This window comes from Mya arenaria, chromosome 14 (genome assembly GCF_026914265.1).
Source record: "Mya arenaria isolate MELC-2E11 chromosome 14, ASM2691426v1".
In the NCBI taxonomy this organism is placed as follows: Eukaryota; Metazoa; Mollusca; class Bivalvia; order Myida; family Myidae; genus Mya; species Mya arenaria.
This window is the reverse complement of record NC_069135.1, coordinates 63,685,094-63,973,451: the sequence shown is the minus strand read 5'-3', so window position 1 is coordinate 63,973,451 and position 288,358 is coordinate 63,685,094. Positions and strand designations below refer to the sequence as shown.

At 35.0% G+C, this 288,358-nt stretch overlaps 12 protein-coding genes and 1 pseudogene across 15 annotated transcripts; 5 read left to right on the top strand and 8 right to left on the bottom strand.

Moving 5' to 3' along the window:
* Positions 1-4,546: 4,546 nt before the first annotated feature.
* LOC128216393 (uncharacterized) lies at positions 4,547-9,465 on the bottom strand. The gene is made up of 4 exons (XM_052922952.1): positions 9,389-9,465; positions 8,825-8,892; positions 6,601-7,616; positions 4,547-5,400 (listed from the first exon to the last, which is right to left on the bottom strand). Exons 3-4 carry the CDS (start codon positions 7,595-7,597, stop codon positions 4,547-4,549), a joined length of 1,851 nt encoding a protein of 616 aa, XP_052778912.1. The 5' UTR covers positions 7,598-7,616; positions 8,825-8,892; positions 9,389-9,465.
* Positions 9,466-14,619: 5,154 nt separating this feature from the next.
* On the top strand, positions 14,620-20,636 carry LOC128216392 (uncharacterized; annotated as a pseudogene).
* A 9,895-nt stretch (positions 20,637-30,531) lies between these two features.
* On the bottom strand, positions 30,532-38,548 carry LOC128218383 (uncharacterized). The gene is made up of 3 exons (XM_052926041.1): positions 38,413-38,548; positions 36,209-37,131; positions 30,532-31,944 (listed from the first exon to the last, which is right to left on the bottom strand). Exons 2-3 carry the CDS (start codon positions 37,128-37,130, stop codon positions 31,067-31,069), a joined length of 1,800 nt encoding a protein of 599 aa, XP_052782001.1. The 5' UTR covers position 37,131; positions 38,413-38,548; the 3' UTR covers positions 30,532-31,066.
* Positions 38,549-42,913: 4,365 nt separating this feature from the next.
* Positions 42,914-53,624, bottom strand: LOC128217720 (uncharacterized). Its single transcript, XM_052925067.1, has 8 exons — positions 53,004-53,624; positions 52,749-52,807; positions 52,300-52,407; positions 49,209-49,286; positions 47,656-47,799; positions 47,280-47,393; positions 46,803-46,911; positions 42,914-45,890 (listed from the first exon to the last, which is right to left on the bottom strand). Exons 1-8 carry the CDS (start codon positions 53,563-53,565, stop codon positions 45,859-45,861), a joined length of 1,206 nt encoding a protein of 401 aa, XP_052781027.1. The 5' UTR covers positions 53,566-53,624; the 3' UTR covers positions 42,914-45,858.
* Positions 53,625-62,192: 8,568 nt separating this feature from the next.
* On the bottom strand, positions 62,193-79,161 carry LOC128218368 (uncharacterized). Its single transcript, XM_052926026.1, has 3 exons — positions 79,006-79,161; positions 75,038-75,969; positions 62,193-64,122 (listed from the first exon to the last, which is right to left on the bottom strand). The coding sequence occupies exons 2-3, from the start codon at positions 75,960-75,962 to the stop codon at positions 63,266-63,268; spliced, it is 1,782 nt and encodes a 593-aa protein (XP_052781986.1). The 5' UTR covers positions 75,963-75,969; positions 79,006-79,161; the 3' UTR covers positions 62,193-63,265.
* A 15,515-nt stretch (positions 79,162-94,676) lies between these two features.
* LOC128216391 (uncharacterized) lies at positions 94,677-95,666 on the top strand. Its single transcript, XM_052922951.1, has 2 exons — positions 94,677-94,764; positions 94,870-95,666. Exons 1-2 carry the CDS (start codon positions 94,677-94,679, stop codon positions 95,664-95,666), a joined length of 885 nt encoding a protein of 294 aa, XP_052778911.1.
* Positions 95,667-97,426: 1,760 nt separating this feature from the next.
* Positions 97,427-102,272, top strand: LOC128216390 (uncharacterized). The gene is made up of 4 exons (XM_052922950.1): positions 97,427-97,510; positions 98,544-99,285; positions 101,641-101,706; positions 102,124-102,272. The coding sequence occupies exons 2-4, from the start codon at positions 98,547-98,549 to the stop codon at positions 102,270-102,272; spliced, it is 954 nt and encodes a 317-aa protein (XP_052778910.1). The 5' UTR covers positions 97,427-97,510; positions 98,544-98,546.
* An 11,380-nt stretch (positions 102,273-113,652) lies between these two features.
* LOC128218591 (uncharacterized) lies at positions 113,653-133,823 on the bottom strand. Its single transcript, XM_052926296.1, has 11 exons — positions 133,704-133,823; positions 130,558-130,740; positions 128,844-128,939; positions 125,837-125,979; positions 125,601-125,679; positions 124,508-124,740; positions 122,599-122,767; positions 122,113-122,321; positions 119,479-119,590; positions 116,277-116,512; positions 113,653-115,038 (listed from the first exon to the last, which is right to left on the bottom strand). Exons 1-11 carry the CDS (start codon positions 133,795-133,797, stop codon positions 114,934-114,936), a joined length of 1,659 nt encoding a protein of 552 aa, XP_052782256.1. The 5' UTR covers positions 133,798-133,823; the 3' UTR covers positions 113,653-114,933.
* Positions 133,824-135,699: 1,876 nt separating this feature from the next.
* LOC128216814 (recQ-mediated genome instability protein 1-like) lies at positions 135,700-156,690 on the bottom strand. The gene is made up of 13 exons (XM_052923486.1): positions 156,379-156,690; positions 155,749-155,892; positions 153,535-153,645; positions 149,028-149,147; positions 147,372-147,505; positions 146,453-146,748; positions 146,131-146,174; positions 141,650-142,340; positions 140,952-141,049; positions 139,679-139,789; positions 139,149-139,190; positions 138,525-138,578; positions 135,700-137,609 (listed from the first exon to the last, which is right to left on the bottom strand). The coding sequence occupies exons 1-13, from the start codon at positions 156,481-156,483 to the stop codon at positions 137,448-137,450; spliced, it is 2,112 nt and encodes a 703-aa protein (XP_052779446.1). The 5' UTR covers positions 156,484-156,690; the 3' UTR covers positions 135,700-137,447.
* Positions 156,691-158,911: 2,221 nt separating this feature from the next.
* Positions 158,912-171,294, bottom strand: LOC128216389 (IQ and ubiquitin-like domain-containing protein). Its single transcript, XM_052922948.1, has 14 exons — positions 171,240-171,294; positions 170,280-170,502; positions 169,410-169,625; positions 169,004-169,154; positions 168,254-168,388; positions 167,435-167,602; positions 166,562-166,893; positions 164,927-165,137; positions 164,143-164,318; positions 163,400-163,570; positions 162,720-162,896; positions 161,829-162,077; positions 160,974-161,159; positions 158,912-160,579 (listed from the first exon to the last, which is right to left on the bottom strand). The coding sequence occupies exons 2-14, from the start codon at positions 170,493-170,495 to the stop codon at positions 160,415-160,417; spliced, it is 2,553 nt and encodes an 850-aa protein (XP_052778908.1). The 5' UTR covers positions 170,496-170,502; positions 171,240-171,294; the 3' UTR covers positions 158,912-160,414.
* A 127-nt stretch (positions 171,295-171,421) lies between these two features.
* On the top strand, positions 171,422-246,032 carry LOC128217214 (dynein axonemal heavy chain 12-like). 4 transcript variants are annotated; one of them, XM_052924182.1, is made up of 66 exons: positions 171,422-171,562; positions 172,187-172,437; positions 173,010-173,100; positions 174,946-174,972; positions 178,376-178,565; positions 179,243-179,318; positions 180,460-180,702; positions 180,925-181,021; positions 181,442-181,612; positions 182,467-182,641; positions 182,976-183,067; positions 183,306-183,484; positions 184,469-184,730; positions 185,575-185,781; positions 187,939-188,060; positions 188,906-189,185; positions 189,712-189,897; positions 190,728-190,928; positions 191,100-191,294; positions 192,590-192,994; positions 195,028-195,304; positions 195,781-195,937; positions 196,306-196,474; positions 197,360-197,452; positions 197,709-198,101; positions 198,385-198,614; positions 198,747-198,933; positions 199,356-199,580; positions 200,536-200,721; positions 201,288-201,413; positions 202,210-202,398; positions 204,491-204,636; positions 206,408-206,431; positions 208,696-208,834; positions 209,489-209,655; positions 210,154-210,346; positions 210,800-211,005; positions 211,829-211,903; positions 212,584-212,665; positions 213,072-213,250; positions 213,799-213,991; positions 216,899-217,057; positions 217,273-217,482; positions 218,394-218,690; positions 218,973-219,230; positions 219,506-219,727; positions 219,993-220,304; positions 220,581-220,799; positions 221,890-222,035; positions 222,774-222,988; positions 229,488-229,680; positions 230,913-231,105; positions 231,519-231,691; positions 234,241-234,381; positions 237,200-237,358; positions 238,346-238,490; positions 238,814-239,038; positions 239,347-239,526; positions 240,036-240,176; positions 240,674-240,811; positions 241,317-241,550; positions 242,589-242,774; positions 242,907-243,010; positions 243,734-243,938; positions 244,540-244,769; positions 245,086-246,032. In XM_052924182.1, the coding sequence occupies exons 2-66, from the start codon at positions 172,187-172,189 to the stop codon at positions 245,345-245,347; spliced, it is 12,033 nt and encodes a 4,010-aa protein (XP_052780142.1). In that variant the 5' UTR covers positions 171,422-171,562; the 3' UTR covers positions 245,348-246,032. The 4 variants fall into 4 exon arrangements, with proteins under 4 accessions (XP_052780142.1, XP_052780143.1, XP_052780144.1 ...); XM_052924183.1 differs by lacking the exon at positions 234,241-234,381 and adding an exon at positions 232,145-232,285; XM_052924184.1 differs by lacking the exon at positions 206,408-206,431.
* A 3,621-nt stretch (positions 246,033-249,653) lies between these two features.
* On the top strand, positions 249,654-255,955 carry LOC128216388 (uncharacterized). The gene is made up of 3 exons (XM_052922947.1): positions 249,654-249,699; positions 250,379-251,334; positions 255,108-255,955. The coding sequence occupies exons 2-3, from the start codon at positions 250,386-250,388 to the stop codon at positions 255,953-255,955; spliced, it is 1,797 nt and encodes a 598-aa protein (XP_052778907.1). The 5' UTR covers positions 249,654-249,699; positions 250,379-250,385.
* A 15,691-nt stretch (positions 255,956-271,646) lies between these two features.
* On the bottom strand, positions 271,647-281,563 carry LOC128216387 (E3 ubiquitin-protein ligase TRIM33-like). Its single transcript, XM_052922946.1, has 3 exons — positions 281,422-281,563; positions 274,398-275,401; positions 271,647-271,732 (listed from the first exon to the last, which is right to left on the bottom strand). The coding sequence occupies exons 2-3, from the start codon at positions 275,392-275,394 to the stop codon at positions 271,647-271,649; spliced, it is 1,083 nt and encodes a 360-aa protein (XP_052778906.1). The 5' UTR covers positions 275,395-275,401; positions 281,422-281,563.
* Between the last annotated feature and the right edge of the window lie 6,795 nt (positions 281,564-288,358).

The following is a 288,358-nucleotide window of genomic DNA, read 5'->3' as shown; positions in this document are numbered from 1 at the left end:
AATATTTTGCTTTGTCTCAAAGTGTGATGATGTTAAAATTAAACTCACATTTCTGAGTCATATCATGTTTAATATTCTGCTTGGTCTCCGAGTGTGATGATGTTAAAATTGAACTCATATTTCTAATACAGGTTATGTTGAATAACCTCCTGATTGTTAGCATGATGAATTGTTCTTTTGTTTCTGGCGTTACAGAGTTTTCCTATTGCCTGAGTGTGATCATGTTGAAGTTGAATAGCTCAATTTGTTTCTGAATGTGACTTTTGTTGAATTGTTCCCATTGTTTTGGAGCGTTTTAATATAGAGTTCTCACCACTTTGTCTGAGCGTGATTATGCTGATTTTTTTCCAATGTTCTCCTGGTATGATTGACATACTTTTAAAATATATATGATTTATAAGGAGTTGTACAAAATTGTTTTAATTGTAATATTTGTGTATGTGACACAGAAAGTTTTCAATTATGCCAAAACATGAGGAGCTTGTCTTAAGATATTGGTTTGTCATCAAGTATTGAATAGTACTGTTAATGTAAAGGCACCATGCTTATAAAAATAATATAAAAAAAATAAAAATTAAATAAGTTCTATGAGGTTTTACCTCCCCAAACTACATTTTAAAAACGATGTGATTGTGATTCATCTAATGAGATTAGCTGTGTTGATAGAGTATGATTATTGTAAACATTTCAAAAAATTGATTGTTGTGCTATTTTTGGAATAAACTAAAATTTAACCATCATTTGATGTGTGTGTTCAAGTTAAGCTGAACGTAGTCGATACGTTGCTCAACAAAATTTCGACGTCAATATGAAATATTTTCTATATGTACTGACAATTGATCAGCATAAAGTGGTAAGCTTGTTTTAATCATTTATGTGAAAAAATACTTTTCGGAGAAGTAAGTGAAAAACCCCGCCATCATCAGGCACCATCATTTCTTTAATTTTATCCCCAATGGCGTCATTAGATATTGAAATCTCATCGAAAAAACATAGATAAACGATATGCACGTAAACAAGCATAATACAATTTTATTTTAATATTTGCACACAAAGGTAAGATCAATGTGAAACATATATAATAACTCGCGTTTTTCATATTTTGTTTTGTTCAACGTCAAAAGTTGAACAAGCTTATAGTAAATATTCGACTCAGAAAAATAAATGGCTAAAGACCACAGTTATCTGCCCCCCCCCTTTAATTCGGATGTTAGTGCAGAAAAAACAGTGCTTTTGTTTAAATATCAATATGTTGTTCAAGGAAAAAGAAAGGGATGCTCTTTTTTGCATAACGCTGAACATATTTTAAGACTGTTTTGCAAAAAATGATAGTTTCCAGTGTGAATATTGGAAGCTACATTGCCTGTGAAACTGTTAAAATTGCTTCTTTGTAGCCTTTGTTCCGTCTTGACCTCAGGGTCAAGTATTTCTACTCAATTTTGTGAGATACGGCAAAAACAACCTTATGTTTTCTTGTGATTAATTGTTTTGTTTTGGATTGTTCGACAGCAGTCTGTTATTTATTAATTTGGGGCTGCTTTAAAGTGAAAAGCCAGGTTAATATTTAAATGAAACATATAATAAAAATAACTGTTAGGCCTTCTAACAGTCCATCGCACCCGTAATCTGCGTACGCTACTTGGAGCTACTTCCCGTACAGTCTAGTACCAGCTAGTGATAATACTGTTGCAGTTATATACATATGTCCGCAAGTAGTTCTTTTCGTTCTTGTTTCATATTACGTTAAAGTGAGCATCTTCTAAGAACGTAATCTGAAGCTTTTGTGGTAGAGCGTCGACTGTTTGTAACAGGGCTCCGAAGGCGGCAACATCAGCGTCCGCGCTGTGAGCATTGAAGAATATGTTAAATATATTGTGGAATATTGCAGATAATTTGTAGCTTGTAATTTCAGGAAATATTACTTTGCATAGCCATAAACTATCCGCAAAACAATAAATGTGGAAATGGCTTATACTACAGCTCAGACATTTAGTTATCATTAATCTTGTGTCAAAAGCTGCATCGTGTGCTGTTAGGACGGGGTTTTTAACTTCTTCAACCACTCGGAAATCGATGACAGGCCAGTAAACACGTCCGTAGACTCAACCAGTGTTTTGTAATAAAACATTTGCTCTCCATGTATCGCCATTCCAGTAAGCGATGTGATAGATGTCAGAATACAGCCACCTGCGGGTATGACGTCGTTTTCTGTTTTATTGAGCAAGTGCACGATATCAACAAACACTCAGATTGAAATCTAAATTATTGAGAATGGCTCTTTCGCTACATACTCTTATATAACGTTTTAGAGCAAATGTTTTACTCGCCCCAATGACCATGATTTTGCGCAATATATACCGCAGAATGATTTTTTTTCAAGACTGCCATTTTAATCAATTGATAAGACAGATGCATATTGAAAAATGTTCAGATATGTGTTGAAACAAAAATCAATAAAAACTTCAAACTAAATAAATATTATGATTAATTTGCAGTTGACACCGGAAAAGTTAAATATTAAATCGGTGGCGAAGGCAAGCGGTAAGCGTATCGTCCTCTTGATCAGAAGGTCCCGTGTTTGATCCCCACTCGGAGCATCATTATAATTCGGGAGTGTTAACAATGTCTATGAGGTTATTAACCACATGTATATAATATAACACATCTTAAAACTGCTATGTAACATTTTCATCGTAAGAAGATAATCGCGGGGTAAAACAAATCATAGTTTTACAATTACGTGTGTACGAGTACATTCATAATCTCCATTGTTCATATATTTTATTGCATAACTCGAAAGGCTGAATTTCAGACTAGAATGTAGTACACAAAAACATAGGAAGTGCCAGGCATTTAACGAAGAAATGTTCATCCTAATGTTAGTCGATGGGCGTAATGAAACGCACAACTATCCAAAGACACACATCTTATCTTCCGCAATCAAGATAATTTACCCACGTCTTTTAAAATTGGTAATGTTATCGTTATATAATTTAGTTTAGGCATCTCTAAACCAATTTCCATTACTTTATGATGAAATATCGGTAGTCGAGATGCGCCAAATGTATCACTCGATGTGAGAAATCGTATGGTGTTAGATAGCATCCTTTAGCACTAACCGACGACGCGTGTATAAGTTATTTTAGCAAAAATGCGAAAACAAATCTGACACTTCCTTCTGGCCAATTTACAAAAATAATGAAATATATTTTATATTGAACGTCAATTAAAACTATGACAGCTGCACCCCTTAAACAAATGCTGATATATGCTAGTAAACGAATTGTCTTTGAATTCCACGATTTCCACACACTTACAAATCAGTTAAAGGCTGATGTGAGATTGGTTGATTGATATTATCACGCGAAGCTTTCAATTAATTAAGGAAAGGTTCGAAAATCCAGAAACTTGTGAATGAGTTCGAGTGGCCAAATTATCGATTTTCTAAAAATATTTGGACTGTGCCAGCGGGAGGGGGGTTCACATTAATTATGCTGCCAAACAAGACCAGAATTTCTTTTTATACAGTCGAACCCCGTTGGCTCGAACCCCCAGGGACCGTCGAAAATACATCGAGCCTCGAAAAATTCGAGCCAAGCGGTATGCTTTCCTCAGTATAATGAAATCGGTCGTTTACATCAGTTCGATCTAACAAGGAATTCGAGCCAAGCGAGTTCGAGCCAACGGGATTTGACTTTACTTTAATTATATCTTTTGCTGTAATTAAGGTTTCAAACAGTAAACTAATAATACGATAATTCAGTTCAGATGCATTTCTTGGGAAATATGTTATGGTCCAAAAACATGAGCGAGTCCATTTAAACACTTTTTTGACATTAGTTACATCTAGTACACCAATGTTTGTATAATTTATTCAATAAATATATGAGGAATCAAGTTGCACATTGGACAACGTCTTTTTAATCATTCAATTCATGTATGAAGATACTATTTTAACTATGGTCAATGTCTGTTCAAACAATTCAATCCATCTTTTTTGAAACAATTTACAATTCGGTCAATGTCTAAAAAATTATTCATTCAATATACATGTATAAGGATACGTACAATAATACGTTTAATTTCAATAAAACACAAAATAAACACCATATTTACTAAATACAAACTGCATGAAAAAATGACACTTCGTGTCTATAACTCTATAATTTATATTCTGAATCATTCTTTTACACAATTACATTGTTTCATTAAACATTCACAAGTAGGAACCAACTTGTTGGTATATTTCATACACAATCAGCTACTAACATTTCAATTAATAATACACATTCTCATACTCGTATATTATTTTCTTATAACACATTACTACACGACTTGTCACTAATGAAAACTGTTAGAATTCAAAATAATTTAAAAGTCAAGTTTCCGTCAAATACTCTCACAGTAGTTGAATCGCGCGATATGTGAAATAAAGCATTGTATAAGCATATTGTAAGTATAATATTATACATTAGAATTATTCTTGAACATTACAATTACTTCACACCTGATACAAATTTCACTCATATTAATTGACTGACATGATTTATACTAAGTTGAATACTTTCACGAAATTCTCCAATTCAGATCTGTCATACTGACTGCAGGTGACAACAATCATCTTCTTCAGTGAACAGTAAGCCACACTGTATGGACACTCAATCCCCTCTTCCTTCCCCTGCAGTTGGGTTATCTCGCCGGTGAGCGTGTCCAGTAACAGGATGTTGTCACTGCCCCATCCACAAACGAGCAGCTGGTTGTCCCCCATAGCTGCCAGACCAGATGGGTATTTCAGTACCGGATCTTTGTAGGTCTGGAGCACCTCCAGTGAGATGCTCAGCTTGGTTATGGTGTTGGTGCCCCAGTCTGTGACATATATGACGGGAGGATTCTGACTCACTCTGGTCACTGTCAGATACCTGGGTTGCTGAAACAAAGGTTTTCCACTGCTGTCTTTTTCCACACTCTTCTTCACCTTTCCCTTCATGTCCATCAACTCAACCTTACCGTAAAAAGACACTATCAAGTTGTCATCACAAAAATCTATTCCATAACATAGTCCATCTAGTTTAACGACATCCTGTAGTGTGACATTTTCCTGAGTTGATACGAACTGTATCTTCTTCAAACCAGGCAGAGTGACGGCTGCCCTGTCTCCGGGCAGGAGACACAGGTCCCACGGCTCACTTGGCAGTTTAACCTGGGACACCAGCTTGTTATTCATGGTGTCCACCAGCTTCAATGAGCAATTAGTGTGATCTACCAGTACGAGCCTGTCCCCGATCAGGAGGGTCACATTGGTTAGCCCGCAGTGAAGGGTATCACCTGATGTCTTCACTGAAATGTCAGGCTGCCTGCTGAACTTGGCCTGGCTTAGGTCTGCTCTGCTGCTGAAGTGGGCTGAAAGTAAACATTACAATAAATAACACAAATAAAAAAAATATTTTGTTTCATCACATTTTAAAATGAATAATAATAATAATAATAATAATAATAATAATAATAATAATAATAATAATAATAATAATGGTGGGAGGGCAGCATCAAAGTCACCTTATGTATCGAATAATCTTAGTTAGGTTTGACATAAAGAGACCAAACTTGGTATTATTACATCGTTATTGTATTCTAAGTCAAAGCGGCGTAGTCGAGCGCGCTGTCTTACGACGGCTCTTGTTGATAAATACATTTGCTTTTTATTGCTTCATACTGACCCTAATCAGTTTATACCATCACTGCTACAGCAATGATGATTCATATTTTTTGTTAAACCTTTTTTAAAAAGTAAAAAAAAACACATAATGAAAGTTCATATGTATAAAAGTTGACTGATTCAAACATATTTTATTGCCTTTTTTCTTTCAACATATTCGGTATTTACAACAATAATATAGAGTATACAAAAAGCAAATGGTTTGGACACAAGTTCTAACAACATAAGAAACGTCTTCCCCTGTATAAAAGTTAATAGTCCACAGAACTCATTCCAAAAACAATTTTACACTGCACAAAGTGAATGTTTATAGACCATTGCGCTATTGTAAGAAGGTTTCGTTGAAATGAATTGTTGGATGAATCGTTAAAAAGAGTGCTAACTATTTCCCAAAATAATGTAATGTTATAGATATTTTTCAGTAAAATGATCAAATAGATACCTTATATATTATATGTCCTCGACTGACCAGTGTGCTTTAAGATGTTTTTTAATTACATTGTATTCAATGAAAACTCGTTATGCGAAAATTGACGCATACTTTTATTATTATTTTTAAAATAGATAGGCAACTATTTATAATTTCGCCTGGAAATATGACGGTTGTATATTAAGTAAAATATTTATACCGTATTGTTATACCTAAACAAGTATATATCATTCGAAATTATATTGCTTAAGTTTATTTGAATCTTAATTTATATAAGAAATATCATTTGTCGAAGTATTTCATTCTGCCATTTTTGTAAAGCACGTGGTGAACTTTACAACATATTTTTTAACGTAACGTTAACGTGCTTGGTTAACTTGAGCGACGTAAAAAAACAACAGACTTATAAACTGCATTACTAAGGAAATGTCAAATTAGTTAGTGATTGTACGCAAACCTTTTTGTGACACAGCTTTAATCTGTTTTTGGTGTTGTTGCATCGTATCCTGTTGCCGTTGTTCCTGCTTCGTTTGCTGTTGTCGGTGTTGTTGCCCTAACGCCGACGTAGATTCGCCCTCTTCCAACCGTCCTATTGCATTTTCAGAAGCTTTTATCTGCTCAATTACGGGGTCCCTGTGAAACTTGTATCGGGGAACTTCACTCCTCCTGCTCACCTCTCCCAGGGCTGCCTGGAGACTTGCCAGTTCTTTTATAGCTCGCTTTCCTACTATTAATATCTGGTTGCTGTTGTCGTTCTGTGCTTGTAGCTCTGACTTTAGTTTCTCAATGGATGATTTCATGTTTGTGCATTTTGATATCAGTTCATTTAGCAGTGTCTTGGATGTTCGTTTCTTCTGATCAATTTCTGCAAAGAGTTCATTTTCCCTTTTATCCAGGTACTGGTTAATTTCAGTCCTGAATTTGCGAAGTTCATTTATATTGGTAAGGCTTTCTTCATCAACTGATTTCATGATCGCCTGCATGTCGTGTGACAGTTTGCCAATGTCAGTGGCCGTCTGGACAAGTCCTGTTTTCAGGCTGTTGTATTCTGCACCCTCCTTGTACCGCTTTGAGACTTGAGAAACCCTTTCAATATTACATAATCGATGAGCTTTCTCAGCCAAGCAGTCTCCACACAGAATTGCCTCATGATTAAGACAGTAATATTTTATGAAATCTTGAGCATGACGATGACATGTTTCATTAAATTTTTCATCTTCACTCTCTTCGCTGAATGAGGAAGGCATACTGTCCTTGTCCTGGAGGGCGTGAGTTTTGGTTATTTTCTGGTTCCGGTGTACTCGTGCACAGGTGGAACAAAGAAACTCCTTACAGACGGGACAGAAGGCCTCGGGGACGATTTTCTTGCCGTCCTCCGCGCATGGCTGGCAGTAGGTGAGGTCAGGCGCCGATCCAGATGTCACTTGTGCCTTTCGTCCGGGAACTGCATCCATCCTTCCGAGTGCCTTAAATCTTTATAATACAAGAACCATGAAGTTGTTAATACGGAAAAGAAATTGATTCCATAACTTTCACTTCTCTGTCTGGCTCTCTAGCTCTCTCTCTCTCTCTCTCTCTTTCTCTCCCCATCCCCTCTCCGTCCCTCTCCCCTCTTTTTTCTTTCTTTCTCCCTTGCTCTCTCCCCCTGTCTTTCTCTCTTCCCCCCTCTCTGTCTCTCTCCCATCTCTTATTATTTCGCTTCCCATCATATTTCATCCTTACTATCTCTCCAACTGTTTCCCTCTCTGAACCCCACCCCTCTCTCTTTATTCCGTCTCTCTCTTTCTATTTATCCCTCTGTGTCCCTTTGTCTCTCTCCCTATTCCCTCTTTCTTTCTCCCTTTCTCTCTTTCTCCTCTCTCACTCTCTCTCTCTCTTCCCCTATCTATCCCCATCACCTCTCCGTCCCTCTCCCCTCTTTTTTCTCTCTCCCCCTGTCTTTTTCTCCCCCCCCCCCTTCTCTCCCTCTGCCATTTCATATCTTTCTCTCTCGCTCTCCATCCATTTTCATCCTATATCTATCTCCATCTGTTTCTCTCTCTGAACCGCCCCCTCCCCTATTTTACCCCTCTCTCTCTTTCTATTTATCTTTATGTGTCCCTCTCTCTATTCCCTCTCTCTCTCTCTCTCTCTCTCTCTCTCTCTCTCTCTCTCTCTCTCTCTCTCTCTCACTATTTTCAATTGTTATGCTTTATTATGTTCAACTTTTTTTGACTTACTTGACTTTCAGTTGAAGCCTTTATAAAGGAATTTTTAGTTTATAGGTACGTGGCCACAATTTCCCAAATAGGGCTAAAATATCGCGAATAGTTTTCATACGTTTACGGTTTGATAGCTGCGTGGTCGATCTGTATTGATTTAAGTTTGGAATGTAAAAGGTCGAAGTCAAATATCCTTTTGTAAGAATAAACAAATATTGGTTGGACTGTTGGGTGGTCGTAAGATACGGTAGGCCATAAATAGTTCTCCTCACTCACGGTATTAAAACGTATTTACAGTATATGTTTTTTTGTAAAACAACGTTTTAAAAAATAAACTTGAAAGTTAATTTAACCGGGAAATCCAGTCACCGTTTTGTATTATTCTGACAAATACGATTAAGTTGAATTCAATATTTCAAGAAATAACTGAACAAATTGTAGAGTATATATCTTCTTTACAATTTGGTGAAAACTGTTTACTGTTTTGTCCAATTCCCGTTTTTCGACAGATTTTGTTCGGTGTGGACAGGCTGCCAAATCAATTTTGTCTGAAAGACAGAACACAGGTCATTAATAGACCAAAAATTGTACGTTTACGGATTATTTTTTTTCGATTTTTGATATGGCAAATGTAAGGGATTGGAAGAATCCCGTATAACACGTCTAATATTTTAGACTAGAAAGTAATTAAACAATCAAAGCGACCAGCTTTGAAAACACAAACTACAATATTTCTATTCTAAAATGAAGATGGCCAAAATGTTTTAGGGCGGTCCAATACCCCAAATAGTTGTGACCATTTTTATTCGTTTCTGGTGAAGCCGGGCTGCACATTCTTATTTTTAACCCCAAAATCAGGTCAATAAATAAATGTCAATAGTCTTTATAAGATATTTATGATGGCCACATATAAACATAACAATGCCCACTGCCATGATATAAAAGTATTTCTGAACGCCAATTATTGTGGCTATCCCAAATGTGCACTCACTAACTTTAAATCCTGGCACCGCACCGCAGAAAAAAATACTGTTTTAAACTTACTTTTGTTGACTGTTGAAAGCCAGTCCGTTCCCATAGTTAATCGAATATCTTAAGTACACAACTTATTCCTTTCAAATGTGGTTGTCGCCTATGATTTTAATAGTCGCTGTTTGGAGAGATAAGGGCCAACGTATTTCGTGTGAGTACGAAAGTAGCAACTTTCTTGATAAGAAATAAGGGAGGTTATCATTGGTAGTGCTAAAACCCGGTATCCGGTTATGTTGATACCGGGCTGAGTGATCAATAGTTTTAGCATGGAATTATAACTATTCTGGTTTCCCAAAGCTAATCCTCCGATTCAAACAAAATTATACCGTTTTAATATACACACGTTACTTCGGAAATAATAGAGTCATTGGTCTGTTATATGAATTTTAATATGAGCTTAGAATTTACCTTTAATTTCAATGTCAATATTATTCTTATACTCTACATTGTATGCATTTCTTAACAACCTTCTTTGTGTATGTTGTATGCAAAGTTGAAAACCCTTCTTTGCCCATGTTGTATGCGTTAGTCTATTTCTTTGTTGTATGCATTTCATTCAGTGCACCAACGCCGTGAAATACATGTATGTTAAACATTATTATAAAGAAATCTAGAATGCAAGATTGGTTGTGTACGGGGTTCTACCAACACATTATTATAACGGAAGTCTATAATGAAGAATTATTGTTTGGTATATGTTACGAAATTTTCCCGTTTATCTTATGCCATAAAAGTTAATTACATTTATGTGGATTTACTAATGACCAGTATGATTTACAATTTATAATTTCTTTAATTTCATAAAAAAAATAGAGTTATACTTTGCCATTGAATTTTAAATTCAGAGTTAAGCATCAGCCGGCTATTAATAACTGTTCATACAAAACTTGTTCAAGCACCTAATTTAGTTCGTAAATTATTCACTGGGAAATGTGCTTATTTTGGAAATAGAATATGAGATAGAATACTTTAAATAGGTTGTTTTGAATAATTTATGTCATTAAAATATTATATAATAACTTACCTACGGGCTTGTTATAAAATTGTTTAGCTTTGTCTTCTAATTGATTTACTAACCAAATTGAACTGTGCTATGTACATTTATATTCATATTTTACAAACTATTCTTGGGTCGACGTACAGCGGAAGTCTATCCTGAAGACTGATTGGCTGAAGGCCGCGTCATACCTAAAGACGTTAAAAGTAGCTCCCATGCCTGACGCTCGGCATTTAAATGGTAGTGCTAAATGGTAAAATGGTGTATTCAACCCAGGAATGTTGTATCCCGTGTATCGGTGCTTTACATCGAGCACGTTAAATAAACCAAAGGGTCTCTTTGCAAAGAGCTAGGGTATCGCAACCCGGATCTCTTCTATCTCACTCTGTTTCTTTAAGTCTTCCGGTGTCTGGATTTGACTGTGAATTGCTATCACTTTTATCTCATGTCACTTATGGCAATAAAACACAATTTAAGTCGTGATGGCGCCACGGCGGGGACAAGCAATAATTCAGCCAATAGGCACCGGCAGACCTTGATAAACTCAAATAAACAAACAAAAAACATACTTGGACCGGTTTTTTCTATCTTTTTAAAAACCGAATGAATCATTTTCTTGAAAGTATCTGTCCTCAGACGATTTCTTCACTTTTTTATTTCCGACGTCAGCTTTGTTGAGTCAGTGCGTGGATTCCCCAAGGACCATTCACGTTTTTTTTTACAGTTGGTTTTCTATTTAAAACTATTGATTGTTCCTGGGATTTGAATTTTCTCTGTTGATCAAGTTTATAGAGTTAGAAATCATTTACTTGTCTTAAGAGGTTTTCTTTTTATTTTATGATACTCAACTGTTGATTGTGAGACTCGGCGAAATTATTTGAAGCTGACAAAGGCACTTATAGTTTCCTATTAATACAGTATTTTTGCCATTCAAATGACTTGAATTTTGAATTAATTGTATTGAAAATGAACACATCTCAGTCGATATTTACTAACAACCTTTGCCCTTTGTCGAACCTGGGAATTCATGTAACCGCCCGTGCGGCTACCACCACTCGTTAAATAAGACGGTTCGGTTACAGTTACAGTTGCACAAAGGGTATACCAATGCCTGTTCTAATTGGTTTTACTGTTTTAATATCAGGTCATATAAGGAAAAGGGTCATGACAACATCTGTACAGTTTGAGGATGTGAGGATCATATCAATCCCTGAACAATTGATGTCGATGGTGCGGGACGTATAGTCTAAAATAAAAGACGTGTTATACGCAATTCTTTCAATCCCTAACGTACGTAAAGGATTTTCCATATAAAAAATTGTAATAAATCTGTAAACGTACAATTATTTAGACTTCGGAGGTGAATCAGCGCTAAAAGGCCAAGTTGAAGCCTTCTATAAGTCCCCCTCCCTCCATATAAAGAAAAAAAAACAATCTGTGTACAATACACAACTTCTGATTATTGATCTGCATCCTATTGCCTTGTGCCCTCTTACCCCTAATGCGATCTGAGTATCCTGCTGTGCAGTTTTGGATGTTTTATTATAGAAATCACACAAATGGACCCTTAATGGCCCTGAGCCAATACACAAATGCACAGGAAATTGGCCCCTACTGTGACACCAGTGCAATTAGCAGGAGATGCACAGCAGAGGATTATCTTGCCAAACATATTACAGTGAGGGTATGCCAACATGTGTTTAGAGCAATATCTGGGATACTTGTTAATTGTCAAAGTTGATTAATTATTCGACGTGTTTTTGTACTGAGCGGGCACGTTACAGATATTAAAAAAATACCGTAAATACGAAATGTACGTATGATTACTATCTCGAAAACGCCCCCTATAATGACAAGTGAACACATCTTTTTATGATAAATGTACAGTAACTTACTCGTAGTATTGAACGATCTGTTTACGGATGAATGCCCGTTTTCTTTGAGCGTTTTCGTTTCGTGTAGACTTAATTCTGCCGAATATGTTTTTCGTTCTGCAAAGCGAAACAGGGGGAGTAGACCCGTCACGTGAATAAACAGACATTTAAAACGAAACTATAAACTTCCTGTCAAAGGGAACTTACTGTGTAAGGCAACATATGTTCTTGTTTTTTCGTTGTTTGCCCTTGACGGTGTTTGTGCAATTATTTCTATGATTACAGATGTGGAACCCACTTAGAATGATAATATATTCTTTAATACAATAGTCAGATGACATTAATTAAAATCCTAATGATTTTAATGGGTGGAGTGAGCGCAGCAAAGGGGACCTTCCTAATCATTAAGCTATTAGATCTGACTTCGAATACAACATCTTTTGCTGATATATTAGTGTCAAAACAAAATCTGACGCAGAGATTGTTTTTTGGATAAATGGCAATGGTTGGACCTTCATTCATCCTCGAAAGTTAAAATGCTTATAGTGACCATTTTATTCAAAATCAACGCATGCACTTGTATTAAAAACAAACATTTTGAGTGATAAAACTTTACCTACTTTCTGAATAATGCATTTATGGAAAATATTATTTACTGAAAACCAGATTGTAATTGTGTATTTAACAGATGACAACGCAAAATATTAAATGATTGGTGAATGCTAAAAGATTAACTGTGATCGACTTAAGTCTCAAAAGGTAGAAATAACGTGTTATCTGCACCTTAATTTCAAATTCAAGTCGGTATCCTTCATAAGAACAGTTGTTTTCGACATTTATTCATTCGTTTTAGTATATTAAAACAATTGTATTAATGATTAATAGTGACACTGTAATGTAACATTAGGGCTCGTAACGTCATTGCTGATGCAGAAAATATGGGGCGTAGTGTCACTGATGGTGTAGCATTAGGGCTCGTAATGTCTTTGCTGATGCAGGAATAATGGGGCGTAATGTCACTGATGAAGCAGCATTTAGGGCTCGTAGTCATTGCTGATGCAGAAATTATGGGGCGTAATGTCACTGATGCTGCAGCATTAAGGGCTCGTAACGTCATTGCTGATGCAGGAATTATGGGGCGGATTGTCAATGATGTTGCAGCATTAAGGGCTCGTAATGTATTTGCTGATGTAGGAATTATGGGGCGTAATGTCAGTGATGATGCAGCATTAAGGGCTCGTAATGTATTTGCTGATGCAGGAATTATGGGACGTAATGTCACTGATGATGTAGAATTAAGGGCTCGTAACGTCATTGCTGAAGCAGGAATTATGGGACGTAATGTCACTGATGATGTAGAATTAAGGGCTCGTAACGTCATTGCTGAAGCAGGAATTATGGGGCGTAATGTCACTGATGATGCAGCATTAAGGGCTCGTAACGTCTTTGCTGATGCAGAAAATTATTGGACGTAATGTCACTGATGGTGCAGCATTAAGGGCTCTTAACGTCTTTGCTGGCACAAGTGATGCTTCAACACCATGACAATACACAAGTGATGCTCCAACACCTAGGCAATACACAGTTAATTTTCCACGACCAAGGCAATACACAAGTTATGCTCAAACACCAGGGTATTACAAAAAGGATGCTCCAAGACCAGGGCAATACACAAGTGATGTTCAAATACCTAGGAACTGCAATGGTGATGCTCGAACACCATGGTTATTCGGTATAGATGCTCAAACACACTGGTGATGATCCAACATCAAGACAATATACAAGGCATATTCCAGATCAAACACACATGATGCTCCGACATAAGGGCAATACACAGTTGTTACAGTCCTTAGGATTAACAAACTATACATGCCTTTAACCAGGTGCTAAATATACATACAAGTCCCGTATAACAGAACATAGCTGAAAGTTTAAAGACTTGCGATCGAAATAATTTTATGATAGTTAAGATATTTTTTTCTTATTTCGTACAATAAATATCAAATAACATTTGTTTTGCTATATCTTTTGTAAGTGGCTAAAGCTTGATATGATTTAGTTTTTCAAAATATGCCTATACCTTAAATGAATGACATACAACCACAATGTGGGATTCGTTATTATAATTTGTATGAAAAGCTTATTAAAACACCGCAAACAAAGTAAATGCATTTAAATATTCAGTTTAAAACCTAAACAGGTTATTGATTTACCACTTTTATAATGTGTTTGATTAAACCGCCGTCACAAAGTAGATGTGATTTATATATTGCTACCCATAGTAGATTATCGATATAGTTGAGTTGAGGTTTAAAGCCGTCCTTCTGAACTTTACCAATTTCAATTGAATTCGGAATGATAATTGACAAAGTTTACAGGTAATAAGGATATCCGATTTAAACGTATGTTGAATTTTGTTTTGTATTTTGTTTCAAAAATGTTTAAATGTTATAAGTATACATTTTCCAAAATAAATTACCCTGTAGTGTCGCAAGCGTTTTGCACGTTTAATTGGTGAAAACATATTATTAACTTTTTAACGGCAGCATAGGACTTGAGATTATATTTTGTCGAGTGACAAAGCCTCAGTATAATTAAACTGATTCTACTTATTAAACCAATAATGGCAGACTGTCTATTCAGGAAAATAATTGTACGGCAGAGATGAACAATTTTGTCATCTCATTATAAAAATAACGATAATTTTGTACAACTATTAACGTGTCTACAAATAGAAGATGCGCCGGAATAAAGTGGGAGTAATTGGAAAGCTTAAAAACTCCGTGGCAATTTTTCAATCTATAGCTACCCCCCCCCACCCCCCCATATTTGACCTGACGACTGATCCGATCAACAAGTGATCGATGGCATAGGGGTTGATTTTTCCCTTGGCCGTGACTTAATATCTAGTTCTCAGAAGTAAGAACAGCTTTATTGGCAATGTCATACGAGTTGTTGGAACGAGTTAGTAAATCGTAGAATTATGACACGAGATTACTAAATCGTGGGAACGAGATAGAGAGCCGTTGTCATGACACACTAAGTCGTTGAAACGAGATAAATATATATATTCACAAACGTCACATCTATGCAATCGAAGTTTGATGAGAAAATGAAGGAATGTTCTTTATATATCGTTGCCTGTTAGTTGCAATAAATACTTATAACATACTCAAATGATTTTGTCTGGGGGATTATGTTAATGATATCGGTCATTTTTACCTTTCATCTGGAAACCTTCTTTTACATTTATATTAACAAAATATGCTAATTGTAAAATCTGAAGTATACGCCAAATTATCGAGGGGTTATTTAGTATTTATGTTATTTGCTCTTTTGACCATTCTTGTGACAAACTTCTTTTACATTTGTATTTACAGAATATGCTTTTTGTTAATTCTGACGTATACGCCCAATTGAAGCCGCGAAATGTTTACCGGAAGGAACGTCATCCTGGTGCACGCGAACGGAATTCTAACAAGCGTCAACGTTTGCAAGACAAACGTAAAATACAACCAGAGAATGCTCCGAGGTCACGGGCAACAGAACCTCAGTTTTACCCAACTTACAGTCATGACTCAGCAGTGAAGGATTTCGGTCGACATGAGACCTGCTCTGAGCAGAATGAACAACAAAAAGTGACGTCATATTACCAGGAACTCTCAACTATTGAGGCTATCCGAAAAAGTATTGATAAAACCTCACGCACCTAGTCTGCACCATCAGCTAATATTCCAAACTGGATGCTTAATTTAGACATTATCTTGATATATCTTCAGTTGATATAATTCCACCATATGATGACGATGTAACATTAAAATCTCGCGCGTCCGAACTTTTTTCAGAGCGCGCCTCTTTGACATTTGTTGAAAATAATTCAGAAGACAAAATCGACAACTTGAGTGATTCTGAAAAAAGATTATCTAGAGGCAGTCCCTTATCAAATACGTTCAGAATAGCGACACCATTTTCCGCTGGGTGGACAAACACAGAATATACAGGTATATTGTTTTCTTATTATAATACAGATCCGATGTTTAAAAACGTATATCAAGTGCAATATATTCCGTAATTTAAGGTTCGGCTGCCGGAATTCAACAATACCTTATACACAGTATACCTTTATGCTACTTACGAGATTTAAACAATATTTACAGAAGTTAATAGAAAGTTCGTTTTGTACAGAAGCTTAATTCTATCTCCAAGAATAAAATACGAGACGGAATAGTTATCATTGTGTAAATCATTACTTATGGTAGGCATGCAGAAGATATGCTAGAAAGGGAGGCCTCTATCCAGTAATCAGGGTTTTATAAAAGAAATGGCGTAACTGTATATTAGATATGACCCATATCATACACAAATATGTATTTTTAACGCAAATACTCTGTAACTCTTGACCCATACCAGACACGCTGAGGCTTGTATAAACTATTTGTCAGACCTGACCCATATTATACACATATGTAATTAATTTCTATCTGATAAAGATAGGAATATACTAAATATTTTTATTTATAAAGAAAAACAACAATGGGGCCTCTGTGTAGGGTGTCAATAAGTACTTGATCTTATATGTGAACTCGTTCCGGACAGTTCCACCCGACTCGACTATCTATCAAACTTGTTTCAAAGGGGTTTGCTTATCTTTGATCATCAACTTGGTTTGTAAATTCCAAATATTAACACTAAATTTCTAACAACAAATATTCAGTATTTATACCAGACATGACTTATATTGAAACCAGACTTATGCTACATAAACCCATCATTTCAGAAGTATTTGTTGTAGATTATTACCTTCAAGTATATGTGAATACACGATACAGTACGAGTATTTAAAGATATGTGTTGCATTCTTAATACAAAAATGGGAATTTAATTCACTAGTGTTCACTATTTTAATGAATATATTAAATCCAGATTCTGTAGTCTGGAGTTTTTGACACCAAACCATATTTATATTGTCGATAGACTTAGAGCAACAATATATAAAACTATTTATTAGTGTAGGTATATATTTACAATCTTTAACCACAACTAATAAAGCGCTTGCGCTTTTATCGTTGAAGTTGTCAATCTCGTATACAATAGATTTCCTTATATTTACAAACTGTGTATTGAAATGTTTGTATTTTTATCAATGTTATCAATTATTCAAACTGAATAAACTGACTTCCATCAAACAGCTTTTCAATATTTATCTTTCACTGTTAGTAAAACAAACACTTTTGTGAGCTATCAGTAGCAAACTATTGACGTTTCAAAAGTTTGCCATGTTTGATTTTAGCAAATGTGTTATCACCCGTTTTTAATTAATTTCTCCGCATTAGACTTATCCTGGTTACGAAAGCCAAAAGTATTACAACATGGCTGACGATAAATACAAAATTATCAACTTGTATTTGAACATGCTGGCGGCAATGGTTTCTTTAAAAGGGATTACGATTGAACAAATTGTGGATTAAATTTTAAAATATTTGCTACAGATGTACATGCATGATTAAAACTTAATTTTATTATGAATAGATGAGACTTCTGAAAACGATGTGCATATGTTTATTTTTTTGTTATAAACGTTTAAAACTTGTGTGTTTTTATTTTATGTCATTGTGATTTTTGAACATCATGGATGAATACGATTTGCTGTTGAGTAAGAAATGTTGATAACAATTTTCCTTGATTTTTAAAAAAAATAAAAATGGTAATATAATCATAAAAAGAATTGTTTTAAGATTTATTTGCTCGTTTTCACTTTCTGTTTTCATTAAATTAATTCGTTTACCTCTTTATTTTTGAATGATTCTTCTTCTTATCTAATTAATCATTCAAGTAAGGTCATTAATTTACGTCTTTATTTCTACAATAATTTTCTACTTATATTATTAATATATCAATTTATGTATTCACTAACCTTTTTATTTCTTCATTAACGTTCTGTTTATCTTATGCGAAGACAATTGATAAAAGTCAATGCTGTAGATTAATCTAATCAATCAAAATAAGACAGAAATAATAGATGTGTAATACATCAACATTTAAAAAAATGTTTTAGCGCCTATACTCATCCATAGTAATTATGTAGCAGAAAACATGTGTAATACAACAATAATTAATTCAATGTCGCAAATATATGTTTACATATTGAGCTGTCTTCATCAGACGCTTGAAATTATATTTGTCTGCAAAAATCATTGAGTTCGTTTACCTTTCTTGACATGCGTTGTTACCAAGTCGATTAAAGATGGTGTCGATGCAACAGAGTGGAATAATAGTATATGACGAATCCATTTAATTACATGTTCCTACTAATTTAATACACCTGCTATGATATAGATTAACTTTTTAAGGTCCGCGTCGTTACCAAGGCGATAAGAAGGTGATGTCTATGCAACAAGGTGGAATCAGGAGTACCCGTATGTAGCTATTTTCAGATGATTAACATATTTAAACAAGACAGAGCCTCATTCGTGTACCAAAATCATACCATATTATAACATTATTCTGATTTGATACGGTTTACACTTGAAATATCACGAATTTGCCAATAGAGCTCGGTGAACATAAATGTGAAATTTTGATTCCTGGTTATCTCATATTAATTATAAATTATAATATTATAAAAACGCTGTTAGGCCCCGAAACATTGAAAAATCGCTCGATGCACTTCCGATTTCGATAAAAAAAATACATCTGCATTAGCTATATATACAATGTATGTTTTTGAACAAGAATATCATGTTTCATTACTCCTGTAACAGCTCTAGTTCAGTGTTTCAATTTTAAATTTGAGTTTTAATTATTTTATTGTTTGGGCATTTTTTAAATGTCATGTAATGTATTGTTTCTTTATTTATTTCAGCTATGCAGCCGAAATCTAAGAAATATATTAACCAGATGTTAACTTTCCACCATATAAAACACCATGAAAAGAAAATAAGGCTGGCAAAACGTAAGCAAACCAATTGTGAAAAAGTGAAAAGGCTCAGTGGCGAACATACTGTATTGTAGCAACATAAATTAAATGATAATTACTACTGCCTCTGCGGACGAGCATAATCAAGAACCATTATATTAAGTTCGTTAACTCAAATCATGATAAATATATTTAACAACGGCAATTATAATAACAGTTTAGTGTTCGAAATTAGCTTTTGTCCAATTGAATGGCAGTATTTATACAACAGGAAAATGGTTAAAGGGTTGTCAAAATGTATTTACCGAAATAAATAGGTCAAACTACATAATAATTAACTTTAACTATTATTTTACTACAATTTGATCGCAAAACGCTTTTATATAATTGAGTTTCTTAATCTATGTTTCAAGTTAAGACAGTATGCATGTGTTTACACGTTTTCATATTGTTTTATAGCAGCATGACAATTTTGAATTTGTAAGATTTGTAATAGTTTTCATTTGTTATTTGACCATGGCATTGTCATTTTATACACAGCCGCCATTGACACCTTTAAATATGCATTAGGTAGGTATGTTTTCACGAAGTTCCATGCAATAACAGGTGAAGTTGATTTGCTATGTCAACTTTTGAAGTATAACTTAAGGACCCAATAAAACCGTTTTTCAATGAACTGTGTATTAGAAATTGTTTCTAATTTCAAACAGATATAACTCGTACCTATAACCATTATTAGTTTTTTATACTGTTACACAAACTTAAAACAAGGAATGAACTTTCGTACATTACAAAACTTTAGTATAGCATATATATATATACATAATTACAGATGAACTCTCTTTTAAACTAAATATTAAATACTTCACTTTTGATCCTCACCCTAATGCCCTACAGTACTTTGATTTTCGTGTTGTCTCTTTTTCAGACCGGAAGCGTTTGGTTGATGTAGTTTAAGATCAGATTATTAACAGCAAATAAGATTTTGTTTGATATACAATTCAGGGATTTTTTTATTACATTCAGTTACCGGTCAATTTCACAAGTAATTTTGAACATTTCATTCGATTCATATTCAAGGCCAAATAAACTACTTGTGTACATGTAATTGATATAAGCTATTATATATTGGTTCTTCAAGAACCTAATAGACTTGTTTATGATTTTTTTTCAGAGAATTTAACCTAAATGCTTATCTCATGGAAATTTTGAGGAATTCTGCTTTAATAAGTGCATTATGCCCAAAATAAATTAAAATCAAATTATTTTGATCGTAATTCTTTGTTTTTATTTCCTTAGCAACGGATCAGCGACTCTTGGAGCATGTCAAGCAATTCTCCTACGCCAAGGAGATTCCATAACGACAAGAACGTGACGTCATCCAATTCGCAAAATGTGACGACACGAAGAAATGTATCAAATGAAGACACACGCGAAACAAAACAAACTAAGTACGTTGTAAAGAACAGATAGCATTTGTGACATTTATAACGTTAATTTTAATTTAAAAAATGTAAACCATCACGAAATTGGATAAAGTAACGATTTTCTAGAGAATGCTTTTGAACACAACAACATTAAAAACACAATTTTATATTGAAGCGAATACCAACGGGAAAAATGAAACAAATATTGCGATGGCATGCGTTATTTTGTGGGTCATTTTAGACCTATCCTTGTGCTTCTAGAATGGTATTCAGTATGAAACTAAAACCTTCCTTATGGCCATACAGGATTGACTTGTTTCACGGTAAAGTTCCGTTATTTATATCACGCAATCCGATTGTCTATATCATTCTGTGATCCAATTAAGATCAATATTGAATACCACCCCTGAACAGCGTGTTTGATTATTGTTGTTTTTATCTGTAGTCCTGTCCCTGTATTTGTCAATTAAGTTTTCATGTTCAAGTCATTGATATTGCTTTTCAAGTTTGGAAAGGTTATTGTTATGTGGTTTAATAACTTCGCGATTCTTGATCGACATTTACACGGCCTGTAAACGCCAGCTCCACCACTTTACGGTGGTGCAAAGAAAAGGAGCTGTCGACACTTCCGTGGTTGAGCTGTGCCCTATGTTTACATGAACAAACGTGAGTATGATTTATATCTTATTTGATAATTTCATTTAACGGACATATTTCGAAAATAAGAGAATGTGGTACCGTGTAAGAACACTTCTACTGTAGTCTGGTTACTATTTCGTTTCAATATTGTGCAAACTGGTGCCAGGAGCTTTTCTCCCGAATCAGACTTGTGCATATTTTGAGATCTGATTGCATAGCAAGTACATTTCGGTGCTTACACACCCCGTTAGACCATTATAACTCATGCAAACATAACTGTTATGTATTGTACCTATGCCGGAACACAACACAACTAATAAGCACATCTTAAAAAGGAAAAATGCACATATTTATAAAAGTGGTGGCGCTGTCGAGTTGTGGTGGGGCTATCGAGTATGTTTTGCGCTTGAAGTATTAAAAAAAAGTTAACGCTTTTGGAATGAATACAAAAGTTGCTATGTTTATCATTCTTTGAACATTATGCTGGTATGCATACTACTTGCGGAAACAAAACTCTTCGCGAACTACCTTAACCTTACTTAAAACAATTTCGAAAACAATAATAAAAACATACCCTACCCGAGTTCGTTTTTGAAATAAATACGTTACATTCACCGATGGGTATCTGTTTTTGGCGATTCCTTATAAAAGGCTTTTCGTCATAAAACTTAAAATTAAGAAACAAAATCTTAAATACTAGTACTTAAATAATAGGATTATTTATTCAGCATACAATAAATTATATTCCGATTTTTTTTTATAAAAAAAATCGTAAAATTATATTCTTTTACGATTTCATCAACGTTTGAGCTAAATAGCACGTGTCCGCTAGGTGGCGCTCTAAATCAACAAACAACGGGATTTAAAAAATAAATAAATGCACCTCGTTAAAGTACAGTCATTGACGATTGTTTGTTCCAAGTTTCATTAAAATCGGCCGACATTCATTTTTGTTCGGAGGAACGTGGTCATGTACCTTAACAACTAGACAACTTGCAATACAAATATATACGTAAACTTTAATATTTGTTACTACATCAAGCTAATTGTTAGCCGATTTTTTTATTCTATTATTAAGAATAGCTGTTGAATGTCACCGTCGTAGAAGGTAAACTAGGTCATTAAGTTAAATGCAAGAAAAAAGCCTGTTTACCGCGACATCTTCTTTTTACCAAACTAGTTATGAATCTTTAATAACGACATTTGCCTTTGTTATATGAAGGTCTAGTATTACAGTATAACAGTATAACAGTATTTTTAGGTCACTCAGTCTGATACAAGTGTTCTTGGACTTTAATCCTTATTGTATTTTACGATTCGTAACAGATAAGAAAATAAACATTTTGAAAATCTAGCGCCCTTGATTGACCGAAAATGTAGGGCAATCACTATCCCAGTTTAGATGCACAATGAGAGTGCATTAGACTCTGAACGAGTACAAACAAACAAACATCACAAACAGACCATAAACACGAATCAAAACAAAAAGTATGCTATTTGTTATTTTATTGCAAAGCAAGTAAACAGTATCATGGGGGCGACACATTTAAGAATTCAGCAATACATTTACCTAAACTTCTAACAAGCATTATTTGAACATGGCCAGTATTAGCTATGTATGAAACCAATCATTAACACTATAAGTGATTCATTTTGCTCAGCATCCCGATTTCTACAAAACTCATTGCTTTTCATAAATAGCCATTGCTCTTCAATTTACAGGATTAAATAATGCTCATTGAGTGGCACATAGGGGCGGGGCTATATTTTCTCTACATAAATTCAGACCCATTTAGTTTGATAGTGGGGCTGTTATGTGGGTCGAATATCGCCCTTTACAAAGAATTTTCATTTTAAAGATTTGAAGTGTTCGTTCCAAATGGTAACAACAAAGGAAGCATGAAAATAAAGCGTTAAATCAGGTAAACTCATAAGCTAAATGTACACCTACAATAAAAGATAGTATATTGTAAAAAATATACAAGCAAATTAAAACTGAAATTCAAATTTTCCATTTCGTATATTTTATTTGGTATTTGAATGCTAAAATAAATAATCAAAGCATAAATCCTAAATCTTGAAATAAATAGACTATGAATTAAACTGCTTTTTTGTGTTTAACTTATTTTATTATTTTTATTTGTGTATTTTTAAAGCGAATAAAAATGGCATGGCTAGATTTAAAACACGTTTAGAGTTTGATTAATGAAGAATCGATACTGATAGCCGAAGACGACTCTTCAAGATTAAGCTATAACTGCACATCAGCATATAGCCACGCCTTCTGTTTGCATATGCAAAGGCACAATTTAAGTGTCAACACCGATTTAAATCACGTCACAATATCTTGGGGGAAGGGGGGCATGCAGTGAGTTACAGTCGCACGGCATAATTTTAGCGATACAATTTGGGAGTGGCAAACACTAAGTCAGTAAGAAGTTATTAAGTAACGTCTCCATGAAAAAGAAACGAAGAAAGAACGTAATAATTCAAATCTAAACTTAGTATTTGAGTTTAAGACTGATGATTTGTAAACGGCATCCTATTATTGCCTTGACATGGTAAGTAACTTCACTTTCGTAATGACATAATGTTAACATTATAATGTCAACGGCAAAACTGTTCTAATTTATTGGTGAGAATTACATTTAAAGGCTTAAAACACGAGGATAATGCCCAAATCTTGTGTTTCCAGTCTTTTGCCTAGAGACTAAGTTAAACAGTTTATACCAAATATTAGAACTTAACTTTGGCTTGTAACAAAACGAATATTCAAAAAGATTTCGTAGTGATTTGATAGGATTTCGGTAAGCATAATTCCAACTCGTTTGTATTTCTAAACCTTTTTCTGCGTTATGAATTAAATTACACATTTTCGAGTTCCATATAATATATTTTCTGCCTATCAATGATGATAATAACTTGTTATTTATATATTGGGATGACAGAATGTAAGGAATAATATTTTCTGGATTGGCCTGATGGTCTTTTATTATCAGATGATTCACAAATTACTTGACCTACATATTACACAAACAAACATCGTTCTAAAGATTCATTTCTAGTTTGGTTTAAATACATAAATGTTTTTGTTTTTGATCCAGTTTGACCTTCTGTTAAAACTATTGTTGATAGTAAAATAAGCTTGCTTTAGTAATACAAATAAACATTAACACAGGATGACATTGGTTTTGTGGTTAAGAAGACTACCTCGCGTATATAAGGTCGTAGGTTCTAACCACATCAAGGGTATCTTCTCTTAGGCTTTCATACAGGACAATATCACAGGTTTTACCAAGAAAACGGACTGAAGTTTGACAAAGGTATGGTAAAATTCTTCTCCAAAGTATATTAAGACAATTAAACACAGCAAGTATGTTCAGTTTTTTTCCTAAATGTGAACATGATGAGATTTTCCATTTCATGATGAAAGACACACTTTTATTTTTTTATTTGAATGTGATCATGTTGCGATGTTTCCTTTCAGGATGAAATAAGCATGTTTATGTGTATTTATCACTTTTTACATTCACTATGAGAATAAACTTGAAAAAGGTGTCTTTTTGACTCTGAATGTAAACATGTTGTTATGAGAATTAACATGTTAAGCGGTCTTCTATATACCTGGAAGTAAACATGTTGAGATTATCCATTTTACTATGATAATAAAAATGATAAGGGGTCTTTTTTGTCTCTGAATGTGAATATGTTGAGATGTTCCCTTGCATAATGTCTATGATTGTCAACATTTTTGGATGCCCCCTTTCGATATGATCTTTAAAATGTTGTGGTTTCTCTTTTGTTACCAAATGTGAACATGTTGACAATGTGATATACCCTTAGTTCCTAAAATTAAGATTTTGTAATGTTCTCTCGCTATGAATGAGAAATGAGAATTTCATCTAAAGATTTATTCTTATTTTCGTTCGTTTATGCAGTATGAACTCTCGGCCGAGATTTTGCAAATCCATAGTAATACATTGAATGTGTTACATTGTCCATTTCGTCTCTGATTGGGGTTAGATTGTCCTTTTCGTTTCTGAGAATGAAAGTGTTGGTTTCCCTCTGAGTGTGAGTATGTTGTATTAATCCCAGTCTCTGATTGTGATATAGTTGTTTTGTTCCTTTCGTCTCTGGGTGTGAAAATATGAGGTTGCCTGCTTTGTCTCTTAGCATGATAATGTTGAAGTGTCCATTTCTATCTCCGAGTGTGATAATGTTGTATTTATTCTGAGCGTGATTCTGATAAATTGGCCTCTTTCTAACTGATTGTGACAATGTTGAAGTCCCCTAATGCCTCTGCTTGTTTCACCTTTGTCACTGAGTATTTCCATGTGAAACGATGTTGAAATATTTCCTTTTATATCTGAGTGCGATCATGTTAAACATCTGCTTGGTCTCCTCGTGTGATGATTTTAAAATAAAACTTACATTTCTGAGTCAGATCATATTGAATAACCCCCTGTGTCGGAGTGTTAGCATGTTGAATTTGTTTTTATGTTTCTGAGTGCATTAATATAGAGTTTTCCTATTGTCTCCGTGTGTGATGATTTTAAAATAAAACTTACATTCCTGAGTCAGATCATGTTGAATATCCCCTGTGTCGGATTTTTAGCATGTTGAATTTTTCTTTTGTTTCTGAGTGTGATCATGTTCAATATTCTGCTTTGTCTAAGAGTGTGATGATGTTAAAATTATACTCACATTTCTAAGTCAGATTATGTTGAATAACCCCTGTGTCTGATTTTTAGCATGATGAATTGTTCTTTTGTTTGTGGAGTTATAGAGTTTTCCTATTGTCTCCGAGTGGGATCATGTTGAAGTTGAATAGCTCAATGTGTTTATGAATGTGACTATTGTTGAATTGTTCCCATTGTTTTGGAGCATTATAATAAGAGTTCTTACCATTTTGTCTGAGCTTGATTATGCTGATTTTTTCCCAATGTTCTCCTGGTATGATTGACATGATGATATGTTCCATTTGCCTTGATCCCATTTGTTCTGGCATTAGTTTGTTATGATATAATATATTGTTTGTTAAAATATATATGATTTATTAGGAGTTGTTCAAAATTGTTATAATTGTAACATTTGTGGCTGTGACACAGCAAGTTATCAATTATGCCAAAACATGAGGTGCTTGTCTTAAGATATTGGTTTGTCATCAATTATAGAATAGTACTGTTAATGTAGAGGCACCATGCTTATAAAAATAAAATTAAAAAAAATAAAAATGAATAAGTTCTATGACGTTTTATCTCCCCAAACTACATTTTAAATACATTGTGATTGTGATTCATCTAATTAGATTAGCTGTGTTGATAGAGTATGATTATTATAAACATTTCAAATAAATGATTGTTGTGCTATTTTTGGAATAAACTAAAATTTCCCCATCATTTGATTTGTGTGTTCGAGTTTAGCTAAACGTAGTTGATACGTTGCTCAACAAAATTTCGACGTCAATATGAAATATTTTCTAGATGTACTGACAATTGATCAGCATAAAATGGTGGGCTTGTTTTAATCATGTATGTGAAAAAATACTTTTCGATGAAGTAAGTGAAAAACCCCGCCATCATAAAAGGCACCATAATTTCTTTAAGTATTTCTACTCAATTTTGTGATATACGGCAAACGTCAAACTTATGTTTTCTTGTGATAACATTTTGTGTCTTGGATTGTTCTACAGCAGCCAGTTACTTATTCATTTGGGGCTGCTTTATAGTGAAAAGCTATGTTAATATTTAAATGAAACATATAGTAAAACATAACTGTGGTCTTAGGCCTTCCAACGGTCCATCGCACCCGAAACCGTGGTACGCTACTTGGAGCAACTTACCGTCCAGTCCAGTACCGGCCTATACTTCTTATTTTGCTTCAGCTATTGATAATACTGCTGCAGTTATATACATATGTCCGCAAGTAGTTCTTTTCATTCTTTATTCATGTTACGTTAAAATGAGCATCTTCTTAGAACGTATTCTGAAGCTTTTGCGGTAGACCGTCGACTGTTCGTAGCAGGGCTCCTAAGGCGGCAACATCAGCGTCTGCGCTGTGAGCATTGAAGTAATATATGTTCAATATATTTTGGACGATTGCAGATAATTTGCAGCTTGTGCATCCAGGAAAGATTACTTTGCAAAGCCATAAACTGTCCGCAAAACAATACATGTGGGAATGGTTTATACCACAGCTCATCTATTTATTATTAATCTAGTGTCAAAAACTGCATCGTGTGCTATAAGGACGGGGTAGTTAAATTGCTTCAACCATTCGGAAAACGATGACAGGCCAGTAAACACGTCCGTATACTCAACCAGTGTTTTGTAATAAAACATTTGCTCTCCATGTATCGCCATTCCGGTAAGCGTTGTAATGGATGTCAGGATACAGCCATCTGCGGGTATGACGCCGTTTTCGGTTTTATTGAGCAAGTGCACGGTATCGACACACACTCAGATTACACGTTGAATGTGCGTAAGCTAATGGAGTTACATTTTAAGTCAGTTGGATAACATAAAATGGAACCTAAATTATTGAGAATGGCTCTATTTCTACAAACTCTTATATAACGTTTTAGAGCAAATATTTTCACCACATGCTTACCCTTGTTTTCTGTGTAATATACCCAAATCGCTAACGAATCATAGTGCCAGAAAGCATCTTGTTCAAAACCTTTCTCATAACAATGTTCCGCCAACCAGAAAATTCAGATCACAAGTCACAGAAATATCCAGTCAGTCAACAAATACAGCATTTACATTAGTGACAAACAACACAAGAACATTTCAAACATCTCCATGTTGACAAACACAGGCAATGTGCAATCAATGCCATTTTCTTGACACTTAAATTAGCTGTCGATTACCAAAAACACAAATACAAATTCCGCAGGCTACATCTTACACTTCCCATTACGGCTAGAACATCATGTTCTCTGGAAACATTCTTGGTGGAACATTAACATCCATGCAGTACAGAATAAGGCTTCGCCGTAATCTTCTGCATTCTGTGAAACTCCATGTACACTAAGAAAACGCTGCAAAACCATCGTAGACAGCGACAGCGAATAACTTTTAAATCCATGCACACAGTTAAACTTGACAGAGCGATGTAGGTCTCATAAACCGCGTAAATGCATGTACTCTCAGTGTGACATCATCAAATTGTGTACTTATTGTTGTGGGATATTTTACTACACATTTTAATATTTGTGACTTGTTAAGCGCTTTATCAGAATTAAAACCTGGTAACTGCTAGCTATTTTTGTCATTTTCATTTGGAACTATTTGTATGGCGCATCGTTGACATTCTACTCTGAGTACTTTGGCTGTCAAACAATGGGTTTAGAAAGTGGAACTAAATTGGTAATAAAACCCCTGTTTTAAGCATGTGATAAAAAGATCTGACACTCGTTGTCATTTTATACAAGATTTTTATTAAACTCGTCCATGAAAGTTGTTGATGCCTATTGAAAAAGATTAAGTTATGTGTTAAAACAAAAATCAATAAAAACATCAAAATTAATATGACACCGGGACCTTAAAATACTAACTGAGTGGTGAAGGCCGAGTGGTAAGCGTATCGTCCTCTTAATCAGAGGGACCCGTGTTTGATCTCCACTCGGAGCATCATTATAATTCGGGAGTGTTAAAATGTTTATGAGGTTATTAATCACATGCATATAACATATCTTAAAATTCTTATGTAACATTTTCATCTTAAGATGATCATCGCGAGGTCAAATAAACAGTTTTACCATTTCGTGTGTAAGAGTACATGCATAATCTCCATTGTTCATGCAAACGATAAATTTATCAATCATTCATGCAAATCCATCAAAGACACCTTTTGATATAGAAAAAACATCATTCCGTTTCATTTGCTTAACGTTACTATAACATTTCGCATTTGTTCCAAGAATACATGTCGTTCTATTGGCATTCAATTCCTCAAAATATCCCTATTTGACGACAACGTACACCAAAACAACGTTGACGTCAGCAACGTTAAAATACATTTTTGAGCGCATTGTTTCAAATTTATTGCTAAATTAGAAATAACTTTCCCTGAAAACTAATATTTATATTAGATAACTCGAAAGGCTGAATGACAGACTAGAAAAGAGTTCACAAAAATAAAGGAAGTTTTCATCCTAAAGCCAGTCGATGGGCGTAAAGAAACGTGCACAATTTTCCAAAGACACACATCTTATTTTCCGCAAACTAAATAATTTACACATGATTTGAAATTGGTAATGTTGTCGTTATAAACTTTATTTAGGCATCTCTAAACCAATTTCCATTACTTTATGATGAAAAATCGGTAGTCGAGATGTGTCAAAGGTATCACTCGATGTGAGATTTTAGAAAATGTGGCGGAAAAAAATCTGACACTTCTTTCTTGCAATTTTACAAACAAACTGAAATATATTTTAGGTTGAACGTCAATTGGATATAGGTAATGCTTTCCATGCCGGTCAAATGCCAGTTATGATACGCAGGACACACAATAACAATTACATTTTAAAGGGACTTGTGCATGGTTTGGATAATGCACTTCTTCGGATTAATGTTCATACGAATTTAAGTGTTTGCTATCATCAGGAGTATTAAACTATGACAGCTACACCTCTTAAACATATGTTGATATATACTAAACAAATTGTCTTTGAATTCAACGATTTCCACACCTGTTACAAATCAGCTAAAGGCTGTTGTGAGATTGGTTGATTGATATTATCACGCGAAACTTTCAATTAATTTAAGAAAGGTACGGATATCCCTTGAGAATCAGTTCGAGTGGTCGAGTTATCGATTTTCTAATGATATTTGGGCTGTGCCAGCGGGGGATTTTCACATTAATAATGCTGCCTAATAAGACCAGATTTTCTTTATATACAGTCAAACCCAGTTGGCTCGAAATCACAGGGACCGTCGAAAATACCTCGAGCCTCGGAAAATTCGAACCAAGCGGGAATGCTTTCCTTCAGTATAATGAAATCGGTCGTTTACATCAGTTCCAGCTAACAAGGAATTCGAGCCAAGCGAGTTCGAGCCAACGGGATTCGACTGTACTTCGATTGTAGCCTTTGCAGTAATTAAGGTTTCAAACAGTAAACTAATAATACGATAACTCATTTCAGATGCATTACTTGGGAAATATGTTTTGGTCCAAAAACATGAGCGAGTCCATTTAAACACCTTTTTGACATTAGTTACATCTAGTACACCAATGTTTGTATAATTTATTCAATAAATATATGAGGAATCAATTTGCACATTGTTCAATGTCGGTTAATCATTCAATTCATATATCAATTCAACTATTTTAACTATGGTCAATGTCTGTTCAAACAATCCACACTAAGGTCAATGTCTATAGAATTATTCATTCAATAAACATGCATAAAGATACGAACATGTATGTTTAATTTCAATATAAACACTTTAAACATCTACAACTCTGTAATCTATATTCTGAATCATTCTATTACACAATTATATTGTTTAATTAAACATTCACAAGTAAGAAACCAACTTGTTGGTATATTTCATACACAATCAGCTACTAACATTTCAATTAATAATACACATTCTCAAACTCGTATATTATTTTCTTATAACACATTACTACACTACTTGTCACTCATGATAACTGTTAGAATTCAAAATAATTTAAAAGTCAAGTTTCCGTCAAACACTCTCACAGTAATTGAATCGCTCGATATGTGAAATAAAGCATTGTATAAGCGTATTGTCAGTATGATACTGTATATTAGAATTATTCTTAAACCTAACAATTATTTCACACCTGATACAGATTTCACTCATATTAATTGGCAGACTTGAACTGTACTAAGTTGAATACTTTTACGATATTATCCGAATCAGGTCTGCCAAACCACCAGCAGGTGACAAACAACATCTTCCTCAGTGAACAGTAAGCCACACTTTGTGGATTCTCTATCCCCTCTTCCTTCCCCAGCAGTTGGGTTATCTTGCCGGTGAGCGTGTCCACTAACAGTATGGTGTTACTGTCCCACCCACACACGAGCAGCTGGTTGTCACCCACGGCTGTAAGACCACGTGGTGATTTCAGTATCGGGTCTTTGTAGGTCTGGAGAACCTCTAGTGAGATGCTCAGCTTGGTTACGGTGTTGGTGCCCATGTCTGTGACATATATGACCGGAGGAGTCTGGCTCTCTCTGGTCACTGTCAGATACTCAGGATACAGAAACAAAGGTTTTCCACTGCTGTCTTTGTCCACACTTTTCTTCACCTTTCCCTTTATGTCAATCATCACAACCTTTCCTGGGCGGGAGAAGGACACTATCAGGTTGTCATCACAGAAATCTATTCCATAACATCGTCCATCTACATTAACAACTTCCTGTAGTGTTACATTTCCCCGAGTAGATACGAACTGTATCTTTTTCTTATTAGGCAGAGCTACAGCTGCCCTGTCCCCAGGCAGGAGACACAGGTCCTGCGGATCACCTGGAAGTTTCACCTGGGACACCATCTTGTTGGTAGTGGTGTCCACAAGCTTTACTGAGCTATTTATGAAGTCAGCTAGTAGGAGCCTTTCTCCGGACAGAAGGGCCACACTGGTCAGCCCGCATTTAATGGGGTCGGCTGCCGTCTTCACTGGAATGTCAAACAGCTTGCTAAACTGGGACTGGCTTAGGTCTGCTCTGCACTGGTTTAAGGCTGAAATATCGAAATAAAACTGTTCATGAACAACAATAGTGTTTATTTATGCCCGCTTCGCTGGTCTTTAAAATTTAGCAAACGAAGATATGTTCATAGTAAACGCATGTATCTAAAGATGTGTTTATGACTTTGATGGAACGTGCATGTATGAAACAATATAAAAAATGGGCATGTACACAAAGAGATATTTGAAGCTTTAAAATACATCTTCTTGGATTGTTTGCAAATCTATAATTTAATTGTATAAACATATATTTGAAACTTAGTTTTGGTGATAAAAATGTTGTTCACTCAAATGTTATAAAATTATACTTAAAAGAATATAAAGATTAAACCTCTATTTGGAACATGAAAATGCATTTGATCACACTTTCTGAATGAAATCAAAAGACAATTACAGGAAATATCAGTATCAGTCAGAAATATATTATGTAACCATAGGGGGCAAAATAAGTCCGAGACGTATACAGTGTAACCATAGGGGGCAGTATCCGTAAGAGGTATGCGGTGCAACCCTTGGGGCAGTATCAGTCAAAGAAGTATACGTTGTAGTAAAAGGGGACAGTTTCAATCAGAAAAGTACGTTGTAACCATAGGTGGCAGAATCAGTTTGAGAAGAATACGTTGTAACTATAGGGGGCAGTGTCAGTCAGAGAAGTTAGCATTGTAACCATTAGGGGAGTTATCAGTAAAAGAAGTATATGCTGTATGCATAGAGGGCAGTATCTGAAAGGGGAGTATACGGTGTAACCATAGGTAGCAGTATCAGCCAGTGGAGTTTCCGCTGAACCATAGGTAGCAGTAGTAGCCAGGGAATTATACGGTGTAACCATAGGTAAACGCTGATATGTTCATAATAATATATATACAATTCTTAACAACCTCTGACTGAAACTGCCGCCTATGCTAGATATGATATATTCTAGCACAATGGATAGGCATTTCCGGTGAATTCAGCCGTGCTGGAAACCTCCATCTGACGTCCCCCCATGCCAGATGAGTCAAGCGCTGTGACGTAATAATTTCAATTTCTTTTATAATACACTTTATGTAATCATAATTATGAGATTTAAATAGATGAGTTTCATTAACATTAACTTCACAAAAACATACTTTAAAAAACAAAACAAAATAACCCTTAAAAGACGTGATGTCGAAGGAACTAATTGACGTATGCAGTGAATACAAATTACTGCGCCTAATGACGTCAGTTAACATGATCGCACGCGATATTTGGTGATTGGTACAAAAATGCGCTTTTTATGTATTTTCTTAACCAAAAAATATAATGCATGTATGCTAGAAAAAATATCTATCATGTGTGTCCGTTCCTGATAGAAAAATACGACCCTCGGGCACGCTGCGTAGCCGGTAACTCGGAAAGCCTGGTTACCTGGCAACGCAGGTGCCCTCGGGTCGTATTTTTCTATCCGCAATGGGTGCACATGACATATATTATCAATACAGGGGATTCTTATCATTATTTATATAAATATATAAAACAACCTCTGACTGAAATTGCCGCCTATGCTAGATATGATATAATACAGGACCTTCTTACCATAATTTATATAAATATATTAAACAATCTCTGACTGATACTGTCGCCTATGACAGCAACAATATAACAGAGAGACCTTCTAATAGTAGATTTATATCTTAAACAATCTTTAACTAGTACTGCCGCCTATGATAGCAATGGTGTATCACAGAGACTGTCTAATAATTATATCAAGCAATCTCTGACTTACACTGTCGCCTATGACAGCAACAATATAACAGAGAGACCTTCTAATAATATAAACATCTCAAACAATCTCTGACTTATTGTGTCTCCAATGATAGCAGCTATGTAACAAAGAAACCAAATATATCAAACAATTTCTGACTTAAAATATCGCCATTGATGTAACACAGAGATCTTCTGATAATGTAAATAAACAGGGCTTTTCTGCCTATTTTCGGAAAAAGACTCTAGACATTTTGCGGAATAAAAAGTGTTGTTACGAATAATGCCTGAACTTGGAACTTTTAAAGTTAAAAGAACAAGCTTTTCAGATTGGAATTTTTAAAGTTAAAAGAACAAGCTTTTCAGATTCTTGCGAATGAGGTAATTATTAAATATAAGTTTCTTTTCGCTGTCAAAAGACCTGAAACGGTTGAAATATCAATCCATTGGGTGTAAATATATATTGCAATAAATCATGACAGATTCCATACTGATCCCTGAATGTGATGAAAATCAATTATTCAGAATTAAATTATCCACAAAACTTATCATCACATAATTATCAGGATGTTGAATGAACCAGTTCACGTAAAAGACTTTCATAATTCTTTGATTTTTATTGCTTTTTTAGTTTGATTTGGATGTTTTTCTAAAGATTGAGAAACATATTGTTAATTTTGCTTTGGGAATGGGGCCGATAGTATAATAATATTATACCAAATAATCACAGACAAATAGTGCCGCCTATGATGGCAACGATGTAATTATAGCTTATGTTTGAACCATCTTAAAAAGTGTGATAATGTAAATATATTTTATTTGATGTTTCAAACAAACGAATTTTGTATTTATACCAGACAGACAGACAGACAGACAGAAATTTTATTGACGTAAACATGTTATGTAACAGTTTCTTGACAAAATATAGAAAATATAAACACACATATAAATATTCAGTAATGATCACAACGATTTATGGCCTAAATACAAAAAAAGAGAATATTATAAGTGAGTTAAATTAAAGAACAAAAAAAAATTAAAAAATAAGGTATCAAAAAAGGGAAACAAGATACATATCAAAATCAAACTGTTGGATATATATTAAATACAGTATTGAAGTATTATGGGAGGCTATTCACAAATGTCATAATACTTGATCTAAACGGTGTTATTTATTAAGGAATTTCTTAACATAAATGCTTGATTTATAAATTTACTTAAGCTACTTAGTATGCTTACGTGTTTTGATAACATTAGTTCGATAAACTTGTACATACTTGGGTTTCTAATATACTATCTTTCAATCAATTTTTTTCTGAATTCATTATATACCGGACATATTATGATGAAATGATATTCATCTTCTAAATCATTAGAGTTACACACATTACAATAACGTTGGGCTCTATCTATTATATTTCGGCCATATCGGCGGTTTCTATATGCAGTTTATGAGATGACAATCTTAGCTTAGACAAAGACATTTTTAGCTTCTTTGGTAAATACTCTAGGTAAAGTTCAATTTCAAAATGTTCCTTTATTAGTTTATATGTGCATAAAGTACTACTATTGTTTATCCTTCTACCATGATTGCTTAAACACATCGAGCACTCTATTTTTATACCAAGACCTACGCTAGTAACGAAACACCGTAGATAATTAATTAAGTATTGAACAAAAACACACAACCGATTACCCTGATGAGATGTTTGGAAATAAACTTGTTAAAAAATGTATTTGTTCCTGTAGATAACCAGTCTATGCTTTGTTAAAATAGTAAGGCTGATTTGAAAATGATTTTGTTCTTATTTCCTTTATTCACATAACGTTTAAATCAATACCTACACACAGATGCAGTTCGAAGTAAAATATAGTAACAATTCCTAGAAGTCACTTTTAGAGTACATATACACCAACACAAGAAATGCACAAACATACAATCTTGCACGCACTCACAGGCACAAAAGACACTTATGTTCGTACGCACACATGCACTCACTCAAACACACACTCAGAGATACAATACATACACTCATACAAACATACACACCCACGCTCACATCGCACGTACACCCACACACACGTACACGCACCTACAAAACACATGTTCAAACAAACACACCCACAAACACATCGTACATACATTCTCAAAACACACGTTCAAACCAACGACAATTCATCAATTGCAAACAATACACGAACATTCACACATACGTACACGCACTCACAGGCACAACACACGTTCAAACGTATTCACCCACGAACAAAATCTCACATTCGTACATTAATAGGCACACATACAGGCACACACGCTCGTAAGCACACACAAAAACACACACGTTCAAGCACAAAGCTTCCGATTGTGTAATAACTTCTATTTCAAAGGGAAATTAAGGGAGTGGTTATACGTATACATGTATATCTCAAATAACTTTGAGAAGAAAGAATAGCAGTAAAGTAGCGTAGCATAAAATAAAACATTTAAATAAAACGTGAAACCTAACTATGATATAACAGCATTGTGTTGCTTACCTCGCCCCTGCGACTGTTTCTGATGGTCTGCAAAATCTGACTCTGTCTGATCCACTCTGCCAATTGCTGTGCATGAGGCCAGCAGCTGTTCTGTGGCGGGGTCCCTGTTGAACTTAAAGTAAGGCACTTTTCTCTCTCTGATGTCCTTAAGGGCTGACTGTAGACCGAATAACTCCTTAATGGCTCTTGTTCCAGATATGAACAGCTGGTTGTTGTTGACCTCCATGGCTTGTAGCTCGACCTTGAGCTTCTCAGTGGCAGCTTGTATGTCTTGGCAATTTAATTTTAGTTCACTTAACAGGCTTTGTGATTTCTCTTTCGTCTGCTCAATTTCTTCCAGTAACTCTTTTTCCCTCTTATCAAGGTATAGGTTGATTTCATTCCTAAACTTGCGAAGCTCATTGATATTTGCAATGCTTTCGTCGTTAACTGTTTTCATGTCTGTATGTATATCGTGCGAAAGTTTGCTAATGTCATTGACCATCTGGGCAAGTCCTGTCTTCAGACTGTTGTATTCTGTACCCTCCCTGTACCGTTTTGCAAGTTGAGAAATCTTTTCAATGTTACATGAGCGGTGGGTTTTGTCAGCCAAACATTCTCCACAGAGTAATGCCTCGTGATTGGTACATTTATATTTTGTAAACTCTTTAGCATGGTGCTGGCATGTTTCTGTAAACGTCTCATCATCACTCTCTGTGTACAATGAAGAAGGCATGGTACTCTTGTCCTGGAGAGCGTGACTTTTGGTAAGCTTCATGTTCCTGTGTACTCGAGCGCAGGGGGAACACAAAAACTCCTTGCAGACGGGACAGAAGGCTTCGGGAAGGATTATCTTCCCATCTTCAGCACATGGCTGACAAAAAGTGTGGTCGTGGGAGGATCCTGCAGGCTCGGGTGCGATTCTCCCTGGAACTGCATCCATCCTGTGTTTAAAAATCCATACTTTTATTGTCAAGTTTACACTTGGATAATCCAGTTCTTAACGAGGTATAGTCTTAATTATTAGTAAAACAAAATTTCATTTAATGGTCGAACATTATTATTAAATCGGAAACACTAGCGGTTCCCGGGACGTTTCTACCGGCGCAGTACGAAATGTATACATCATAGAAACCGAAACAATATAAAACATGAAAAATATTGACATTGAAATTTTATTGTTTAAAACAATAAATTATAATGTTTATGAGTTTAGTCAAGCGTAAAAATAGTTTGTTCACTTTATTTTTGATTTTTGCTTTAAAAACAAATAAATGATTGTTTGTTTTTTAAACACTATACTTTGTTTTAATATGAAATAAAAATCATTTAAATTGGTTTAAAACAGAATATTATTTTTTATGAAAACTTTCCAATTGGGTATAGCAAAGACATGGAAACAAAAGAACAAAAATAATAACATAGAAATTTGAAGATTGCATGAAGATGCATGCGGAATATAAAGAATAAACACAGAATAACCGTTATTTTAAATCAATTTAAGAATTTTTGGGGCTAATTGAAAAAAGCTACTTAAGTATGTTTAGCTTAAGAAGTTTCGTGAAATTGAGGCCAAATATTAAATTTGATAATTAGTTGATAGTATTAATGAAGTTAAATTACATTGTTGAATGTTTAATGCAAAGAAAAAATATCTTCTCGGTGAGTCTTTTAGGTATACTGTGAATATGGTTGTCAAATTAATTGAACGTGTGGATTTTTTTTCAAATGGACCCAACAATTTCGCCTGCATGTGAAATTAATCACACCAATAAAGACCATTGTGTATGTTCAATTTTTCATAAAGATAATTTGTATTTACAGTATAGTTTAGGAACGAATGAAAAAAAAACAATATTATAGCAGACGGATTAAAAATTCAATTATCACAAATGTATAAGAAAAAAACTAAAATGATTAAAACAATAGTGTCTAGTGTCTTGAAACAATAAAAGTAAAACACTGAATGTGGTTTGTGTTTTGATTTGATTTGATTTGATTCGTTTCTGGTGAAACCGGGCTGCACGTTCTTATTTTTGACCCCAAAATCTGGTCCATATAAATAGATGCCAATAGTCTTTACTAGATTTTCGTGATGGCCACATATAAACTTAACAATGTCCACTGATATAAAACTGAACGCCAATTATTGTGGCTATCCCAAGTGTGCACTCACTAACTTAAAATCCTTGAACCGCACTCAGAAAAAAATACAATAGTCTTACTTTTGTTGACTGTTGAAAGCAAGTCCTTTCAGATAGTTACTCGAATATCTTAAGCACACAACTCAGTACATTAACATGTTTTTATCGCCAACGATTATAGTATGCGCTGTTTGGAGATAAAGGGAGAGTCAACGAATTTCAGGCGTCTTCAAAAACGAAAGTAGTATTAAACTTCCTTGATAAGAAAATAAGGGAGGTCATCATGGGTTGGGCTAAAACCCGGTATCCGGTTATCAGATTATGTTGATACCGAGCTTCGTGATAAATCAGATCAGATGAAGAAACTCGGTATCACATGGTCCGGAATTAGTTGCCTATTGAAGTATTGATTATCTGATGACGATCGCTGGTTTTATAAGCATATTATAAGGTTTTAACACCATCCGTTAACCATTATGAATCCCTGATACATTTAAATGCTTATTCCCCTTATTCTTGTTCTTATGAGACAACTGCACAACCCGATATAAACAATCAATAAGGGTTTTTGTTGTGTTTGTTGTTGTTTTAAGTCACTTTCGAATTAAATGATATCTATATGATAATTTGCGGTAAGTGTTTTGCTGTGCAATATTCCTCCCACGTTTATGCGATCATACCTACGTACTTCTACGTACACTTTTTGTCTAGCTATTATTATTTTTCATGTGATACATTTTATACTTCAATTCCTTTCTCATGACAGAATTTGTCAAGGTACATTTATTTTGATGCGCCTCCTTTACCACATGATACAAATGCAAAATCTCAAAAACGTACGACTAACGACAGATGTATCTTTACGCGAGCGGGTCAAGCGGTCAACCAAATTCTTCCAAGTTTACTTATTCTTCGAATAAACTTAATCAAGAAAATGCACCATTTCGGATTAGAAAATTTAAAAATGATCATGTGGCAGAACCCACAACCACTTGCCAATACTTAAGATCATATAAATGTCGGTTCTAAGAGTAGGGTGCAATTCAAACGGCAATGCTCTTACGTTACGCCCCATCAAACGTCAAATCCTACATGTGACCCTGCTTAAGCTTTTTTGTGTATTTTTCCAATTCAAAATGTACTGTTTCTTTTAAACGGCACATGTAGCTGTACTAATCACTTGACATGCACATGCTTAATATACATAGTATATAAACTGAAAACCATTGTGTGCCTAAGTTTGAACGGATTTACGGATTCCGATTCTTTCAATAATGTAAAATGATGTTTTAATTTTTCGGCCTCATACTAGCTCGTATTAACAATTCTAGGCTTTTCTTGTGAAAGTAATGTATTTGTCGATTTTGAAACTATCTGGTTGTTGCTTTTTTAATGAAATGGTGAAGACAGTGTATGCTAGTCCTGGAGGCCGTTTGTTTTCACTGTTTTCATGTTTCTGTGTACCCGAATACAGTTGGTACACAGGAACCCATTGCAGACGGGAGCGAAGGCATCTGGAACGATGTTCGTCCAATCTGCTACCAAGGCATGCTGAAAGTGAGGCCAGAAGTTGGTCCTAAAGCCTGGGGTACCTTCTTTCCGGGGACTGTATCAATCCCTAATATGCAATTGTTAGATCTACATCTGCATACGCTTTACAAGGTTGAGTAAGTCAATATACGATTCGCACTTGTCGCCTCTTATATTCATCCGGCCCGCTTTCGTATCCAATCCATAACTGCGTCATTCACTTAATATGTGATTTCTAGTTGTGTCTATACTCTATGCTTATGACCTTGATGGAAGGTGCATGAATAAAAATATCAAATATTTAACATGACCATGTTCACAAAGATGTATTTCATAAATTAAAATTCTTTGTTCTACGGTTTGTGAAACATCAAACAAGACGTTTATTTCCGGTTTTCCGACCTTCCCTGCTTATTTACTCCCCACCAAATTTGTTTATTGCCATAAGAGACTGATCGTTCGGATGCATTGTTTTCGGCTTATTAAAGGGGCGCATCTCGGATCTCTTTGAAATGGTAGGTGGAATGGCGCCGCATGTCCCTCTCTCCTCTCACAAGACTTGGTATTCGCGGGGCACTTTAACAATACATATCTTAGGGCGTTGGATGTTCCCCTCCCAAACATTTGACATTTGAAGGGCGCTTAGACAATATGTATGGAACTGCGCCGGATGTCCTTTTTCCCTTTCAATATTTGACATTTGAAGGGCGGTTATACATATAAATGAAAGGACGCCGGATGTCTGCCTTCCCTTTTCAAGATTTGACATTTGAAGGCCGGTTGGACAATGCGTCTTGAAGAGCGCCCTATGTTCCCCTTCTTCCCAGTATTTGACATATGAAGGGCGCTTGGACAATGTATATGGAAGGGCGCCAGATGCCCCTGCCACTCCCAAAGAGTTGACATTTGAAGAACGGTTGGACAATGTAAATGGAAGGGCGCCAGATGCCATCTGCCCCTCCCCAAGAGGGTTGGCATTTGACCCCATCACCTTAAAACCGCTTATGCTCTTACAGATTTCTTTAATTTTCCTTCTTTTGGACATTTTAATGTTACTGATGATAATGATCGATGTCCGGTTTATGAACTGTCATAAAAGCTTGAATTCCAAAATAATTTGGCATAAATGACCACCTTAAAGAGACGACACCTGAGTTATCAAGCTTCAAGGTCAAGCTAGGTCACTCGCATGGCTTGGCCAATATTTCTGCGCGTGTTTGATCTCAAATTCTGTCCTTGAACATCAGTTTATCTGTATGGTTATTTGGTTGATTAAGGTTTATGGTGTGGCAAATAAGAATTATTTTCCTTTATATGTTCTTTGAACAATTGTTTTTATTTCAATATCCAGCAGTTATACGAGGGGTCAAAGGGTCGAGTGGGGTAGTCATCACTTCTTTTACAGCTCTAGATAAAAAATTTTATCTAAACTTATTTTTATTTGACACTAGCATACAAAGGGGTTTTGCTAACCTCCCCGTAAAATATGTTGAGCAAATTGGTTAAAACAGCTTTCACAAACCATACCAGAATTCATCATTGCAGACATAAGGTTGGAGAAAGTTTCTTTAACCGATGTCAAACCACAAATGTTTTTGCCTATTTTTGGTTCCATTTGAATTGCCGCGTGGCTTAATTTGAACCCAATGGATTTTTACACAGTATTTGGTCTGAAATTATATCTCAATTAACAATATGATTAAAATGTGTTTTTTTCCGAAATCGTAGTTTTTTGTCCGTATTTAGTCATAAAATGACTTAAGTATATCATTTTAGACCTATAACTGTGTCAAATTCCTGTGGTTTGAACGACAAAATGAGCCATTTAGGTAAAAATGTTAACACTTACCTTTGTTTACGCTTTAAAGGGACTGTACCCAAGATTGGCACCAAAAAAAGTTTTTTTTCTGTAACGAATCTCAGGACAATTTTTTTAATAGAATGTGTTACGCTTTGATATCATAATTGTAAAAAAGTACCAAAACATAAAAAAAGATTGTGTCGGAGACCGGGTTTGAACCCGTGTCGCCAAAATTGCAGTCCAGCGTCGTATCCACTGAGCTCTAAGAAAAATGGGAATAAATCAGTGCGAGCTCTATTTGTTTTAGGGTGTTTTTCCCTTTTAGTATATGCGACTTAAAAAAGATAGACGCATGCACAAACAAAAGTTAAACTGGTTTAAACCCCATGTAAACTCGTATTCCAGTTAACACATATTTCACTGACCGTTCCAAGGCGGTAATCTCGACATTTATTGGTAGAGCTATTTGATGCGAGTGTGGTCGGTTTGTAATGTTTGTACGTCAGTGTTTCTTGTTCAGTGTCGCTTGGTCCCCTATCTTGTTTCTTTAATAACTATATTATTTGAATATTTGATCACGGGGCGTTTTCCAATGTTGTTGATTTTTTTTATCTCGCATGCAAAACATTATTCGAGTTTAATTATATTAAAGACGTATATTATTAAAGGCGAAGGCCGCGTGTAAAGGAACACATGTTAACAATTTTCAATAGATCTATGGATAATTTTTTGATTGTAATATAAGTGAATACATTTCATTATTTCATATTTCCTTAATCAGTACTGGAATAAAACCGCTTTGATGTCCTTAAATAGCTAATCAAACAATATATAGCTTGTTTTTATAAAAAATAAGCCACTGCAATTACGATAATATTTGTATTTTGTCTTTGGACTGGTCAGTGGTCAGACGCAGAGGTGTTATCCCTTTGTCAAGTGAAACACTTCGATTTAAAAATCGCTACATATTTACGCGTGTACCTGTCGAAAATTTTAACGATTAGAAGCACAGGTCTGTGGTTTACCGCAATTCTAGGATTTGACGCTCATTTAGTATTAATGCCGCCATTAGGGCGAGTGAAAATAGAGATGGAGATTACGCATCAAGATGATAGCCTCACGTGTATGCTATATTTTCTTTCTCCTTAAATTGTCCCACAGACATTTATTACGAATTCGCTGCCATTCGGGTAATTATTTAATCTTTAACATGTTTCTGATAACAAGGCAATCTCTTGGTTTAATTTTTTATTGATCAACTCATGTACTCCCTGCTAAGTTCAATAAATTTTTAGAACTTACGTTTACTCTCATTCGAATTATGCTCAAAGGTGTATATTCACACTTAGTAGCCTCAAGTGGACACGCTAGTGTTCATGTGATGTTATGAAAGTTAGTTTTACATGTTTGTCGGCAGAAATTATACAGATTTTGGATGCATTATAATTAAGAAATAAAACATTGCTGAAACCATGCCTTTCAGGCAAAAATTGTACGACAACCTTACAAAACTGAGTTTGACTGCAAATGACAAATATACTATGGCGACAAACAGATAATGCGGTTGAGGATACGAAATGTATGTACAACGACATGGCACGGGAAGTACCATGACTTGAGTACCCTTTTGATAGTGCCAATTAACTCTTAATTAAATTATCTGTTTGAATTCATAATAGCACAACGTTATTCGACCGTTACAATGTATCTGATTATAAAAAAAATGTTTTTCAAATGTCCCAATTATGGTACAAACATGTATTGTTCATAACTTTGCAGCAACTTTACATAACCAACTATAGAACACTTAAAATCCATATGTATTTCAAATGTCCCAATAATTGAACAAACATGTATTGTTCATACATGAGCAGCATCTGTACATAATAAACTATAGACTTATAATCAATGTTCTTCCAAATGTCCCAATAGTGGTACTAGCATGTATTGTTCATACCTGGATAGCAACTGTACATAATAAACTACGGAACACCTAAAATCCATATGTATTTCAAATGTCCACATATTGGAACAAACATGTATTGTTCATAGCTGAACAGCAACTGTACGTGATAAACTATAGAACACTTATCAACCATATTTATTTCAAATGTTCCAATAATTGAACAAACATGTTTTTTTCATACCTGGACAGCAACTGCACATAATAAACTATAGAACACTTAAAATCAATATGTATTTCAAATGTTCTGAAATTGGTTTCAACATTACGTGTACTATCGCTACTATGTGAACATAAAAAATTAGTAAACTAACAACACAATAGTCCAAATGTCCTTGTATATGAAACTTCCATACATGTATATAATAGAATATGGTGAACAAAAAACAAATTATGTAGTTCAAATGTGCTTGTATTAGTAACTTCTATACATGCTCATTATAGAATATAGAAAACAAAAAACGCAATTATGTAGTTCTGAAATTGATTTTAACTTCATATGTGTACTATCGCTACTATGTGAACATAAATAAATCAGTAAACTAACAACACAATTATGTAGTTCAAATGTGCTGGTATATGAAACTTCCATACATGTTCATAATAAAATATAGAAAACTAAAAACGCAAGTATGTGTTTTAAATGTGCTTATATTAGTAGCTCCCATTCATATACATAATAGAATATAGTAACCTAAAACGCAATTATGTAGTTCAAATGTGCTTGTATAAGTACCTCTCATACATTTACACGATCGAATATTGTAAACTAAAAACGCAATTATGTAGTTCAAATGTGCTTGTAAAAGTAACTTTCATACATGTTCATAATCGAATAGTGTAAACTAAAAACGCACTTATGTAGTTAAAATGTGCTTGGATTAGTAACCTCCATACATGTACATAATAGAATATAGAAAAATAAAACGCAATTATATTTTTTTTAAATGTGCTTGTATTAATATTTCAATACAAGTACATAATAGAATATAGTAATTTAAAGAAACTAATTACACAATTATGTATTTCAAATGTTCTGATATTGGTAACTCCCATACCAGGTCAAAATGAAATATAGTAATCACCTGTTGATCAAAAGATATAGTAAACTAAAAATACAATAAAGTTTTTTTTCTTGTCCCATTATAATATTTTTGTTAAAACTGCGTTTTGATCCAGGAGGTTGTATTAAACTCGAGTGGATTTATGCGGATTTTGATTTCGAATCAAAACGCAGTTCTAATAACCCTTTTATGATATACAATACTGGTTAGAACCTTCATAATTAATGTCATTTAAACGACGCACGATTTTGTTTGATGACGTCATTTTAACATCGAGCAACGATACTTGTTATGACGTGACGTCACAAGAGTTGAATGCGTCGGCCGTATTGCACTGGAGTAGAATACGGACTGCCGTATTTTGCGATTTGTATTGCGTGTGGATTTATGATGGATATATAATTAAAGTTATTCTCATAAGTGTTCGATCAGTATACATAATTAGATATAGTCAGGTAATAGAATACATCGAGGGCTGAGCACAAGACTGTTGTAACCTTCTATTCCTATAGTGAGGTACATCCATCTTGCACTATACATACGAATAATGTTTTTTCAAAAGGCCTTATGTTAGTTACATTCATTCATGTACGAGTGCCCCCATGTTAAATCTTTTTTTTTAAAGCAATGCCGTGTTTGAAAATAGCAGGAAATGTTATTACGCTTTTGTATTTCGTTTTAAAAAGATAATATTAAGAAGGTTATCAAATGACTGCGATTTCTGACATTTTTGCTGACATAGCAAATATGGTAATATTGTTACCGTTTTATACATATTTTGTATTGATTAAAAAATTGCGGCAAATTATTTAATTGTGCTGAAGATAAAGCACTCAGTGAAAAAACGTTTAAAAAACATATGCATGCTCACTTATTAAGGCAAATGCTTTCATTAAATATCAGCAACTTCATATAATAAAGTACTAGTAACTGTTTTGTAACTTTGAAGACGGATGAACAAGCCCAGGTTTGCACTGCTGTGAAAGTGCTGAAAGGGCTGAAAGTAAAAATTATTATAACAATAATACTTATAATAATGAAAAAAATATATTTAACATACACCTCAGTGGAAAAAACACCGTCTTTTTATAACTTCAAGGTGTGAACCATCCTCCTAACTTTCTCTTCCAATCCAATCATCCGTGTTCCATCTCCTCTATCGTCGTCCCTTACTCCCCCGTCTTCTGGCCGTTCATCCACTCTGGAAAAAACAGGTTGTAGTATCGGTTCATCTCTCACCTAACAGATAGGGGATTGAAGAGTCGACAGAAGCACAAGTTCTTGGACTCTAAAATTGGATATCTGTACTGGAGTCTTCACATGAAACTCAAGTCTCTAGGTGATATGAACCGCAAAATGAGAAATTCCCTGGACTTAAAGTACAGTTAATGTAATTGGGAAACATGTAGTCATACTTTCCCGGTCTCCAACTAGAATGGGAAATATGACATCAAAATTTCCATAGTTTCTACTAAAAATAGAATAGCGACGTGGTGGTGGAATGTGATCTTAAGGTCCACGGTACATAAAACACAATTTTATCTGCATACTGCAGCTAACCAAGCTAAAATACGTTACTAAACACCTATGATACAAAAATATGTACCCTTTTGGTGGAGAAAGAAATATTCCCAATATCACGACAATACTAAAGTCCTTTCTCAATTTCAACTCATTTTACGATATGAGAGCATAAAATCATTTAATATCTATCTAATCTTTTTTACTCTTTATAAAAGCGCATTCTCGCATAGAGTATGTTAATTCGAGTAAATGATTGGTCTAGATGTTTTTTCTTTGGAATATTGATCAACACATTATATGAGAAAACAACGCTAATAAAAATAGTAAAGCATACAAGTGTAAATCATACTATACGTTTAAGTTGTAAAATAAGTTTGAGCTCGGGACACACTTGAAATATAAGTCGTTGTTTTATCAATTTACAGAGAGAAAAAAATGTTTTGCTCTGGAATCTTAAAAAAGGTGAACTTGAGCATGATCTATGTTCCATATCTTAAAACGATTATGGTAGATACCGTATTTGGGTGTACACTTAAGAGGATATTATTGCAAGTAGTTAAAGTCATATGTTTCCACCATGTGTACTCACGGTCCTTTTGTAGATTAAGGTATATGGATATACACTCATCAGGGTCGTAGTTACACGCCCGTAACATGGACAGGATGTCGTGATGGTCGCTCCATGTCGGAACTGATATCTTGGAATACATATAATTCAGCAAATCAGTAATATGCATCCACAATATACACATTTGTCATCTGTGGAATGCACATCAGGCTCTTGGTACCAATGAGCACACACCAATACATAGCCACAGTTACATGTACCAAACAATGATAAGTGTAGCCAAAATCTAGCAGACCATGGGCGGAAGGATATAGCTTGTACTTAAGTCGGCATTATTTACTGGTTGTTCAACTTAGAATTGAGATATAAAATATTCTTTAGCCATTATGCAACTTTTATACATTAAATGTAAGATAAAGGACATGCTAACATTTAACATTTTTTTGTATATTTATATACAAGCAAAGTCGTAGACAAGGTTATACAATCAAACCATACATTTACTTGATCCACGAGTCTCTTGACCTTGCTATGTTGTAACTCCCAAGCAATCGGCATACGCACCCACGATCCCGTATTCTTGTCAAAGTACATGTGAACATTATGCTTTTTCTGAAATATACAGGTCTGTTAATTAATGTTTTAAACTTTAAAGTGTCATCTGTAGGTTATATTTTGGCAAGTTTGGCATACTTTATCCGTAACAAAGAATAAGCCATAAGTACAAATGGCTTCATATATTTTGCAATGTACATTAAATCTAGAATTCCATTAGTATGGGATAGGGCGAATAGGTGAAACTTTGTTTAAAACCTTATCAAAATGAAACCCAAGTGATGCATCGAGAAGCAAAATACATGTTAACATTACACACATAGAAAATATATGTTGGTATTCCTCCCCGGGTCGGGTGCATCAGGAATCCCACACGGTCATATGCCCCACTTTTCCGACCCTGTGACTTTGAACTCTGACCCTGGCTTGACGCCCCTGCGCGCTGCTCCACAGACTTGCCGGTCTGAGTTTGGTAAACATAGATATTCATACATTATTTGCGAGTCTCAGGAATGTCTCAGTAAAGGGGTTAAGTCATTGATTCATAATTTTATGACGTGACAGTAAATTATTATGTTTAAAGTTATTGTTATTGACCACATACACCACAATGCAACATATTATAGTAACATGATTCATAATTCTCAAAATGTGGCAGTAAAACCACCATATTTTAATAATTGCAACCGACATTCATTACCGCAGGACGAGAATGGTAAATGGCCATGTTTTTGAGTTATTGTAACTGACCTCAAACACAATAAACAATGTATCATATCACAGTAACATGATTCATAATTTCAGGACGTGACAGTAAAATCACCACGCTTTAAATGATTGTAATTAGCTATATATTCATGGGAACAATGTAGCATAGTATATTTACTTGAAACATGATCTCAGGGCGTGACAGTAAAATTATGTTTTAAGTTATTGTTACCGACAACAGACACATGGAAACAATGTATCAAATTATTGACATGATTCATGATGACAGGATGTGACAGTTAAATGAATATGTTTTAGTCCATGCAATTGACCACAAACATAATAATTAATGTATCATATAGTAACACGAATTATGATCTCGGGATTTGACAGTAAAATGACCATGTTTTAATTAGAACAGTGATTGTATGATTGATGTCATTATCGCAGTATGAACGGAGTTGGGTTGGTTAAAGTTTGTGGAGTCCTATGTGCTTCAAACGTACTGTAACAAGCCCAACTGCGTTCATATTCCCAATAATGCCATATACCACGCAATTTATAACGTATATTAACACCGATGGCTCATTATTTCTTTCCATAATTGTTTAAAAAATACTTAATCTCATTTAAGACACTCTTTCAGTATTTTTTCCACAGCCAGGCTGTAAATAAAACGATCCGACCGTAACCGGAAACATATTATCATATTACGAAACAATACCGCGGGAAACAAGTGATTATTCCAAAGCACTTTTAAACGTAAAATTTAAACGGTAACGACAACAATACATTTAACATATCATGAATTAACACATGTTGATTTAAGTTTTCGTGGTCTGCTGACACAATACAAACAATGACAAAATTAACAATTTTCAATTGATATGTATATTAATAAACGATAATTTGCGATCCGAACATATCCGAAGATGTTGCAATATTTTAAATCTTATCAACCCTGATTAGATGCACAAACTCGAGGACAAAAAGGACTGAATCAGCAGATATTAAATATCATTAAATATTGTTATCATTATTATTTAACAATAACTATAGTATCAAAGTTTACAAAAGGCATACTTGTTTCAGACTTTCAGTTGTAAACGTAACCCTGAAAGTAAATGCAACAAGGTCAAAGTTGCAGGGTAAAACCCTGTGTACCTGGCTGTCATCCTTGAGTATGGTGTTGGTGACAAGAAGACCTTCGTTGTACCATCGCTTCGGGAAAGGCTGCAAATCCTAATAATACAGTCAAAACATGAGAAAAGCAACGGGATTTTCCATTCATAAATAACAGACGTCTAAAGAATGGTAAAGAGGTAATATGCAGGCTTGCCCTACAATGAGAGACCGGGGCCAGGCAAAGTTAAAAGCAATTAGAGCATTTCTCTAAATGATTGACAGCGTTAACTGATACATCACATCAGTGGAAATGCTACATATTAGTACAATCATTTTTGTTGGCATATTTCTAATTTGAGTAAGCCGTCTACCTGATTCTTAAAAAAGTTTACAATTGTTCACCACTCAAGTAGAGTAATGTTATATTGTGTCACCTCGACACCTCGTGTACATGGTAGTTTAAACGGCCAACTTTGTTAAAAACTGCAAATCATCCTTTCCTTGTTACTTTCTTTGTAGTTTAGTTTTGATAATGACAACTGCTGAACTGTATTATTATTCGAGATTGTAGAATTATTCACATTCGTTTTTGTAAAACGAATGGAACAAGAGATGTTTGTCAAACATTATGCCTTCCCCCCCCCCCCTGAGCGCCATGTTGTCAGGATTATATGGACAATTGAATGAAATATGCATGGACCAAAATGACAGCTGATTTGTTGCTGTTTTAAGATTATGACCATTAAAGTGTGAGGATATAGTGTGTTATGACCGTCATGACCTTTGACTCTATGAACTCAAAATCCAGAGTCATTAGCTGGTCACCACAAACCTAAATGTCAAGTTTGAGGGCCATGGGTGCAGGCATTGTCAAGTTATCAAAAGACAAGTTTTTTTCGTTCAAGGTCACTGTGACCTTGACCTTTGACCCGATGACCCCTTAAATCATAAGGGGTCATCTACAAGTCAGATGCAACTCCAAGTAAAGTTTGGAGGCCATGGGTTCAGGCATTGTTGAGTTATCACTCGGACAACCTTTTACCATTCAAGATCACTGTGACCTTGACCTTTGGCTCTATGAATCCTAAAATCAATAATGGTGATCTACTGGTCAGGCTTAACATCCATGTCAAGTTTAATGATCATAGGTTCAGGCATTGTCGAGATATCATTGGGGAAGATTTGTTAACTTTTTTGCATTAAAGGTTACTGTGACATTGACCTTGACCTGATGACCCCCAAAGTCGATAGGGGTCATCTACTTGGCAGGCCCAACCTTCATGTCAAGTTTAATGACCATAGGTCCAAGAATTGTCGAGTTTGCTTTCAAGGTCACTGTGACCTTGACCTTTGACCCCTAAAATCAATAGGGGTCATCTACTGGTCAGGCCCAACCTCCATGTCAAGTTTGAGGGCCATGGGTGCAGGCATTGTTGAGTTATCACTTGGACAACCTTTTATCATTCAAGGTCACTGTGACCTTGACCTTTGGCCCAATGACCCCTAAAATTAATAGGGACAATCTTCTGGCCAGGCTCAACCTCCAAATCAAGTTTGAGGGCCATGGGTGCAGCCATTGTCAAGTTATCACTCGGATAACCTTTTACCATTCCAGGTCACTGTGACCTTGACCTTTGGCCCAATGACCCCTTAAATCAATAGGGACCATCTTCTGGCCAGGCCCAACCCCCAAGTCAAGTTTGAGGGCCATGGGTGCAGGCATTGTTGAGTTATCAATCGGACAACCTTTTACCATTCAAGGTCACTGTGACCTTGACCTTTGGCCCAATGACCCCCCAAAACAATAGGGGTCATCTACAGGTCATGCCCAACCTACAAGTCAAGTTTGAGGGCCATGGGTGCAGGCATTGTTGAGATATCACTCGAACAACCTTTTACCATTCAAGGTCACTGTGACCTTGACCTTTGACCCATTGAGCCCAAAAAACAATAGGGGTCAGCTACTGGTCAGGCCCAACCTCCAAGTCAAGTTTGAGGGCCATGGGTGCAGGCATTGTCACGTTATCACTCGGACAACCTTTTACCATTCAAGGTCACTGTGACCTTGACCTTTGGCCTGATGACCCCCAAAAACAATAGGGGTCATCTACTGGTCAGGCCCAACCTCCATGTCAAGTTTGAGGGCCTTGGGTGCAGGCATTGTTGAGTTATCACTCGGACAAGCTTTAAAATTATTTTACCATTAAAGGTCACTGTGACCTTGACCTTTGACCCGATGACCCCCAAAATCAATAGGTTTCATCTACTGGTCAGGCCCAACCTTCATGTGAAGTTTGATGACCATACGTCCAGGAATTGTTGAGTTATCACTCGGACAAGCTTTGGTCTACCGACGGACCGACCGACCGACATGCCTGTGCAAAGCAATATACCCCTCTTCTTCGAAGGGGGGGGGGCATAATAAAGATGAGTCCTTATATAAAAGTTCTATTCTGAGATTAGTCTTGAACTTGAGAATGTTCGTAATATGCCCTTAGTAGGACTAAAATCTGCAGTCAGTGGAACTTTGCTCCTTCAATATTGGTTCCAGTCAAAATACTCCGTTTATAAACAATTATATTATTCTACATGTATAGCTTAAATGCTCATATTAAATATATATGCTATACATGGTTTATTGGTAAAACATATATTAAGTAACTTATCAAGAAGTTCTAGTTTCATGTGTTCAAGCACTAATTTGATATAAACGTTCAATTTAACAATGAATGCCACTGAAATTCTCAGCATTGGTCAGGGTTGACGTAGAAGTATGTAAGTCAATTGATGTTCATAACTTTTATCCGACTGCTACTTTTATGACTACTTTATATGTGAAAGAAACATTATTGATTCAAGGGAAAATTATATTGAATTTGATACTAATGAATTGAAATGAAATGTGATTTTTTAAACACCTTTTTTTTAAATTATCTTACTAGTGAACCTAAGGAATGTTAGTTTTGAAGTTCATTTTTCATTATGATGATATGCCCATTCATATAATTAGCGTCTGAAGTATTTTGCAAAAAACAACAACAACTGATTACAATCATAGAGCATGTTCAAGACACAACTTATTTCGGAAACAGCTCCTGTGTAACTTCCCTTAAACACATAAGTTACATACCTTATTTCCCCAGTCGTCGAAGTAGAAGCGCATTCCAGTCTGGTAGACACATTGGAACTCCTTCCCGCTTCGATGGTAGAACGTCTCAATCACAATTTCATCTCCTTTCTGAAATATGCACGGAAAATCATTATACAACATTTTAACACAATGCATATTATTACAATACTATAGCAGTGCCAAAATTTGACATTTATACAAGCTCATTATTCAAGCCCTTAAATATGAACCCTGATTAAAGGCATATTGTAAGGGCCCAACACTAAAAGTGATACACAAACGTACAAAACCACAAACAGACATCTTACGCATTGACATAGCTTGATCAATAAATGATTGGATTACCGCATTTAAATGGTAAGTAAACACGTGTTCAATGCTGGTAGCTTGCATAATCACACAAAAGTCAGTGTAATTAAATATCTAAATATATACGCCCATTGTCTCACCTTAAACACCATCTTGTTGGTTTGGGTATCCACCGGTTTCCCTGTTTCATTTGGTCTATCTGAAATGTGAACACAACTCTGGGTGGTGACTGAAATTTAGGGCTAGGAGTACGATTTAAAAATAAATCTCTTTAAAAGGAGATTTTCCGCAATGTAGATGTAATGTAGATCAGGTATTGCAATGTATATTTTCAATAACTCGGGGAAGGAACACAATATTTATATGTTACACTAAAGAAATGATCAATATGTAACCCTTTTGTAAGTTATCTGGTATGTGTTGATTTCCAGGCCCCTGAAGTTGTTTATGCTGATCTGCCGAAAGTGGCACCAGCTGGTCCACTGTTCCGAATGCTGTGCTTGAGACCAGGAACTGTTCAGATGCGGGGTCCCTGCTGAACTTAAAGTAAGGAATACTACTTTCTTCCCTGATGTTATCAAGGCCTGACCGTAGATTCACAAGCTCTTTAAGTGCCCTTGTCCCAGATACAAACAGCTGGTTGCAGTTATTCTCCTGGGCTTGTAGCTCTGATCTAAGCTTTTCAGTGGCAGATTCCATTTCTTGACAGTTTGCTTCCAGCTTAATAAGCAGTGTCATGGATTTCCGTTTTTTCTGCTCAATTTCTTCTAGTAACTCTTTTTCCCTTTTATCCAGGTATTGGTTGATTTCAGTCCTGAACTTGCGAACCTCATTGATAATGGTCAAGTTTTCTTCGTCAACTGATTTCATGCTTGCCTGTATGCTTGATAAATAGTTTTTAATGTCAATAACACTCTGGTCAAGTCCTGTTTTCAAGCTGTTGTATTCTGCACCCATCTTGTATTGTTTTGCCAATTGGTGAATCTATTCTACCTTACAAGTGCGATGTCCTTCATTTTCAACTACGCTGTCTCCTCACAGAAGAACACCATGCCGCGGACAGAAGTATTTAATACACTCTTTAGCATGGCTTCGACATGCTTCTGTAAATGTCTCATCCTCACTCTCTGCACAAAATAAGGAAGGCATACTGATCTTGTCTTTGAGGTCGTGGCTTTTGGTAAGCTTCATGTTCCTGTGTACTCGGGCACAGGTGGAACACAGGAACTCATTACAGACTAGACAGAAAGCATTTGGTATTAATTTCTAGTCATCTTCACTGCATGGTTGACAATAGGTGAGGTCAGATGTCGATGATGTTGCCTTGGTCACATTACGGCCTTGAACAGCATCCATCCTTGGGTGAACCTTTAATATATTAAAGGGACTAGCCACCAGATGATACCATTGCAATAAAAGAGAAAATTGTCAAAAACCTACATAAAATTGCTATCATTGTGAACAACGCATCGAATCTATCTTATTAATGTAGTTCATCACTTACGACACATGTATCTTTCGCATTATTTGCTTATTTATCCAATTCGAAATCAACTGAGTAAATTAATAATGTCGGTATAATTATCTGTACTAATCGTATGACATTGGACATGCTTAATATACACACTATAAACTTGAAAACCATTATGCGCTATTTTTTAAACGGGTATACTCAGCTGGAACAGCGACAAAATACTCTTTTAATCATGTAAAATTATATTTGTTTTAATTAAACAAGCTTGTTTTGACAATTATAGTTTTTTTTGAGGAACAAATGTATTTGTATTTGCCGATTTTAGGACTGGTATCATCTAGTCCTTAAAAATAATATTTTATCTGTCTATACTCTTAAACATACTTTATATTTATTCCATATAGGATATCTAATACATTTCGTAATTATATCATAGTTATGTCATACAAAACTAAATTGGACCCTGCAGCCTTGTTCAATTATATGTTTGTGTGTTTCATACTCATACTTTGTAAATATTGGTACCTCATATCACATGTATTTGTAAAGGGATTATAATACAACTGAAAACTAAACTGTTTGTAACAAAGGCAGCATATAGAAAGCTTTATCTTGGAAATAAAACGAAAGTGGCCGGTTGTCCTAGCCAGTGACTGACACTTCTTGGTTTTAAGTCAAGGTAATTCATAATAAAATGTTGATACTTATCATGGTGAGTGCGTTGTTCATGGTCACGTTAAAGTTCACAGTCGTCACAATTATTAACTTTTATCACGACTTTTGTGAAGGTAGGTTTGGCTTGACCAGTAGGCGCCCCCTTAGTATCGAATATTGTCTGAGTTTATGCACCGCATCCACAGGAATTTTCTCACTTTATGATAAATATATTAAAACAGATGTTTTTATATCACTTGATTTCATACCCGGAAGCGATACATTAAATGTAACAATTAAGACTCATATGATAAGCTAAATGCCTGTGATTACTGGCAGTGTAATTATAAGTAACTGTGATTTCGCCTGATATGGCCGAAACATGTCTTCGTCAACACTCAAAGGTTTTGAACAATTTAACACTTGAAAGCCTAACTTGGAAGTGAATTTCTCATTTTAGTTCCATCCAATATTTTTCTTAATTATTATCAATAAATCATTTAAATGAACAGTATACATACAAACAATATGAAGCAATATGTATTTTCAATTAATTATTCGGTAAAGATTTTATTCTGCCAATAGCAATCATTTCTGTCATACAAAACTTCTGAATGCTTTCTAGAATAACGAACCTAGTAACTTCCAGCTTATGAGAAACGGGACTTTACCCGTTAAGCTTAATAATGTTCTTCATTCGCTTTACTTCCCCTTAAGGAGTATCTATGAAAGTTCTTTTAAATTGTATGAACCACTAAAGTCTGAAAAAGTCAAATAATTATTTTTTTTAATGATTCTAAAGTATTCAAATTTTCGTAGTACATTAAATAAGTATAATGGTACACTTAAAACTTGCTACACAATGATTAGTTCAAATAAATGTAGACATGTACTTTAGTTCAATATCACACGACTACAGTAAATTATCAATGCATGTATATATTTATTGACAAAAATATACATTTCAAACTGAGTTTTTAACCAAATCTGACTGGTACTGGGGCTTTTGACCTAGGGGATATTGTTAAGTAGGCCAAAGGTAAAAGTTAAAGTTTTTATATTTATATGTTTATTTCGAAATCTATGTTACAAAAGGCTTTGGCTTGAACAGAATCAACATTCTTCGGATATTTTGTGTTCGCTTACTAATTTTAAAATTGCTTGACCTATCGTCCTTAAATGCTCATGAACAGTTCATATCACCATCAGTTTTTCGGTGTCGGTAAGTTAAACGATAAGTGTCTTGAGTGAGTATGTCAAATGTTAATAGTCATATTTCTCTGATTTTTTATGTAGTGCGGACAGGTCAATTCGGACTTTGTTTGATTATTATATTTAAGGCATTAAATGTGTTTTATTCTAATTGTATATGCGATGAACCGATTTTATATTAAACAAATGTAAAAAATAAATATGTACCAATGAAGGGTTTAGTTGAATTTATTATTATAGAGACGATTCATGTTTTAGGGTATGTCCAAAAGTAACTTTTGGGTGGAAGGACAGTTTTGTTCTATGGTTGAAGAATTGCTTGAGGGCTATGATCAAAGAACATCACAAGGGCCCTAAATTACTCCATTGACATTAAGCAACTGTGACACAAACAATGAACCAATTACTTGTTACTGTAATTTCACCAAATACACTTGAATAGCAAAACGTAATTTTCGTAAAGATTTTGAAAAGCTATTCGAAGTTTCAATATGGAGAATAATTTCCCATTGTAATTCCATCCAATAAATTTGACAAAATATAATAATTATTTACACCGAAACATGACATGTACAGTATACTTACAAGCAATATAGACACTGTGTGTATATCAATTCCCGTTATTTTTCAGTGTGGAGTTTTGGAGTTTATTCTGTCAAGTAAAACTGCTTCAAACAAACAAAACTTCTGAAGGTTTAAAATATATGACATGATTGGACAAGTATTTTAAAAACGAAAGTAGTAACTTCTGGCTTATGTTGAAGGGAACTTACCTGTGTATCTAAGAAATGTGCTTGACTCGATTCACTTCCCCTTGAGTACTATTCCATCGTTGTTTATCACGTAAATGATTAAAACGTTTGTGAACCACTAATGTTTGAAAGATTTAAAAAGATAAATGATTCCATTGTAATCACAAGTTCTTTGTAGTAAATTGTTATCACAAATTCTTTGTAGTAAATAACCACGTTTCATCGTAAATCCAAAACTCGAGCTATGATAGTATTTCAGAAGTCGTGTTCATCGTTTCGGGGTTTGTTTTTCAAAAATTTATAACGAACTGCCTCGAATGTTGGCTGCTTTTACAACGGTCTGCCCGCGACCGTTGCCTGCTTTTATAAAGGATTGCCCGCGATTATTGGCTGCATTAAAACGGTCAGCAAGCACCCATCGGCTGCATCATAATGGGTTGTCCGTGACCATTGGCTGCAATATAAAGGGTTGCCCGCGACCATTGGCTGCAATATAACGGGCTGCCCGCGCCCATTGGCTGCAATATAACGGACTGCCCGCGACCATCGGCTGCATCATAATAGGTTGTCTGTGACCATTGGCTGCAATATAAAGGGCTGCCCGCGCCCATTGGCTGCAATATAACGGGCTGCCCGCGCCCATTGGCTGCAATATAACGGACTGCCCGCGACCATCGGCTGCATCATAATGGGTTGTCTGTGACCATTGGCTGCAATATAAAGGGCTGCCCGCGCCCATTGGCTGCAATATAACGGGCTGCCCGCGCCCATTGGCTGCATCATTATGGGTTGTCCGTGACCATTGGCTGCAATATAAAGGGTTCCCTGCGACCATTGGCTGCAATATAACGGACTGACTGCGAACATTGGGTGCAAAATAATAGTCTGTCCGTGAGAATTGGCCTCTTTATAACGGTCATTCCGCGACCAATTGATACATAATAACGGCCTGCACGCGACCATTGGCTTGATTACAAAGGTCTGCCCGCAGCCATTGACTTCTTTATAACGGTCTTCCCGCGACCATTGACTGCATTATATCGGCCTGCCCGCGACTATTGGCTGCATTATAACGGCCTGACCGCGACAATTGACTTCATTATAATGGCTTGACCGAGAATATTGGCTGCATTATAACGGTCTGTCAGCGACCATTTGATGCATTTTAACGGCCTGCCTGCGACTATTGGCTGCATTATAACGGCCTGTCCGCGACCATTGGTTGCATTGTAACGATCTGCCTGCGACCATTGGCTGCATTATAACGATCTGCCTGCACCATTTGGCTGCAATACAACGATCTGTCCGCGACCATTGGCTGCATTATAACGGCCTGTCCGCGACCATTGGCTGCATTACATCGGTCTGCCCGCGACCATTGACTGCGTTTAACGCTCTGTCAGCGACTATTGACTGCATAATAATGGTCTGCCCGCGACTATTGACTGCATTATAATTGTCTGCCCGCGACTATTGACTGCATAATAATGGTCTGCCCGCGACTATTGACTGCATTATAATGGTCTGCCCGCGACTATTGACTGCATAATAATGGTCTGCCCGCGACTATTGACTGCATTATAATGGTCTGCCCGCGACTATTGACTGCATTATAACGGTCTGCACGTGACTATTGACTGCATTAGAACGGCCTGCCCGCGACTAATGGCTGCATTATAACGACCTGCCCGTAACTATTGACTGCATTTTGACGCCCTGCCCGCGACTATTGAATGCATCATAACGGTCTGCACGTGACTATTGGCAGCATTATAACGGCGTGCCCGCGACTATTGACTACATTTTAACGGTCTGCCCGCGGCCTTTGGCTGCATTATTACGGTCTGTCTGTGACCATTTGATGCATTGTCTGCCTACGACTGTTGGCTGCATTACGGCCCACCACCGACGTCTGTCACATCAAAGGGAAATTATAAGTAAATGCAGTTACAAGTCCCCTTGAGACGACTATAAGACTACGGGATAAAATTGAAGTAGATCCGCGATTAAATGTTTAGAAATATACGGACATCATTCACTGGCGGTTTAAAGGGAATGGCTGGGTGCTAGGGCGGGGAAAGGCGGTTTCCAAGTTAACTCGTCATGTCAATTTGCTGGAAGGTTTATGCATACATTCCACGTACCTTTATCCACCGGTTAGTACTTCTTACATATTTTATTGCCTTTATTTCTTAAAACAGATTCCAAATATACAACAGAAATGGGTAAAACACACCCATGTACATTAGTATCGTCCTTCCACTGATATTAGCCTCATTGTCTTGTAGGGGTTCATCCGAACCCCATACATCTCTAAGTCTGTACTTTACGGTTGATGAGGAGAAAGTCTTTTTGGGTGCAAGTAACACCAATTCGGAATCGATTACTCGTTGTTGCCTTTTTTCTTAACACATAACGATAATCAAAGCATTGTTTTACAATCTCAGACCATTGGCTTCTTTCCATCTTTATGGGTAATGAAGCTGAATGGCTTGTGATTTCAAAAACAGGCTTAACATGCTGGGTCTACTTGATCCACTTTCTTTAGTTTACATTTGCCAGAACGGATTTATATAATACAATACTTCCATTGATCCATATTATGGTTTAACTCAGCCGTGTGTCCTATCACGACTTGAAGTGTATCTTAGTACCATTTATTATTTCATTTTTCTTTTAAAATGTTCAATATTTACAAGCAATGGTTAAAGTATTCATCAAGAAAATGGCTCAGACACAATTTCTGTACACCATTAGTTTCGTCTGTATATTGATATTAGCCTCATTGTCCTGAGGGTGGTCTTTCAAACCCAATACCACCTCTCAGCTTATACTTTGCGGTTGTTGAGAAGAGACCGGTCGTCCTACGTTGGTCCCTAAAATTGCGATACATCTGATGCAAAATTATGGAACCGTATATGATATTTTACTATTCTAAACACGTTTGATATTAAGAGCTGCGCACTATAACCATGGCCAGAACGGATGAATATTATATAAGTAGACCATTGATGCAAAATATCAAAGGGTGCCGATAAATAGCTTGTAGAACAGCATGCTATAAATAATGTGTATATTGTATAGTAAGGGACATAGATAGACGAAAACATCATTTTTTAGCAAATGTATGATCTAATACCACGTAAAAGCTCAATTGCTTACATTTTCTATTTTCTTTTCATTGCAAAATTTTGCTTCATGAAATAAAGCACTGAAGGTTGAATAACGCCTAAGAAATTTCGACAAATTAGGAATTGACCGGGTTTGTATGATCCAGGAAGCATGTTTTAAACATGTGCGTCTGATGTTGGTAATTTTAACATTCATATTATCCTTGACAGATATTGTTTCCGTATAATTATTTTTGATGCGGTTGTTTATTCTTTTGTTCTGTCAATGATGGATGTATCTGCTACTGCTATAATAATTGACTAGCTTATAACGTATTTTCTAAAGAGGCTTTCATTTCAATCATTTTTACCGGATTAGATTAAATCGTACTATTGATAACTAACATGCAGTTACTGTAAAATAACAAGAAGCGCTAAAGTTTGCACCAATGAGCTCTTATGTTAGCGTAGGGAAGCATATATACCTTTTATGATTTCCCTTATCCATCTATATATTTATTTTCTATTTAATTTGCCCTTTTCATCTCATTACACAAATCTTGAAAACCGGATTTTCGTCGCCTTGAGGGGTTTCTATTGTAACACTGTACAACAAAACCGAAATAATCATTAATTTATTGTTTGCAATATAAAAACACATGATAAGTTTCCAACTGTTTAGATACAAACACGATGAAACCACAGGAATTTGACTCGCTATTTTGAAATTATATTTTTTATCTTTTAATCCCCACGTGTTAAGTCAAACTTACAACATTTATTATGTATTTGACTAATAACAACGGATGTTTATTGTATAGTACACAAATACGAACTTAAACTAATTTTGATCAGAAACTGAGTATGTGTTTAACAACTGCTGCATTATTCCTGGAGACGAATTGCAAACAAGCTATATAATTATTGCATTTAGAAAAATACAGCACAAAAAAAACTATTAAGGAGTATATGTGAAGTAGAGTAAACTAATACTACAATTATCTATTTGCCTCATATTGGTAAAATTTATCCATATACACACGTCATCATATAAACGTCATTTATACTTATAGGTTCTTTAAAACAGCATGAATTGGTGACATACGAGAGATGATCAATTAATACGTAGACTGTCTCTATATCATTAATAGTATAAGACTTGCATTAATAAAAGTACATAGACAAACACGTCGTTCTATCCACAACTGCGTCTGTAAATATCAGAAATGTCTGACTCCTACACCAAATCACGGCTACTTGAAGACGCACACTATCGCGCTGTCGGTTCGCGTCGCGATCAGTTCGAGATCAACGACGTCGCCTATCCTGAAGGTGCTCGAGATACGTCTGGTGTGATCTCACTTCTTATCAATGTAGGCACCAGACCATTGTTAACAGCGTTCGTGTCTCTTTTGCCATTTGTTGAAGATAATATCCCGATAGTAATCTGCTGGTTACTGATGTATCAATGCCTTTGCAGACGTATGTAGCTCCCGTAAACGTACAAATTGGCGACCTTTGAGGTGAGACTTCATCTCCGGGAAAATAGCAAAGTCGAACGGGGCCAGGTCAGGTGAGTACGGCGGATGTGGAAGAACTTCCAGTCCTAGGACGCTAATCTCAAACTGAGTGGTCTCCGCAGTATTAGGTGGGACATTAGCCTGATGGAGGATGAAATGATCAACAGGGACGTCTCTCCTCTTCTTTCTAAGCGCCCGGATGAGATCACGGCCGAGCACCTGTTCACAATGTTAAAAGTGTTTTAATAGTCAAACTGTCACATTATAGTAAGGAGTGTGCTAATTACTTTGCGTCTATATTCATGACAGGTGTTAGGCAACTACAAGATAAATATGAGTATCTCTATTATGATTCAACAATTTGCGCGAATGGATTTACACCAATGTTGATAAATTGAACATGTTTTACAATATGTAATATGCAAAGTAAAAATAACTGAACTTCATCTGATGGAAAATTATTGTTATTTACTTTAAATTAATATTACCTTCGAATAATACTCCGCGTTTACCGTTCTCCCAACAGACACCGCGTGACACAGGATCATTCCCCGACAATCCTCAAACATCATAAACATCTGTTTACCGGCGGAACGTGAAACTCGGGCTTTCTCAGGTGGCGGTGACCCACCTATCTTCCATACAGCCGACTGTTTCTTGGTCTCTGAGTCTCTCAGATATAGCCAGGTCTCTTTAGTCGTGACTCCTTCACGCACCTGTCTCTCTCGATGTCGGTCAGGATGCTTGGCACCAAGCGCGAGTGCATCTGCAAATGCATATACATCGGCTATCAAAATAATAAAACATGATTTTGTGATTTTGAACAATTGATAACATTTAAGTGTTCATCACAATAATTTGCAACAATTTGAATATTCCCTAATCGATCCAATATTAAAGTGCTATTATGCTATTGTAAATTAAAAATCGTTGTACAAGAGAGGTAAATACTGCTAAATACTTTCCGCATGTTTAATTCGGTGGTTAGAATGCTGTGTGCGGTTCCATAGCTGACATTGGCAGCCTCTGACAACTCCCGTACAGTCATTCTGCAGTCCGCCATCAGTTTCTCTGCAATTGACGTCACGGCTGACGGTCCGATTGTTGACTTCCGTCCACGACCTACATCTTCTTCAAGGGACTGTCGGCCATCGGAAAAGCGTCGATGCCACTTGAAAACCAGCGAACGGCAAAAGCAGATTTCTCCACGTGTCAGCTTTAGTAACTTGTACGTTTTGGATAGTGTTTTCCCTATTTCTTTGCAAAATTTAATGTTTGCGCAAATTTCCAAACGTTCTTGTGAAGTCAAATTAAAACTCATAGCATGCGTGACTGTCATAAAGCAGATGTTGTTTATTTCAAAATGTAACGGCCGAATGACGTCATATTTTCAGATGACGTCACGCAAACCTCGACAAACAGAAAAGCGGATTTCTGCAGCTAATATTTATTTCATTAAGTTTTTAATTCAGCATACGTACGACAAAACTTCACCTGGGCCGGAAGCGCATTACTATGGTTGCATTATATCATTTTTCTGCAATAGGCTATTCATGCTATTCTTATTAAGGCAGTCAATAGAAAAATGTTTTCTCTTTCAAATGGTACAAATTTTAAGATGTTGCAAGTAGAATGAAAACAAATATGGGACCAGTCTACGTAATTATTGATCATCCCTCGTATAACTATATATATGCATTGATATTTAAGAATATTTTAGAAGGTAACCAAGCATGTTTTGTTTGCATAGCAAAGATAATAATATTACAATTATTTGATTCACATTGATTAGGATTAAAGGAAAGGTCCTTAAATTATAATACAATTTATGCCGAATAAACTCTTTTAGTAACACTGAAAAACATATGCCTTTTCATAAAGACACATAACATATTTTTAAACTGACATCAATTTATGTTAAAGTTAATGCAATTGTTACGCAACTTTGTATACTTTCACGAAATTCTCCAATTTTGTTCTACTTGATGGACTGCAGGTGACAAACATCATCTTCTTGTGACAGTAAGCCACACTGCATGGCCTCTCTATCCCCGCTTTCTTCCCCAGCAGTTGGGTTATCTTGCCAGTGAGCGTGTCCAGTAACAGGATGTTGTTACTGTACCTCCCACACACAAGAAGCTGGTTGTCCCCTACAGGTGCCAGACCTCGTGGGTATTCCAGTATCGGGTCTTGGTAGGTATTGAGTACCTCTAGTGAGATGCTCAGCTTGATTATGATGCTTGTGCCCACGTCTGTGACATATATGACCGGATGAGTCTGACTCTCTTTGGTCACTGTCAGATGCTCAGGATTCTGGAACAAAGGTTTTCCACTGCTGTCTTTGTCTGCACTCTTCTTCACCTTTCCCTTCATGTCCATCAACACAACCTTACCTGGGGAGGTGAAGGACACTATCAAGTTGTCATCACAGAAATCTATTCCATGACATCTTCCATCTACTTTAACAACATCCTGTAGTGTGATATTTCCCTGAGTAGATAAGAACTGTATCTTCCCTTCCCAAAGCAGAGTGACAACAGCCCTGTCCCCGGGCAGGAGACACAGGTCCCACCGCGGACTTGGCAGTTTCATCTGGGACACCATCTTGGTGGTAGTGGTGTCCACAAGCTTTACTGAGCAATTGTGGAAGTCAGCCAGTAGGAGCCTGTTCCTCGACAGGATGGCCACACTGGTCAGGAAGCAGTCGCTGGTGTCGGCTGACTTCTTCACTGGAATGTCAGGCAGCTTTCTAAACTGGGACTGGCTTAGGTCTGCACGGCTCTGGTTTAAGGCTGAAATATCGAAATAAAACTGTTCATGGACAACAACTTGAAAAAGTGTTTATGTCCGCTTCGCTGGTATTTAAAATTTAGCAAACTAAGATATGTTCATAGTAAACGCATGCTTCTAAAGATGTGTTCATGGCCTTGATGGCACGTGCATGTATAAAACAATATAAAAAATGTGCATGTACACAAAGAGATATTTGAAGCTTTAAAATAAATCTTCTTGGATTGTTTGCAAATCTGAACTTTTAGTAAATTGTATGAACATAATTTATATATTAAACTACACACATGCCGCTTGATGTGTATTTTATATATCTGACACTTACAACTTAGTTTGGTTGATAAAAATGTTGTTCACTCTAATGCTATAAAATCATACTTAAAATAATACAAAGATTAAGCCTCTATCTAGAACATGAATATGTATTTAAACACACTTTTTTAAATGAAATCAAAAGACAGTTACAGGAAAAAATGGTTCGAGCAACACCTAACTAGACAACAAAAGATTAGTTTGTTTCCTGTTTTACCGACTTTACCTTCATGTACTGTAATATTCAACCCGTCATATTTTTTTTTGCAATCAGAATTGAACTTGGGATGCCAAAATGAGAAGCGGGTGCGCTTACCCCTATGCTAACTGGACAACCTAAAGTAAACTGCCCCATATTCCGAAGTAAATGGTGTAACCATAGGGGGCAGTATAAGTCAGAAATATATTGTGTTACTATAGGGGGCAATATATATCCGAGACGTATATAGTGTAATCATAGGGGGAAGTATCCGTAAGAGGTATGCGGTGCCACACAAGGGGGAAGTGTCCGTAAGAGGTATGCGGTGCCACACAAGGGGGAAGAATCCGTAAGAGGTATACGGTGCCACACAAGTGGGCTGTATAAGTCAAAGAAGTATACGTTGTAACCAAAGGGGGCAGTTTCAATCTGAGAAGTACGTTGTAACCATAGGTGGTAGAATCAGTTAGGAAGTTAACATTGTAACTATAGGGGGCAGTATCAGTCAAAGAAGTATACGTTGTATGCATAGAGGGCAGTATCTGAAAGAGGAGTATACGTTGTAGCCATAGGTAGCAGTATCAGCCAGAGAAATATACGGTGTTACCATAGGTGGCAGTACCGGTCAGAGAAGGATACGTTGTAAGCATAATGAGCAGTTTCAGTCAGAGGGGCAATGTAACTATAGGGGGCAGTATCAGCAAAAAAGTATACATTGTAACCATAGAGGGCAGTATTCGAAAGAGGAGTAAACGTTGTAACCATAGGGGCAGTATCAGTCAGGAAAGTATTAGGGGTAACAATAGGGGCAGTATCACTCAGGAAAGTTTTAGGGGCTACCATAAGGGCAGTATCAGTCAGAGAAGTATACAGTGTAACCCTTTGGGGCAGTATCAGTCAGAGAAGTATGTGGCGTAACCATATGGGCAGTATCAGTCTGAGAAGTATGTGGCGTAACCACAGGTGGCAGTATCAGTCAGAGAAGTATATGGTGTTACCATAATGGACAGTAACAGTCAGAGAAGTGTGTGGCGTATTCATAGGGGCAGTATCAGTCAGAGAAGTGTACGATGAAACCATAGGGACATTATCAGTCAGAAAAGTATATGTTATTACCATGCAAGGGGACAGTATTACCTAAAGAAGTATACGATGTAACCATAGGGGGCATAATCAGTCAGAAAAGTGTGTGTTGTAAACATAGGGACAGTATTAGTCAGAGAAGTATAAGATGTAACCATATATAAGAGAATCAGTCAGAGAAGTATATGGTGTAACCATAGGGGACATTATCAGTCAGAGAAGTATATGGTGTAACCATAGGGGACAGTATCAGTCAGTGAAGTATATGGTGTAACAATAGGGGACATAATCAGTCCTAGAATTATATGTGTATCCATAGGGAATAGTATTAGTCAGGGAAGTATTCGGTGTAACCTTAGGGGGCAGTATCAGCCAGGGAAGTCTATGGTGTAACCATAGGGGGAAGTATCAGTGAGAAAAGTCTACGGTGTAACCATAGGGACAGAATCAGTCAGAGAAGTATATGGTGTAATCATAGAGCACAGTATCAGTCAGAGAAGTATTCGGTGTAACCATAGGGGGTAATATTAGTCAGGGAAGTATACGTTGTAACAATAGAAACAGTTTCAGGCAGACAAGAAAACGTTGTAACCATAGTTGCTAGAATCAGCCAGAAAAGTTTATGGTGTAGTCATAGGGGGCAGTATCAGTCAGGGAAGTCTACGGTGTTGACCTTGGGGCAGTATTAGCCAGGAAAGTAAACGATGAGGCTTTATACGTAATAGCTTTTTATTAAAAAAAGGGAACACAAAAAAAAATCAAGAAACGCTGATATGTTCATATTAATAAATATAATATATTTCACAACCTTTGACTGAAACTGCCGCCTGTGCTAGATATGATATAATATAGGGACCTTCTTACCACAATTTATATAAATATATTAAACAATCTCTGTATTATACTGTCGCCTATGACCGCAACAATATAACAGAGAGACCTTCTAATAATTTTAACATCTCAAACTTAAACAAACTCTGACTGATTTTGTCCCCAATGATAGCAGCTATGTAATATAGGGACCTTCAAATAATGCATAAATATATCAAACTATTTCTGACTGATCATGTCGCCATTGATAGCAGCGAACACAGAGACCTGCTGATAATGTAAATTAACCAGGCCTTTTCTGCCCATTTTCGGAAAAAGACTCTAGACATTTTGAAACAAACTGCGTCGTCACGAAATATGCCTAAACTGGGAACTTTTAAAGTTAAGAGAACAAGCTTTTCAGACTCCTGCGAATGAGGTAATTATTAAATATTAGTTTCCTTTCGCTGTCAAAAGACCTGAAACGGTTGAAATATATATTGCAATAAATCATGACAGATAATATTCCATACTGACCCCTGAATGTGATGAAAATCAACGATTTCTGAATTAAATTATCCACAAAACTTAACATCAAATAATTATCAGGATGTTGTGTGAACCAGTTCATGTAAAAAGACTTTCATAATTCATTGATTTTTATTGTTTTTTAAGTTTGATTTGGATTTTTTTAAAGATTGAGAAAAATATTGTTAACTTTGCTTTGGGAATGAGTCCGATAGTATAATAATATTATACCAAACAATCACAGACAAATACTGCCGCCTATGATGGCAACGATGTAATTATGACTTATGTTTGTACCATCTTAAAAAGTGTGATAATGTAAAAAAAAATTGATGTTATGTTTCAAACGAACGCATTGTGTATTTATAACAAGACCTGCGCTAGCAACGTAAAACTGTAGATGATTAATTTAATATTAAACAAAACACACAACTGATTTCCCTATGTTCACAAGGTTCATATCAATACATACACACATGTTTATTTCAAAGTAAAATATGGTAACAATTTCTAAAATAATATTTAAGAGCATACACACACTAACACAAGAAATGCACAAACACACTCTCGTGCACGCACTCACAGGCAAGAAAGACACTGATGCACGTACGCACACATGCACTTACTCAAACACACACTCAGAGACACAAAACATACATACATACAAACAAACACACCCACGCTCAAATCGCACATACCGACATACATGCACGTACACGCAATCACAAAATACACGTTCAAACAAATACACCCACAAACACAATAATCGTACACATCGCACAAACACTCATACAATAAATATTATAAAATAAAAGGCGCATGTATAGCACATGCTCACACATACACACCCATGCACACATCACACAAAATTAACACACACATACACGTACTCACAGTTACATAAACACCGTACAATCATACAAACCCACGGATGACTCATACATTGCACAAAATGCACAAACAAACACACACACACACGTACACGATCTCACAGACACAACACACGTTCAAACATATTCACACACGAACACATCGCACAATTACACATTCGTTTATTAAGAGGCACACACACACACGCACGCACGCATGCACATACGCACACACGCACACGCACGCACGCACGCACGCACGCACGCACGCACGCACGCACGCACGCACGCACGCACGTACGCACGCACGCACGCACACACACACACACACACACACACACGTTCACAAATATTCACCCACGAACACATCGCACAATCACACATTAGTTTATAAAGTGGCACACAAACAGGTACGCACACACACGCACACACGCACGCACGCACGCAGAGAGGTATACAGTGTTACCGTAGGGAGCAGTATCAGTAAGAGAAGTGTACAGTGTAACCATACGGGCAGTACCAGTCAGAGAGGTATAGAGTGTAACCATACGGGCAGTACCAGTCAGAGAGGTATAGAGTGTAACCATAGGGAACAGTATCAGTCCCATTCGGAGCTCCTCGGCCATTTTTATGGAAAACAACATTGGATGTATTTGGAGGGTTAACATACTCAAAAAGGGTACGTTTAAGTCCATTGCAAATAGATCACGTAGTATTTTTATTTAACAGTTAAACTTTATGACTGTACTCTTGGGAATCTTAATTATGATTGCAAAAATACACTTTACTGGCTTTCAATTTAAACTTCAATCAATGAATACAACAATAAAACACTACGTTTTATAAATGATATCAATTTAAAAAATACGAACTACTTCAACTGATGTACCGGCATACATCCGGGGTAGTTTTCCATAAAACAGCCGAGGAGTGCCAAAGAAGGATACAGTGTAACCATAGTGGGCAGTGCCAGATAGAAAAGCATTCAGTGTAACTAAAAGGGGCAGTATCAGTCAGAATAAATGTACGACGTAATCATAGGGAGCAGTATCAGATAGCAGCGATATAATACAGTGACCTTCTAATCATAGATATAAATACAGCAAACAATTACTGATTGCTACCGTCTATGAAAGCAATTTAATTTTAATGTTAACAGATCTTCTTAAAAATGTGATATTAAAATGTGAACTATTTGGAATTGATGCTTTGTTTGAAAGTTACACATTTTGTGTTCATACCAAGACCTAAGCTGAAAACTAAACAGTGCAGACGTTTAATTGAATATTGAACAGACACAACTGATTCCAAGCGTAAGTAAAGACTGAGGAGAATTTTTGACTTATCACTTATGACTCTTGAAATACAAAAATAGTAAGGCTAATTTGAAAACATCAAAGCAGGTTATCAAAACAAAGATTATTCGAATCCGAGATAATTTAAAAGCGCATGCATTTTTTCGCCTCACCTTTTCAAACTATTCCATACATACATAATTATTTATAATTAAGATATGATAACAATTATGTACATTTCTGAAAGTTAATTTTAGAGTACTGTACTACATACACACGAACAAAACAAACGCAAAGACACACACGCACGCACAGTGATTTTTTTTTTTGGTGCAATTTACTGCCTTCTAAAGGCTGTTTCCCCTAGCGAAAAAGTGTTCATTTTTCCCAAAAAATCATTATATTTTCCCAATTATTTGAATACAGATCCTGTGAATGAATAAAAAAACAATAAATTTATTTATAAAATAAACAAAATCTTGACAAGACTAGCTCTGTTACAGCATAATGTATGCATAAAAAAGTGAAAATATGTGTATTTGCTGTTATATTTGCTATTTTAGCATGATTTTATATTTTTTCCAAAGTTGAAAAAATATCCCAATTTGGAAGGAACAGGCGGTGAAAATTATTCCAAAAAGAATCACTGACTTATGGCACAAAACAGAAAAAGGCGTATTTACACAAATACACATCCACGCATACATCGCACAAAGGCATACAGGTTCATGCACTCTCACACACACGCACGCACACACGCGCACACACGCACGCACGACGCACACACGCGCGCGCGCGCATGCACGCACGCTCTCTCTCTCTCTCACACACACACACACACACACACACACACGCACACACACACACACAAACCGTAATTGTAAATAATTTCAACATGACATTTGTTGTGTTTACAACAAGAAATAACAACAGTTTTACGGTTTATTACTAGTACTTGAGAACAGTCATTGATAACTAAACTACTGTGATAGCATGCAGCATGTGGTAGTACAGAGGCGTGGCTTATCAGCAAGGGGGTCGCTATTGGCTGAAGTTAAATACACAACAGTTCTCCCCTTTCAAATATGAAGTCATAACATCATATATATCAATAAAATATTTCCATAATATTTTAAACTGTTTATGTTTTTCATCATAAAAATATTATTTCAACAGTGCGATCATTGATATACAATACACATATTGTAGAGATATTAAATTAATTGATATTTCTATCTGATAAAATTAATCAAAAATAGCAACTATTAATTAGAAACACTACTGCAACGTCATTTAATTAAGCATATTAATTTTCAATGCCTTTTGACGGGTACTCTCTAATTGTACGCTAATCTTTCCGGCGGGTGCCTTTCGCGTAGTGGATAACGACGTCCTTCGATCAGGTGCGGTTCATTATTATTATTAACATCTGGGACTAATTGCTCTGAACGTGTGAATCGGGTAGTGTATTGAAATACCCCTGACCGCGAGTTCATGGCATTGATCCTGTTAACTCTCTTATCTCAGTTTTAGCCTGACTTTGTTCTATTTTGGTGGGCCGTAACTGATCAATGTGTCGTTTCCATGTGGCATTTCCAACAAGTACTTTATACATCAAGGGGCCATCCCTTGATACCACAGTCCCTGTAACCCATTTCTCTTTCACGCTCGGCCTATAATCGCGCGCAAGTACGCTTTGACCTAACTCAAGCTCCCTAAATGTTTGTTTTCCTGCTTCATTTGTTTGTCTTGAACACATTGCTTTGTGTCCGGCTTGAGCAAATCGAGCCTAGTCCTAATTTTACGACTGAAAAATAGTTTTGACGGTGTTTCGTTAGTGGTGGAATGCACAGCTGTGCGGTATGATGATAAAAAATTACTGAGTTTCAAGCCGAAATCGTCAGTTTCGCCATCCATAGCTCGCATGGCAGATTTAAATGTAGCATTGAACCTTTCAACGAGACCATTTGTCGATGGTTTTGCCGGGGCTGTTTTAATATGCATTATGCCCTTACTTTGCATAAATTTTGCAAAACTATCAGAAATGAATTGAGGTCCATTGTCTGTAACGCATTGTTTCGGAAGACCGTATCTTGAGAATATAATTCGCAATTCATTTATCGTGTGTTCGGCAGTAGTCGATTTCATTTCTATAACTTCTGGCCATTTGCTATGTGCATCGACAATTACCATAAACATTCGTCCTAAAAATGGGCCAGCAAAATCGACGTGTATTCGTTCCCAGCTGGCTATCTTTGTTCCATCTGACACCCATTACATCTTTTGACCAAATGCCCTGAATGAACTGTGTCTAATACCTTAGACCGTAATTTGATTGGAATTACTACCCGGTTTCCCCACATCAAACAACCATGATGAATTGCGAGTTCATTCCTACGCGAGAAATAGCTTTTCAACAGAGGGTCATTAAGCTTTTCGTCCCAGCCGTTTTCTACATAACTGAAAAAACGCGATAACAAACGCTCGCGTTGACTTTCTCTGCGAATCTGAGAACTTGTGACCGGTAACTGATCAATTTGAGAGGTATAAAACACTTCTTCAATATCATTTTCATAATTTTCGGCGGTGTGCGGCGCCGACAATCTAGACAAGCCATCTACTTCGTATGTCGCTTGGTATTCTTGTACTCAACATCGTAATGAAATCCCGACAAGTATAACGCATATCTTTGAACACGTGCCGCGGTGGTAACCGGTATGCTTTTACCAGGGTTAAAATTTGAAGTGAGCGGCTGGCAATCTGTCACTAGAGTGAAATGTCTGCCATACAAATACGTGTAAAAACGTTTTACTGCCCAGTAAATCTCTTACGCTTCTTTGTCAATTTGCGCATACTTACGTTCCGTCTTTCTCAAGAAACGCGACGCGAATGCTATTGGCCTTTCGGAGCCGTCCGGCATAACATGTGACAATATACCAAAAATACTGACAGGGGATGCGTCCGTTGCGAGCCGTACCGAAAGTTCCGGATTGTATTGTGTTAGCACGGGCTCTGATATGATCAAGCGCTTCGAATCATTAAACGCCCTGTCACATTCATCTGACCATTTATACTTTTGATTTCTCTGAAGAAGTGCGTTTAACGGACTTACAACGGTTGCAAGATTTGGCAGAAATTTATGATAGTAATTTAAAACCCCAAGATAAGCCCTCAATGAAGTTACATCATGTGGTACAGGTGTGTCCAGCACCGACTGAATCTTGTCATTACATTTCCACAATCCTATTTTATCAATGTCATGACCACAATATGTAACCTCGTCCTGAAAGAATTAACACTTATCTTTGTTAACTTTTAATCCATAATCACTCAAGCGTGATAACACTTTTTCAAGGTTTTCATAGTGCGATTGATCACTGTCCCCTGTGACAATCATGTCATCCAGTATACACTGTACTGCCGGAATTCCCTGAAGTATTGTGTCCATTGTGCGCTGCCATATCGCTGGAAGTGAGGCAATTCCATACACAGACCGGTTATAGCGGTATAGTCCCCGATGTGTATTGATGTTAGTAACTCCTTGCTGTCTTCGTCGACCTCCAAGTGTAGGTACGCCTGGCGAAAGTCCAGTTTCGTCAATTTCTGTCCCTGTGACAGATTAGCGAAAATGTCATCAACACGTGGAAGTGGATACTTGTCGACCTTCAGCGCCTGGTTGACCGTGACCTTGAAATCTCCGCAAATCCTGACATATCCCGTTGATTTCAAAACAGGTACGATTGGTGTAGCCCATTCGCTCGTGTTTACCTTCGTAATTATACCTTGTTTTTCCAGGTTGTCAAGTTCTTTCTCGATTTTCGGTTTCATTGAAAACGGAACCGACCTTGCCTTCATAAACTTGGGTGTGGCATCGTCTTTCAGCGTTAATTTCGCCTTGAAGCCTTTAGCGTGACCAATACCGTCGCTGAATACAGAATCATATTTATTCATCATATTCGCAAAACGATCTTTTTGCGATTCAATGTTATTGACGCGCATAACGCTAGTCCAGTCAACATTTATCTCACTCAACCAGTCTCTCCCAAATAAGGATGGTTTGTTGCCTTTAACTACACAAAGTCTTAAATCCTTTGTTTGGATGTTGTAGTCAACACGCACGTTTGCAGATCCAACTTGCTGTATTGTTTCCCCAGAATATTATTGTAGCTTACAGTAGGGTTTGTCCAGTTTGATATTTCTGCGAGATAGTTCTGAAATAATGGTAACTGCAGACCCAGTGTCTAGTTCCATTTCAACCTGTTTTTCATTGATGACAGGATATAGGAGAATTCTCGATGTTCTCTCGCTGGTCACTTTGTTTATGACTTTTGTTTTTTTCGTTTCGTCAATTACGTTCACATTTCCGGAGTTTGGACAGATAGTCTTAATGAGTCCATTTTCACTGCAACTATGGCAAATTGCATTCTTTAGTATACACTTGTCATATTGGTGGTTTGATTTACCACAATGTATGCACCGTGTATTGGAATATTTCCCTTTTTGTTGTGGCGGCAATGTCACGTCTTTACGGTATTGTCGTTTACTCGATGGCTTCTTTCCTATTCTGTTTACATTTGAATTTCCTGATGCCGTATAATGTAATTCAGCTGCGTCTTTGCATGCTGTTTCCATCGCAATGGAGATTTCAATTGCTTTGTTCAAGCTTAAGTCAGCCGTTGACAATAGCTTCCGTTGTGTCGCTTCATCCTTTAACCCACAAACAAACCTATCACGTAATGTGTTTTCGAGATTATCATTGAATTCACAATGTTCTGCTAATCTCCTTATAGCGGCTGTGAAATCACAAATAGATTCACCTGTCGCCTGATTACGTTGATGAAAACGGAACCGTTCCGCAATCAGCAGAGGTTTGGGACATAACTGTGTCTTCAATAATTGACAAAGTTCCTGGTAAGTCTTCTCTGCTGGCTTTTTTAGGGTGACGTTAAGTTCCTCAACAATGCATACGTCTTCTACCCCAACAGAGTTAATTAAGCGGCAACCTTTTTCTCGTCCCCAATACTATTTACTACAAAGTACATCTCTAAACGCTCCTCATATGAAATCCATGATTCACTGTCACTGTTGAATGCGTTTAAAGTTCCAATTAAACCTGAGTTCGCCATCTTAATTATTATCCAGAATTTCACGCACAAATGGATAAAATTCCCGAAATAGTAATCAGTTTTAGTTAAACATTCTCGTCACCAATATGTTGTGTTTACAACAAGAAATAACAACAGTTTTACGGTTTATTATTAGGACTTGAGAACAGTCATTGAGAACTAAACTACTGTGATAGCATGCAGCATATAGTAGTACAGAGGCGTGGCTTATCAGCAAGAGGTGTCGCTATTGGCTGAAGTTAAATACACAACAACATTAAGCATGTAATCATGTTGGTATATCCGCCATTTTTGCCCAAATGGTGCTATTTTTCCCTGTCAAAGGGTCCTGCAAATATTCCCTTAAGAGTGAAAAAAACTGATTCCCAAATGTGGAATAATGCCTGTTTGGGGGACTCATTTAATATATAATTCCAAATCATTGGGGCAGGAAATTCGGAAACAAACTTTTATTATATTTTAGCCTCAATTAAATTATATTTTAGCCTCAATTAAGTTATATTTTTTAGCCTCAATTAAATGAATTACGCTTAAGGAACCAATTAATCCAATTATATATCATATGCTAATTAACTATAAACCTTGAGTCAAATGTAATTAATGTGCTGTGACATATCTCAAATAACTTAAGGAAAGATGGCAATACCGTTGTATGACGTATGATGTTTGTGATATAACTGGTTTGTGTGCCTTACCTGGCGCCTGAAGTTGTTTCTGCTGGTCAGCCAAGTCTGATGCCACTTGGTCCAATTTGCCAATTGCTGTGCATGAGGCCAGCAGCTGTTCTGTGGCGGGGTCCCTTCTGAACTTGAAGTATGACACCCTATTTTTCCCTCTGATGTCCTTAAGGGCTGACTGTAAACCCACTAACTCCTTCATCACTCTTGTTCCAGATATGAACAACTGATTGGTGTTGACCTCCTGGGCTTGTAGCTCGGCCTTGAGTTTCTCAGTGGTAGCTTTTATTTCTTGGCAATTTGAGTTCAGTTCTTTTAACAGGCTTTCTGAGTTCTGTTTCTTCTGCTCAATTTCTTCTAGTAACTCCTTTTCTCTTTTATCCAGGTACTGGTTGATTTCATTCCTGAACTTTCGTAGCTCACTTATATTGGTCAGGCTTTCTTCATCAATATAGTTCATGCTTGCTTGTATGTTGTCTGAAAGGTTGCCGATGTCTTTGACCACCTGGACAAGTCCTGCCTTCAGACTGTTGTATTCTGCACCCGCCGTGTACCGATTTGCAAGTTGAGAAATCCTTTCAATGTTACATGAGCGGTGAGTCTTGTCAGCCAAACATTCTCCACACAGAAGTGCCTCGTGATTGGGACAATAGTATTTTATGAACTCTTCGGCATGACGCTGACATGTTTCCGTAAAATGCTTATTCTCACTCTCTTGATGGAATGAGGAAGGCATGGTACTCTTGTCCTGGAGAGGGTGGCTTTTGGAAATCTTCATGTTCTTGTGTACTCGGGCGCATGTGGAACACAGGAACTCTTTGCAGACGGTACAGAAGGCATCAGGTTGGATGTTCTTGCCATCGTTCGCACATGGCTGGCAGTAGGTGTGGTCAAAGACCAATCCTGTTCCCTCGGGTGCCTTTTTCCCTGAGACTGCATCCATCCTGAGCCTAAAATCATAATTTGATTGTCAAATATACACTAGGTTTACCAAGTTCTAAACAATTTACAGTAGGGGATACAGGAGTTGAAGTAAGAGGGGGCAAAACAAAGGGACGTAACATTTTGACATTCGCGCCTACCTCAGAATCAAAATTTATTTAATTAAATTGTTGACAGGGGAGGTGGGGGTACTCCCAACAGAAATTTTTATAAATTTCAAAGCCGCAATGGTGCATTTTTTTGCAAATGTTATTACCTTCTTCTCCTATATTAAAAGAAAAAAGAACAATTGGACAAATCAAGTAGGCATGCGCCAGGTGCTACCCTACCCAGGATCTAATGGTGATTTTTGCCGTCAACCACCACCCCACAATTATTTTTTACAAATAACAATGGTTGAAGTCCAGTGGAGAAAATGTGCAAACATCACACAATAATGCACCATTTAAAACTAAAGGTAGCCAAAAGTTTGGTTTGAGAGCTCCAAACACTAAAACAAATAATTGTATGTTTGGCGCATATGCAGAGTTATTTATTGTCAAAGGTCCAGGTTCTAAGTCACGGACTGGGACAAACTCGTATGGATGAAAGGAAAACATAACACACTATTTGAATGAAAATAAGGCATGTGCTAATGCCATGCAAGTGTTTTTACGAAATATCGTAAAATAAAACGTTCAATAACATGTGTATTCGCGGTTGGTGGAATTACCGAAAACACGAAAACCACGGAATATCCGGAAACCTTTTTAATTTTGATAAGTATATACAATAGAGCATTCGAGGTGGTTTGTACGCCGGGGTTTAATACTGCATTGTGTTTTCGTGGGTTATATGTCGTTGTTGTGGGCTGTTGGAGAGGGGTGGGGAGTCGGAGGATTTAGGGGGCGGGCAATAAAGAAGTATCAAATACTATTTTTGGTACTCCATTTCAAAGTGTACAGGTATTGTAGGGTAAGGCTAATACTTTACTCTGTGTGAGGTGAGTATGCTGTGTGTAAGGGGAGGGGCGGGGATAGTTGTGACTGGGGCTATCATACTGTACTATACTTTATATGCGAGTTGTGGGGATTGCTGTTGGGAAGACCGCAGGGAAAAAGGGGGTAATTTCAAGGATTCAAAAGCATAGAAAATAATCTTCCATATCGAATACATTATTGCACGAAGGTGTGGATGAGGCTTGGGCCCATTCTGTGGCTATGGAGGGGTATGTCATGTGTGAGGGTGAGGGTGATGGCTACGGGGTGTAAGCTAGAAGGGTTGGTGACTTAAAAATGTCTCAAATCGCTACATCTGATTTTCCTGAAAACGCTTTCATAATACTTAAAAAAAATCCATAAGTCTACATACAATAAGTATTATTATCTATTATGACACATGTTTAATGAGACTGTTCGTCCTTGTTCATGGACTGTTCATTTTCATACAAATTAAGGACATTGTATAACTTTTTTTACCGTTTCTTACATCACACAGACAGGTCTTCACCTTTACCTTCATAAATTTATATTCTTTAACAGATAAAAAAACGACCAATTGAATGAACTTTTTTTTTCAAACCGTAAAAACGGACAAATACATGAAAGAACCAAACATCAGCTCTCGCATGATACCAATACACGACTCTAAAACACAACTTATTCACAATACACAATTACATAGCTCGTTTATTTTGATAACGTTTTCTAACAACAATAAAATTAGTGTTAAATGTTTTGGACAAATAATATACACAATGTAATATACTTAATAACTGGCCAGTAAAATGAAAAAAAAAAATGAAAAATAAGATAACTGACTGTATCATTTAAATCTATTAAATTAGCCACAACTATCCTCCTCTGGTCTCAATAACCCGTCCCGTCCCTCACACAAAGCATGCATAGAGAGTATAGTGTATACATCAGCCTTCATCGAAAACGAAAGTGTTTTGCAGTAGTTAAATGTAGCATTTGATGCAGTTTATAGCCTCTACCCCTCAAGCTTTCTTTCCACTCACAAACCACCCCAACACACACACGACATACGCCCTCCCATAAGATGAAGTATAACCCAGAGCGCAATCGACCCCCCCCCCCCCTTCACGCAGTAATTAAAGCGTTTCCCGGTTATTAGCTGTAGCTTTTGAACCCCTTAAATTGCTCCTTTTTTACAAGCGTCTTACCCATATAGCCCCAGCCACCACCATTCCTTCGCACACAATAAGAAAAACGTTAGCATTAAAGGCGTTCTTTTCGCCAAAATCTATCACCTCCGCGCCTTCCCAACTCCTTTCGAGACGCCCCCCCCCCCGGACACACACACACACACACACATACACCCACAGCATTCTCACCTCACAAAGAGTATCATATGAGCCCTTGACTACCACACCCCTACACAAAGGCTTTGAAATGAAGTATCTGAAAGTAGTATTTGAGACTTTTTCATAGCCGCCCCCTCCTCCCTACCCCTCTCCAAACACCCACAACCACGACATACAACCCACCAAAAATCAATGTATCATTAACACCGGCGTTCGTAAATTTAAGGGGTTTCCGGGTTTTAGCCACCCCACTCCCCTCCTCCAATTTTCCAACCCCTCTCGAACTACCCACAACCGTATAACATACATGTATAACATACGAAAATTAAAGAGTTTTCAGGGTTTTAGCCCCCCCCCCTCCTCTGATTTCCCCACCCCTCTCCACCCACCCACAACCAATACATACAACCCACGAAAACATAATGCAGTATTAAACCCCGGCGTACAAACCACCTCGGATACTCTAATGTATTAACGTATGCAAATTTACGGGTTTTCCGGGTTTTCCGTGGTTTCGGTAATTCCACCGACACAGTGTGCTCGTTTCCGAGGGAGCAGGGCCGCACTTTCTAATTTGTACCCCCTGTTATTAGTCCATACAAAGGCCAGGATTCCTTGTAAGCTTTTTTGTTACGGCAAACTGGTGGCAACATGGAAACATAAAAAATGTCGGAATCAAATGAAAGTCTTTCAGAACGAAAATTATTGTGACTCAGAAAAAATACTATTTTATACTTACTTTTGTTGACTGTGAATAGAAAGTCCTTTGCGATAGTTACTCGAATATTTTAAATACACAACTCATAACTTTAAAATGCGGCTGTATGATTTAAATAGTTGCAGTTTGGATAGAAAGAGGGTGAATCAACGAATTTTTAGGCGTCTTCAAAAACGAAAGTAGTAACTTCCTAAATAAGAAATAAGGGAGGTTATCATGGTTGATGCTAAAAACTGGTATCCGGTACCCGGGTTATGTTGATACCGGGCTGCGTGTTCAATAAGATCAGATGATAAATCCCGGTATATCATGGTCCGCTAATTATTGCAGATTGAAGTAATGATTATTCGATAACATAATCTGGTTTTAAAGGCATATGGTAAAAGTTTAGCATCTCCGTTAATCTTTATGAATCCTATGATACATTTAATTGTATATTTCCCTTATGATTGTTCTATAAAAAAGTAAATTATTTAGAAGACATACTTAGAATACCAAATAAGACATACCCCTGTGCAACTCTTTGCAGCCGGTACTGAAGGCATTAGGAAGGATTTTCTTTCAACCGTCAGCCAAGGCATGCAGAACGTGATGCCAGAAGCTGATCCTGAAGCCTGGGGTGCCTTCTGTCCGGGAATCTGCATACATCCCGAATATCCCGCGGCAATTACAATTGTAAAATCTACATTTGCATACGCTTTACCATCTTAAGTAGGACAATATTTGATTCGCACTAATGACTTTTATCCGTCCGACTCTCTTTCGTCTCCCGTCCAAAATTTTGTCATTTTGCCACTGGCTTAATACTAGTACGCGATTTGAATTATACTTTGAATTAGTGACCACCGTAAGACGACACTTGAGTTCTTTTACTTCACAGCCAAGGTCAATGTCAATCGCATGGCTGGATCAAGGTCTCAGCGCGAGTTTTGTTCATTGATCTTTATCAGTATATCTAAGTATAGCATATCGGCGAAATTAAAATCCCTCTGATGTTGAAAATATGAGGTTGATCATGTGTCAAATAAAAGTTAATAGCTTTCTTATTATCTTCAAACTTATAATTACATTATGAATTTAATATCGAATATTTGTCTTAGTCAAGTATATGTACTATCATACTGTGTAAAGGCGGCGTGAGTATTTATCACTTCTGTGATAGCTCTTGTTTATTTATTTTATTATATAGACTTAATTTCATTTGAATGTCAATAAGATTATTCAATCACAACCACTAGCGGATCCGGATTGCCCGTTGAATCAGTTTACGCGAACCCGCCCTCTACACAGTCGAATACGGGTCGACGCAAACTTAAAAAGAAACAGTATGCTCATACTAAGTACAAATCCTATGTTTGGAGACTATTTCTGGCTCCTTTGGGGCTGTTTGTCCTCATTTTGGACTCGTAATATGCCTTCGCGAATTTCAAATTCTGGTCCACCCCTTAGGAAAGTTACATAATTGTACCTTAGTGTACGCTTAAAAGAAATCATTTTATATCAAATGGTAACACGAATATCTTAAGTAAACAAATCAATATTTTAACTGTGAATATATTCTGATTAAAATATTTGCTATCATTAACAGGAGACAAGATATTTCAGAAGTTCTATAAACGAAAATAATGACTTCCAGGTAAAGAAATAAGGAAATTAATCAGTTTGAACTCAATTCGATCAGCTTTTTTTACCAAAGTATGTTTGTAGAATCATATTCTTAGACAAGATCGACGTGAGCAACTGGTTTGCGCCTCCAGTTAACTCATGTTCCGGTAAACTCGTGTTTACTGATTGTTCCAATGCGATATTCTCCCATCATTTATTGGTACATTATTCGTCTATTTGTGGTGTTTTTACGACTGTTTGGTTTCGGCCCTTACCTTATTTCCGTATTATTGTTTATATTCGAAATTTTGACCACGGGGATTGGCACAGTATATTTCATTGTATTGTTTCATTTCTATTCTGTTCATGTTATTGTGTTTTTAACTCGCGTGTGAAAAAGTTCCGAATTGGAGTTTAATCATATTAAGGGTTTATGTAAAAGTCCAATTCTGTGATGAAATTATAACATCTTGTACACAAACCATTAAGTGTTTTATTTGTTAAATGTTTTTGGTAAAAGCCCTTGAATATTTTAACAGCAATGCGGATATTTTTACTATTGTTTACATGGGGATTACAACAGAAGTCATATTTTTCATTGTTCTCATTGATCACATTCGTTTGTGTGCTCGTTTCTGCCCGAGTTGCACGGGTACTCCCTGATCGCACTCTCGGTTGATTCCTGTAGCAGCACGTGACCTCGAACAACCATGTGGTGATGCGTTCGTGACTGTTCATTATTTTATAGAAAGTTATTTAAGGAATGATATGCTTAAGGGAAAATACTGAAATAATTTAGAAAGACACAGTCAGCTTATGTATTGTTTTACAATAAAATATGTCTAAACATTTAACGTGTTTTGTGCGTGTTTTGCTGATCCAGATGTACATTAATTGCTGAAAGGTTGACAAATTGCTTTTACATGTATCCTAGATTTTACATATTTGTTTCAGAGCAAATTGTTATGATCATCTGTAACACTGTTACATATATGCAACTTTTTTATTGGCCATATTTAAATGATGCAGTGCAAATTATTATGACTGTTTGCGCAACTTGTTTATTGGTTTGGGTCAAGCAATATTTGAATGATGCATTGCAACTTCATATGACCCTATGTGCAACTTGTTTATTGGTTTGAGTCAGGCCAAATTGATTCAATGTTTAGCATCATTGGACGGGAAGGCTTTTACTTTAAGAATGAGTTGAGCAACATTCGAAATCCAAATTAAACAAACAATTATGCTGAAGGTTGATAACTATCATAACAATAATCTGGGATACACTTGGAACCTCAGGTCTTCCAAACATTTGAAATCGGGTGCGGGGTGATACAGGAATCCAGTGGATTTCACGTGAAATCCACTCAAAACGTGAAATCCACTCAGAACTCAGTTATTTTAATTAATAATTTATTTTTTTTTGTAAAAATATTAGAAAGTGCCTCATGAAGGGATTATGTTTAAATTTTATTGAAATTGGTCAAAAAATAAAGAAGTTAGAGCAATTTTTCATTTTTTTCCAAAAATAGATCGGAAATCGAGGTGAAATCCAGATTTCGATAAGTGAAATCCACTCATAACTCATTAATTTTAATAAATAATTTTCTGTTTTTGTATAATTTTTAGTAAGTGCCTCATAAAGGGTTTATATTTCAAATTTTATTGAAATTGGTCAAAAAATGAAGAAGTTAGAGCAATTTTTCGAAAATAGATCGGAAATCGAGGTGAAATCCAGTTTTCGAGAAGTGAAATCCACTCATAACTCATTTATTTTAATAAATAATTTTCTGTTTTTGTATAATTATTAGAAAGTGCCTCATGAAGGGTTTATATTTCAAATTTTATTCAAATTGGTCAAAAAATGAAGAAGTTAGAGCAATTTTTCGAAAATAGATCGGAAATCGAGGTGAAATTCAGTTTTCGAGAAGTGAAATCCACTCCTAACTCAGTTTTATTAATTAGTAATTTTTATTTTTTGTATACATTTTGGAAAGTGCCTAATGAAGAGTTTGCATTTTAAATTTTATTGAAATATATGTAGAAATGAAGAAGTTAGAGCAATTTTTCGGAAATCGAAATGAAATCCACATTTTGACAAGTGAAATCCACTTTTTCAGACGTGAAATCCACTCATAACTCATTTATTTTTAGCAAATTATTTTTTTTATTGAACAAATAATTGATAAGGCTTTATAATGTGTTTATATTTCAAATTTTATTCAAATTGATCCATAAATGCATATGATGACTTTCATTGGTAAAATCTGCTATCAGATCAAAATATACAGTTTACACTGGGAGAGGTTAACTTGGTTAAATGTATGAACCTGCAAATGCATATGATGACTTTTATTGGTGAAATTTGCTATCAGGTCAAAAATATAGTTTACACTGTGACGGCTTCACGTGTTTAAATGTACGAACCTGCAAATGTATATGATGACTTTCATTGGTGAAGTCTGCTATCCGGGTCATTTGTTGTAAGGATATGAGATCTGATTTTTGCTACTTTGTTGTTTTGTTCCTGCACCTTGATAGAAATTGAAAATGGAGCTTGACGCTAAACATTGAATCAGTTTGGCAAGGTCATATGTGCTGTCTTGTATCTTCATTCTATTAAAAGATGTGCAGGCTCAAGTTTCTCGAAAAATCTCAAAGTCCCTTTTAACAGGATTAAGCTTAAATAACACACTACTTCTTTGTATAATCGAATTATATTCTCATTTAAAAAATAAAATAGTAATCATCTTTATTATGATCACAATATTTTTTTAAACATCTTTTTAATTAAAGTTTTAGTTATTTGGTTTAATGCAATAAGATACTTAAGCTGACCAGGCTTCAGATTTTTTTTGAGTAATTTGGGCCAGGGGCCGTATTCAAATATGCATCTTAGAAATAATTGTCAACTTTTAGTTAGGGAAAATTGTCATTTTTTCTAATTTTAATTTCAAGAAAACGAGCAATGTTTGTACTCAAAAATTATGAAAATAAGCAAGAAATGGTCTAAACAATATATGCATATGAATAAATCTGATGAAAAACAGCAGATTTTTAAAATAAACATTATCAAAAATTACGAATTTCTTACTAAATTGAAAATATTCACTAAGATGCTTATTGAATACGGCCCCAGTTCTATATATTGAACATGAGCAGGACTGTCAAGTTATAAAAATACAATTGTGATATTCGTGATTTGAATAAATGTAAACAAGAAAAATATTCGATTTGAATTAATACTTTAGAATTGACTCAGTTACATTTTACAGGGTCATACATCGATAAAAGTAATTGGTATGAAATGTGAGCAAGAAGCTTGCAACATGATAGAACATTATCACGAGCTCAAGAAATAGTTCTTTTATTCACAGATACAAAAAATGCAAAAACTAAATTCTTAGTTTCGGCAAAAAGTTTTTGTATCGCTATTGAACATTTTATTAAATCTGTCAATGGTATCTTTTGATAAACATAATACATGTAATGTGATATGCGTAATATTGTTTTGCATTTATTTGTTACTTAGTAATTTTCTAACTTAAGTCATTTTCTTAACTTAAGTCATTTTCCCAACTTAATACATTTTCCTAACTTCAGTTATTTTCTTAACTTATGCACCTCTAATACTATATGATACAATAACTTAATACTATCGTAAATACTTTTTTCAACAAATTTATCAAACATTCGTACACTTTTGTTAAAAACACATATAACTTTCTTAAAATTTGACTATGAAAAGAAGTTGAATACTGCCCCTGTTTCTCTGTGTTTAATTGACTTGATTGTGAATCCATACAAGACCATAGAAATAAAGTGACGTATTTGCCGACTTTGACTTTGTAACATTAGATAATAACTGATTTTTAACAATGGGCTGATTGCTTAGAACTTTAAAAAACGACAACATTTTAAACGACATTGTTGTTCACGTTGTCATTTGAAATCTACAACATTTTAAACACATTGTTGTTTACTTTGTTAATAGAAATCTACAACATTTTAAACAACATTTTTGTTCACTTTCAATCTTAATATTACTCTCGAAGTTTCATGGACACGCCTGTTATCTGTAGACCTTCGGACAAATTTGGTGACAATGGTTCCATCTACATTCATATCATACTTCTGAGAGGCTCTCATGGATTTTGGTCTGAACTACAGGCTGGTCCTAATTTCTCAAAACTTCTGAAGTCCATTATAACAGGATTAAGCTAAGCTCACTATTTCTTTTCTATGATATGCGTTGTATTTACTTCTTTAAGAGTTTTTAGACGTTATTAAGGAAATATCTTTATGATAACCCATTGACCGTTTTTCATTTATCAAAATCGATTTTAAGTATGTATTTCGGCTTATTGAAATAATCTACTTAAGCCTGTTTCGAGAAATTAGGACCAGGGGATTTTGATATTAGATCAGGGAATTTTAACCATGGAAATATTTGCATTTATGATATAAGACTAAACACAGAAATTTGAATTATATTTACTTACATTTATTTATTGGTGTAATATACACACATGAAAAGAATAATTAACATGTAATTATAAACTCATCATCATCTCAATTTATAGCATGAAATATCATTACAATTTTTTATAAGAAAAAAACAACAAGACATTGTGAATTTACAGCACTATGAACTGTTATAAGTTGTTTTCCAGTCTCTTATCTTCAAAACTAGGATTTCATCATCTTCTGTCATTATTGTATCATTATCCACATACATTACTCATCAATTAATCTTCAATTAAGGTAGTAAGACCCAAATGGGCGTCATTTCAGACTATGATCAGCTTGATAATTTCTTAATGTGTATCATTCCCTGGATTTAAATACAAAATTTAAAGGCATTTACCGTGAATTAACAATTTTATTCAAACCGAAGTCACTCTAGAATCTACGACCATTTCAGGCTTTTTTATTAAAAGACTTTACATGCGCAACAAGAACACTCCTTGTATTTGCATGTTTTTAAACCGAACAAAAAGGAAGGAGTACTTTCGTAATATATAACACCGAAAAAGACATGATACAAGTCGTCAGCTAAGAGTCCTATCGTAATATATTACACCGATCAAGACGTGATACAAGTCGTCAGCTAAGAGTCCTATCGTAATATATTACACCGAACAAGACATGATACAAATCGTAAGAAAAGCGTATTATCGTAAAATATAACACCGAACAAGATATGACACAAGTCGTCAGAAAAGAGTCCTATCGTAATAAATTACACCGAACAAGACATGATACAAGGACCGTCTCCGTGGCCTAGTGGTTAAGGCTTCCGTCTACGGAGCGGGAGGTCGTGGGTTCGATCCCGGGAGCGTCATACCGAAAGACGTTAAAAGCTGGTACAAGTAGCTCCCTTGCATGGCGCTCGGCATTTAAAGGGTAGTGCTTGGAAAAGTGGTGTACTCAGTACTGGTGCAACCCAGGAAAGTTGTATCCCGTGTATCGGTGCTTCACACCGAGCACGTTAAAGAACGAAGAGGTCTCTTCGCAAAGAGCTAGGGTATCGCACCCGAATATCTTGTATCGAACTCTGTTTCTTCAAGTCTTCCAATGTCTGGATTTGACTGCGAATTGCTGTCATTTCTATTTCATGTCACTTATGACATTTAAAAACAATTTAAGTCGTGATGGCGTCACGGCGGGATCAAGCCATAATGCAGCCAATGGGCGCGGACATACCTTGATAAACTCAAACAAACATGATACAAGTCGCCAGAAAATAATAATATCGTAATATATTACACCGAACAAGACAAAATTTAAGTCGTCAGAAAAGCATACTTTCGTAATATATTACACCGAACAAGTCACGATACAAGTCCTCAGAAAAGCGTACTATCGTATTATATTACACCGAGCAAGACATGATACAATTTGTCAGAAAAACGTCTCCTTTGATAATTTCCATATTTAAACAAACAGCTTTTAGCAACATGACATTTCCTGGAATTTCCATGTCGAAAAAATGGAAAATTAATGATTTAGTGCATTTTCATGAATATAAAACAAATCAACAATTGAATAGATTCGAAACCATTTCCTTAAGAAATATAGTATGTTCATGAAAATATGCTACTGAATGACACATTTATATTTTCAAAACCTTGAATAAACATCAGTCGGCAAATGTAAGCTCTGAACACACTCTTATATGCTTATGTGGGTTTGAAAATTGATAGTAGTCTGGTAAGTATTTTTCAATACAGCGTGCCTTATTTTCACTGTTGAATATGGAAAAAGCAGGATATAGGTCTATAATAAAATGGCATATGCATTGATATCGAGTGATTCAACTGTTTGGCATTTACTCTTATTATGGGTAAATTAAGTTATAATACAATTAATACAGAATTACATCTTTAAAGATACATTCTCATAGAAAAACCGTTTTAACAGCATATTTACATTCGAAAATTGATGTTTTATGGATAAAAGCGTTACAAACGCTTTATTAAAATGAACTATTTGGCAGTTTACCAAACACTTGCGATATTCTCTATTGTCAGTTATCTTATAATGACTGAATTGGAGGGATTGGTGCCGAAATGAACTGATTCTGATTTAAAAACAATCGGTAAATCTGTTAGAGTGCTGCTTTAAGTGACGTTGTCATAAACCATACACCACATTTTCAAAACTTCATCAAAGAATAAGCATTTCTGAATTGTTAAGAAACTTTGTATACTTTCACGATGTTTTTCAATTCATACTTTCTGGGTATCCAGCATGTGACAAACATCTTCTCCAGTGGACAGTAAGCCACACTGCGTGGCCTCTCTATCCCTTCTTCTCTCCCAAGCATTTGCGTTATCTTGCCGGTGAGCGTGTCCAGTCACTGTCCCTCCCACACACGAGCAGCTGGTTGTCTCCCACGGCTGTCAGACCACATGGTGATATCAGTATCCGGTCTTGATAGGACTGGAGCACCTCTAGTGAAATGCTCAGCTTGGTTATGGTGTTGGTGCCAACGTCTGTTACATAAATGACCGGAGTGTGGCTCTCTCTGGTCACTGTCAGATAGTTGGGATTCTGAAACAAAGGTTTTCCACTGATGTCTTTGTCTACATTCTTCTTCACCTTTCCCTTCATGTTCATCATTACAACCCTAACTGGGTTGGTGAAGGACACTATCAAGTTGTCATCACAGAAATCTATTCCACGACATTCTCCATCTACTTTAACAAGATCCAGTAATGCGACATTTCCCTGAGTAGATACGAACTGTAACTTCTTCACCAGAGGCAGAGTTACAGCTGCCCTGTGCCCGGGCAGGAGACACAGGTCCCACGGACCAACTGGAAGTTTCACATGGGACATCATCTTGTTGGTAGTGGTGTCCACAAGTATTACTGAGCAATTGTGGTAGTCAGCCGGTAGAAGCCTTTCTCCGGACAGGAGAGCCACACTGGTCAGACAGCAGTCTCCTGTGTCCGCTGGCGTCTTCACTGGAATGTCAGGCAGCTTGCTAAACTGGGACTGGCTGAGGTCTGGTCGGTTCTGGGTTAAGGCTGAAATATTGAAATAAAGCAACTTGAAAAAGTGTTTATGTCCGCTTCGCTAGTATTCAACATTTAGCAAACTAAGATAATTATGTTCATAGTAAACGCATGTTTCTAAAGGTGAGTGTATGGCCTTGATGGAACGTGTATGTATAAAACAATATAAAAAATGGTCATGTACACAGAGATATTTGAAGCTTTAAAATAAATCTTCTTGGATTGTTTTGGATTTATTAGTAAATCGTATGAATATAATTTGTATAATAACCTACACATGCAGCGAAACTTATAACTTAGTTCTGGTGATAAAAACTGTTTTTCACTCAAATGTTGTAAAATCATACTTAAAAGAATATAAAGATTAAGCTTTTATTTGGAACATGAATATGTATTTAAACACACTTTTTGAACGAAATCAAAAGACAATTACAGGAAATAAATGGTTCGTGCAACACCTAATAAGACGACAAAAGATCAGTGTGTTTCCTGTTTTCCCCACCTAACCTTCATGTACTGTAATTTCCGACTATGTAACCATAGAGGGCAGTATCAGTCAGAAATATATTATGTAACCATAGGGGGCAAAATAAGTCCGAGATGTATACAGTGTAACCATAGGAGGCAGTATCTGGATGAGGTATGCGGGGCAACCCTAGGAGGGAGTATCCGTAAGAGGTATGCGGTGCAACCCTTGGGGCAGTATCAGTCAAAGAAGTAAACGTTGTAGCAAAAGGGGACAGTTTCAATCAAAGAAGTACGTTGTAACTATAGGGGGCAGTATCAGTCAGAGAAATTAACAATGTAATCATTAGGGGAGTTATCAGTAAAAGAAGAATATGTTGTATGCATAGAGGGCAGTATCCGAAAGAGGAGTATACGGTGTAACCATGGAGAGCAGTATCAGTCAGAGAAGTATACGGTGTAATCATAGGAAGCAGTATCAGCCAGAGAAGTAAACGGTGTAACCATAGGGGGCAGTATCAGCCAGAGAAATATACGGTGTAACCATAGGTAAACGCTGATATGTTCAAAATAATATATATGAAATACTTAACAACCGCTGACTGAAACTGCCGCCTATGCTAGATATGATATGATACAGGGGCTTCTTATCATAATTTATATAAATATATTAAACATCCTCTGACTGAAATTGCCGCCTGTGCTAGATATGATATGATACAGGACCTTCTTACCACAATTTATAAAAAAAATATATTAAACAATCTCTGACTGATACTATCTCCTATGACAGCAATGCTCAATATAACAGAGAGATCTTCTAATAGTAGATTTATATCTCAAACAATCTTTAACTAGTACTGCCGCATATGATAGCAATGGTGTAACACACAGACTGTCTAATAAATATATCAAGCAATCTTTGACTGATACTGTCGCCTATGAGAGCAACAATATAACAGAGAGACCTTCTAATAGTAGATTTATATCTTAAACAATCTTTAACTAGTACTGCCGCCTATGATAGCAATGGTGTAACACAGAGACTGTCTAATAATTATATCAAGCAATCTCTTACTTATACTGTCGCCTATGACAGCAACAATACAACACAGAGACCTTCTAATAATATAAACACCTCATGAATCTCTGACTGATTTTGTCTCCAATGATAGCAGCTATGTAACAAAGGGACCAAATATATCAAACAATTTCTAACTGATAATGTCGCCATTGATGTAACACAGAGATCTTCTGATAATGTAAATATACAGGGCTTTTTCTGCCAATTTAAGGAAAAAGACCCTAGACATTTTGGAAAAATTTGCGTCGTTACGAAATATGCATGAATTTGGAACTTTTAAAGTTAAAAGAACAAGCTTTTCAGACTCATGTGAATGAGGTAATTATTAAATATTAGTTTCTTTCCCTTTCAAATGCCCTGAAACGGAGAAATATCACTCCTTGGGGTGTAAATATATATTACAATATAACATGGCAGATCATAGTCCATACTGATCTCTGAAATTTTTGCGATAAAAATCAACGATTTTTGAATTAAATTATCCTCAAACTTTACATCACATACTTATTAGGATGTTTAATGAACCAGTAAAGGTAAAATGACCGTCATAGTTTATTCATTTGTTATTGTTTTTTTATGTTTGATTTGGATATTTTCTAAAGATTGAATTAAACTATTGTATATTTTGTTTTGGGCATGGGTCCGACCCATGGGTACTATAGAAAATGCCTGATGTATACCAAACAATCACAGACAAATACTGCCGCCTTTGATGGCAACGATGTAATTTTAACACAATGTTTGTACCATCTTAAAAAGTGTGATAATGTAAAATATTTCATGTTATGTTTTAAACGAACGCATTTTTTATTTATACCAAGACCTGCTCTAGCAATATTATACAGTAGATGATTGATTTATTATTGAACAAAACAGACAACTGATTTCCCCGAGTATACATTTTGAATTATCATTAAAACTTGTGGAAATAATTTTTTGTCGATAACCAGTCTATTCTTTGTAAAAATAGTAAGGCTGATTTGAGAATGATTTCATATTCTTCTCGCGCGCACACGCACGCACAGGCACATAACAGATATACAATTGCACGCACACATCGCACACGCACACGCACACACACACACATACACACACACACACACACTATTCGTGCAAACAAACACGCACGCATAAATGTTCTTTAAGGCACGTAGCATATGCTCACAAATACACACCCATGCCACCATCACACTAAACGTACACACATATACACGTACTCACGGTTGTATAGCAACCGTACAAACATAAACATCCACGGATGATTCATACTTCGCACAAAACGCACAAAATCACACTTACATACACGCACAAAACACACTTACATACACGCACAAAACACACTTACATACACGCACAAACACAACACGAGTTTACTTACAAACACATTTCACAAAAACACATCTGTACATACATTAAAGGTACACACACGTATGCTCATGCACACACGCCCCCAGTTGTGAAATTACTTCTGGTAAGGGAACTGATATAGTATATAAAATCCGGATTTATTTTGGCAGTGAAATCGGAAACAATTTGTTTTATATTATTTCGGCCTAAATTCAATGAATTACACTAAACCTGGAGTAAGGATGGAAATACAGCAACATGGCAAATATTATAACAGAAATAAAACGTGAAATCTAACCGATATCGTGAAACCTAAATGTGATATAACTGCTTTGTGTTTCAAACCTTGCTCCTGAGGTTGTTTCTGCTGGTCTGCAAAATCTGACGCCACCTGGTCCACTCTGCCAATTGCTGTGTTTGAGGACAGCAGCTGTTCTGTTGCTGGGTTCCTACTGAAATTGGAGCGTGGAACTTGACCCCTTCTCCTGATGTCGTCAAGTGAAGTCTTAAGACCGACTAACTTTGATTGGTTGTGTACGGGTTCTACCAACACAATATAACAGAAGTCTATAATGAAAACTGATTCTTCGGTATATGTTACGGTATTTTTCCGTTTATCTAATGCCATAAAAGTTAATTACATTTATCTCGATTTAACTCATGTTTAGTATGATTTACAATTTATAATTTCTTCAATTTCATAAACAAATTTAGTTGTACTTTGCCATTGAATTTTACATTTAGAGTTAAGCATCAGCTGGCTATTAATAACTGTTCATGCAAAACTTGTTCAAGCATCTAATTATTCATTGGGAAATATGCTTAGTTTGGAAATAAAATATGAGATAGAATACTTTAAATAGGTTGTTTTGAATATGTATGTCATTAGAATATTATATAATTACTTACCTACGGGCTTGTTATAAAATTGTTTAGCTTTGTCTTTTAATTGATTTAATAACCAAATTAAACTGTGCTATGTATATTTATATTCATATTTTACAAACCATACTTGGGTCGACCTACAGTGGAAGTCTATTCTGAAAACTGATTGGCTGAAGGCTTGCCTGACGCTCGGCATTTAAATTGTAGTTCTTAATAAAATGGTGTATTCAACCCAGGAATGTTGTATCTCGTGTATCGGTGCTTTAAACCGAGCACGTTAAAAAACCAAAGGGTCTCTTCGCAACGAGCTAGGGTATCGCACCCGGATCTCTTGTATCATATTCTGTTTCTCAAAGTCTTCCAGTGTCTGGATTTGACTGCGAGTTGCTATCTCTTTTATCTCATGTCACTGATGGCTTTAAATCACAATTTAAGTCGTGATGGCGTCACGGCGGGACAAGCCATAATGCAGCCATTAGGCACGGTCATACCTTGATAAACTCACATAATAAACAAAAACCATACTTGGACTGGTTTTTCTATCTACTTAAAAACCGAATGAATCATTTTCTTGAAGTTATCTGTCCTCAGACGATTTCTTCACTTTTTCATTTCCGACTTCGGCTTTGTTAGGTAAGTGCGTGGATTCCCTATGGACCATTCACGTTGTTTTACAGTAGGTATTCAATCTAAAACTGTTCCTGAGATTTGAAATTTCTTTGCTGATCAATTTTATACAGTTAGAAATCATTTACTTAAGAGTGTTTATTTTTTATTTTATGATACTGAACTGTTGATTGTGACACTCGGCGAAATTATTTGAAACTGACTAAGGCACTTATAGTTTCCTATTTATATAGTAAACTTTGATACATTATCATTGCCATTTAAATTACATGAATTTTGAATGGATTGTATTGAAAATGAACACTTCTCACTCGTTTTTCACTCCCAACCTTTGCCCTGTGTCGAACCTGAGGGTTCATGACACCGCCCGTGCGGCTACCACCACTCGTTAAATAAGACGGTTCGGTTACAGTTGCAAAGAGGGTATAGCAATGCCTGTTCTGATTTTTGTACATGTTTCACTGTTTTAATATAAGTTATGACCAATACACATGTTGTGACAAAGATTGAGCGTGGTCATATAAGAAAAGGGTCATGACAACATCTGTACAGTTCGAGGATGTGAGGATCATAATCAATCCCTGAACAATTGATGTCGATAGTGCGGGGCGTATTGTCTAAAATAAAAGACGTGTTATACGCGATTCTTCCAATCCCTAACGTACGTTAAGGATTTGCCATATCAAAAATTGTAATAAATCTGTAAACGTACAATTATTTTGAATACGGGGGACTCAATCAGTGCTAAAAGGCCCAGTTTAAGCCCTCTATAAGTCCCCCTTCCTCCAAAAAATGAAAAAGAAAAAGAAGAAATAAAGAAAAAAATCTGTATACAATGCCCTCTTACCACTTATCGATCTGAGTATCCTGCGGTGCAGTTTTGGGGGTTTTATTATAAAATAATCACACAATTGGACCCTAAATGGCCCTGAGCCAATACAAAAATGCACAGGAAATTGGCCCCTATTTTGAAACCAGTGCAATTAGCAAGAGATGCACAGCAGAGGATTATCTCGCCAAACATATTACCGTGGGGTATGCCAACATGTGTTCAAAGCAATATCTGGGACATTTGTAAATTGTCAAAGTTGATTAATCATTCGACGTGTTTTTGTACTGAGCAGGCACGTTACAGATATTAAAAAATACCGTAAATACGAAATGTACGTATGATTACTATCTCGAAAACGCCCCCTATAATGGCAAGTGAACACATCTTTTTATGATAAATGTTCAGTAACTTACTCGTAGTATTGAACGATCTGTTTTAGGATGAATGCCCGTTTCCTTTGAGCATTTCGTTTCGTGTAGACTTAATTCTGCCGAATATGTTTTTTCGTTCTGCAAAGCGAAACAGGTGGAGTAGACCAGTCACGTGAGTAAACAGACGTCTAAAAACGAAACTATAAACTTCCTGTCAAAGGGAACTCACTGTGTAAGGCAACATATGTTCTTGTTTTTCCGTTGTTTGCCCTTGGCGGTGTTTGTGCAATTATTCCTATGATTACAGATGAGGAACACACTTTAGAAAGATTAGATATTAAAACAATAGTCAGATGACATTAATTAAAATCTTAATGATTTTAATGGGTGGAGTGAGCGCAACGAAAGGAACCTTCCTAATCATTAAGCTATTATGTCTGACTTCGAATACAACATCTTTTGATGATATATAAGTGTCAAAACAAATTCTGACGCAGGGATTGTTTTTCGGATAAGTGGCAGTGGGTGGAATTTCATTCACCCTGGAAAGTTAAAATGCTTATAGTGACCATTTTATTCAAAATCAATGCATGCACTTGTATTAAAAACAAACATTTTGTGTGATAAAACTTTACCTTCTTTCAAAATAATTATTTACTGATAACCAGATTGTAATGGTGTATTTAATGGCTGACAACGCAAACATATTAAATGATTGGTGAATGCTAAAAGATTTACTGTGATCTACTTTGGTCTCATAAGGTAGAAATAACGTGTTATCTGCACCTTACTTTCAAATTCAAGTCGGTATCCTTCATAGAACAGTTGTTTTCGACATCTATTCATCCTTTTTAAAATATTAAAAACATTGTATTAATTTTGATAAATCTTATATTAGTGGCGTATTGTCACTGTAATAAAGCATTATTTATATCTTTGCTGATACAGGAATTATGCGGCGTAATGTCACTGGTGGTGCAGCATTTAGGGTTCGTAACGTCATTGCTGATGCAGGAATTATGGGGCGTAATGTCACTGAAGGTGCAGCATTAAGGGCTCGTAACGTCATTGCTGTTGCAGGAATTATTGGGCGTAATGTCACTGATGGTGCAGCATAAAGTCCTCGTAACTTCATTGCTGTTGCAGGAATTATTGGGCGTAATGTCACTGATGGTGCAGCATTTAGGGCTCGTAACGTCATTGCTGATGCAGGAATTACGGGGCGTAATGGCACTGATTATGCAACATTAAAGGCTCGTAATGTTAATGGTGGTGCAACATTAAGGGCTAGTAATGTCGCAGGTGGTGCAGCATTAAGGGCTCGTAATGTCACTGGTGATGCAGAATTAAGGGCTCTTAATGTCACTGCTGGTGCAGCTCTAAGGGCTCGTAATGTCACTGTTGATGCAGAATTAAGGGCTCGTAATGTCACAGGTGATGCAGCAATAAGGGCTCGTAATGTCACTGATGGTGCAGCATTTAGGGCTTGTAATGTCACTGATGATGCAGAATTAAGGGCTCGGAATGTCACTGCTGGTGCAGCTCTAATGGCTCATAATGTCACTGGTGATGAAGCATTAAGGACTCGTAATGTCACTAGTGATGCTGCATTAAGGGCTCGTAATGTCACTGGTGGTGCAGCATTAAGGTCTCGTAATGTCACTGATTACGCAGCATTAAGGCCTCGTAATGTCACTGGTGGTGCAGCATTAAGAGCTCGTAATATCACTGGTGGTGCAGCATTAAGGGCTCGAAATGTTACTGGTGGTGCAGTATTAAGGGCTCGCTATGTCACTGATGATGCAGCATTAAGGGATCGTAATGTCACTGCTGGTGCAGCATTAAGGGCTCGTAATGTCACTGATGGTGCAGCACTGAGGGCTCGTAATATCACTGCTGGTGCCGCATTAATAGCTCCTAATGTTTTGGTGGTGCAGCATTAAGGGATCGTTATGTCTTTGGTAGTGCAGCATCAGGGATCGTAATTTCACTGTTGGCGCAGCATTAATGGTTCGTAATGTCATTGCTGATGCAGGAATTATGGGGCGTTATGTCACTGATGGTGCAGCATTAAGCGCGCATAATGTCACTGAAAGTGCAACATTTAGGGGGCGTTATGTTGATGAGGATGTAACGTACAATAACTTATGTTGCATTCATTCAGGTGGCCGTTTTGCAGATTCACCAGATGGCTGAGCTCATACACATAAAGGTGTCCGTTTCGAGGTCATACAAACAATTGGCAGTTCCGCACGTTCGTCCGATGGTCGGGGCAAACACCTAGATGGCCGTTTCGCACATACACCCGATGGCCGAGGTCAAACAAAAAGATGGCAGCTCAGCACATTCACCAGGGCAATAAACAGGTGATTTCCGTCTTAATAGTGATACAGATGGACACCATGGCAACACACATGGGATATTCCGACACCAGGACAATATACCAGAGATTATCCTGCACATCGGATTCACATGAGGGATGCTCCAACATCAGGGCTATAAGCAGGGGTTTATCAAACGTCAAACAGTACAAAGTGGTTTCATCGACACCAGAACAGATTCAAGATGATGTCTTGTAAAGAGGACAAAACATAGGGCATTCTTCAACCTCGAGCAATACAAAGGGGCTTTCCGACTCCACCTGGGCAATCAATACAAAGATTATGCTCCAACACAAAGGCAATACACAGGTAATAATCCAACACAAGGGCAATACATAGGTGGTGCTCCAACACAAGGGCAATACACAAGTAATGCTCCAACACAAGGACAATACACAGGTGATGATCCAATACCAGAGCAATACACACGTGATACTCAAACACCAGGGCAATACACAGTAGATGCTCCAAAACAAGGGCAATATACAGGTTATGCTCAAACACAAGGGCAATACACGAGTGATGCTCAAACACCAGGTCAATACACAAGTGATGCTCCAACAAAAGGGCAATACAAAAAAGGATGCCCCAACACCAGGGTAATACACAAGTGATGTTCAAACATCTAGGCAATACACAGGTGATGCTCCAACACCATCGGTGTAGATGCTCCAACACCTGAGCAATATACATGTGATGGTACGACATCTGGGAAATACACTGGTGATGCTCCAACACCAAGACAATATACAAGGCATATTCCAAATCAAACACACATGATGCTCCGACATAAGGGCAATACACAGTTGTTACATTGCTTAGGATTAACAAGCTATACATTTCTTTAACCAGGTTCTAAGTATTCATACAAGTCCCGTATAACAGAATTTAGGTGAAAGTGACTTGCGATCGAAATTATTTTATGATAGTTACGATTAAATTGTCTTATTTCGTACATTAAATATCAAATAACAATTTTTGCCTATATGATTTGTAAAGGGCTTAAGCTTAATATGATTTAGTTTAAAAAAAAACAAACGCCTAGACATTAAATGCAACGCAACTATAATGGAACATGATCAATTCAATTTGAAAAACATACAACCACAATGTGGGATTCGTTATTTAAATTTGTATATAAAGCTTATCAAAACACCGCAAACAAAGTAAATGCATTTACATATTTAGTTTAAAACCTAAACAGGTTATTGGTTTACCATTTTTATAATGTGTTTGATTAAACCGCCGTCACAAAGTAGATGTGATTTATATATTGCTACCCATAGTAGATTATCGATAAAGTTGAGTTGAGGTTTAAAGCCGTCCTTCTGAACTTTACCAATTTCAATTGAATTCGAAATGATAATTGACAAAGTGTGCAGGTAATAAGGATATCCGATATAAACGTATGTTGAATTTTGTTTTGTATTTTGTTTATGTTGTAATGTTTAAATGTTATAAGTATTAATTTTCCAAAATAAATAAACCTGTAGTGTCGCAAGCGTTTCGCACGTTTAATTGGTGAATGCATACTTTTAACTTTTTAACGGCAGCATAGGGTTTGAGATTTAATTTTGTCGAGTGACAGTATAATTATACTGATTCAACTTTTTTAAATAACAATGACAGACTGTCTATTCACAAAAATAATTGTACGGCAGATGTGAACAGTTTTGTCATTTCATTATACAAAATAACACCGTTTTTGTACGATTATTAAAGTGTCTAAAACTAGAAGATGCACCTTCATTCTTCCAAAATGACATGTGAATAAAGTGGGAGTAATTGGAAAGCTTAATAACTCCGTGGCAATTTTTCAATCTATAATTCTCCCCCCCCCCCCCTCCCCCTAGCTTTGACCTTACGACTGATCCGATCAACAAGTGATCGATGGCATAGGGGTTGATTTTTCCCTTGGCCATGACTTAATAACTAGTTCTCAGAAGTAAGAATGGCTTAATTTTGTCATACCCACGACTTGGTAATCTCTAAGTCGCGGCCATGACGTACCATGTTGTGGGAACGAGTTAGTAAATCGTTGAATTATGACACGAGATTACTAAATCGTATGAACTAGCTAGAAAGCCGTGGCCATGTCGCACTAAGTCGTGGGAACGAGATAAATATATATTTCACAAATGTCACATCTATGCCATCGAAGTTTGATGTGAAAATGGAGGAATGTCCTTTATATCGTTGCCTTTTAGTTGCAATAATGACCTATAAAGCACTCAAATTGATTTGTCCTGTGGATAATGTAAATGATGTCTGTCATTTTTACCTTTCATTTGAAAAACTTCTATAGCATTTATATTAACAAAATATGCTAATTGTAACATCTGAAGTATACGCCAAACTATCGAGGGGTTATTTAGTGTTTATGTTATTTGCTCTTTTGACCATTCTTATGACAAACTTCTTTTACGTTTGTATTTACAGAATATGCTTTTTGTAAATTCTGACGTATACGCCCAATTGAGGCCGCGAAATGTTGATCGGAAGGAACGTCATCCTGGTGCACGCGAACGGAATTCTAACAAGCGCCAACGTTTGCAAGACAAACGTAAAATACCACCAGAGAATGCTTCGAGGTCACGGGCAACAGAACCTCAGTTTCACCCAACTTACAGTCATGACTCAGCAGTGAAGGATTTCGGTCGACATGAGACCTGCTCTGAGCAGAACGAACAACAGAAAGTGACGTCATATTATCAGGAACTCTCAACTATTGAGGCTATCCGAAAAAGTATTGATAAAACCTCACGCGCAAAGTCTGCACCATCAGCTAATATTCCAAACTGGATGCTTAATTTAGACATAAATCTTGATGTTTCTTCAGTTGATATAATTCCACCATATGATGACGGTGTAACGTTAAAATCTCGGGCGTCCGAGACATTTTCCGAGCGCGCCTCTTTAACATTTGTTGAAAATAATTCAGAAGACAATATCGACAACATAAGTGATTCTGAAAAAGATTATCTAGAGGCAGTCCCAAACGAAAACGAAAACATACACCAAGAAAAGGCTAAAAGTGTTCCAATCCCCGATAACAAAAAAAGAGATGTTTACGCCGACACCTCAGTTTGGCCAAAACAGAACAAGAGTGCTCGCCCCTTATCAAATACGTTCAGAATAGCGACACCATTTTCCGCTGGGTGGACAAACACGGAAGATACAGGTATATTGTTTTCTTATTAAAATACAGACCCGATGTTGAAACACGTATATCAAGTGCAATATATTCCGTAATTTAAGATTCGGTTGCCGGAATTCAATAATACCTTATACACAGTATACCTTCATGCTACTTAAGAGAATTAAATAATATTTACAGAAATTAATAATAAGTTCGTTTTGTACAGAAGCTTGCTTCTATCTCCAAGACTAAATTACACGACAGAAGAGTTATTATTGTGTAAATCATTACTTATGGCAGGCTTGCAGAAGATATGCTAGAACGAGGGAGGTCTCTATCCAGTAATCAGGGTTTTATAAAAGAAATGGCTTAACTGTATATTAGATATGACCCATATCATACACATATATGTATTTTTAACTCAAATACTCTGTAAATCTTGACCCATAGCAGACACGCTGAGGCTTGTATAAAGTATTTGTCAGACCTGACCCATATTATACGTACGTCAATAAGTACTTGATCTTATATGTGACCTCGTTCCGGACAGTTCCACCCGACTCGACTATCTATCAAACTTGTTTCAAAGGAGTTTGCTTATCTTTGATCATCAACTTGGTTTGTAAATTCCAAATATTAACACTAAATTTCTAACAACGAATATTCAATATTTATACCAGACATGACTTATATTGAAACCAGACTTATGCTACATATACCCATCATCTAAGAAGTATTTGTTGTAGATTATAACCTTCAAGTATATATGAATACACGATACAGTACAAGTATTAAAATAAATATGTTGCATTTTTAATACAAAAATGGGAATTTAATTCACTAGTGCTCACTATTTTAATGAATATATTGAATATTTGATTCTGTATTCTGGAGTTTTTGACACCAAACCATATTTATATTGTCGACAGACTTTGTGCAACAATATATAAAACTATTTATTATTGTAAGTATATACTTACAATGTTTAACCACAACTAAGAAAGCGCTTGCGCTTTTATCATTAAAGTTGCCAATCTCGTATACAATAGATTTCCTTATATTTACAAACTGGGTATTGAAATGTTTGTATTTTTATCAATGTTATCAATTATTCAAACTAAATAAACTGACTTCCATCAAACAGCTTTTCAATATTTATCTTTCATTTTTATTAAAACAAACACTTTTGTGAGCTATCAGCAGTAAACTATTGACGTTTCAAACGTTTGCCATGTTTGTATTAAGCAAAAGTGTTATCACCAGTTTTTAATTAATTTCGCTCCATTAGAACTATCGTGGCAGCGAACGCCAAAAGTATTACAATATGGCTGACGATATATACAAAATTATCGACTTGTATTTGAACAGACTTGCGCCAACAGTTTCTGTAAAAGGGATTTCGATTGAACAAATTGTGGATTAAATTTTAAAATATTTGCTACAGATGTACATGCATGAGGAAAACTTAATTTTATTAATGAAACGTGCTGACATTCTTCAAAGAAAATGCTTATTACGTTTTGCTTTTTAAAAAAGGATTACGCAAATGGCTCAGTTTGCATTGAATGTTATGAATAGATGAGACTTCTGAAAACGATGTGCATATGTTAATTTTTTTGTTATAAACGTTTAAAACTTGTGTGTTTTTATTTTATGTTATTGTGGTTTTTGAACATCATGGATGAATACGATTTGCTGTTCAGTAAGAAATGTTGATAACAATTTTCCTTGATTTTTTAAAAAAAATAAAAATGGTAATATAATCATAAAAACAATTGTGTTAAGATTTATTTGCTCGTTTTCACTTTCTGTTATAATTTAATTAATTCGGTTACCTCTTTATTCTTGAATGATTTTTCTTCTTATCTAATTAATCATTCAAGTAAGGTCATTCATTTACGTCTTTATTTCTACAATAATTTTCTACTTATAGTTTTATATCAATTTATGTATTCATTAACCTCTTTATTTCTTCATTAACGTTCTGTTTATCTTATGCGAAGACAAACGATAAAAGTCAATGCTGTAGATTAATCAAATCACCCAAAACAAGACAGAAATAATAGAAGTGTAATACATCAACATTTAAAAAAATGTTTTAGCGCATTTACTCATCCATACTAATTATGTAGCAGAAAACATGTGTAATACAACAATAATTAATTGAATGTCGCAAATATATGTTTAAATATTGAACTGTCTTCATCAGACGCTTGAAATTATATTTGTCTACACGAAATCATTGAGTTCGTTTACCTTTCTTGGCATGCGTTGTTACCAAGGCAATTAAAGATGCTGTCGATGCAACAGAGTGGAATAATAGTATATGACAAGTCCACTCAATTACATGTTCTACCAATTTAATATACCTGCTATGATATAGATTAACTTTTTAAGGTCCGCGTCGTTACCAAGGCGATAAGAAGGTGATGTCTATGCAACAAGGTGGAATCAGGAGTACCCGTATGTAGCTATTTTCAGATGATTAACATATTTAAACAGGACAGAGCCTCATTCGTGTACCAAAAGCATACCATATTATAACATTATTCTGATTTGATACGGTTTACACTTGAAATATCACGAATTTGCCAATAGAGCCCGGAAGAAAATTTAAATAATGAGCCGATGGACATATTATACAAACGCTGTTAGGCCCCGAAACATTGAAAAATCGCTCAATGCACTTCCGATTTCTGTTGAAAAATACATCTGCATTAGCTATATATGCAATATATGTTAATGAACGAGAATATCATGTTTCATTACTCCTGTAACAGCTCTAGTTCAGTGTTTCAATTTTAAATTTGAGTTTTAATTATTTTATTGTTTGGGAATATTTTAATGTCATGTAATGTATTGTTTCTTTATTTATTTCAGCTATGCAGCCGAAATCTAAGAAATATATTAACCAGATGTTAACTTTCCACCATATGAAACACCATGAAAAGAAAATAAGGCTGGCAAAACGTAAGCAAACCAATTGTGAAAAAGTGAAAAGGCTCAGTGGCGAATATACTATATTGTAGCAACATAAATAAAATGATAATTACTACTGCCTCTGCAGACGAGCAGAATCAAGAACCATTATATTAAGTTCGGTAACTCAAATCATGATAGATATATTTGACAACAGCAATCATAATAACAGTTTAATGTTCGAAATTAGCTTTTGTCCAATTGAGTGGCAGTATTTATACAACAGGAAATTGGGTAAATCAGCAATTAGCCGTTATTGATTTTACTCATAAGATACTGATAAGTTAAACTAAAATCTTAAACACTTAAAAGGTTGTAAAATGTATTTACCGAAACAAATTGGTCAAACTATATAATAATTAACTTTAACTATTACTTCACTACAATTTGATCGCAAAACGCTTTTTTATAATTGAGTTTCTTAATCTATGTTTAAAGTTAAGACAGTATGCATGTGTTTACACTTCGTTTTTCAAATTGTTTTATAGAAGCATGACAAGTTTGAATTTGTAAGATTTGTAATAGTTTTCATTTGTTATTTGACCATGGCATTTTCATTTTTACACAGCCGTCATTGACAGCAAGATGCCGAACACCTTTAAATATGCATTAGGTAGGTATGTTTTCACTAAGCTCCATGCAATAACAAGTGCAGTTGATTTGCTATGTCAACTTTTGAAGTATAACTTAAGGCCCCAATAAAACCGTTTTTTCAATTAACTGTGTATAAGAAATACCTATAACCATTATTAGTCTTTTTAAACTGTTACACAAACTTAAAACAAGGAATGAACTTTCTTACATTACAAAACTTTAGTAGAGCATATATATATACATAATTACAGATGAACTCTCTTTTTAACAAAATATTAAATACTTCACTTTTGATCCTCACCCTAATGCCCTACAGTGCTTTGATTTTCGTGTTGTCTCTTTTTCAGACCGGAAGCGTTTGGTTGATGTAAGTTTAAGATCAGATTATTAACAGCAAATAAGTATTTGTTTGATATACAATTCAGGGATTTTTTTATTACATTCAGTTACCGGTCAATTTCACAAGTAATTTTGAACATTTCATTCGATTCATATTCAAGGCCATGTAAACTACTTGTGTACATGTAATTGATATAAGCTATTATACATTGGTTCTTCAAGAACCTAATAGACTTGTTTATGATTTATTTTTCGTTCAGAGGATTTAACCAAAATGCTTATCTCATGGAAATTTTGAGGAATTCTGCTTTAAAACTCCATAGAATAAGTGTATTATACCCAAAACAAATTAAGATCAAATTATTTTGAGCGTAATTCTACTTTGTTTTCATTTCCTTAGCAACGGATAAGCGACTCTTGGAGCATGTCAAGCAATTCTCCTACGCCAATGACACAGAGGAGTTTCCATAACGACAAGAACGTGACGTCATCCGATTCGCAAAATGTGACGACACGAAAAAATGTATCAAATGAAGACACAAGCGAAACAAAACAAACAAAATACGTTGTAAAGAACAGATAGCATTTGTGACTTTTATAACATTAATTTTAATTAAAAAACTGTAGACCATCGCGACATTAGATTAGAAGTAACGATTTTCTAGAGAATGCTTTTGAACACAACAATATTAAAAACACTATTTTATATTGAGGTGCATACCAACAGGAAATATGAAACAAATATTGCAATGGCATGCGTTATTTTTGCTTCTAGAATAGTATTCAGTATGAAACTAAAGCCTTCCTTATGGTCATACAGGATTGACTTGTTTCACGGTAAAAGTCCGTTATTTATTTCACGCAATCCGATTGGCTATATCATTCTGAGATCCAATTAAGATCAATATTGAATACCGCTCCTGAACAGCGTGTTTGATTATTGTTGTTTTTATCTATAGTCCTGTCCCTGTATTTGTCAATTAAGTATTTATGTTCAAGGCGTTGATATTGCTTTTAAAATTTGGAAATGTTATCAAAATGTGGTCTAATAACTTAGCGATTGATGATACATATTTTATCTGAACATTATATTCAGAAATATTTATTAAAATCCCATAATAAAATTGTTTGTCACGATAACAAACTTATGATTGCGAAAACCTTGCAAGAAGAATTGACCGATCTTTATCAAACTTGGAACAAACCAGCGATATGGTCCTGTTTGTTTGTGAAAAAAACTTGGTTGAAAAGTAACTTCACTAGATCTTTATCTTTCTCCATTTTCAGTGTAGATACCTATGATAATATCATGTTTGTAATGTCAAGAGAAGATAACACTGGTGGGGCTGGAATCTATAACCTCTTAGATGAGAGGTGGACAGCTTAACAACAAGACCATTTTCAGTATATGTAAACTTTTATTTTTGTAACTATACCAAGCTTATTGTTAGCTTTTCATAGTTAGTTTTTTCATTTTATTATTAAGACTAGTTGTAGTTGAAGGTCACCGTCATAGAAGGTCAACTAGGTCATTGAATTAAATACAAGAAAAATCCCTGTTTCCCTCGACATCTCCGTTTTACCAAACTGGTAATTAATCTTTAGAACGATGTTTGCCTTTGTTATATAAAGGTAAAGTATAACAGTATAACATTTGATGAAAAAAAGTTATGAGGCTAACCCAGAGAAGAGCATGCTTAACATTATTATCCCCATGTTAACCAGTTATTTGTAACAAATTATTGCCATTATTCATAGGCAGAAGTGATTTTATATTGAACTTGAAAATTAGTCATTTCATTTATAACGCAGGAATTAGGTTGGATTTTTGCTGACATAGTTTCAAATCACTAAACAACATTTTTGAATAGTCTTTTTGGTCACAAATCATAATAAAGTTCAAATAATTGATATAAACTATACAACTAGGTCACTAGGCAAAAGGCTTGAAACATTACATTTTTGCATTTTCCTCGTGTTTTAAGCCCTATTGCACTCCTCATGATAACCTTTAGAGCAGTTTTTATGATATATAAAAGGTCACTAAGTCTAAAACAGAGATTTTAAAAAGGTCATTGAACTTCATGTCAAGTCAAAAGCGAAGTAACTTGCCATGTCAGGGCTAGAATAGCATGTCGTTTGTTCATTTATATGATGAAAAGCACATGGAAAACTCATGCCCCATGTGTACCAGCCAGGTATTGTCATCATTCATAGAAGAGAAAATGGGTCATTTAATTCATAACACAGGAATAAGGTTATATAATGCAAACGAGGTTCAGTTTTCCGAATTTTTATCAAACCACTACTAAACAATTTTGAATTTCCTTTATTTTTCACAAGTAAAATATATTTGTATTATATTATAATACTACGTCACTAGGCAAAAGGCTGGAAAAAATACATATTCACATCATCCTCGTGTCTTGACCCTTTAAATGAGTTCCTCACCTTTACTTAGAGAATGTATGTCCTTATTGTATGAAAATAGGTCACTCAACCTAATACAGAGATACTGGGACTTAAGTCCTTATTGTATAAAACTAGGTCATTCAATCTAATACAGAGATACTGGGACTTAAGTCCTTATTGTATGAAACTAGGTCACTCAACCTAATACAGAGATACTGGGACTTAAGTCCTTATTGTATGAAAATAGGTCACTCAATCTAATACAGAGATACTGGGACTTTAATCCTTATTGTATGAAACTAGGTCACTCAATCTGATACAGAGATACTGGGACTTTAAACCTTATTGTATGAAACTAGGTCACTCAATCTAATACAGAGATACTGGGACTTTAAACCTTATTGTATGAAAATAGGTCACTCAATCTGATACAGAGATACTGGGACTTTAAACCTTATTGTATGAAAATGGGTCACTCAATCTGATACAGAGATACTGGGACTTTAAACCTTATTGTATGAAACTAGGTCACTCAATCTGATACAGAGATACTGGGACTTTAATCCTTATTGTATGAAACTAGGTCACTCAATCTAATACAGAGATACTGGGACTTTAAACCTTATTGTATGAAAATAGGTCACTCAACCTAATACAGAGATACTGGGACTTTAATCCGTATTGTATGAAAATAGGTCACTCAATCTAATACAGAGGTACTGGGACTATAAACCTTATTGTATGAAACTAGGTCACTCAATCTGATACAGAGATACTGGGACTTTAAACCTTATTGTATGAAACTAGGTCACTCAATCTGATACAGAGATACTGGGACTTTAAACCTTATTGTATGAAACTAGGTCACTCAATCTGATACAGAGATACTGGGACTTTAAACCTTATTGTATGAAAATAGGTCACTCAATCTGATACAGAGATACTGGGACTTTAATCCGTATTGTATGAAAATAGGTCACTCAATCTAATACAGAGATACTGGGACTTTAAACCTTATTGTATGAAACTAGGTCACTCAATCTGATACAGAGATACTGGGACTTTAAACCTTATTGTATGAAACTAGGTCACTCAATCTGATACAGAGATACTGGGACTTTAAACCTTATTGTATGAAAATAGGTCACTCAATCTGATACAGAGATACTGGGACTTTAATCCGTATTGTATGAAAATAGGTCACTCAACCTAATACAGAGATATTGGGACTTTAATCCGTATTGTATGAAAATAGGTCACTCAATCTGATACAGAGATACTGGGACTAAAAACCTTATTGTATGAAAATAGGTCACTCAACCTAATACAGAGATACTGGGACTTTAAACCTTATTGTATGAAAATAGGTCACTCAACCTAATACAGAGATACTGGGACTTAAATCCTTATTGTATGAAAATAGGTCACTAAATCTAATACAGAGATACTGGGACTTAAATCCTTATTGTATGAAAATAGGTCACTCAATCTGATACAGAGATACAGGGACTTTAAACCTTATTGTATGAAAATAGGTCACTAAATCTAATACAGAGATACTGGGACTTAAATCCTTATTGTATGAAAATAGGTCACTCAACCTAATACAGAGATACTGGGACTTTAATCCTTATTGTATGAAAATAGGTCACTAAATCTAATACAGAGATACTGGGACTTAAATCCTTATTGTATGAAAATAGGTCACTCAATCTAATACAGAGATACTGGGACTTTAAACCTTATTGTATGAAAATAGGTCACTCAACCTAATACAGAGATACTGGGACTTTAATCCTTATTGTATGAAACTAGGTCACTCAATCTGATACAGAGATACTGGGACTTTAAACCTTATTGTATGAAACTAGGTCACTCAATCTGATACAGAGATACTGGGACTTTAAACCTTATTGTATGAAAATAGGTCACTCAATCTGATACAGAGATATTGGGACTTTAAACCTTATTGTATGAAAATAGGTCACTCAATCTGATACAGAGATACTGGGACTTAAATCCTTATTGTATGAAAATAGGTCACTCAATCTAATACAGAGATACTGGGACTTAAATCCTTATTGTATGAAAATAGGTCACTCAATCTAATACAGAGATACTGGGACTTTAATCCTTATTGTATGAAAATAGGTCACTCAATCTAATACAGAGATACAGGGACTTTAATCCTTATTGTATGAAAATAGGTCACTCAATCTAATACAGAGATACTGGGACTTTAAACCTTATTGTATGAAAATAGGTCACTCAATCTAATACAGAGATACTGGGACTTTAAACCTTATTGTATGAAAATAGGTCACTCAATCTGATACAGAGATACTGGGACTTTAATCCTTATTGTATGAAAATAGGTCACTCAATCTAATACAGAGATACTGGGACTTTAAACCTTATTGTATGAAAATAGGTCACTCAACCTAATACAGAGATACAGGGACTTTAATCCTTATTGTATGAAAATAGGTCACTCAATCTAATACAGAGATACTGGGACTTAAATCCTTATTGTATGAAAATAGGTCACTCAATCTAATACAGAGATACTGGGACTTTAAACCTTATTGTATGAAAATAGGTCACTCAACCTAATACAGAGATACAGGGACTTTAATCCTTATTGTATGAAAATAGGTCACTCAATCTAATACAGAGATACTGGGACTTTAAACCTTATTGTATGAAAATAGGTCACTCAATCTGATACAGAGATACTGGGACTTTAAACCTTATTGTATGAAAATAGGTCACTCAATCTAATACAGAGATACTGGGACTTTAAACCTTATTGTATGAAAATAGGTCACTCAATCTGATACAGAGATACTGGGACTTTAATCCTTATTGTATGAAAATAGGTCACTCAATCTAATACAGAGATACTGGGACTTTAAACCTTATTGTATGAAAATAGGTCACTCAATCTAATACAGAGATACTGGGACTTTAAACCTTATTGTATGAAAATAGGTCACTCAATCTAATACAGAGATACTGGGACTTTAAACCTTATTGTATGAAAATAGGTCACTCGACCTAATACAGAGATACTGGGACTTTAAACCTTATTGTATGAAAATAGGTCACTCAATCTGATACAGAGATACTGGGACTTTAATCCTTATTGTATGAAAATAGGTCACTCAACCTAATACAGAGATACTGGGACTTTAAACCTTATTGTATGAAACTAGGTCACTCAATCTAATACAGAGATACTGGGACTTTAAACCTTATTGTATGAAAATAGGTCATTCAATCTAATACACAGGTACAGGGACTTTAAACCTTATTGTATGAAAATAGGTCATTCAATCTTATACAGAGATACAGGGACTCTAAACCTTATTGTATGAAACTAGGTCACTCAATCTAATACAGATATGATGGGACTTTAAACCTTATTGTATGAAAATAGGTCATTCAATCTAATACAGAGATACTGGGACTTTAAACCTTATTCTATGAAAATGGGTCACTCAATCTAATACAGATATATTGGGACTTTAAACCTTATTGCATGAAAATAGGTCACTCAATCTTATACAGATATACTGGGACTTTAAACCTTATTGTATGTAAATAGGTCACTCAATCTAATACAGATATACTGGGACTTCAATCATTATTTAATGAAACTAGGTCACACAATCTTATACAGATATATTGGGACTTTAATCCTTATTGTATGAAAATAGGTCACTCAATCTTATACAGATATACTGGGACTTTAATCCTTATTGTATGAAAATAGGTCACTCAATCTAATACAGAGGTACTGGGACTTTAATCCTTATTGTATGAAAATAGGTCACTCAATCTAATACAGAGATACTGGGACTTAAATCCTTATTGTATGAAAATAGGTCACTCAATCTAATACAGAGATATATGGACTTTAAACCTTATTGTATGAAAATAGGTCACTCAATCTAATACAGAGATACTGGGACTTGAATCCTTATTGTATGAAAATAGGTCACTCAATCTAATACAGAGATACTGGGACTTTAATCCTTATTGTATGAAAATGGGTCACTCAATCTAATACAGAGGTACTGGGACTTGAATCCTTATTGTATGAAAATAGGTCACTCAACCTAATACAGAGATACTGGGACTTTAATCCTTATTGTATGAAAATGGGTCACTCAATCTAATACAGAGATACTGGGACTTTAATCCTTATTGTATGAAAATAGGTCACTCAACCTAATACAGAGATACTGGGACTTGAATCCTTATTGTATGAAAATAGGTCACTCAACCTGATACAGAGATACTGGGACTAAAATCCTTATTGTATGAAAATAGGTCACTCAATCTAATACAGAGATACTGGGACTAAAATCCTTATTGTATGAAAATAGGTCACTCAATCTAATACAGAGGTACTGGGACTTTAAACCTTATTGTATGAAAATAGGTCACTCAACCTGATACAGAGATACTGGGACTTTAAACCTTATTGTATGAAAATAGGTCACTCAATCTTATACAGAGGTACTGGGACTAAAAACCTTATTGTATGAAAATAGGTCACTCAATCTAATACAGAGATACTGGGACTTAAATCCTTATTGTATGAAAATAGGTCACTCAATCTAATACAGAGATACTGGGACTTAAATCCTTATTGTATGAAAATAGGTCACTCAACCTAATACAGAGATACTGGGACTTTAATCCTTATTGTATGAAAATAGGTCACTCAACCTGATACAGAGATACTGGGACTTTAAACCTTATTGTATGAAAATAGGTCACTCAATCTGATACAGAGATATTGGGACTTTAATCCTTATTGTATGAAAATAGGTCACTCAATCTAATACAGAGATACAGGGACTTTAAACCTTATTGTATGAAAATAGGTCACTCAACCTAATACAGAGATACTGGGACTTTAAACCTTATTGTATGAAAATAGGTCACTCAATCTGATACAGAGATACTGGGACTTTAATCCTTATTGTATGAAAATAGGTCACTCAATCTAATACAGAGATACTGGGACTTGAATCCTTGTTGTATGAAAATGGGTCACTCATACTAATACAGAGATACTGGGACTTTAATCCTTATTGTATGAAAATAGGTCACTCAATCTGATACAGAGATACTGGGACTAAAAACCTTATTGTATGAAAATAGGTCACTCAATCTAATACAGAGATACTGGGACTAAAAACCTTATTGTATGAAAATGGGTCACTCAATCTGATACAGAGATACTGGGACTTTAATCCTTATTGTATGAAAATAGGTCACTCAATCTGATACAGAGATACTGGGACTAAAAACCTTATTGTATGAAAATAGGTCACTCAATCTAATACAGAGATACTGGGACTAAAAACCTTATTGTATGAAAATAGGTCACTCAACCTGATACAGAGATACTGGGACTAAAAACCTTATTGTATGAAAATGGGTCACTCAATCTGATACAGAGATACTGGGACTTTAATCCTTATTGTATGAAAATAGGTCACTCAACCTGATACAGAGATGCCGGGACTTGAATCCTTGTTGTATGAAAATAGGTCACTCAATCTAATACAGAGGTACTGGGACTTGAATCCTTATTGTATGAAAATAGGTCACTCAATCTAATACAGAGATACTGGGACTTTAAACCTTATTGTATGAAAATAGGTCACTCAATCTAATACAGAGATACAGGGACTTTAAACCTTATTGTATGAAAATAGGTCACTCAATCTAATACAGAGATACTGGGACTAAAAACCTTATTGTATGAAAATAGGTCACTCAATCTAATACAGAGATACTGGGACTTTAATCCTTATTGTATGAAAATAGGTCACTCAATCTAATACAGAGATACTGGGACTTTAATCCGTATTGTATGAAAATAGGTCACTCAACCTAATACAGAGATACTGGGACTTTAATCCGTATTGTATGAAAATAGGTCACTCAACCTAATACAGAGATACTGGGACTTTAATCCGTATTGTATGAAAATAGGTCACTCAACCTAATACAGAGATACTGGGACTTTAATCCTTATTGTATGAAAATAGGTCACTCAATCTAATACAGAGATACTGGGACTTTAATCCGTATTGTATGAAAATAGGTCACTCAATCTAATACAGAGATACTGGGACTTTAAACCTTATTGTATGAAAATAGGTCACTCAATCTAATACAGAGATACTGGGACTTTAATCCTTGTTGTATGAAAATAGGTCACTCAACCTAATACAGAGGTACTGGGACTTTAATCCGTATTGTATGAAAATAGGTCACTCAATCTAATACAGAGATACAGGGACTTTAATCCTTATTGTATGAAAATAGGTCACTCAACCTAATACAGAGATACTGGGACTTTAATCCGTATTGTATGAAAATAGGTCACTCAATCTAATACAGAGATACTGGGACTTTAATCCTTGTTGTATGAAAATAGGTCACTCAACCTAATACAGAGGTACTGGGACTTTAATCCGTATTGTATGAAAATAGGTCACTCAATCTAATACAGAGATACAGGGACTTTAATCCTTATTGTATGAAAATAGGTCACTCAACCTAATACAGAGATACTGGGACTTTAAACCTTATTGTATGAAAATAGGTCACTCAACCTAATACAGAGATACAGGGACTTAAATCATTATTTAATGAAACTAGGTCACACAATCTAATACAGAGATACAGGGACTTAAATCCTTATTGTATGAAACTAGGTCACTCAATCTAATACAGAGATACTTGGACTTTAATCCTTATTGTATAAAAATAGGTCACTCAATCTAATACAGAGATACAGGGACTTTAAATCTTATTGTATGAAAAAAGATCACTCAATCTTATACAGTGGTACTGGGACTTTAATCCTTATTGTATGAAAATAGGTCACTTTATCTAATACAGATATACAGGGACTTTAAACTTTATTGTTTGAAAATAAATCACTCAATCTAATACAGAGGTACTAGGACTTTAATCCTTAGTGTATGAAAATAGGTCACTAAATCTTATTCAGAGGTACTTCGACTTTAATCACGAATAGTTGTCCTCAGCCAAGCGTGACGATTCGTTACAGATAAAACTAGAAATGTGTCCATAGGACACGGATGCCCCCACTTCGATTTTTTGTCACAGAAAATAAGCCATAATGATTATTCAGGATAATCTGCACATATAGGATAAGTTGAGTTGAGTTGGGTTTTACGGCATCGCAAGACTGTATAGGTTATATGGCGCCATTCAGGCAGGAAAAAACTTGTTGGATCCACATTGGACACATACTTTTCAAGAATTAGATTGGAAACATATATTTTTGAAGTATTTTTGGCAAAAAAGGGCCGTAACTCCTAAATGACTACAGCGATTTCCATGACTATCGAACTTGATCAAGATATTATGGTCACAAACATGTGTTTAAAGTTTGGTGAGGATTGGACAAACAGTTTTCAAGAATTAGATTGGAAACATATATTTTTGAAGTATTTTTGGCAAAAAAGGGCCGTAACTCCTAAATGACTAAAGCGATTTCCATGGCTATCGAACTTGATCAAGATATTATGGTCACAAACATGTGTTTAAAGTTTGGTGAGGATTGGACAAACGGTTTTCAAGAATTAGATCGGAATATATTTTTGAAGTATTTTTGGCAAAAAAGGGCCGTAACTCCTAAATGACTAAAGCGATTTCCATGACTATCGAACTTGATCAAGATATTATGGTCACAAACATGTGTTTAAAGTTTGGTGAGGATTGGACAAACGGTTTTCAAGAATTAGATCGGAAACAATCTTCGGGACGTACGTACGTACAGACAGACAGACAGACAGACGTACGTACGTACGTACGTACGTACGGACAAGGGCAACCCTATATGCCGCCACTTTGTGGGGGCATAAAAATAAACAATTTGAAAATCTAGCGCCCTTAATTGACTGCAAAATGTAGGGCAAACACTATCCCTGTTTAGATGCGCAAGGAAAGTGCAGTAGACTTTGAACGAGTACAAACAAACAAAACACCACAAACAGATCATATACACGATTCAAAACAAATAGCATACTATTTCTTTTTTTTATTGCAAAGCAAAAAAAAATATCATGGGGGCGACACATTTTAGAATTCAGCAATACATTTACAGATAATTTTTACATGTATTGTTTGAACATGGCAAGCATTAACTATGTATGCAATCTATCATTAAAAATATTCGTTATTTATTATTCTCAGCATCCCGATTTCTACAATACTCATTGCTTATCCGGAAGAGCCATTACTCTTCATTTTGAAGGATTTAATATTGCACCATGAGTATCACCTAGGGGCAGGGCTATATTTTCTCCACATAATTTCAGACTCATTTAATCTGATATTGGGGCTGTTATGTGGGGGAAATATCGCCCTTTTACAAAGATTTTTCATGTAATAGATTTTAATTGAACTCTTGTTGTTAAGTATTCGTCTACTTTGGTAACACAAAAAGTAGCATGATGATAAAACGTTAAAGGCAATCAAAATATTAAGATCAATGTTTACATATATAATGAAAGTTAGTGCATTGTAATTTCTAACAATGAAATGAAAAATAAACGGAACCCAACTATAAGAGAAGAAAATGCATAATTCATGTCCACTCCTTACAAATTATTTTTCGGTATTTGAATGCTAAAATAAATAACTATAAAGCATGATTCATAAATCATGAAATGAAAAGACGATGAATTAAACTGTTTTTGTGTATTTGTCTCATTTTATTATTTTTGTTTGTTTTTTTTAAATGCAAACTTAAAAGGCATCAAAATACATTAACGGGTATTAAGGCGCAGATCAATTCGTATCAAAGCTTTGAAGAACCGCTTCATTTTTCCATGACTTTTAAACACATAACTCGTACAATATAAGTTTGTATGGCACTTTAAACATGTTATTCTTAATTTACATATTTTAAATAATTAAAACACAAAATATAATGTTTGAGAGATGAGATGTTTTAACATACCGAATAAGTAAGGGGATTTTAAATTATTAACTCATTAGCATACATATAACATCAGTAGCTAGACATCTCCTGAAATGCTACCATAAAGTCACAAAATAATTGTAGTGTTAGTTTTCGTTTTGTTTTCTTTTATTTGCTAAGAAGTAATGATACTAACTATGTCCACAACAAAAGCGTATTTACAATTATCAAAACGTATTTTTAGGTATACACGATTGACGATTTTTTAAAGCTTTGTTTGGTAAATTATTTATCCTTATATCAGTTTGATATTTGTTATTCATTCGTGATTGACAATAACTTTGCAAGCAATTACACTTTGTTATTTTGAACTTTGTTCCGTCTTAAAGAATAACGCAACATGCAACTTCGTCAGCACTTTCCGACGAGCGGTTCTTTATAAGCGGGGAAGATTCCTTCGACGGTTTTGATGCCGACGTCGTCGGGATCTGAAATTGGTAAATATTTTAAAACCAAATTGAGATATTTGGAAAATCATTGAAAAGGCCTAATATTCATAAATAAATAAAAATACATAAGTTGCATAAGTAAAGAACTCCTGCTCTGGTTTCATATGACCTGTAAAACTTTTAGTGATTTTAACCTAAAAATATAAAACATAAAATATTCAGATAAATTTGATTTTTGGTAAAGTTGAACCTTACCAAAAATCTAGCACAAGAAATGAGTTACTGCAGTTTAAAAATCAAAGTCAGAAAATTTCGAATTATTTAAAAGAAAAATAACTTCAATTTGATCGAAAAGTTTTGAGTACGAAAAACATGCCAAGAAAAGTATCCAAATAAAAAGTTGAAAAGAATCATGCAGTCTACATGCATATTTTGTATTACCCTCGAATCGGTCAAAACAACCAAAATCCTGCTCTGAACATGCTGTCTAGTTGAAAAAATGTTCAAGTTTCCGAAAGTATCTCAAAAGAAATTCTCAACACAGCGATTCGGTTCACTGACCAACACTATGTAGAGTTACAAGGGACTGTACTCCTGTCATATGACACCACCATTCGGAACTTCTCGGCCATTTTTTTTCAAAAACAACCTCGGATGTATGCCGGTACATCAGTTGAAGTAGTGATGTGTTGATCTAAGTTTAAATTGATTGCCAATGAAGTGTATTATTGCGAAGATAATTAAGATTTCCAAAAGTAAAGTCATAAAGTTTAACTGCTAAATAAAACTACTACGCGTGTTTAAGTCCGCTGCAAGTAGATCGCGTAGTGATTTAATTTAGCAGTCAGTTAAACTTAATGACTTAACTCTTGGAAATCTTAATTATCTTTGCAATAATACACTTCACTGGCAATCAATTTAAACAAATATCAACACATACAAGCTAAAAATGGCCGAGGAGTCCTGAATGATGACACCAAAGCAGGAGAGCATTCCCATCAAATACTAGTATATAGGTTTTTAATTGGTTGATGTAAACAATTTGAAATCATGCATTTAAACAATATAATTCCAAAACGGCTCTTCTGTTATTTTCGTGTGTACCAATGCAATGGACTTTATTTTCATTACAATTAAATACTCAAAGAAATAGGTCAGGTTTTGAAGAACTATATTTTTATGCCAATAACTAAAATAACCGTACGAAACAAAACACTTTAAAGCGAAGGGACATGCCAGTTAGACGAGAACATGTACAGAAATGTGTTCCTACAGACCTGAATAAAGTTGACGTTGTCGAAATTCGTCTGGAATCCGCTCTGAAAACTTTTCAGCGAAAATTTGTCATTTTCTTCCTCCTTCAGAGTCTGTTCGTAAAGCGGATTGCACGTGATATTCAGGTCCCGACGGGCGCTGGCATCAAACAGCACCTCGTCCTCCTTGTCGTCGTCGATCAGCAAGTCCATGGGGATCTGTATGGGTCCATCGCTCTCCAGAACCGTCGGATATAAAACTGGAAACATAATTATACATAGAATAATGTGCTGGTTACACTGTTAAAATCCAACTGTACTGGAAACGTGGTTAAAATACATGCAGACGTGGATAACACTACAAATATACGGGAAACGTGGCTTAAATACATGGAAACGTTGATAACACTACCATTTTACGGGAAAAGTGGTTTAAATACACGGAAACGTTGATAACACTACAATTATACGGGAAAAGTGGTTTAAATACATGGAAACGTGGATGAAACTACAATTATACGGGAAACGTGGTTTAAATACATGGAAACGTGGATAAAACTACAATTGTACTGAAAACGTGGTTAAAATATATGGAAACCTGGAAAACACTACAATTGTACTGTAAACGTGGTTAAAATACATGGAAACGTAAAAAAACACTACAATTGTACTTGAAATGTGGTTAAAATACATGGAAACGTAAAAAAACACTACAATTGTACTGTAAACGTGGTTAAAATACATGGAAACGTAAAAAACACTACAATTGTACTTGAAATGTGGTTTAAATACATGGAAACGTGGATAAAACTAAAAATGTAATGTAAATGTTGTTTAAATACATGGAAACGTGGGTAAAACTAAAATTGTTCTGTAAACGTGGTTAAATTACATGGAAACGTGGATAAAACTACAATTGTATTGTAAATGTGGTTAAAATACATTTGTACTAGAGTTGTAAATGAGAAACAAATGTACAGAAAACGTGATAAAAATACAATAGTACTGGAAACGGGATATTAAAGTACACACAATTCTTTAGTTATTTTAGTTTAAACTGAGCTATAATGCCTTATTATGTCATCTTCGAAGGTCATTTATGTATTATTTTGGTTAAAAACAACACCATTCTACACACACAAAAATTGAAGTTGTAACAAAATACTTTGTAATCACCATGCATCCATAATTGACATTATTTTGCATGTATTGGATCTCAAACACCATGGCTGGTATTCAATATTGGTCTTAATTGGATTTATGAGAGATGTAGCTAATCGGATTACTTGTTATCAATAATTGACCAATAGAATAAATGAAGTCAATGATGGATGGCCGTAAAATTAACTTAAGTTGAATATTGAATACCACGTAACCCAGGCCAATATTGAAAGCATTTTGACTAAATTAATATTAACCAATACCCTGATTGTTTCAGACGTATTCAAATCAAAGCAAACCTCACCTTCTCGTATGGGTTAATTTTACAGCATAATCACAATAAATGCAACATTATAAAATATCCTTCACTTCACACGAAAACACATCTAAACCAGTCCAGTTGAAACCACTCAGAGCTTCGCAACTACGGAGCTTCGAATACATTTTATGCCGGAAAAACAAATAATTCGGTGGTGAACACCTATTAACCAGGCACCTGTTATCTTAAGCCTGATGTTTCTCATTGAGATTTCCCCAAGAAACTTTTGACAGATACACTCTGCATTATTCAAAGGTAACGATTTTTGCTTAAGAAATAATTACAATTTTTTGAATTAACGGTTAACGCATTCTTTCAAGTAATGTAATTTCGAGGGTTAGGGTAAATATTTTTTTTTATTTTAAAAAAACTCGCAGAGCAAAAAACAGATATTGTCAATGCATACCAAAGAGCATTACTTCAACAAGTACTTAAGCCATTATGATGCGACTAGAAGTTGAGTTCAATGTACCCTAAAACCCCCAGTCAACATCTGTTTCGTTAATTGTCCAATGCGGTATTACAGGGGCTAAACACCAGATGATACAAAACCGAAAAATACATTAATTCCACAAAGCAAGCCTAGAATAATGAGGCCGACACTAAATAAAAGAATCCTTTGTCTCTGTATCAGCTGAGTTTGTATACCCTTTTAAAAACTTCCGCATAATGGTTTTCCAGTTTGTAGTGATTAAATTGAGTATGCAAAAGTCACGTGATGGGTACTATAAATATTTTTAAATTAAATTGGATGTCCGTGGTAGACAAAGCCTGCAAATTTAATGGGAAAAAAATACGCAAAAACTGCGAAAGATGTAAAGTAAGCGATGTGATACATATCAATAAAGTAAGATTCAATGCGTTGTACACAGCGATATCAATTTTAGGTTAGTTTTTTACAATTTTCTTTCTTTCTTCCAATTCTATCATTTGGTGTCTAGTTCCTTTAACCAAAACATTTATAAGTTAAGATGTTTGTTTTATCGGTCTTTGTTATTTTGTTGTGTGGCTCTTGTCTAGCCAAAACCTTGTGCTTCTTAATAATCGGCAGATTGTTAAAGTTTACAACCTAGTTAACTCATCGTTGTTAACTTTAAAATCTTTACTGGATACATTTGTGATCTGCCGTACTTTTAACAAGATTTGTGAAAAAATATTTCAGCTGTGCTTGTTTAAAATAAACATGTTAACATATCTTCAACTAGTTAACGTTTAAAAGTTAACAACAATGTTGTTAATCACGTTGTTAAATTTAACATAGTTCTGAACAATCAACCCATTGTTTGGCTAATGGTCAAGTTGTTTAAAAATTATAATGGCCTAACCGGCATAATTACATTGTACATTTTGAAAGTTTTTTCTTCACTGAATGCTACTTGTAAACAATCCATTTACATCATCCGAGATTACCCCCCACTCCCTCAAACCCTGCTCTCTCCCTCGCCCTCTCAACCCTGAATTGCAATTATGAACATTATTGGGTTTAATTTGCATGGTAAAATCTTCTAAGGTGAAATAAATGACCAATGTGTTCTTTTTGAACGATAACGAAGTCAAAGTTGACGTCACTGGTGATCAACCTTCGACATATATGTAAATGACCAACGGTCAAGTTTTTGACCGCTGATAAGGTTACAGATGACGTCACTGGTGATCAGCCTTTGAAATTTCCTAGTATTTTTTCTGCAGTAAAAGCAACCAATCCAACTAAACAATTAATGAATTGAAATTTGAGTTTATACTTACAAGAGCCTGCTGTTGTTTGCCTTTGTAAATCTTTGATGGCCGAAAGTTCGCCCTCACAGTTATTAAGTTCCAGTTGAGAAAGGTCAAAAATAATGTCGTCCTCTTCCTCCTCCTAAAACAATTATTTATCTTTCTTATCATTTATTTCAACTATTCATAGCGCTTTTGAAACAAAAACGTTCTTTAAAAGCACAATCCGTGTTAGATATTTTTTTGAAATGGTGTCCGATTTTGACAATAATTTGTGCTTCACGATGTATGCATTTATTCTGCTGATAATTGTATATATATGTATATATATATATTAAATATATAATTTTTATAAACGAAATTGTTTTGAAATTCCAGAAACCTCGGAACTACTTATTGTTTTTGAATTTTAAAATAGAAACAGGCTGTTACATCAATGGCATTTATAGTCGATGGCATATTTTGTAAACAAGTTTTACTGGGAGGTAAATATTTAAATAAAAATTGCCACTTGATGATAACAAAGGATTATTGGTGCAGTGTGTTTTTAAAACAAAAAAATATCGCGCTATTTGAGCTACGAAATTAGATTTCTCGATACTTTAAATCAATATATTTAAACGGAATATACAAAAGAAAAACAAGAAGAAAAAAATAGTATATAGAGCATGAATTAAACACACAGCAATAAAATGAAATAATAAGGGTTATTGTTGATGTTGTTTAAATCATTAGTAGAATCAACCGGTAAATTGCAAAAGTAGTCTATCTATAATAGCATATATTAGATTAGTTGTGAATCAAGAGGCCCATGAGGGCCTACGCTATACTGGCATGTATTTCTGGTGTGTTTTTATCCCAAGAATTAACATACTTAGTGTGTGTATATCACGTGAAAAACGGCGTCATACATGCTACATGGCAAGGTAATACATTGCTTCGAATGAAGACTTTAAACAAAGATAACTTTACTATTTCTTCACTATTTCAAATGAAACATAGCGCAGTTTACGTCGCTTACGTAGCCCCGCTTTCGGTCTTCACCAGAGTTTGATTGAGATTTAAGTTTCTTAAAACACTTCAACAACTCCGTTAAAAAACGAAGGCGGGGTTCCTTAAGCGGCATAGACTTCCCTTTGTTGCATTTAAAATGGTGTATTAAAAGAAAAGTTATCTTTGTTTTAATTCTTCATTTTAAGCATAAAGTTCGTATTCGACGAAGCACATGTGACGTAATTTATCACGTGGCATACACACACTGATACTGATAATATGCAATTTTCTAATTAGTGAACCATATGTTTCACAAAAGGCAAAGGGATATAATCAAAACAATAATACACAGCTCTCTGTGTAAGTTATCTCCCTCTTACTTTTATACTCATACAATTGAAAAGGCTACACCATTTCAAGGGCTGCTATACAGTCATGCATGGGCGGATCTGGCTGAATTAGGAAAGGATTGCTGAGCGTTCATGGAAATCTAACCACTGTATACAATCATAACTGAGGAAGGTATCGCGTATACATACAATAGCTTATAGGGGACGCAAGGACAGACAAACATACGACAGACACAACGCCATAGCATTGAGTCCTTTTAAAAATAACACTCTTTTCCAAAAGCACGGGGAAAACTGTATTCATTTCTAAAAGCAAGGGAGAAAACTGTACTCTTTTTCAAAAGCAAGGGAAAAAAACTGAACTCTTCCATATACAAGGGAGAAAACTGTACTCTTCCAAATGCAAGGGAGAAAACTGTACTCTTTTTCAAAAGCAAGGGAGAAAACTGAACTCTTCCAGATGCAAGGGAGAAAACTGTTCTCTTTTTCAAAAGCAAGGGAGAAAACTGTACTCTTTTTCAAACGCAAGGGAGTAAACAACTTCACTCTGTCACTACATGTTTTCTCTCTTAGTCGTTCAAGGAAGTGAATAAGAAAAAATATTTCTTCAACCACTTAATAGGTGTTGTCTTTGTATTTCTTAAAGCTGCACTCTCACAGATGGAACGTTTTGACAACTTATTTATTTTTTGTCTTGGAACGAGCCAATTTTTGCGAAAATCCATGGAAACTAGTTAAATAAGACTGCTGACAAAAATTAGTTCGCAGATGTTTATATAAAAGTTCAAATATTGATGTTTTATGCATTTTTCTTAAACGGTTTAAGCCATAAAACATTAATTTTCGAACGGAAATATGAAAATCTACGATCTGATTTTTTGTTAGCAATCCTATATCATTGGTTTGTAGATAAATACGCAAAAATTTGCTCTTTCCAAGACAAAAAATAAAAAAGTTGAAAAAATGGCATATCTGTGAGAGTGCAGCTTTAACAGGCAAAAATAGCTATTTTGATCATTTCAAGGGCAATACTTCCGTAATAGATGGACGGATATGGCTGGTTAAACACGGGACCCAGCTCTCATGAATACCTAACTACTTTATAAGTTTGATTAAGATAAATAAAACTTCAGACTTTATCGCGTTATCAATCAGTTGTTTACGGACGAACGGACCTACGGACGACCGCACCACGCCATGGCATAAGGCCATGAGCTAATCCAGCCTTTGGCCAGTAGAGCTTAAAATAAACATGAAAGTGTGTGAAAGTGTCTATGAAAAAAAGATCGATTCTATTTTCGGAATCATCATCTCGACATACCAATTTGAGAAATCGATCTGGCCCTGAAAGTTGTCCAATGTCATCTTTCCCTTTCCGAGCCACATCCCCTTCTTGACTTGGGGCCACACCCGACTCCGTTTCCATGGATACCATTTCGGCGTCCCTAGCAACAGGGTCGTCGGTTTTGAGGCCGGAAACTTCTGCTTGGGCAAGCTCTTCAGAGAGTGGGAGATATCCATCGCCGATTTCTGAAAGATTTAGTCGATAAAAAGGCAACATGTTATAGAGTAATCATTTATGTAGGACTAAATTCATTTGCTAATAATAAAATAACCAAGCTCTCTCCATTTCATATAATTATTTTATGGCAAAAAGCAACTAATTAAACAATATCAAATAATGAAATAGTCCGATTTTTGAAAATGAGTTTGTTGAAGTATTTCAAATCATGCTTAAAAATTATCAAATCAAAATCTAGCGGACTTCGGCGAACTTTTTAAAAAACAACATGTTCAAAATTATTACCGATAATATCTTGTTTCTCTTCATTTAGATCGATTTCCTCAAACTGTTCTTCGAATTCATCAAGAATAGCCCGCTCTTCCTTTTCCAGTGACGTCACATTATCGATGACATCATCAACGTTGCAGTTTTCGACATCAGACACGTTTTGGACGCTTTCTGCTTGACTGATCTAAATCAAGTACGTATTAATTAGTTATTTATTAAGAATTTAACTAGTTTAAGTCAGACATTTATCAGAAGTGGCCTTCGTACCGTAGTTTGGTACTAGTTTTGGCGTCAAATGTGTTCAGGCTCACAAGAAGTGTCTAATAGAAAAGTTGTAATAAAATAGAAAATAGTGGGAGAAAAAAGTTATTTGCTTAAAGCTGCACGCTCACAGTTTTACCGTTTTTCCAACTATTTTTTGTCTTCGAATATGAAAAAGTTTGCGTAAATATTTGCTAACCAGTGGCGAAAGACTGCTGACAAAAGATCGCAGTTTTTCATATTTCCGTTCCAAATTTAATGTTTTGGCTTCAACTGTTACTAACGGTTTAAGAAAAGTGCATAAAACATCAATTTTGGGACGGAAGTATGAAAAGCTGCGAACTGATCTTTTGTCGATAGTCGTTTACCACTGGTTTGCAGATATTTACGAAAAAAAATTGCTCGTTCCAAGACAAAAAAGTTGTCAAAACGTTCAATCTGTGAGAGTACAGCTTAAAAAAGTAGCAATATAAGGAATTTTGTATAACATTTTAAAGCTGCACTCTCATAGATTGACCGTTTTGATAACGTATTTTTGTGTTTGACTTGGAATGAGCCAATTTCTGCGTAATTGTCTGGAAACCAGGATACAAGATAACTAACAAACTAACAAACGATCTAAAATTGATGTTTTATAGCTAACACTTTATGAAAGAGTTTGGCAGTTGTTCAAACACTTGAAATCTGTTTTATTGTGAATTATGTTATGATTGAATTGAAGACATGGATACCAAAATCAGCTGATTCTGGTACAAAAGAAACATAACGAACGACCGAAAGCTTATTCAATGAAAGGCCTCCAGCCTAAAACCATAAAAACATGAATATAATCAAAACTGTCAATCTGTGAGAGTGCAGCTTTAAAAGCCTAGTTTAAGCCCCACGTCCCCCCCAAAAAAAAAATGAATTGAAGACATGGATACCAAAATCAGCTGGATCTGGTACAAAAGAAACGTAAAGACATGAATATATGCAAAACTGTCAATCTGTGAGAGTGCAGCTTTAAAAGCCTAGTTTAAGCCTTCTTATATAAGTGACGCCATCCACCCCCCACCCCACCCCCAAAAATCAACAACAACAAAACTTGTATTTGTACACATCCAGTAACCTGCTGTGCAGTTTTCGATGTTTTATTATAAAAAAATGGACCCTAAATGGCACTGAGGCAATAAACAAATACACAGAAAATTGGCCCCTACTATGACAACAGTGCAATTAACAGGAGATGCACAGCAGGGGATTATCATGCCAGGCATTCCTTAAACTATGCCTTTAAGATCATTATTCAACTATGTTCAATCCCTCTAACATGTTTTAATAGTGTCTACTTCACCAAATAACAGACTCAAGAGTTTGAAAAGTAATAACACTATTAGGCCATCTCGGGGCTGCAATATTTCGATTGACTTATTTGGTTGTTTAAAAGAAAACTGCAATCGAATTTGACTTACCGCGTTTGGGCATGTCAGTAGCGCCGCTCATTTCTTTAAGGATATTACAAGTGACAAGGTTTTTGTCCGAAATTGAAATTTTTGTCAGGATTTGATTTTAAATGACTTAAATCATTTCAGACCAATCACTGAGTCAAATTCCTGTTGCTCAAACCGGTCCTTTGTTGAAAACTTTTAATTTTGAAAGTAAACAACCAATCAATTCCAAGTACCGTATCAGAGCAGGAGATTAACCCTTCGTCTGTTTCCGATTCATCTGCAGCAGCAACGTCATCTGTGCTGACGTCATCAGAAGCATCGTCGTCAATGATGTCATCATGGTCGTTGTCATTCGCTTGACCATTTGCAGTGGTGACGTCATAGGAAGTGTCGTCAATGACGTCATCGAACATACCAGAATCGCGACTGTGCGTTCGTGATAGCTCACCTTTCTTTATTCTGTCGACTATAAAATAAACTGTTTTAGATTTTAGGATATGTTTTTTTGTCATTATCATACTATGTTAGAAAATTAAGGGGGTACGGCTCATTAAAAGAATCAGAATTTCTAGCATGGTTAAAATTTTTGGATCTACTTATCTGAGGTGAGAGAAACTTATATTCTAGCACACCGGATAGGCATTTCCGGTTATTTTAGCACATGCCAGATGAGTCACGCGCTGTGACGTAATATTTTTTATTTCTTTTATATATACTTTATGTAAGCATAACTATAATATTTCAATAGATACGTTCCATTAAGTTAACATTAACTTGACACGTAATAGCTCAAAATAACACTTAAAAGACGTGATATTGAAAGAATTTCTTGACGTATGCAGTGAATAAAAATTACTGCGCGCCATGACGTCAGTAAACATCATCGCATGCGCTGATACGTGAAATGCACTATTTAAAAATGCGTTTTTATTGTATTTTCTACATAATATTCTCACAAAAAAGTAATTTGAAATATGCTAGGAAAAATATCAAGCATGTGTGTCCGGTCCGGATGGAGAAATCCTTATCGAACATTAAATTAAAGCGACTGTACCCCAGATTGGCACCAAAAAAAGTTGTTTTTTTCCGTAACGAATCTCAGGACATTTATCTAATAGAAGTGTTACGCTTTGATATCATAATTGTAAAAAAGTACCAAAATGTAAAGAAAAGATGTGTCGGAGACCGGGTTCGAACTTGTGTCGCCAAAATTGCAATCAAGCGTCGTATCCACTGAGCTACGACGGCTTACTCTAATCAACCCCTTTAACTTTTTTTAATCCTTCAATCTAAGAATGCTGAAATAAAAACAATTTAACTACTGACCATTCGGGTTGTCAATGGAGTCGTTGTCTGATGGCATGTCCACTTCACAACCGCTGTCCAGCCTGGCCTTGACCGTTGACTGGATGAAAAGAAGAGTTGTTAGTCTTGAATGAGTAGTTGGCCTAAATTTTTAGATAGCCGTCCATCTAGATATTTATAATTGTATTTTAGGAGTAACATACGAACACTTTTTTGTAATCAATCGTTATTAAACAAGGAGCGTAACCGATTTTTACCAAGTTTTCACTGCTGTTGTACAGCGAATCCTTGTCCGATTCCTTGTCGCCATGTTTCCGGCCGGAAGTGACGTCATAAACGAATACAGGATCTTCTAGATCTACACATGTCACGAGAGGGTACTTTCGCTTTGGGGCAACATCTGCAATATACCGCGGGACGAAATAAAAGTTTCATACATTAATTATGCAAATAATTCTTAAAGCTGCACTCTCACAGATTGAACGTTTTGACAACTTTTTTTTATTTTTTGACTTGGAACGAGCCAATTTTTGCAAAAAAACAACATGGAAACCAGTTATATAAGACTGCTGACAAAAAAAATAGATCGCAGATTTTTACATTTAAGTAAAAAAAAATGATGGTTTATGCATTTTAGTAACGGTTTTAGCCATAAAACATTTATTTTCGAACGGAAATATGAAAATCTACGATCTGATCTTTTGTCAGCAAACTTATATCATTGATTTGCAGATATTTATGCAAAAATTTGCTCTTTCAATGACAAAAAAATAAAAAAAAAGTTGTAAAAATGGTATATCTGTGAGAGTGCAGCTTTAATGTGCTGTAAATATGATAGTTTTACAATATTGGCAACTCGAAAATGAGTTTACAACTCTCTTTTTAAATTAAAAAAAACAACGTCATATTTAAATAAAAACGTATTGTCGATTTATATTTAAGAATAAATAAGTCTTATGGGGTCCAAATAAATGTTTTGAAACCAAAAGCAATAAACTGAATTAGGAAATAAACAAAAACAAATAGAGCGAACAGCAAACTCCAACGTGATTTTGAAAAAATAATCTCCATAATCTATGATGAGAGCTGGAGATCAAAAAATTCCGCAAAAAAATCATGCATAGATTCAGTGTGGATTTTCTGGATTAAATTCTCTACGGACGCATATTTTAACACCGTTGGCTCGAACTCGAAGGGACCAGCGAATATACCTCGAGCCTCGGGAAATTCGAGCCAAGCGGGGAATGCTAACATTCAGTAAAATGAAATCGGTCTTTAAAGCTGCACTCTCACAGATTGAAGGTTTTGACAACTTTTTTATTTTTCGTCGTGGAACGAGCCTTTTTTTGCGAAAATTCATGGAAAGCAGTGTAATATGACTGCAAACAAAAATTGGATCGCAGATTTTTATATTTAAGTTCAAACATTAATGTTTTGTGCATAGTTCTTAAACCGTTAGCCATAAACATTGATTTTCGATCGGAAATATGCAAATTTGCGATCTGATTTTTTGTCAGCAATCTTATATCATTGGTGTGCAGATATTTACTCAAACATTTGCTCTTTCCAAGACAAAAAATAAAAAAACGGTAAATCTGTGAGAGTGCAGCTTTAATATCCAGTTCGAGCAAACGGGGAAATCGAGCCAATCGAGTTCGAGCCAAAGGGGTTTGCCTGTAATTCGTTACGAACTCAAACCGGTGAAAAAATATATGCGGAACTAAATGGGCTTTCTTAAGTTTTATACAGTCAAACAATCGTAATATTTGAATAGCGTGGGAATTCACATAGAAGAGTCTGTATTATTCAAAATTAATTCATTGCAAGTATGTTTCCTTTAAATTTCATTTCAGACTCGGGCCATTCATACTCGTATTTCTTCTTATGAATAGCATTGATTCAGTATTATCGCACGGGGGCTTGTGCAAGTCTGGAAAGTTTGTGAAGCGCGCGTAACTGCGTTTGTGACCCAGACATGAATTACATACTTGAACAAAAACAATGCATTTTAGTGAAACTGCGTGGTATTTAATTGCATTCGGAACTCCTCGGCCATTTTTATCGAAAAGAACGTTTCGATAAAATAGCCGAGGAGCTCCAAACTATCATCGTACTGTCGTGTTTTCATCATCGTACTATCGCGTTTTCATCATCGTACTACCGCTTTTTCACCAACGTACTATCGCGTTTTCATCATCGTACTATCGTGTAAAGTACGATGATGAAAACACGACAGTACGATGGTGAAAACACGACAGTACGATGATGAAACGCGACAGTACGATGATAAATACGCGATAGTACGATGATGAAAACACGACAGTATGATGATAAAAACGCGATAGTACGTTGGTGAAAACGCGATCGTACGATGATGAAAACACGAAATCACGATATAACGACGGTGAAAACTCGATAGTACGATGGTGAAAACACGATAGTTTATCGCATTATCATCATCGTACTGTCGTATTATCGCGTTTTCGTTATCGAACTGTCGCGTTTTAATCATCGTACTATCGCGTTTCCACCATCGTAGTTTCGTGATTTCGCAATATCATCATCGTACTATCGAGTATCGCGTTTCAGATCAACACATTCACAGGCGATGGCCCTAACGGCATTCTGTAATTTTCTGAGTTGTATATGCTTAAACATATGTTTTGCAGCAAACTTATTGTCTTTAGCGCGCAGAAATCGAAAAACTTTTCTGCCTCTTAAACTATTGCATCAGTCGATTGTAACCATGCCGTCCCCAGATCCGGGAAATAGCGGGGGCTTTGACTTTCGGTCCAGCCAATCCCGGGTAACATTCCCGCCTTGTGGCGACAAACTGCTGGTAAAATCGCTGTCAAATACCCCCACACCCCGGGGACATCATAGGTAGTCTATTAAGCCAATTTCCCGCTATTTCAGCGCGAAAACAAAACCACCGCATTTCCCAGGCACTGCGAAGCCACCTGGAAGGTTAAAACAAGGCCGAACCCCCGCTATTCCCGGTATACCCTGGCCCTAGAGGGGGGGGGGGGGGCGTGGCTCTACAGCTGACTAGTGCATAGCTGTTCTGTCTTTTGACAATCTTTTGAAGTCTAAAATACATGGTTATTGGTGCTCGGCATCCAATGGCTTTTGAAGGAATACTTGGAATTTGAGAACATGGTACGCGGTACAGGTACGCAGAAGCTAAAACTTAGGCATTGTTCGGTACGCATACCCATAATATCTATGAATATCTTAGCTCCCAGCCTCGCGAACTGGACTCACCTTTGATGTACTCGAAGTCGGGCATAAAGGATGTTACCACGAATTGAGGGTCAGTCTTATAGTCGGCTGTGACCTTCGACTTCTTTTTTCCCTGGCCTGAAATAAAAATAAAAATACAAAACATGTTTTATCTTTAACACGAATTACAAACCATGCCAAACACAAATAAACGAAATATTTTTTTCATGTTCAGGCGAACATAGTTGGCTCGAACTCGCTTGGCTCGATTTCCTCGTTGGCTCAAACTGGATGTAAAGGACGGATTTCTTTCTACTGAAGGAAATCATTCCCGCTTGGCTCGAACTCCCCGAGCCTCGAGGTATTTTTGCCGATCCCTTGGAGTTCGAGCCAACGGGGTTTTATTGGTCCATGATTCTTTATCTAACTGGATATTTGTAACCCCAGTTTTTCGAAAATGCTTAACTTAATCAGTAAATGACTTATATTTAAACCACCTTTTAACCGCGGCTTATAAGCTAATGTTTTAACTATATCAAAAAAAAATTCCCATCATGTATTATATTGATATATTTCTTTTACAAAAAAAAATGAAGAAAAAATGCTTTAGATCAAGAAATGTACCATAAAGGCATACAAACAGTAAAGTAAATATGCCTTTCGCCTTCGGGAACGAACGGGGCCGGTCCCAGCCCTCAACTCGGTCGGAAAAAAATATCGGTTGATCTAAAAAGTGTTGTTGTTTTGTTTTTATCTTAATTTTAAAGCATTTTCATGTTTAAGTCATTTGACTTTAATCAAAACAAACAAAGAACATTTGATTAAGGTACATATAAAAATATCGGCGATATTTTGGCGCTATTTTAACTGTGTATTTTGTGGCCACGTAGCTAAAAATTACAATTTATTTTTATAATAAAGCTTAATTTTGTTTTAGACGTACCGAAATCATATGTTTTTGTGGTATTAATCATTTCAGTCAAATTAATTCAACATAAAACTCATTAAAATAAAGAAATATAATGTTTGCATCTACCAATGGTGTGTGCCTTTAAGTAATTACTCATTTGTGTAACAGTTCATTTTTTTTGCATATTTATTGACCTTGTAACGGAGATTTTCGTACATAATTGTGTTTAAGTATAAAAAATACAAACTGAATAAAAACAAATATTCAGAGACTTAAATGGTGTACTCAAATGGGTAAGAACTTGAGAATTTTCAAAACAATGTCGGTTTGGTACAGCTTATATTGGTGACATTAAAGAAAACGAATTTAAGAGTTAAAAGAATTATCATAAACTCAAAAATGTATTACAAAAACAAGAGTACAGGGGTGGATTTAACATTCAACTTCAGTAAAATGTTATTGACATAAGTCATTGATTTCGTTCACCCTATTGGTCAGTTATTAATCCGATTAGATACATCCTTCTTACATCCAATTAAGACCAATTTTGATCATAATGAAGGTATCTATGTGGAAAAGCGGGTGGCATGGAGGGGGGGGGGGGGGTATAGAGGGGTAGTCCCAACAGAAGGAGGCAACCATTTTTGTTTTTCTGACTCTAAACACTACACTAGTATAAAAGATAAGGGATTGTTAGAACCCTCCGTTCGGGGAAGTCCCGACCCTAGTGATATTTTCGGATGGCGTTATTATATGGTCGAAACACCCACTAACATACTCCGTCTTTAATCACTAATGTTATTGCACCATGATAGATAAAACGTTGATTCATAAAAATAGCTCAACCATTTCTAGGTTTCCGCTTCTTCCGGTTCCGCCGCCGTCCTCCCACGAAGACGGCCGGAGCGCCGGCGTCAGCGTGTGACGTTGTGTTCGTTACTGCATGTTGAAGAATCAACTTCAGGCTCTCTCGCATGCTGTATCCGACGGGTCTGGAGGCGAGGTGATTAGAATAGCTGCATACTTGACCTGAAATATACGGATATGACGTCATCGAAAATATGTCAATTCTGACGTCACTGCAACACAAACTGTATAATAGCAGACGTAATATGTAAGAAATAGAGGCTTCGAAACTACGATAACTCTGACGTCACGTCGTCATTTACAATAGCTAAGTCTTAATAATACGACTTAGGCTGTAAGGTTATGGCCATATCTGCGTAAATTAAAATAACTCCGAAATTGACCTCAATAACAGTGGGACGTCATCACGTTATTTATTTTTGAATAGAATTACGTCATTATTGTCATGGTATTTGAGGGCGTTTGCTAAAAACTAAGAGCGCAATCATGACGTCATGAAAACGTAACAATTATGACGCCGTCAAAATAAAAAAATAACCAGGACATCGCGATGCAATGCACTATTATTCAAGGAAAATAAAAATGATGTCACTTGAGACGCTCGATAGGTGCAAAGTTTGGGTCGTGCGCTCACTTTCCAAGATCACTCGCAGTACAAACTATGCTCTAAAGATGAACAGTGGGTTTGGGCGTCCTCAAAGACATTTGTTCGCTATAAAACAGTGCATTTTCATGTATTTTTGGCTTTTTTTCTAGTATATTGATATAAAAATTAACTTGGTCAATTCAGGGGGGGGGGGGGGGGGGGTGCCCTCTTCAACCCCCTCCCCCAAACACCAACACCCTATTTACCCCACACGCACTCTTTACAATATTATACCTCACATAAATGTGTCCCTTCTTTGTATATATAAACTCGATCGGTCCGTATATCACTGTATTTTGAGGAAAATCCAGTTTAATGACGTCAGCGGTCCATATTATATTTTTGGCCGGTCCGGACCTCGCCAAAAATGTTATATGGACCGCTGAAGTGCGGCTTGCTTTTTTCACAACGGCGAAAACTTGTCGCAAGTAAACATTATTAGCTTTGTTCAATAAAACACATTTAAATAACTTTAAAAATATTGAATGGTAATGAAAAGTGTTCGGTATAATATAAGAAATATAACACATCACTTCGGGCCATATGGCATTATAAGGACCGGTCAGTCAGCCCCCGAAGGTGAATGGACCTCAGCTAACGCCTCGGTCCATATACACTTTCGGTGGCTGACTGGCCGGTCCTTATAATGTCATAAGACCCTGGTGTGTTATATTTCTTAAATGTATATTATAATGCATTAAGCTAAGGCCACAATTACATACATTGTTCCCGGTCCTCGAGTAAAACCCAATAAGATTCGCCAGACATTCCTTACTAACATCAAACAGTTTGCATGAAAAAATGGCGCTGACGCCGACGGCATATAATTCTGTTAACCATGAACCGCACATAAATTCAATGAAAAATGTTTATACGGCGTATACCACGTGTTCCAACTCGCTCAGTTAGTGAAATGTCTATTATTTCACACAGCACATAAACATGACGAATATTCTAACCAGAAATAATAATGCCAGGGCCGTTCCTACATAAAAGCGCATTCACCATCAATTTCAATAATGTCTGCTCTCATTGTGTGCTAAATAAAAACACAGCTATACCGATAAGCCATGTGGCTGTCGGGTATTACGAGCAACCAGGTAACACGAGTTCGATAGCATCTGTCATTGAACACATGCTGCTTAAACGCGTGTATGAATTAGCAAGTTTTTTTGTGAATGAATCACAATCACATGGAGTAATTGTTGATTATACCCCCCCCCACACACACACATGAACGATTACAAAGAGATCTATTAGTAGTCTAGATATGGATAATCAAACATACACACATACACCGAGCATGCTTCATTTGCGGATCCGGGAGAGGGGTGGGGGCGGTTCGGGGGGGGGGGGGGCTTGGTGTTGGGTTATTGTGTTAGTGAACATTTCATGTCAGTATGGTAAAAAAATAAGGATAAATAGCATATAAACGCACCATTTAGACTAAAAAATAGCCATAATTGACATGTTGAGTATAATGTAGCTATATATGTCGACTATTGTCATTCAGAGTATAATGTAGCTATGCTTGTCGTCTGTTGACATTTAGAATAAAATGTATACATGTCGTCTGCGGACATTTAGAGTATAATACAGCTTAACATGTCGTATGTGGACATTGGGAGTATAATGCGGCTATTCAAGACGTCTGTGCACATTTAGAGTATAATACAGCTATTCAAGTCGTCTGCGGACATTTAGAGTATAATACAGCTATTCAAGTCGTCTGCGGACATTTAGAGTATAATACAGCTATTCAAGTCGTCTGCGGACATTTAGAGTATAATACAGCTTTACATGTCGTCTGCGGACATTTAGAGTATAATATAGTCATGTATGTTGTCTGCGATAGAGTATTACGTATGTAAATTGCAGCTATTTCTGTCGTCTGCGGCTATTTAGAGCATGTCGTCTGCGGGTATTTAGAGTTTGTCGTCTGCGGACATTTTGAGTATAATGTAGAAATGGATGTCGTCTGTGGACATGTGTAATGCATCTAACTAAAAGTACATGCTTAGCTCAACCATCCATGTGTAAGAAATGTCAGAACTAAACCCAAAGATATATTTTACTACAGAATCGCAAGAAACATCGCAGGAATCCGCATTCCTAACTGAAGGGTCTTTATCAACAAGCAATATAATGTACGCATTAACAACACGAAGTTTCAGACAAGTGATGAAACATAGCTTCCTTCGGGCCAAATTATTCATCAAATTTCATGCCACGCGACTCCTGGATCCTAACAAACTTTTACGTCATGTTCCTAAAAAAAATATTGTTTCGAGGAAAACAACGAAAAAAAATAGGGAAAAAATATTTGGCACCATGTTCACTCATGATAAAAATTACGTCATTTTTATAAGAATAAAGGTCATATAACTGTAGTCTCCTCTAAAATCGTCATAAAAACAACATATTTTAATACAAACGAGTATTACAAATATTATATCTTAACAAAATGTCTATGACTCACCTTTTTTAGAGCGACTATTTATTCTATTCCGCAGTTCTGTATAACAAGTATTATACCTTTCGGCGAGAACGCCTTGAATGAGAAAAAGCTTCATGCTCAAGGAAAGCACGTGGATTTCGGCATGAGAAGTGCATTGCTATGGAAACATATTTTTGTAATTGGCACGTGGGGTAAATTGGTACCAACCCAGGAAATAATGTTTGGGTTATTGTTTTAGCGTAATTAATCATCCCTTTGATCAATTTATATAGATCTTTGATAAATGTGTAATAAATGGTTCAATGTGTATCGATGTTTGTTATTGTTACTTTTTGTTGAGATTAATTAATATTATCATTATTTATTTATTTATTATTATTATTGTATTTATTTATTTTTATTTTTTATTTTTTTTTATTATTTTTTTTTTTTTTGGGGGGGGGGGGGGTAGGGATGAATTTAGTATCTTTGATCACTTGGTAAGTAGAATTGGTACCAACCCAGGAAATAATGTTATGGCAACTGTTACAGCATAATTAATCATCTCTTTGGTCAATTTAATCCTTTTATATCAATCTTTGATCAATGTGTCATCAATAGTTACATGTTTGGTACCGTGAATCGACTTTTATTGAGAATGTTTATTTAGTTTTTCTTACTTATTTTTTTCTCCTTTATTTTTTTTTTTTGGGGGGGGGGATTTTTTACCACTTGGTAATAAAGTTGAGAAAGTGCTAAAATATTTTATACCCGTCAAAAATACTAATGTGTTAGAAATACGAATATGTGTTCGACCTGTTGACACACAAATGATCGTTCAACCTTTTTCCAATTAACACTAACTTTGAAGATTTGTCAATTTTCGCCTAAATCGGTTACCTTTTGACCGATCGTCTATAAATTGAAAAGTCGGTTCCGACTAAATGTCACTAAAATGATTGGGCAACGTTCGACCAGCTGACAAAACTTGATAGTCGATCAAATATCGATAAATTAGCAGTGATAGATATTACCATTGTCGACCAATTGATACTGAAATAATGTCAATTATCGACTAGTTGAGAGTAGATCATCAGGCATTTTGTGACCAGTTGATTGTCAATTTTCGAACGGTTAACACGTAGCCAACCATTTATTTTATGATAATTGCCATGTATATTTAATTGTAATACAACTTGATATTATTACAGAGTCTATTTTTAAACAGTTTGTGCAATAATATCATGTTTTATTACTACAAAATGTGTACATTTTGAATGTTTTGTTTAAAACATGTGCTAAAAATAAATTGTCTAAATGTTAGTATATCTATCAACGTTCGATCAGTTGGTACTCAAATGATCGGTCAATTTTTAACCAGTTGACACAACTAAGGTTCAATTTAAAGCTGCACTCGCACAGATTGAACGTCTTGACAACTTTTTTTATTGTTTGTCTTGGAACCAGCCAATTTTGCGAACATGCATGGAAACCAGTTATATAACACTGCTGATAAAAAATTAGATCGCAGATTTTTATATTCTGTTAAAGGCCTATTTTAGGCCTTCTATAAGTGACCCCCAACCCTCAACCCCAATCCGTGTATAGTACACAACTTCTGGGTATTGCTCTTTATTGTCGTCTGCTGTCTATCATATCTTAGATCTGAGTCTCCTGCTGTGAAGTTCAGGAGGTTTTATTATAGAAACGAACTAAAAGGTAAATTAAAGTGAAATTATTTGAAGTGAATTGTATGTCAGTTCAATAACTATTAAAACCCACATTACTCTATGTGTTCATTATTTATTTCCCATTGCTCAAACTAATTAATAAATAAGCTATGAATATTTGTATATACTTTTTTGTTAAGACTATGAGATTATCTTCTCTAAAAGTGTGAGATGTGAATGGCCCTGAGCCAATAAACAAATACACAGGAAGATTTACATTGGATATTGGAACTGGTTTTATAACTCTCATGATCTAAATACAAGTAAAAAAAAAATATATTTGCTGATAAAAAGGCAGACATGTTTTATTGAATGTTTATTCAAAATACCATACATGTAGAACACTTAAATACACGTAATCATTCTCTTAAGAAATAAATGATTATTTTGCCATATAGTTAAAACAAAATGCTCTAATGCTATTGCAACCTTGTTCAGCAGATACCAATTTCTCAAACAATTTTAAGTCAGCAAGCATAATAATCTTGATTTATTTAAAACGTCAAAAATAAATAAATATGACTTTATAAAATCAAAAATAATTCATTGAGAAATTGTGTCATTTACAGTCAAAACTCGCTATGTCAAAGTCATAAGGACTTCGGGAAATAGTCGAGATAACCAATATTTGATATAACAGAAATACAACACATGTCTTACTAATATTTATGCGAAAAAACTACAGAAACAAGCTCAGTAGCAAAAAGTATAAACCCGGTTTAATGGCACTGGGCAAACGCCAAAGACATAGAACACAAAAACAAAAAACAGACAAGAAACATGGAATAACAGTACAAAACTTCAAAACAGCATAGATTTCAAAACCCTTTATATTCGAAAAAAGCTGGACATAACCGGGACATCGAGATAACAAGAGTTCGACATAGCCGGAACATCGAGATAACATAGTTCGACATAGCCGGAACATCTAGATAACAGAGTTCGACATAGCGAGTTTAAACTGTAGTTACAAAGGCATGTATTGAAAAGTTATGACATATTTTATACATTAAAATACAGTAATTCATTTTGAAAATAAATTGTAATGAACAGAGAAAACATAAGGTTACTGTGGTAACTATTTCCCCAGATTTAGTTACCATGACAACCCAGTTAAACAAGCTGACTTTAGATGCAAACTTAAAACAGTATCTATTCTTAACAAGAGCACCATTAAGTGAAAAGAAATGCGTGTGTGTGATGTTTTTTTCAGACCAACAAGTTCATAAATAAACAATTATTAAAGCTGCACTCTCACAGATTTACCGTTTTGTAAACTTTTTTTTTTACTTTTTGTCTTGGAATGAGCAATTTTTTTGTAAATATCTGCAAACCAGTGATATAAGACTGCTGACAAAAGATCATATAGCAGACTTTAACATTTCCTTTCGAAAATTAATGTTTTATGGCTTAAAGCATCACTGTTTCTGAAAAAATCATCTATTTTTGAACTGCGTATATGAATATCTGTGATTTGATTTTTTGTCAGCAGTCTTATATCACTGGTTTCCATGCATTTTCGCATAAATTGGCTCATTCCAAGACAAAAAAAAGTTGTCAAAACGTTCAACCTGTGAGAGCAGCTTTAAAGCCGGAGTGATGGCCCTTGCCTTGCTTGTACCAATTTTCTCTAGCAACATGTATACCAAGTTTGATTAAAACATAATAAACATTTTTAAGCTATGGCCAAGGTAATTGGTATAGCAGGGGTCGTATTCAATAAGCATCTTTGTACAAAAAATCAACTATTAATGAAAATTTGCCTTTTTTCTAATTTGAATTTTTAGAAAACGAACTACGTTTGTATACCAAAAATATGAAAATAAGCAAGAAAATGGTCGAAACAATATATGCATATGAATAAATGCGATGAAAAGTAGCGGGTATTTAAAATAAATGATGTCAAAAATTACAAAATTCTCACTAAGTTGAAAATATTCACTAAGATGCTTATTGAATATGGCCCCAAGACTATGAAGCCGACAATGACCGACCAGCTATCACAATATTTCTAAATATAATCTTTGAAAGTCATATACGCAAACAAATTAGTAGATTACTTTTTAATTGATGCCACTACCCTATTATAAAGCATATTAATGTGATTGGATGTTATTGGTTTGGTTGCCACGACAACTGGTCTTGGATTGGATGCTGAAATTTCCAGTTCTAGAAGGCACATCAATTCTATCAGCTTCTGCTGACATTGCTTGATCCCCTGAAAGAGAAAACTACAAGAACATCTGATCATTTAAAAATAATACATCTGTGTAGATCATATATGCATCATCATCATCATCATCATCATCATCATCATCATCAAAAATAAAAAAACACATTTTTCTTGGATTATGACTATTAACTACAATAAACATAAAATATGTTATGACAGAGTACTTCAGAACTAGTTTGAGTACTTAGTAACAAGTATGAATACTAAGTTTGCATACTCGATAACCAGTAGGAGTACTCGGAAGCTTATATGAGTACTCAGTAACTAGCATGAGTACTCTGTAACTAGAATGGGTACTCTGTAACAAGAATGAGTACTTGGTAACTAGTGTGAGTACCAGGTTGTCAATGATTGGCAGAACTTCAGCTTTTGTTTTGAGATTCAGTTTTGACTGTTTTTTTTTTTCAAGGTTTAGTGATTGGGACCTTGACCATGACTATGACTCTCCAGGACCCCAAACACAACCCCATGATAGGACTCTTGTTAAAAATATGACAATGTGCCCGTACATTACAGAGTAAAACTGTAAAAAAAAGGGCCTTAATTTGTATTTTCGTTATGTTACCTAATTGTGTGATATCTGTTAAAGAACTGTGTGAAGTATTACGTCAATTAAATGAATGGTATAGAAGTTATTAGTGAAAATCCCAAAATGCACAAAAAACTTTTGCCCTTAAACTCAAACCAAAGTTCCTAAGTCAATCAGGGGCCATTTTTGTTTTTGGTAACAAGGACGAAATGGTGTTATGTATCCTTATTGTTAGATGGTTTTCAATAATGGTGTGTAGCATTTGAATGAAGGGTACCAAATTAACCTAAAACTCTAATGCCAATGCCTGAGCGAGTAGTAAAACCCCTTTAATCTTCCAATAGTCAAGCAAAAAATGAATCACTTCTTACATCTGTCAAAACCTCCTTAACCCCTCGGTCTATTTTTACTCTCTTCTTCATCTCCTGAAAATTACAATGATATTCAATTAGTTTGGGAATTCTTTTGCATTTCAAGGGCCATAATCCAGTCATGCATGGGCGAATCTGGCTAGTTAAATAAAGGAAAGAAGCTCTCATGGATATCTACCTATTGTATAAGTTTAATTAAGATATAATCAATAATGAAGACTGTTTCGCACATGGTCTTTGACAGTAGAGCTAAAACCACAGAAAGGTGTCAATATCAGTCCATAAATTCGGATTTCCTGCTTGAATATCTTAGTTACTAAGAAAATTGATATAATATCATGTAAAGGCATCCTTTGTCCCCATTTTATTCATCAGGAACTCAATTGTATACCCTGGGCAAATTGACAGCAGAAACCATGTACTTGTGAATTATTTGTGCGTTGAAATCCAGACTTTTGATTGGATGTCTGGTTACGGAAAAAGCTGAGAGGTAATGTTCAGATAAATATGAATATTCATGCAATATATCTGAGTTTCTCTAGCCTATATTTTCCTCACAGTTCATTCTGAAGAGTAATCAAAATGATACAGCTAGGATTCTGAAGATGGGTAAAGGTAACTTACATTAGCTTCTTGAGGTGAAAACCCAATCATTTCTGTTAAGACCTGGAAATATATGCGCAGAGTCAATATTGAAATGTGATAAAAAAAAGTTTGGTCTTTTGCAAATACAAATGTACTGTATGTTGTCTCTACTTCAGCAAGACATCGAGCCTAAGACATGCATGTCAATAAGGCGACCATAAATTAATTTGCAAGATAATCGAGCCTAAGACATGCATGTCAATAAGGCGACCATAAATTAATTTGCAAGATAATCATCCCAGCTTGCCCCATTTTTTTTCCACCATCACTTTAATTTCTTTGAATGAAATAATAATGTTGAACTATGGTCTGTATTTCCATTTCAGTCCAGCACTGTTGGGGAAAAAAAACTGATATGAAATATTTCTTGAGTCAATTAAGAGGTTCGGAATCAAGGCAAAAAGTCGGGGAACAGAAAACAAACATGATATTTTTTACCCATAAACATAAAGTCTACCTTGATTTAAAAAAAAACAATCAAAACAAAATAAGTACAAGAATTCTCATACCTGATTCGAAAGATCAACATCAATGGCCCGAGTTCCGTCATTTATTTTACACGTCAACATCCACTTGTTGCCTTCAATGCGTAATTTACTGACCAGGGTGGCGATATAGGCCTGAAAAGTAATTTTCGCATTCTGAGCTCAGTAACAACAAAGATCACTTACATTGGGCTGATGGTTCAAATTATTGTTAAATTAACAACATCATTAACAACATTGTTGTTAACTTTTAAAAGTGAAGTAGTTAACGATGTGCTCAAATATTTAAGTTAAACAAGCTCAGCTAAAAAAAAGATCATTCAAATTTGGCTGATTGTTAAATTTTTTGCTAAAGTTAACAAAATGATTAACAACATTGTTGTTAACTTTTATAGGTGAAGTAGTTAACGATGTGCTCATATATTTAAGTTAAATGAGTTCAGCTTAAACATTGTAGTTAATTTTAAAACGTGAAGTAGTTAACAATGTGCTCATACATTTAAGTTAAACAAGCTCAGCTAAAACATCGTTGTTAACTTTAAAATATGAAGTAGTTAACAATGTGCTCAAATAATTAAGTTAAACAAGCTCAGCTAAAGCAGTTGTCACAAACCTTGTTAGGAATACTGCAGATCACAAGCTCATCAATTAAACTTACAGAGCAAAACAGATTTGAAATTTAACATCAATAACATTAACAACATTGTTAATTTAACAAAGTTCTGAGCAATTGACCAAAAGACACTAACAACGCTGCTAACTTGAACACAGTTCTGAACAATCGGCCAATGGACCAAAACAAAGCTGTTAACTTGAGCAAAGTACCGGTACTAAGCAATAGGCTAATCGGCCAATAGACAATAACATTGAAGTTAATTTCAATCTATCGGCCTAATACATCTACTTTTTTCCTTTTACAAATTGCTAAATGTATCTCTGTAAAAAGTATTTTTTTGTTTCATTTAGGCAATGGCCATCATGTTATTTTTTTATCATTGGTGACCCCATGTAATTATGTTAATCTTTATAATTTGAAAGTTCTGTGTTCTTGCTGATCAATTTACTTATGTGTAAAATAAAAAGCCATAAATTGTTGGTCAAGTTACTACAGATTGTATTTTTGTTCTTAAATCAACTGCATTGAAAATAAGACATGAAATAATCTATTCTGCAATCTTTCATATATAGTACAACATATTCTTCCATTTGATATGGATCGGTTACAATAAAGTAATAATAATTTCTGATTATGAATGATATTTATTGTCCGATTTGTAATCCCTAATAGAACCATTACCTTGACAGTGTGGTAGGATGGTTCTTCAGAAGGTGGCTGACCCAGAACTTTGTTGAGATAAGTAAATGGGTACTCTGCATCAATATGCGACAATGGGGCTGAAATAAGATGTACATGTATTATAAAGGAATAAAGCATTAAATGGCTTCAAAAAAATGGGAATATTGTTAAATTTAAAAAGTAGTTATTTTCTTTACAGAAGCATAAAAATTCTACGAAAAACATTCCTTTTTATTCATATACTATGTCGTAGTAATATTGAAGAAAATTGTGAATGCTATGATATATGTTATCTGAAAACACAGTGTGTAACATTGCTCTTTTACAGTTAAAATTTCCATATTTTCATTTCCAGATCATACAAATTTTGAAATGGAAATTGAAAAGGGTTGAAAAAATGCCATCTTACACAGAACCAAAAACATTATCTTCATTGTCATTGAAATATCATGATATTTTCATAGCTGATATTCTCACTGCTGATATTTTCACAGCTGATATTTTCACTGCTGATATTTTCACAGCTGATACTTGATTTTTTCACAGCTGATAATTACACAGCTGATATTTTCACAGCTGATATTTTCACAGCAAAAAAACTGCCCTTATAGAATTTGGTTCCCATGTTGCTTAAAAAAGGTAACATAGCAGACAGTATGCTATGTTTGAATATTTTAAAATGACCTTAATGTCATTACCTGGAGAGAGGTCATTGGAACTCATAGACAAACTTCTAATTCCTCCTTCGGATACCGTCTTTTCAGGTTTTAATGCATTTACTATATTTTGCCTTTTTATTGATGAACCATTTTCAAACGATTTATCACCAGAGAGACGCTTCCCTGATAACGACACATTTTCTGCTCTTGGCGTCGGTAAACTATTTAATGAATTTCTTATGTCCGTATCTACCACACTTGAGTTACCTTTAGTCATAACAACAGTCGATAGTGATGGTGTTTTTTGAGCACTGCCATTTCTTGATGCTACTGTATTACACATATTACTTGAAGTGGAAGAATTTTGGCAGATATTTCCATTTGAAAAATCATGGTCACAGTCTTCATTAAAATGTTCAATTTTTACTTGTGCAGTTAAATTGTTTGAGTTCCTTTTATCTGAGCTGGTGAAACATGTATTTCCCCTAGCTGATGATGATCCCAGTTTTGAAACACCAACATTCCCATTCCGGGGAGGATGATTAACTGGAACAGCCAAATTCTGTTTAGCAGGAGGTAGGCTAGCTGTTGGAACAGCCATTCCACCAACAGAAGGCGGATTTCTACTGTTTGGAACAGCCGGAGGATCCTGGAAGTCCATATCCTCATCAAGTTGTTGCATGAAGTCATCATCCATTTCCATCTCATCCATAAACATGTCGTCACTTATCTGAAAAAAGATTTGATTAAAACACAACTTTAACATACAATGGAAATGGGACACTTGTTTAGAACTTTGTTTACTTGGTTATGAATATTTATATGAATGTGGTTATGAATATTTATATCAAGGTGGTTATGAATATTTATATCAAAGTGGCTATGAATATTTATATCAAGGTGGTAGTGAATATTTATATGAAGGTGGTTATGAATATTTATATCAAGGTGGTTATGAATATTTATATCAAAGTGGTTATAAATATATAGTATACCTTACATAAATGTGTCTATTATCTGTACATATAAAGTCGATAGGTCCATATATCAGTGTATTTTAATCAAAAACCCAGTTTTATGAGGTCAGCGGTCCATATAATATTTTTGGTCGGTCTGGACCTCGCCAAAAAACCTCGGACCATATGAGCCGCATCGCGCGATTTTGGGCCTTCGGTCATATATTTGTTATTAAATTGTTTTAAGGTATTTAAATGAAATGATATTTCAGGAAGTAATTCTAAAAATTTCATGATGATATCACTTGAATTGCGAAAGATACGTATTTACAAGTGAGACCATGTATTGCGCATTTCGAATTTTAAATTTGACGTCATTCACATGACATCGTTACGAAAGCACAATACTTCAAATGACGTATTAGTATTACAACTAGCTTATAATTTTAATTATTTTCTTAACACATAATCTTTGAGGAACATGAAATAAGATAAAAATGATGAATCATTTTTGTATTTTTAATTCATTTGGCTGTTTAAAAACACACTATTAATGCAGTCAAAATAATTAGGGACGAAATCCATGGTTGCTATGGAAACATGAGTAAACCAATGGTCATAAATCCTCGAGAAAATGATGCTTCAATGACAAACCTTTAAAAGAAAAAAGCCTGGAAGAAATTGTTATATATAGAACAAGAGATGTTTGTCAAACATTATGCCTCCCCTGAGCGCCATGTTGTCAGGATTATATGGACAATTGAATGAAATATGCATGGACCGATATGACAGCTGATTTGTTGCTGTTTTAAGATTATGACCATTAAAGTGTGAGGATAAAGTGTGTTATGACCCTCATGACCTTTGACTCTATGAACTCAAAATCCAGAGTCATCAGCTGGTCACCAGAAACCTAAATGTCAAGTTTGAGGGCCATGGGTGCAGGCATTGTCAAGTTATCACAAGACAAGTTTTTTTCGTTCAAGGTCACTGTGACCTTGACCTTTGAACCGATGACCCCTTAAATCATAAGGGGTCATCTACAAGTCAGATGCAACTCCAAGTCAAGTTTGAAGGCCATGGGTTCAGGCATTGTTGAGTTATCACTCGGACAACCTTTTACCATTCAAGATCACTGTGACCTTGACCTTTGGCTCTATGAATCCTAAAATCAATAAGGGTGATCTACTGGTCAGGCTTAACATCCATGTCAAGTTTAATGATCATAGGTTCAGGCATTGTTGAGATATCAGTGGGGGAAGATTTGTTAACTTTTTTGCGTTAAAGGTTACTGTGACATTGACCTTGGCCTGATGACCCCCAAAGTCGATAAGGGTCATCTACTGGGCAGGCCCAACCTTCATGTCAAGTTTGATGACCATAGGTCCAAGAATTGTCGAGTTTGCTTTCAAGGTCACTGTGACCTTGACCTTTGACCCCTAAAATCAATAGGGGTCATCTTCTGGTCAGGCCCAACCTCCATGTCAAGTTTGATGACCATAGGTCCAAGAATTGTCGAGTTTGCTTTCAAGGTCACTGTGACCTTGACCTTTGACCCCTAAAATCAATAGGGGTCATCTACTGGTCAGGCCCAACCTCCATGTCAAGTTTGAGGGCCATGGGTGCAGGCATTGTTGAGTTATCACTTGGACAACCTTTTATCATTCAAGGTCACTGTGACCTTGACCTTTGGCCCAATGACCCCTAAAATTAATAGGGACAATCTCCTGGCCAGACTCAACCTCCATATCAAGTTTGAGGGCCATGGGTGCAGCCATTGTCAAGTTATCACTCGGATAACCTTTTACCATTCTAGGTCACTGTGACCTTGACCTTTGGCCCAATGACCCCTTAAATCAATAGGGACCATCTTCTGGTCAGACTCAACCTCCAAGTCAAGTTTGAGGGCCATGGGTGCAGGCATTGTCAAGTTATCACTCGGACAACCTTTTATCATTCAAGGTCACTGTGACCATGACCTTTGGCCAGATGACCCCCAAAAACCATAGGGGTCATCTCCTGGTCAGGCCAATTCTCCAAGTCAAGTTTGAGGGCCATGGGTGCAGGCATTGTTGAGTTATCAATCGGACAACCTTTTACCATTCAAGGTCACTGTGACCTTGACCTTTGGCCCAATGACCCCCAAAAACAATAGGGTTCATCTACTGGTCAGGCCCAACCTCCAAGTCAAGTTTGAGGGCCATGGGTGCAGGCATTGTTGAGTTATCACTTGAACAACCTTTTACCATTAAAGGTCTTTGTGACCTTGACCTTTGACCCATTGAGCCCAAAAAACAATAGGGGTCAGCTACTGGTCAGGCCCAACCTCCAAGTCAAGTTTGAGGGCCATGGGTGCAGGCATTGTCACGTTATCACTCGGACAACCTTTTACCATTCAAGGTCACTGTGACCTTGACCTTTGGCCTGATGACCCCCAAAAACAAAAGGGGTCATCTACTGGTCAGACTCAACCTCCATGTCAAGTTTGAGGGCCATGGGTGCAGGCATTGTTGAGTTATCACTCGGACAAGCTTTAAAATAATTTTACCATTAAAGGTCACTGTGACCTTGACCTTTGACCCGATGACCCCCAAAATCAATAGGGGTCATCTACTGGTCAGGCCTAACCTTCATGTGAAGTTTGATGACCATACGTCCAAAAAATGTTCAGTTATCACTCGGACAAGCTTTGGTCTACCGACGGACCGACTGACCGACATGCCTGTGCAAAGCAATATACCCCTCTTCTTCGAAGGGGGGCATAAAAATTCATTATTTTTGGCATTTTTTACAATATCTATGATTATTTCATTTGTAATAATTATGTCCGAAGGCCCAAAATCGCACGATGCGGCTCATATGGCATTATAAGGACCAGCCAGTCAGCCCCCGAAGATGAATGGACTTCGGCTAACGTCTCGGTCTATATACACCTTCGTTGGCTGACTGGCATGTTATATCAGGGTGGTTATGAATATTTATATCAGGGTGGTTAGGCCATTATTTTTTTTATTTGTTTAGGGTTAAATCCTTTTCAAAAAGAGGTAGGGTAGGTAGGTTTTTTAAATTTATATTTATTTTAGTTTTTATAAGGTGTAATGCAAGAACTTTATTGTCATCATTAGAAAACTGTGGTAAAGTAATCTTCTGTATAAAGTTTAAAAGGTTTTTAACAACATATTCAAACAAACAAACTTTGTTTATAATTTACTCTGGAATTTAAAAACTAAATAAATAACAACTGACTATAAAAACGGAAGGTTCAGCGCCTATTTCGTTGGTAGGGCCGGGTAGCCCAAACCAAATGGTTTTGTTATTTAGGCCTAATGAGTATTTATATCAGGTGTGGTTATGAATATTTATATCAAGCTGGTTATGAATATAAATAGAGAGATGTTGGTTCAATATGATGTTAATTGTTCACTCCAGTTTCTTAGACAGTAACAAGTAGCGTCTTTCTGATGGAAGGAACACATCAACACCATGCTAATTATGAAAACTGTGAGATGGACACCTCCACCTAGACACCAGTCACGAGAAAACACTGTATGTAGTTAGCCTTACCTCTAAATCTGGTATGTTTTGTTCCCTTGTACTTTGCAGTTGGCCTAAAAAATACATGCTCATCAAGTGAACTGTCCATCCATAAACACAGAAATTGCACAAACTGTTTATAAAGAAGCTTTTTGCGATAAGTTATAAGATATGTTTTAAGTGCAATCCATATCATTAAAACATTAATATTTATATACAAATATATTTTAACTATCTGGTGCATCAAATTGAAATTCTGAACAGTTTTGAATACACACACAGTGTAAAGTGAATCTCGAAGGACAATATCTTACACTAAAATGTAGCTTATGTTGAAAGCCTGAAAACAAACCTTTTATTGGCTCATTTTTCACCTCTTTCTTCACAAATCCAGACTGTGTCCCTCTATTTCCAGACTGGTTACCAAAATTGCTTGACTGGTTACCAAAATTTCTGGTCTGGTTTCCGACATGGCTTGACTGGTTACCAAAATTGCTTGACTGGTTCCCAAATTTTCTCCCCTGTTGTGTTCCCAGCTGAGACTGGCCACACCCTGCATTAAAGGAGTCACCAGTTTTGTTTTTACGCACTTCTGACCCTGGGAATGTCTGGCTGTGTTCTTTTCCGGCATTCTCTGAACTGGTTTCCCTGCAGGCATTTAAGCAATTCATTTTAACATGGGCTTTTTCATTTCATGCCAAACACAACATCAAAGACCCCATACAAATCATGCTTGAATATTTTCTAACAAGAGAACTTAAAGTGAATACAATCATCTAGAAATGTGACAAATGCCCAAATCTGACCTTGTTGGAGTGACAGCTAATTGACCTCAAAGGGTTACCTTGACTTTTTGAGTTGAAAGCATAAATGCTATGCTAAAACTGAGACATAATTGTAAAGGATAGATGGACAGACAGTGCCAGTACCATATGCCCTCATAAAGGAAAATAGCTCATTGAGCTTATGTTTCTTGTAAGTATATACCCAACTTTAAATAAAGATTCTTTTATCTTGTATCTTGCCTCACTTATGGTGCATAAAAAATAATTCTACAATCTGCTACATTTATGTGATTAAGAACCATTTCAAACTAGGGACCAAGGATTCAGAGTCTGATTAGCGCCACTGATACCCTGAACTTGAAAAACAGCTCAAACTAAGGAATTTACAAACAAAACAAAGACAAAAGTTTGCATTTTTTTTTAAATATTTCATGAAAATGGATAAAAATGATTAAATACCAACAAATTGACCAATCAGAGACTTACATGGCTGACTGAAGAACATTAATGAGCGTGTTAGCCTCGACCAGAGTGTCAACTTCACCCCCAAGAAACTTCACATTCCCCTCCAGTAGCATCAGAATACCATGGCGACACAGAACTGGGCCCTGGACAAGAATCTGAAATGGTTGTCAGTGCAATTAATATTTATTGAGCCATGAACAGGACCAGAGTGTCAACTTCACCCCCAAGAAACTTCACATTCAGCTCCTGTAACATCAGAATACCATGGTGACACAGAACTGGGCCCTGGACAAGAATCTGAAATGGTTGTCAGTGCAATTAATATTTATTGAGCCATGACCAGGACCAGAGTGTCAACTTCACCCCCAAGAAACTTCACATTCAGCTCCTGTAACATCAGAATACCATGGCGATACAGAACTGGGCCCTGGACAAGAATCTGAAATGGTTGTCAGTGCAATTAATATTTATTGAGCCATGACCAGGACCAGAGTGTCAACTTCACCCCCAAGAAACTTCACATTCCGCTCCTGTAACATCAGAATGCTGTGGTGACACAGAACTGAGCCCTGGACAAGAATCTGAAATCATCAGTGCAGTAAATATTCAATATGCCTGGACGAGGACCACAGTGTCAACTACACCACCCAGAAACTTAATATTCTGCTCCTGTAGCATCAGAGTACCGTGGCAACACAGGACCCGGCCCTGGTTAGAATCTGATACAAGGGTCATATATATAGCACATTCATGATCACATCAGACACTGAATATTATTGATTGGTTTTACGGTAATTCAGATTTAGTTAAAAATGGCAAATTTCCAACCAAAATATTTCATGTTTGCTTTACAGCACCATTAAAGGTATGCTTTATAATTTGTACATAGGTTGCATAGGCCAACCAGTGTTCTATAAGTGAAATCTAGTGCTGTTATCTCAGAGTGCCTAGATGGGTTGGATACAATGTATTCAATACTTTGAATACCCCAATGCTCTGTTTAGCATCTATGACTCTCTATGCAGTGGTCAAATTTAGCAAAAGCCTGCAGAGCCCTGCATAAATGATGTGGTAAATTCTTTTCTGGGCTTGCACAAATTCTGGATCTTATATAACAGGGCTTGTTAAAATGTTGATGCAAAGCAATAGTCTATGAATTTTGGCTTGTTGATCCAAAAGTCAAATTCAGAAGACTGTATAAGTAAGCTTCAATATTGGATATGAGAACGTTTCAGCTAGATAAAAATGGTAGAACAGAAGAAATGAGCAAGAACTTTTGCCAGTTGAGTGCTGAGGTGGAGATATATTCAATGCTCAGGATGCTAATCTTTCAAACATCTTTACAATAAGTGTAAGTGGTTTAGTCTTCATTTGAATACAAAAACACTAAGAAGCACTAATGCACTAATTACGCCCCCTGTTAGTGCCTTAAAGTTGAGTTCAGGAGATATGAGGTCATTCTGTGAGCTTCTATCACATGCAAGAGTTTTACAGTTGAAATCAGTGCAAAAGAAATAGCACAAACCTTCGCCCCCGGGGGAGTCAGCGGGCTAAGCGCAGAGATGGGATGATATTCCATACCCTGTACTCTACTGACTAGTATGACAATCTGTGAGCTTCAGCATTTTAGTTTTCAGTTGATATCAGTGCTAAAGAACATTACGAAATGCCACAAACCTTTGCTCCTGGGGGAGTCTGCGGGCTAAGTGCAGAAATGGGACGATATTCCATGCCCTGGACGCTTGTATGACCATCTGTTAGCTTCAGCATCAGCATACGAGATGGCTTCTGTTCCCACTGGGTTAAAATTAAAGAACACAGTGAACAATTGAAAATCAAATGTTAAGAAAATGAGGTTTATACTCTCAGCTGTTGGGTTTCATGATCTCAAATTAAATGGCTTGAATGAGACACAATCAGTTGTGTTTGCTAAAATACACAAAAAGTCAAAAGGGAAGGTATAAATCAATAAAATTCATAATATCATGACCATTGTTTGATCAATGACAGAAGCGCCGTAGAGCGATCTCCAAAGCTTGTCTGTTTTCAGCAAAACTTGACAATAATTAAAAGCAGAGTTATGGGACTTGCCAACCTATATATATTTTCTCTTGCAACTTTTGTACGCAGTTCCATATATGAATATCTTGAATGTTGTTTTTTTTGCTAAGGTTAAAGTTTTTGCATGGCAACTATGCCAAAGACAAACACGCAAAGGCTATACAAATAACTAGAATTCTACTTCATAAAATAGATTTAGCTTAAAGCTGCACTCTCACAGATTGAACGTTTTAACAACTTTTTTATTTTTTGAACAAGCCTGTTTTTGCGAAAATCCATGGAAACCAGTGATATAAGACGGCTGACAAAAAAATTGGATTGCAGATTTTAATGTTTAAGTTCAAAAATTGATGTTTTATGGATTTTTCTTAATCCGTTAGTAACGGTTTAAGCCATAAAACATTAATTTTCGAACGAAAATATGAAAACTATGATCTCATTTTTTTCAGCAATCTTATATCATTGGTTTGACGATGTTTACCCAAAAAATTGCTCTTTCCAAGACAAAAAATAAAAAAAGTTGTAAAAATGGTATATCTGTGAGAGTGCAGGCTTATGAAGGCTTATTAAAAATTAATATAGAGTGAAAAATTAAAGGGACTAGACACCAAATGAAACACTTTTAAGAAAAAAAAAGAATTGTCAAAAACTTGATATTGCTTAAAATTTATATTGCTGTGTACAACGCATTTAATCTTACAGTTTACTTACTGATGTATCACATTGCTTAAGACACATGTATCTTTCTCAGCTTTTGCCTATTTTTCCAATTTGAAATTTACTGGGTTTACCACATAAATACCAGTAAATTAAAAAATAATATCAGTATATGTATCTGTACTAATCACATGACTTTCACTTGCTAAATATACACACTATAAACTGGGAAACTATTAAGCGCTATTTTTTTAACAGGTAAACTCAGCTGAGACAGTGCAAAATATTCCTTTTATCATGTAAAGTGATGTATCATCAGCCTTATTCTAGCTCGTAATGACAATTCCAGGCTTGTTTTGAGAAACTATTGTATTTGCCAATTTGGGGAACCAACTGGTGTCTAGTCCCTTTAATGTTCAAATAAAATAATATCATTGTAAGCATAATCAATGAGGCACTATTATATGTACAAGGTGATATAGTTTCCTATTACTGACTGTGGTACTTTAATGTCAAAGTGTGTTAAAAAAAGTAAACAATGCAAGCATATAAATACTTCGCGCCCAATAAAATAATTTTCCTTAATAAATCTTCCGGTAGCATGTTACAACAGTGTACGAAATTCGGATTTGAATCTACTAGCCCATTCGGGCTACCAGATAGGAAATTTTACTAGCCCGAAACCAATTTCACTAGCCCAAACTTAAACGCTATAAAGTATCACTCGATCGGAATAATTTTTGGAAGTTTGAATATGATTCCACAACGATTCTGATCATCTAATCAAGCACGCTCATACAGTTTCAATAAATGTTCCCCAATCTGAACAATGCGTCAATAATAAATTATAGTCATACATATAATAGTGTAGTCATCAAAAAGTCAGTAATGCTACGTTTACACTATGTTCCCGGTGGCCACGGCAGCCCCGTTTCAGACAACCGTGGAGAAAACAGGATAAACATGAGACAGCGCGGGGGAACGGGATATGCAAACGTGACAGACCGTTATTGCCGTGCATGCCGGGCCAGAATTTTAAATTGTCAAAAAAATTGCCACGGCAGCCACGGTGTGGATGAGAAACGTAGTAGGTCGTAGTAAAACGGGGTAAACGCAATGACACGTGACAGTACGTAATAGGCCGTTACACAACTTATAAATCGTCCGTAGGAGGGTGGGAATCATATGTAATCCCCGGCATCTGAAGTTCCTTTCTAGTTTTGTTACGTCGTGCTTCGTTTTGTCACGGTTTTCACGGCAAGCTAAGGTGGACGATAGCCGTTTTGTTACGTTTCATTTGCGGTGAAAACACAAAATCGTCTTCATCTTGGGAATTCATGTTTACTTGTCAAAGTATTCTGATACAGTAATTGCTGTTGCCTGTGGGATTTTCTTTATACCGTGGACACAAACGTAATCCAAAGCTCTGCGGTGTTCGCGTTCGATGCATAGGAGGCCTTGACAAAACGTGGAAAATGCATCAGACCTTGATCAAGACGTGAACAACGTGAGGGATCCTATCAGAACGGGACGCAACGTACATGCATCCCTGGTAGACCGCGCCCGGACCTAAGTGCGCCTTGGACGAACCACTTTTTGCCCCTACGCCTTGTCACGGTTACCACGATAAAACGTGAGGAAACTTAGCACAACCTAACAAAACTTGTTTATGGAGACAAAAATGGCCAAAATCCCACGGCGCAATACGTTTCGGACAAACAGGGCTGCCGTGACCACCGGGAACATAGTGTAAACGTAGCATAACTAATGCACCAGTCAATTGTAACCACGGCCCCCCAAGGTCCGGGGTTATACCGGGGATAGCCGGGGAAATGGGCCGTGTTTTTAACTTCCCGGTGGCCCCGCAGTGCTGGGTGATTGCGGTGGTTTTGTATTCCCGCCAAATATAGCGGGGAATGTGCCTTACTTAGGGTCTCTGGGGTGCGGGGGCATTTGGCGGGGATTTTACTTATCAGTTCGAGGGGTTTACCTGGGCTTGGCTGGACCGAAAGTCAAAGTCCCCGCTTTTCCCCGGACCTGGAGGGGCCGTGGTTACAATTGACTGATGCATAATAAAGTTTTCAAAAAGGTAATAAAAAGAGAAACATGTTTTCTGGACATATCATTTATTTAATGGAAAGAATCATGCATGTACTTTAAGTTCTGTTATCCAATGCATCCTTGTCAAATCCGATATGCCCCAGCGATTGTGCAATGACATTTTTCTCTTTTCAACTTTCAGTTTCACTTTCAAGTTTCGGAAGAAACAACAAAAATATATCGATGTTTATATTGCCAATATTACTATAATTGTTCTTTAAAATAAATGGCAAAGCAATTCAAAGGTATAAAATAGAACCTTGCTGTACTGTACACTGACATCGATTTAACTATATCCGACAGTTCTCCTTTCACTTTGATTAAATTTGTCAGGAAGTAAACGGGCACCTGTTTCCTGCACATTTAGGACGATGCTTGTAGAATGATTATTTTCTGTTCGCATTACAAACTTAAATATCTTTCTTTTTATTTTAGCTAATAAATAAAATATATTTAAACGAAATAAATAAAATATCAATGTTGATATTTCTATTTTGGCATTGTTGATTTTCATAGCCATTGTAGTTGACGAAAACTGCCGATGTCATCCGTTAATTTACACAATGGGCGGAGTTATTGACGTCATAGAGTTTGACTGCTGCTAACAGACACAGTTACTGGTTAAAAACTGATCGATAATTACTTGTCACTTCGGGCATTATTAATTTTTACATGTGACAGTGTTTATATTCATTGAGTAAATAAACAAACATTCAGCACATGGCTTGAGCCCTGAATCGCAGAGCATTTAGCTTTTTGATCATCATAAATTTCGGCGAATCCGACATCGCCGTTGTCAAGGCGACTTAGTCGCTCCAGTCGCCTTAAAGGACGCATTCTTAAATAATAAGGCATGGCAAAAAAAACCCAAAAAACGATGTGTTACGCATTTAATTGGCATGGTCTTTTTTAACTCACATAAGGAAAAAACGGTAGCCCGGTTGGGCTAGTTTCTGTGGAAAATCGGTAGCCCCAGCTGAAATTTGGTAGCCTCGGACTATCGATCTACCGCGAATTTCGAACACTGTTACAATGCAACAGAAAAACAGAACATTATCTTATTTGGCCTAAGGAAAGTTCATTATAACATTTCTGCAAGTAAATTGCTAACAATTCTGAGTGGGTTTGCAAAAAAGTTGATCTAAACTTTCCACTCTGCAATCATCGAAATTAGACTTTTGTATGAAGGAGCCCGAATTCTTATACTTTTGCCTGTCATCAATTTTTTTTAACAAGCCCTGCTATATAAAATTCAGAATTTGAGCAAGCCTGGAAAACATTTTTCCAGTGCAGGGCTTGTGGGCTTGTTAGCAATACTAATAAAGAACCTGGTTTGCAATATGTAATTTTTGCTAGCTCACTATACCGGTTTCTGTGTAGGTTCGTCAGCGGTCACATGGATGTTTGGGTTTTCTGTACCCTGGAGTTTCTGAGACTGGGAGTAGAAGGACACACCCACGTCCACTACACTGTCAATCTGCAATGGAACAGGCATGTTCATGATTTGTTTCAATAAATGTATGAAACTAAGGAACTAGACTGATATCAAGGTTTTTTACTCTGTTTATGTGGACGGCATCCTAGCTTTCTGTTTTTGGGAAATTCAAAATCCTGTGAAGAAAATGAAAATTCCACAGTTGTGGGAATTCAGATGACTTCAGATTATATATGTACAGTTCAACAAAGCATGAAGTATGTAGTCGAGGACATCCTACTAGGGGTTTTAGCTGAAAAGTTATGGATTTGAAGGCGCTGCACCCTGTCCTTTTATGTAGCACCCTTCTGCTCTAATGGAACACTTAAGGCTCCCAAATATTACTTTTGATTTGATTAAAACTTATATTATACTGATTATAAAGACATTATTATATTAACTTCATATATTTGGCAATCATTAAACACAATTGCTAACATTTTCTGTCAAACTTAATGATCTTTCAAGGTCTTCAAAGCCCGATACAATGTGCTATTGCTCTATCTTATGCAGCACCCTGTTCCAGTGGTCGAAATTAGCACAAGCCCGCAAGCCCTGCACTGGTAAAATGTCTTCCGGGCTTGCTCAAATTCTGAATTTTATATAGCAGGGCTTGTTCAAAAATACCATTCCATGCAATAATATAAGAATTCGGGCTTGTTCATCCGAAAGTCTAATTTCAATGACTGCTGTTCTTTTTAAAATCAAGCTAAAATCCTACAGTACACTCAACGAGTTAGACCCACTTTCCGTTTCCCTCCGCGGATTTTTGCTATCGCGGACAACAAAATGATTTTATCGACTGTCCGCGTTCCTCGGAGTTTGAATTTAAGGCCCTCGGAGGGTGATCAGTCGACCGAAGAATAACGAACTCGGCGTTCCTCGGAGGGGTTAACTCTGCGAAACTCTGCGGACACTAGATAAGAATCTACGCTAAAGTTATATTTATTTTATTAAAATTTTCAACCGATTACGATGGCTCCAGTAAATTGCTATTATTCTTTTTCCTCTGCCCGTTTTGCATTAAGTTAGCTTACCACAAGAATGCAGTCGTATTTCACTAGTTGCACATGCATCTTATAAACGTGTTTTTGCTAATGACTGATAAACATATTTCTTCCGAGAAATTCTAAGTTACACATTTTCGGAAAGTCAGGAGGTCAAACACGCATTCCAAGTTCACAGCGCATGGTTTTGAAGGCCTCCTTGCCTCGTTTTCTGTGGAAAATTCCATGAAACTTCATAGCTATTTTTAACCACCAATAATAAATAGTATATTCTACATTGTATTGATCACGCGCTTGACGTCAGAGGTCATGGTTCAGAATCGTGTAAATAGTCGGCTGCTTTATGATGCAATAACTTAGTGGATATACTTTAATGATTCAATGTTTATAATTCAAGACAATATTCAATTGGCGTTTACGGACATAAATACAAATTAAACGTTGGTACATGTAAGAATCTTTTACGCTTAACAATGTGCATAAGCATAAAAATAAATAACTTCTAAACAAGAATGATTTCTTGCTTATCTGATTAAACTCGGAGTTCCGCTGCGGGATCTTAAAATCGGACGATTCTCAAGGCTATCGTTCATATTAAACTCGGCGGTAAGCCAGCCACTCGGAGGAACTCGGGGGAATTTTAGCGAGGGCAACAGTTTTACCCTCGGAGGAAACCCGCGATCACCGACTTTATTCCTCGGAGTGAGCGAGGAAAGTGGGTCTAACTCGTTGAGTGTACTGTACATACATACACACACACGTTAGGCTAACGGTTAGCATCTCCACAGACTTAACAAGAGTGCTGCGGAGCAAAAAACAACACTCATCTGTTAATCCTTAGGCGGAAAAGGGGCATAACTCTACAATCATTAAAGTCAGAGTAATGGGTCTTACTATACACGTGCATATTGTATTTTGCAACATGTGTGCCATAAAGTCTATTTGAATATTTCTTTGATATATGAACAAGGTTAAAAAAAATTGTACAACGACCACGCTAATGAAAATTACACCTAGGCCTATGACAATACCTCAACTTTTTCACTTCAAAAACGAGCTAAAAATAGCACCAGATATTTTTTTTTACTGAATGACTTACCTGTAGGGCATAAGATCCATTCAACTCAAACTTCTCTGAAGTTACATCAGCCGGCAGACAGGATGTCTCTAGCTCATGGAGATCACTAAGCAGCCACTGTTCATACACCTGTGAGTTTACGGCATCCTGGCCAAGAGGTTGGTCCTGGAATCATGTTCAGGTATAAACTATCGTTTAAATGATTTCAGCCAGCAGACTGGATGTCTCAAGCACATGAAGATTGTAGTCCAAATGATTATATGTTAAAGGAATTGTTAATTGTATAAAGAGGTCTATTTCAAAGCTTGCTGGAGATGGTTGAGATGTTACACTTGGCATAACTGTTGTCCCTGTCAGTCAAGTTTCGTTTTAAGGGAAAGGAAAATCCGGTGTTTTAATGCGTTTAATGCTTGTATTGTTCAAAATATCTTTACACTTACATGCCATGGTAAATATGAATATAAACCTTTATTATCAATTTCAAATATAAAACCATTTCTCTAAATACAATTTCAATATAATTCAAAAAACCCGTATTTGCAAAACCCATTGAAACATTAGGGATTAGAAGAATCCTGTATAACACATCTATTATTTTAGACTAGAAAACTGTGTAAGGTTTTCAATATACAACTCAGAACTTGTTCTTACCCTATTTTCCTCCCTAATCCATTCAACACAAGCCTGTAACCAGTCATCAGGAACTATAATGCTGTTGTTTTGAAGCCAGATTTTAGCTGTTTCTAGTAAATTCATAATTACTCTTTCGTTTGTCCGAAATTAACAACTAGTCCGAAATTCGGGATTTACTTACGCTTAAACCTGTCAAAAATGATATCTAAGATATTAAATGTATTCATTGAAACGATGCGTGCTTAATATCATCTGATTTTGACGGGGATTGTGTTCTTGTTCATATGTATCGCAATTTGAACAAACATTGGATGAAATTTTGTTGTTGATTTTGACAACATCGCGCCAGTAACAGGCAACAGTTTTCTAAAATTTAATACAGCAAGGGCAGGAGTTGTCTCCCTTCATCATCCTTGTCCAGTATATTTAAATTATCACGCTTTTTATATTTATTTTATATGGCGACAGTGCAAATAGAATATTTATAAAAAAAATATCAGCAGTTATAAAATTTCTTAGTTTCCACAGCTTCTTTTTGAGAGTTCAAAAAATAAAGTACATTGTAGATGAATCATCAAGTTTAAAGGGACTGTACACCAGATTGGCTCGTTTTTTTCTGTAACGAATCTCAGGACAATTATCTAATAGAATGTGTTACGCTTTGATAACATAATTGTAAAGGTGCCAAAATGTAAAAAAAAAAATGTGTCGGAGACCGGGTTCGAACTCGTGTCACCAAAATTGCAGTCCGGCGTCGTGTCTACTGAGCTACGACGGCCTACTATAATCGGGTGACATAATTAAGCTTTACACCTACCTCGGTAATATCACGTGATAACACCGACTAGCCAATCACGCAAAAGAATGAATTCTACCAGGTAGACATATACCCAGTTATCTTTTTTAATGGAAAAATACGAAATAACTGCTAAACTTAAATAAATTGTAAACTATGTGGTACTTCAGTTAGTAAGTTTCAATGCATTGTACACAATGCCCCTTTAAGGATAATTAAGAACAATAATTTTGATCCATTACTATACATATCAGTAAATGCAGTCAAAATCTGACTAAGAACTGTAATTTAGCATGTGAAGCATTTATAAGAAAATAGTTTTTAAGTTGTAAAAAGTAAAAATCAGATTTTTAAAGTTTGTAATGGATTCCTTTCTTGTGCAAATTGCAGCTATATGGTGATTTATCACTAGTGTAGCTCCAATAGGCCAGAGGCTACAATTTATTTCTAAACATGAAAAATGAAATCTGCAATAAAAGCAAAAGTGTGATGGAGTGAAGGCTTTTTTTTACGTTCAGTTTAAGTCTAGGGGTATTGCGCATATTTTTTTGAGAAAGTATGTACGTCAAGCTTTTGGAAGAGTGTTGAACATAGCAAGGGCAAAATAAAGATAGTTTTGATGACTCATGCACACTTGCATCAAGAATAAAAAAAAAAAAATCAGAGCATGCGCGCAGCCAGACAGCCCTACCAAATATATATTCAAATAGTCCCAGTTATGGTCCTATTAAGTCGGCCTATCTCGTATACATGCGCTAAAGGGTTAATAATGTACAATTTGATTTACAATGGTCTTACTGTTGCTGTTCTTGGTAAGGATTTAAGTAATCTTTGCCTCAACTTCATGTATGTAGAAAAACTTAACCCCTTCAATATACAAGAATCAAGCTTTTATTAGAGTTGGGCTCATTGAGGTATTTTCCGACATAAGACCTAGCATTTTTCATTTACTTTAATGTTCAATATGACTTAATATACTTAAATAGACATGCTCGGCTCATATAATCATGGGTAGCCGAAGTTTAAAATATTTTAAACAGGTTTGGAGTCATGGGCAATGGTACAAATGTTGTTTAATTTTAAAATGAGGTTTCAATGCCAAGGACACAAGCCTCGTTAATCAAACAAGCTACAAATTGTTTTTACTTAAAAAAAAACACCCTATTACCCCTGATGGGCTGAAAATTAAGGTTGAAATGTTGCCAAGCACAAACAGGGGTCAAAATTAAGGTGTTTTTTTGTTTCATTATGAAATAGTACTAATTTTCACAGAATGAGCACCAAAAGATTTATTTTCAATTACAAGTGTAATATTTACTTTTGGGGCTCATGAGGTGAAAAATATTCAATCTTACACTGAAACATTTTTTTTTATTATCTGCCTAGAGAGGATATAAAATGACAGTTAATTGTGATTTTTCAGAAAAGCATCTAAATTGTATGCAAGCGTTACAGTATTTTAGAAATGATGTCGTTGAAATTGAGTCCTGGAGCCCTGTGCAAACTGAAATTTGATTTGCAACTAAAATTTCAAAACTGAAAAATATCAAATGGGTATTTTCACCATTTGAAACAGTGAAATATCAATTTTATTTCACTAATAAATATCTATAAACCACCGCAAAGCAATTATAATAGAATAAATTCACTTCGCCTCTGATAACCATTCTCATTCATCAGAAGTTTGATTATGATAAATCTAATGCATAGCAGCATCACTCTTGTGAACCAGAATGCTGATAACAAGAAAGAAAATTAATTTTAAATTTATTCATTGTTTTTCATCATTAACATTTTGTAATATCACAGATATATTTTTCTCTCTAACAATCTAATTACACTTTTTTAAGACAGTAACATATATGCAATGTATTTAAATGCAGCATTTGTTCATGTGTTTATGGAAATTCAGAAGCATGCCAACTACCGGTTTAATTGTAATCAATGATCACCATTTTTGGAATTTGAATGTGTTAAGGGTTTATAATACACATCATTCAATGATGATGTTTGAAAAGTCCAATCACGAACACATGCGACAGCTCCAGAAGCAGAGAATGCACAAGAATACGGGGGGTATAAAACATGACACTGACAATATAAAACACAGGTTCATAGTATACTGGCATCATTTTCTAGACTTGCCTTTCAAACAAAAGAGTGTTATATACAGAATGTGCAAGCCTATGAAAGTACATTCAAACACAATATTAGAACAGAAACAGTTTCATAAACTGCATACTCCAAAGGTGGCTGTCTGGGCAAATTTCGGCCACAAAAGTTCATGTATACACATTACTGAAAGAAAATATGCCTGTTTAAATTGGTAATAGCTACTTAAGAATTTAAGGCTTCATGTACATAAGTGGGTAGTTGTGGTTAAGTGTGTTTTCATGTATTACAGTATGTTAAAGGTAAAAGACTTCCAGATAACATTCTTTGGTAAGTGCTTTCAAGAAATGTGTAACCAATTTTCAAACAAAAATTCCATCGATAGTTTGAATGTATTTTCTTAACAATGTATATTCTTCCAAAAGTATGGAAACATTTTTGGGCCATCTGATTTTCCATATCTTTTTTTATCATATTGCCTGGGCAAACTCATTACAAAATATGTTGTGCAGGACAACTTGTCATAATTATAATGCACATAATTATACTGTTGCTATTATTTTTGTAGTTTTTTTTATCATACATGTAAAACAACACAACATTGTGTAACAATGAAGTGAACATTTGGAAGTCCGGCGTTTCCATATTTGCTTTATTTGGGACAATGCACAAGAATATTATTGTCCTACCTATCACACAATTGTACATCAATATAAACCCTTAATACACAATCATCAACAGATACACCTGGCAGTTCACCTACCGATATATAACATGCTTTTTTATGAAAAAAAATATCATGTCAACATACTTATAATATACAATGTACAGTATAAAGGGGAAACGAAAAATTTAAGGTAAAATACTTTTTTTAATTATGTTAAACTCAATGAACATCATATATTCTTGTCAAAATATATTACGAATATGACAATTAAATAATATCCACATTTTATTACCTATGACACAGATAAACATTTCTGCAAATATTGCAGTCAAATAGAATTTAACCATTTATACATTGTACATGATTAAAAATCCAAGATATAAGTACCATCATTTGTGTGTTTTATATTTTATTTGTATGCACTCTTTCTTTGGAAATCTAAAAATACTCTATCACATTCATTAGAATCAAAACAAGAATTATTGGACCGTGACAGACTGTCCTTGTATTGATGGTCCTGATCTAGTGTCACGCTCACTCGCACGCTCTTTAACAAGTTCTGCCATTCCCGGCATGCGTGAGAAATAGTTCCGCGCAAGCACGTGTTTCTGTTGTACTTTCTGGATAAACACCTGGCCATAGCCCTGAAAAATTGAAAAAGAACTCATTTCATAACTCATTAAACCATAGATAAAGACTTAGAACATTACATACTGTTTCCACTAGCAGATCCAGGGAGGGGCACACTTGGTGCATGCCTCCCCCCCACCCACTTAAATCTTTGAAATAAATATATAATATCATATTTGTGATCGTTCAAAACGAAAATTATTAAACATGCCAAGGTTCGTTTTGATCAATTTAAGAAAATTTGTTTGATAATTTCTGTATTGAATAATCCCTCATGTAGAAATTAAAGCATTTAATGAGTTTGTGCATTATGGTGACAATATTAAGATTCATGCATACCAACCGTCAATATTATAACATCAACAAATGACAACAAAATAGTATTGCTTTAAAACATTCCCCACCCACCTCCTCAAGATTCACAAGTTTATCGTGCGCGGCTGCCTCGTCCTTAGTCAGCAGGATACAGTTCCATGGCGACCATTCCTCATGCTTATTCCAGCGCACCATTGTAAGATCAAACAGATCGTCCCATGCGCTGAGAATGCTCTGTCCGCCCCAGACCTTGTCAACCAAGTAACGAAGATCATGCTCCTGCAAAAAATAGAACAAATGTTTAAACAAGAGATAACATAAAGGTTTGTAAAACAATTTATCAAAGTTTTATATTTTCTGTCAGTCAGATAGACTGAATCAGGTCAAGGCCAAACATACAGGTGACTGTTTCGCACATTCACCTGATGGCCAAGGTCATACACCCTGGTTGCTGTTTCACACGTTTACCCGTTTCTATCATACATACATTCACGCAGTGGCCGAGGATATACACACAGGTGGTCTGTTGGTCAATCAATCTGATTGCCTAACTACACTTAAATGAGGAAAGCTTCTCTTAAAAAAACGTTCTTAGCAGAAAAGTGCACAGCTGGTATTCATAAAACATCTTTAGTCATTTCTTATAAGTAATAATAATTTATACTTTAATTTGAGAGTGTTTTTACATTTTGTATGTTACATAAAAGTAACTAGAATAAAGTATATTAGATATATTTACATGACCGGTGAGATACTAAATTCAGGACAATCACTTAAGTTAAGAAATTACTTAATATGTTTTATTAAACAAATACTGGCTTTGATGCAAACATTTTCTGATATTTTTTGATATTCAAAAGGCCATTATTTCATGAAGTATCTTGTCATCTCATTGAAAGAAGTTTTAGAATTGTCATAAGACAAAAAACAATATCAAGTTAACATTACCTGTAACAAAAAGGCAATCTTGGAGTTGTCCAGGTAATTTTGCTCTGCCTTTCGAAGCTGCTTAAGCAGATATCTGTAGTGACTGTAGTCCTGTCGGACGCGAGCATCGTTGTCGATTTTGGTGCAACGACGACACTTTCCGACGTTGCGGGAGTTGGACGAAATTGCAAACTCTGTTGAGGGTAGGTAACTGTTGCAACTGGGGCAGAAGTAAATGTTCTTTCGGAGAACAGTTGGGTCTTGTGGTACCTGAAGAATGCATTAAGAGGTTTGAGATAAACATAACAATAAGGCCGAAAAATATTTCTTTCATAGTGCTTGGGCCTAAAAAAAATAATTGTTTCGTTAGGGTTACATCCTTTTCAAAAATAGGTAGGGTGGTAGGCTTTTTAATTTTTTTTTTATTAGGCTTTATATAAGAATGTCATTTTCATCATTAGATGGTGTTAAAGTTTTCTTCTGTGTAAGCATTTAAGGTTTTAAACTACCGGTATATATTGAAAAGCAATTAAAAAAACAAAACAAAAAACTTGATCACCCTATTTTCTCAAACTGAATAAAAAGGACCAATTTCTATATACTGAAGGTAAGAATTCCAGCTTGGCTCGAATTTCCAGAGGCTCGATGTATTTCCACAGATCCCTATGAGTTCGGGCCAACAGGGTTAGACTGTATTTTCATGAACAACTTACACATCTTTTTGAACAAAAATAGGCCTTTATCTCTCTATTGTTGAGTTTTTGATCACAAATTTTATTCATAATCACTTATAATCTTACAACTGAGGTTGAAATTAACTAGATTATGTCATCAATTTCCACTGGAAAGCGTTATAAAAAGTGATTGCATTACATATACAAACATCACTTTCATAAAAGGCATAAACTCTACCTTGAGCAGTTTGGCGGCCTCTGGGTTGAAGGTCGGTGTCTTGAGGTACTGAAGGAAGAGGGTTGAGATACGCTTCCGCAGGCCGTCAAGGTTAGTTTCCTTCACTCCACGCATCAGCAAGTCAGCTTCACGATCTATCAACTCGATGATTTCCTGTGTTAGCTTGCAGTCATGTTCCTGATGACAGATTATAAGTGCACGTCTTAAATTTTTTAATTTATCAAATCTTACATGTTTCAAGAATTTTTTTACAAAGTGTTCAACTATGACAACTTTTTATCATGGTTTTGTTTATAGATAGTAAGAGAATGAATAAAGACATTGACTCTCGTAATTTTGATCTTTTTAGTTGTTGTCATGGTAACGGTAATAGATAATAAGAAAATGCATAAAGACACCGACTCTCATAATTTTAGTTTTTTTATCAGTTTTTTTTTTAAATCAGCGGCATTGACACTTTACTTATGATATTATAATGCTGCAATTTTTTTGCAGATCATAGATTTGAAATAATGTAAATTGGTAATGTCTGACAAAAAATTTTATGACAAATTATACGATAACGTTGACAAACAGTACCAAGATTGTGGATTGCATGTAGTGGATTGCCTGCTGTGGATTGCCTGCCGCCTCACACAGTTGAGAAAGTAATTGTAATGGTTACACAAACATGACCATACCTTGACAGTGTGTTTCAGAGTAAGCAGCACATCTAATCTCTCGTCCTGGGTGAGATATTTCATGTTGATGCTGTTGTAGATGTCTCGTAACTCCTTGGCACGAATCGTGAATGGCGTATCCATCTCGGTCCCTTTTCCGTCAAAACCCTTCCATTTTTTCGGTGCTGCAGCCTGAAAGAAAATCATACAAAATTGAATACTTCATGAACATATTTGTTGAAATTAAGACTATGTTTTACAATTACCATCACTCTAACAGATTTACAGTTTTTACAACTTTTTTATTTTTTGTCTTGGAAAGAGCAAATTTTTGCGTAAATATCTGCAAACCAATGATAAAGATTGCTGACAAAAGATCAGATCGCAGATTTTCATATTCCTGCTCGAAAATTAATGTTAAACGGCTTAAACCGTTACTAACGGTTTAAGAAAAATGCATAAAACATCATTTTTTAACCTTAAATACAAAAATCTGCGATCTAATTTTTTGTCAGCAGTCTTATATAACTGGTTTCCATGGATTTTTGTAAAAATTGGCTCATTCCAAGACAAAAAATAAAAAAGTTGTCAAAACGTCTAATCTGTGAGAGTGCAGCTTTAAGAGTGTTTACAATAGTTGTAAATCAATTTTTGAACAAGGCGTGATACTATATATAAATATTCTCACACGATAGAGTGTCATTTATTTCTATCCTTTCATACAGCTTATGATCAATTTCAGTATATAAGAACAAATACAATACCTTATCTAGGAAATCTTGAATTCTTTTATCTTTATTCTCAGAATCAGCTTCAATTTTGTGTCTTCCAATGGCCGCGATGAGCTGTGTTTCTTGGTCCAGTAACATACATAACGCAGCCTTGCGCTCTGCGGCCGTCAACGTTGTGTTAATACGTTCTAGCTCTTCCTGTCTCCATTCTGCAGAAAAAATATTAAATATTGACTAGGTTAACATTATTCAGTTATTAAATTAGAATCTTTTCCCTCTATTTTGAGATTTATAATCATATAAGAAGTATTACCATACTTAAAATTTGTATAACTAATTACTTACTCTAGGTTGGCCACAAATAAAATTGAATTTTGGTTAATATAAAAAATGCTTATAATCATACTCTAGAATATAACAATTGAAGAAGTTATTAAAGCTGCAAAATCACTAAAAATAAATAAAGCCATTGGTTGTGATTTTATAATAAATGTATATATTAATAGATATCATTTGCTCACATTAATGGGACATTTTTAAAGGGACTTCCTCATGTTTTTGGACTTAAAATAAGTTTTCCTGGTAATGCATCTGAAAACATTTTTTTTTTATTATTAAACTGTATGCTAGCGAAATTGCAGAAAAAGTACAATTATTGTATAGAAAAGTATTTTGGTTAGTGGGTTGCGAACCCATGCGGGTTAAAAGTGAAGAAAAATTAGAAAACCAATGCCTTGACCACTAAGCCTCCAGAACTATACAAATAAAGGATATTTTTACCTTTTGACAATACCTAAAAATAACAACGTAAACTCACTTTCTAAGGCATGATATAGAAGATCAAAGTCTTCTTTGTTTTTTGGGTTCATCCTTCTTTCGAATTCCTTCTTGATTCTGTCCGCCTTCTCTTTCTTTTTTCGTATTTCTTCAAGTCTTTCAAACTCCAGTCGTCGAAGTTTGTCTTCTTTCAATTTCTGAACGTAACGTCTGGCTAGCCATCGTCTGTAGTATTTTTGTATTATAATTACCTGAAATTTATAAGAAAAATGTAACACAAACATAAATAGTGTCTACAGAATAGTGGTGCTATGACAAAATGGATTTTTAAAGCTGCACCTTCACAGATTTACTTTTTTTAATTTATTGTCTTGGAATGAGCAAATTTTACGTAAATATCTGCAAACCAGTGCTGACAAAAGATCAGATCCCAAATTTTCATAATTCCATTCCAAAATTAATGTTTTATGGCTTAAACCATTAAGAAAAATGCATAAACTAAACATCATTTTTTTAACTTAAATATAAAAATCTGCCATCTAATGATTTGCCAGCAGTCTTATATCACTGGTTTGCATGCATTTTCGCATAAATTGGCTTGTTCCAAGACATAATAAAAAAAAAATAAAAAAAAAAAAACAATCTGTGAGAGTGCAGCTTTAAAGGTGAAAAATTTTCACTAATATAAGCATAAATATTTGAAAATCAGACCCCAATGCCTTAAAACTTCATACAGTAAAAATTTTCAGAAGGAATCCGGCCAGAATTTGGCAGGAGAGTGGCAGGAATATCATATTTATAAAAGTAAAAATTACTCGAATTGTAGAAAAAAAATCATGAGTGAGCTCATGATCCAAACCTGTTGGTGTCAGTAAATTACAAAGTTGATAAGTAAAGGTTAAATTTAAAATGTACAAGAATCATACATTACTGTCAAAGACACTTCAGTTAGACATTTATATTCGTAGGGACGAAGACGGTTTATTATTAAAGGCTCTTCAAGGCTCTTCAAAATATTGTGTCATATATAAACATTAGAAAATATAAAAGTTATAAATGCCATGGTATAGTTTTTCAAACCATTTTCTAACAAAGTTAGTAAAATTAAAAAGTGTAAAGGAGAAATAGGTGTTCAAGGAAATTTGATGTCATCAGGAAATATGACATCATAGTTTTCTGTTACTTAAAATAGAATGGCAGCATCCATGCCGTGGCATATTTTTAGGTACATGGTACATTAAGGTAGTTTACACTCTTTTTCATGAATTACATATATTATATATTTACATACACACTTTCTGTACAATAAATTTAGCTTATTTTGAATGACCCGGTCGACCTTTCACGACCATGGTAGGCAGAGTTTCGCCTTCAATCACCTGGGTCATACAAACTACTTAAATCTCAATAATTTTCTTGACAAACTCAAAAATTATTACACTTTTAAGTCTAAAAAAATGAATAATGAAAAGGGGAAAAATGTAAAAACAGCAATTTAGATTCTAATTTTTCATGCGTTCATGCAGTATGATTTCGCAAATCCATGAAGTGCACTAGCATACCCAGCAGCTTGAACACACAAAAAAGAATCAAACCTTAAGTGATGCCAGAAACTGTTAATTTAAAGACTTACACCAAAACCTACATTTACTAGTTGCGGTTAGATTGTACTTACTCTATTTAGAATCATCAAATGATATTCATCAGCCGTCGTGTACTGCTTAGGTCTAAGAAGTTTGTCTTCCCTGTTTGATACAAACACGCCAATACCCGTCATCTGCGTCGACATTTCATTGGTCGTTTGCTGAGGTCTGTGCTTCTGTTCGACTGTTTGGGTATCTCGACAGAAGCGTTCAAATGGTGGAGGTGGTCTAGGCTTTTGCATTGTCTGAGCGGAGGCATGGTGGTATTCGACAGAAGACTTTTTATGGCGATATCCGCCGAGGAATGGCTTTTTTCTCGTTGTTCTTTCAATTTCAACAACTACATCTTTGAATGTGTTATCTTCTGTGAGGTAAAAAAACAGGCATTTACTAATAAGCATTTACAATCATGTAGTCATTTGTATAGATAAAGCTTGACATTTATATTGTAAAATGACGTAATTGTTTATTTCAATATTTTACTCCTTTTGGATAAGGGTAACGTCATTAAACCAATGATAAATATTGTTACAAATATCAGCTATTCTTTTTTACAAACATGCTGTTGTTGGTTACATTTCTTTGAGAACAAAATTTAATCCTAAATTTACAGGAGACACAAATAATTTCAAATAATTTTGAATCACAATAAAAACTTATTTAAACTGTAAATATAGGTATTGATCACATTTTTTCTTGAGTTAATGCTGTATGAACGCAGTAGGGCACGCGAGCAAATTCCATGAAACCATGGTTTATAGACCGGTGGATATATTGAACACTAGTAATTTGTTTTTAGAAGCCCATGATGAAAGTTAAAAACCAAACCAGATCCAAATTCTTCTGAAATATTTCAGACAACATAAAGAAAGCTTAGATCACATCAAAAACAATATTCAACCCACCTGCCTGCACTCGCACTGTGATAACATCTGGCATGTGGTATTCCTGACGCGGCCTGTATGCCTTGATTGGAGTGTTGACTGGGTCGGCAGACTGCAGTTCCAGCTGGATAGTTCCGTTGGGCCCCACCCCCAGGTCAGCAAGCGTGGTACTGTCCGGCATTGTTTTTCCTGGTAAAATGGTAGATGCAAGTGTATTAAAAAAGAATAGACTGAAGACTACAGTTATACATTTGTACAAGAATGAATATAAGTGTTTGTCTTTCACCAAGGGGGTCATTTGTCCGATCCCCATTGGGAAATGTTCTCTTAGCCTCTGAAAAAGGACATCAGAAGTACTGGATTCTGCCTTTGAAACAGACTAAAGGTTGTCCAATTAGTGCACTCGCTTCTGACCAAGGCGACCCGAGTTTGATTCCCAGCCTAGGTGCTTTTGAGTTGGGTTAGTGGTAACCAACTCAGACAAGTGGGTTATCTCCAGGTACTCCAGTTTTCTCCCCACAAAACAAGACCACACTCTTGCGCAACATCGTGCCATCGAGAGTGACTTAATATAAATTATCATAACTTTCTATACAATCATTGTAAAATCAAGAGTTATTGATATCAGACTTTAGACTGTCTTCACAACACTAAGCAAGAAACATCTTTCAAGAAAATACTCAGCTGTGGTAAACAAAAGGCGGATTAGCTCGAAGGTTGTTTAAAATATCATGAAATCTGTACCATATTTTTTTAACCCAGTCTTAACCTAAAATGCTGCTAGAGACATCTGTATACACTTCCTTGTATAAGACATAAGCTAATAAAAGAATAACTTACCATCAAACATAATCATGATGAGAGTGACCGGCAACTTGAGCTCCATGCTGAAGTGTTGCTTGAGTTGCTCCAGGGTCTGACCGAGGGTACATGCTTGAGTTACCACTTGACCGCTAGGCATTAGTACAAACTTAACTGAAAAACAGAAGTTTTTTTTTTTCATCTTGCCATCTTTCTACTTCCAAGTAACTGAGAGAACAAACTTAAATGACTAATTGACATAAGCACAAACTTGACTTAAAAAAAGAAAACAGAAAAAATAATCGTCTTTCGACTTCCAAGTGACCGAAAGTATATGCTTAAGTGACCACTTGACCACTCAGTATGTACAAACTTGACCGAAAAACAGACACAGTGCCTACAATACTTAAATCAGTAATCCATGAGACTGGCATTGTTCCTCATAGCAACAGGGATCTTTGCCTTTAACTTCCATTTAATTTAATTTAAAGTCATTTATAACAGCAGTTCTAGGACTTCATTTTTTGGTGTGTTTCAGGTTACTGAACAGACTTATTTTCAAACTGCTAACCAGTGGTCTGTTTTCTGAATTTAAAACAACAATAAAAACAACATGTGATAAGAACTGGTCCAAAGGGATTTGCAGTCTGTGTCAATGTTAATCTAATCTAGAAATAAAAAGAATTAGTATAAAATGTAAAAAAAGCAACCACCAGCCAACCCATTTCTTTAAGGCTGAAACCAGAAACAAACTTAATGTTTGATAATTCCTTAGGGGTATATTCTTACCTGTTGCAGTTGCCTCAAGGTTGACCTTTGACCTTGGGCTTAGGGCTGAAGGGTCAACATCAGGTTCTGGTTCCTGGGTTTTATCTGTCTCCGTTCCCTGGTCTGCCTGGATAGGTGATGGGGCAGGAACCTGGACAGTTTCCTCTTTTGGCTTAGAGGAAAAAGTAAATGAATAATAAGGATTTTGGTTATTAGACTTTATGAAAATAAGTATGGTAAGCTTTAAAAAGTGAGAAATAGGTTTTTTATTATCAATCATTTAAACCAGAGTTATGGGCTTTGCTACAAATACTCATATTGTTATGTAGTATTTATTTTGTACTTATGGAGTTCTAATGGCAACACCAAGGCTTTGACAATATCTTATGTTATTTAGAGGTTAAAGACCACTGCTAGGATATATTACCTGCTCCGTGCTTTCCTCTGGCTTAGCATCCTCTTCCTTCTGTTCAGCTTGAGTTTCCTCCACTTCTTTTTGCCCCTCCCCCTCAGTTACCCCCTCTTCACCCCCAACCCCTTCAGTCTGCCCACCCTGAGGTGATTCCTCTGCAGGTTGTTGTTCTGTCGTTTCATCAACAGTCTTTTCTTCCTCTTTTTGTTCTGCTGGGGCTTCAACTACTTCCTGTAATAAAGAAAGGTAAACTTTATTTCATGTACCATTAATGCCTGTTTAATGGACGCACCCATAGATATGACGCAAGCAAAAAATACGTGAAAAATCGAGACAAAAACCTTCAAACCATAGATACAATGTGGTGAAAATTGTAAATGATAAACAAGAAACATTCATTTAAGCCTTTAAAATCTTTTATAGAGATAGCCATATGCAGCAATATACATAATTTATACACATGATTAAGAACTGTTTACCACTACTGGGTATAAACCTATAGATGTATTAATCAGTGATAAAGCTCTGAACATCAAAATAAATATTATAGAATTAAAATTGTTCTTTGTAGGTATTTCAAGAAGAAATTTATTACACAACATTGAAAATACCTACTTGTTCATTACTGAAACATCATTTAAAAGCATTGGATTTGTTGTAACCGGGTATACGATATGTATATAGCGGCACTTATACTGTCTCGCTATAAAGCTAGCTTTTATAGCGACGCGGTAGTGCAAGAAGTGCACTTCCTGTCAAGTTTGGTCTTAACAGTACTGTAATTTACTAATTATGCTGAGTGTATTATAAAATGAAAAGCCTTATAGGTGGTAAACTTGCTACATAAAACAACAGATTAAAAATTTCATAGCATTTAAAAATCACCTGCTGTTCACCACTTGGCTCTTCTGTTTTAACATCCCCTTCAGGTTTAGGGGTGGGATCCTGCCCCCGTCCATCATCGGGTTTCTCCTCCCCTTCTGGCTTAGGGACAGGGCCTTCACCATGCTCATCATCTTGCTGTTGTACCTCTGCCTCAGGGGCTGCTGGAGTCGGGCTTCCAGGAGTCTCCTTGGGAGTTTCCTCTGCCTGGTCTGCCATGATGTTACTTGAATAAAAGTAATACATGTATTGTATATATATACACATTTGTAAGCCGAAATGCCACTCAGAAAAAAACGTGAAGTCATTATGGATGTCGACTTTTGTCAGTTTCAAATCAACATCATATGTTTGTCACTTGTAACCTTAAGTATAGGTTAGTTTATTGCAACATGCATTGACATATCTATCCAACATCAGACTTGCAGTTTTAATATTTTACAACCACTTTAAAGATCTACAGCAAGTGGATGTCAAACATGATCGTATATGTGTCAAAAGGGATAAACCGAGTGAACGCCTGACCAGGATTGGCCCCTCAAAGCCCTGGATGCACTGATACAAACAGACTCCATGACTCCCAATAACCTTCAGTCACAATTAAAGTACACTAGGAGATTTTTTTTCATAATTTTCCTTGTGGATGGGGGGCCCCGACCAACAGCCGGCGGAACACTTAATCTATCAGATCTACCAGTGGCTTGCGCTTAACATCACACACTAAACAAACATATTAACATTTAAGGCCGATCCGTTCACTCCTGTCTGTCGTCATTTTAACAAAAAGTGAATAAACATCCACCGTCCAACTCCAATGCACAGTAAAATATTTTCTTTTTTACATTTTGCTAAATCATGTTTTCAATATTTAACGAAAGCAACATGTACAAATTAAAGAAAACAGTTAAAACATTTATTTTTATTTACATATTTAGATCGTTTAATGGATGTCAATAAAAATACCTGTTAATTTCACTCGTTTAAATGTTTATGACGGCGGCCATTACAGTCCTTGTTTAGTGACGTCATGGCAACCAGACGCTTACCTTTCGAGTTTTAAGTCGGGGAATTTGATTAGTCGAATTCAGGACAACATCCAATGAAATTACACGTTACAAATGTGATATCAGAACGGGCACCTGGTCGTGAGCACAACAACCAGTGTAAACGATATTCTTTTTTCTTAAATTTCAACTAAAATTTGTGAATGAATGGTAAAACTTTTGGAAATATTTGTACTGGATTGACAAACGTTATTTCGTTTACCAAATAGCTGACCATCGAAGGTAAATATAAGAGATCAGTTGGAAGATCGTAATTTGTACTGATTTTGTAACAATGTCATTGCCATTGATCAAGTTTGAACCACCATATTGATTAATTGATTATAGCTGATAAAGTTTTATTGCAACAATTTGGACTCATCCCAAACATTTAGTTTTTTCAAATTGTTTAACTGTTTTAAACTATACTGACATAACGGCACTTATATACTGTGGAATCTGCTGGAACGTTTGTTGCCGTACGTTTTAGTTTCATGCTATTCTACATTACAGTTTTCATCTTAAGGGAGCACTGCGGTCTTTTATTGTGGCAGCTTACTCTTTACATTTTGTGTTTGTTTCAATTAAAGACGGGTAATTGCAAATACATATGTGTACTGTACATGTCGGAGATTGTTTATAATCAAAGTAGAAAGTGTCTTGTTTGGCGTCAAGTGAAGTACATGTAGTTTTTATTTATAAAGTCGGGTATCGGGTATACAACATATAGAACACAAGCTCTGAAGAGCTTTTAACGCCAAGCTTTTAAAGGCGGGTGACAGGGAACAGTTCTTGGTATTTAAGGACATTGGATACACATGTTTAATGTTTAAGAAATATTTTTACTTACATGTTTAAATTTTCCAGATGGCAGCTGTCAACGGACACACAAATGGAATAAACGGTCACACAAATGGCATGGCCAATGGTGTCGACACGCAAAGTCCAAGGAATGGCCAGACCCGCACCAAACTGGGTGGTCTTGGCCCAGATGGCTACCCAAGGCTGCCTCCTATCAACAAACCAGCCGCCCCTCACAGGGAAGACCCATACGCCAACAGCAAGCTGATGACTTTCAGGCTTGCCAATCATAAGCAGGCTCTCTTGATGAAAGTCTTGTAAGTGTAAAATTGAATGACAAACTGTCATGTTATAATTATATGTCACAAACTAGACCATCCTCAAATAGGATTAGCTGCAATTTTCCATTCACTCAGTTTCATATTTGAGGCTCTATGAGTATTTGAGGCCGCATGACTTGAATTGTTCAGATTTATTTTATTGTTTAGTAATAAAGAAGTTTCATGGGGGCCTATTTAAGTGTTCCACATTTATGATTACAGTGGTCGAAATTAGCACAAGCCCGCAAGCCCTGCACTGGTTAAATGTCTTTCGGGCTTGCTCAAATTCTGAATTTTATATAGCAGGGCTTGTTCAAAAATTTGATGCCAAGCAATAATATAATAATTTGGGCTTGTTGATCCAAAAGTCTTATTTCGATGACTGCGATTATGGAACTTGTGCATCTAACAATGGAAACTGATATGCTTACAACGTTTTTAATAGATAGAAAAAAATAATAATTCAGAACAAAATGTCTTAACAGTCTCAAACAAAAGTTCAAATAAAAGTTCCCATTACAGACCGATCTATACAGCATCCTTCACACATAAAATGCTTATTTTTTTAGGGCTGATACATCAATGAAATCCTATGAGGATACGAAAGACCAACATGAACGTGAGAAGTCGCCACCACCAGGACCTGACTACCCTGAAGAGGTCAGTTTGATTTTCTCATGCTGTTTTTGCGTTGTTGTTGATTTTGGCGCAGTTTGTTCTTTCTGATAAATTAAGTTTGTTTTTTAGCTTGGCAGATGAATTTAGGTGAAGATAGGTTCGCCGCCTTGGTGTCATTGTCGGAAGAGTCGGCATTGTTTTGTGAATGAGCTCTATGACCTAACAAAAAAACATCAAGATATTCAAATGAAACTTGGTACACATGTTAAAAAAGACAATAGGCACATGTGAAGCTAGGCCCATACTTTAAACAATATTTAATAATTGTGAAGTGAACTGATGAGTCTTTTCAGCTTAAATAAAAACAGATGGGCTTTTACATTTGCTCTGTGGCGCTAGTATTAAAAAAAAAAGGAACCAAGGGATTTTGTACAGTTAGACTCCCTGAGGAATGATTACATTATATAAGAAAATCAGGAGCTCTGTACATAGTTGATTAAGATTTACATTGGCTGAAAAAAATGTGATACAGGTTAAACACATACATATGTTTGCCACATAGTGTTATTTTAGTGTTTGGCTAGATTTGACTGTAATGTAAATTTTAATTAATTTAACGCTTGTAACTTGTTGTTGAGAACTATATACTGGCGATCTTAGCAATTGAGGTATTAAAAACTATTATACTTGCTAACTTTGCAAATAAAGTATTAAATACTATTTTAACCACTATTCTTCATCAAAAATATCGTTCATATTCATTGTATACGTATGTAATTCTTATAGAATTTCAAACTTCCCCCGATCGCAAATCTTGATCTGAGAAAAAAGAAAGAATTAACTGAAGATGAAAAGAAAATGGTACCTCTATATATTGTGAAATAACTTCACGTTGAATTATTTGAATCAACCCACAAAAACAATTTGTTGATATTGTTTTAATTATGAATGCATGGTTATTTTAAATTTGTCTTGTTTTTATGTTGTATAATTCCATGAGTGTGTTATACAGTAAATGGATGATTTTTACGGTCGAGAAGAACTCATTATAATATAATGATTGTGTTTGATCATACTACTGTTTGCAGATAAACTTAGTGTCTACACAAATGCCTCGGCCGATTGGATTGCCAGACAGATTCTGATTAAATCCTTAAGATAACCTATGATGTTAACATTTAACATTCACATTAAATCAGTATGTTGATTCGCTCATGCATGCTAGTATTATAGGTGCATTTCGTGCTAAAACTAAGAAGGTTATTGGTATTTTAGGTCTCCCTAACAATTAAATCGACGCTTGGCTACAAACTTCTACTTAGTGAAATATGCCAGTCAATCAGTTAATAAAACAACAGTCATATTGCAATTTTGCACTGCTTTTTGATGTTCCTGAAACCTGAATTGTTTAAAAGCTGCCAGTTCTCAATGCTTCAAAACCTTGAAATGCTAAGTCCATTTGCAAACAGTAGTAGCAAGGTTGTACATTGGATGGTTACAGGGCTTTTTCTGTCCATTTAGGGAAATATACCCAGTAGACCTTTTGGAAAAAATTGTGTCACAAAATAAATGCCTAAATCTGGAACATTTAAAGTTGAAATAACAAGCTTTTCAGTCTCCTGGGAACTTCACATCACATAATTAATTAGATGGTTGAATGAACCAGTACAGGTAAAAAGACTTTCATAAATTTATATTATTTTTTTCGATTCGTAAAAATATAACTTATTTTGCTTTGGGAATGGGTTCGATTATATGTCTGACCCGTGGGTACTTTAGAAAAAGCCCTGAGTTATCATACCTTACGACACATTTGGTTGTTATTTTGTTCATACATGTACAATTAGCGTATCTTGCAATAAATATATCTAAACGATTTCTAATCAGATGATGAGTAAAGATCGACGGATAAGGGTAAGATGGTAGTTGAAATCAGAGGTGTCGGCATATAACCGCTAGAAAACATAAGCCAATTGTACAAAATTTGGTTAAGATATCCACAGATTATTGTCCAGCTAGTTAACACTTTTAAATTATTTGATTGGTTAAAAATAACCATTTGATAAAAATTGACCAATCAATGAACATTTTGGATAACTTTGACAAAACCAAAAAGATAGCCGGTTTTATACTGGTTTTTGCCGGCTGAGGTTATCTTTTAGTTAGTTTGTACATTTAAATGATTCAATTGGTCCACAGGTTATTTTTTCGTCAGTTTGTACATTTAAATTGTTTAATTGTTTAACAGTAATTGCTGGATAAATATCGACCAGTCAATTAACTTTTTGGCCAACTTTGACTTAACCACTTTTATACAATCGGCTGGCTGTAGCCAATTGTATTAAACTGGATATTAAAGTTATCCACAGGCTCTCTTTCCGCTAGTTTGCACATAAAAGCAATTTGATTGGTCAACAGTAATTATTCGAGAAATATTGACCAATAAATAAACATATTGGCTAACTTTAACCAAACCAAAGAAATAACAAGTTTTATACAGTTGGCTGCTGATTTACTAACATATCATCGTTGGAAGGTCTTGTTACACTATAAAGATACTTCATTTAGTATTGTGGGACATTTAGCTAGCAAAATCTCATAATCATGAATAATAAATGAGGCAGTTTCATTGGTTGCCAAATCGGACCTCTTTTAAATCTAAGCCAATGAAATCCTGTCATTTAAATATTTGAATATTTCGTTACAAAGCCCCTGTATGACATAATGGTTGATATTCTTCTTAGTTGATGAGTTTTCTTGAAGCAAACAACTTCATTGGAAGAAGAGATTTCTCTCCTACATCTTTAACTTTCATGAAAGTGTGATTTTGTCATTCATTTTTCCCACAGTACTAATGCAAATCTAACAATGTAGAGTGCCAGAGCTGCCAACGATGCTTACAATAATATGCTATATGGATCTTTTCTTCCTAATAATTTGACATGTAGTGTCATAATACTGCCTAGAGTAGCAAGATAGTGATAGACAGTTCCTTGAAACTCTTTCTTTTAACTGCCCATATTCTTTTTATTAACCTTTCTAACTTGAAAAGAACAGAGTTGATCTTCTTAAAGGCCTTCTAAAGACTGTTTCCCCTTGTAAAAAAATGTCCTTGTTCAAAAAAGTATATTTTTTTTCCTTATTTGATAAATGCGGATTATGTTGTTGAATAAAAAAGCAATAAATTTCTTAAAAAAATAAACAAAATATTGACAAGACTAACTCTTTTACAGCATAATGTATGCATAAGAAGGTGAACACATGTATGTTTGCCATTCTATTTGTTATTTTGTTCTGATATTGTATTTTTCCCAATGCAGACTTTTTTCCCAACTTTGCAAGGTACAGGCAGTATAAATATTTCCAAAAAGGAAATTAAGTTACCTGTTTGCCTTGAAAATACATGTATAAACTTGAAAAAAACATTGTATTGAATTTTGAGATAATCGAAGAATAAGTCGTCAGGAAGCTGTCAGAAAATCTCTGTTAGGTAATTAAAACATTTGAAAAAAATCAAACTTATGACAATCTAACTATTGCACCATCTAATATGTTTAAAGCATTTTGCCTGCTAATGACAAGTCAGTTATAATCTTTGGGCCCATTTTATGAGTGAACTAACAACAAAAATACATCGTAAGAAACAGGACTTTTGAATTTTAAATACAAGACGATTGTCAGATATCAAATTAAAAGAGGCGAATAAAACAAAACTGATCATACGAATATGCTCATTTACAATATGGACTTCTAAAGATAAAGCTTAGAAATGTTCAGACAAAATATTTGTAAGGATATGACCTGATGTTCTTTTTAAGTTTTAAGATCTTAACCTACTGCTTACATAGTGAGTGATCCTTGCAGTAAAAAAACCTTTCCAGCCTAATTGCCCTCATTTATAATTAAATCAGTGATCGTGATTAACACTTAAAACTGAATGTAAAAACCTAGTCAAACTGTTCTCAGGCTTAAAAAGAAGAACAAATCGATCATTGTTTAGAGTCAGGCATGTTTTTTGGTACTTTAAGAATTTAGTGCAAGGTCATATATGCCTCAGCCAATGGAATCTTTGGACAGATTCACATTTATTTTTTAATTTTACCACTTTCATATACATCATTCGGAATCAAAGAAAAGAAAGTGAACATGATTAACTCTTCTTAATTTTGCATTATTTGAACAGAAGATGAGCTGAAGTTTGTTATAACGAAAATTTTATTCAGATTTCTTCAAAATACAGGAGAATAAATGCCAATAGCCAAGAATTAATTGCCTATTGGTATGATTTTAAGTAACAAATTTACTTTTAAAAAGTAAAAATGAAATAGAGCCTTACAGTGGTCAAATTAACACAAACCCACAAGCCCTGCACTGGTAAAATGTCTTTCGGGCTTGCTCAAATTCTCGATTATTATTAATATATCAGGTCTAGTTAAAAAATGAAATGTCATTAGCAGAAGTAAATGAATTCGGGCTTGTTCATCCAAAAGACAAATTTCAATGATTGCTCTATAAATTACTTATGTCAGCAGAAATACAAATCATGCCTTCATTTTTTTATACATGTTATTATGTATGATTCACCATTATAGATGAATTACCTGCTATTTATACCTTACAAGAAACCCCCCTAGACATTTTAATAAGTCTTAAAGTTTGGGGATTTTTTTAAGTTAAATTTTCTCGCATAGCCTGCCTTGATTAGACTTTTTTATTTTTTGTCAGGTACATAAACAGCTTTATTTGTAAATAAAACTTAGACCCCCCCCCCCACTTTATTTCATTTAGATTATATCACAATCAATTGACTTGGCTTGATTCCATAGCCTGGTTTTAGCTGTTTGTATAAGATGGTAGTATGTGCCAAAATGTAGTACATACATATAAGGTTTAATTTGGACTTTTGTTAAATCTTTTGCGTCTTATTTTATTAACCTGCCAGACTTAACAAACATGCTCTAAAAAACTACATAAGAAAATTATATAATTAATATAGTGTAGATTTCAAATATATTCTTATACATGAAATTTAACATTTAAGTTGTTTAACCACCCTTATTCTTTTAATAACTATATATCAGTTAACCAGCCTATTCTTAAACTCACAAACTTAAACTGACTGGAAATGAAATAGTTTTCATCCTATATATATACATGTACATGTATGTTTAATTTATCAATGTAGAAAAATGAATAAATATTAAAATAAAAAAAATGTATGATTAAATTAGCAATTTTAATTTATTTCCATTCTTTAAAATTATCACAAGTATGCATTTATACAAGTCTTTCATGCTTCTAGAATTATATTGTGTAGGTGAATTACCAGTTTATGAAGAAATGCGTCGAAAGTGGCCCCGTCACGCCCATGCAGAAAGAATGGGCCCACAAGATTATACAGATGATCCCCCCAAGTTTGAGAAACACCCCGTACCTACGAGAATGCATCAATGATCTTTTCGACGAGATCAAGACGGATTACAATGCCAGCATGAAGAAATCGATGGGTATGTGTCCTAAGGTTTATCTTTTTTTGTGAAGAATAGAATGTCAATGTTTTCTCATAGCCTTGGTGTCGTTGATGTTGTTAGCATCATAAGCGTCATCACCTGCATGCAAAAACATTAAACTAATGGCAATATCTCTAAAAAAAGTTATCCAAATGAAACTTGGTGCACATGTTAACTGAGACAAAATTGCAAGGCCAACAACTCTCTTTGGTGCTCTTGTCTATTTTTTTCATGCTTCAGAAGTACACATGTAGGATGTTTAATAATAATACAGACAAGTCAAGGGATCCAATATGGTGCAACTAAATAAACGAAGTATATGTATTAATCGATTATAGCAGGTCTCAATTTTTTCCCATTCTAAAAAAGAATTGTTACCTTTACTTATGTTTGAAATATATATTGCCACATTTATTGGAATGAGACTTGATTGTGCATGAAAAAGCCAAAATTCTTACCCTAGTAATTGGCATCAAATTGAAAAAGCCCTAAAGCCCTGCTTTATATAATCTAGAATAGAAACAAGCCAGGTTATTGCATTTTATTGGCAGGGCTTATGAGTGCTTTGTAATTATTCCAACCATTGCTGCCAGAATCTTCCCTGAGGTAAGAGAGTAATTTCCAATAGGTCTCAAAAAAAAAATTCAGAGTTTTAATGTCACTTTCTATTCCAGTTCAACATGTCCTTATGAAGCCAGAAGTTAAGGGCCTCGACGGTGAAGTTGCGGGACCTCCACCAGAAGAACCCACGTAAGGGCCTCACATATTTATCTAGTCAGTTGAAGAAAAAAGTTGACAAGGTCATAGACTGTTGTAGTCTTGGTGTTGGCGCCAATGTTGGTTGTGCGCAAAGCCTTAAGTGTCAGACGTAACTTTATATTTAATATTTGCATGAAACTTGAATCACTTGTTCACTAGTAACATTACAATGCAATCAGATGTAGTATAAGCAAGTTCCTTAACTCTGTCTAAAATATTTTCTGAGTTATGCTTCCTGGTTTACTGTTAAAAGGGGACAAGTTTCAGCATTCATTTGCTCTTTTTTTTAAAATAAGGGTCCAAGGAGGGTGGAGTAGGAGAGTAGGGAAGGGGGGCGGGTAATCTCAAGGCAACAGGACCACCAAAAATTTGCATGTTAATAAGTTAAAAATGACTGATGATTTGTCATATTATACCAATGAATAGTACAGTCAAATCTTCACACCCAAACTTAAGAAAGTTGAAAAAGCATGAAATTTCATACAAGGGTTTGTTTAAGCTATTTTAAACATATTTTCAGCTGAACTGAATTTGTATAGATCTGTAATATGGCAAAAAAAGCAGGAAATTACATCTGAAACTTTTAACAACATCAACATAAGAAATCTGTTTTGACCAAATTGGTACATGAATTCATGATTGCATGCTCTAAGAAATGGTTCTGAGAGGTTCTGAGTTTAGGTGAATTAATGTTATGAATACTAAATTGGCTGCTTTGCTCCTTGGTATAATACTTTTGCAAGAGTAAGGACCATTCTAAAAAAATAAAACTAAGAAAATCTTGAAAATTGTTGACTTTGATTTTTAGCAATAAGTCAGTCGATTGTTTATGTTGCTTTTTTAGGGATAGAGTGATGCTTTGTATTGAGCCAGAAAACAGCTAAGCTATTTAATTACGATCAACATATTTTAAGTCATTAATATGCTCAACACTGCTTCTGTTGTTGTGTTTTATATCATTGCCATGTTGCTGTTGATCGATGGTCCTCCCAATTTCATACCACTGCCATATCCATCAATACTCCCATCAGCATAATTAATATCACTACCTTGTTCCCTTGCTGTTTTCATCGGCATATTAAATTTCAATGCCGTTTTCATCGGTTGTTTACCATTTTAAAATCTTTTTCAGTGGACTGGATTACTCCAAACCATGGCATGATGATTTCATGGCTGCCCGTGAAAATATTCGTGAAAATCTTCACATGCTTCACCCATCGAAGCAGACTGTACTCAATATGTGTCAGACAACACTCGGAAACATGATACTTGTTGACTGCTCCAAGTTCAGAGCCCAAGGACCAATGGAATTTGACTCGTTGAAGAACAACGTCATGCTGGATTTGGAAAAGGCAGAAGACAAATTGATGCATAGGTAAATGAAAGCACATAAAAAATTAAAAAAACAGTTGAAGTTTATTTAGTTTACTAGCCAGTGTTCATTTTTGTGCTTAAAATGAAGCTGCAATATAGAGCCCCTTTCGGTGTGTAAAAGTCAACTGTAAGCATTGTATATAATGAAAGCTCAATTTCTTGCATTTTTTCAATAATTATTGCGTTAAAAATCCTTCCTAAATTTCTGAGTCTTAATTTCCAGCTGGTACCCAAAGGTGATCAACATCTTCAGCGACAAGAACAACTTTAAGGGCTCCGACTCCTTCTACAACAGTCTCACCACACTTGTCTCAAACCAGGTGAGGGTTTAAACCTGCCAAAATTATTGATTGCCTGAAATGAAAAAATAATTTGGCTATTACTTTTACCTCCATTTCATTTTGGTTTTTGTGTCACCTGCAAGGTATGATCTACACAGTCATAAGGATTCATATGTTGGTTGTTTTAAACTTTCATTGAATTTGGTATGGCAACTCATCTTGTTCGCGGTATTCTAGTTACAAGAACTATTCCGCAAATCAGATGCGTCAAACTTCTTGTACTTGCCTCATTATCGAAGATTCATGTTCTAACCATCTGTGTTCAGCACAGTCAAAAATGACTGTTGTCCAGTCAAATTGCTTGCACATGTAAATTTACCAACGTGGTTTGACTGTAATGTTAAATTGGACTTTTTCTGACATCCCAATGTATTTGACCTATTTTTTCACCCAAATCAGTTACGGGACCTGTTGGATCGAACATTGGCAGCATATGTGGATCTGTTTGACCTTGAGGACAAGAGTCACCTTCCACTGCTCAAGATGGAACTGACCTTCGATGACGAGAAAATGCAGTTTTATCCACCAAGCCAGGACCTGGAGGATATTGTATTGTTGGTTGTGAAGCAGGTAAATTATGGCATGTTGGGTGATATTTTGATATTAATTAAGATGGTGATGTACCCGCCTTAGTCAAGATCTGGGAGATACTGTTCTGTTTGTATTGAAACAAGTTGTGTTATGAAGAGTTTTGATAATTTAACGACCGAACATTAAATTTGGAGTATACAGGAATATTTTTATCAATGAGATGACCCACTAGGTCAGAACCTTGGGTGTATGGTGATGTTGGTAGGTAAAATCTGGGAATATCTGAAGATGTTGGTCGGTAAATTTGGGGGGATATCAGGAGATGTTGGTAGACAAATTTGGGGGATATCAGGAGAAGTTGGTATGTAAAATTGGGGGATATCAGGAGAAGTTGGTAGGTAAAATTGGGGGGATATCAGGAGATGTTGTTAGGTAAAATTGGGGAATAGCAGGAAATGATTTGAGTTAAAATCTGTGAATATCCGGAGATGTTGTCATGTAAAATCGGTGAATATCCGGAGATGTTGTGAGGTAAAATCAGGGAATAACGAGAAATGTTGTTAGGTAAAATCAGGGAATAACGAGAAATGTTGTTAGTTAAAATCGAGAAATAACGAGATGTTGGTAGGTAAAATCGAGGAATAACAGGAGATGTTGGTAGGTAAAATTAGGGGATTTCAAGAGATGTTCTGATATTTAAACTCTCGAAACCAGTTTGGTCTTTGAATGTTTTTTTTTCTGAAGGCTCTTGATATCATTAATGTGCGTTAATTAATTAACTGCGTTTCCTTTCAGTAAATGGTATTTATATGTATTTGCATTCAAGTAAACATCCATTGATATAAATAAACTAAGGAGACATATATTTTATTGGATGCCTTGTTTTTCTTCAGATCTGCAAGACAATGCAGCAGGTGCCGACCGTCCAGTCGTGGATGTCTGGTGGCAGTACACTGTACCACACCGATGCCTCAATAGCAGACCACATCCTCAACAAGTACATTCTCAAACTGAAGAAGGCGGTCAAGGCCAACTTTGAGGAACCCCAGGCACATTTGCAGTCATTTGGTGAGGGACTTGTTTATATCTTTTGCATTAAAAGGAGTCTTGTTCTTTTCAAACCATTTCAGCATAAAATAAATATGTCACAGGGTGAGAAAAAATGTGTTGCAAGACCGGGTCTTTGACCTGGGAATTCGTTGACAGAACGCGTGCTCTACTGACTGAGATAACAAACCGCCTTCATAGCTTCTAAACACCTAAAAAGGTAACGATACTGTTACATACGCCCCTGCCAAGTTGGAGTTCACCCCGAAATAACGACAGCATAAGGCAAGACTAAATATATACAAAAAAATAGAATTGTCTAAATTTTAATTTGAGTGTTTTTGTTTTTTTCTAGTCAAGCGATATGACTACATTGTGAACGGCGAAGCAATGGCAGAAATTCACAAGTGGATGGAAATTGAGCACTCGTTTGCTGAGTACACAGAGGTATTAATGGATTTTATTTAAATGTCTGAAAAAGTATTGAAAATAAGTGTCTTAATTTTGTTTGCGTTTAGTTTTTTTGAGATCGCCCTAGTCGATTATTCACTGAATACTGCCAAACATGGGAGTTTATTTTTACTTCACTGTATAATTCTCTATGAAATGGTCAAAAAGTCATTTTTAACTAATTTTCGTTGAAAAAAACCCCAATCCATTTGTTCTTGTATAAATTATATTTCAGCAAATTGACAAGTATCGTAATCTGGCCAAAGAAATCATGGGACTGCCGAGTATCGAACATTTCGACATGATTCGTCTTGATTGTGAGGACTTAAAACGTGGCCTAGCTGAAGGGTCGCGCAATCTGGCCAATGAGCTGCTACGAAGAGTCTCAGACGACCACCGACGTGAAAATAAACTGTAAGTGATCTGGAATGGATTTTCTTATATGAATTGGGATTCATTGATGTTAGTTGTAATTTAAAACAAGTAGAAATGGTAATGTAACAGATAGGTAATCAATACAGGTAGAAATGTGAATGGAATGGATAGTTGAACAGTAATCAATAAAAGAAGTAAAAGTCATGTAATGGATAGGTAATCAATATAGGTAGAAATGGTAATGTAATGGATAGGTAATCAATTTAGGCAGAAATGGTAATGTAATGGATAGGTAATCAATTTAGGCAGAAATAGTAATATAATGGATAGGTAATCAATTTAGGCAGAAATAGTAATGTTATGGATAGGTAATCAATTAAGCCAGAAATGGTAATGTAATGGATAGGTAATCAATTTAGGCAGAAATAGTAATGTAATGGATAGGTAATCAATTTAGGCAGAAACAGTAATGTTATGGATATATAATCAATATCAGTGGAAAATAGTTATGTAATGGTTAGGTAATCAATACAAGTAGAAATAGTAATGTAATGGACAGGCTAAAGTGGTAATATAATGGATATGTAAAAGTGGTAATGTAATGGATAGGTAATCAATATAGGTAGAAATGGTAATGTAATGGATAGGTTAAAGTGGAAATGTAATTGATAGGAAATCAGTATAGGAAGAAAAGGTAATGTAATGGATAGGTAATCAATATAGGTAGAAATAATGATGTAATGGCAAATTGATATCAATCAATTAAAGTAGAAATAGAAATGCAGTGTTCTCAATAAGAACCGGCTGCCGGCAAAAATGGACAGTTCAAATGGCAATTGGGCCATTCAAATTTGGATAACTAAATGAATTTTAAATAGAATAGGTAGAAGCTGGTCGGTTACTTTACTATTTGAGACGGTTCAACCGAAACTTATTGAGAACCCTGGAAATGTAATGGTTAGTTGATCTGCGTTCAAACATTTTCATTCCCATATAAAGTCATACTGTTTTTACACATTGAAGGGTTTGTGAAGAGTTTGCCAACATTCAAGAATGTGCACTACGCGAGCCAGAGACAAGCGAAGACCTGATCAACATGATCTCGTTTGTTGAGAAAGCCCGCACCCAGGGTATGATACAGCTGAATGAGAGGATCACGCAGTCTAAGGACCGACTAGCGTACCTGATTGATGTGTTTTTGTTCGCTCCCGAGGATATTGACCTCAACTGTGAGGTTCTAACATGGCCAACACGTATCAACCCTGTGTTTGATAAGAACGAAGAGGTTTGTTTGGAATTTAATGACTTGGAAAAAAATATGCATGAATTTCTTCATATTTGCTATGATTAATAATCGTTTAGTTAATATCTGCCATAATAGTTATCAGTACAATATTCTCAGGGGTATAAGATCAGTATATGTCAAAGAGTAAGTCTACAAGATGATAATGGGTCAATTGTTAAGAACTTTGTAAAAGTTTACAATGTCATTTCATACATCGTTGTTAACTTTTAAACATGAAATATTTGATAATGTGCTCACAAACTGAAATATTAACAGGTACAGTTGAAATATTTGTCTTAAATCTTGTTCGGAAACTGCAGATCCTTAGTACTTAAGTTAAACCCTCAAAGCAATACAGTTGTTAACTTAAAGGCCTAGTTTAAGGAATGTTTGGCATAATGATCCCCTGCTGTACATTCCCTGTTAAATGCACTGGTTTCACAGTAGGGGCTAATTTCCTGTGTATTTGTTTATTGGCTCAGGGCTATAAAACGTTTTACTATTTTTATAATCAAATTTGAACTGAACAGAAGGATACCCGGATCAGAGATCTGACAGACAGCACAAGGCAATAAAGATAAAGATCAATACACAGAAGTTGTGTACTATACACAGTTTTAGGGGGGGTCACTTATAGAAGGCTTAAACTAGGCCTTTTAAAACAACGTTCTGAACATTCCGCCCATTGTTAACATTCAGTATCACTTGATTATAGTTTTTATATAATATTATAATTAATATCATTACTTAATCAAAACTTCTTGTTGATTAACAAAATGAAGTTAAATTGCTCATTGTACTATTTTATCGCCAATTCCACAACATAATATTTTTTTTGCTTCAGCTGATCGAGAAGTCAAAACAGAAGGGCGAGAAGGGTTTGATGGAACGAAGGGAGAAGGTGATGATGGAATTAGAGAAGTTGCGAACGCGGGTTGATGAGTTTAACGATTACGGTGAGCTAGATATGATGCAGCAGTACGTCAGCGATATTCGAGCTGTTCAGAAACGTCTTACCGATGTGACAAATGAGATTTCCTGGATTAACAAGGTATGCTGTCTTATCCGTAATGCCTAATGCCTGGTAGTTAAACACAAAATACATTTGAAATTTGAACTTTGACAAAGATTTATTTGAAATGGAGGTTGAACGTTATGCTAAATTTGATTGAAATTGATTTTATGAATTTTATTAATATGAAGGTTTGGGTTGTTCATAATTTTATTATCAAATTCCTTTTTATTTGAAACAACAAATATTGCAAATAATACTAGCATTAGGACTTACCATGGTATATATTGATAATATTATAACATATAATTGATAACAGCCCTTTTATACGTTGGTTTTCAATAAATATCTATGTGGTCACATATTCCCATGTTAAAAAAAGTGCCAAAATATCACTAATATTTTTTTTCTGAGTGTTTTTTGTTGTTTCAATCATTTAAGTTAAACAACTAAAACATAACATTGCATTAAAAAAATAAAAACAATTATTCAACTAAATTACCTACCGTATATTAACATTGATTGTCATGTTTTTCATGTATTTGCTTTCTTATGAAAATGCAATAGGAGGTTTGACTACCTTTAACCAACCACGAAAATCCAAGCCCTTTCCAAAATTGTGATCATAACTTTGAATATTGTTTATGTCATCTCACAATGTGTCATACTTCAAAGCCCTTAATCCGCAATCATAGTAGCCTTATATACATTTTACCGAAGTAAGTGTTATTAAGATGAATAAATTCTGTTCGGCTTACCATTATCTTTAATAAAACAATGAAAAACTATCTATAATTCGAGTCCTTTAAACGAAAAATGAACTTATTTTTCCATAAAAATAAAACAGGATTTGTTATTCCTAAGCAAAATAATGATGATAATAAATGCAATTTCCTAGCATTAAATGTCACATAAAATTTATTGAATTTATACTTGGTCAAAGTTCCATATGTCATTAATGTTTCTATGATTATCAATTTTAGGAAGAAGTGTTACTTTACAGTAACATTAAGCCATCGGATATGTCTGTAATTCCCTCGATATTTCATGTGCTTTTGAGTTTCACCGTAGAGAAATTATTACCGTGTTTTATATCTATATATTAATTTTGTCACCTTACTGGTATTATTTTATTAATTTTGATTTAAATGGTTCGACAGATGTACTGTGTTTTTACTCATCTGTTGAAATATTCACAAAAGCCTTGGCGTGAAAAAATTGTCATCGTCAGTTGTCATGCAAAAACTTACCTTGGGAATAACTTTAAAACGTTTCAAGATATTCAAATGAAACTTGGTACACATGTTGTCAGAAACAACATGTTTATTCAATATAGCAAGGCCCATAACTCTGGTTTTAAACGTTGTGGAGTTATGCCCCCATTTTCAACTGAAATGCTACAGATGATGGTTGGCTTTGCAGAGATCTTGTTTTAAATCTGCAGTTTTTTAACAATGCAAAAGTTGGACAAACATCTATGTTGAAGACTTATAAATACAATAGGCCGTATTTCAAGAATTTTTTTTATTTATCACACGAATGATTTTGCATCATTGATTAAAATCGAATATTTATATCCCGTTTCTGCTATATCATGAAAAAATTCAACCATATAGGAATAGTTGTTGAACTGTGTTTCTTAAAAAATGTGAGAAAATGAATTTCATTTTGGACTGAAAATCCAATCAGATTAATATTGCGAAAAATCAATGAGAACCAGTCGGTTATACAGATAAGACAAAGGAGCTCACTGATTGGTTGGCAACATGTAAATAAAAACATGACACTACCTTATTTATTAATTTCAAAAGATAAGTGGAATTTATTTTGAAGAAAACAGATAAAATTAATGTGATTTGCTAATGATTGAAAATTGTCCCTTTTGTGTATTTATGTGGTCACCAAATTGTATAGTATGTTCATTTATAAACCTGTTGTGAATTCTGGATATTGTCTGTCAGAAATAGAATAATTTTATCTATATGAAATTTGGAGACATTATTAAAATCTTCTGATCTTTCCTAGTTGGAGTAAAAATCTTTGTTTAAATTCTCTCACAAAAATAGCAATGCCTGTAAGAATGCCTTGATTTTATACTAAATGTGAAAAGTTTTTCAAAAAGTTTTCTAATACTCTCCTAAAGAAGGATCACGGCTACACACCACTATTAATCTCAATTTTTTTTACCTCCTATAGGAAGAGCAGCTGTACAAGTACCCGGTTACAGCATACCCAGATGTGGATGAGATTACAAATGCTGTCGTGCCGTTCCAGAACTTGTTCAACGTAGTATTCAAATGGCAGAAGGCAGAAAAGAAGTATGATTTTGTTTATTCTGAATGAGACGTTCTAATGCATATTTATTAATTAAAAATTTATCGATGAATATATATCTTCTTAATCTTAAAATAACTTGTACAAAATAATCTTGGGAGGTAATGCCAGATGGTATCAGTACCTTCGGTGTTTCAAAGGGGCTAGACACCAGATGGTCCTAAAATCAGCAAACACAAGCCTAAAATCGTCAATGCGAATTAGTAGCAAGCTGATAATACATGATTTTACATGCTTTAAATAATAAACTCACCAATCATGTTGCTGTGTCATTTTTTTTTTAAAAAGCGCATAAAGGTTTCCCAGTTTAAATATATATATATGCCAACGCTACTTTTAAACTCTTACTGGAATTCACGTGGTAGACAACCCTCGTCAATTCTGAATTGGAAAAATGTGCAAAAACAACAAAATAAGCATGTTTTGTAAGCAATGTGATACATCTGTAAGTAAGATTCAATGCATTGTACACAACGATTATTAATTTTATGTAAGTTTTTGACAATTTTCTTTTTTTTTTGCCATTGTACCATCTGGAGTCTAGCCCCTTTAATGTGGTACCAATAATGTGGCATTTACCTCATGATATATTCTTTTGAAAATTCTCTATGAACAAAGTGTTAAAAAATGTTCAAGTATAAAAACAACTTAAAGGGATAATTATGTGAAGTTTGCTGTCTATGCCCGAGGCCTGACCACTGACTTCATGAATTCCGTAAATGTCCTATTAAATGCACATGCACTTATGGACACGCTGGGGGGTCTTTTCTTGGGTCTATTTTTCGATGCTATTCTGATATTTAAGAAATTTATTATCTGATCTTTCTAGATGGATGGACGGAGCGTTCTTGGATTTAGAGGCCGAGGCAATTGAAGCAGAGGTTGACGAGTATTGGCGAGAAATCTACAAGATCCAGAAGGTCTTTAACCAGAGAATGAAGAAAATGCAGATTGAGATCGACGAGGTTAATCGTGATCGGAAGAAGAAGCGCCGATTGGCTGAGGAGGACGGTGCAGACACAACAGATATCGAGCCTGACGTTGAGTTGCATCCACCGGCTGCCGTCAGTGTGTGCAACACAGTCCAAGACAATATGACCGTATTTAAGGTTAGTAATACAAGTGAATTTTTGTGACATCATTTTTGTGGTCCTAAATTTTTGTGACATTTTTTATATTATAAATGAACCTTTTCTAAATTATCCTTAATTTTTTGTGAGGGTCGCAGGATTTGGAAGTTCATGAAATAACAGAATCACAAAAGATTAACCTTTTTAAAGTCCTTGTTTCTTGAGTGAGACTCTCAAGTTTTGTCACAATCAAGCCTAAAGAAATAAGTATAAACTACTTTCTTTATTAATGAGGTAACCTTTTAGAACTAGTTTTGTGGTTAACATGTTCCTATTACAGTCATCAAAATAAGACTTTTGGTTTAACAAGCCCGAATTCTTATACCATTGCTTGACATCAATTTTTTTAACAAGCCCTGCTATATAAAATTCAGAATTTGAGCAAGCCTGAAAGACATTTTACCAGTGCAGGGCTTGCGGGCTTGTGCTAATTACGACCACTGCTATTAAAGGTTGTTGTTCTATGGCATTCATTTCACGACAAACCTATATGAACTATTTACAGGAATTCATCCCAGTCATTGGAGTCATGTGCAACAAGGGTATGCGAGGTCGCCACTGGGAGAAGATGTCGGGTATCGCAGGCTTCGATATGACCCCCGATTCTGGTTCCACTCTCAGGAAGGTCCTTAAACTGAACCTGGAACCATTCATGGAAGAATTTGAGGGAATCAGTGCTGCTGCTACAAAGGTGGGCTTGATTTTTTTACGGGGGAAATTAATGTACTATGATATAAACTTTGGATGTCAGGTAAACTTATGATATTTTGGTATCTTTTTTGAAAGAATGTTATGTGAAGAAAACGAATATGTAGAAATCTTACAAATATATAATTATGTCAATTTTTTTTTATTACTTTTTTGACAATGGAAGATTTCAAAATTGGCCAAATTATCTGATTTCAAGCAAAACAAAGAACGAAAGTTTTTTATGTGCCTTTAAATTTAAATATAAGTGTTGTGCTAAAAAATGATTATGATATTAATCATCAACAAAGTAATAGGAAAAAGATGTTTAATGTGTGTTATGCATTGTATACTGTACTTATAAAAATTAACATTTACGTACATCATTTCACCCTTCTTAAATGTATACATAATCTTCAATTTTGGCGATGAATCTGTCATGTGATAAAAAATTACGTGAGAAGCCATGTAAAACCAAATTTTATGGTACTCTGTTCTAAAAATTTATAAAGCTCACGTTTTAAATGCTAACTTTATAACTTTTTCTAAACTTTTTTTTTAATTGTTTGCATTAAATGGAAACTCATATAAAAATCAAGAGCGGATTCAGGATTTGATGTCAGAAGGGGCGTAACTTAGGGGCGTTATGTTTTGACTTGCGCCTTCCCTCCGTACCAAAATTTGGTTGAAAATGTTGGCAGTGGGATTTGGGAGTATACCCGCAAGACAATTTTAACAATTTCTAGTCTGCAATGGTGCATATTGGGCATATTCTATTACTTTCTTTATAAATTAAAAGAAAACTTGCTAATAATGTTTCGATCGATTTTTCAGGAGCACTCTCTGGAGAAGGCAATGAAGAAGATGATGGAAGATTGGGGCGATATCGATTTTAATCTGACTGGATATCGTGACACGGGGATCAGCATTCTCTCGAGCGTCGATGACATTCAGACCCAGCTGGACGACCAGATCGTCAAGACACAGACAATGAGGGGATCGCCTTTCATCAAGCCTTTTGAGAAGGAGATTAAGGTTTGTGTTAAATTTCTTTTAACATAAAATAAGATAAGATAAAATAAACTGTTTATCGATGAAAAAAGGTTATATGTTTTACTGGAATAGCCCTTAGTGATAACCACGAAAAAAAGGTTCAAATGAAAAAGTTGTGCTCATCTTAAAAAGTTGTTGGTCATTCTTCTGTAGGAATGGGAAGAGCGCTTGATCAGAATTCAGGACACGATTGACGAGTGGCTGAAAGTCCAGGCACAGTGGCTTTACCTCGAGCCAATTTTCTCGTCAGAAGACATCATGCAACAGATGCCGGAGGAGGGTCGATTGTTTCAGATCGTGGATCGCAACTGGAAGGAAATCATGAAACACACTGTCCGTGACCCTAAGGTATGAGCTGATTGTTGTTTCACCACGTTATATTTCAAAGGACTCGTTTTTTTTTATCACATTACAGCATGAGTTAACCAAGGGTGTATGAGAGTTTGGGGTGAGCTGTTCCCATTTTTTCCCCCACACTGGATGGTTGATAAAACATAAGCTGAATTTCAGCCATTTATGCAGTTAAAGATAAATAAAGAATTCATGCAGCTTAATAAAGAATTTGCTATTTAAATTGTTTAGTTTTTTCTGCCATTTTTTTTCTCTCCACAAAATTGAGAAAAAAGACTTTTATAAAATGGATCAACCATTGTTATGCTTTTAAAATAGGTCATGCCAACTGCTGGGGTAATTATAATCACATTGGATGTCACAAAATGTCAAAATACCTCATAAATATATCATAAATATGCCAAAATGTTGAGTGATTTCTTTGTATCAGTATCAGGTAGCAGCCAATTGCATACAACTGGTTATTTCTTTTGATTGGTTAATGTTAGCCAAACAAGTTTATTGATTGGTCAAAAGTTTACCAATAACTACTGTTGACCAATCAAATTGCTTGTTATTGCAAATTAACCTAAAGATAAATTGTGGATAACTTATTCAGTTTTATACATTTGGCTGCAAGAGATTAGCAATTTTCATAAATATATTCAAAAATAGCTTGTCTTTAACAAATCAAAGTATTGATGGTCAACAAAGATATAATTGTTAAGAAAATAATAATAAAAAAAAAAATATTATTGCCTGATTTTTATAAAAATTGCTGATATATTGGCAACACTTTCAAACTTCTAAATTGATTGCTAAAATGTAGTACTGGTATCTCTACAAATATTGTCTTCATTTATGATAATGTATTGTATAAAACTGTGACATACATGTTGTATGATGTTGATGCCGCCATTGTTTGGTATGTCATCGTCAGTCAATATGTTGTAAAAAAATTTGTGGAGGAAGTTGAAATTGCAATGACCTTTTTTAATGGATTATCAAGCATCAAAGATTGATTAATATTTATTTTTTTTTAAATCGATTGCCCATTACACATGTTACAATTTTATTTTGCATGACTCAAAAAAAAATCCATAACAAAAAAACCTAAAAAGAGTGGCATATTTTTGTTGGTTTTTCGAAATGTTAAATACTTGGTATACATGGTACCAGACACAATATGCATTTGCGTAGCAAGGCACATAACTCTGAGTTTAAACATTATTGAGTTATATCCTTCATTAGCTTTAGCCTTCGCTCTGCGATGTCCTTGCTTTAAATATTTGAAATTACCTCTTTTTTAACAGGTGCTTGTGGCTACAAGTATGACTGGGCTTCTTGAAAAATTACAAGACAGTAACGGGCTCTTGGACAAGATTAACAAAGGACTGAACGCGTATCTTGAGAAGAAACGTCTCTTCTTCCCACGATTCTTCTTCCTGTCCAACGACGAAATGCTTGAAATCCTGTCCGAGACAAAGGATCCATTAAGAGTACAGCCGCATTTGAAGAAATGCTTTGAAGGCATTGCGAAACTGGAGTTCGACAACAAGCTTGACATCCTTGCTATGTTCAGTAGTGAAGGAGAGCGCGTACAAATGGCTACGCCAATTTCGACATCCGAAGCCAGAGGTGCGGTAGAAAAATGGCTGCTTCAGGTGCAAGACATCATGTTGCTATCAGTGAGAGATGTTGTCCGAGCTGCTCACGAGGTAAGCTTTTTCGAATGTTTTATTTCAAATTTATTTTTTCGATTTCTATCTAAATATTCTTTCTACTTCTTTGCATTGTAGACTATTAGCATTTTCTCAGTGGTCGAAATAAGCATGAGCCAGTAAGCCCTGCACTGGCTTTCCGGGCTTACTCAAATTCTTGGATTTATACAGCAGGGTTTGTTCAAAAATGTGATGCCAAGCAGTTGGTATATGAATTGGGGCGTGTTCATCCAAAAGACTAATTTTGATGACTGTTTTCTTCTCTTTATTTTATTAATTGACTCACTAGATTGTAGAAGTTTTTTTAGAATGCATGTGTGGATAAATATTATGATTGGTCCAAATACCACTTAAATACTCAAGTCAAATCTCAATCTCATTCTCAACAAATTTTACCACAAAAGCATAGTATGATCCAAAAAATTGTATGTTTTACTTATTTTCAGTGTTTGTTTTTTGAAATATTTTTACTGCCTGTACCTTGCAAATTGGAAAAAAGAGTCCAAATTGGTAAAAAAAACAAAATCAGATCAAAATAGCAAATATAATAGCAAATACACATCTTTTCACCTTTTCATGTATACTTTATACTGAGAAAGAGATAGTCTTGTCAAGATTTTGTGTTTTTTTCAAGAAATTCATTGCTTTTTTATTCACTAACATAATGTGCATTTATCAAATTGGGAAAATATTATAACTTTTTGGGGAAAATGGACATTTTTTCACAAGAAGAAGAAGGCAGTAAATTGCACCAAAATATACCTAAGTAATTGTTAGAAAACTTTGAGTTGTACTCAATTACATTTTTTGTTGTAAATATTTATTTTTTTAATCAGTTCAGACCAAATTTTTGAATGAACATTTTCTAGGAAATAATGTGTAAAGACATTTATAATACAATTTTTTATTACGTTTGATGCTTTATTGTAAAATGAGTTGAGACTGAGTTTGGCTTAAGCATCAACATTTAGGCCAGGTAAACTTTTGAATGTTAATTGCGAATTATTATTAATTAAGAAATTGAAAAAAGAAGTACATAACAAAAAAAATCCTGGATTAAATGTGCTATAAAATTTCTTGATAACTTAATAGTTGCTTATAGATATTTAACGCAAATAAATTAGTTCATTATTTTTAATTAAATTAGAATTACTCTATATTATTTATGTATATATGTTGGACATACATATTTTATCCTATTTCAATGGAAATTATCACAAAAGGTCTATCCTGATTATGATGAACATGTAAGAAGGTTTTTGAGGACCCAGTGGTTTGCATATTTTCCTATTATTTCCATCAAATTTTGTCAATACCTGTCCAATTACATACCCGTACATAGACTTTCAATTATAGTATCTTAATTAATAGAGATTTTTTAAATTTTGTTTGAATAAAATAGTAAATGAAGAATACTTTCAGCTGAATTTTAATTATGGTATTAATTCAAACTTTAATTTATATATAACGATACTATGTTAAATATAATTATGAAAGTTGCAATTATTCAAATTCAACCCTTTTTTGTCCATATGTGTTTTTGTTACCAAGTTTGATACAAATCTTTTAAAACCTGTTTCATTGTCATTTCCTCATTGTAGTTCAAATACTTTTGTCTTCTTTTCCATACATATCCTCATATTGTCTTGAATATCATCACCTTTTTAGCTCTTGTTTTTCAATTCCCTGTAACTATGTAAAAACATTTTGTCCCAAGGTAATGAATTAAGGCATCGAAAAAAATGGCAATTCAAAGACCAGGGCAACTTTCTTTTCTGTTATTATACACATATTTTTTATTTATTTTTTTACTTACTGGAAATAAATATTGCTTTATCATACCAGTTATAAAACTTTAATTTCCTTCTTTTATAAGCAAGTTGTTTTTTTCAGTTTTTGACAGAAAGTGCAGAAATTGTGTTTATATAATTCTTTGCCTGGAAATAAACCCTTAGCGATAAATTAGACATGAATGAATGTTTGAGTGAGTTATTGATGAAGGGAACATTTTTTACATTTTCATTTTGTAGGCCTATGCCGTTGAGCCAAGAACCAACTGGGTTATCGACTGGCCCGGTCAGGTGGTACTGTGTGCGTCCCAGGCGTACTGGACACGCGAAGTGCACGAGGCAATCAGGTTTGGCCCGGGTGGCCTCAAGGACTACCACAAGAAGCTTCAGAAACAGCTCGGGGATGTCGTAGAGCTCGTGCGAGGGAAGCTCACAAAACAAGCCCGTACAACCCTTGGCGCTCTGGTTGTAATTGACGTGCACGCGAGGGATGCTGTAGACGAAATGGCAGAGAAAGGTACAAGCTCTTTTTTTTACAATTTGTTTTCCTTTTTATGTGAATAAAGGATACATGTTTAGACTTTTTGTTTCTTGATATAAGTTCTTGATAACCATTTGGTATGATGTAAAAATTTCTATCATCAAAACTACATTTAAGTTGATTAAATATTTACATGTAAAACTAATTTCAATAGAGTTTTAAAGCATCATTCTTATAGCTGTGGCCCACCCTATTTATATGCCATTCTCAGATAATGAGCCCTTTATACTACCCCTTTATTTTTATTTTTAAGAAATATTTTCAGGACTTAGTGTCTTAGCTATGGTGTTATCAAGATTAATGAACGATTGTTTGGTTCAACTTGTGTTGTCTGCTGCTTTAAATGTCGTTGTGCTATTTTACTTGATTAAAAATTCAAAATGTATATATAGCTTTCTTATTATTTTGGGTTGTCGTGTACTTGTAAGTAAATGAATTAATAATTCATCTAGGTGTGTCGAGCGAGAATGACTTCAGCTGGCTGGCTCATCTGCGTTACTACTGGGAGAACGAAAACATGATGGTGCGTATCACCAACGCCACAGTGCGCTACTCATACGAGTACCTCGGGAACACTACACGTCTTGTTATTACCCCCCTCACAGACAGGTACGGAATTGTGTTAACCTAATACCATATCCCCTGAAAATAGAAACGATCACCCGTTTTCCGATAGTGGATGAATATCATCTGAATTTAAAAAATAGATAAAAATAAGGATTTAATTGTTATGTACAGTTCTTTTTCTTACCACATATATACTCATTAAAGCGTTTTTCAGTTTTAAAGAAATAAAGTGGATTTTTTCAAGCAGTTTATTTCTGAAATTTGTGTTTGTCTTTCTAGTATGTAGACTTCTCTGCAAATGTGCTATATGCAAATTTATTTTACCCTGCTTATATCTAACTACCATATAAGGCTTAAAGAATAAGCATCTGTCAAAATAACATGTATTTTCTACCATTCGTTTCGTTCAGATGTTACCGTACCCTTGTCGGAGCATTCCATCTCAACTTGAATGGTGCTCCTGAGGGACCGGCAGGAACGGGAAAAACGGAGACAGTCAAAGATCTCGCCAAGGCGTTGGCCGTCCAGTGTGTCGTGTTCAACTGCTCTGATGGTCTTGATTACATTGCTATGGGAAAGGTTAGTTGTCTGCTTATTGGAAAGTTTCATTGTCATCGAGGAAAAAGTTTTCATTTATGCAGGATTTCGTGCCTCATGACAAAAAAAGAAAAAAAAAAATTTCATACCCACTGGCACTGGATTTTCAAACTATTTTTTTTTTTCTTCAATAAAAAAATGGAATAATTAAAAACTGAAAATTACCATGCTAAAAATGTGAAGATAATATATAGCCAGTAGTACCTGAGAGCTACTAAAAGTTTTAACTTTCAATCAGTCCTGAGGCCAATCGACCTCCCCCCTCCCTCCTCCTCGAAATTGACAAAATGACAACAGAAAGAAATCTGTTTTTAGAAGCCCTGGGCAGTACAAAAAGTATATTAATGAAAAAAATATTTTCAATAAATTTTTACTTTTTTGGAATTATAATTATTTATTTTTTTTGAAAAAAAATAAAATAGAAGTCACAAATCTCTTGCCAGTGATCCTACCCACCCCTGTGGGTTGTGTAGGGGCCAAACGATACATTTTTCATTGTGGCCTAGTATGGTTTAAGATACTCATCTCATGTATGCTTAACCTGAAACTTCTTCCAGTTCAAGTGAAATTGTTTTATCACATTATTTTTCTAGTTCCCAGTGAAATATAACCATAATGTTTTTTCTACACTAGTGTTATTTATCTTTACATTGAGGTAATTTCTCCCTAGACTTTTTACCAAATAAAATCAACATTTTTGGTGAAGAATGTGTTATAAATGTGATAAAAATAAATCTTACAATTAAAGCCATTTAATTCAGGGCCCCTTAATTATTTTTATTAAACTTAATCTTTAATTTTTTGTATTAAATTTGAACTCCTTTACAGAGATCATACATGTATGTAACTATGTTATTGCTATTCCAGTTCTTCAAGGGGCTTGCCTCTGCAGGTGCGTGGGCGTGTTTTGATGAGTTCAACAGAATTGACCTGGAAGTGTTGTCTGTAATTGCCCAGCAGGTGAGTGAGAGTTATTCCAATAATTCTGCTTCATCTGGGCACAGCTGCTTATTTGATTGTTTAGTAAAGTAAAGAATTATTTACAGATTTGGATGCCAAATTCAACAATGTTTTTTTTTGTTCTTGCTTTAATTAAGAAAAATATATAATAATTGGCTTTAATTTGAAAATCACTTACAAACAACTTGTTTTTGAGATCTTATAAATTGATTACTCCAAGAAACTCCTTGTTAAGAACATTCTATTCTATTTTTAGATCCTGTGCATTATCCGAGCCGTTCAGGGCAAGATGGATGTGTTCATATTTGAAGGAACGGAGCTGAGCTTGAACCCACAGTGCTACGTCTGTATCACAATGAACCCAGGGTATGCCGGGCGATCAGAACTTCCGGACAACCTCAAAGTATTGTTCCGAACAGTAGCCATGATGGTCCCCGATTATGCCATGATTGCAGAAATCTCGCTGTACTCATTCGGTTTCCTTGAGGCGAAAGCGCTGTCCATCAAAATCGTGACTGTGTATCGTCTGTGCTCAGAGCAGCTCTCGTCGCAGTTTCACTACGATTATGGAATGCGTGCAGTAAAGGCTGTATTGTCTGCTGCCGGAAACTTGAAGCTGAAATATCCAAATGAAGAAGAAAATATTCTAGTAAGATCATTAAATAATCTCATCACTGAAACTAATTTACAAATACTTCCATACTCTAAAATTAGCATTTGCAAAAAATGATTTTTAAAGATTTTTTGGACGTTAAAGGTAATCAAAAGTAAATTATATCTAAACATTGTATAAACTTTGTAATAAACACAAAAATAGTACTGATATTTTCAGTTGTTAGTTAAAGAAATGCCCTCCGAAAACAAAATGTTGATTATACATGTAAATATTTGGTTACCATGGTTACTTAAAAGATTCTTACTTTTTTCTCCAGTTGCTGAGATCAATCATTGATGTGAATCTGCCGAAATTCCTGTCCCATGACATTCCTCTGTTCAACGGCATCATGTCTGACTTGTTCCCGGGCATAACTCTGCCCGAACCTGACTACGATATCTTCCTGAAAGCCATGGAAACCATCTCAGAGAAGAAAAACCTGCAGTTTGTTGATTTCTTCAGGGAAAAGATTATCCAGACTTACGAGATGATGATCGTCAGACACGGGTAGGAAAATTTTCACTAATAGTTTTATCTGATTAAGGTTTTTCAGCTATTCCATTCCGAAATAGGCCAAAACTTAAAAATTGTCGAAAAATAAAGCAACCCAAAGTAACCATGTTGCCCATGTACTTTCAGTTTCATGTTGGTTGGGGAACCATTTGGTTGTAAGACAATGGTCATTGAAACTCTGTGTGAGGGAATGACACTTCTGAATGAGCAAGGTCACACGGACGATTACGAGAGGGTGCATTACCGAATCATCAACCCGAAGGCTGTCACGATGGGGCAGTTGTTTGGTCAGTTTGACCCAGTTTCACACGAGGTGAGCATGGCTTTATTTACATAAATTATCACTAAAAACTTAAAAAACAAGTAACAATTAGCTATGGCCTGGCCTGTTTTTTTCTTAGGTACTTTGAAAAATTTGGGCGTTTGTGGCTTTGCTTAGTTTATAGCTTTGTGGTAGATTTTGATGAAAATAGATTGGTTGGAGTATTTAATACTATTAAAGCATGAAAAAACAACATTTTAGCCAAATTTATTTAATAAAAAAAAAAAGTTTTATGCACAGATTGAATCATATTAATTTAATTACAATCAAAACTCAAGACAATCTACATTCAGACTAAAAAAATAATTGATAAGATAGTTGTTGTCAACATTAGTATTATTTAATTACAATTATGGGAATCTATCTCTGAACAAAAAAAGTTATTTTATTATGATGATAAAATTTGTTTTCAGTGGACGGATGGTATTGTTGCCAACACATTCAGAGAATTCGCGTCCACCGACACGCCCGACAGGAAGTGGGTAATTTTTGACGGCCCGATTGACGCTCTCTGGATCGAAAACATGAACACTGTGTTAGATGATAACAAAAAACTGTGTTTGATGAGTGGTGAAATTATTCAGATGTCCAACCCGATGTCACTGATCTTCGAAACAATGGATCTTTCTCAGGCCTCAGTAAGTGTTTTGAAAGGGGCACAATATATGGTAAAGAGGCACAATATATGTTAAAGGGGCACAATATGTGGTAAAGGGGCACAATATAGGTTAAAGGGGCACAATATATGTTAAAGGGGCACAATATGTGTTAAAGGGGCACAATATAGGTTAAAGGGGCACAATATAGGTTAAAGGGGGCACAATATATGTTAAAGGGGCACAATATAGGTTAAAGGGGCACAATATAGGTTAAAGGGGCACAATATATGGTAAAGGGGCACAATATAGGTTAAAGGGGCACAATATAGGTTAAAGAGGCACAATATAGGTCAAAGGGGCACAATATAGGTTAAAGGGGCACAATATAGGTTAAAGGGGCACAATATAGGTTAAAGGGGCACAATATAGGTTAAAGGGGCACAATATATGGTAAAGGGGCACAATATAGGTTAAAGGGGCACAATACAGGTTAAAGGGTCATTATAGGTTAAAGAGGCACACAATAGGTTAAAGGGACATAATATAGGTTAAAGGGGCACACTATAGGTTAAAGAGGCACACAATAGATTAAAGGGATATAATACAGGTTAAAGGGGCACAGTATATGGTAAAGGGTAATTAAAGGTTAAAGAGGCACACAATAGGTTAAAGGGACATAATATAGGTTAAAGGGGCACACTATAGGTAAAAGGGTCATAATAGGGTAAAAGGGGCAAAATATTGATTAAAGAGGCATCATATAGGTCAAAGGGGCACACTATAAGTAAAATGGTCATAATAGGGTAAAAGGGGCAAAATAGGTTAAAGAGGCATAATATAGGTAAAAGGGGCACACTATAGGTAGAAGGGTCATTATATGGTTAAAGGGGCAAAATATAGGTTAAAGGGGCATACGTTAGGTCAAAGGGGCACACTATATGGTAAAAACTAAGAAATACATGTACATTTTGCAAGAGTTTCTTATTTCTTTTAGCCTGCGACGGTGAGTCGGTGCGGCATGATCTACTTGGAACCTTCCACGCTCGGTTGGAGGCCCATTATGAGGTCCTGGATAAACCAGTTTGGTGAGGTTATGAAAAACGAGGCCGCGGATGCCATCGAGGCTCTGTTTGAATGGCTTGTTGACCCATGCTTCGACTACATCCGCAAAAACTGCAAGGTGCGTTCTTTTCCTGTATGGTATTTAGCAATATGATATTTAGGCATCTAAGGCAGAATTTTAATCATTAAGTTTGTTTCGTTAGTGATATGAATATTTTTTTTTTTAATAAACATGGGAAACATTCATAAATACATGTATCAGTTGTCTGAAATGTCCAGGGCTCGTAATTCAGCAAAATAATTTCATCGAAATGCACAAAGGGTGACTTATAAGAATTCTTTAGACTATGCTGTAATTTTCATCGAACTGACATCATACTGGAAAGCAAATTAAATGATGTCATTGCATTTTCTTCCCAGCATTGTATGCGTTTATGTGAGCATTTTTACAATGAAATAATTTCAATCTGAGAAAATAATGAAATTTTATTTCAATAAACTCACTGTTCAAAATAAGGAGTTTATCGAGATATAATTTACTGTAATATTTCAATAAACCACGGGAGAGCATAAAATGAAAATTCACACACACATATTTCATACATCCCTTTATTCAATTAATTTCAAACGCCCCCAATTCATTATTTACCAAGCTATGTTTGGACTTTATCAATACATTTGCAGGAGTACATGCCATCTAAGGCGTCCAACGTAGTGCGCTCCTTGATGTACCTGATCGACATGTTGATGTCCGAGGCCCTTAATGCCCCTGAAGCGGAACACAACAAGGCCATCAGGACTTGGGTCATTGTAAGTAGAAACCTAGATTATAAATCTAACACAATATTTTTATCACATTGAAATGTTGGACTCACACAATAAAAGTAGTGTTATTCATGAACTGTTTATAATGTGAGAGTGACCAGATATATTTGTGTTAACCTATTGTCTGTCTATGTAAACAACGCTAACAATCATGTGCTTGGACTGTACTTTGAATTGTTAAAGTTTTGAATGGTCTGGATTGTGAGACTGGTTATTTCTTTGTTTGGAACCAGAATAGACCTATAATAAACGAAACTACACAGTTTAAAATGCGGCTACATGAACACTTACTATAGGTAGCAAGTTATTACCATTTGCAGGGGCATATCCAGGAAGACAATCACCTCTCACAATAAATATTGATATGGCATAAAATGTTTGCATTAGCTTTTGGGGTGACTCCCCCATTCTTTTTTTTACAATTTCTAGTTAGAAATGGTGTATTTAAAAACTTTTTCTTGATAGAGACATAAAATTGAAATAAGGGTCATTTTTAGGGGGAGGGGGCATGCACCTGGTGGGCCCCACCCCTCAAAACTTGCTAGTGATTTCTGCACAAAAGTATTTTTATTTTAGCCTACCCAATACTGCAAGGTTTGACCCTCTACTGGCCTTTATTACTCACAAACCCCCTTAAATTCAAGAGTTAGGTAGTGACATAAATATATATTTATTTAAGTGGGAGTGTTATTTTAGCCCACAACTTAATGTTATATAGACACCATTTTTAATTCTATTGAAAGTTGTGTTCCTACAACAAACATATCTTTTATCTTCACAGTGTGTGGTGTTGTTTTCCATCCCATGGTCCATTGGTGCAGTGGTCGATGTTGATGGACGACACAAGTTTGACGCGTTCTTCAAGGATCTTTTGGCAGGGAAAATGGAGCAACACCCAATTCCTAAGGCCATCAACAAGTTTGACGTTCCCATACCAACAGAACAAGGAGTGTATGATATCTTCTTCGAGGTATGTCGTGTTTTGTTAAATATCGAAATACAAGAAAAATGATGGAATCAAAAAATATTTGAAAGAGGGGTTTCATGGATTTTTCATCAATAATTGTAATGTTTTATGAAATGATCAAATTACAACCTTTAAGCTTTATATTTTTTGTCACTTTCAAAAAAAAGAAAAGCTAATAGTCAGTATAAACCAGCTAGCATCAGGCTGATTTTCCAGAACTAAGTTAAAGGGAACAAGGTTTTCAACTTTAAAAGGTGAACTTTTTTTATATGCTTGAAAATTTAAATAAAACACGTAAAGTTAAAACAAGTATGTTGAGCCTCGTAAGAAATACAGTCGAACCCTGTTGGGTTAAACTCCAAGGGACTGGCGAAAGTACCTCGTGCCTCAAAAATTGAGCCAAGCAGGAATGCTTTCCTTCAGTAGAACGATATCGGTCCTTTACATTCAGTTTAAGCTATGCAGAAAATTGGGCCAAGCAGGAATGCTTTCCTTCAGTAGAACGATATCGGTCCTTTACATTCAGTTTAAGCTAAGCAGAAAATTGGGCCAAGCAGGAATGCTTTCCTTCAGTAGAACGATATCGGTCCTTCAGTTTAAGCTAAGCAGAAAATTGGGCCAAGCAGGAATGCTTTCCTTCAGTAGAACGATATCGGTCCTTTACATTCAGTTTAAGCTAAGGAGAAAATTGGGCCAAGCAAGTTAGAGCCAACACTGGGTTCGACTGTAGGTCAGATTTCAAATGCGTTCATGAACGTTGCAGGGCAATATTTAGATTTGAAAGTGAACAATGATGCCATTAAGATATTTTTAAAAACAATGTTCTGAACAATTGCCATAGTTAGCTCATTTAATTCATTGAATTAAATAATATATTGGCAGTTGAAATAGATGCACCATACCTGTTTTTGATAATGTTGATATATAGTTTTTAGTTTTCTAATTTTTATTCGACTTTTTAGGATTTTTTTCATACATGTGCAGAAAATGGGTAATTTTAAGCACTGTGAAGGTGTAATTGAGTGATTAAAAAAAGAAAAAAAGTAATGTTATGTTAATATAATGTAAAATCCTGCTTATTTAAATGTGTGTTTTAAACCTGAAAGCCTGAAAAAGAGGATTCTAAGGTAAAACTTAAGTGGAATGTTGATGAAAAGTTGTAAATTGTTATATATACATCGTGTTGTAGAAGCTTTGTGGTAAATGATGATGGTCTTATGTGCTATATAAAATGTTGATTATATTGTATTGTTCTAGCTTTTGTGTAATTTGCATATATATGTAAGACTCAAATCTATTGCCAGCCCCATGTCGCCTAATTCAACCATGGTCTGAATCTCTCAAACGTTACCAAAATTGCATTACATACTGTATAAAAAGGGGATGCAGGGGTAGCTGCCCCCATTTTATATTCTCATAAAGTTATTTAATACCTCATAAATATGAAAATAGAGTGTTTACTGTTGTAAGAATATATCAAGAATTAATAAAAAAGGGCCGTATATTTCAAATATTTTAGTGTTTTTTTTTCATTCAAAAAGAAATCTATAAAAAAAATATATCCATCGATCAATTTATGTTGTCTAATTTTCCATATAGAGCTGATCAATGCCTTAGTCAGACAGCATACATCATTTACATTATTAGATGAAATTGTTTAAGCGGTGTCAGTTTTGGTCACATTTTTGTGAGGACATTTTAGGGATTTGCTATAGTGGTGGTCCTGCCTTCTATTTGAGCCTTTTATAATTAATAAAATAAAGATATATATGTTTAATAATTATGCTGCAAATTAAATGAAAATTTATGAGTCATTACAGTATGAAATAGAATATATCAGAAGAAAAGAAATACAAGAGAAAATAATCTCATAAAAATATATTTCATTTAGAAGAAAATTACTTGGTTTATTGAAATATAGGGACTTGATTTTGTCGCATTCACTTTCATATTGTTTTGACATTTGGAAGTACAAGTATTATGCATATTGATAGGGAATATTCCATTATATGGTATTTCACACGGTATAATTAAGATATCACACAAGCTGTCAAACCCAGTTCTAACCTATGATATTGCACACTTTGCCATGTAGCAAAAGGGGCGTGGCAGCTGGAAACACTGGAATGAACTACTCAAGGGGGTGGAGCCAAAATCCAAGAAGATCCGAGACATGCTGGTGCCCACCATGGATACTGCTAGATATCGCTACATTATGGAGCTCTGCATTGACCACTCAAGGTATTAGAATAACTTGATTTCAAATTTTTGTTTTCATCAACATGATCGTATCACCAAATCATTTTTTGTATAAATTTGTTTAAATTTTTTAAATACTTTTATATCGATTTTTGAAAAACATGCTCGTATTTTACATATGAGTCATAAGTATCCCGATTTTAGCAAAGTGTTTTTGCTATTTACATAATTATTTTCATTGGTATTTATTTTAATGTTTATTTCTATATTACATAATGTCTCTTTAATATTTAATTTCATTTGTGATTTGTCAGTTTTTTTGGAAGAAAATAAATCAATTTATGGTGATAGCCATGCCATTGTTGTCATTGTTGGTAACGTGCAAAAACATTAACCCTGGCCATAACTCAAAAACTGTTCAAGATAATCAATGAAACTTGGTACACATGTGGCCAGAGACAATACACCATTTAAGATATTCAGATAAAACTTGGTACACATGTGGCCAGAGACAATACACCATTTAAGATATTCAGATAGAACTTGGTACACATGTGGCCAGAGACAATACACCATCTAAGATATTCAGATAAAACTTGGTACACATGTGGCCAGAGACAATACACCATTTAAGATATTCAGATAGAACTTGGTACACATGTGGCCAGGGACAATACACCATTTAAGATATTCAGATAGAACTTGGTACACATGTGGCCAGAGACAATACACCATCTAAGATATTCAGATAGAACTTGGTACACATGTGGCCAGAGACAATACACCATCTAAGATATTCAGATAGAACTTGGTACACATGTGGCCAGAGACAATACACCATCTAAAATATTCAGATAGAACTTGGTACACATGTGGCCAGAGACAATACACCATTTAAGATATTCAGATGAAACTTGGTACACATGTGGCCAGAGACAATACACCATTTAAGATATTCAGATGAAACTTGGTACACATGTGGCCAGAGACAATACACCATCTAAGATATTCAGATAGAACTTGGTACACATGTGGCCAGAGACAATACACCATCTAAGATATTCAGATAGAACTTGGTACACATGTGGCCAGGGACAATACACCATTTAAGATATTCAGATAGAACTTGGTACACATGTGGCCAGAGACAATACACCATTTAAGATATTCAGATAGAACTTGGTACACATGTGGCCAGAGACAATACACCATTTAAGATATTCAGATAGAACTTGGTACACATGTGGCCAGAAGCAATACACCATCTAAGATATTCAGATAGAACTTGGTACACATATGGCCAGAGACAATACACCATTTAAGATATTCAGATAGAACTTGGTACATATGTGCCCAGAGACAATACACCATCTAAGATATTCAGATAGAACTTGGTACACATGTGGCCAGAGACAATACACCATTTAAGATATTCAGATGAAACTTGGTACATATGTGGCCAGAAACAATAAGCAAATGTAGAACAAGGCCCATTACTCATTATTATTGTTGAGTAATGTGCTCCTTGTATGACTGAAAAAAACCCAGACAAGTCGTGGCTCTATGAGACTCTTGTTGTATCAGAGTTATCATCACATTCCAATATTTGCAACGCATGTCACTCTGGGTTCATGGTCATAAGTAGGTAGCCTCAAATTGTCCTCGTTCTTTCAGAAATATTGTTTCATAACTCATATTCATCAAAGAAAATTGACATTTAGCAGAAATATCATGATGCAACTTATATTATTGTGGCATTGTATTCTTTCTGTGAATAACTGATTTCATTGTTGACTGATTCTTGCTCTTATAGCAAAACCCGATCGGGAACATTCAGGTAAAATACTGCAATGTATAAATATCCATGCACGAATATATGCACCTCTATCGTAGGCATTGCATGAATAATTATGAACATATTGATTTGTAATTGACATGACTTTGATTGCTATATTTAATTATAACATGATTCTATAATAAATATTCATATAGCATGATGTTATGATAAATAATCATATAGTATAATGCTATATTAATTATTCATATAGTATGATGCTATAATAAATATTCATAATAGCAGGTGGCTTTAATAAATATTCATAAAGCATGATGCTGTAATAATTATTCATATAGCATGACTCTATTACAATATTCATATAGCAAGACGCTATAATAAATATTCATATAGCATGACTCTATTACAATATTCATATAGCAAGACGCTATAATAAATATTCATATAGCATGACTCTATTACAATATTCATATAGCAAGACGCTATAATAATTATTCATTTAGCATCGAGTTGTAATAAATATTCTTATAGCATTGAGCTGTAATAAATATTTGTTTAGCATGGCGCTATAATAAAAATAATATTTGTTTAGCGTGGCGCTATTTTTATATATTTAAACTTGTTAAGCAATGGAGAGGTTTACTTAATCACATAATTACCCTGAACTTACAAATGCATGTGAATATGGATTAAATATACTCTTTTGTTAAACAGAGTCTGTAATTTACGAGGATGGTCACATAATCTGATTTCAGCGTCATTTTAATTTATGACAGTGCCCATTTTTGTAGCTGTTTTATTACTGGACATATGACAATTTTTCATAAGATCGGGATTTCAGTCAGAAATTCGGTCAATGTGAAAAAGGACATTCAAAGTTTTACTTGCAAATTCAAATAAGTTTTGTCTGATGCTAGCATTCAAATTTTTTGTTCCAAACAAAATATCGCTTCAAAAATGTAATGTACAAAAAGCGTGTTGTTAAGAAAAAACAGTTGTAGAGGGTAAACAAGGTGCCAATGTGTATTTAATATGCCGATGTCTTGACTCAGATATATAGCTTTCATAGTTATGTTATTTCCATTTTGTAAAATTCTTTCGTGCAGTAAATTGTGATATATTTTCTTTAATCAGTATAATCGTTTAAGGAACATATTAATTCCTTTGCGATATTTACTAGTGGAATAGAGTACTCGTGCATGTGAAAACATATCAGGTCTGAATTATTTTTTCTGCAACACCAATATTTAAATTTTACATTTTCTAAAAATTGTCACATGATATGGTGTAGGCCCCTTCAGTGCCATTTTAAGTCACATTGGTGTGTTAAATAATGGAGGCTTTGGAAAATGAAATAACCAAACATCTTTTTCATTATTTGATATCAATTTCTTATTGTGCACACTGTCTTTTTTCCACTAGTATATAATTACATACCTAGTCTTTTATTATCAAGGAAAGCAATATACATGTATTATATTCCTTCCTTCTTTGTCTTTCGACTTGATAACGGTATTTGTACATACCTCTGAGAATATATTATTTCACTTTTTCAATATCGACCTTATGGTGCTCGGCACTGTGTTCTTTAGGATAGTCATGTTTTAAATGATACATTTAGAACACTATAGTCCTTTTTGCAGATACTGCTTCAGTTGCCATTTTTTACACAGCATGGCTTCACCTTGGAAAATTGTTATTTAAATTATCTATTTCTGGATAAACTTTGTTGTGATTTTAGTTTAAAATCAGACAATTAACGGAATCTGCGAAAAGTTCTATAGCTCATATTTTATTATAACCCATTTTGATAACTTTTTAACCTTACATCTTTATCTATCATACACTACAGTTTATCCAAATGCATACATGTCATATTTCTGGAGAAGGATTAATTGTTATTGGTCTAAGATGTCATTTCTCCCTTGTGGATTTTTTTGTTAACATTCAGTTTCACACACATACTTTATAATATCTCTCTAAAAAAAAATATTATTTTTTAAATCCCGGGGGATTTTTATACCCCGCCAGTAGACCTGGGGAAGGATCCAAATTCGGGTGATTTTTACCTCCGCACGGAGTGATATGGCATGTATGCAAATGCACGTGGCTGCTAATGTTTCATTATTTCATATTACTAATTTTGGGTAATAAACATCTTTTAGGATCAGAGTTTATAAAAACTCACATCATTATCCCCATAACTTCTGTACAATTTAATATCAGTTTGAATATTAACATTATATTATCAAGCCCACAACATATATTTTATCATGCAAAATCGATAACGATTGTTTTTTCACCAGACCACTGCTGTTTGTTGGTCCGACTGGTACAGGAAAATCGGTTTATGTGCAGGATAAACTGATGCACGATTTACCAAAGGAGAAATTCCTTCCCGCCTTTGTCAACTTTTCCGCTCAGACAAGTGCAAACCAGACACAGGTAAGAACTCAAACTTTAGATTAAGGTATAAGCGTGTGGTTGTATCTTAATATTATGATTTATAAAGATATAGAGGATAAATGTTTGTTTCGGTGTAAATTCGTAATATATTTCACCTAGTAAACACCATAAGTGATATTTCACACAGCCACGAGTGAAATATTTACTTTTGGTGTTTTCAGGAGGTGAAATATTGTGATCTTACACTGAATAGATAAAATACTTTAATTAATTTAATTATATTCCTCAAAGATTTTAAATGAAAGTTACCTGTATTTTTTCAGAAAAGCGTGCCAAATTGTATGCCAAATGTAACATCATTTCAGTAAATAAAGTTGTTGAATTTGTGTCCCAGTTCGTGCGAGCTGACGTTTAATTTGGAATTGAGATCAGGCTAAAATTTCAAAACATCAAATTGTTATTTCACTGTTTAAAACAGTGAAGTGTCATATATATTTTTCACTGGTAAATCTCTATAAACCACCAGAAAGAATATAATATTTTTTTTTAGCAATTTGGTGCTACATCACCGACTATCTGCTGACATACCACTGCCAAGGAATTAATTCATCAGAACTGCTCAAGCAACTGTCACTCTTGGTATTTATTAATGAGTGATAGAAAAAAATTAACTAAACAAATATAATATTTTAGAATATCATCATGTCCCGTCTTGACAAACGGCGAAAGGGTGTGTACGGTCCCCAGATGGGAAAGCGAGCGATCATCTTTGTAGATGACTTGAACATGCCGCAGAAAGAGGTCTACGGTGCCCAGCCACCGATTGAACTGCTGAGGCAGTACCTTGACCATGGAAATTGGTAAGCTATGGTGTTGCCTGTGTTGCATACTCTTCACATAGGGAAAATATTTTTTAATGAAAAAAAAAGCAATTAAAGATTTCTAGTACTGCAGAATTATATATAATGCAATAAGGAAGCAAATCTAATTGCAATTGATAATCGATCATAAGTTTTGTTTAAATGAGTCAAAATTATTTTCTTGTATTTCCCTACCAATGGGCCAATTGTTCAGATCATTGTTAACTATATTAACATCATCATCGTTAACTTTCAAATAATTTTCCGCTTTGGAAAATAGAAATAATAGAAATACTTGTGATCTGGACAATCTTTAACAAGATTTGAGACAGTTGTTTCAGATGTACTTGTTTTAGCTAAATATATGAGGATATCATGAACTATTTCACGCTTAAAAGTTAACAGCGATATCATTAATCACGTTGTTAACTCGAAGTTTTTAACAATCAACCCATTATCATATATGTCTAACATGTCTATATAACAATTATATTCCAGGTACGATATAAAGGACACCTCAAAGATCACACTCCAGGATATTCAGTTCTTCACTGCAATGGGTCCACCAGGGGGTGGTCGTAATGACGTCACACCTCGATTCCTCCGACACTTCAATATTATCGGCATGAATCCGTTCAATGATGACACCATGACGAAGATCTTCTCAGTGCTAATGAGCACTCATCTGAGGGTGTGTTAAATTTCAGTGAAATCTTTCAAGAACTATGTTAAATTTCAGTGAAATTATTCAAGAACTACAGTAAATTTCAAATGAGTATGCAACCATTAAAAGAAATCATTAAAAATTATTTTCAGTATGTTAAATTTCATTGAAATAACTGAAAATCTGTGTTGAATTTCAAAAGAGTATGTTAATTTTCAGTGAAATCATTAAAGAACAGTTTTAAAAAGTTGCAGTAAAATCATTCAAGGCCAGAGTATATGTAAAACTTCAGTGAAATCTGCTAATTTTACTCACATGAACAACCTTAAAACAAAGTAAAGTTAAATGATTTTAATACTTTTTCAATGTTGATGTCATTCATTGATTTTGTCTTTGTGTCTTCTAACATTTAAGATACACACATAAATTGGCCTATTATTTTGAAATATCAAATTCAGCATTTTTCAAACCTCACTCCAGGGTCAAGAATTTCCAGCGGAATACCACTCTGTCGGGACGATGATTGTCCAGGCGACATTGGACATGTACAAGCAGGCGATCGCCAATCTTCTGCCGACCCCTGCCAAGTCACATTATGTGTTTAACCTGCGTGATTTCTCCAGGATCATCCTCGGCGTCTGTCTCATTAAGAAGGGGCAGGTGGAGAATAAGCGTGTCATGATAAGGTTCGATAGTCGATTATTTTCCCATTCTTACATGGTACACACAACTTTCCATGAAATTAAGGAATAGGGGCTTTCGTTTATTTCATTTAAGAAAACAAACAAAAAAGAAATAAATAATTTTACAGAATCACATTAAAATTAGGGCTTCTAAAAGTTTGGAACCTAAATCGGTCTGAGCCCGGTGACAACCGACTATTACAATTTCTACAAATTTTACCAACTTTGTCGTTTTGGACCGAAATTATAAAAAAAAATCGCTTGGTCAAAAACGGTCCAGACTGCCAAATTACTGGTTGTTAGAAACCCTGATTAAGATGTTTATGTAATTTATAATTGTGGAAATGATCTATATAGATTTTGATAACGTTTGATAAGTTTATTTTTTATTATAAGTTTCACTATCGGAGAATTTTAACATTATAATGAAAATGTTTACAAATCGAGGTTTAGATATCCTTATATCTGTATTTATATCATAAATGATGCCGCCATCATGAAATAAAGTCATTATATATTTGATATATAACTTGTGTAAAACTATCCAAACAGTGTGATGTTACGTCATTAATAAATAGCGTTGAAAATGGCAGCTATATATATAGTGAGCACTGTTCATTAGCTCAAAAGAATTTATCAAATAGAATCTCATGTGAGTGATCATTCAAATCGAAATTAATTAAACTCATTCACTAAAATTGCAAAAAAAATTGGCGAGGCTTGTTTTTTTATCAATTTTTGAAAACTTGTGCAATAAACTCATTATTATATGACACTTATGTGAGTTGCTTTTGTATATGTTACCAAATGTATTTGACACTTTCAGATTGTGGGTCCATGAAGTGATGCGTGTGTTCTACGACCGTCTAACAGACGACAATGACAGGAAATGGCTATTTGAGTAAGTTCAAGGTTATGAATTGAGTGCCTGGCCCCAATTTCTCGAAACTTCATAAGCTTAACAGGCTTAAGTAGATAATTTTAGCCAAAATAATACTTAAATTGAATTTTGATAGATGAAAAATGGTTAATTGTGATTATCATAAAGATAATTCCTATCAAAAGTATAAAAACACTAAAAAAAAGTACCTATTACCCAAATTAGTCAAAAACAGAAATAGTGAGTTAGCTTAATCCTGTTATAAGGGACTTAAGAAGTTTTGACAAATTGGGGCCAGATTATAATCCTAATATATTGTCAACATGTGAATCTTGCCTTATCCATTTCTTGCGTTATTATCTTTAAACTTATACACAAGAAGCGCTAAGTGATAGTTTTTACAATTTTAATCCAAGAGTAAGCTGTAGTAACTGTTTTATATAATATTGCCAAACTTAGCGTGCAATAAATATGCAGGATCTATTGAAATATCCATGGAATTTATCTGCACAGTACAGTGCTTAAGTCAGGATTTGGAAGGGCAGGGTGCTGTCATTTATTCATTATATCATGAATTATAAACATGGTGGTCGCATATAGGGTTTTTACTGTACAAGAATACAAACATTATTGTGACAATTGGTAAAGAATAAAAAACTGTTGAATTGTAACCTTTAAAAGAAACGTTTTATTATTTCCAGGGCGGTCAAGAAGTCAGTGAAAGATTTCTTCAAGGAAGCTTTTGATGGTCTGTTTGAATCTCTGGTGCCGGATGGCGGAAAGGTAAATACTGTGTTCATTGTTTGTGGTTACCAAACTGTGTTTTTTTCCCCTATACTCTTAACTTTTTTTTAAAACAAGTTCAAACTAAATCGTAACAATGAGAGTAACTTGGCATCACTTACCGTACTGCTTAATCATTTTAAAATCAGTATAGTTTAAACTAAGTTTTCTTATCATAGAAAGGCTAAAATTACACTAGTTTTGATCAAAATTTCAATAAAAACGATCTACAGTTGAAGCAAGAGGACCTTAGCAGCTTAATGTTTGGAGGTGATATGAAATCTGATGTAACCATTTATATTGCTTTTAACTCCTTCTTTTTCAAATTGTTCTTATGTAAAAGAAGCATTAAGTTTTAAAGTTGAGTCAACAATTAAAATAAAATTTTGATAATTTTTTTTTACAGGTGAAGGAAGGGGATCTTCGCAGTTTGATGTTTGGGGATTACATGAATCCTGACGCGGAGCCAGAAGAGAGAGTGTACGACGAAGTTCGCTCCCTTGATGACATGTACCAGATCGTGGAGCAGTGCCTCGAAGAGTACAACAACACACACAAGAGTAGAATGAACCTCGTCATCTTTAGGTAAGTGCATTTAAAGACCTGGCGCCATTTTCTCGAAAAAACTTCTTAAGCTTAACAGGATTAAGTAGCTTATTTCAGTTGGACTAAACACATACGTAAATGTGATTTTGGTAAATAAAATTTTATTTATTGTGATAACCATATAAGTTATTTCTATTTAAATGTCTAATAACTCTAAAAGAAGTTAATATTACGCAAATTAAAGACAAAGAAAAATAATGAGATTAGCTTTATCCTGTTATAAGGTAGTGGTAATAAGGAAGTTTCGAGAAACTGGGGCCTTGGAGCCACATCAATAAACTTAAGGATCCTCAAGTCGATTTTAGCCGTAAATTGAAATCATATTAGTGTCATATTTTTCGTTATTTAGCCACATACTTTAGGGATTTGAACTTTATCAGGTGTAAAATGTTCACCAAGTTAAGAAACTTAAAGGAAATGTGACGTTAAATAGTTTTAAGATTATTGAAGTAACGTCTTAAATCCTTTACTGAAATGGCCCCGTGAAAGAATCATACTAGATTTTACATACTGTTTCCCCTTTCCAGATATGTTCTTGAGCATCTTTCCCGTATCAGTCGAGTGTTACGTGTGCCAGGTGGGAACGCCCTACTTGTCGGAGTGGGCGGTAGCGGTCGACAGTCACTGACACGTCTCGCTACAGCTATGGCAGGATACGGGCTATTCCAGCCTGAGATCTCGAAGAATTATGGAAAAACTGAGTGGAGAGAAGACATCAAGGTAAAAAATGAACACTTTCAAGTCATTACAAATACATGTATCAGTTCGGAATCAAAGTGATAAAATAATTTTAGGAGAAAAAAATAAAGTACTGCCTTAGTCTTGGTTTCGCTCTCAGCATCGTTGCTGTCGTGTAAACTCTTAAATGTTGTCCATAACTCAAAAACTGTCGGAAGATATTCTTATGAAACTTTGTACAAATGTTACCTGTTGAAATTTGCATTTGTAAAGCAAGGTTTATAACTCCAAGTTTAATTATTGTTGGATTATCCCCCTTACTTGACTTAATTGAACAGCAACAGGCACAAGTCTGTGTTAGCTCCACGCTGGTATTGTTTGTACTAGAGATGAAAAACTTGATGCTTTTAAACAGATTTTATATTTGTCCCATCTTTGAGATGGTTGCCTTTTGTTTTCATATTAACATTTATTCCAATACCTGAACGGCAAGAAGTAAGGTGAAACTTAACTGTGCTATAACTTGTGTGAGGATAAATTACAAGGCTATTCACTTATACCACTTGCTAGTTATGAACTTTATCTTTGACGACATGGTGCAAATAGTTACTAAATCCACTTCTTTCAAGATTTGAAATTTAAGACACTCACGAAGAAGCGCTTGTGTAAGTTTCATTACCTCAGGCTGTGGGTGCCGTACCTATTACAGGAATAGAACTGTTTATATTCAAATTAACTTACATCAATCCTTTTGCATTTACTTTGCATTTGAAATTATATTTGTGTATAAAATAGAAAGTAGTAAGGATTGCTGGAGCGGATGAGGTAACGAAGTCAGACATATTGTAAAAATAAATCAGGTGTTATTTCTGTTAATTGTTGTTTACCATCTCGTTTTAGTGTGCTTTACCTGCACTCGAAAAGAAATTACTTGTGCATAAAAATATAGAAATGGTATACATAAGCTTATTAACAGTCATAAAAAACATATATGCCTTCATTACCTTTAAGACTTGTATGTCTTTAGTCACAGATGATTAATGTTTTCACAGTATAAAATTTTGAAATTGGTTCAAGGGGCATAATATAGGTTTACAGGTCATAGATGCGTGATTTTAATTGTAATACATTATTATGTTTAAACTCATTTGACATAATGATCAACACCAAAAAAAAACAACTTAATCTGTGTACAGTTAAAAAAATATTAGGCTTGCTTTAAAAAAGGGTTTCCATTCAATAGCCACGTGGCCTATAATTCCCCAGTTAAAAAAACAGAACAACAAAATATCGCTAATATATTTATTAGCTGTACACAAATGATATGCTTTTTTTGTTATGATCAGTAAAGTCAAATGAGTCGAGCATAATAATGCATTAAAATTTAAAAAAAAAAAGTTTTTTTTTTTGCATCTATCAACTTGTAACCTACCTATGCCCTTTCAGATTTTGTCATCACATTTCCCCCTCTACTATTACACAATCCCTGTATGAGAATACATGTTGTTACAATGTTGAACACTTTAGGACCTATGATTGTATTGTGAATTATAAACCACAGGTAGTCATGAAACCACAGGTAGTCGTGAAACCACAAACCACAGGTAGTCGTAAAACCACAGGGTTGTAAAATAAGTTTAAAAATAAGCAGATAATGTGGGAACATACCGTTTCAATGAAATATGTAATCTGGGATCTTGCTATTTTAATGAAATATGTAATGTGGGATCATGTTGTTTCTATGAAATATGTAATGTGGGATCATGTTGTTTCAATGAAATATGTAATGTGGGATCATGCCATTTCAATGAAATATGTAATGTGGGATCATTGCAATGAAATATGTACTGTGGGATCATGCGATTTCAAAATGAAATATGTAATGTGGGATCATGCCATCTCAATGAAATATGTAATGAGGGATCATGCCATCTCATTGAAATATGTAAAGTGGGTACATGCTATTTCAATGAATTATGTAATGTGGGATCTTGCCATTTCAATGACATATGTAATATGGGATCATGCCATTTAATGAAATATGTAATGTGGGATCTTGCATTTTCAATGAAATATGTAATGTGGGATCTTGCATTTTCAATGAAATATGTAATGTGGGATCTTGCCATTTCAATTTAATATGTAATGTGGGATCATGCCTTTTCAGTGAACTATGTAATGTGGGATCATGACATTTCAATGAAATATGTAATGTGGGATAATGCCATCTAAATGAAATATGTAATGTGGGATAATGCCATCTGAATGAAATATGTAATGTGGGATCTTGCAGTTTCAATGAAATATGTAATGTGGGATCTTGCCATTTCAATTTGATATGTAAGTGGGATCATGCCTTTTCAATGAACTATGTAATGTGGGATCATGACATTTCAATGAAATATATAATGTGGGATAATGCCATCTGAATGAAATATGTATCAGATGAAATATGTAATGTGGGATAATGCCATCTGAATGAAATATGTAATGTGGGATGATGCCATTTCAATGAACTATGTTATGTGGGATGATGCCATCTCAATGAAATATATATGGCATGATCATGCCATTTCAATGAAACAGCTGAATTGATTCTTGCAGACAACAAACTGAATTTATTTTGTAAAGAATGTTGTTTACAGATAGATAAAACCTGCAAGCCTTTTCTATAAAGATAACTTCCTATTAGTTCAAATAAACATATGTGTTGCAATCTTACACTGAAACAAACAGTTTTTTTCTTTTTATGTTATGCCTAATATACATGTTTACCAATTGCATTATATTTTCAATGTACAACACCTGAAATTTAATGATGTAAAAAAGGTCATCAAAATGGTTTACTGCTTAAACTTACCATGAGAAGGTTATGGTAACTCAAAAACATTTTTTTAATCACCATTCAAGATGTTTTCTTCATTTTTGCTGTAAATGTTATGTCCACAGAACCTCCTGAAGACAGCTGGTACTGGAAAGACAATGGTATTCCTGATCACTGACACTCAAATCAAGGAGGAATCCTTCCTGGAGGACATTGACAGTCTTCTGAACTCCGGCGAGGTTCCAAACATCTTTGCCGCTGATGAGAAGTCCGAAATCATGGAGGTATATGCCTAAGAGTGGTATTGAAAGACATTGAATTGCATTCTATTACAAAAACTCACCTTACTGTTATTATGCGCTAGTAATTTCAAAACAGTGAAAAATATCAAATTGACATTTCACTGTTTGAAACAGTGAAATATCATGATTATTTCACTGATAAATCTGTATGAACCACCAGAAAGCATATTAATAATAATAATATGTTATACTTGCAGAGTATCCGGCCCGATATGCAAGCTGTGATGGAGGCAGAAGGGAAAGGAGGAGAAGATTTCTCTCCCTTGGCTATGTTTGCGTTCTTCGTGAATCGTGTTAAAGAGAACTTGCATATAATCATCGCATTCAGTCCAATCGGTGACGCGTTCAGAAACAGACTGCGTCAATTCCCGTCCCTGATTAATTGCTGTACTATCGACTGGTTCCAGGTAAGTTTGAATGAACAAATATTGTAAAAAAAAATGATCAGGGTACCCTTTTTTGTAATCATTTTATAGTTCATGAATTTGGAGACTCAAAAAATATTGATTTATTGATCTTTGCCAATTCTACAAAAATATGAAGGTGAATTTTGAATCTTGCAAAATAGACATGACCCAAATATGTGGAAAAAGAAAGATGTAAGTGAAGCAGTAAAGTTGCAGATATTCTCCTTAGGCCAGGCTTAAAAAAAATTGCACAACTCAGGAGTCTTTTTTTGAATGGTCAACCGTAAACTTGTATGTTATTATCAATCTGTCCATAAAATTGTGATGTAAAATGGTTGAAAGAAATATGAGTTTTTTTTTGTGATACAGCTATCAAACTCAGCATAAAATGGCCTAGTCTTATTTAGTGTTGTGCAAAAACTGTTAGTTTTGTGATGTTACAAATTTACACCCATTGATAAAAATTGATTTTGAGGTCAGTGGGTCAAGTAAAAGGTCATCATCACTTCTTAGGAAACTTTTTTTACCCACCCCAGATATTTCTATCCAAATAATTGGCCATGCTGGCCTACAGGCAAAGATAAAAAAATACCTATTTGTAAAAAATAAATTAAAATACATGTTTATTTTGTTTACTTGAGGTGAGAAAAAAATAAATCCAACCCCCGCCCAGGGTATTCTGCATAGTAAAAATAGTAAACCTCATTTCTGCAAAACACCCTATGTTCAGAATGGGATAAATCTTTCTTACACTCACCATGGAATATACTTTTAGTCCTCATAACAATTTGAGAACATATTAACCCAGGGCTATCAAACTTTAGAAGATGACCCCTATTGTTTTTAGTAGGTCAAGGGTCAACCCAAGTAAGCAAACAGTACTCATGTTTTAAAACCTATTTTTTTTGCAGGCCTGGCCAGATGATGCTTTGGAAAGAGTAGCGAACAAATTCTTGGAACAACTTGACATTGAGGAAGACCAGAAGGGCGAGACGGTCAAACTCTGTAAACACTTCCACCAAGGCACCAACAAGCTGTCCACAAACTACCTTATTGAGCTTGGACGACACAATTATGTGACACCGACATCGTATTTGGAGTTGATTAACGCATTTAAGACGCTACTTGGATCGAAGCAGGATGAAACATTGAAGGCCAAGCGACGTTATGTTGTTGGTCTGGAGAAATTGGCTTTTGCTGCTAGTCAGGTGATTATGTTTAACTGTCGTCTGTTGTTTTTGATTTTCTGGAACTATTTTGAGGAACAGTTTGGAAATAAAAAGTGTGGTTTTGTGTTGTGTGGGAAACTGGAGTACCCACGGAGGAAACCAACTTTTCTAGCTTGGTGACCACAAACCATTTAATTCACATGTGCCCAAGTCGGAAATCGAACCCGTGTGCCTAGGTGAGAAGCGAGTGCACGAACATGACAACCTAATAGATAGAACATTTATTGCATTCACCACTCATTATATTTTATTCATTTCCAGGTGGCAGACATGCAGAAAGAACTTGAAGAGCTTCAACCACAGCTTGTTGTTTCCGCTGCGGAGAATGAAAAAATGTTGGTGGTGATTACAAAGGAATCGGCTGAAGTGGAGGAGACCAGTAAGAACGTAAAAGCGGACGAACAGGTGGCGAATGAACAGGCGGCCCAGGCTCAAGCGTTGAAAGATGAATGTGAGGCCGATCTAGCTGAAGCAATTCCGGCTTTGGAGGCTGCCTTGGCAGCTCTCAATACACTTAAAGTTGGTTGACACTTTTTTAACAGTATTTCAGTGATTGTTTAGAAAACGTCCAGGCAATAAACAAAAATGCATATGGCTGTTAAAAAGTATCTTATTTTTTTTTCTGATAATAAAATTTATTTCTATTATTATAAAAACCAAATCATGTATATGTTGCAATCTTCATTTTCAACAAACATGCTTAAGATACTGAACTTGTACCTAAAATAATATTTCTTAAAGAAAATATATATTAAGTAAAATGTAATGGTTATACATGTATTATAATACTTCAGCCCGCTGACATCACCATTGTGAAATCTATGAAAAGTCCCCCATCTGGGGTCAAACTTGTGATGTCTGCTGTTTGCGTCATGAAAGACATCAAGCCAGACAAAGTCAATGACCCAGATAAACCTGGACAAAAGATGCTCGATTACTGGGGTCCGTCGAAAAAACTCCTTGGTGATATGAAGTTTTTGGAAGGCCTAAAGGAATATGACAAAGATAATATCCCAGTATGTTCAAAAGTTCTTTCAATTGTTTTAAAATATTGGTTGTTAAATCTATGTAATTCTATCAGTAAAAATTGATGATAAAACTGTTATAGTTTTCATTTTTTTATTTATAAATCCTTCTGCGATATCATAGATAACCATACTTGCAGTATTGATTGTGAAACAATTATAGATTTTAATTTACTGTGATAAGTAAATGTGTTTGGAGTGTTTCTTGATATTATATAAATTTTGTGTCAGAATGTTTTTCTGTTTCAATTTTTAGCCTGCAATTATGCAAAAGATGCGTAAAGAATTTATTGGCAACCCAGAATTTGACCCTGCAAAGGTCGCAAATGCTTCCTCTGCAGCCGAAGGTCTGTGTAAATGGTGCCTCGCTTTGGAAATTTACGATCGTGTAGCGAAGGTGGTGGGGCCAAAGAAAGCTCGCCTTGCCGAGGCAGAGATCGAATTGAACACAACCATGAAGACGTTAAATCAGAAACGAGCCGAGCTGGCAGCAGTTGAGAAACGCCTGGCTGATCTGAAAGCAACATTTAAAGAGATGACAGACAAGAAGGAACAGCTTGAATTCCAGGTTTGAATTATCAAAGGATTAAAATATTTGACTTGAATTGATGTTAGCTCTGACCAAATCTAGAAAACATCACTCGAAACATTTGATAACTTGATTAAGCTTTAAAAGCAATAAGGTTCATCACAAAAAATACAAATTCATAATCTGCCAAATTATACCCATACATCAAGTTAAGAATTATTAGAATTATTAAAGTATATGGTCCTCAATGTTATCATTGCTGCTTTTGTTGGCATTTTTATATACTTATGAAACAATTTCATGTTCGTTTCGTAGGTTGATCTGTGTGGAAAAAAGCTTGTTCGAGCGGAGAAGCTGATTGGTGGACTGGGTGGTGAAAAGACACGTTGGACTCAGGCCGCGGAGCAACTCCAAAACACATTTGATAATCTGATTGGAGATGTGCTCATTTCCGCTGGTGTTATTGCTTACCTAGGAGTGTTTACGTCAGCCTTCAGGGAACGAGCTACAAATGACTGGGTCGCCAAATGTTTGGTGAGTGTATATTTCAGGAAGATTAATCCACCTGTTGTGTGCTTCAAAAACTAGATCATTTTGTACATAATCATATGGGGTGTCTTTTGTATGAAAATAAAAAAAAAATGTGATATTGGACTGTTTGTTCAGAACTTTGATGGTATTAACATCATAGTTAACGTTGTTAATGTCATCATCATTTACTTTCAAATCTAAATTGGTCTAGAAGATTCACAAACACACTTAAATAAATGTGTGCCCTACAGTGTTCTGAACATTAGAGACAATGTTTTAACTGTACTTGTAATATTGAATTACATGAACAGATCATGAACTATTTTACCTTTAAAAGTTAACAATGAATCACTTTGTTAAGTTTAACAATGATCTGGGTCCATTTTCACTAAAGTCTTGAGTCTGAGCCTTAAAACTCCAAATTTTACTGTATAGTTTTTATAAGAAGAGAATCAATGATTAAACATAGGCCATATATGTCGCAAATACCATCTTAAGTTTAATAATTACTTCAACATTTTCTGTAAAATCTCACTATTTAGAGCTAATACACGACGTAGCCGGGCTGTTGAGTGATAATTGGCCCGAGTGACTTATATTGGGTCGAGACGTAATGTTCAAATTGGATTTAAAGACGAAAATTGAATTCACGTGATTACTTTCTACGGGCCGCAAAATGATAATCGATAAGGGGCCTTGGCCGCAAAACTGATAATTGCTGAGTCATGCAAATAATCGCGGAATCCCTGCACAAATGTGTTACTATATTTAGTAACATATGTATTAAATAAAGATAATTCATGATATTTGAAAAAATAACTGTTTTGAGTCAGACCCTGAACAATCAACCCATTCTCTTACCCTAAATGTTGACATGCAGTAACTGCTGTTGTTTTCCTCATGTTTAACGCTAAAGTTAAATTCTAGTATAAACAGATAAAATTAATTGAATTTTCGTATGTAAATTGTGCTATCACATGTAGAATCATGCTGATGAAAGTAAAAAAACAACCAAACATAGGTTTAAATGTCTTCTTCATTCGTTGAATGTTTGATGGTTACAGAATTTAATCATCTCAGTTACTATTTATAGGAGGCCAAGATCCCCTGTTCCAAGGAGTTTTCCCTGAGTAAATGTTTGGGGGAACCAATCAAAATTCAGGCTTGGAACATCTTCGGATTGCCTCGTGACACATTCTCCATCGACAACGGTGTCATTGTGGCGAACTCAAGACGATGGTATGCAAATTTGTTTTAAGAAAGAACCAATACTGTGTGATATTTTATTGTCAAAGTACTGATGATTAGTTATACTTCTGTTTATAATGATGCTGTTGTGTTGTTAAAAAATATAGAACTCTAATTTGAGTTAATTCTAATTTCTTTTAGCTCAATCAGGATGAATTCTTATAATTTATAGAATCACTTGAATCCCTTGTCTGGGTACGAACCAGTCACAATACTGGTATTTATTTTGAATCCTTTTTCTGAGTAGGAACCAGTCAGTACTGGTATTTATTTTTAATCCATTTTCCTAAGGAACCAGTCACAGTACTGGTATTAATTTTTAATCCATTTTCCTAGGTAGGAGCCAGTCACAGTACTGGTATTTATTTTGAATCCGTTTTTCTGGGTAGGAACCAGTCACAGTTTGTAACTGGTATTTAGTTTGAGAGGCAATTCGAAAGTATGTCTGATGGTATTTAAATGGCAACATCTTGGGGAGAGAGGCAGACACCATACTTGACCATCCTCATTGTTGATGATGTAAAGCAGTGTGTTCACTGTCACACAATATCAATTTTCGAGTGTGAATGAGTTCCAATAATAGCTGTTATGGTGATTTATAGAACTTAAATTTATCAGTGAAGAACTTGCAGTACAAAAAAACTATAAAATGAAAAGCACACGTTGAAAATCATTTTTTATTATTTTATTTTTCACATTTTATTTCACTTTTTTTCACATATTTTACAGGCCCCTGATGATAGATCCCCAAGGACAGGCCAACAAATGGGTGAAGAACATGGAAAAAGAGCACAAACTTTCTGTTATCAAGCTCACTGACGGGGACTACATGCGTACGCTGGAGAATTGCGTTACGTTCGGTAACCCCCTAATTCTGGAAAACGTCGGTGAAGATCTGGACCCCTCCCTTGAGCCCCTGCTTCTGAAACAAACATTTAAACAAGGTATGAGTTTCTCCAGATAATTGTGTAATTACAGAATTTAAAAACAAAATTAAGATGATGTTTTTTTCTTCCAATAAAAGTATAAATGACTGTCTTACAGTTGTTTTGCTATTCATTAATAAATTGACTAAATTGGGTATGGAAAGTTGATATTAAATCGTGATTAAATAAAAAGTTATTAAATTGAGGTAAAACAATCGCATAGCTTGATGTGAATATTAGAATAGGAATTGTTTGAATGATTCTGAAGTGAATGGTGTTTTCTTTAGAAATAGTTGATTTTCGTGCAGTGACTTAATAAAGTTTTCTATAAAATGATTTACAAATGTTTTAAAAATGGTTCCTTGTTTATTTTTATTTGAAAGAGTTTTCCTTTTACTCAATGGTTTGCCGTGGATTTTGCTAATATTATTTTTTTGATGTTTTTAAGTGTTTGGCACTCTTTGGGTTGATTGTTCAGAAATTTGTTAAAGTTAACAACATGATTGACAGGATAGTTGTAAACTTTAACATAGTTCTTGACACTCTATGTCTGCTGAGCAATCGCATAATTGTTAACTATTACATTCCTAATGATATATACAATGTATGTGCTACAATATTCATATATACAAAAAACACTACATCTAATGATAATTTGTGGGGTTGTCAGCAAAAATGAGGCCTTTTTAGAATAAAAAAGTTTTCATTTTTGAAATGTTTTCAAGCCTCATTAGAGGACAATCACAGCTTTGTTACACACTTCCTAAAGGGATCTTTTATTTAGATTTACACATTGTTATAAGTGTGTTTTGAATTCATATCTCTTGGTAAAAAATTGTTTTTGTTGTGGATATGAATACCTCAACTAGACTCATTTTCGCACACATCATCACAAGCCATATATCACTCATAATACTAATGGCAATAACAGTACTTAATTACCTTTTTATTAATTGTTTTGGGGAGGATATTAAACGGAGTTTTATGCCACTGATTTCGGGGCCATAGCTAGTAGTCAGTCCGTTTTTCTGTGTGTCACGCATTTTGCTCCTTATGTCTGACTTCAAAGCTGACACAAACAGGATAAACTTTGATAAGGCCAATTAATTTGAGACATTTGTCATGTTCCTGTGAAAGTTCTTGTTATTCAGGTATCTATAAAACAAATTTATGTTTATGAAATACAAGTAACATATTTGTTTCTGTGCTTTTTGTCCAAAGAGGCATATATTGAATTCTGGGGTGATTTGCTTAAGCTGTTAATGATCTCCAATTTTTTGTGCAGCATTTGTTTCTATTAGCAAAGACTTGAACCAAAAAGTGCTATACAGTTTAGAATAGAAAAAGTTAACCCATAGAAAAAATGGGAAAGTTTGAGACTGGACGCCAAAAAGTCCATGTGGTTTTAAACACGCAAATTTTCTATGCAAGCACCTTTATCGAGTAAGAGCTAACATTTGGCGAGGCAACAAAATTCTAGACATTGGAATATAAACAGCTCCCTAAGCTAACTTCCCATTGTGTTGGATTTGGTTGTGGAGCGCTTCGTATAACAAACAGCTTAAGCAACGTACCCCAGAAACATATTTAAATCATACTCATTACAAATCAATGAAGATTCTTACACATTTTTTGCCTATGTTTGTACAGCCGGAATGGGTAGGTTTTAAAAGCAAATGGTTATCTTTTCTTGATTATCCCCTGTTATTTAGTGAAAGGTTTTTTCTAGGGAAAATGAAAATTACCAGTCTTTCGTAAAATAGTTGTTTGAAAAGATGAAAAATTAAAATATTTGAAAAAATGTAAATTGGTCCTTATATTAGATCCCTAGAAAGACTTAAGAGTATATGATATATATCGATTTACCTTTTAGAAATATGCAATGACAGTCGTTTTTTAGACACAGTTCAAAATGCATTAAATTAATAAAAGATGAATTTATTGCATGTTGAATTTGTAACATATGAATGTTAAAAAAACACACAATCAAGGATTGATCAAATAAAAGTTTTAGAAATACATGCAGAATATGTTCTAAAGCGTTGTCATTGTCTATATATTGCATGTTGGGAATTGCTTTTCATACATGATTGCCAAAAATTGAAATGAGGGAAGCTTGGGGCTTGGTTTCACAAGAAAAATTATGGTGGTGCATGTAATAGACTAAAAAAAGATTTGTTGCTGTCTGAATTGATTTTTATTGACCGTCTGCTAAAATTATGGTATTTTTGGGGCCATATTCAATAAGCTTCTTAGATCTTACTTAAGTGATTTGATTGGACTGTAAAAATAACTGTCCAATAGACTGTATGTAGTCACTGAGGCATGTCTAAGGATATGAGTGATTTGATTGGACTGTAAAAATAACTGTCGAATAGACTGTATGTAATCCCTGAGGCATGTCTAAGGATATGAGTGATTTGATTGGACTGTAAAAATAACTGTCCAATAGACTGAATGGAATCACTGAGTCATATCTAAGGATATGAGTGATTTGATTGGACTGTAAAAATAACTGTCCAATAGACTGTATGTAATCACCGAGGCATTTCTAAAGATAAGGATAAGAATTATATTAAATAGACTGCTCAAGCCAGAAATATTTTATAATTTTTGTGAAACCTGAGCCCCTTCTTATAAGGGCAGCATATTTGATAAATATAAAATTGGCAAACATGGATGCTAAATTTACATAAAAATTCAACAGTATTGTACATTACCTTTTTTAGTATATATTTTATGTACTTGCTTAATTCTTATTATTATATTCTATCCTATGTCATAATCCATTCCATAGTATCTTGCTTAATAAATGTACCATCTCATATTTTTCCTTTCATGTTATATATTATCTTGTATTTGTGTCGACTCTTAGTCCTATAGTTTAAAAAAAGCTTCTAGTATTTTCGCTTTTTTAGCAGTACATCCCTTTCATAGGTGGACAAGTTTTGTTGACATGAACTTAGTTGTGACCACGCTCCACACTGAATCTTTGCAAGTCTACAAACAAACAATGAAAGATTTAAATAAATAAATAAATAAGCTCGGAACACTCAAATTATGAAACATGTATGTGATCATAATTGAACATGATCATGGACAGAACTCTTGCATTCAATTTGTGTGTTTTAAGCTGTTTTTATCATACAATTTAAATCATTCATTGTTTGTTTTGAGAATTGCAATTGATTTCTTTGTGTAGGGGACGTGTTTATAAAACAGCCACATGTGTTCCTTATAGTACAAATCCCCATGATAAATTTGATTGAAATTAGTTGATAAAGGCAAATGTTTCACAATTTCATTCACAAAATAGAAATTGTGCCAAAGAATATTGAGATTATCAAAATAAAAAAAATAGTTAGGGAAATGGTTTAAAATAGAAGAAATGGATAAAAAAATGACAAACCTTGTTCAACCATAATAATTATAATTATATGACAACATCTTGATGTAAACTTTTAGGTTACAATATTAAGCATACTTTTAGCAAAGCATTTTACTTATGACTAGTGTGAAGGCTCACCATTTATTAAAAAAAATAAAACATTTATTTTAATTTATAGAGGATTTAGAACCAGAGGGTAAGGTCAAGGTCATTGTTGTCTCAAAATTATTTAATGTCATGAAAATTGCATTAAACATTTAAAAAAAATAATATAGTGCACCTGCTTTTTTAACGTGTCAGTTAAAGTTATGTAATATATATGTGATAAATCTTGGGAAATGTTGTTGTAATGTATATATAATATACAAAATAGTTCACCAAATAAAAAATGTTGTAGATATATGAAATCATCACTGCATGTAATTAAAAATAACTTTTAAATATGTTTTTTTTTTTTACTTCGGATCAATGTAACGTTTGTAAAAGGAATTATGCAACAATATAAAATAAGCATTTTAATTGAAAATTGTCACAAAAAAAAACATACTAGTATAGACAGGTTAAAAATAATATTTGAAATGAGTTTTTCTAAATGCATGTCAAAAAAGATCTATTTTTAAACAGAAATGGACAGATTAGTGGGTAAGATCACATGATTATGTTGTGGGTCAATTGTTTAAAAGAAGCACTTTTATAATTTATACGGTAATTTAGAAATATATATAAGTATTATTTTGAAGTAATTTTTCAAGATTTATTTTTTTATATATATATTCTCGTATAACAAATATTTTGCACATAATTCATATATCACCACTTTAGAGATCAAATGATATCATTTTTTAAGCATTTTTTTGTGTTAATTAATGTGAAAAAACAACAACTGTATTTAACTTGGATATAATCATTTCTATGTATTTTTTCATTTTAAATTAATAAGTAATTCCCTCAAATACTGGACGTAAGTAGTTGTAAATGTTGTTAACGTTAACAATATAATGTATATCATTACATTATATTGTATTTTTTTAATGTTGATTTATTAATAAGCCTTTTTCTCAAAAGTTATGATACTTAAAAAATATATTTTGACAAAAATCAATCCGTCATATAAGTTATAGATTACTGAGTACATTTTTTATGACTCTTTCATCAGTGGTAGAGATGGTGTAATTGATGATTAAATAAATAACTTAATAAATATATAATTAAAAAATATGGGAATTAAAACAATGGGAAAATAGTTCCGTTTCACCAAAGGCCTCACATTTAAAACAACAACATTTTTTATTATATATTTGTCACCATTATAATCCTTTTGTGTAGAAGGTATGTTGTATTGTATATATTATATGTTAAATTACTGTTGTTATAATGTATAGTTGAAACAGACCTATTTTATTGCAGGTTAAACTTTTATAATATGAACACTTTGTTACTTCATTACTTACTAAATACAACTATAATTTTTGGTTCATTTTCAATTTCTTGCAGAGGGTAAGCCTAGTTGTAAAGTTTGATGAAAGTTTTGTTAAATTTTCTTTACTTTTTCAATTTTTGCATTTGCATTTAAAAACACAATTCACACCAAATGCATGATCAGTTTTTTTTTTTTAATTCACATATATACTTTTGTTCCTTAAACAATGCAAAAAAATGTATTTCAAAATGATTTTTTTAAACATTATACTGGACAGGATATATTTGACAGGATAAGTTTTTCCGAAAATTTGACCGTTGATAATTACTTGAAATTATCCCGTAATATATTAAATATTACTGTTTTCCTCTCTTTTGTGTTAATTAGAATGCACAGTCAATTATTCCATGTAACTTGATGGCAGTACAAAATTGTCATTTTAATATAATTCTTATAATATAATATATATATATATATATATATATATATATATATATATATATATATATATATATATATATTATAATATTTTTGTATTCAATTTCGTCAGAAGATAATTTAAATTTCCATCTCATTACACATTTACACACTTTTTAAATGCATGATACTTTTTGAACAGGAGTTTTGAAATGTGCTCACCCATTTGTTTTTAAAAGCATTTTGCTTTTTGCATGAACAGTTTCTTAATATCACATGAAGTTGCCTTTTTTATGAGTGTAATACGGCCATTAAGAATTTTCTTTTACGACAGTACTGTATTTTTTTAATTTACATAATTTCATCCCAGACTCCTTAGTGTTAAAATGAAAAAGAAAAATATTTTTGAAGACAAAAATGTTGGGGTGTCCACCCGTAGGCCAGGGTCCCTTTTTTGGCAAAAAACGAATAGTGCATGTGATAACAAGAATCTTACATTTGTTGTCCTTCAATACAAAATATATTGACCTGGTAATGGAAATGTTATAAACTCAAAGAGTCACTTTATAACTTTTCCTTAATTTGTTTCATTTTTCGTGTTTATTAAATGTCAACTCATGTAAGATCGTATATATACAGTTTGAAACAAAATTGAGAAAAAGCCTTAATAAATATATACATATACATATGCATGTCTTAATTACCGAAAGCATTTTTTCATTCAATGTTTTAATCAATTTTGTCATTACTTCCTTTGCACAAAGTATATATACAGGTATAATATATCGCCTTAGATGTTAATTGTAATTAGAAGGTATTATATGTATTTTCTTTTCTTACACACAAGTCTTACTAGTTGTTGACTTCATTACATGAAAAAAACTGAATGATATTTCCCTTATTACGCAGCCTTCATGTTATTTAATGTATTAAATTTCTCATCATTTCATACTTTCTTTAACATACTAAAAAGTCTTTATTCCAATTAAAATTAAGTTAGATTGCATTTAGTTGAACATCAAGAGAAACTATTTCTAGTTACCTTATTTAAGTTATAATTCCATATCATGTTTTGGCCTTCGGTAAAAATGCAATCTGACTTGTGTGTTTACATTAATAATTATATGTACCTAATGGCCACCTGTCTTAAGCAGCCACTTTGACCTTTTCCCAAAGGTGGCCACTTAATACAGGTTTGACTGTATAACAAAAATACCAAGCTGAAACGACTTTTACAGAATGCAAAAATATCCTCCAATACTAAATGCTTGTTATATTTTTACTACCCATAGGTGGCGTTGAAATGATTCGACTCGGTGAAAATGTAATTGAATACAGCAAGGACTTCCGTTTCTACATCACGACGAAGCTGCGAAACCCACATTACCTTCCAGAAGTTGCCACAAAAGTCTCTCTGCTCAACTTCATGATCACGCCCGAGGGTCTCGAAGATCAGTTGTTGGGAATTGTGGTCGCCAAGGAAAGGTTCGGACTGATTTATTGATTTTACTTGTGCAGTTTAAGTTCATGATTATGGTAAATTAATATGTGATATTTTCAATTGATAACCTTTGTCTAATTTAGGTTAAAAGGTAAAATTTTAGACATCCCTTTGCCAAAATGTTAATGGGAAATTTTCCCTGTTGTAACTAGGACATTAAAAAAAATCTCACGAATTAGCTGTTTTTCACACCATTGATTTAAAGGCCTTTAATATACTCAGAGTGGATTAAAATCAAGTTATATTATTTTATCAAAGCTGCACTCTCACAGATTGACATTTTGTTTTGTCTTAGAATCAGTTCTTTTGCTTAAATGTCTGGAAACCAGTAATATAAGTCTGCTGACGAAAATATTGCCAATCAGTCTAAGAACTTGCCAAAAAATAATGTTGAGCAAGAATTTCAGTTAAATTTGAGTGTCACATATCAAATTTAAAGTTAAACTTGCAAATTCAAATCAACTTTGCCTAAACAGACCAAGAGGGCAATAAGTTTTTATAGATAGTATAACCTTCAGAAATATTTTACTCAGAAATAATGATACAAACATTTAACAAGAAAAATTAAAAAAAGGGCAATAACTAGCTACAATAGAGTCCTTTACAGTTCCTCGCATTAGGTTTTATTATTGTATGAAGTTAAATTTAAGCTGCACTCTAACAGATTTACCGTTTTTCCAACTTTTTTATTTTTTGTCTAAAAATGAGCAACTTATTGCATAAATATCTGCAAACCAGTGATATAAGACTGCTGACAAAATATCAGATCGCAGATTTTCTTACTTCCATTCCAAAATTGATGTTTTATGGCTTAAACCGTTACTAACGGTTTAAGAAAAATGCATAAAACATTGGAACGGAAATATGACAATCTGGATCTTATATTTTGCCAGTAGTCTTATATCACTGGTTTCCATGCATTCTCACATAAATTGGCTCATTCCAAGACAAAAAATAATAAGGTTGTCAAAACATTCAATTTGTGAGATTGCAGCTTTAAATTCTGTCTAGTAGTTTTTAAGTTATACTAACATTTAAACAAGTGAAATTGCAAAGGGTTGACAGCCCAACCGACGAACCACAGGGTAAATCAAATATATCCCCTTCAAACTTCGAATTTCGGGGAAGTACTAAAATGGCCTTTCAGTTACTAGATATATATATACTGAACTTTACACCCTATTTCTCCTTCTCAACGCACTCGTTTCTCCTTTAGGCCAGAGCTTGAAGAGGAACGCCAGGCATTGATCATCCAGAGTGCCCAGAATCGCAAACAGCTGAAAGAGATTGAGGACAAAATCCTGCACACACTCTCTGCGTCTGAGGGCAACATCCTCGAGGATGAATCTGCCATCCAGATTCTCGACTCCTCCAAGATCCTGTCTGATGAGATTTCTAAGAAACAGAAGGTATATTTAAATGGTTATTTGGAAAAGAATGATAGTCACATTGGTTTTAAAAAAATATGACGATTAGATATATCTATCTTTTGTTTTAAAATATTTGTTGAGTTATGCCCCTTGATTAACACAGTCAAGCATTGGCATGCACTTGTGGTGTTTTTAAGCCTTAAATCGGAGAAAAAGAATCCAAAATTCATATGTACATGAACCTGGTATTCTGGTTTTGACATATGTTCCTTGGTGTTAGAATGAAGAACAATTTGCCTTTTATAAGTACCGTTAATATACTCTGCTTTTGATAAGATCTGTAAGATATGCATTAAAAGATAAATGCCTTTGATTTTTACTCGACTATGTACAGATTGCTGATTTTTACTTGACTATGTACAGATTGCTGATTTTTACTCGACTATGTACAGATTGCTGAGGAGACTGAGCACAAGATTGAGACCAACCGTATGGGATATCGACCAATTGCCAAACACTCCTCGATCCTGTTTTTCTCGATTGCCGATTTACCAAACATCGACCCCATGTATCAGTACTCGTTGACTTGGTTCGTCAACTTGTACATCATGTCGATTCATGACAGGTATGTTTTCGATAGTGATCGATATGATAATGAGATATATTCATAAATTAAAAAAAAAATCTCTTTTCTTTTGATAAAAATAAAGAATTTTAAATTATATGACCATATAACAAATAATGTCCAGAAAATTTGATATTGTTAACTTTTATTTGGGCTATAAAACATATAATCTCAGGAAAATTCATTATTGTTAACTTGTTTTTTTATTTCAGATTTATATTTTGTGGATATCGTCTTTGAATGCTATTTCTTCGACAGTGTTTTAGTTTCAAATTCAACCCCATGTTTTGAAAGAAAGCCATAAAGTTTTAAGTTGAATAGTTTTCTGACATTTTTTTTGTGAATTTTTGGAGTTATATATATTGTTATTTATAATAATCTGAAAGAATTGGCATACAAGATGACTTTAAATATCGTTAAAATGTATAAATAATAATGGAACTGCTTTTTCAGCAATAAATCGAAGATATTGGAACGGCGATTACGCTATCTGACAGACCATTTCACATACCTCTTATTCGACAATGTTACACGATCATTGTTCGCAAAACACAAAGTCGTGTTGGCATTTATTCTTTGTACTAACTTGTTAATGTGAGTTAAAATATAGTCTGAGATTTTACCTCGTCAGAATTTATTTACACCCAGATTTACTCCACCCACTATACTTATACTATTTTTTTCGCTACATGTATATTTTATTCAGATATTTAGATGTTTTCCCCTATTATTAGATTCAGAGCACGAAGCAAAATGGTGGATACCAAAAGCAAATATCCCTAAATGTCTTCATTTTATTTACTCGAAAGTCTTGAATGATTTAAAGTAAAGAACTTTTAATAATCATGTACTTAAATTGAAGTTCAATTCTGTTTGCATATTCCACCATAGTGCGTTAATGCATGATGTTACCCATTTAGCAAAGACCAACTTTTAAAAAATGATTATGTCAATAAATGTTTAATGATATTTTTTTTACTAAAAACCTTGTCAAATTCTCTAAACTTTCTCAGAAATGACAAAAGTAGATTTTAAAAAATCAATAAAAAAAATCATATTAAAAATATTACAGCAAATTATTTAAGATGTAACTAGCTCGTTTACATTGCAAAATATTTCAAAACGGAATCGCTCTTTGACATTGCTTTCGTGTATGACATTTTGGTTTGTTTAAAAGTTGGTAATAATTAGTTTATATTTTTTTATAGTTCGAAAGATACTCTTTTAGATGACACAATGATATATTTTGCAATCGTGTCATCTGACATGAAATGTTATCAAACTGTGGCAATCTTATCTATAAATCAAATGATGAACATTTTTGCATGCACGGTTTGTCTTGTTCAGACCGTTTTTCCGTATTGTAAAAATAAAACGACCCATTTCTGTTTCAAAAATATGATTTGTTTTATTATTATTATTTTATCAAAATAATAAGACACCAATTCCTTAATGTTAACAAGTTTTATTTCATTTTTTTAAATCCTTTTTTAAAGCTATTTTTAAGAAAAGGTGTACCGGTAACTCCCGATTTTACTCAAAATTGCGCATTTTTCCCAGTCAGAAAAGCCTCGAGCCACTTCCCAAAGCAGTGGAAAAATCTGATGTAAAAAAAAACATGCGGTAATATGTGAATATTTTACCAAAATCACATCATGACTTTTTAATGAGGCATTTGTAAATTAAAATGTTCACCATTTGTCATTTATGATAACATAATGCTTGGTCATTTTCAAGCAGAGGGCATGGCTAGTTAGTTTATAGACTTCAAAAATTATCAGTCTAAAATGAAAACAATTACAACGCTATTACCACACAATATTCAGGTTGTCTGGTATTTTTTTTTAATCTTTTGAAATCCCCGGAAAACTATGTTAGAAAATATAAACCATGACTATTCTGTCCTGTTTAGAAAGACTCCTTTTTGCCATAGTTTAAACCATTTTTCAACAAAAGTTACATTTTAGACTGATATTTTTTTTAGAATAGTTACCTGGTAACCCTTATTACAATCCCATATAATCTACATGCATGTTTTAGTTTACATTGCCATTTTGTTTAAATCAGTTAAAGAATCAAACATTTCATCACAAAATAACTGGGCTGCAGCCATTTAGTTCACGAACAAATCCTTGGTTTAAGAAACAAACAAAAAATCCCTGCGGTGCATTAATTGTTAACAATTGTTTACTGACCTGACCCTGACCCATTTCCCCAATGTTTGCGCCCCTTTAGCTCGGTTGGATCACCGTTTACAGCAGCTAGGTTTAGGATAGCTGTGACCCTTTTAACCTTCATTTTTACAGCAACCGTTCAAAGATCCTGGATCGGAGACTACGATATCTATGTGACCATTTCACATACGCACTGTATTGTAACGTGTGTAGGTCACTATTTGAAAGGGACAAACTTTTGTTCTCTTTCGTACTTTGCTCCAATATTCTTCTGTAAGTATTTGATGGCGTCAAGAAATGTTGTCGTCGACAGTTCATGTTAGGGTTTGTTCAAAGTTCGGAGTTTTAATGCCAATTTATTTGTTAATATTTCAGCAATCGATCCAAGATTCTCGAGAAAAGATTGAGATATTTGTCTGACCATTTCACATACAATCTTTATTGTAATGTGTGTCGGTCCCTCTTCGAAAAAGACAAACTCCTTTTCTCATTCTTGCTTTGTTCCAACATGCTTCTGTGAGTATAAGACTGAAGCCCTGATATTGCACAAATCTCAGTTGACTTTTTGGCGTGTGTTCAACCCTTGAATCCTAAAACTAATTGCTTGCCCAATTCACTTTTGAAACTAACAGACTGGTGTGTGTGTGTGTTCTTTGTTTTGGTTGTGTATGAAAATACTGGTATTATTTAATTGAATAAGACTGGTGTTCAGTAACATATGCTGTTGCGTTATACTTTTCTATAAAAATAATACATCTTTGTGATGTTCATTTATATATCTATAATTTATATACTATATCCCATGCATTTACACATAAATGTCTATCTTTGAATGTACATTCTACAACTACCAGTACAAATATATTTCCAAGCCGACTCTTGTCTTTGCTGATATTTGCTTAAAATAATTTATGATATCAGAGACACTACACATTATATGTCTGTGATTAAACACAGTCTGCTTTTCTTCTTAAAAAATGATTTTGTCTATCTTTAAGCAGAAGTTGGTGCAATATACCCACAAAAATGATTTGTCTTTAAGATATTTTATCGCCTTAGATTTATATTTTAAAAGTTTAGATTAATGAATAATTTCAGGAGTCCGGGTAATTTGGCCCAATTATTTGGTCGAATACGGTACCTCTATTGATAGCTCAAATATGTAGCAGTTTTGTACAAATGGCGTTATGTAAAGTTATTCTCCATACCCCTGCATTATTATATCTTGTATAGACTTTTTATAGATTTTTCGACGAAACGATCACATCTGAAGTTTAAAGCCTGATTTATTGTTCATGCTAAAACATACTGGTTAATAAAATAAATCAACACAAGGTTCATTTGTCATAAATGTCTATTTTATCAAATATTTCATTTTGTTGCTGTCTAATTGACAGCAGTTGGAAACTGTTCTGTCTATTAAAAATGTCATGGTGTTCTTTTTAGCATTTGTATGACTAAAACGTAATTGCTGAGCATGAAATTCTTGCAATGCATGTAAATTTTATTATCTGAAACCTCTAGCAGTTAATTAAAAGCAATATATTTTCTTGATGATTGCCAGCAAGTTTCGCTTTAAGTACGTCCCGCGAGAATGGGATGCTGGAGACGAAATGAGCATTGAAGGATTTGACTTTACAAGAATGACGGGGTCTAGTAGAAATAGTTTGTATAAATATTGGTGCACAAGCTCACAAAAGATAAAAGGAACAGTTAAAGCACTGACGATGCACATTTATTCCTGCAGGATCGTCCGAGAATTACATTTGAATACTACAAAATTTTTATTTTACGATCAAATCCTAACAGATATCTTTAATTACTAAAATGTTAGTTCAGAAAAAAAATTAACCATGTACACGACTAATTTTTTATAAATATGAAATATACTTATGTATAAAAAATCCCAGTTTCAATGTTGTTATCACTACTGCAAATTTAAATTCAATCAATATGCTTATGTTTGACGAAGGACATTGTTTGTGAAACTATTGTTCATATCATTTCCCTGCAAATGAGAACTCACTTGAACATTGCTAACCTATTCAATCCCCATACTTCTGAGCTCTACCTGTCACTAAAGTCCCCTCATTATGTGTTGTACTGCATGTTATAAAAGTAAGTTGCAGTAAAAATGATGTGGGATTTTTTAGTTATACATCTTAATGAGAAATGTGATTATTGTGTCCATAAAAAGAAAATAATCCTAGACAAAATACAGATGATATACTAGGGCAAAGTTTAAAATAAAAAGTATGAGAACCCTCTAGTTCAATATTTTCTCTGCATGTATTGGTATGTGCAGGATTTCATAGTACAACCATCACTATATAGGATGAGGAGGCGATAAAATGTCGCCCCATATTCACATTTTATGCCTTTAATAATATTTCCAGTCTTACATACACTGAGTCCGGTAGTCCTTAATTAAAATCATCCTGTTGTTAAATCTTGACTATTGAGATTGTCCCTGTATGTTTCATTATCTTGAAAATCTATTTACTTAACAACAAAGTAAATAAAATGGCAATTCTAATATGTAGTTATTTATGTAGCTTAGTGTTGCTTGCTTTAATCTTACAATACATTTCGTCTTAATGTTGTGTAATACATCAGATTGACTTTTTTCTAAATTACAAGTGATTGTGCAGTGTATAAAGTAGAGGTTTGCGGAACACTATCTTGAATGTGTACGTGTAATAACCCAAAAATCAGAAGTTGCACTGTAGCTCCTCGTTCTTGTTAAAATTGCTGTTTCGTTGAAATGTTTAAAAGTCTATCGTACTCTTCACCTTAATCTTGCAGGCTCGCTGGTACTTGCATTAATTTCTTTTTTTGCGCTGTCATACCTGTAATCTTGAACTTGTTTAGTAACGTACACATAGGTTGATGATGTAGAACACAAAAATGCCACACGTACACATATTGGTATAAGTAGTGTTTTGCAACCTTTTCCTTATGAAATAATGTCTTTGTAATACATATTTTGAATTTTATTCAATGTAATTTAAATAAATAGATAATAAATAATTATTTCACAATGTGATATTTAAATGAGTTTTTTTAGCTAATGATACTGTTATAATTTTAATTGTATGATCAAAAAGTCTTTAAATAACACATTAATTTCTTTATTTCTTTATTGTATTTTGACCAAGCAAAACCTTAAAATGTTCAAATAAAGTGGGAATTTTGTGCAATTAATGCTTTGTAATATTTTTTGTACCAGACTTCGATAAAATAAAATTAATTACTGAACATTGCTTCTTATTTGCAAAATTTGTATAACTGTACAAACTTTTCTAAAAACCGCTCTCATATTGCTCCCTAACAGATCTAAACAAGAGCTGGACAGAGATGAGTTTATGTTCTTTCTTACTGGTGGAGTGGGCCTTGAGAATAAACTGGCGAACCCTGCCCCCACATGGTTGACAGAAAAATGCTGGGATGAAATATGTAGAGCTTCAGATTTGAAATCGCTCAAGAAGTTCAGGTATGTAAGTGATATGTTTTCAGGTAATTTCTGATTGTACATGGACAAAGAAATCGGTCGTAAAGGTTTAATGCTTATTCTATTTTGAAAAATTAACATCAAGTGGACTTGAGTTTATGTTTAAACTTTTTGCTACTGAGCTTGTTTTTGTAGCCTTTTGCATAAATATTGATCTAAGCCGTAAAGCATATCAGTTTTCTGCCATTTTGGTTATTTTTTTATATACTCTCAATCGAACCTGGACATAGAAAAAGGTCTTACGATGATTATTAAATTTTGAAAAAATAGCATGCCGTGTTGCAGACTATAAAATGGACTTGTTTCAAGGCGTCGAATGATCAAAGTTATGAAGATGATCAGTTTTCTGCCATTTTCTGCTTTCGCATTTTTGTAATGAAAATGAGAAAACCCATCACAGAATATTTGCCTTGGCGGGGCAATTTTTTTCCAAATTATGGATTGTAAATGGGCCAAGCGGCCAGGTGCAAACATGAAATAAGAATCGCCGCATTTCCCTTCTACCTATTGACATATTTCCTACTTCCGGTAGAAATGTCATAGATCAGCAACCAGCACAAAGTTGAAGCCAAAAATACAACCAATGAGAGACCCACAAGAACGATCTTTTCATAAAAACATCTTTGAAAGCTGCCCTGTAGAATATGTACACATGTAATTCATGTTTTAAAAAAATCATGACCACAAAATGTTCTCAACATCATGTTGGTCTGTACATACTAATTTATTATTTTGAGCTTGATTGTAGAGACTGATGTAAGCTGATGATCTGAATCACTGTACAGTCTGTTGCCAGGAACGAAAATGTCGAACTTTTTTTTTTATTGTGGCCCTAGTCTAATGCTTTTCAAAAATCAAATAAACTACCGGTATGTCGTCTCTTTTGCAGAAAATGTCAAAAAAATTGGTTTTATAATTTCCGCCCTAGTCTAATGGTTTTAAAGTAAAACAATGTCTTCGGTTTTGCAGACAAAGCTTTATGAGTAACCTGGAGAAGTGGGCGGCATATTATAACTCCAAGGAACCACAGAATGAAGAGTTGACAGCCCCTCTCGACAACGAACTTAACGATTTCCAGAAAATGATCGTTCTGAGGTGCATCAGACCGGACAAGGTAAATATGGATTTATCTTGTTTAAGAAGTTCATTATATAGATTGGTAATATCTTATTTAATTTTTGATAAGGAATACATACATATATGGATATTTAGAAGGTCCAAGCTTAATTGTGAACCTGACATCCTCATGGCTGAAATTCGAAGGTATTTATATGAAAGGGAAATCACTGAGTCATAGTTGAAGTATTCTTTAATGTTAAGTTGTGAAACTGTTTTACTAATCTGTAAAACAAATCTTGGTAGAAATTGAAACAATTGACTATCAAATATAATTATTTGAATAGATTTATATGAACCTTCATGAACATTTACTCACAGGTGAACGCTGCTATCACCAACTTTGTGATGAGCAAACTTGGCAAGAAATTTGTCGAGCCTCCACCTTTTGACCTGGCGAAGTCGTACGCAGATTCCAACAGTTGCGCACCCCTGATCTTTGTCCTCTCCCCTGGGGCTGACCCCACCATGGCCCTTCTGAAGTTTGCTGAAGACAAGGGCTTTAGTGGAGACAAATTCAATTCTATTTCGCTAGGTCAAGGACAGGTAGGGAAAAATTATGTTTTTATATATAATTTTTTTCTATAAACATTCTTGTGATTATCAATTTATTAACAAATCATATTGATTAATTTTATGACCAAACTTCAAAAACTTATATATATGTATGTATAAATATATAGTTCTAGTCAAATTTCCTTTCATCATGGCATCACTCATATCCTCATAAAAAAAAAATAATAAAAATAATATTAATCATCTAAATAACCAAATTGCAAATAAGGAGATTCGCTGATATCCATTTGCAGGGCCTCATTGCATCTAATGAAACAGTTTTATATATCCATTTGTAGGGCCCCATCGCATCTCGTATGATAGAAAAAGCGAGACAGGAGGGTACGTGGGTGATGTTACAGAACTGTCATCTAGCTGTCTCCTGGATGACCCCGTTAGAAAAAGTCTGCGAAGATTTCAACCCGGAGAACACTCATTCTGAGTTCCGACTCTGGCTAACCAGTTACCCATCAGACAAGGTTTGTTTGGAAACTGCAAAAAAAAATTCAGATGTTGTAATGATGAAACATTTATCATAATGCCATATCCTATGGCAGGGGGGAACACACCCTTGTCTTTTGCTCCATTCCTCAGTCCGCCAACCCCTGAGGAAGATTAATGATCCCAAAATAAAAATACAATGTATAGAAATAGTAGACTAGACACTTTGCGCAATATATTTTTCTACACGTGTAATCATATACTTATTCCAGTAATTTTCAGTTAAAAGAAAAAAAGCCATTATTTAAATGAAATGTAACAAAAAGTAAAACATGCAATATCCGTTGTAACCCTTCCAAACATATTGCATGTTAAAAAAAACAGATTCAAATTCAAAAGATGTTTTTGTCTACATAATTATGCCCATGAAAAACTTTAGGCGTGTTTACCTAGCCTTTCGTGCACCATCGATTTAATATCATTCTACAAGTCATTGCGTTGAAATCAATCGGATTGATTAATCTGAAACCAACATATTTTGCTTTAGTTCCCAGTTACAGTGCTACAAAACGGCGTGAAGATGACCAACGAGCCGCCAACCGGTCTCCGACAAAATCTGCTTCAATCGTTTCTCAACGACCCAATCTCTGACCCAGAGTTCTTCGACGGTTGCCCAGGAAAAGAATCAGTAAGGCTAGAATAAGATTTATTTTAGCTAGTCTGTTAAAGAAAATGTCTGAGATATTGTGTGCACCTTTGAATGTGACCTTGACGTAATCCTTTTGCAAAAGCTTTTAACCTTTGTCATAACTCAAAAAGCGTTAGGGAAAGATATTCACGTGAAAGTGTGTATGCATGTTACCAGTAGCATTACGGGCATGTGTATCAATGTCCATAACTATCGGTAATATAAAAGTTGATGTATGCCCATTATTAATGAAAAATAAAAATGAACCGACAAAAGTTGGCATCCATTGCATAATACAAAATTAATTTAATGTGGGAATATTATTGATTTTCCTTTACATTTTGAACGAACAGAGGTTAAGAGTGTGTATTTATTGGTGCCGAAAATGAAAAAGATTGCTTGTCAAAAAGACCAGTATATACTCTCGAAATAGAAATGTTAAAAAGGTTAAGAAACGGGGAAAAAAGTTAATCATTTTATTTATCAATCTTTTTCAGAACTTTGAGAAGCTACTGTTCGGGTTATGTTTTTTCCATGGCCTCGTTCAGGAACGTCGGAAGTTTGGGCCTCTCGGCTGGAACATTGCATATGGGTTCAACGAATCTGACCTTCGTATTTCCTGCAGGCAGCTTCAGGTATATGCAGTGATTGGTTTATACTTAGGTTTTGAAACACTTGAATCTATGATGAGTACTGCATCAATATATATGTTTCTTTACATAAAACTTTGAAGTATAACATAAATGATTTAAGTTGTATGTGTTTGAAAAAAAATGATATTCTTATCTATTTGAAATTGTGCTTTTATTAAAAGTAGGATATAAACGTTCTTCAATAACTGTAAATTGTAGCAATTATATAAATGTATTTATGTATTGGAGGAAGTAAAGATTCATTCATTAGCATACAAAACAGAAGGATTCTAGCAAAGACGTCATTCTTGATAAAATATAAAAATGTAAATTGGCTGACTTTTTCACAAAAAAACATTATACAAACTATTGTTATAAAATATTGACTTACCACAAAATATTCTACTTCTTCAAATTTTGCAAGAGGTTTAATTTTAATTTACAGATTTATATTCAAATGTTTACAGATTTGCACCGAAATATCAACTGTATTTTAATCGTTTTGCAGATGTATCTGAACGAATACGATGAAGTTCCCTTCGATGCGATAACCTACATGACTGGTGAATGCAACTATGGAGGTCGTGTCACGGACGACTGGGACCGACGTGTTCTGCTTAACATGCTCTCCGACTTTTACAATCCCACCTTAATCAACGACCCAAAATACAAATTCTCCAGCAGCGGACTTTACCATTGTCCACCCAAGGGCAAATATGAAGACTATCTGGAATTTATCAAGGTTTCAATTATATTTATGGTATTTTATGTACAAAAATGCTTGTTATTGGTATAAATTACATTTAAGGCATAATATGTAAGATGTACAAATACGCTTGTTATTGCTATAAATTACATTTAAAGCATAATATGTAAGATGTACAAATACGCTTGTTATTGGTATAAATTACATTTAAGGCATACACTGTATGATGTACTTATACGCTTGTTATTGGTATAAATTACATCCATGGTATCCAATGTACAAATATGCTTGTTATTGGTATAAATTACATTTAAGGCATAATATGTAAGATGTACAAATACGCTTGTTATTGGTATAAATAACATTTAAGGCATACAATGTATGATGTACTTATACGCTTGTTATTGGTATAAATTACATCCATGGTATCCAATGTACAAATACTCTTGTTATTAGTATAAATTACATTTAAGGTATTTTAAGGTGTGTTATTTCAGTTTATCAAAATAAACGATAATTATATTGATTAATGTAAACATTGACATCATTTAAAGCTGATGACAAATTTGTAAAAAAGTGCTTTTGTAATTAATTTCAATTGAAGTTGAACAAACAATGGCCTATTTTGCGATCTTTTATGGCCAAAAGCTTGCTTTCATTTTTTATTTGGTTTAATTTTAAATTGTATCTCTACACATAGTTACAAAGTAATATGCAAACATCTGGACAAGCTTAGTAGCCAATGTACCGAAAACCCCTGTTAATAGGCACTATGTTTAGGTCTAAAGCAGACACCAGACAGCTTCACACACAGTTTTAAAATATATTGATACCAAATCACTATAAGGTCAACAAGTCTCGAACAATAAAAAAATCACATATTTGTACCTCGGACGCCTTTAAGGCAAATATTCATGTAATAACAAGGTTTAATTACAGTGTTATTGCTAAGCTGTATTTCACCCATCACTGAAACAAATATTAAGACAATCAAAGCATCACTTCCTGTTTCTATACTACAATATCATTGTTTGTACCACAAATGATATCACATCCCTTCTTGTGTGTTTCCAGAGCCTTCCACAGAGCCAGCTGCCTGAGGTGTTCGGCATGCACGAGAACACGGATATCTCGAAGGAGCTACAAGAAACCCGGCTTCTGTTTGACTCAGTGTTGCTAACTCAGGGTCGAACGGGAGGTGGTGGAGGCGGAAATACGGACGAGCAGCTCAACCATATAGCTAGTGATATCCTGTCTAAGGTATGTTGTGAAACAAATTAAGGATTAACTCTTTTTTAATTGTTTTGAAATATATTTACCAAAAATGTATAACAGATTGTAAGAATATTAATTCCTACACATTCACATTTACGGCATATTTTCTCAATCCAGTTACCTAAGATATTTGACATCGAGGAGGCTATCAAGAAGTATCCAGTGGAATATAACGAAAGCATGAACACAGTGTTAGTTCAGGAGATGGAAAGGTTTAACAGGTACTGTACAGACTTTAAAGCTGCACTCTCACAGATTTAACATTTTTACAACTTTTTTTTATTTTTGTCTTGGAAAATCTCCAAACCAATGATATAAGATTGCTGACAAAAGATCAGATCGCAGATTTTCATATTTCCGTTCGAAAATTAATGTTTAATGGCTTAAACCGTTACTAACGGTTTATGAAAAATGCATTTTTAACCTAAACATAAACATCTGCGATCTAATTTTATTCAGCAGTCTATATAACTGGTTTCCATGGATTTTTGCAAAAAAATGGCTCGTTCCAAGACACAAAATAAAAAAGTTGACAAAACGTTCAATCTGTGAGAGTGCAGCTTTAATTTTCAGGGAGGGGGGAAGTAAAATTACCATACAGGCTTAAATTTTCACTGGCGTGTATTTCAGTTAATTATAAAGTTCTAAATTAGGTACTGTAATGTAAAACTAAAGCAAGATAAAAAAGTTGTTTAGATGTCCCCTCCATTTATTTTTCAAAAATATGCGGAGATGGACGCATTGTGGTTGTCTCAGGCAAGGTAATCTGAAAATGTTTTCTGGTCTATTTGGGTTAAACCTAGTTACCAACTACTTGCTATATATTTATCTTTACATTTTACTAGTTGAGGTAAATGCAGCAGATGACGTCACGTTTCGAGTGTGGTCGTCCAATGAGTGTGTAAATAACTTCCCTATTGTTAAGCCTTTTATGTTTGTTTCAGGCTGACAAGCATTGTCCAATCCAGTCTGGTGAACATTCAGAAGGCCATCAAGGGTCTAGTGGTCATGTCCCAGGAGCTTGAGGCTCTAGCGGGAAGCCTTTTGATTGGTCGATTGCCAGCAATGTGGGCAAAGCGATCGTACCCATCGCTGAAACCGCTTGGAAGTTATATAAATGATCTGCTTGAAAGACTGAAATTTTTACAGGTTTGTGAAATAATTTAAAATCTTTATGGAATGATATTGCATTAATAAACAGTAAAATAATAATTTAGAACTTTCTTTTTATAAATGTAGACTTGTAATTACATGTAAACACAATTCAATTACTGTCTTTTTGTGTCACCTGCCTTGTCGTAACATGTAAATGCAATTCAGTGACTGCGCTTTTGTGAGGCTATGCTAAACTGTTTAAATATACAAGTAGCTACGATTGCCTGCTCATGTAGCACTTTACCCAGCCAAAAAACAAATGACACAGTCATAATCCTCCACAGGACTAATTTTTTGGTAACAACATCGCATATTCATATGTATAATTGTTGCTTCTTTTCAGATCTTGTTTGATAATGGCAACCTCCCATCCTAAGTCACATATATAATGATTGCTTCGTTCCCGGTCTGGTATGATATGGGCAAGCCTTCTTCTTACGTCCCATGAATAATCATTGCTTCATGTCGGACTTTGTTTGATTATGACAATCACCCATCCTAAGTCACATGCTTAATCTTTGCTTCATTTCAGGGCTGGTTTGAAATGGGCAAACCTTCATCTAACATCTCATGAATAATCATTGTTTCGTTTCAGACCTGGTATGATAACGGTAAGCCTCCATCCTACTGGATTTCGGGATTTTTCTTCACTCAGGCTTTCCTAACAGGTGTAATGCAAAACTATGCGAGAAAGTACACGATTCCTATCGACACACTGGCGTTTGATTTTGAGATTCTGGGTGTGGACCATATCGACGAAAAGCCAGAGGACGGTGCTTACGTGTACGGACTTTTCACGGATGGGGCACGTTGGGACAAACACAAGTAAGAAATTACAAAGGTGCTATTTGGTGTTTGTAAGATTTCCAAGGTCGTTTTATAAAAAAGCCTTTTCTTCTGGTCTCGTCATTTTTAGTGCGTTCTTTTTATTTCTCAGCAGCTAAGCATTGCAAACAATAATTACATCGAAGAGAAAGCGTTGTCTTGTTTATTTAAATATATGTATTTACGCTGTTTTGAAATAGTGTTCCTGTGCTAATTTAAAACACATAATTTGAGATATTAAATAATTGTTATCAACAGTAAAACAACTATGATATACCCGATTTCTTTTGCTATTATTGTCTGGATGTATTTGCAGGAAATGTCTTGGAGAACAGCTTCCGAAAATCCTCAACGACGCTGTACCTGTGATTTGGCTTCGGCCGGACAAAAAGGACGCTATCGATGAATCAGACAAACGCTTTCGATGCCCCGTATACAAGACAAGTGAGAGAAAGGGGGTACTGTCCACCACTGGCCACTCAACAAACTTCGTCCTGGCCATGCTGATACCGACTGATAAGCCCGTGTCACACTGGGTCAAACGAGGCTGCGCATTGCTGTGCCAGCTTGACGATTAGGAGTTATTGCTTAATTTATGACTGTTATTTCTTTGTGGACTTTAAGCTGCTTATTTGTTTACGTTTTTTCTCAGTTACCTGCTATTGTTGATTTCATATTTATGTGATAATTTTGAAATTTGTTATTACCGTTTTTTGCATTCATATATTTCTTTATTTGTGATGCATTTGTTTGAAGAAAAAACTCATATATTATTTAATCCGTCCATTGAAATGTGTGATAAATTGAGAAACGTATGATTTTGACATATATAATTATCATAGTGTGTGATACAGCTGATTAATACAATAATCTATCATAGACTGTTTTTTGAACTAGAACTACTTTTATTGTTTAAGGCAAAACCTTGGAAATGGATAGCTGTGCCCATTCATAATGGATTTAAGCGTTTGCTAAATTTGTGAACAGAACATACAAAGTTATATTTTTGTGAACTTCTATTTTCAAGCTTTGTGAATTTGACAGTTTAGTTTAGGAGCTAACAGGGAAAAAACTTTTAAGTGTGATATTAACTGTTACTGAATAAAAAAGTGTTTTTTCTCTTTTGTTAAAAATAAAAACAGAATAATTGTAATATTTATCTATCAATATATTTTATAGTAAAACTAATATTGCACAGAACATTCCAGTATTCCCAAATGTATAAAATAAATCCATCTGTGATAATAAAGTTTTACTATTGTGCGTTTTGGTCATGGATTACCCGCAATGATTGTAAAAAACACACTCGCACACCCTATTTACCAAAGGGGCACATGTTCGATTCCTAGCCTGGGAACACATGAGTTTGATTGGTGGCCACCAAGCCGAAGCAATGGCTTTTTTGGATTCTCCACACAACCCAAGACCACACTCTCTCCCAACATCGAGAATGACTTGGCATATTAAAAAAAATCCTATTCAAATTCAGTGAAAAATAAAAGTTGAAACTGATTATTTATGGAAAAAAAAGACATTACTTCGTTTGGGCTGTAACTTCTCTTTCATCGTCCACAGAAAAGTGTTTTGCTGATTTGTTCATTCATTGAGTTTTTTCCATTCTTCAAATGGAAATGTGGAAAAAAGGCAATTAAAATTCTTCATTGTCGTTTCTTGCACAACTCATCTATGACAAACATCAAGTGAGATGTTGTAAAACCTTATGTAAAGATAAAGATCAAGCAATTAAATTTTATAAAAATGTCATTTTCTAGTATCATAAGCATATCCTTACAGGCTAGTTTCATGATTAAGAGAATCATTGTAATACAAAATGTGGCATGTATAATACTAATGTCAAAAACTACAGGAACAAGCTCAGAAGCCAAAAGTTTAAACATTATCCCCGTTTAATGGCACAGGGTAAACGCCAAAGACAAATACTCGTTGATTTGCTAGTTCCTTATTCAAAGCATTATTGCAGATATGCATAAAATCACTTTTTGTAATGTGTTCCGACTTTTTATAAGAAAAACGCACCAAAATAGAAATCATCGAATAAGGAACGTGTTCCTCATTCCTTATTCAACTATATACATGTACCTTGCCATATGCTTATTTTCTTTATTATTTTGCATCCCACAAAAATGCATCTGGAAAATACATCAAAAGCGTTTCCATTAGCTGCGCCCATTTGTGACCAGTAATCCGGGACAGAAAAGGAATCAACGGAAAAGGAACATGTAACTCGATCGTTTGTCCTTACCTTATTCCAACTGAAATACGGAATTGGTTCCTTATTCCTTATTGAAACCAAAATAAGAACAAAAATATTAAAGTGTCAAATTATCATTTCATCATCTATGTTTCGATTGGCTTTGTTACATCGGTCAAGATAAAAAAAGGTTGCGTTGTTTTATGCGGAACTTTGGGCTAAAAGTGAAGTATTACACTGCGAATAATGAGTAAGGAACTTCTTTCTTATTCTAACTCGAACTCCCTGACTGGGCACATGTGAGACCACACTCTCGCACAACATCGTGCAAACGAGAGTTGCTTAGTATAAGTTAGCATATCATTCTTCACAATCGTTGTAAAATAAATAATGTTTAAAACTGAACTCGAATTAGGAACAGAAAAGAAAGATGAATTCTCAACATCTTTACTTATACATTTTTTGAAAAAATTAAAAAGTGCTCTTCATAAAAAGTTTGCAGAAATGTATTGTCTATTCGAGAGGGTTTAAGTACTTAAAGTGCTTTAGAAACGCATTGTCTATTCGAGAGGGTTTAAGTACTTAAAGCGCTTTAGAAACGCATTGTCTATTCGAGAGGGTTTGAGTACTTAAAGCGCTTTAGAAACGCATGTCTATTCGAGAGGGTTTAAGTACTTAAAGCGCTTTAGAAACGCATGTCTATTCGAGAGGGTTTAAGTACTTAAAGCGCTTTAGAAACGCACAAAAGACAAAATAAGGAACAGAAATCGTGAAATGGTCCAAGATCCAACTAACTCGTTCTATCACCTTTTGGAAAAAAACTATGCATAAGTAGTTTACACAAAGCGTTTACAAAAATGTTTTATCTATTCAAGTGAGGAATATTGCTAATAATGCTTTAATATGGCACCAAAGTCCGAATAAAAAACATAATTGTATAAAAATATCTTAAAATATAAATATAATTTTAAGGTCTCTCATTTCTTCAATCTTTTAACAAAACATTCATGCAACATTGTTCTCAACCAAAAGTTTGCCTACATGCATTGTCTATTCTAGCATGATTGAGTGCTTTAACTTTTTTGTTACACGCTATAAGTTGAATAAAGAACTCGTTCTATCCTTAATTATTCCTTATTCAAACTTGAATAAGGACCAGAGACAGTGTTGTTGTTTTTTACTTATACATATTTTGATAGAATAGTTTGTGATCTACATAAAAAGCTTGCATAATGCTTTGTCTGCGGATTATAGTACTTAAAGTGTTTTAAAACGTACCACACTCTGAAAATTACAGGGACAAGCCAGTGGTTAAGTATTCGAATATAAACTATATAAGGGGAACAAGGTAAGGCCCGAAACGACACAGTCGTAAAAAACCAATGAGACGAAACTTACATCAATAAAAGTTAACTGGAACACAAGTGATTCGGGGCAGTTGCATGGGTAGATCTTGTTGTTATATAATTCTACAAGCATACTTTGGAAATAAACGCTGAACGAATTGAGTGGAAACTGATTCATTTCCTTATTTCTTGATCTGGAACTGATTCAACGGGCAATTCGGATCCGCTGGCGGTTATGATAGAATGATCGTTATTGACATTGAAATAAAATTAAGTCAAGATAATAAATTAAGTACGAAAATAATCAAGACCAATCACAGAAGTGATGAATACCGAACGACGTCTACACACAGGATGGTATTACATATACTTGAATCAGGCAAATATTGAATGTAACAATAGTGATATATCCTTAAATATAATATGACGTATCAATACTTATTTGCAACGCGATCAATTCTTAATATTCAACATACATGAAGGAGGAATTTTGATTCTGCCAATATGCTAGAATTAGATTAACTGATAAGCTCTTACTTAAACAATTGATAAAGATTACCAATGATAAATTTCTTCTAAATCACGTGAAAATTAAGTTAATGGCATAATTATGAAATGGACATGAAAGCGAGCCAGACGGATACAAGTTGCGACGAGTGCGATTAATATCTTGTCGTACTTTACCTGGTTAAGTGTAAGCTAATGTAGATCTAACAATTGAAAATGCATATACGGGATGGATGCAGTCCCCGGAAAGAAGGCACCCCAGGCTTCCAGATCAGCTTCTGGCTTCACATTCAGCAAAACGCTTACAGCAAATAATCATCGGCATATTGCTATCATTTAGTTCGAACGTGATTTTTTATTTCGGTTTTCGCTGGGTTGGTCTTATTAAGTTTGTTTAATATTTTTTTTCTAATGATAATAATTTTCTAGAGAATAAGCATAAGGGAAATAAACACTTAATTTATCATATGATTTAGAATGGTTAACGGGTGGTGATACCTTGAAATGTGCTTATATAACCATGGTTCGTTATCCGATAACCATTACTTCAATTACTTCAATAGGCAATAAGTACTCGATCATGTGATACTGGAATTGTTTGTCTGATCTGATTTATCACGCAGTCCGGTATCAACTTCACCCGGGTACCGGATACCGGGTTTTTGCACTACCTATGATAAAATTTCTTATCAAGAAAGTTGCTACTTTCGTTTCTAAAGTCACATGAAATACGTTGACTCTCCCTCTCTCTCCAAACAGCGAATACTTTATTCATTGGCGACAACCACTTAAGAAAGTAGTGATTTGTGTAAATAAGATATTCGAGTGACTATCGGAAAGGACTTGCTTTCAAGCGTTAACAAAAGTAAGTTTAACATAGTATTTTATAGGGGGCGGTGCCAGGATTTAAAGTTAGTGAGTGCCCACTTGAGGTAGCCACACTAGGTGGCGTTCAGAAAGACTTTTATTTTATTGCGACATTTTTATGTTCCCATGTTGCCACCAGTTTGCCGAAACAGAAAAGCTTAAAAAGAATCATGGCCTTTGTATGGATTAACAACTGGGGGCACAAATAAGAACGCGCAGCGCCAAATATACCTTCAGCTTGAAATAGTGCATTCTTTCGAGATATTTGCACATTTTCTCCACTGTATTTCAACCATGGTCAGTTGTAAAATTTGATTGCGGGGTTGTGTGGTTGACAGCAAAAATCACAAGCACAAGCTCCTGGGTGGGAGCGCACCGATCGCATGCCCACTTAATTTGGCAATGCTTTTAATTTTTTAATATAGGAGAAAAAGATAATAAAATATGGCTAAAATGCACCATTTCACTTAGAAATTATTATTTAACTTTCTTGGTGGAGTACCTCCAACTCACGTCAAAAATTAATTCAAATGAATTCGGTTCTAAGCGAGGCGCATGTCAAAATGTTACGCCCCTTTATTACGCCGCCTGGAACGTCAATTCCTGGATCAGCTCCTTTAAATTGTTTCGAACTTAGTAAACCGACTGTATATTTGACAATCAAGTTATGATTTTAGACTCAAGATGGATGCAGTCTCAGGGAAAATGGCACCCATGGGAACAGGATCGGTCTCTGACCATACTTTCTGCCAGCCATGCGCGAACGATGACAAGACCATCCCTCCTGATGTCTTCTGTACCGTCTGCAAGGAGTTCCTGTGTTCCAACTGTGCCCGAGTACACAGGAACATGAAGTTTACCAAAAGCCACCCTCTTCAGGACAAGAGTACCATGCCTTCTTCACTCCAACCAGAGAGTGAGAATAAGCATTTTACGGAAACATGTCAACGCCATGCCGAAGAGTTCATAAAATACTTTTGTCCGAATCACGAGACACTTCTGTGTGGAGACTGCTTGGCTGAGAAAGAACACAGCTCATGCACTATTGAAAGGATTTCTCAAGTGGCAAAGCGGTACAAGGAGGGCCCAAAATACAACGGTCTGAAGGCAGGACTTGTCCAGGTGGTCAATGACATCGGCAACCTTTCAGACAACATACAAGCGAGCATGAAATATATTGATGAAGAGAGCTTTACAAATATCAATGCACTTCGAAAGTTCAGGAATGATATCAACCAATACTTGGATAAGAGGGAACAAGAGTTACTGGAAGAAATTGAGCAGAAGAAACAAAAATCACAAAGCCTGTTGAGTGAACTAAAATCAAATTGCCAAGACATACAAGCTGCCACTGAGAAGCTCAAGGCTGAGCTACAAGCCAAGGAGGTCAACAGTAACCAGTTGTTCATATCTGGAACAAGGGCAATTAAGGAGTTAGTCGGTTTTCAGTCAGCCCTTAAAGACATCAGAGGTAAAAATAGTGTGTCATACTTCAAGTTCACAAGGGACCCCACCACAGAACAGCTGCTGGCTTCATGCACAGCAATTGGCAGAGTGGACCAGGTGGCGTCAGATTTGGCAGACCAGGTGGCGTCAGATCTGGCAGACCAGCAGACAAAACCTCAGGTGTCAGGTAAGCAACGCAAAGCAGTTATTTCACAATTAGGTTTCATGTTTTATTTAAATCTTTTATTTTACGCCATGTGACTTTATTGCCCTCCATTCTCCACGTCACTTGGGATTTATATAATTTCCTTTAAAACAGAAGTTAATCCAGAATCGGAAGCGTGTGCTTGAACGTGTGTGTGTGTTCATGTGTTTTGTGCCTGTGAGTGTTCTATGTATTCTGTTTAATATTGAATTACTTATCTGCAGTGTAAAGTAAACAGCGTATGTCTTGGTATGACCTCAAAATGCGTTATTTTCAAACACTGCATCAATTCACTTTATTTCCGTTTTTCAGACTATTTTAAGAAGGTATAAATATTTATTAATGGTACAGCGTTGTCATCATAGGTAGCAGTATCGGTCAGAGATTATTTCATATATTTATATCTATTATTAAAAGGTCTCTGTATTATATTATAGCTAGCATAGGCGGCAGTTTCAGTCACAGATTTATTATATTTGTTATATATATTAGGGATGGCAACGAGTACCCGAGTAGTCGAGTACTAGATCAATCAACAGAGTACCCGAATACCAAATAACTACTCGATTACACAGTATACTTTTTTATGACTGATGGGTACTTCCCTCTATGGTTAAACTGTTTGCATCCCTGACTGATACTACACCCTATGGTCACACTGTATACTTCTCTGACTGAAACTGGTTCTTATGCATAACTTAACACTAATTCTCTGACTGATTCTGACCCCTATGGTTTAACCATATACCTTTCTGGCTAATGTTACACCTTATATTTCTCTGTGTGATAGTTTCCTCTGAGGTTACACCGTATTCTTCTCTGCCTAGATACTATCTCATCTGGTTACACCATATACCTCTCTGACTGATACTAAATTGTTGTGGTTACACCGTATTTTTCTCTGATAAAATATTTTCCAAGTGGTTACAACGTATACTTCCCTGACTAATACTTACCCCCATGGTTACCCCGTATTTTTCTCTCACCGATAATGCCGCCTATGGTTACACCGTATATAGTCTTCTCGGACTGATACTGCCCCTGTGGTCTCACTTTATACTTCTCTGAGTGATACTGCCCTCTATGGTCACACAGACCAGCAGACAAAACCTCAGGTGTCAGGTAAGCAACGCAAAGCAGTTATTTCACAATTAGGTTTCATGTTTTATTTAAATCCTTTATTTTACGCCATGTGACTTTATTGCCCTCCATTCTCCACGCCACTTGGGATTTATATAATTTCCTTTAAAACAGAAGTTAATCCAAAATCGGAAGCGTGTGCTTGAACGTGTGTGTGTGTTCATGTGTTTTGTGCCTGTGAGTGTTCTATGTGTTCTGTTTAATATTGAATTACTTATCTGCAGTGTAAAGTAAACAGCGTATGTCTTGGTATGACCTCAAAATGCGTTATTTTCAAACACTGCATCAATTTACTTTATTTCCGTTTTTCAGACTATTTTAAGAAGGTATAAACATTTATTAATGGTACAGCGTTGTCATCATAGGTAGCAGTATCAGTCAGAGATTATTTCATATATATATCTATTATTAAAAGGTCTCTGTATTATATTATAGCTAGCATAGGCGGCAGTTTCAGTCACAGATTTATTATATTTGTTAAATATATTAGGGATGGCAACGAGTTCCCGAGTAGTCGAGTACTAGATCAATCAACAGAGTACCCGAGTACCAAATCACTACTCGAGTACACAGTATACTTTTATGATTGATGGGTACTTCCCTCTATGGTTAAACTGTTTGTATCCCTGACTGATACTACACCCTATGGTCACACTGTGTACTTCTCTGACTGAAACTGGTTCTTATGCATAACTTAACACTAATTCTCTGACTGATTCTGACCCCTATGGTTTAACCATATACCTTTCTGGCTAATGTTACACCTTATATTTCTCTGTGTGATAGTTTCCTCTGAGGTTACACCGTATTCTTCTCTGCCTAGATACTATCTCATCTGGTTACACCATATACCTCTCTGACTGATACTAAATTGTTGTGGTTACACCGTATTTTTCTCTGATAAAATATTTTCCAAGTGGTTACAACGTATACTTCCCTGACTAATACTTACCCCCATGGTTACCCCGTATTTTTCTCTCACCGATAATGCCGCCTATGGTTACACCGTAGTCTTCTCGGACTGATACTGCCCCTGTGATCTCACTTTATACTTCTCTGAGTGATACTGCCCCCTATGGTCACACCGTATTCTTCTCTGAATGAAACTGCCCCCTATGGTTACACCGTATTCTTCGCGGACTGGTACTGTCCCTGTGGTAACACTTTATACTTCCCTGAGTGATACTACACCCTATGGTCACACAGTATACTTCCTCCGACTGATACTGCCCCTGTGGTACACTGTATACTTTCTCTGACTGATACTGACCCTATGGTCACACTGTATACTTCCTCTGACTGATACTTCCCCTATGGTACACCGTTTACTTTCTCTGACTGATACTGCCCCTATGGTCACACAGTATACTTCCTCCGACTGATACTGCCCCTGTGGTACACCGTATACTTTCTCTGACTGATACTGACCCTGTGGTCACACTGTATACTTTCTCTGACTGATACTGACCCTATGGTCACACAGTATACTTCCTCCGACTGATACTGCCCCTGTGGTACACCGTATACTTTCTCTGACTGATACTGACCCTATGGTCACACTGTATACTTCCTCTGACTGATACTGCCCCTGTGGTACACCGTATACTTTCTCTGACTGATACTGCCCCTATGGTCACACTGTATACTTCCTCTGACTGATACTGCCCCTATGGCCACTTTGTATACTTTCGCTGACTGAAACTACACCCTATGATCACACTGTAGACTTCTCTGACTGATACTGCCCCCTATGGTTACACTGTAACTTCTCTGACTGATACTGTTTCCTATGGTTAGACCGTATACTTCTCTGAATGATACTGCCCCCTATGGTTACACAGTGAACTTCTCTGACTGATACTGCTCCATATTGTTACACCGTACAGTGATGCTGCCCCCTATGCTGGATGTTTATTCATAAAAATAACCTTAGGACTTGTTTGTGATTAATATCCAAATAAGAGAGGCATGAAGTATTTTAGTGTCAGTATGATCACTACTTGTGTGTTATGACAAAGCAGGTGATTATCATTAAAAATAACGGGCGAAAATAAGAAGGGCGGGAAACTGGAAACGAACTGGGGGGCTTTTACATCTTATTGGGTGTTTCACAAACTATGACACCAAGATTTTGCAAAGTATTTACTGTAATAATCTTTTGATTTCATTCAAATTTAAAGTGTGTTTATATACATTTACGTATTCAAAATGGAGGATTAATTTAAACACACTTTTGAGTATGATTTTTCTAATGCCATTTGAGTTAACAACACTTTTTTATCACCAAAACTAAGTTATAAGTTTCAGATATATATGAAAAACACAACACGCGGCATTTGTAGTTTATCATATTAATTATGTTTTAACAATTTACTTAGTTCATATTTGAAAACAATTCAAGACAATTTATTATTAGCTTTGTAAACATGCCCATGCTTTATTTCTTATATTGCTTCATACATGCACTTTCTGTCAAGGTCATAGACACATCTATTGATAGATGCGTTTATTATGAACATATCTCAGTTTGCTAAATGTTAAATACCAGCGAAGCGGACATAAATACACTCTAGTGCAAGTTGTTGTTCATCAAAAGTTTTATTTCGATATTTCAGCCTTAAACCAGAGCCGTGCAGACCTAAGCCAGTCCCAGTTTAGTAAGCTGCCTGACGTCCCAGTAAAGGCATCAAGTGACACCTGTAACTGCTTCCTGTTCTGTGTGGCCCTCCTGCCAGGGGACAGTCTACTGCTGTCTGATTACAACAATCGCTCATTAAAGCTGGTTGACACCACGAATAACAAGCTGGTGTCTCAGGTGAATCTGCCAGGTGCGCCGTGGGGCCTGTGCCTTTTGCCCGGGGATAGGGCAGCCGTCACTCTGCCTTGGGAGAAGAAGATACAGTTCGTTTCTACTCAGGAAAATGTCACGCTACAGGATGTTGTTAAATTAAATGGACAATGTTGGGGAATAGGTTTCTGTGATGACCACTTGATAGTGTCCTTTGACAACCCAGGTAAGATTATGTTGATTGACATGAAGGGAAAGGTGAAGAAGAGTGTGGACAAAGATAGCAGTGGAGAACCTTTGTTTCAAAATCCCCTCATTCTGACAGTGACCAGAGAGAGCCAGACTCCTCCAGCTATATACGTCTCAGACAGTGCCACCAACACCATAACCAAGCTGAGCATCTCACTAGAGGTGCTCCAGTCCTACCAAGATCCGATACTGAGATCACCATGTGGTCTGGCAGTCATTGGGGACAACCAGCTGCTCGTTTGTGGATGGGGCAGAGACAACATCCTGGTACTGGACACACTCACCGGCAAGATAACCCAACTGCTGGGGAAGGAAGAGGGGATAGAGAGGCCATACAGTGTGGCTTACTGTTCACTGAGGAAGATGATGTTTGTCACCTGCAGACCTGAATTAGGGAATTTCGTTAAAGTATTCAACTTAGTATAGATCATGTCAGTCAATTAATATGAGTGAAATTTGTATCAGGTGTGAAGTAATTGTAATGTTCAAGAATAATTCTAATGTATAATATTATACTGACAATACGCATATACAATGCTTTATTTCACATATCGCGCGGTTCAATTACTGTGAGAGTATTTTGACTTTTAAATTATTTTGAATTCTAACAGCTTTCATAAGTGACAAGTCGTGTAATAATGTGTTATAAGAAAATAATATACGAGTATGAGAATGTGTATTATTAATTGAAATGTTAGTAGCTGATTGTGTATGAAATATACCAAAAAGTTGGTTTCTTACTTGTGAATGTTTAATCAAACAATGTAATTGTGTAATAGAATGATTCAGAATATAGATTATAGAGTTATAGACACTGTGTATCATTTTTTCATGCAGTTTGTACTTAGTACATATGATGTTTATAATGTGTTTATATTGAAATTAAACATACATGTACGTATCCTTATACATGTATATTGAAATAATAATTCTATAGACATTGACTTTAGTGCGAATTGTTTCCAAAAATATTGATTGAATTATTTAAACAGACATTGACCATAGTTAAAATAGTTTCCTCATATATTAATTTAATGATTCAACATCCATTGACCAATGCGTAACTTGTTTCCTCATATATTTATTGAATAAATCATACAAACATTGGGTGTACTAGATGGTACAATGTAAAAAGAGGTTTTAAAGGGACTCGCTCAGGTTTTTTGGACAAAAACATATTTCCCAAGTAATGCACCTGAACTGACATATCGTATTATTAGTTTACTTTTTGATAACTATATTGCAGCCAAAAATACAATCAAAGTACAGTCGAATCTTGTTGTCGAACTCGTTTGGTTCGAATTCCTTGTTATGTCTGACTGATGTAAAGGACCGATTTCATTATACTTAAGGGAAACATTACTGCTTGGCTCGAATTTTCCGAGGCTCGAGATATTTTCAAAGGTCCCTGAAAATAGTTCGAGCCGACGGGGTTCGACTGTATAAAAAATAAAACTGGTCTTATTTGGCAGAATTATTAATGTGAAAACCCCATTGGCACAGCCCAAATATTTTTAGAAAATCAATAACTCTGCCACTCAAACTCATTCACAAGTTTCTGGATTTTCGAGCCTTTCTCAAATTAAATGATAGCTTCACGTGATAATGTAAGGCAACAGCCTTAAGCTGATTTGTAACGGATGTGGGGATGTGGAAATCGTGGAATTCTAGACAATTTGATTAGCATATATCAACATTTGTGAAAAAAGGTGCAGCTGGCATAGTTTTAACACTCCTGCCCCCAATTGTAATGTTGGTTTTTCATCTGAAAATAATCATATTTAAGTTTATATTAAATTTTGTTTAATCACATGTCTGAATGTTCTTTCAATATGCATCTGCCGCTTTATTGATTTATCAACATGGCAGTTTTGTGGAAACATTGTTTTTGCGGTCAATGCGGGATTTCGGTGGAGCAATAAAACATTGCTGGGCCATCCCCTGAGACGCACGCACAGACACGTGAACGCGTGCACATATACGCACATCTGCGAACCCGCTTTATCGCGCGCTGACATGCACGCACAATCACGGACAGTCCGGCTACTATAACCTTTTTGCTATAAAACGTTATATAAAAGTAAGTAGTTAACGGACTATTCCGATAGAATGGTGCAAGGATTTGTCTCAAATATAAGTACATGATGATCTGGAAGTGCTTTACATTTCAGGTATTAAATATGACTATCACAAACCATAATTCTACATAATAGTTGGATGGCCTTCAGTAAATTCATAATGATAAGGAATGGGCAGAGCGAACCTAAGCGATAGAGCCGTTCTCAATAATTTAGATTTCATTTGATGTTATCCGCCTGACTTAGAATGGAACTCCATTAGCTAATGCAAATTCAACGTGCACTATGAGATTTTTGTTGAAACCTTGCACTTGCTCAATAAAACCGGAAATAGCGACATACCCACAGGTGGCCGTATTCTGACCTTCATCACCTCGCTTACCGGAAAGGCAATACATAGAGAGCAAATGTTTTATTACCAAACACTGATTGAGTCTACGGACGTGTTTATTGGCCTGTCATCGTCTCCCGACGAACATTTGAACAACGTTGAACAAAAATAAAATGTGAAAAAATGCGAGTTATTCTGACGTTTTAAATTTATCTTACTCCTGTGTGCAAATTCTAAAATAAAATTGTATTATGTTTGTTTCAAGTCGTCTTTTATTAAATTACATGTACATTTTCAATGAAATTTTAATACTTAATGACGCCATTCAGTATAAAATTAAAGAAATTATGGTGCCTTTTATTATAGTGGGGTATTCCGCTAACTTTCATCGGAAAGGTATATTTTCCACATAAATGATTAAAGAAAGCCTACCACTTTATGCTGATCAATTTTCAGTACATTTAGAAAATATTTCATTTTTGACGGCAAAATTTTGTTTAAGAACGTACCCCATTAAGCTCAGCTAAACTCGAATACACAAATGATATGATCAAATTTCACAACATTTTATTCCAAAAATAGCACAACAAAGGTTGATCAACGTTTTGAAGATTTTACAATAATCATACACTAACAAACACATTTCATTTCATTAGATCAATCACATTTACATTATTTAAAATAAAGTTGGGGGATAAAGCTTCAGTACATTTATTTTATTAAACATGGTGCTTAATATATTAACCGTACTCTGCTATACTTTATTATAAACCTATGTCTTAAGACATGATCCACATGTTTTTGGCAAAATTGATACGTTTCTGTGCCAAAGAAACAACTAATGAAATTCTTATAATCTTGAACAACTCCAATTTAATCATATATACTTTAACAATCAATAAACTATATCATAACAAACAAATGCCAGAACAAATATCACATGAGATCAAGACAAATGGAACACATCACCATTAACAATCAAATAAATGGGACATTTCATTATTAACAAACAATCAGACAAATAGAACACATCAACATTAACAAACAATCAGATAAATGGAACACATCATCATTAACAAACAATCAGATAAATGGAACACATCATCATTAACAAACAATCAAATAAATGGAACACATCAACATTAACAAACAATCAGCCAAATGGAACACATCAACATTAACAAACAATCAGATACATGGAACACATCATCATTAACAAACAATCAAATAAATGGAACACATCAACATTAACAAACAATCAGATAAATGGAACACATCAACATTAACAAACAATCAAACAAATGGAACACATCATCATTAACAAACAATCAGACAAATGGAACACATCGTCATTAACAAACAATCAGACAAATGGAACACATCAACATTAACAAACAATCAAACAAATGGAACACATCATCATTAACAAACAATCAGACAAATGGAACACATCGTCATTAACAAACAATCAGACAAATGGAACACATCAACATTAACAAACAAACAGATAAATGGAACACTTAATCATGAACAAACAACCAGACAAATGGAACACATCATCATTTACAAACAACCAGATAAATGGAACACTTCATCATTAACAAACAATCAGACAAATGGAACACATCATCATTAACAAACAACCAGACAAATGGAACACATCATCATTAACAAACAACAAGATAAATGGAACACTTCATCATTAACAAACAACCAGACAAATGGAACACATCATCATTAACAAACAACAAGACAAATGGAACACATCATCATTAACAAGCAACCAGACAAATGGAACACATCATCATTAACAAACAACCAGACAAATGGAACACATCATCATTAACAAACAACCAGACAAATGGAACACATCATCATTAACAAACAATCAAACAAATGGAACACATCATCATTAACAAACAATCAGACAAATGGAACACATCAACATTAACAAACAATCAGACAAATGGAACACATCAACATTAACAAACAATCAGACAAATGGAACACATCAACATTAACAAACAATCAGACAAATGGAACACATCAACATTAACAAACAATCAGACAAATGGAACACATCAACATTAACAAACAATCAAACAAATGGAACACATCATCATTAACAAACAATCAGACAAATGGAACACATCAACAGTAACAAACAATCAGACAAATGGAACACATCATCATTAGCAAACAACCAGACAAATGGAACGCATCATCATTAACAATATGGTCTTATTTAGGCAGCGTTATTAATGTGATTAACCCCCGCTGATACAGCTCAAATATTTTTAGAAAATCGATAACTCTGCCACTGGAAATCATTTACAAGGGCATTTGTACGGCATAACCTATGTCTTATGGACATTCAACATGAAAAAAATAGTTTTTTGGAAATTGTCCACAATGAGGTAACAGATATTTCTTCCGCATTTTTGATAAAATAACTTGTATATGCGTCGTCGGTAAGTGCAAAAAGACGCTATCTTACACCATAGAGTGATACATTGAGCGACACTCGACTACCGTTTTTTATCATGAAGGTATGTTAATTGCTTTAAAGATGCTTAAATACATTTATATAACTACGACAAACCTAACTTTCCGTAAAATTGTGTAAAATATTCGGTTTGCGACGAAGAAGCTCTGTGTCTTAAGACACGTTTCTTTACGCCCACCTACTGGCATTAAGGTGGAAATAGCTTCTTTAATTGCCTGTCACTTATAATTACCTATATTTTTGTGTACTATGGTCTTACCAGAAATTCAGCCTTTTGAGTTATGTAAAAAAAGATGGGTTTTCGTGGTAAGTTTCATTTGATTTAGCAATCAATTTATAACAATGCGTTCGACAATGTATTTTTAACGTTGGTGACGTCAACGTTGTTTTGATGCACGTGGTCGTGATGCCGGCGTTAAATTGTGATATTTTGAAGAAATGAATGCCAAAAGAACGGACAGCTTTCTAGTAACTAAAACGAAATATTGTAGTAACGTTAAGCAAATGAAACGGAAAGAAGTTTCTCTATGTCAAAAGGTGTTTTTGATTGATTCGGATTAATGATTGATAAATTCATCAGTTGCATGAACAATAGAGATTATGCATGTACTCGTACATATTAAATGGTAAAATTATGATTCTTTAGCCCCGCGATGATCATCTAAAGATGAAAATGTTACATAACAGTTTTAAAAGATGTTATATACATGTAATTAAGAACCATTGAACATTCCTGAATGATAATGACGCTCCGAGTGAGGATCAAACACGGGACCCTCTGATCAAATATTTGAGTTGCTTACCACTCGGCCTAAGCCACCGATTTAATATTTTAATGTTCAGGTGTCAACTGAAAATTAATCATATTCATTTAGAAGTTTTTTATTGATTTTTGTTTCATCACATATCTGAATCTTTTTGAATAGGCATCTGCCGCTCCATCAATTGATTAATTTGGCAGTTTTGTGAGAACATTGTTTCTGCAGTCAATGCAAGATTTCGGTGTAGCACGAAAACACTGCATGGCCATCCCCCGAGACTCACGCACAAACACGTGCGCGCATGCACGTATTCGCACATCTGGGAAGCCGCATTATCGTGCGCCGACATGCACACGGTCAGTCCCGCAACTAAAACTTAAAAAAAATAGCTACAAAACGTTATATAAGAGTAAGTAGTTAACGGACTATTCCGATAAAGTGGTGTAAGTATTTGTCTGAAATATAATTGATTGATATTATGGAAACTTTTAACATTTCAAGTTTAAAACATGACCATCTCAACCATTATTTTATGAAATAGTTAAATGGCCTTCAGTAATATTATAATGAATCATAATGATTAGGAATGAGTGGAGCGAGGGTTAGCAATAGAGCCATTTTCAATAATTAAGATTTCACTTTATGTTATCAAACTGACCTAGAAGGTAACTCCAGCTAGCTAGCGCAAATTTAACGAGCAATAGGTGTATTTTTTCGAGATTGTGCACTTGCTCAATGAAACCGGAAACGGCGTCATACACGCAGGTGGCCGTATTCTGACATCCATCACATCGCTTACCGAAATCGCGATACGTGGAGAGCAAATATTTTATTACAAGGTACCGGTTGAGTCTACTGACGTTTCTACTGGCCTGTCTTCGATTTCCGAGTGGTTCAAGAAATTTTACCATTCCGTCTTAATAGCACAAAATGCAGCTTTTGACACATGTAATACGAAATATATGTCTGCGCTGTAGTATAAGCCACTCCGCATTTATTGTTTTGCGTATAGTTTAAAGATTTGCAACTTTCCTGGATGTTCACGCTACAAATTATCTTCTATCGTCCAAAATATGTTGAACATATACTTCAATGCTCACAGTGCGGATGTTAAAGTTCCTGCCCTCGGAGCCAGGCAGTCGACGCTCTACGTAGAAGCTTCATTTTATGCTCTAACACGACGCTCATTATGATATTAAAAGAATAAACAATAAAAAGAACTACCTGCGGAAATTTGATATGTTTATAACAGCAAAGGTATTAATAAAATCCGAAGCAAAAGTATAGGACGTTACTGGACTGCACGGGAAGTTGCTCCAAGTAGCGTGCCACCTTTCCGGGTGCGATTGACTGTCAGTAGTGCTAAAAACAGATTTTATTATTATTGTTAGTAGTAGTAGTAGTAGTAGTAGTAGTAGTAGTAGTAGTAGTAGTAGTAGTAGTAGTAGTAGTAGTAGTAGTAGTAGTAGTAGTAATAGTAGTAGTAGTACTAGTAGTAGTAATAGTTGTAGTCCTTTTATACACCTTTAACGTGATTAAATATGCCAGGTAGTTCATTATAAACGTTCAACGTAAAGTTAACTTTGAAATTAATTTATGTTTTAATTGTGAAGTATAATGAAGCAAAATTTAGCCCGAAAATCCCCATTTTTTTACATTTAGAGAGTTTGAACATTTGGCTAAAACATATCAAAAAATAGTCATAGCATAGAGACACCGCCGTCGTCTGAAACACTTATTCTTGACGTTGAAGGCATTGTTAAAAAGTGAACAGAATAAATATGGAAACTGATATTCTGATATTCCAAATTTATCTTACTTCTGATTGCAAATATCAAAATAAAATTGTATACTGCTTGTTTCAGTGCATATCATAATAAAATAGCGGCGTTTTGCACTAACCTGCATCTGAAAGTTATTTTTACAAATAAATAATTATAGCAAGCCTACCACTTTATGTTGATCAATTTTCATTACATTTAGAAAATATGTCATTTTTAACGTCAAAATTTTGTTTAGTGAATACACAAATCATATGATGGTCAAAATTTACAACATTTTATTCCAAAAATAGGACATGGTTGATCATTTCTTTTAGTTGTTTTACAATAAACATACGCTATTAAACACAATTCATCTCATTAGATAAATCACATTTACATTTTTATTTAAATTTATATTTTTTATTTATAGTTTGGGGTATAACACTTCAGTACATTTATTTTATTAAACATGGTGCTTATCTATATTAACCGTACTTTGCTATACTTTATTATGAACCTATGTCTTAAGACATGCTCCACATGTTTTTGACATAATTAATACGTTTCTGTGCCAAAGACACAACTAATGAAATTCTGATAATCTTGAACAACTCCTAATAAATCATATATATTTTAACAAACAATAGACTATATCATAACAAACTAATGCCAGAACAAATATCACATGAGATCAAGACAAATGGAACACATCACCATAAACAATCAAACAAATGGAACACATCAACATGACAGTCATACCAAGAAAAAAAATGGAATATAAATTACCATGCTCACACTCAGGCACAAGGGAAAGATTTATATAGTATAACATTCAACAACAATGAAAACAGTTCAACAACAGTCACTTTCAGAAACAAAGGAAGCTTTTCAACTTTAAAATGATCACATGCGGAGACAGGAGGGAGAGCTCTATCTTCAATGGGAACAATTCAACAATCGTCACTTTCAGAAACAAAGGCATGTAAATAACATGATCACATTCAGAGACGAGAGGAAGCAGTATATAGTTGTACACTGAGAAACAAAGAGAACAATTCAACATTATCACAATCAGAAACAGAAGGAGCTATTCGACACGATCTCACTCAGAAATGTAGGGTACCTTTCAACAGCATCACTACCGGAGACAAAGCAGAAAATTCCACATGGTTACAATTAGAGACATAGGGGACAATTTCACATTATCACACTTAGACAAATACATCGGTATCCAATAAAAGGAAAACTTGCAATTATCACAATTAGAAACATTTTTTTCAATACGATGAAGCTCAGATACAAAGAGGACACATTAACGTTATCACATTCAGAGACAGAGGGAAATTGCTATGTTAGTACACTCAAAGTCATAGGGGTGTCTTAAAACTGAACATATTTAGATACAAAGGGAAACATTTAATAGTATCACACTCAGAGACAATGGTGTACTTCAACATTATCACATTCATCGATAAAGGGAAATAATTAACAGTTACACAATCAGAGACAAAGGAGCAATTAAACACTGAACATGTTTAGAGACAAAGGGGGACATGCAGAGACAAACAGGACATTTTAAAATGATCACAATCAGAGACAAACAAACGGCCAATTTTTAATACCGTACTCAGAGTCAATTTAACTCATCACTCTCAGAGAGAGGGGTCCTTTCAACATTAACAAATTTAGAGACAAAGGGCAAATTTCAATATAATAACACTGAAAAGAAAAACATTGAACATTAAGTAGTGAAAAATCCATTTTTAATCAAGAGAGAGAAACACCTGAAATCTGATATTTCCAACTAAGTGGACATCAAAACAAAAAGTGACAAAAGAGAAACCTTAACATGTTTTAGCTCATCGTTTAAGGGAGCATCTCAACATGTTAGCATTTCGAGATAAAAGAGACACCCCTTCATGTGTATTTCATTGTGAAAGGGAGAATCTCAACATGTTAGCATTCAGAGATAAAAGAGACACCCCTTCATGTGTATTTCATTGTGTAAGGGAGCATCTCAACATGTTAGCATTCAGAGATATAAGAGACACCCCTACATGTGTATTTCATTGTGAAAGGGAGCATCTCAACATGTTAGCATTCAGAGATAAAAGAGACACCCCTTCATGTGTATTTCATTGTGAGAGGGAGCATCTCAACATGTTAGCATTCAGAGATAAAAGAGACACCCCTTCATGTGTATTTCATTGTGAAAGAGAGCATCTCAACATGTGTATTTCATTTGATGTGTATTTGATAGGGAACATCTCAACATTGTCAAGGAACATTGTTTCTTAAAATCAGAAATAGCATATTGTTATCACATCAAGAAAAAAAAACTAAAATCAATTCAGGTCAATGTGATACTTTACCTTAAATCAAATTTTGTATATTATAACATTCTGGTTCTATAGAAAATATCCCATAAGATAAGATACACTTATTAGCTCTCCTGTATTATCCCATAGAAAAGAAGGAAAATATATATAAGCTTATAAAATAGAAGGGAAACGTAGGAGTGCTCGCAACATAAAGTTGGACAAAAACACTTCTGCACATCAGTTTAAGATCATTTTACAAAATAAAATCTTTCTTAAGAATGTTTTGTAACAGCGTCTTCCTGTTTTACCAAACCTGTGATTAACTTAACCTTGAACGGCAGTTTAGTTGTTGAAATGTTCATAGCCATCAGGCCAAGTGAAATTGTTGGCAAGGATTTAATTGACTTTAGATATGCAGCGCTTTATCTAAATAGGCAATCAGTAACCAGAGATCACGAATAGAGATAAAAAGATCTACAAAATCAGCATTTAAAAAAAACAAACAGGAAAAATAGGATTTAATGAGTAGAGAATAACTTACTTATGTTTGTTACCATCTTCCAGTGCAAAACTATACATTGTTGGCTGGTTTCTTCCCAACAAGTCGTAAAAGACAAAACAATACAGCAATATATGATTAAAACTAAATACAAACCTTTTCATTTAGATGAAACCATTCAGTGGAAAATCCTAGTCTTTTTACAGATCGTTTTAACATATTTATACATTTCCTTCAGCTCACTCTTGTGAGTCGAATTCTGTCTTCCAAGTGTCTCTTTTAAGTTCCCGAATTCATACTATATTATTTTGACGTTTTAAACCGTGACTTTCACCGCGCCACACTAAAGATGGACATGTCACTCTGGCGAGTCAAGTTCCGACTCTCGGCCGTCTATATTGAGTCCCCGGATGTGTACATATTGTATCGTCTTGGTATTTTAGTCCGCACCATTAACAGTGCCGCACCAAGGCTGGGCAAATAGACTTTCGACCTCCTCAAGACTTTTCCCCTTGGTTTCCGGTAGCCAGATATAGAGAACTAAGGCCCCTAGCACTGTCTGGCCAGCATACAGCAAAGAAAGTGCCTGAAATTATAAATTGTATAAAATTCAGCACCTGAACTCTGCCAGGCTCGCATACAGCATAAATGTGCCTCAAACAAAAACATTTACGTGTATAGCTTTATCTTACAAACAAAATCTATGAACACTTTACATGGAGGATAATTATATTTGTCAATGGCAATATCATTGTTACCATATCGGTGATGTTTCCAGTGTGAGCTATAAAAGTGATATCTTCTTCACCAAAGCATTGGAAGTTTTCTGGGTTATTTGATCGTTACTGAATTGTATGAGTGTTTTTGTTAGAGTCATAAATGTGATATCATTGTTACCGAATCGCGTAAGGTTGTCTGTGAGAGTTAAAAATGTGATGGAGACGAGTAGGTATAAGATCCAGTTCGTAAATGTTGCCACTGAGATAGCTGAACTACGATACCAGAGTGGGTAAATCTAAGAGTTGATAGTCCATGGCTTTGGACCCATACCTGCATGTAAATCATAAAATATTAATGTTCTATAAGTGTTAAAAGCATACTTATATGGTCATCATCATCATTTGCAGACCTGGTGTACAGGTGTTAAAGTAGATACGGAAAAAACACATCATCTGCATATGTGGTGTACAGTTCAAAATATATTTTCAGACGCACACATCATCTGCAGACCTAGTATATTGGTGAGGATGATTTTACAGACACACACATTATCTGCACACGAGGTATTCAGGTGACAAGGTATATAAAGACAAACACACATCATCTGCAGCTCTGGTGTTCGGGTGAAAATGTTCATACAGACAAACACATACACATCATCTGCAAACCTGGAATCTAGGTGAAAAGGTTTATACAGCCACACACATGATCTGATGTACAGGTGACAAGGTATATTCAGTCTCACATCATCTGTAGACCTTGTGCATCGGTAACCAGATTCATACCGACATTCAACATCTGCAGATCTGGATAAGGGGATAAGGTAAACACAAGCTTAGACAAAATATTACAAAGTACACAAAGACATGCATCATCTGCAGACCTGCAGCAAAGAGACACTGAAGGTAAACACATATCTAAACCAGGTGACAACTGCAGACCTTGATTAAGGGTGACAATGTAAACTTAGACACACAAAACATGTCTCAAATGTGTTAAGGTACATAAGGTCAAGGTCAACATCTGCAAACCTGAGACAAAGTGGACGAAGTACAAAACAAGGCCGACCATGGGCATCGAGGAAAATTGGGATGGGCAATCAAGAAGAAAACCTCAGTACAGAAATAGAATATCCAACTAATATAATTCGGATATATAACATCACATAACATATACAGCTTATCATCATTTACACGTAAATAAATCACAAATGTACACGAACACAAAGAATGGCATACAACACCATTCCAAAAAAAAAATCATCTCATATAATTACACGAGAAAAAGAAATCATACAGTATTCTATTGCACAATGTTAATAATAGAGTCTCTAAATTTAGAGGCTTTAATAATATAAACTTCTTTTTTATGCAGGAGCTGTTTTTTACATTTAGTTAAACAAATATGAACATGCTCGGCCAGTTTGTATAATAAGAAGGGATATAGTCACTTCTTATGTCACCATATACATCACATACAATCATACAATGATATCCATCTCCAATATCGTTCCTGTTTCTTACTTCGCATTTTCTTTTCTTGTCAAGACGTCTAGATATATTTGGTTATTTGTAACACATACAACGCTAAATGCCCGTGAATGACCAATAAGCGATCAATATTTTTCATAGTGCTGTTGCATTCACGCCCTGATGTGTTAAAATTGTCGTATCCACACATTGCTTCATTTTTAATAGACAACTTTTAATAAACATGTAAAATACTTTGCTCTCTTGTCAATGTACGTTATCTTTTTATCTAATTTTCACTATACGCGGCGATTTAATACACTATAATTTCCTCCGCATTCCACCGCGTCGAGTGCTTACCTGAACTATAAACTAAATAGTGTTTATGCAATTTGATAACATAAACAAAATAATATTGATGTCATTTGTTTTGAGCGCACCTGATTGGCCAATCGTAACATCTCGGTCATCTCCGGCTAATTTGATATATTTCTTCGTGTCGTGATATTTTGCAAATCGGATGACGTCACGTTCTTTTCATCATGGAAATTCCTCTAAATCTCTTATCCATTGCTAAGGAATGAAAACGAAGTCAAATTGCCTTGAAATGCTTTAATTTCATTTTGTTTTCTCTTTTTATTAACAAAAATCCTCAAGAGCTAGCCCCATAAAATGAAGGTTGTAAAAACGTTGGAATTTAATTTCTGCATAATCAGTGACATTACGCGCCCAAAATAGAACAGCATCATTGCATTACGTATCCTTATTGCTGCATTAAATATGACATTACCTGTTTTAAATTCTGCATCATAAATTACATGAGTGCAACTAAGCCTCATAAATGATACTTCAACAGTGACATTACACGCCCTAAATATTACATCATCAGTGGATATATGCGCCCTTAATGCTACCATGTTCAATGACATTTCTCTCAGTGGCTGTACGCGCCTTAAGTGTTACATTAGCAATGACATAACGCCTCTTAATGCTACATGAGCTTTGACTATACGTCCCTTAATGCTACCAGTATCAATGACATTTCTCCCACTGGCTGTACGCGCCTTAAATGTTACATTAGCAATGACATAACGCCTCTTAATGCTTCATAAGCTTTGACTGTACGTCCCTAAATGCTGCACCATCAGTGACATTACGCTCAAGCAATGTTGCATCCTCAGTAGCTGTCCGCGTCATAAGTGCTTAATAATCAATGACATAACGCCCTTAATGCTACATCATCGTCCCTTAAATGCAATAAAATCAGTGAATAACGCCCTTAATGCTACATTATCGTTCATTAAATGCAATGAAATCAGTGATAGTACGCCCCCTTCATGCGATAAAATCAGTTATTTAAAACCTCCAAATGCGGTATCATCAGTAATTGTATGCCACCTAAACGCTACATTCACTTCTCCTTAATGCTCAATCATCAGTGTTTTAACGACCCTACACAATACATAATCTGTGGTTATAAGCTATGTAGAGGGGGTGTTTGACCATCAGGATTCGATTAATTGTAATATATATGAGGCTTTGGATAGGGGAATGGTTGAGGGATGAGGGGGGGGGGGCATATTCATAGTAAGGAAAACTGCCACGTGTGGGTATAACATGAAAAATTGAAATGTTTGTGATTTAGCCTTAAATGATTGACACAATAACTAAGTGGATTTTTAACAGTTACTATTGCCTAGTGTATTTAGAATACAGTGAAACATGAACATAAATCAAAACAGGCAATGCATTACCCCACCCCGTAGCCTGCTAGTTCAAGCAATTTTAGATTCAATCGTTAATAATGATACTTATCATATTAAACTCATTGTCTTAATTTATTCTTGTTTTATTTTTTTATAATATCTAATCTACAGTGGCTCAAAATCCTTACTGTTTATGATCCATTATCAGTAAATGTACAACCCCTGAATACTGAATGATCATTTCGTTCGTTCCCAAATTAAATATAAAATAAGATCAGTGAATGTGATCAGTACGCTCCCTCAATGTATTATGTTTTCAAAATTGTGTAAATTTATGAAATGTATCATTAAAAAATTTAATTTCAAAATAAAATGTACTCCCTTTTATACCATGATGTTAATTATTAAATTAGGGTTGAAGTTCATTTTTCAAAGCCTCTTTATGTGTAACTGTATAATATGTTCATTGCAATTCTCATTTTGACAAAAACTTGAAACTCAATGCAACCTTATCATGGAATGTACGCACGCTAAATATACCATCATAAGTGCATGTTGGATGCTCTTAAACAGCCATTATGTAATATAACAAAACGTGCTTTTAATGGTTGATAAGAGTGTATGGTTCGGTAAATTTGGAATTTAAACTAATACGCATATCATTTCAGTGTAACTGTTGTTATCATATAAACACTTGAACAATAACCGTCAAGGGGAAGTATGGTAAAACAAGAACATTATTTTGCTTACGGGGTAAGTTCCCTTTGAAATTTCTAGTTTCGATTGCAAAGATTTGTTTATTCATGTGACTGGTCTACTCCCCCATTTTTGGATAAAGATTTTGCTTTGCGAAAAAATAAAAACTGAGGAAATTAGTCTACCCGAAACAAACGACCGAAAGAAAGGGATATTTAACAATAAGCAGACCGTTCAATATAACGCGTAAGTCTACCATACATTTATCATAAAAAGATTAGTTTCACTTTTCACAATAGTAGGCATTTTCGCGATATTTATTTTTTGTTTATACATTTTGTTTGTTTATTGAATTCTCTGTAACGTGACTGCTCAGAACAAAATACACCGAAATACTGTTTATTATGGTATATATTACACAAAAATTGTACGGACAGGTTTTGCCCATGACGCCCCCCCCCCCCCGAACTCCACAATTTGTTCAGGCGTTGATTTGGCGTTGGCATATCCACATCCACAGCAATGGTTAAGGCGTTGACAAAACACCAATGCGCACAATTGATTCTGGCGTCGATATGACAACCCCATCCCCAACAATTGTTCGAGTATTGATATGACTCCATCGAAACCCGTTTTTCAGGCGTTTATATCATGCGCCTTCCGCACCAATTATTTACGCGTCGTCAATATATCAACATATCTCAACAAATGATCCTCCCACCGACGCCAATCGTTCAGGCGTTGATATGACCCCCTCTTAACCAATTGTTCAGGCATTTAGATACTAGTAACCAATTGTCCAGGCGTAATCGGTATAATGAACTCACCCAATATATGCCCACAACCAAACCAATTCTTCTGGCGTTTATATCAATCCCATCCACATCAATAGTAAAGGTGTCGATATAACCACCTACAGTAAAAAAATAAATGACCCGCCCCTCCCCATACACGCCTATAAAATACTTTATCACTGTACCATTCCTAAATATGATATCAGCAGTTGTTACACCATCCCCAAATACTATATTATCGATCACTGTTCGCCCCCTAAATGCTGCAATTTAAATGAATGTTTGTCGTGTATACGCTACTTTATCACATATGTACCATCCCTAAATACTATATTATTAGTAGTGGTTACACCCCCAATACTTATCTGTGACTGTGCGCACTCTAAATGCCACAGAATTAGAGAGTGTTTCCCTGTTATGTCTTATCATCAGTGAACGCCTACTTAACATTCCACTGAAAGTGACTATACGCATCAAGTGTCTGCTGCCGTCTTCACTGGAATGCCAGACAGCTTGCTAAACTGGTACTGTCTTAGGTCTGCACGGCCTTGGTTTAAGGCTGAAATATCGAAATAAAACTTTTCATGAACAACAACTTGAAAAAGGTTTATTTATGTCTACTTCGCAGGTATTTAACATTAAGCAAACTTAGATATGTTCATAGTGAACAGATGTATCTAAAGATGTGTTCATGACCTTGATGGAACGTTCATGTATGAAACAATATAAAAATGGGCATGTACACAAAGAGATACTTGAAGCTTTAAAATAAATTATCTGGGATTGTTTGCAAATCTAAACAATTAGTAAATTGTATGGACATAATTCATATAATTAACTACACTTGCCGCGTTTTGTGTATTTCATATTTTTGAAACTTATAACTCAGTTTTGGTGATAAAAATTATGTTATCTCAAATGATATTAGAACAATCATACTTAAAAGTGTGTTTGGATTAATCCTTTATTTTGAATAACAATATGTATTTAAACACCTTTAAATTTGAATGAAATCAAAGGATTATTACAGTAAATACTTAGCAAAATATTGGTGTCATAGTTTGTGAAACACCCAATAAAATGTAAAACACCCAGTTTGTTTCCGGTTACCCGCCCTTCTTATTTTCGCCCGTTATTTTTAATGATGATCAGCTGCTTTGTCATAACACTCAAGTAGTGATCACACTGACAATAAACTACTTTATGCCTCCCTTGTTTCGATACTAATCACAAACAAGTCCTAAAGTTATTGTTATAAAGAAACATCCAGCATAGGGGGCAGTATCAGCCAGGGAGTGTACGGTGTAACAATATGAGACAGTGACAATCAGTGAAGTACACGGTGTAACCATAGGGGGCAGTACCAGTCAGAAAAGTATACGGTGTGACCATAGGGGGTTGTATCACCCAGAGAGTATAAAATGTTACCACTGGGGCAGAATCAGTCTGAGAAGAATACGGTGTAACAATTGGCGGCAGTATCAGTCAGAGAAAAAATCGGGGTAACCATGGGGGTTGGTATCAGTCAGGGAAGTATACGGTATTAACCACAGGAGATAGTGTCAGTCAGAGAAGTATACGGTGTAACCACAGGATATAGTGTCAGTCAGGGAAGTAAACGGTGTAACCACAGGAGATAGTATCAGTCAGAGAAGAATACGGTGTAACCACAGGATATAGTATCAATCAGAGTAGTAAACGGTGTAACCACATGAGATAGTATCAGTCAGAGAAGTATAAAGTGTAACTACAGGGGAAAGTATCAGTCAGAGAAGTATAAGGTGTAACCACATGAGATAGTATCAGTCAGAGAAGTATAAGGTGTAACCACTGTGGATAGTTTCTATCAGATAAGAAAATGGTGTAGCCACAGGATTTAGTATCAGTCAGAGAAGTATTCGGTGTAATCACAGGAGAAATTATCAATCGGAAAACAATAAGTATCAGTCGGAGAAGTATACGGTGTAATCACAGGAGAAATTATCAATCAGAAAACTATAAGTATCAGTCAGAGAAGTATACGGTGTAATCACAGGAGAAATTATCAATCAGAAAACTATAAGTATCAGTCAGAGAAGTATACGGTGTAATTACAGGAGAAATTATCAATCAGAAAACTATAAGTATCAGTCAGAGAAGTATACGGTGAAATCACAGGAGAAATTATCAATCGGAAAACTATAAGTATCAGTCAGAGAAGTATACGGTGTAACCACTTGGGAAAGATTTTATAATAGAAGAATATGGTGTGACCACAGGGAATAGTATCTGTCAGAGAAGTATAAGGTGTATGAGGCAGTATCAACCAAAGAAGAATACAGTGTAACCAGAGGGGACAATGCAAGTCCAAACAGTAAACAGTGTTACAATAGTGTAACCATTGAGGGCGGTATCAACATCAGAAGTAAACGATGTAAACAAAGTGGGCAGTATCAATAAGAAGAGAAGTGTACAGTGATTGAAGTTGTAAGGCATACATATATAATTAATTTATTAGGGTCAATTGTATACACAGTGGGGTTTAGAGGTAACGTAAATTATCGTCTTGGAAACGCGTCAGATCTTAAACTTAAGTCTGTAAATCGTGTATTTGGTGAGTTTTATAAAAAACAATAACATTTTTTTCGAGTACTCGAGCAGTGATTTGGTACTCGGTTACTCTGATGATTGATCTAGTACTCGAGTACTCGGGTACTCGTTGCAATCACTAATATATATATATAACAAATATAATAAATATGTGACTGGAACTGCCGCCCATGCAAGCTATAATATAATACAGATATCTTTTAATAAAAGATATAAATATATGAAATAATCTTTTACCGATACTGCTACCTATGATGACAACGCTGTACCATTAATAAATGTTAATGCCGTCTTAAAATAGTCTGAAAAAGTGAAATAAAGTGAATTGATGCAATGTTTGAAAACAACGTATTTTGAGGTCATACCAAGACATACGCTGTGTACTTTACACTGCAGATAATTAATTCAATACTAAACCGAACACATAGAACACTCACAGGCACAACACACATGAACACACACACACACACGTTCAAGCACACGCTTCCGATTCTGGATTAACTTGTGTTTTAAAGGAAATTATACGAATCCCAAGTGACATGGAGAATGGAGGGCAATAAAGTCACATGGCGTAAAACAAAAGATTTAAATAAAACATGAAACCTAATTGTAATATAACTACTTTGGTTGCTTACCTGACACCTGAGGTTTTGTCTGCTGGTCTGCCAAATTTAACGCCAACTGGTCTGCCAAATCTGACGCCACTTGGTCTGCCAAATCTGATGCCACATGGTCTGCCAAATCTGACGCCACCTGATCCACTCTGCCAATTGCTGTGCATGAAGCCAGCAGCTGTTTTGTGGTGGGGTCCCTTGTGAACTTGAAGTATGACACACATTTTTTACCTCTGATGTCTTTAAGGGCTGACTGAAAACCGACTAACTCCTTAATTGCCCTTGTTCCAGATATGAACAACTGGTTACTGTTGACCTCCTTGGCTTGTAGCTCGACCTTGAGCTTCTCAGTGGCAGCTTGTATGTCTTGGCAATTTGATTTTAGTTCACTCAACAGGCTTTGTGATTTTTGTTTCTTCTGCTCAATTTCTTCCAGTAACTCTTGTTCCCTCTTATCCAGGTATTGGTTGATTTCATTCCTGAACTTTCGAAGCGCATTGATATTTGTAAAGCTCTCTTCATCAATATATTTCATGCTCGCTTGTATGTTGTCTGAAAGGTTGCCGATGTCATTGACCACCTGGACAAGTCCTGCCTTCAGACCGTTGTATTTTGGGCCCTCCTTGTACCGCTTTGCCACTTGAGAAATCCTTTCAATAGTGCATGAGCTGTGTTCTTTCTCAGCCAAGCAGTCTCCACACAGAAGTGTCTCGTGATTGGGACAAAAGTATTTTATGAACTCTTCGGCATGGCGTTGACATGTTTCCGTAAAATGCTTATTCTCACTCTCTGGTTGGAGTGAAGAAGGCATGGTACTCTTGTCCTGAAGAGGGTGGCTTTTGGTTAACGTCATGTTCTTGTGTACTCTGGCACAGTTGGAACACAGGAACTCCTTGCAGACGGTACAGAAGGCATCAGGAGGGATGTCCTTGCCATCGTTCGCACATGTCTGGCAGAATGTGTGGTCAGACACCGATCCAGTTCCCTCGGGTGCCTTTTTCCCTGAGACTGCATCCATCTTGAGTCTAAAATCATAATGTGATTGTCAAATATACACTCGGTTTACGAAGTTCTAAACGATTTACAGGAGCGGACCCAGGAGTTGATAATCGAGGGGGAAAACAAAGGAACGTAATATTTTGACATGCGCGACTCCCTCAGAACCGAAAATTATTTAAATTAAATTGTTGACAGGGGAGGTGGGGGTAGTCCCCACAGAAAGTTTTTAAATTTGAAAGCCGCAATGATGCATTTTTTGCCTATTTAATTACCTTCTTCTGCTATATTGAAATAAAAGAGAAAACAAATTAAGTGAGCATGCGCCCGGTGCTACCCTACCCATAATGTGCTGGTGAATTTTGCCGTCAACCTGGCACCACCCCCCACAATTAATTTCTACAAATAACCATAGTTGAAATCTAGTGAAGAAACTGTGCGAACATCACACAAGAATGCACCATTTCAAATTGAAGGTAGCTAAAAGTTTTGTTTGAGACCTCCTGGAAACACTAAAAAGAGCTGTCGTAAGACAGCGCGCTCAACTACGCCGCTTTAACATAGAAGTGAATATAATAACGATGTAATATGTAAACAAGAATCGCGATGTGACAAAACCAGGTTTTTAATGATTGGCAGAAGAGGTTCAGTTTCAACTGCTTTCTTCTTTTTCTTTGTAACAGTGACCTTGATTCTAAGGGCCCAAACACAATCTCATAAAAATCCTCCATACACTCTTCCTACATATCATGTTTGGTCACATAACTGAAACTGTAATCTATTTTTAGTAACAGTGACCTTGACCCTAGGGTCCCAAAAGGCAAACCATGAAAGCTCTGCATAAACCTGTCCTATATACCAAGTTTGGTCACACGTTGTCAACCCTTACTTGAGTTATTCAGTACTTACCATGTTTCTTTTTTAACAACAGTGACCTTGACCTAGACCAGAGATCTCGGGGCTCAAAACACAATCTCAGAAAAGGTCTCTATAAACTCTTCCTATACACCATGTTTGGTCACAATATGTAGACCCTTACTTAAGTAATTCAATACCAACCCTTTTTCTATTAAAAGTTACATTGACCTTAATCGTAGGGGCCTCAAAAGCATTCTCATAAAAGGTATCTTCGTATATACCAAGTTTCGTCTTTTTATGTCAACCCTATCTAAAATTGTTCGATACATAAGATGCCTTTGATGCTACCCTCCCACCAGCCCGCCCGAACAATGACGCAAGACATTCAAATACCTCGTTTTCACTTAATGTAACTGTGGTTAAGAATATAAACATGTGTTCTTAGAAGGAAATTACAATAAAATTTAAAAATAATAATAATATTAATAATTCAAGGGCCATAATTTGTATTTAGAGTTAAAATGGAGTTATGTTTCTTGTTGTAAGATGGTCGTCAATAATTTTGAATTTTATTAAGTGCATTGAATGAAAGGTGTAGAAGTTTTTTTATTAAAATCCCAACTTGCCCTAAACTTTAACTTGACCTAAAACTTTAACCGAAGTCAAGCAGGGGCTATTACTTGTATTAAGGATAATATGGTATAATGTAAGCTCATTGTTTGATGGTCCTGAACAATTGTGTGAAGTATTAAGTCAATTGAATTAAGGTATAGATGTTATAAATAGATATCCCAACCTGCCCTAAAACTTTAACCTAAGTTCCATAGTCAATCAGGGGCCATAATTTGAATAAAAGATAATATGGAGTTATCTAACCTCATTATGTGATGGCTCTGAGCCTCTGTGTGAAGTATTAAGTTAATTCAATAAGCATCTTAGTTGATATTTTCAACTTAGTGAGAAATTCGTAACTTTTGACAAAGATTATTTTAAATACCCGCTACTTTTCATCAGATTTATTCATATGCATATATTGTTGAGACCATTTTCTTGCTTATTTTCATATTTTTGTTGTACAAACATTGTTCGTTTTCTTAAAATTCAAATTAGAAAAAGTGGCAAATTTTCACTTAGTTGAAAAATATTATTAAGATGCTTATTGAATACGGCCCATGGAGTTATCTTACCTCCTTATGTAATGGCACTGAACAACTGTGTGTAGTATTAAGTCAATTGAATGAATGGTATTGGACTTATAAGTGAAAATCCCAACTTGGACTAAAACTTAAACCTGCCCTAAAACTTAGTCCATACAAAGGCCAGGATTCCTTGTAAGATTTTTTGGTACGGCAAACTGTTGGCAACATGGAAACATAAACATGTCGGAATAAATGAAAGTCTTTCTAAGTCCAGTGACATTGATACCGGGCCTATACCGGGATTGATACCGGGATTTCTGAAGAGAGTATTATATATTACCCGGTACCGACTGTGACGTTAAACCTGGTACCAACATAATCCGGAATCATAAATTGTGCTAATAAACATAAACTAATGGTGATATGAAGCCCCTTTATGACACGTGTCACACGTGTTGCCAATTAATGAATGTGTGAGCGCCAGTGTCGGGATGTTCATTCCATTTTTTAATTGCATCAAACAATAAAATGTTTATAGCAATATTTATTTTGCATATATACCACTTTATAATAGAAAGTTCTGATTTCTTTTTAAATCTGAAGAAAATGTTTTAATAAAATATTATGCTACACCGAATTGTTTTTAACATTATAGCAGTTAGCACTTAAATAATGCTATTAATATTATAAAGAATGTTATATGATTAAAGTGTCTTTTTTATTCAGTACAAAATATGTTGCTTTGAGTTTTTCTTAGTTCGATGTATTTTGGAAATACTAAACGAGAAAGCGTTCTGTTACAATTATGTACAGTCACACGATTTACACAATATTTCATTTCTTGATGTATTCGTATATTTCTATAGGAGAAATTTGTGCATCGAAAACAAGGCATGTTGTGAAGTAGTTTTCGGAACAGCATTTTTGAATGAGACCACAAATGACATAGGGTTTAAGGCAGCAATAAGAAACACCAATTAGCCCTTTGATTAGTCTTTTATGACACGTTCTTTCATGGGTCAGTATAACTGATTACTTCAGAGCCCGTAAACGTCAGATCATAATTGTGTATTTATTAATATTAAAACACTTACGAGTGTTAAAATATTTACTCGTATTTGTTTATAACTCTGATTAATTCATTTAGTTATGTATATTGTTTATACAATAATTTGATAAGTCGGACAATGAGATTATCTACTCTGAAAGTGTCAACTTTAAAAGGCCATGTACCAATTAACAGATACACAGGAAAATGCTGTGAGACAAGTGCAATAAACAAGGGATGCACAGCGGGGAGTTATCATGCCGCATATACCTGAAGTTAAAATATTATAAGATGCATACATTCTCAACCGTTTCACTGTACTTATAGTTTCCTCATGTTTGGAATGAACAGAACCTTTCTCAGATAGGCATGTTTGTAGCTGTTATATTTAAAATCAGACCAGAACAGTCTATTTATTTTGATCTAAGCATTACAAGCTCATTGCCATAATAACACATACACCAGCAAAGACATGTTTTAAGGCATGTAGACAACAGAATTGCAAATTTATTGTATACGATTTTGCATACATATAAGACCTATTACACTTTAACTTTTAAAGATCAACACACACTGGGTGTTCATTAAAATGAATTACTTCTTTCCAAATGTATTCCCCAAACAGGGCTTTTTACCTTCTTTGCTAGGGGCCGAAATTAGGCTACTTCACAATTGGGAAAAATGGTATATTTTCCCAATTTCCAGATATTTTTTTCACAATTCCAAGGTATTTTTCCCAAATAGGAAGATCTTACTTCAAAAATTTACAATACTAATTTATTCTGTTTGAGCAAATTCTTTTTATCTTTTTAGTTAACATAAGAAGAATGATGTATAATTTAAACGTTATTTGAGAACCAATTAGTCCGTATATTGTTATCAATTCTTTAACTCGATTTAGAATCAACTCTATGAAGATTAAAACTAATCTCTCTCCCTCTCTTGTCATTGCGTCATGTTAAAAAAGTGAAGTCAAAGACATGATTTCTCCCCAATCAGATCTACATGTGTATTAATTGGAAGTCCATACATTTTAGACCTTTCAAACATGACCCTGTGGAGTGTAAGTACACATTTCATATTAAAAAGGTCATAAATTTTATGAAAACAAGAGCGGTCACAGACAGCTTATCCCCCGTCTCATGGGGACATTTTTTTGTAACGAAAGCCAATCAATGGTAAGGGTAGTTTCTCAGCAACATAAGATATGCGTGAAATTAAGAAAGGGAAATAACTCTTTCAAAAATGGTCAAATTGCAAAAGCCTGACAAAATGCGCTGCTTCACTATATAGTTATAACCGTAAGAGGAGTTGCGAAGAAACCAATTTTAAATGTAAAATAAAGAAAGGGCAATAACTTTTTCAAAAATGGTCGAATTGCGAAAAACTGACAATATGCGCTGTGGGACTATATAGTCATCAATCTGTGAAACTTTGGTAGAAATTGCATGGAAATTGTAAGAGAAGTTGTGAAGAAACCAATTTTAATTGCAAAAAAGGGCAATAACTCTTTCAAAAACGGCCGAATCGCAAAAAAACGACACTATGCGCTGCGTCACTATATAGTTATCAATCTGTGAAAGTTTGGTAGAAATCACATGAAAAATGTAAGAGGATTTGCGAAGAAACCAGTTTTAAATGTAAAATAAGCAAAGGGCAATAACTCTTTCAAAAATGGTCAAATCGAAAAAGCCAGACAATATGCACTGCTTCACTGTATGCTCATCAATCTGTGAACGTTTGGTAGAAATCGCACGAAAAACGTTAGAGCAGTTGCGCAGAAACCAATCTTAAATGTAAAATAAGCAAAGGGCAAGAACTCTTTCAAAAATGGTCGAATCGGGAAAATGGTCAAACCAGGAAAGTCCGACAATATGCACTGCTTCACTTTATGATCATCAATCTGTGAAAGTTTGGTAGAAATTGCATAAAAACGTAAGAGGAGTTGCGAAGAAACCAATTTTAAATGTAAAATAAGCAAAGGGCAATAACTCTTTCAAAAATGGTCAAATCAGGCAAGACCGACAATATGCGCTGCTTCACTTTATGATCATCAATCAGTGAAAGTTTGGTAAAAATCGCATGAAAAACGTAGGAGGAGTTGCGAAGAAACCAATTTAAAATGTAAAATAAGCAAAGGGCAATAACTCTTTCAAAAATGGTCGAATCGGGAAAACCCTTCCTATGTGCTGCTTCACTTTATGATCATCAATCTGTGAAAGTTTGGTAGAAATGAATGTGGGACGGACGGCCGCACACGCACGCACGAGCGCACACACGCACGAACGCACACACGCACGCACACACACACGGAATCGCGCCTACCATTACTATATCCCCTCGCCCTTTCAAGGCGGGGGATAAAAATCAGCTTGAAGAAGACTCACATGTATGATATGAGCCTTTTTTTAACACGAGTTCCAAGTTTCATATGGATACCTTGACCCGTGTTTAAAAGGTGTCTTCAATCCTCATATGTTGAATTTCCCATTTTGAGACGTTAACGCATTTAAATATCCCAATTTGCAGAATTTCACGCGTTTAAAATTCACAAAATGAAAAGGCTAGGCCTCTTCACAATTTTTGGTGAAAAAACCCTGCCGAATATCACACTAGAATTAAAAAACAATTACTTTTGAAATAAAATATATTGTATTTAAGATTTACAGCTTGATAAAAGTGTGTAATTTTAAGGTGACTGTCAACCTACTAATACATGTTAATTATACTATTTTTCGTTCTTGAAATCAAACTCTCTTTCCTGTTTTTTTTTTTTTTAAGATATTCAAAGTCATAGTTGATTATTGTGGACATTGATACCGGGCCTATCGATAACGGGATTTCTTTAGAGAATATAATATTTACCAGTATCGACTGTGACGAAACACGCGATATCGACATAATCAGGTATCATAAACTGAGATACCGGGTTTACCCAATATCGATACCGGGTACCGAGTTTAATCACCACCCGAAATAATACTATTAAGTATTTTATACTTACTTTTGTTGATTGTTGAATAAAGTCCTTTCCGATAGTTACTCGAATATCTTAAGAACACAACTCATTACTTTCAGATGTGGTTGTATGATTTAAATAGTTGCAGTTTGGATAGTCAACGAATTTCAGGCGTCTTCAAAAACGAAAGTAGTAACTTCCTTGATAAGAAATAAGGGAGGTTATCATGGTTGATGCTAAAACCCGGTATCCGGTACCCAGCTTATGTTGATACCGGTCTGCGTGATCAATAAGATTAGATGATAAATCCCGGTATATCATGGTCCTCTATCTATTGCCGATTGAAGTAATGATTATTCGATAACAAAATCTGGTTTTAAAGGCATATATGTTAAAGTTTTAGCACCTCTGTTAATCCTTATGAATCCTATGTACATTTAAGTGTATATTCTCCTTATGCTTGTTCTATAGAAAATTATATTATTTAGAAGACATAATTAGCCTACCAAATAAGACCGACCCCTGCGCAACTTTTTGCAGACGGGACTTAATACAGTAGGAAGGAGGTTCTTCCAATCGCAAGGCATGCAGAAAGTGATGCCAGAAGCTGATCCTTAAGCCTGGGGTGCCTTCTTTCCGGGTATCCGAATATCCCGCGACAATTACAATTACAAATCTACATTTGCATACGCTTTACCATCTTAAGTAGGACAAGATATGGATCTCACTCATGACTTTTATCCGTCCGACCCGCTTTCGTCTCCCGTCCAAAACTTTGTCATTCGCTTAAGACAAGTATGCGATTTTAATTAAACTTTCAATTAGTGACCCCCGTAAGACAACACTTGAGTTCTTTTACTTTAAGGTGAAGGGCAATATCAATCGCATTGCTGGGTCAAGGCCTCTGCGCGAGTTTTGTTCTTTGATCTTTATCAATTTCTGAATTAAGAGCTTATCAGTAGATCTCAGTATAGCATATCGGCGGAATTGAAATCCCTCTTATGTTGAAAATTTGAGGTTGATCATGTGTCAAATAAAATTTAATAGCTTTCTTATTATCTTCAAACTGATAATTAAATTATGAATTTGATATCAAATATTTGTCTTAGTCAAGTATATGTACTATCATACTGTGTAAAGGTGGCGTGAGTATTTATCACTTCTGTGGTAGCTCTTGTTTATTTATATCATAATATAGACTTAATTTTATTTGAATGTCAATAAGATCATTCAATCAGAACCACTAGCGGATCCGGATTGCCCGTTGAATCAGTTTACGCAAACCCGCCCTCTACCATGTCGAATACGGGTCGACGCAAACTTAAAAAGAAACAGTTTGCTTAAACTTAAGTACAAGTCCCATGTTTGGAGACTATTTCTGGCCCCTTTTGGGCTGTTTGTCCTCATTTTGGACTCGTAATGGGCCTTCGCGAATGTCAAATCCTGGTCCGCCCCTTAGGAAACTTACCTTAGATTACGCTTCTATGGTATGGTCACACGAATATCTTAAGTGAACAAAATCAATACTGTGAATATATTCTGATTAAAATATTTGCTATCATTAATAGGAGACAACATATTTCAGCGTTTTGTTTTCTAAAGTATGTATGTACAATCATATTCTTAGATAAGATCGACGTGTGCAACTGGTTTGAACCTCCAGTTAACTCGTGTTCCAGTAAACTCGTGTTTACTGAGTGTTCCAATACGATATTCTTTCATCATTTATTGATGCATTAGTCGTCTATTAGTAGTGTTTTTATGACTGTGTGTTTCTGCCCTTACCTTATTCCCCTTTTATTGTTTATATTCGAAACTTTGACCACGGGGCTTGGCTCTGTATAATTCATTGTATTGTATCATTTCTGTTCTGTTCATGTTATTGTGTTTTTAACTCGCGTGTGAAAAAGTTCCGAATCGGAGTTTAATCATATTAAGGGTTTATGTAAAACTACAATTCTGTGATAAAATTATAGCATCTTGTACACAAACCATCAAGTGTTTTATTTGTTAAATGCATTTGGTAAAAGCCCTTGAATATTTCAAACAGCAATGCAGATACTTTTATTATTGTTTACATGGGGATTACAACAGAAGTTCTATTTATCATTGTTCTCATTCAGTTGTGTGCTCGTTACCGCCCGAGTTGCACGGGTACTCCCTGATCGCGCTCATGGTTGATTGGTGTAGCACGTGCCCTCGAGAAACCATGGTGTGATGCGTTCATTATTTTATAGAAAGTTTTTTAAGGAATGATATGCTTAATGGAAAACACTGAAATAGTTTAGAAAGACAGAGTCAGCTAATGTATTGTTTTGCAATAACATTTGTTAAAACATGTTAGAGTCCTAAACATTTAACGTGTTTTGCGCGTGTTTTGCTGATCCAGATGTACAGTAATTGCTGAAAGGTTGACAAATTGCTTCTACATGTATCCTAGATTTTACATATTTGATTCAGAGCAAATTGTTACATATATGCAACTCTTTTATTGGCCATATTTAAATGATGCAGAGCAAATTATTATGGCTGTTTGTGCAACTTGTTTATTGGTTTGGGTCAAGCAATTTTTGAATGATGCATTGCAACTTAATATGACTGTATGTGAAACTTGTTTATTGATTCGAGTCAGGCCAAAGTGATTCAATGTTTAGCATCATTGGATGGGAAGGACATTTACTTTAAGAGTGAGTTGAGCAACATATATCGAAATCAAAATTAAGCAAACAATTATGCTGGAGGTTGATAACTAGCATAACAATAATCTTGGTAAAAACTATTTTACACTGGGAGTCTCAGGTCTTCGAAACGTTCGAAATCTTAATCAGTCCCGGCTGAATTAAAAACCACTACACCGATTTCAAATTTTAATTTACAGACCACTTTTTAGCCATTTTCTGCTACTGAATTCGGTCCGTCAAAGTCATAATCGGTCCAGACCGGCAAAAGATCGGGTTTTAGAAAGCCTGCTTGGAGATTTGCTTATTTAAATGTATAAACTTGCATATGTGTATGATGACTTTCATTGCTAAAATCTGCTATCTTGTCAAAACATATATTTTACACTGGGAGAGGCTAACTTGTTTAACTGTAAGAACCTGCAAATGTATATGATGACTTTAAGTGAAGTCTGCTATCGGGGTCATTTTGTTGTTAAGATATAAGATCTGATTTTTTTGCCACTGTTTTGTTTTGTTTCTGCACCTTGATTTTAAAAATGGAATACTAAACATTGAATCTGTTTCGCATGGTCATATTTGATGTCTTGTATTTTTATTCTATGAAACAGATATGCAGGGCCCACCCAGTTTCTCGAAAAATCTTATAGTCCCTTTTAACAGGAATTAATTTGAATTGCACACTATGTTTTGTAAAATCGAATTATATCCTCATTATCTTTAAGCCGATCACAATATTTCTTATATTAATTTTGTTTATTTTAAGTTTATGATGAATTATTTGGTTAAATGAAATAAGATACTAAGGCTGATCAGGCTAAAGATTTTTCAAGTAATTGGGGGCCAGTTCTATACATTAAACAGTATCACAGCTGTGATGTTACAAAAATATAATTTTGATATTCGTGATTTGAACAAATGTATATAAGAAAAATATTCAATTAAAATCAACACTTTATAATTGACTCATTTATATTTTTAAAGGGTCATACATCGAACAAAATAATTTGTATGAAATGTAAGCTAAACGCTTGTAACATGATAAAACGTCATCACAAGCTCAAAGAAAAGCTCAGAAATACAGAATTCTCTAGTTTGGCAAAATATGTTAGTAACGCTATTGAACATTTAGTTACCGTATTATTTTTGTTTTTATCTGTTAATGATTCCTTTTGAAAAAAACAACAACAGTATACATGTTATATGATTTATATGTATAATAATGGTTTGCATTTATTTGTTACTGATGCGGTATTTATATAACATCTTAAGTCATTTTCCATACTCAAGTAGTTTTCTTAACTCAAATCATTTTCTTAACTCAAGTCGTTTTCTTAACTCAAGACATTTTCATAACTCAAGTCATTTTCTTTACTCAAGTCGTTTTCTTAACTCTATTCATTTTCATTACTCAAGTCATTTCTTTAGCTCAAGTCATTTTCTTAACTCAAGCCGTTTTCTTAACTCAAGTCATTTTCTTAACTCAAGTCGTTTTCTTAACTCAAGTCATTTTCTTAACTCAAGTCGTTTTCTTAACTCAATTCATTTTCTTAACTGAAGTCATTTTTTTTTTAACTCAAGTCATTTTCTTAACTCAAGACATTTTCTTAACTCAAGTCATTTTCTTAACTCAAGTCATTTTCTTAACTCAAGTCGTTTTCTTAACTCAAGTCATTTTCTTAACTCAAATCGTTTTCTTAACTCAAGTCGTTTTCTTAGCTCAATTCATTTTCTTAACCCAAGTCGTTTTCTTAACTCAAGTCATTTTCTTAACCCAAGTCATTTTCTTAAACTCAAGTCGTTTTCTTAACTCAAGTCATTTTCTTAACTCAAGTCATTTTCTTAACTCAAGTCGTTTTCTTAACTCAAGTCGTTTTCTTAACTCAATTCATTTTCTTAACTGAAGTCATTTTTTTAACTGAAGTGATTTTCTTAACTCAAGACATTTTCTTAACTCAAGTCATTTTCTTAACTCAAATCGTTTTCTTAACTCAAGTCATTTTCTTAACTCAAGTCGTTTTCTTAACTCAAGTCGTTTTCTTAACTCAATTCATTTTCTTAACTCAAGTCATTTTTTTAACTCAAGTCATTTTCTTAACTCAAGACATTTTCTTAACTCAAGTCATTTTCTTAACTCAAGTCGCTTTCTTAACTCAGGTCGTATTCTTAACTCAAGTCGTTTTCTTAACTCAAGTCGTATTCTAAACTCAAGTCGTTTTCTTAACTCAGGTCATTTTCTTAACTCAAATCGTTTTCTTCACTCAAGTCGTTTTCTTAACTCAAGTCATTTTCTTAACTCAAGTCATTTTTTTAACTCAAGTCATTTTCTTAACTCAAGTCATTTTTTTAACTCAAGTCGTTTTCTTAACTCAAGTCGTTTTCTTAACTCAAGTCATTTTCTTAACTCAAGTCATTTTCTTAACTCAAGTAGTTTTTTTAAGTCGTTTTCTTAACTCAAGTCATTTTCTTAAATCAAGTCGTTTTCTTAACTCACGTCATTTTTTTTAACTCAAGTCGTTTTCTTAACTTACGTCATTTTCTTAACTAACGTCATTTTCTTAACTCAAGTCGTTTTCTTAACTTATGTACCTCTTATATTAAATGATATAATAAGTAAATAATATCTTAATGACTTTATTTTCAACCAATTTATCAAAAATACGTACTTACATATTAAAAACGCATCTTATTTTCTTTAATTTGACTGCGAAAATGAATTATCTTTAAAAGTTTTATGAATACTGCCGCTGTGTTTTTGTATGTGAGTGACTTGATTGTCAATACATACAAGATCATGGAAATAAAGTGGAATATCTGCCACCTTTAACTTTGTACATTTCGAAAATTACTGAATTTTCAACAAAAGGCTGATTGCTTAGAACATTATAACGAAAATGTTGTTCACTTTCAAATCTTAATATATTACTGTCGAAATTTTCTTTAACGGAAATGTTGTTTACTTTCAAATCTCAATATTACTCTCAAAAGTGCATGGACACGCCTGTTATTTGCAGACCTTCGGACAAATTTCGAGACAAATGTTCCATCAGCATACATGCGATATTAATGAGAGGCTCATTAGGGATTTTTGGTCTGAACTCAAAGGGATTTTGATATACGATTAGGGGATTTTTACGAAACGATATTAAGCAGATATTTTCATTTATAATACAAGACTAAACACAGAAATCTGATTGAGATTTATTTACATTTATTGATATTCTAATTTACATGCAAGAACTGCTAAAGGATTGGTTCTAAACTACTTACGTTTGTCGTGTAACGTGCCGTCTGAATGTTCAATCGATGTCGTAGAGCTTATATGGATCGCTCTTAAGTAAATTTTCCTTAGGCTACTTTGCCTTATGATTGAAAAAAAATGATTTGAAAAAAGATTCGTAAGTTAATACATAATCAACCAAATAATCAGGGTTCAAAGAGTATGCATTGGTCTATATGAAGATCAATCACTTTAATGATGAATGGCTTTCTCGTACGGGATTTTGTTTATCTGTGTTTGCACATTATCTGCATAATATATGAAGTTGTCTAATAACTGCAATGCAGGAAGAGGTAAATCCAAAGTAAAGTGTGAATGTATGAATACTTTAATGGAGTAATGACCAAACTCTTGAATAGGAAGTCCCACATGTTACTAGACTTGATACGTTTATTAGAAATTCAGAACCTTGAAATATTAAGTTCACTTGCAGACCGTAGTAATTGGGAAATAACAATAAACGTTTTGCAGCTCCAAATAAGTCATCTTAGTTTGCAATATTTGTATTCGAACATATTTTAGGTATACACCAAAAATAATTGTAATAGAATACTTATATAATTCAAGCTTGAGAGTTATTTCCAAAATAAAATAAGGTAATGTCAAACCCCTCGTGTGATGTCGTAGACGTCATGTTTATTCTGTAAAAACTGAGGATTGCACTAAATGGTTATTCGGTAAACGGGCAAATTATTCACATTTTGGCCAATGCATGTATTTGCAGATATTGTTCGTATTTAATAGCATGAAAAAGCCGAACATGCAATTCAATTCCATTTGGCGGGTATTATATTGTCAAACTGGTAGTTTATTATGATTGTTTATTATAGAACGTTTAATGACTGTATGGTGGACCTCAGTTGCGGTAACTGTTTTAAGGATGATGAGGGCACAACAATCAATAACTCCTCCTACCTACCGATTGGAACGGACAACCCCTGGGTTTCTTGGATTGACAGTGTAGCCAACAAACACTCCCGGGGAAGCTGACCTGGGCTTATGACTACTGCCCATCTCCATCTTC

What these genes read in the sequence shown, in the direction of transcription:
- LOC128216393 (XM_052922952.1), bottom strand. Translation starts at nt 7,597, where the DNA reads ATGGATGCAGTTCCCGGACGAAAGGCACAAGTGACATCTGGATCGGCG. An exon ending in TAAAGCTGTGTCACAAAAAG is followed by an intron (nt 5,401 to 6,600) that starts GTTTGCGTACAA and finishes GTTTACTTTCAG; the next exon opens with CCCACTTCAGCAGCAGAGCA.
- LOC128218383 (XM_052926041.1), bottom strand. Translation starts at nt 37,130, where the DNA reads ATGGATGCAGTTCCAGGGAGAATCGCACCCGAGCCTGCAGGATCCTCC. An exon ending in GAAACAGTCGCAGGGGCGAG is followed by an intron (nt 31,945 to 36,208) that starts GTAAGCAACACA and finishes TCGATATTTCAG; the next exon opens with CCTTAAACCAGTGCAGAGCA.
- LOC128217720 (XM_052925067.1), bottom strand. Translation starts at nt 53,565, where the DNA reads ATGGGTGCAGAATACAACAGCTTGAAAACAGGACTTGACCAGAGTGTT. An exon ending in TACTCAAGGATGACAGCCAG is followed by an intron (nt 47,800 to 49,208) that starts GTACACAGGGTT and finishes TACCAAACTCAG; the next exon opens with ACCGGCAAGTCTGTGGAGCA. An exon ending in CCTTAATCTACAAAAGGACC is followed by an intron (nt 45,891 to 46,802) that starts GTGAGTACACAT and finishes TGTTTTTTCCAG; the next exon opens with AGTGGATGAACGGCCAGAAG.
- LOC128218368 (XM_052926026.1), bottom strand. Translation starts at nt 75,962, where the DNA reads ATGGATGCAGTCTCAGGGAAAAAGGCACCCGAGGGAACAGGATTGGTC. An exon ending in GAAACAACTTCAGGCGCCAG is followed by an intron (nt 64,123 to 75,037) that starts GTAAGGCACACA and finishes TCGATATTTCAG; the next exon opens with CCTTAAACCAGAGCCGTGCA.
- LOC128216391 (XM_052922951.1), top strand. Translation starts at nt 94,677, where the DNA reads ATGCGGCGTAATGTCACTGGTGGTGCAGCATTTAGGGTTCGTAACGTC. An exon ending in GGGGCGTAATGTCACTGAAG is followed by an intron (nt 94,765 to 94,869) that starts GTGCAGCATTAA and finishes TTGCTGTTGCAG; the next exon opens with GAATTATTGGGCGTAATGTC.
- LOC128216390 (XM_052922950.1), top strand. Translation starts at nt 98,547, where the DNA reads ATGCTTTTTGTAAATTCTGACGTATACGCCCAATTGAGGCCGCGAAAT. An exon ending in GACAAACACGGAAGATACAG is followed by an intron (nt 99,286 to 101,640) that starts GTATATTGTTTT and finishes TAACTTTTTAAG; the next exon opens with GTCCGCGTCGTTACCAAGGC. An exon ending in AGGTGGAATCAGGAGTACCC is followed by an intron (nt 101,707 to 102,123) that starts GTATGTAGCTAT and finishes TATTTATTTCAG; the next exon opens with CTATGCAGCCGAAATCTAAG.
- LOC128218591 (XM_052926296.1), bottom strand. Translation starts at nt 133,797, where the DNA reads ATGAAGCTTTTTCTCATTCAAGGCGTTCTCGCCGAAAGGTATAATACT. An exon ending in TAATCTCCTGCTCTGATACG is followed by an intron (nt 122,768 to 124,507) that starts GTACTTGGAATT and finishes TACTTGATTTAG; the next exon opens with ATCAGTCAAGCAGAAAGCGT. An exon ending in CAGATCGATTTCTCAAATTG is followed by an intron (nt 119,591 to 122,112) that starts GTATGTCGAGAT and finishes TAATTGTTTTAG; the next exon opens with GAGGAGGAAGAGGACGACAT.
- LOC128216814 (XM_052923486.1), bottom strand. Translation starts at nt 156,483, where the DNA reads ATGAATTTACTAGAAACAGCTAAAATCTGGCTTCAAAACAACAGCATT. An exon ending in AATGTTCTTCAGTCAGCCAT is followed by an intron (nt 146,749 to 147,371) that starts GTAAGTCTCTGA and finishes AAATGCCTGCAG; the next exon opens with GGAAACCAGTTCAGAGAATG. An exon ending in TTAAGGAGGTTTTGACAGAT is followed by an intron (nt 137,610 to 138,524) that starts GTAAGAAGTGAT and finishes TTTCTCTTTCAG; the next exon opens with GGGATCAAGCAATGTCAGCA.
- LOC128216389 (XM_052922948.1), bottom strand. Translation starts at nt 170,495, where the DNA reads ATGGCAGACCAGGCAGAGGAAACTCCCAAGGAGACTCCTGGAAGCCCG. An exon ending in TTCAAGATTTCCTAGATAAG is followed by an intron (nt 163,571 to 164,142) that starts GTATTGTATTTG and finishes ATTTTCTTTCAG; the next exon opens with GCTGCAGCACCGAAAAAATG. An exon ending in CTCTGAAACACACTGTCAAG is followed by an intron (nt 162,897 to 163,399) that starts GTATGGTCATGT and finishes ATCTGTCATCAG; the next exon opens with GAACATGACTGCAAGCTAAC.
- LOC128217214 (XM_052924182.1), top strand. Translation starts at nt 172,187, where the DNA reads ATGGCAGCTGTCAACGGACACACAAATGGAATAAACGGTCACACAAAT. An exon ending in TGTTTGATAAGAACGAAGAG is followed by an intron (nt 184,731 to 185,574) that starts GTTTGTTTGGAA and finishes TTTTTGCTTCAG; the next exon opens with CTGATCGAGAAGTCAAAACA. An exon ending in GTACTATCGACTGGTTCCAG is followed by an intron (nt 217,483 to 218,393) that starts GTAAGTTTGAAT and finishes TTTTTTTTGCAG; the next exon opens with GCCTGGCCAGATGATGCTTT.
- LOC128216388 (XM_052922947.1), top strand. Translation starts at nt 250,386, where the DNA reads ATGGATGCAGTCTCAGGGAAAATGGCACCCATGGGAACAGGATCGGTC. An exon ending in GACAAAACCTCAGGTGTCAG is followed by an intron (nt 251,335 to 255,107) that starts GTAAGCAACGCA and finishes TCGATATTTCAG; the next exon opens with CCTTAAACCAGAGCCGTGCA.
- LOC128216387 (XM_052922946.1), bottom strand. Translation starts at nt 275,394, where the DNA reads ATGGATGCAGTCTCAGGGAAAAAGGCACCCGAGGGAACTGGATCGGTG. An exon ending in GACAAAACCTCAGGTGTCAG is followed by an intron (nt 271,733 to 274,397) that starts GTAAGCAACCAA and finishes TCGATATTTCAG; the next exon opens with CCTTAAACCAAGGCCGTGCA.